Source organism: Battus philenor, unplaced genomic scaffold, assembly GCF_028537555.1.
Source record: "Battus philenor isolate CCGP_79_NKW_IND1 unplaced genomic scaffold, ilBatPhil1.0.hap1 SCAF_17, whole genome shotgun sequence".
NCBI classification, from domain to species: domain Eukaryota; kingdom Metazoa; phylum Arthropoda; class Insecta; order Lepidoptera; family Papilionidae; genus Battus; species Battus philenor.
The window spans coordinates 7,894,928-8,111,993 of NW_027181679.1; the positions used below are offsets into that span (position 1 = coordinate 7,894,928).

The 217,066-nt window shown below is 32.3% G+C and overlaps 19 protein-coding genes and 1 long non-coding RNA gene across 24 annotated transcripts; 11 read left to right on the plus strand and 9 right to left on the minus strand.

Annotated features, from left to right (window-relative positions):
- The first annotated feature begins 65,224 nt into the window (after positions 1-65,224).
- Positions 65,225-76,608, plus strand: LOC137920097 (N-acylneuraminate-9-phosphatase). Its single transcript, XM_068763340.1, has 5 exons — positions 65,225-65,423; positions 69,898-70,072; positions 73,819-73,903; positions 75,123-75,345; positions 75,437-76,608. The coding sequence occupies exons 1-5, from the start codon at positions 65,319-65,321 to the stop codon at positions 75,602-75,604; spliced, it is 756 nt and encodes a 251-aa protein (XP_068619441.1). The 5' UTR covers positions 65,225-65,318; the 3' UTR covers positions 75,605-76,608.
- On the plus strand, positions 65,487-68,169 carry Neurochondrin (neurochondrin). Its single transcript, XM_068763339.1, has one exon. It carries the CDS (start codon positions 65,780-65,782, stop codon positions 67,991-67,993), a length of 2,214 nt encoding a protein of 737 aa, XP_068619440.1. The 5' UTR covers positions 65,487-65,779; the 3' UTR covers positions 67,994-68,169.
- Positions 76,207-78,690, minus strand: mRpL11 (mitochondrial ribosomal protein L11). The gene is made up of 4 exons (XM_068763341.1): positions 78,479-78,690; positions 78,191-78,380; positions 77,619-77,785; positions 76,207-76,803 (listed from the first exon to the last, which is right to left on the minus strand). Exons 1-4 carry the CDS (start codon positions 78,611-78,613, stop codon positions 76,705-76,707), a joined length of 591 nt encoding a protein of 196 aa, XP_068619442.1. The 5' UTR covers positions 78,614-78,690; the 3' UTR covers positions 76,207-76,704.
- Positions 78,691-78,931: 241 nt separating this feature from the next.
- yata (N-terminal kinase-like protein yata) lies at positions 78,932-91,212 on the plus strand. Its single transcript, XM_068763333.1, has 13 exons — positions 78,932-79,502; positions 79,768-79,997; positions 80,758-80,934; positions 82,743-82,971; positions 83,329-83,472; positions 84,248-84,429; positions 85,369-85,597; positions 86,182-86,269; positions 86,519-86,680; positions 87,512-87,652; positions 88,741-88,865; positions 89,437-89,635; positions 90,861-91,212. Exons 1-13 carry the CDS (start codon positions 79,125-79,127, stop codon positions 91,010-91,012), a joined length of 2,436 nt encoding a protein of 811 aa, XP_068619434.1. The 5' UTR covers positions 78,932-79,124; the 3' UTR covers positions 91,013-91,212.
- A 2,180-nt stretch (positions 91,213-93,392) lies between these two features.
- Positions 93,393-102,535, minus strand: Gnpnat (glucosamine 6-phosphate N-acetyltransferase). Of its 2 annotated transcripts, XM_068763335.1 has the most exons (7): positions 102,233-102,535; positions 101,932-102,151; positions 97,496-97,623; positions 96,853-96,914; positions 96,633-96,773; positions 95,855-95,911; positions 93,393-93,587 (listed from the first exon to the last, which is right to left on the minus strand). In XM_068763335.1, exons 1-6 carry the CDS (start codon positions 102,257-102,259, stop codon positions 95,893-95,895), a joined length of 597 nt encoding a protein of 198 aa, XP_068619436.1. In that variant the 5' UTR covers positions 102,260-102,535; the 3' UTR covers positions 93,393-93,587; positions 95,855-95,892. The 2 variants fall into 2 exon arrangements, with proteins under 2 accessions (XP_068619436.1, XP_068619435.1); XM_068763334.1 differs by lacking the exon at positions 93,393-93,587 and having other exon boundaries at positions 95,099-95,911; positions 102,233-102,534.
- Positions 102,536-103,643: 1,108 nt separating this feature from the next.
- Positions 103,644-113,964, plus strand: CIA30 (complex I intermediate-associated protein 30). The gene is made up of 5 exons (XM_068763129.1): positions 103,644-104,050; positions 110,249-110,466; positions 112,625-112,810; positions 113,643-113,787; positions 113,857-113,964. Exons 1-5 carry the CDS (start codon positions 103,756-103,758, stop codon positions 113,934-113,936), a joined length of 924 nt encoding a protein of 307 aa, XP_068619230.1. The 5' UTR covers positions 103,644-103,755; the 3' UTR covers positions 113,937-113,964.
- On the plus strand, positions 107,611-109,718 carry LOC137919906 (transforming acidic coiled-coil-containing protein 3-like). The gene has a single exon (XM_068763126.1). It carries the CDS (start codon positions 107,714-107,716, stop codon positions 109,091-109,093), a length of 1,380 nt encoding a protein of 459 aa, XP_068619227.1. The 5' UTR covers positions 107,611-107,713; the 3' UTR covers positions 109,094-109,718.
- Positions 113,965-117,971: 4,007 nt separating the features above from the next.
- On the plus strand, positions 117,972-121,319 carry LOC137919739 (transforming acidic coiled-coil-containing protein 3-like). Its single transcript, XM_068762914.1, has 2 exons — positions 117,972-118,218; positions 118,346-121,319. Exon 2 carries the CDS (start codon positions 118,415-118,417, stop codon positions 119,384-119,386), a length of 972 nt encoding a protein of 323 aa, XP_068619015.1. The 5' UTR covers positions 117,972-118,218; positions 118,346-118,414; the 3' UTR covers positions 119,387-121,319.
- Positions 121,320-122,874: 1,555 nt separating this feature from the next.
- On the minus strand, positions 122,875-126,322 carry CLS (cardiolipin synthase). The gene is made up of 5 exons (XM_068763059.1): positions 125,723-126,322; positions 125,518-125,655; positions 124,407-124,622; positions 123,561-123,656; positions 122,875-123,050 (listed from the first exon to the last, which is right to left on the minus strand). The coding sequence occupies exons 1-5, from the start codon at positions 126,143-126,145 to the stop codon at positions 122,898-122,900; spliced, it is 1,026 nt and encodes a 341-aa protein (XP_068619160.1). The 5' UTR covers positions 126,146-126,322; the 3' UTR covers positions 122,875-122,897.
- A 908-nt stretch (positions 126,323-127,230) lies between these two features.
- On the plus strand, positions 127,231-148,872 carry Sptz (Spastizin). Its single transcript, XM_068763315.1, has 17 exons — positions 127,231-127,291; positions 127,670-127,755; positions 128,787-130,455; positions 130,546-130,664; positions 132,851-134,563; positions 134,642-134,740; positions 134,820-135,632; positions 136,161-136,435; positions 137,626-137,760; positions 138,959-139,086; positions 140,885-141,294; positions 142,064-142,534; positions 143,037-143,265; positions 143,836-144,130; positions 145,460-145,594; positions 146,101-146,227; positions 146,657-148,872. The coding sequence occupies exons 2-17, from the start codon at positions 127,690-127,692 to the stop codon at positions 146,825-146,827; spliced, it is 6,855 nt and encodes a 2,284-aa protein (XP_068619416.1). The 5' UTR covers positions 127,231-127,291; positions 127,670-127,689; the 3' UTR covers positions 146,828-148,872.
- A 177-nt stretch (positions 148,873-149,049) lies between these two features.
- On the minus strand, positions 149,050-150,228 carry Srp14 (signal recognition particle 14). The gene is made up of 3 exons (XM_068763127.1): positions 150,047-150,228; positions 149,899-149,971; positions 149,050-149,791 (listed from the first exon to the last, which is right to left on the minus strand). The coding sequence occupies exons 1-3, from the start codon at positions 150,068-150,070 to the stop codon at positions 149,565-149,567; spliced, it is 324 nt and encodes a 107-aa protein (XP_068619228.1). The 5' UTR covers positions 150,071-150,228; the 3' UTR covers positions 149,050-149,564.
- A 1,193-nt stretch (positions 150,229-151,421) lies between these two features.
- Marc (Mitochondrial amidoxime reducing component) lies at positions 151,422-159,611 on the plus strand. Its single transcript, XM_068762736.1, has 8 exons — positions 151,422-151,526; positions 152,780-153,005; positions 153,743-153,887; positions 155,154-155,248; positions 155,912-156,020; positions 157,615-157,820; positions 158,767-158,841; positions 159,420-159,611. Exons 1-8 carry the CDS (start codon positions 151,514-151,516, stop codon positions 159,550-159,552), a joined length of 1,002 nt encoding a protein of 333 aa, XP_068618837.1. The 5' UTR covers positions 151,422-151,513; the 3' UTR covers positions 159,553-159,611.
- A 9-nt stretch (positions 159,612-159,620) lies between these two features.
- Positions 159,621-169,938, minus strand: PolA2 (DNA polymerase alpha subunit B). Of its 4 annotated transcripts, XM_068762731.1 has the most exons (12): positions 169,800-169,937; positions 169,415-169,643; positions 169,170-169,215; positions 167,106-167,176; positions 165,445-165,615; positions 164,135-164,258; positions 163,055-163,179; positions 162,553-162,698; positions 162,002-162,236; positions 161,404-161,610; positions 160,094-160,277; positions 159,621-159,795 (listed from the first exon to the last, which is right to left on the minus strand). In XM_068762731.1, the coding sequence occupies exons 1-12, from the start codon at positions 169,873-169,875 to the stop codon at positions 159,661-159,663; spliced, it is 1,749 nt and encodes a 582-aa protein (XP_068618832.1). In that variant the 5' UTR covers positions 169,876-169,937; the 3' UTR covers positions 159,621-159,660. The 4 variants fall into 4 exon arrangements, with proteins under 4 accessions (XP_068618832.1, XP_068618835.1, XP_068618833.1 ...); XM_068762734.1 differs by lacking the exon at positions 169,415-169,643 and having other exon boundaries at positions 169,800-169,860; XM_068762732.1 differs by lacking the exon at positions 169,800-169,937 and having other exon boundaries at positions 169,170-169,210; positions 169,415-169,566.
- Positions 169,939-171,280: 1,342 nt separating this feature from the next.
- LOC137919904 (uncharacterized) lies at positions 171,281-173,087 on the plus strand. Its single transcript, XR_011106744.1, has 3 exons — positions 171,281-171,353; positions 171,800-171,892; positions 172,906-173,087. It is a non-coding gene; the product is annotated as an uncharacterized lncRNA (long non-coding RNA).
- Trs33 (trafficking protein particle complex subunit Trs33) lies at positions 173,029-174,902 on the minus strand. The gene is made up of 3 exons (XM_068763124.1): positions 174,605-174,902; positions 173,482-173,745; positions 173,029-173,313 (listed from the first exon to the last, which is right to left on the minus strand). The coding sequence occupies exons 1-3, from the start codon at positions 174,689-174,691 to the stop codon at positions 173,188-173,190; spliced, it is 477 nt and encodes a 158-aa protein (XP_068619225.1). The 5' UTR covers positions 174,692-174,902; the 3' UTR covers positions 173,029-173,187.
- Positions 174,903-176,806: 1,904 nt separating this feature from the next.
- Hexim (Hexamethylene bisacetamide inducible) lies at positions 176,807-179,080 on the plus strand. The gene has a single exon (XM_068762980.1). The coding sequence runs from the start codon at positions 176,974-176,976 to the stop codon at positions 177,985-177,987; it is 1,014 nt and encodes a 337-aa protein (XP_068619081.1). The 5' UTR covers positions 176,807-176,973; the 3' UTR covers positions 177,988-179,080.
- A 745-nt stretch (positions 179,081-179,825) lies between these two features.
- LOC137919935 (tRNA-specific adenosine deaminase 2) lies at positions 179,826-180,949 on the minus strand. Its single transcript, XM_068763158.1, has 2 exons — positions 180,655-180,949; positions 179,826-180,443 (listed from the first exon to the last, which is right to left on the minus strand). The coding sequence occupies exon 2, from the start codon at positions 180,396-180,398 to the stop codon at positions 179,904-179,906; it is 495 nt and encodes a 164-aa protein (XP_068619259.1). The 5' UTR covers positions 180,399-180,443; positions 180,655-180,949; the 3' UTR covers positions 179,826-179,903.
- Positions 180,950-181,167: 218 nt separating this feature from the next.
- HSPBAP1 (HSPB1 associated protein 1) lies at positions 181,168-186,305 on the plus strand. The gene is made up of 6 exons (XM_068763056.1): positions 181,168-181,783; positions 182,041-182,177; positions 182,266-182,390; positions 182,825-182,949; positions 183,516-183,626; positions 184,928-186,305. The coding sequence occupies exons 1-6, from the start codon at positions 181,457-181,459 to the stop codon at positions 185,339-185,341; spliced, it is 1,239 nt and encodes a 412-aa protein (XP_068619157.1). The 5' UTR covers positions 181,168-181,456; the 3' UTR covers positions 185,342-186,305.
- Positions 186,306-186,957: 652 nt separating this feature from the next.
- Positions 186,958-192,217, minus strand: LOC137920049 (very long chain fatty acid elongase 4-like). Its single transcript, XM_068763280.1, has 6 exons — positions 192,125-192,217; positions 191,562-191,752; positions 191,089-191,223; positions 188,809-188,914; positions 187,765-187,901; positions 186,958-187,137 (listed from the first exon to the last, which is right to left on the minus strand). The coding sequence occupies exons 1-6, from the start codon at positions 192,183-192,185 to the stop codon at positions 186,958-186,960; spliced, it is 810 nt and encodes a 269-aa protein (XP_068619381.1). The 5' UTR covers positions 192,186-192,217.
- A 960-nt stretch (positions 192,218-193,177) lies between these two features.
- Positions 193,178-203,182, minus strand: LOC137919801 (aldo-keto reductase family 1 member A1-like). The gene is made up of 6 exons (XM_068762997.1): positions 202,980-203,182; positions 201,646-201,826; positions 201,125-201,312; positions 195,024-195,262; positions 194,118-194,268; positions 193,178-193,453 (listed from the first exon to the last, which is right to left on the minus strand). Exons 1-6 carry the CDS (start codon positions 203,049-203,051, stop codon positions 193,301-193,303), a joined length of 984 nt encoding a protein of 327 aa, XP_068619098.1. The 5' UTR covers positions 203,052-203,182; the 3' UTR covers positions 193,178-193,300.
- Positions 203,183-217,066: the final 13,884 nt, after the last annotated feature.

Here is a 217,066-nt window from a genome sequence, read left to right on the forward strand (position 1 = left end):
TTTAGATTTTTTTTTCTTTGTCGTTATATATATACATGTACAAAATGTCTATTATAAATGGAAATGCCGACAGGGAAAAAAATCCTATAATATAAAAATCTTTTACTAACAAACATAACATTAATGATACATGAATTGCTAGGAAATTAATAAGTAAATTATAAAATTGTATGTATTTTAACGTGTATTTTACCGTACGTATTTTATAAATAAATCAAAATGGTATTCAGACAAACGCTATACTAAGTGGAATAACTTCAGAACTTTTACAAACAAACAAAGTCTCTAAATCATTGACTTGTTTCACATTTTCTTGTTTAAGAAAAAATATTTATCGTTTTCAAAAGAGATTTACTTATTACGTGAGTAAGCAGTTTACAAAATAAATAGCGTTAAGAATTTCAACCTTAATGCATAGACTTTACAATAAAGTTTAGCTTGCCTTCGTCACTCAGCGAAACTAACCTTTTTCTTTGAAATTGTAATAAAGGTTATGTGATATACGCATATGAAACTCAATTTCCTACACCTGTGTGACGGACGTATTTTATTGTCCAAGCGTTCGGACAAAGAATGTAATAAACCATAAGGTTTTTTTTTATTTTGTAACAACGTGTTGTTTTTTTTATTAATATTATAAAATCCTGATAAAACAAATAAGAAAAATAAGAAGAGAAGTGTTTAACACTCGTAATACAGTTGAAACAATTAGAGTTAAAGTAACAAAAGCATAGTATGTGTATGTATATTTTAGATATGTCATCATATGAGCAGACAGATGCCGCATAGGCCTCACCGAAAGTTAACATCATGGGCGTTCTTGCTGCTTGCATTCAGCGACTTCCCGCGACCTTGACTATGTCATTGGTACATGTAAATATATATATATATATATATATATATATATATATATGTGTGTATGTGTGCGTGTGCGTGTGTGTGTGTATGTGTGTGAAAGAATGAAGAATTTTACGAAAATTCCCACGTAAGAGAGAGATTAGGGGCGTTCTTAAAAAAAAAGTTTTTATATGTGTAAAACTTGAACAGAGTATTTTTGTAATGCTACAATATTACCTAAAAAAATTTCATGGAAAAACACCCTAATAAGGCAGTGAGGGCTATGGGAAGCAGGCACGGGACAGCTTGTTTGTAATAAATGATGGAATAGATCGTTACCTTGATGATTTTCCCAAAACTTAATTTAGTACAACCAAATAAAGATAATATTTATGGAAGAGCACAAATGACCTAACACGTAGTTGTCCATAGACCTTAAGAAAACAAAATATTTTTTTATAAAATCTAAGATGAATATGGCTTAAATTAGAAGAAGAACACGCGTACAAGTGGTAATCTTTAGACTTAAATATGACGTGAATATATTTTATAACTTTTTTCCACCAGGCTAAGTCTGTTTAAGAAAATAATGTTAAAAATAACTTGATCTCTAACAATAGGCAGTAACACGATTCTTTATTCATGCTCATAAAAATATTCTTAAAATTTCCATACAGAACGTACTAACGAGTCGACAAAGTTGTAAAGAATAAAGTTTGCTGAAAGAATGTGAAATAAAGTTTACTATGTGTTGTTCAAATAGTAGAATTCTATTCTTATTAAAACTTAAATTGTAGAGAGTTCAAAACATTCTCGTTCTGTTACATATTTTGTTAACAGTGTCTTAGTGCCAATTATAGCATAGCAATTTTGTTAATAAACTGATAGTTTTGTCTAGATGTTAAAAAATATATCTCAGCAAAACGTACAAAGCTTGTGACAAATTTCGCTTTATAGTTGTCCTAAGTTGGTACTTACATGGCGGATGTCATGTAGCAAACAATAATTAATTATTCCTAATTAAATAATTAAGAATTACAAAAGCTATCTCATGTTCCAGGCCGCAAATGTCATGTTATATTAAAATATTAATAAATAGATGCTAAACAAAGAACCATAATCTTTCATTTATTAATACTTAGAGCATAACATGTGACAATTTACACAGTATCTTTAATTTTATTAATACAATATTTGTTTAGTCCCCTAATTTCTTGATATAGAATACCGTGTTATAGAAATAAAAATCCTGTAAATAAGAATTAAACGTATAAATTTGATTTAAAAAAGACCACATTTAGACTTATAGGTATAAAGGAAAGATATATGATGAATGACAGTACGAAAAAAGTGAGGGATTTAATGTCTTATAATGGGAGTCGATCGATGACAACATATACAATAAGTAAACAAGTAATGTAAACGGTATAGGTCACTTCTGACAGACGAACCTTTTTGAAGTCGTAAAAATATGCTGGACGCAGACCGCTTTCCAACGGTTAATTGAAATTCTATGAAAGATACCTGTATCTAGCAGAAGGGGTTTAATGGCTGAAATCCCAACGATTATAAGTCAAATATAATACTGTACAATACTATTGAAGTTTGTATATCTATTAGTAATAGATGAGCTTTAAAGAAAACACTGGTCAACAAACAAATTAAATAAAACTAAAAATCAACGCTTAGACTCTTTCGAAAAAGGTTATTTACAAAAGAGCGAACAAATTTGTCCTTTGAAATCAAATTCAGTTGAATAAATAAACGTTTGCACCTTTTAGGCATAAACACGGATTACGAAATTGTTTGTATTCAAACCTTCAGCGTCAATACTGTCCCTTGTAATTATTTGTACGATTTATTTTGATTTCAAATTCAATTTGGACCACGGCAAATTACACGCGTATGTTTTTTATTAACTTTTGCTTTATAATTTTTTTACACATATTACCTACTCAATATATTTTACATTCCGTAATATAATAAATTTCTAATGCTTTTCCAATTTGGTAAATGTCAAAATTATTGTTAAATCACCAAAATATTAATTTCAAAAATGATGTCAGTCTTTGGCCCAAATTAAGGAATTTGTTTTATTTTATTAAGAGCGAAATAACTTTTCTGAAGGAAAATAATTTGTTTCCATTACGGCTTTTGACACATAAAATCATATCATAAACAAAAACACAGATATTGCGTGTGAGTATAAATGAAGGTATAAAAAGTATAAAAAGAAGAATAAAACCTGAGCCACGAGAGATATATACATAAATTAGGGGTAATATATAAATATTTCTTGTTACCTAACTTTATAGATAATACTTTATTGCGTTAATTAGCAACGCAAAAGTCAGTCAGGCCTTTTATAGTGAGTGAATCAATATTTAATTCCGATTGCGCTTTAATAAACTTATCATCTTTTGTGTTAATTCATGCGTTGTTTCAATACTGAAAAAGATTTTGTATTTGAAACTCTTGCTGAGTTCGCATTAAACGTACTTCACGTATTTTACCATCGAATATAAACCTTCTAAACTCATCAGTCTATTGTTGGGCAATAAAAAGACTTTCTAGTAACAATTTTCATTTAAGCAGTCTTAGTTTTGTTGACTAATAAATTTTTATACTTCTAACAAATATTTCTTTAAAGAATATATGCACATAAAATAATTTTAAATTAAAACCCTAAAGCAATTATGGTTTCATTATAAAAAAAGTTAATAAAGCCTTTGCAAATCACTTACCAGCTTACCAACTTGCCAGTTTCAACATTTTACTCAAAGGCATGTTGTGGTTGATTGTTATTTATGAATTCGTTTGAGAAATTTATTATACAATGTAAAAACCTAGTTGTAAATATGCGGCTTCTTTATCGCTTTTATTTTATAACGATAAAATTTTAGTGATATTTTTATTACGTACCATAAGACATCTTAAAGCGAAAAGTATTATTTTACAACAACAAACTGAACTCAAAACTTATAGCTAGGAAACTTCTTTATTAAAAATTGTCAATACATAACACGTGGCTTCATTTATAAATGATAATTCAACAAAAATATATATTTATAATAATCATTGATTTAATAATGTATTCGCCGTTGCTATTTACGGTCTCTTACCGCCTTCAGACCAATTTGTTCTAAAACCGTTTCTTTCTGCCAGTCTGTTATTGCAGATGGTGTTGAGTATCTGTAGTATTTCTAAGTTTCTTTTCATTGCGGAAAATATGATAATTTGGAAATGCAATGTCCTAAGTATATGCCGGATGTCAAAGGATCTCCGATTGCGGTTTTGTTGAGTTGTGGAACATATGGCCTAGTGGAAAAGGGTACAGTTTAGTATTTTTGATAAGATCACGTTTTGTTGTAAACTCACTAGTGACACCTTCTTCGTATACAAAAATATTTGTGGGTAAGGGGCGGCGAGTAGGACACATTACTGGTGCAACCGATGGCGTTTGGGACGGAAAGGTTCTCGAGTGGCAACCACGAGCCGACAGGAGCTGGGCGTGGGAAGTTCCCCCACTATGAGGATCAACGACACATGGTCGTGGGAAGCTGCTCGATATGGGCAGCCCAAGACCGACCATCGTGGTGATTTTTGGGTCACACCTATGCCTTGCAGTGGCCGTCTATCGTCCGACATGATGATGTTTCAATTTTTATGCCTCGAAATTAATTAAGAAATAAAATACTCAAAGATGCATTTAACACGTTTTTTTAAAGTTGATAGAGGTCCAGCAAATGTGTTCTACACATTTTAGCTATCAAAGTATCGTTAATAATATAAATAATAAAATAAGTTAAAAATATGTAATAGCTACGAACGTACTCCCCAAGCTATTAGTTTGGTGCCGATTGGTTTAGACTTATATTTCATTCCTTTGTGCATAAACGAATAGAGTATACATTCAATTCAAATTAATTTATCTCCCTTCAATTCCTACTTAAAATAAATAACAATATTTTTAGAATAATAGTATATTGTAAAAGTTTCAAGAATTTGTCATTATTTCCGACTTTGTAAATTATGTGTTTTACACAATCTATTCAAAGACGTAATCTCTCTCAGCTTTATTACAGTGTAAAAGTAAATATAGTGTGTGAGGGAGTCGTTTACCAGAAACGACATCGTTAGGCTCATTAACAGCTCGTTTTCATTCCACTCTCCTAGTCACACGGTTACGCGTTCACATTTTGTGCGATGCATCACAATGTTTACTTAAATTAAATTATCAAATTCTTTAATAACTTGTAAACTTTTCACATTCTTTAACGAGTATCTTATAAAACTGCCTATTATTCATAAGTTAACTTATGAAAAATAGACAGTTTTATAATACTGTAAACTTTCTTCTGAAGAAATTAAGAAAAATACACATTAATTAAAAATATAATTACGCAATTGAAAGTTCGTTCCTACAAATAAAAATTACACAATTCATAAGTAGATAGATAGTGCAAAGGATAGAGGGCGTAGGTGAACGTCCTCTGTCCTCACTGGGCTAACGTAGTTATAAAAACATACAACTCCACCATGCACATTCAAAAATTTCCAAAAAACAGAAACGCCTAAATAACAATAATAACAGCAAATGAAATGATTACATGAGCCACAGTCATGAGGAAACTACTAGAAAGTTTCTGAAATTTTTGACTTCACAAAAAAAATCATAGGATTTTGAAATAATAACTGGTTTAAAATAAAAGCTACATAAAAATCGAAGAATCTGCAAATTATTCAAAAAGGAATTTCAAAGTGAAAAACATCGTAATGCACATCTCTGCGTCTATGTTGGATCAAAACAAATGTAGAATGGCGATAACACATACAATGTTTACCAAGAAAAGTTCATCCAGTAGTTGCTTGCATTTTGCATACTGATACAGAGAAGTACAGTATTTGCCATGTATTTGGTTTATATAACTAGTTGAACTTCGTAACCATCAACACTATTCTACTCGGCAGTAACAAGTTAACCTATGCCTTTCCTAACCGGTGTAGACTGAAAGCGTTAAAAATTACCGACTACATTCTCTTTTTAACATATTTATATCGGTATATATTTATACCCCCGCATTCGGGGGACTCCGGCTCGACTTCGAGTGCCGGTCTGGCGTTAAAATCAGGGAGGAGTCAATAGCGTCCCTGATAAGCGAAAAAGAGACCGAAGACGACTTCCTCTCATACTGCAAAGAAATAATTATAAAAGTAATTAACAAAAATAAAAGTTAAAGAAAATTGATACAAATGTAAATAGAAAATAAGAAGTGTTAATGTGATATGTGATATTAATGTGAAGCGAAAAAACAATGTAAATAAACAGAAATAAAATTACAAAATGTTAATGTGTAACGAGAGAGGAATGAAAGGTCACAGAGCGAAAGAGAATGAAAGAAGAAATCTGGAAGAAAACCGAATGAAAGATCTTAAGATGAAGAGTAAGAAAATAAAAAAGATTGTGAAAAACTAAATAAATTAAAACAAAAAGTCTCTGTCCCACACCAGATAGGGGGTACGAGAGGCTCCCAATAGCAGGGGCCATAAAAAAAAAACATATTAATATCATAGTAAATTTTCCCCATCTGACCTCTATTTGGCAAAAGAAATCGTCTTCATCGTGATTCTTTCACCCCATACACAACATCTGCAAGGCATAGGCTTCCGCAAGATAATTACACAACTGTGGGACATGTCATAATTGCTACACTTGGCACGTGGGTTGGCAATCACAATGTCGTATCATGGTATGCAGAGGAAGCTACTACCTAGCCTCTAGAAATTTGTTTTTGAGCAGTGGGAATTCTATATTTAATGCACAGAACCCGCGATTGCAAATTTCAGTCCTCTACCGCTGGATATCTGTCAACTGCCCGGTTTAGATGAAAAAAATGTTCTTACCCGATTTTAAATCTCTAAGCGTAGAGTTTCTGTATATACCGTATTGAACACATTGATAGTCATTTCTTATATACATATATGTATTGTATGTATAGATTTAGAACTTTTGTGAAGAATACTGCAGTAATTTTATTACTGAGTTAATAAATTTAATCTACATCTAACAAACAGCAAATCTAGCAAAGCACAGACTAAATCACTGCCCATAGAAACGTGAAATTTCTCAAAAGGGCTCCTCATAAAATTGATATATGAGCTATTCATTACAGTTAAAATTAAAAGCCATTCATCGTTATATCGCTTATAAATTTTAAGTTTTGCAAAAGTTCATTATATTAAAAATTATTACATATCTTCCTTAACACAGGCTTTTCTACCCTGGCCTATGTCTGCCAACAGCAGATACAGCTCAATTTAGATCTTAAAAAAACAAATTTAATTGATCAATGAACAATGTTACGTACAGTATCATTATTTTAACCGTAGCACCATTGCACATAGACAATACATTTCTAATAAAACCGGTTGGAAGTGTACTGCTGCTTAAATTTTCCTTACAACAAATAAAATTATTTTATAAAAATAACAGCTTCAAAGTTCTCGCGGATCAACCCGAAGGCTTGTGAAAGAAATGGCGGGAGACTAAAAATAAGTCTTACAATGTCCCTAAAAAACCACGTCTCCCCTGCCATGTGTAACGACCAAAAGAAGTATTCTGATACTACACTTACACACTTTAAACATCAGTGTGCAAACACTGTTCTCCGTTTGGGAAAAAATCCTTTGTTAAGAAAAATTAGACTATTAGTCCGACTGGAACCTCGGTACCGCACTTAGATCCAGCTAACTTCCTAATATGCGTTACTACGTTTCCGGCCGGACTTAAAAAGAATTTCCCAACTTTAGATTTTTCTTTTTTGGTCGTTTTTCTTGATTGCCGGTGATCGCGCTCTTCCTGGAAAGCCTTGGTCAAGGATTCGACGAATTGCCCCCACAAGTTACTTTGACCTGCCTTTCTAAGCGGACATACCATTAACGCCAGTCGGGTTGGCGTATAGCTGGTTGGCGATCGCAATGTGGTATTATTATACAACGCTATACAATAGACGCTATATAATAGATACAGCTGCCCACATACAAGTTTCCAGAGAATGAGCTTCTCTAGAAACTTGTGTGTGTGCAGAGGCAGTCGTATAAAATTAATGCACAAAGCGAATGTGAATTATGTAAGATTGTATCGCAGGAATCGAACACGCGACCTACGATCGAATGTCTTAATCCTCTACCGCTGCGCTACCTCTGCTGTAACAGTATCTCCCATCTCTTGATTATCGAAGAAATTATATCAAGAAAAATAATTGTAATATGTTTTATTAAAAACAATATTATAATAACATCACGTTACGATCCTAACAAGACGGGCTTTCGCCGCTTACATGCGACCCAGACGCGATCGTATTGTATATGAAAGGAGAAAAGAAAATAATATCAATTGTGTATTTTATTCTTATAATACGTGTCGAAGATTTTTTTTTTGTAATATTACTGTATTTGTCGATGAACAAAATCATTTTCTCATCCCTTCTGACCCTTTCCTAAGTTGAAATGTAATATGCAGCGGTTGGTAATTCTTTGTATGAAACTTTTTAGCTGTATCCAAATTTTTTAATTTATGGTAACGTCCGCCGAAGTATCTGACACAAAGGAGACCGCCGGGAACAAAAGACTAATTTCACGAACGAGCCTGTCGAGGCTGTCGGCCATCCCAAAGGTGTGAGAGACTCGTCCTTCAGGTGGATTTATTATTTCTTTACCTCCCCTCCCCTACCACGGTTGAACCGTCTAGAAATCACTGCAAATTATATATGTTTAAGTATGTATGTTTAAGCACGTTTATTTACAAAAAGGTATTTTGTACACGTCAACTACCCATTATTATTACTTCTACCTTTTCCATACTATGGTTGTCTGTAACAGATTGCCTCGTGTGATAAGATCGCCATTTGTATTATTTTTTTTGTATATTATTGTGAATCTGTTTAAATGTGTTTTAACGTGTATAATAAAAATATTAAATTAAATTATAAAACAATTGCCTGTGGTACTAAAAAACGGATCTTGAGAAAGGCCGGGAGATATTGATGTGACATCTCGGGACAACGAAGCGATAGTCGGTACGCTACCAAACATTGTATTAGAGTTCGTGGCATTAATACTGAAGTGTTCTCAAAGTTCTACTGTAATGATCGCGTAGTTAAGAAATCAAGAGCGACTGATTAGTATATGATCGTAGTAGCTATTTGTTAACTCGGTGCCGTAAATAAACACATCCTGAGCCCTATCCTAACACGTAACATTATTCACTAATGTATCTAAAATAATTTTATGATATTCCCAAGATTTATTATTAGAAGATTAAATAAACTGTTCGTGTATTGCATTTATAAAAACGGTGATTTTATTTGTAACTTTGGTTATAAATTCATATCTAGGTTTATACCTAAATAATAAACTAATATAATTCAATTATCATATTAGCAAGCAGCTTGTGATGGGCTAGCCGCGTTATTAACGAAAGAATTGGTAGATGCTGACTGGCACAAACTAGATCTAGAGGAATACGTGACTCGTGAAGGATCCACGATAACTTAAAACAAATAATTTCTAATACTAACCTCAAAGTTTTTTTAACTAACATTACAAACATCCAATAAAATGTCAAATATCACGTGGAATTTAAAATGCTATTTGTTTTTACTTTTCAGCTGATAGACGCCCACTGTAAGGAGTGAGCTTCCCCCAAAGATCGCCTATGATGACTGGTCTTGAGCTGCATGTGGCCAGCGACTTTTCGCGACATTGTATCATCGATATTATTTATTTATATACTCGTACATAAAGAATCGACATCATAGATTAACATCAAAAATAAACAAACAAGTACGAATAAAAAAGAGGTGCAATTATACATAATTTACACATAATGTTTTGCAAAATAAATAAATAAGAAACAAACATAAAAGTTCAGTATATGTCACGTTACATAATTTTGATATGAAGCAGGACGCCATGATATATTCCTTTATTAGCGACTTCAGCGAATGAGGGGTAAAAACGAAACCATAATAACATATAATGCTTTTATGTATATAAAAGCGTTATATTATGGTTCGTGTAATTCTTTTGCTATAAACCAGAACTGTAAGGTTGTATTATGTTCATGTGGTATATAAGATCAATATGCTTGAAATGGTATATTAAAGCTTATAACATTGATTATTATAGATATTTTCTAGCAGCGAAAAGTAAGAATCTTCAACCTAACCTAATAACGCAAGAATGTTCTTTCCGCACATCACCATAATCATAATTTCATCCGTATAATGTCCACTGCTGGGCATAAGCTTCCTCAATAGACTGCCAGCGATCCCAAGGTCGTCTATTCACCTTGTAGATGGATGTTGTACACTGCATTTTATGATCGATTAGTGGTGTCCACTCCAAAAGATTAGTCCGTGCCGACTTTCTGCATACTTCGTCCTAAACAAAAGATCATTACAAAAACGTCGTCGTCTTCGCTATTTCAGCCCATAGACGCCCACTGCAACTTAGACCCCAAAGAAATATTTGGGGGGATATACTATAATCGCCATGTTTAGCATACTGTGATCGCGAACCTTAAACGAGTGGCGATCACAGTATGGTATTATAGTACCGCTGCCCATCCGCTGGAAACATATTTGAAAGCAGTGATAATCCTATATAACTAAAGTACATTGTGAATTATATACGATTGTATCCCGGAATCGAACCCGCGGCCTACGGTCGCAATTCTCAGTCTACTACGGCTATGCTACTACTACTCCACTAATTATAATTTATTCCAAAAATTTTATAAATAATGATTCTTGGCATTATGTTAATTTAAACTAGAAAATTGTTTTCGTTAAACATGTTCTTATGAAATTCTTCTTCATCAGAAGCAGAAAGCAATTATACACAAAAATGCTAACAAAAATTTAAAACTTTAAAAAATAATTATCTACACTATCTATAGTTTATACCACTTCATAATGAATATAACCCGAACTTTACTTGTTCAATAACAAATTACTTCTTTTTAAAAAGATAGAAAAAGTAACGAGGTATTAGCTCTCTAGCTGTTAAACAGTGGTATAAAGTAGGTTTTAACAATTATATTTGTGTTTTGTACACTATGTAACATAAACTATATATAGTTTTATTCTGTATAATTGCACGGGGGAAAACCTTTAAATTAGCTAATGTACATAATAATTATTTGCTTTCAATTTATGTATTATATGCCACAAACAAAAATTAATGATTTCAGAAATAATATGCAGAAAAAGCGTTACTAAGTTCGGTTTACTATACATTAAAATTAACGTTTAATATTTGTTTCTACAGATTTTTTACTGCCAGGTGTTATAGACCTGTCTTATTCCAATAGAAAAGGTAATAAATTTCATTCATTGATTATTCAATGTCATATGAAATAGGTGGAAAAGCTTTAAAGCTTTTCGTTGTCAAATGAACTATACATTCACCCCTTAAAGCCATTTATACCCTCTACCAACTACGCTGTATATAATAGTTAACATAAAGTACTAGTCGTATTTCAATATTACCTCTAGTATTATTTAAACAAACGTTAAAATGGTTTAATAATGGATCCAAGAGGGTCTTATATAAAAAAAAATGCGGAGAAGAACTAGCTGCGCATAAAATATCTGAATTTTTTCTGACCAGGCGATTTCCGCGCGATTAAACGCACAGAAAAAGATTTATTACTATGGAGAACCGGATCTGGTATAGGTGTTTGATTAAGAACAGTCGAGCGTTAATAATAGATAAGAGGTCAGCATAACTTTGATCAGTGAATATCATATAAACTAGTTTTGGCCTATTTTAAGACGTTTCGATTGTTATATTATGTATAAATGCTTTGATGTACAAAATAAAATTTACATAAGATTTTCAGTAAGATTTCATACGAATGTCGTGTTAACATTGATTCTTATTAGTTAATTAATTCCAAGACAACCGATAAGGGCACCCCTTATACGCGACGTCAAACGATGGCGCGAGGTAGTCAACTAGTGGCGCCATTTACCGGCATCGTCCGAAGTAACAATGTTCCAAGATATAGTTTTATTAAGCTGACGTCATCAAGCTGTTATCGTTCTCTTTATGTTTTATTCTAGTTTACTAGAATTACTATATTGTAGTAACAATCAATAAAAACAAAAACCGGTTAAACTATTTTATTAATTCAATACATAGCCTGTTGTAACTTTACAACACAAGAAGAGAACTAGGTCACAAGAAAAGGCATAATTAAAATGAAACAGGCTAATTAAGACAGGCAAAGCAGACGGAAATGCAATGTCGTTCATAGAACGTGCTGACCTCTTTTGGTACACAGTGACCCGTTACGCTATTACTGAATAGCTGCTGGCGTAACGAGGGGGTGTACTTACTTTATTTGTCATATTCTTCGTAATAATATAACAAATAACAATACAGCCATATTTTTTTCATTTATATAACGTTAACGAACGACTTCATGTATAAACTAGGCTATTACCATCTGCTGCAAGCGGATTCTGGACCACTTCGGACACATAGCTCGAAGACAACCTGAGAATCTCGATAAGCAGGCCATCGTAGAAAAAATAGAAGAAAAGCGACGTACAGGGCGATCACCAGCCCAATAGCTTGACTCTATGCGGATAGTGACGGGCCTACCAATAATGCAAGCACTCAGAATAGCCGGTCGTGTAAAGTGATGTAGAGGCAACACATCGAACTTTCGGCCAAGACTTTCCAGAACTGAAGACATTACCAAGAAAAAGATTTAACATTATAGGAAAGAGAAGTTTGCAACTGTTTTTATATTTGTGCTATCAGAATTAAAACGGAAAATAAATTTAAAAAACTGTACGAAACATTGTAAAAAGCAGTTACACAATGTAAGTGAATTAAAATGTCAAACCTCTGTATGTAGTGGTGCTAAGATTAGTGAGTACATGTATTCAAGTTTATCATTACATAAATAATTTAGGAAGTACGGCCTAAATTTGCACAAATATATAATGTTCGAGCTGTGGTAGGGGTGGCAGAGAACTGCGACTACCGATCGTAAATCATGGGTTCGATTCGAGGGATATGATTTTATATAATTCACACTTTGTGCATTCATTTGATTGCATCCTCTGCAGATATCTCAGGAGGAGGAAGCCTACGACTTTCATGTAGTACGTTGGTCTATAGGCAGAAACGATGTAATATTTATTTCTTTTATAATAAACACTTGTTTAAATACAAACAGACGTATAGATCTTATACTTATACTATGTAGGAATATTTTTTTTTTATTTATTTATCTATTAATTATAAAATTAATTGCCAGTATTCATTTAAAAATTTGAGAAAACAAAGTTGACAAAACAGAAACAATTTGCCTTTTACAGTTGTGCATATTATAATCGTTTGGTCTCTTGCAACCATATGTTTACAAAATTTCTGATGCTTTTCATTTTGGCGACCACCTAGTAACAATTACAAGTTACTAAAATATAATCAATTAGCTTTTAAGGTGTTTGTTTACATTTTAGTACCTAAACAATAAGACTTCCTAAATTCCTTCCTGCTTAAATAAATGAACGAAGAAAACTTCGCCACCCTACCGCAAATTTTTAAAAAATATACAGGTGCTATGGTAACAACTGTGAAAGTATGGTCAATAGTATATAGCCGTTATTAAAACACGTGAAATATTTCACAATTTTATTCGCTTTATATAAATGGACACCAGATGTACCCAGATGCGAGAAGTCAACGAGGCGCTTAATTATATGCCGTGATCTATAGGAGGACAAATATATTTTGCTACAAACCCGGTAAAGAAACAGATGACAATACGTCATGTCCTTAAAATATGGTCCTATGAAACTAAAATTAGACTTTCTAATATATTATTGTTACTAGAATAGGTATCAATATCACATTATTTTAAGGCAAAATTTATACATTATAAGCACATTTGTACCCTATTAGCAATTTTGACACGTTTAATTATAGTCTGTGCGGCAGCATATTCATGACTATTTCATTCACACGATCTTCTTCTTTCTTCGATTACTATGAGGTCTATCACAAACTTTAGTCTTCAAAAGCTGTCATACTTTTCAAACCAAAGGGATAAGGAGGTCTGAACTGGAGGAGCCAATCTTCAAGTGAAGTCAATATTTTTAGGTAGTATTTACCTTCTCCGGATAATCGGAACGGAGTTCTTCTTCCGGATGATGTATCTGTTGTTAGCCGTGCAAGGCTGTTACAACTCCGTCGAAAACAGTGCTCGCGGGTCGAATACCCGCGAGCTATGTAGTATTAGCCTTATTTATCGACGCAGAGTTTTATTATAAAACACAGGACGCAGTGGTTTCGCCGTTTCAGCCCATAGACACCCACTACAAAGCAACGATCTTCCCCAGAGATATCTATGAGAGGAAATACAACGAGAAGAGGTGGCGATCGCAATGTGATGTAATGGTACGCAGAAGACGCTGTTGCCCATCCTCTGGAAGCTTGATTATGAGCAGTGGCAATCTTTTAACATTAGTGCACGTTTGTATCCCAGGAATCGAACCGAAGACCTACGATCGCAAGTTTCAATTCTCTACCGCTGGGCTACCACAGCTAAACTAGTAGTTTATTGAGTTATAATTATATTTTTCTCGTTAATCAAATAAAACCATGGAGGTGAGCGAAGAGCCGTGCCTTTATTGGAAAGCTATAATAACAAACATAGAGATATTTTTTCATTACTACCCGTTTCACAAAAATTATAAATACAAAATGAAAAAAAACGAAATTTTTAATGTTCTCTTGTGGCGACGTCAAATAAATTGTTCAAATAATAATTACGACGGACAGTGTTGACAATAGAGATTGAAATACAAATATTAAAACAGCATTCCGCGCTTACATCCATAATGAAAACATTGATTTAAATCATTTCATCTTACTGCAAACAACCTATTTTTGTTAGCTTTTATATGACCACTTAATTAAAAACACAATACGTTATTTAAAACGGTAAAATATAAACAATGAATGTATTTGTACTTATTACAAGATTTTTATAGGTCAGCTCTTATATCTAATGCTAAAATAACTTTTTGAATTATTATTTGTATATTCAAGAGATTTCCACCTACGTACTTACACAAATAAAATGAAATAAAAACACTTATCTCTTTATATTTACTCAATTTTACCACGCAAAGCGGGAGACATAATTTATAACTTAGACATTACAGCTTACATTAAAATACCTATTGTTCACATGAGTTCCTTTTTGGAAGTGCACCCAGAAATATGATATTATCATAGCAAAACTTACTGTAGCAGTGTATCGGTAGATCTTGGCAGCAGCCGGATGATCTTAACGCGAGTAAATATTCCATACGCTATCGTCGCTTACACCTGCCCCGCCCAGGGTACCGCACAATAGAAGCCACGTTCCGCATAAGCCTCTCAACATGTCACGTAAGCTATGACTCGCGGATTCGCTTTTATTAAATAGATCATCTATGCATGTATATATTTATAATGTAATAGGTTTGTGCACCGTGATAGTACAAAGCATACTACACCCTATATAATAACCATGGTTTTCGAAATAATAAATAACATAATAAAAAGAACAATTTGCATGCGCGTCATTTACAGACTCCAGGTTTTTCAGGACTGGTTCTTACGGAGCTAAGCGAAATCAAGGAATGCCATTTGGCAGCAGTGACAGCCCGTTTTAAAAATAGAATCTCAATGTATGGTATGTGCATGTTCCTAAGTCAGTATTATTTATGCACGGTTTTGGTTATAGATGTAAAAGCTTGAAAGGGGTAAATGTATAGATCTTTTGCTGTCAAGTAATATATAGTATAGTATACATCCGATACAAAAAAAGAGTTTTTTTTTAATTCATTATCGTCATCATTTTAGCCGAAGGAAGTCCACAGCTAGACCCCAAGACCCCAGGAATACCAAAAATTAAATATTGTCTGTGATTATAAAACATTTTCAACAAACAATTTCTCGTAGATTAACTGTTGAAAATAACATATAATATTAACTTATAAAATTTCAATAAAAAAACGTAATGATTCAATGTGTAGCATTTAAATTCCTAATACATAGTTTGGGCCTAAATAAAACATTTCCCAGAAGATGTGTTTTTGTGAAAACTTATTCTTCAGTAACAAGTAATGCCGATTTTATTTTCAGTATTGCTCATTTCGACATACGAAATATATTACGTGAGTATTTTATTAATTCGATTACATTCTTACTCTGGGATAAATTTTTTTTTCTGTTCATTAAAATAGCTAACAATGTATGCCTATTTGTCTGCCTGGCGTTTGTGTTGAGGATACTGTATAAGGTATGTATGTATTTATTGTATGTATTTAAAAAAAAAATGAACTGAATTTTACCGGTTCTTAGATGTACGGATGGTGTGCCTGATGTGAACGGAGCAATTGTAGATAGCTACTAAAGACCGCGTAGAAAAGTACTTCAGATAAAGCCCAATAGTAATCTTTTAAAAGTATTTCTTTATTGTTCATAGGAAAGGAATAGTTTATTATACAAAATAAAATATATATAATCTGTTGCAGTTATGAAATTATGTATTTTGTTAAAAATACCTAAAAAAATCCAATATGTAAAAAATGACGTGATGGCGTAAACTCGCCATTTCTGGCTCATTTCACAACAAAGTTTAAAATTTCGGTTACCTGTACAGAATCATTAGTTACAGGTGTAAAAACTTTGAGTGAATATTTAGCTAATTTGCTGTCAATTAATGGTACACACTGTCTAAAAATCAATGGTATTAAAACATTTAAATAACGTAATAATAATATAATAAGAGAAAACGTTTACAAAATTATATTACTACATATTAAAATAATTATTGCTTACTGTCTGTCCCTGCACATTTCTAATTATCGGAAGCTAATGGACTCTCGCATTGCAAAAGAATAAAATAAACAATGTAACATTTTTCAGACTGATCACTTTATACAGGCTGATTAAAATTAGGAGTTAATGCTTTTCATATATAAACAATCGCCTTGTATATAGAAGTAACATTATATTAGATAGGAATGTAAAATATGGAACAGCACCATAAGTCCCATTTAGTTTATAAGTAATATAATTAATCCGCAAATGGGACGATCTTTTCACTTCGTTGAACGCCTTTTGTAGAAAGCTTGATGTTGGGTGAAATGAATAATGGCTTTGGAGTCATTGCAGACAAAGCAAAGGAACAGCCCCATTGTCATGGAAAGCGAGCTGCGAGATATTTTTGCTAGTGGTTTTATTTTTGCAACGTTTTTCAAGATTAGATAATAAGAATTTCAACTACGGCCACATGTGAAAATTCTCGAATTACAATTTGATTTTAAAGTTCATTTTTTAATGAAATATATCAGTTAAGCGTATGTACTAGTGATTGTATAACACTATTTTACAATTTTTAAAATTTTCAAGTATTATTATCTAACATTTTTCTTTGTACGTGTGGAATTTAAACCAAAGTATTTATTAATTCTTTGTGATTTTAAATGAATTTATTAGTGTTCAAAATGAAATTATTTTTTGTTTCTAAACAACTTTTCTTATTAATGATTCAATAACGATAATTCTATTACGTATATTATTACATATATGTGATTGGTTATAGGTATACACGCTTTAAAGGAGTAAACAAATTGCTTATTTACTCTATTCTTGTATGGTAAACCATATACAAATGACAATGGTTTTAGAAATATTAAATAAAGTAACGAAAACATAGTAAGAATAATCGTTTTGTTTTTCAGATTTAAATTCAGATTACAAGGTATTAATATTAATTATTGTTTACTATCTGCCTCTGTCGACTTTTTACATGCAAAAAGTTGAAATATATACAATAGAACATTAGTTCTTTAAGAGTTAAAAAATGTCGACATTTAGAAAAACACATTTCTAAACAATTCTTATACTAAAGATTCGATGAAAGTAATTCTGTTACGTATATTGTTTTTTTTATTTTTATTAAAAGCATTGCCTTTGTCTAAATATTCATTGTGCAATAATTGACACGTAATCAACTCATTTTCCTTGTATCCATACTGAAAGCACCGAACCGGGACGAGTAAATATGTATTATTCAAAGCTAAAAGTGGTTGCGAATAACAAAGCACATTGGACGCCCAAATATTGTCAGGGGAACAATCATTTTCGTGTTAATAATGCAGTGCGTTACAGAGCTTACACAAACGTTTCACCATGTGTTCAATCAAATTTAGGAACTTGAAACTTAGATTTTTAAATTTTCTCTAATAATTAATTGTCTTATAATATATACAATATTACTTTAATATGTAATTTCACTTTAATAAATTATTTATTTAATTTATTAACACGTAACATAAATGTTTAAATCTTCGTATACATTTCTTCATTACTAAGTGTCGTTTTCAATATTGTCAGTATCCGCTACTATTTTTCTCCAGGCTGTTCTATTTCGTAAAGTTTTAAGGAGCCGAGTACAGTAGTTTTGGACGGTTTTGTCACTGCGTCTGTCTAGCTACGTTCTATATTGCCTACTATTATAGATTTCTGTAGATTTTCCGAGCTCCTCCTCCAAACAATATGGCCGAAGTAATTAAGGATTCTACTATCAGAAAAAATCAAATCACAGTAAATACTTTTAATCCACTTTTAATACTCTTATAAGCCAACTAGCATAGTTTCCACTAGACAACTTATCACTTCGATGGTTATCGAACGAGTGACCGAGCTCCCGACTCAATAATCAAAACACTGTATCAACTCCACCACTCTCAATCCTTTTACTGGAAGTTATCACAAAAGAGTAACGGGGTCGAGTAGTGTTGCCATTTAAAAAAAACTACCTTTTATAAAATTATTGCACTACTGAATAAAATACTGAAGTAGAATCATCTTATGAAAATAAAAAATACCCATGCAGTATTGACATTGCAGAGTACAGGTCACATTCTGCAGAGTACAGTACAGACTATAGTAAAGTACGGAGGGGTTATAATATTTATTATGAATATTATAATTACAAAAATATAATTTCAGTTAAATAAACTTTCAATCTATATCTTAGATTACGTTTTTCTGAAATTTTTAAATATAATAGTGAATGTGTATGTTTTTAAGTTTCAAGTTTTTTCTTTCATCATTTTCATGATTGTTGAAAAAAGATGAAAGGAAAAGAACATCTACCTGACAGTAAATAACACGAGCCGGTAAACAAGGCGTGTGTGCGCTTCCTATTAGGATCGACGACATAGGGAATCCGCTGGATATGGTTAGCAAATCACCAGTCCTTATGCGATCTTTGGGAGAGGTGTAATAACTTTGCAGTGAGCGATGACGTAATATAGTAGGCGTTTATTACCTATCAAGTTGTTGATGATGTTGATGAAGTCTTTCACTTCTTTTCTGTAAGGATTAGTATTCGTTGTAACGCTACAAATATAAAGAGTAATATGAAAAAACATTCACATTCGTTTAGATACAATTACCTCCCTGATAAAGCCAACATGTGTACGCTTAATTGAACTTTAAACATAAATTGTCATTACTATTAACGCTTTTTTATTCAATCATCAAGTTGTAGTAAATTTAATATAACACGGTTTTATGAATGATGTTATGAGAATTTTTCGCCTAGAGTCGAGTAAATTCTCTTCAAAATAATGAGATATAAATAATAAACACCTTCTTAACTTTCGAATAGACATATAAAATACGATTTATAAATTTTATTTCATTTAATTATAGGATCATTTCACGGGTCATGTACGTCAGGAGAAGAATGCTAAAAGAACCCAATTTGATATAACATGGAAACAAATTTAACTCTCTTATAATGGAGTCCTTTAACTCAAAACTAAGTGTGTTTCAAAGACACCCTCATACGAGAAGAGCATACAATAAATTCATATGTTTTTTAGTGATTACTTTCATAATATCCTTAATATAGTGGTGGCGGTAAAGCAATTGTTATCTAAGACATAATATATATAATTACTTCACACTGCAATGGTAGTTTTTAAAAATTATTGTCTAATAAACTCCGTAAATTTTCAACGTCATAATTCAGATTTTACAGAATAGTATACTAATACTATATAAAATTGTCAACAAGAGTTAAAAAATTTTATAAATTTATTTGCTGATCTTAAACTATCAACGAGTAACAAACATCAATACTGCTAATGGTACACTGTCCACTTAACAGCATACATCTAAGATATTTGCATAGTAAATTAGTGTCGTGTAACAAGAACAGCGTATGATCATTAAGTGTATGAGTTACGATTATGGTCTATACACTAAGTAAATACCCTAATTAATAAGCACGCATCTCCACTGGAAACCTACCAATGAAATCGTTAATATAGTTTATTGCCATAATTATTTAATAACTGTTTTAAATATATACATTAATACTGATTATTTTTGTATGATCTTAAAATTTTTAATAACTAATATTATACCGATTTGTATATTGGCTATTTTTAATGTTATAAGTAAATGTTATTATGTGTTTTAATTCAATATTATAGAGTGCGAAAACGAATGTTTTCCCCCATCGTCATCTTCGTCTCAGCTCATAGACACCCACAACAAGACATCGACCTTCCCTAAAGATATCTACATATACCATAATCAACACATTTAGTAGGCGAGTTGTCGTTGCACTGTGGTATCATGGTACGCAGATAACGCTGCTGCCCACCCTCTGGAAAATTATTTCTGAGCATTGGCAATCCAATATATTTAATGCACAGTGTTAATTATAAAATACAGTGTCCCAGAAATCAGAACCGCGTCCCAATATCGCAAGTCTCTGTCTACCGGTGGGCGGTATTTCTCAAGGGTCACATAGCGCACCTTTGTTTTCTCTACCGTAACAGCCGTAACAGTCGATATTTCTGTGGGCAAAAAGCATTATTTAACCTCAAAAGCACGAAGAAAAACTAGAGATAAATCTAATAGAATGTGACCTTATCGAGTTATAAATAGACGAATTAAACTTTCTGTGTTTCTTTTTGTATAATAATTTGTGTGCCTGTTGTTTCTTATCGTAGTGATTTTTTTTATTATAAAACAAATACAGTTTATAATAGAATAACAAAGCGCACTTTGTCTAGGCTATCCTATTACATGCTCTGCTTTATAAATTATACTGTTTTATTCAATATATTAACTTATACTAATACTACACTAATAATACTAACAATCATATTTATTATATTTGCACAGTTTAAGTAGGTAACTTAAATTACATATTAATGTTTCATTGTGTTATGTCCCGGTTAAATATAACATACCGATAACAAGTATCGACACTGTCACATTCTTGTTACCTCTTTTTAAATTAACACATATTTAAGTTATTTTGTCTGCGCCGGCGCAGTGGTCAATTCAATTCATCTTATACCCGTCGCGCAATGCGTGTCCATAGCGTAATTAAACCTCGCTTACTACCCTGGTTTCTTATTTTTAAATAACATATCCTATCTGGTTAGAGCGTATTTCACTGTGTCTATGCTTGCTACTTTATTATCTTTGCCTTCTGTTTTACTTATAGTATAATAATTAGTTATATGCAAATATTGTGGACCTGAATTATATACACAACTTATGTACCTATTGAATAGACATTTTTCTTGTGCGTATCCAACTTACGCTTATTAATAAACACGTTTAACGCTAAATCTGTTAACACAATTTCTGCACATCGGTTTTGTAACAAACAGTTTGTAATTTCACGTATATACTAATCAAAGCTTAACATTAAAAACTTATGCACTACATACATAAATACTTTGACGACACTTCGTGTTCGCACAAAAAATTACTAAACCATAAGGTTCACCACGATCCTAGTTAATTTCGTCGGAAGACCCTGGAGCAGGCCACTTCCAACCGGAAATGTATGGTACAGGGTAAGTCCTGCAGTAGACGTCACACGGTTAAAATGTTGATGATCAGAATAAAGCGCATACTTTCAATTCCGTATTATTAATATTGCTAAAGGTAATGGTAATTAAAATACGGAGCTTATAAAATTTGTATTTATCAGTAGCTCTATTTTTGATTTTCGGAACTTTGACTATTGACACGATTCATAAATTTCTCGAGAAGGTAAGCCGGCGTAGCATTAAGGGTGAACATCAATCAATCAACAATCAATGCTTTTAGCTAAATTAAGTTTGAGAAACTATAGCAGTCCGGACCTTAAGAGAAATGTCGGGACAACATATTTTTGCTGCAATAATATTAATAAAGCCTGTAAATCTAAGAACTGATCCACAGAAAGGTGGCTGGCTTGTCCGTGTACACATCATGACATTTAAAGGCAGAATAAGATAAAGACTACAAAACGCTGCAAAGATTTATCTAATAGTAAACTAAATAAATGAGATGAGAACCGAAGCATATGTTAATACAGAAAAATATGTACCACCACGTACGTATTTGTTAGTGTACATTTTTATAAATTTATAATACAATTACTTATTTTTTACTTTAAAAACAAAAAAGTTCCGCTAACGCGTAAAAAGCAGCATCTGATAAAAAAAATGTTGCCCGTTCCCTCCGCCCACACAAAACCTTGTGAAATAATAATAAGTCTACGACTCGATGTACATTAAATTCGCCGCCCCCGGCACATTCGCCTAATTTTATAGAATCTTCATTTAAATAAATGCAATAGAAGTGGTTTATCTTAAATCTCTAATGATTATTTACATAAAAGACGTATCCTCGTTGAAGGGCAATAATCTTAAGTTGGTTACGAACGCTTTTGATTCGATCTTGATGAATTTGCTTATAATTTGCTTAAATAAAGCATAAAAAGAAAAAGAATAGGCTACATTTTATAGACTCGAAAGGTTCTGAAAATGGTTGAACATCTTTGATGCATGATCTGGGTGTAGGCCATTAAAAAGACGTGAGAGGCGAGAGGATTTTTGGCTTCAAGAGTAATTTAAAAATTCGTCGTCCTTTCCGTTCATAGACATTCACTGCATAAGGGAGACCTATGAGAGGCCCAAGATGATAAAATATAAGGGGATATACCATAATCGCCATGCTTTGCAGGCGGGTTAGCGAGCGCAGTGTGGTATTAAGGTACGCAGCAGGCGCTGATGCCCGTTCTCTGGAAACTACTTTCAATACACGACAACACAACAAAACTGTTCATTGACTTTATTAGTACCGCTGGGCTATTAAATCTTGAATATGTTAAATATGTTTTTATACCTATTTACATATTCTCTGAATGAACCGCACCAATAAATTAATAATACAAGACACGTCTCCAAAACATTCAATTTATTATCAATCTAAGTTTCTTTAAGGTTACTCTAGTTAAGCTATTTAATAATATTATATATAAGTATACTTAATATTATTTAATATTTCTGAAAGGAGCCCAGTGCGTTTTAGGAAAAAACGATGTCAACATGATGATTGCATTTGTCTATTACATTACGCGGCGCATATCTTTAACTTATTGACTCGTAGATTATTAATTTTACAATAACCCAGTTCAACGAGATTTTTCTTATTTTTAACTAACAGCTTAACGTCTTGAGTGACCTGAATGATCGGGCGGTCTAATAATACAAATTCAAAAAACAAAAATTCTTTTTTCGACACACAATCGATGTCATGTATACATGAAATGCTTAAGACTTGAGAAAAACAGGCAAAAGAAACTCAGCGAGAAGTGATATTTTTAATAACATGTAATTACATATTTAATATTTAATAAGATTGTCTGAAGGCAAACACATAATTCCCATGGTGTACTCTCCTTTATTAAGTCTCTCATTATTTACAGTGTAATAACCCTTAGCACCTAAATGATTTATGACATTTTCTTTAAATTTAGCATTGAAAGTTTCTTGATTATTATTTGTAATTCTATTGTAAAGACGTTTACATTGCCTATATAAAGATTTGTCGAGACTCAAATATTTTTATGCCAAGACGTGCAGAAACATGTGTTTTCCGACATCTATTAATGTAGTAAAAATAAAATAATTTTACAACGCGATCTAGCCGATATATCAAATTGATATTACACAAGCGAGACTACTGAAGCTCACTTATTAATTAGCCACGTTCGGCGTAAGCACACAAACATTAATTCAACGCGTAGATATCGGACAGCTGCACTACGCTTTATATGTTGGTGGTTAGTACAACTACACGCCTAACTAATTGAATACACGCTACGTGTAATACATATCAAGAAGTGCACTCATGTCTACTATTAATAACCGAGCATAGAATATATGTTAACATAATCTGTGCTCATTGGTCTAGTCGTAAAAATTATCTATTTGTTTACGAACCTATTAATTAAAGCTATTTTACTTCTTTTTCTTCTTTCTTAAGATCACCATGACAACCGGTCTTGCGCTTTCTGCAACCAGTGACTTCCCGCGACGTTAACTATATCGTCGGTCCATCTAATTAGGATCCTACCAACGCCGCTTCTATCGACTCATGACTTTTTTTGAGATACGTCCGTGATTTGATCTCGCAGTAAAACTCTGAAACTAATTCCGGGTCTAGTTAATAATTGACTAATTTTATTCACTGGTGATTACATTGTCGACTCTTCGTTATTGAACATAAAAAATACTACACCACAAGATAGACCTATGACCTTGTTAAAGTCGGTACAAAACGCTCGATGCAGGCTACTTTAGGGAAATGCCTTGAAAGAGAAGGTGTAGGATGTCTACGGCTGTATAATAATGATGTTGAATCTGCATCACGACAGCGATCTCAAATGACAAGTTTATGTGTGATGTGATATACATTTTTTTCTAAATCTAATTAGCCTAAAAAATATGTACAAGTGTCGAATCGTGTAATTATTTGATATATATTTTTTTCATAAATACGATCAACTCTTCGCAGGACGCATCTAGAATATAGAATTTGGGTTATTTTTAACCCTTAATTAGGCGCATTAAGAAAATCACTCAATTAGGCGCATGGGGTCTTAAATGACCCCAAAAAAACATTGGGAAAGGAGTATCAAAAAGGAATAAAATTTAATGGATTTCTATAGTAATTAATAAAGTTCTTTAATATACTTAACTTTAAGAAACAAATACTTACTATGACATTAAAAATATTTAAAAAAACACAAAAACAGTAAACCTCTCTTTAAACTAATTTTTTTGGCATAGCCGAGATCAACTTAAGAAATAAAGTTTATTCAGCCTCATCAGCGGAATCTTCTGTTCTGCATCTGACGCAGTAAATCCTTGAGTGTTGCTGACAAATAAATTTACGACACTTGAAACATTTTGTTGGCACTTTTTTGTCGTCCTTTCTAGGACATGATGAACAGCGCCCGCGCTTAGCTGTCGATTGATAAACCGCCTTGTTCACATTATAAACTTCATGGAGCTGTTTTTTTGTTGTCGCTGGTACAGCACGTAGTTATATGCGACGTTTGTGGTGATCTTCCACAAGTGCCGCAGCTATTTTCTTCAAGAAAATCCGTCTTGAATATGTCAAAGTCTTCTCAATATTCGCTTTGTGTATGACAAATGCCAGATATGTTTATACTCCAGGTAAATGTAAAATAATATTTTGTGCTTACTGCGGGTCCTTACTGCGTTCGATGGTGGTACTTTATACCATTTCACTTTCGGGCCATTTCTCTGAGTATGTCGAGATAAAAAATAATTATCTTCCGTCTTCCGATGTCTTGGATATGTTCAGACTCCTCAATTTCGCTTTCTGAATTATAAGCACTATCAATGACAGCATCGTTTTAAGTTTCGTCTTGCGAATCCGAAGCAGCAACATCTTGCTCTTCATCAAGCACTTCATCCAGCCATTGCAATACTTGTTTGTCGTTAGGCATTTCAATTAAAAAAAAAAAGAAAAAGCATAGAAAAAAACTCAAAAATACATAAAGAAATCATACCGTATCAAAATACACACATACAAAGATAAATAGTAAACAATATACTAATATAAACACAAAAAAAATCACAAAAGTAAAAACTTAACTTCGCCAAAAAATGGAACGTAACTGGACGCATGGGGTCAGCTCTCTAAAGGACAGCGATGCATGCATATGCGTTAATGTTCTGGATATGACTAATTCGCGTACCCCGGGGGGAGTGAGGAAGCTAGAAAGAGCGTTAGCACGCTCTGAAGACTGTAAGCCATAATTTTTTGAATTTCAAGTGGCCCTGACCCCATGCGCCTAATTAAGGGTTAAACAGTGATATAGATCTTTGCTCAATATACATGTATTTGTTATTTCACATTATTGAAACAGCAACTGAGATAGCAAGCGTAATTGAGATAAATATGAAAATAACTTTTTATTCTTGATTGTATAGATATCTGATGAATGTGAGAACCACCTCAATTTTGTAAACTGTATAGAAGCTGATGTTTTAAATTAAAACATGGAGGGTTTTTAATTTACATCCATAATTGTAAAGCGTGCAAAAACGAGCCTTAAAAATTGGACGCTAGTGTTTTTAATATTTTAAGAAAATCTGTATTATTTATATAGACTATTTAATTGGTAATCAAAGGTTATTTTTAGGGATAAATAAAATTAAATCGCGTTTAAAACAAAATATGTATAACGTATTTGATGTTTTATTCGTATGATGTGCAAACTGCCTCTTTCAATAAACAACGCAATCGTTAAAACCGATGTGTTCATTTGAAATGAAGGTTCAGGACGTTAAAATAATATTTGTGCTCCAAACATTGATGTCAACTGCGACCCCCATAATAATATGTTCGATTTATAATAAAAACTTCAAAATAATACAATTGTAGTATATCTTTTCTTTAATTTTAAGCGTAATACGTAGTAAGTGTTACATCATACTTATAACATTAAATACAATTGCAACCTATACAAGTAGACAAACTTGAGACTGTTTACGTTAGACTTTATCCAAATAACTACGGTTTAAAAATAATTACATTGACCAAATAATTTACTTTAACAGAAAATATGTATTTTCCAACTATTTTAACCTATACGAGCTGACGAAAAGAGCTTTCCACAAAATGTCTTATTAACCCTTTCAGGACCATAAGGTTACGGTACCTTATTTAATCAATTTAGCTAGATGTAATAAATGAATAGGCATCCTAAAAACATAATTTATACAAAAAATTCAAAAAAGTTTTACATTTTTTTTGGAAATTTATGGGACAAATATGTCCCAATGGTCGCTAAGGGTTACTTTCTACTTAAACATCTAAATTTTGGTTTTCTTATTGGTAAGTTTGTTTTGTTGTAAATAATGTACATTTGTTACGTAGTGTACTTTTTTTACTTGTTTATGAATAATATAAATATAATAGGGCAAGTTATTTGTGGTACTCGGCGAAACAATTCCTGTTGTTAGATGATTGGTTACTGATTAGATGGATTGTTTTTTTTGAGATGTTGAAGGTTCAGGTGATTCTTGCCGTTGAAGAGTCGTCGTTTCTTCCACCTCGACATCAAATACCCCTTGGTCATCATCCTGTACTAGAAGTCTTTGGTCTTTGTCATCAAGCACTAACTCATCTTCCTCATCGCTATTGTCACCCACAAAAATTTGAAGAATTTTATTTTTTCGAAGTTCAAAAACTTCACGTCCCTAACGAAATATATTTTGCGAAAAATATCAATAAGAAAATGATAGCATTTTGGTATATCACCAAGCCAAAAGTTAAGAAATTCCGTATAAAAAGTATCCCTTTACGCCGACAGGGACATCCGTGTCCCATAATCTTTATAACGATTTATCACAGAATACAACATAAACACATTACTACTGAATATTTAGAATAACAATTTATTTACCAGGTAATGATAATTTGACACTGTAAAAATTTGAAAAGCACTTTTACAATATCAATTATTTATTCCAAACAGCAGATCATTCGCGCCAAAAGAACTCTAACGTTCCGGTGACGATAGACAATAAACGGTGTTAGTTATCATGTATTTCCAGTAAAAAATAATAAAAAGGTACTTTCCGAAATGTTAAAACAAAAAAATAATTTACAATGGTTACGTAAATATTTAATTAATCCATGATTTTTGCTTGGGACACCGGCGTCCCCGTGGTCGTGAAAGGGTTAATAAATACATGTTCATATTAATTTATCATAAATATCTGCATTTTACCGCATTTTGGCTTTACTTGTTTATTTTATTTGTTACAATTTTATAAGTAATCATTTCAAGTTGCCTTATTAAAATGTTATAAATATTTAAGTGAAAATCAATATCGAAAACTTGAACACAGCTCGATCGATTTGATATTTTTTTCATTTGCATGTAAGTCACGATGTAGTATCGTATGAAAAGAATAGTTACAAAAATTGTTAGCAAAAAAAAATTGAAACATTTATTATACATTACGTATATATTATATGTTTCTCTTTATATTATGTGACGTTCAATATGAAGTTGAAGATTTGTAGTTTTATAAAAGAAGTGTACGTGGACTATAAACAAAGAGAGCTACAGTTCTACCCTATCGGGGAACTCCAAAATCGGATATTAAATGCATTTTAAGCGACAACTCCTACCGAGGTGTGCTCATAAGTTTCCTCGCGCCCAATCTGTCGAGTTTATCCAGGAATCACATGAGCTTAGTTAATGGAAAGAAATGTAGGATAAACGCTTTTAGTCTTCTGCCACTTCTAATCTAGAAGTTATAAAGGCCAGAGCAAAGAACAACTATAAATATAAAGAGATATTAAAATTAATCATTCAAAGTCTTCATTGAAATAAGGTCGAATAAGGAAGGAGGTCTATAGTCCAACGAAAATACTCAACATAGCCCAACGGACTTGTGGGCAGGCCACATAACGCGAATAATAGATGGTCGCCGGGACTTTAATCTGCAGACAATACGATGTCTATTCACATTATGGACAGACGACTTTGTTAGGGCCATCGGAAAATGCTAGATATAGACTATTTCATCTGGCCTTATTGGAAATCTATAGAGAAATCATTAGTCTAGGCATAGACATAAGTCCAGCAGTAGATGATGATGATGATGAAGTATACTTGGATACGACCGTGGAATTCGTGAATTCTTTACAAGAGTTCTAGTAAAGTTTTTATTACTAAAAACTAGTTAAGTATTACTTAGTTTTTATTTAACTTCTAGTAAAGTTTTTAACGATGTTTTATACTACCATATTATACTGAATATTAAAAATTATTAACCAAAAATTATGTGAATAGATATTATCCTCTAATAATAAGTTATAATTAGATGACTGTATAAACTAATAATCATATGAATCGATCAGATTACAACTTTAGCTCCCACAAATAAATTAATGAAGTGTTATCATTATCAATTAAAATTTATCCGCTAAACATTTGGCTAAATATTATAAACCAACATCGTATTATTCCATTTCATTGCTCTCCATGAAATGTAAAAGGTTCGAAAGCCGACGAAACATAAACGATTTATTTTTTTATTGATATCGACGAAAATTTGAAATAAAAATCATTGTTACAGTCTTTACATAAAATAAAATTTCATTTTTGGGATTCTATATCCATTTCAATTACCAAATATTGGATATTTAAACAAAAATATTTTAAGAGATTATTTTATTTATTAATGTCTGCAAAACTATACGTATTATATAGAATTAATTTATAAATAAAATTAATTTCTGTTAATTCTATTAAATCATTAAACACAAGCTCCAACGAGTACCATAACTTTGTTAATGTATGTATGAATTTATAACAGTTTTTAAAAAGATTTTCGGCAACTGATTACTATTTTTATAACTGATTTTTTGCGATACGAATAATCAATGACATAAGATAATATATTTAACGTCTAGAACTTTAAATTGATTTAAAAACGATAACTGTCCTATATAGACTTATTCATGTCTCAGTTTACTCAGGCATCTAAAAAGTATCGTTATAATCTATTGACTATGCGAAGTGATTTATTTTAGATATAAAACCATAAAGCCCTATTTATAATCATCCTGTATATAGTGATGACTGTGAAAAATAAATATTATTTATTGGAATATGGCAGGCTAGTAACTGCAGTACAAAGTCAGCAGGAATAGTAAATAATAATTAATTTTAATACGTAAAAATTCGACTTTTGGAAGTGCGTTTTCTTACTCTTTTATTATTACGTTATTTAATAATACTGAAACCAATAATTCATAGCTAACACACATACATTTTACGCTTCTATATCTAAAACCAATCACTATTAATTTCATTATTTATAAATGCAACGTATGTAATAAAACAAATATTACATTTTTTTCTTACATTCTTCAATAAAAATAGGATCTACGACAAGCATACACAAAGCCAAATTGAATTTTCTCCGCCATGTTCATCCCTTAGTTCATAACAAAACAATTGTGTTGAAATTGACGTTCCCCTTAATGTTCTCTTTATTCCTTATTATAACGTTTTCACTTTGTATTCAGAGGCAACAGATGTTTTCATCAATCTAGAAAAATTATCTTCATAAAAGCGAGCTATGATATTAATTTAATATCATATCGGTACTGCCAGAGAGACCAACAGCTTTTTGCAATAAATTAAATCATCAAACAAAGTGATATATATGTATGAATGCTACAATTATTTTCATTCAGAAAAATTAGATAATTTCTTTCTCTTCTATTCTTACACTGTTTTGTTTATTTATTAAAATACTGTTTGATTAAAAAAAAACTGAGGCCCATTGGCTCACATTCCCTCAAAGAGTCATAGATAGAGTTATGTTCGGGATTTCTCGGAAATATATAAATCGTCAGGCATGCGGATTAGAATGTTGAACTGTTAGTGGGAAGGCCATATGGTGCACAGAACAGATGGATGAAGAAGCCTTAAAGTTCTGGAGTCTAGACCACGGAATGTCAAGAACCAAATGGTCAGAAACGCCATAAACGGAAATCTATAGGGAAAGCATAAATCAAACAGTAGAGGTAATAGCAATATTACATATTTTTATTTAATATATAATTGTAAGTAAGCTTAGAGAAGCAGGTATATCTTCTCCGAGTAATGATACACCGAATTTTACCATACGTTGCAGCTAATTCATCGTTTTCGCTCATAGACGCCCATTTCGAGATATAGTCGTCACTGTACTATAATCGGCAGGCGAGTTAACGATCGCAGTGTGATTCTATGGGACGCAGATCAGGCTGCTGTCCATCGTCTGGATACTTGTTTATGAACAGTGACGATCCTACATAATTAATGCACAAAGTGTGAATTATATAAGATTGTATCACGGGAATCAAACCCGCGACCTACGATCGCAAGTCTCGGTCCTCTACCGCTGGGTTGCCACTACTTCTGTATATTATTATTTTACCTAGAGTATTCCCATCAAACGCAGTACCACGTTTTAACATCAGATAAAGTTGTAACGATAAACATTTTTTTTGAAACGCCATCATTTGATCAAACTCTTCTAGTCACTTAATATTATACCATAAATAAAAAATTTTGTTAATTTTTTTACAAAAAGCACATCAACAACATTTACGAAAAACCTTAAAGCACCTTAGTTATAATCTAGTCAGCGTTAATATTCGTTTTTAATTCTATCTGGCGCCCTGTCAATGTCAGACCACTTTCTTCTTCAACTAAACGGCGTTAAAATGAATGTCATGATAGTTACTTTAAAATTATATAAACATTTATATCCTTTTACTATAATGTATTTTTTTCCGACATGAGTAAACCCCCCACTAGTTGGAGGGACGATAATAGTAGTTCGCAGGAAGTCCTAAGCCTTGTGGGCGTTTATCGACAGACCTGATGGTAATATCAATGATTCTTTTTCGAAAAAAATTACTTTGTAATGCATTAAATACTATAAACATTGCTAAAGAATTGAATATTTTATCTAAGATCTATAATTAAGAGAGCCAAAAATAAGACTGAAACGAAGAATGATTATATTCGCCTAATTTCGCAAATCTTGTCATCTAATAAATTAGGTACCGTTCATAGTGAAGCACTTATTACGTATCATCGTTAATAAAAACAAATGAATATGTACAAAGAACAAATAAGTGTCATCCCCTGAATAAAATGTACCGAAGGATGAAAGTCACGAGCCTTTATATCATTTCTTACACACAACGAACAAAATGAAAAATATTAACAAAGGTTTTTCTTTTGAAGAGTCTTGTATATTACTTCACAAAACGGCAGCGGACAGGTAATTGCAAATATTCAGATAGATCTTAAACAATGATACATTCAAAAAATGAGGACAATGTTGTATCAGACACGATAACCAAAAAATAGTTAAGCAATAAGTGTTAAGAAAAATTGTAAATAAAAATTAACCTAAAAAAATTATATGAAAACTAAAGCATATTATATATGTAAAATAACACTAGTGTACTGATTCTGGTAACAAAATAAATAATGTTGCAATTAGTCCTAAGAAAAATCATAAATAAAAAGATTATCTGAAAATTTACTAAACCCGCTAGTTTAAAAAATTTAAAATAAAATAAGCCTTTGTTGCTGTTTATAATTTACACATATTAAATAATTTACAGTTGTTTTATCGTCCTGATACTAAGTTTTTCTCATTTACTAGTTGTTTATACACATATTTACGTATATGTTTTACAGACAATCGGTTTTTCAATCAACAACTTAAGCTACGATAAAGGCCTCTTCCAAACTTTTCCATATTCCTTTTTCCCTGGCTGTTCTCGTCCATTCTGAACCAACCTCTTCTTTGAGGTCATCTTTCTATCGTTTCAATTATCTCCCTTTCTCTCTTTTTCCATTTCTGGGATACCACACTGTTATCAATTTAGTCTGCTTCTCTTCTCAAATGTCCTATCCATTTCTAATTTAAGTATCTCATGTCTTTTTGGCACCAATAAATTTAGTTTTGTTTTTAATTTCTTTCAGTCTAATTATTTTATTTCTTATCTTTCTTTTTCACACTTCTCTCTATCCCATTCTGACAAATACTTTCTTAATTAGCCTCTCCTTTAATGTCTATAATTGACAGCCATACATAAATTACGTTAGGATGCTTGTGCTATATAATTTTCTTTCCTCTTTGATTGGCATGTCTTTATTTATTATGTACTTCGCTAAAAGATCATTATTTTTCCATGTATTAACTGTTAACCCTTTTTAATTTATTTGTAGATATTACCTTTAAGGGTATTTTAATTGTCTTTGATTTACGTACTCTGTTACCTTTTTATTTCTTCGGAGTCAGTCGTGAAAATAAATAACTGTGGGGAGTGCATCATAATGTTTAAATATGTTGTATTCAATATGAGCCCTGCTTTTGCACTTTTGTCAAGGAAATTAGAACAAACGTTTCAGCAACCAGATAGTGTAAGGTCTCTAAAAGAGGATTTCAGGCACAATAATAAACAAAAAAATGACGAGTGTAAAAAATTAATAATATAAGGTTTAAATTAAAAATAACTGAATACTAATATAGGTAAAAACAGTATGAAATTTAATATTGAATATATTATTATAATGCTTTACGTCAATATCAGCAAGAGAATAAAATAAATTGTAAAAATACATCTCACTAATTTCCCGGGGGAATTACTTATATTTTTCTGACTCTCCCTACAACATGCGGTTTGAAAGAGGTAAAGTAAAATATCTACATTACTATTATTAATCATGTAGTACGTAATATTTTCATTATGATTTTATTTTTTTAGCTTCTATCACGGATGTAGTACCAATTGTATTGGCAGGGCGTAGAACTGATGATCGTTGAAACCTTCTAGTTCTAAAATGGAGACCTTGTTAAAGTCGTTGTAAGGCACTCAATGTAGGCTACTTATAACTGATCCTATTGAAAATATATGAAGCAGGTCTAGGTACAACTTTGCGACGTTTCGCTGCTAAAATGTTAGTGATGATAAATAAAAATTCCTTTATGGCAATATAAAGGTCAACAGGCAACATTTTTGTAAATATCTACATTTTTATGTTGAAAATGTTAATATATTTGTAAGGTGCTGCTCAAAATTAAAATTGGAATAGATTTTAATACACTATAATAAATACTATTAATAAAACTTTTATCTAGTTGCTCTTCTGCTTCTTCTCTTGTGCCGATAGATGCCCACTACCAGGTGTAAGCCTCTCCCAAAGATCATGATGGTGTTCGATCTTCTGCTGCCTGTATCCAGCAACTTCCAGCGACCTTAACTATGTTGTCAGTCCATCTAGTGGGCGGCCTAGCCTTGTCCCATCGTTGCCACTCGATAACTTTTTAACCCCTTTGGCTTACCAACTGCCACTTGATACGGATAATTCTTCGGGCTGCATCGGTAAGTAGTCTTATTAAGAATGTTGTTAAGGTACTATTTAAAAACTATCTGACTTTCTTATGAGCTCATCTCAGATAAAGACGTGTTTGAAACCTTCGTGATTTTGAATTGAAGGATGTCGTTATAGGCGAGTTCCATCTGAATCTAGTTTCTGTCATATAGCGGTCTACTAGCATTCTTCTTATGACGGACACACATGGTCACATTAAATTTATAATATAAATGCGTTACATTGAGTATAAAAATTTAAGCATAATATGCATTTTTAACATTATATATCTTAAAAATAACACAGTATAACAATTCAGAATAGCATTAAAAATCGCGTCCTTTGTGATGTGCGCAATCTTTCTCTTTAATTAAGCCAGTTATTGTTATAATGAGTTCTATATCAAAGGTTTATTAAGAGTCTTTACGTTAATTATTATCTTTGTTATTTTTCACAAATGGTATGTTTAATATGTATAACAATAACTTTTTTTAATTAATAGAGGTTTTTCAAACTCTATTAATAAAAAAAAATAATTATACTCATTACTTTGTTAATGCACACTCCTTCATGTCAAAAACAAAGCAATAACGTTTTTTATTTACGTCAGATAGCAATATTTCAGCATTAGGTTGTTCACTGCTGGAGATAGGCCTCGTGGCAGCCGTGTTACTGTGCGCCATCTAGCGAAGTTGCTGTGAAACGAGGTCGGGTGTAGATCGCAGAGCCGTGTGCGCAGTCAAGGAGCAGTTCCAGTGGTAACATGGCGTCATCGATGTCGATCGATGCTCGCATGGATCACCCTAGTAACAACTCGATTACGGAGGCGAACGTATATATTTTTCTTTGTTAATTTCTTTACCGCGCGATCTATTATAATTGTCCGGCATACCTTCAATAAAGCGATATTTACACAAGTGTCGTTTACAGCTTATATCCTACAGTTATTCTACAGGCCTTTCCTAATTATTTTCAATGAGAGCGGTTGGAAGCGACGAGTATCCAATGTCTTTAGACGACTTTAAGTACTTACATAAAAATAAAACTTTTGATTGCGTACGGTATATCGTGAACTAGGTTTGTAGGGTACGTTACTATTTTACGATTATTAGGGACACAAACCTCTTCTTAGAAACTGCTCTGATTGACAGCAGATTAGTGGAACATCTCCACTGGCTTTTTTTGGTTTCCTCGGCACAATGTTTCTTTATCTTTCGCTATATATGGAGATAAATAACCTGCACTGACTAAAAATCGACAGAGAAATAAATAATGCACTTTATCCATGTCGCTGCAGATAACTTGGTCAAACTAAATAAATACGTAAGTAAACTCAGTTCAAGTCGAAGATTAGCTTTCTGAAATACCCTTGAGTCGAAATATGCGATTTAAAAATAGAAGCGTCTGTAAAATCGCTCTACAAACCATGGAGAGGGCTTTACCTAGAATTTTTCCACGAGATTGAATCAGGAGTGAGGAGATCCGTAGACGATTTAAAGTAGCCAATAAAGCCCAGCAAATTGCCAAGTTAAAGTAGTAAGCAGGTATCATCGCCGCATCGCGCTTACCGAATACTACTGCTGAGCCTTATAATTTTGAATTGGAAACGGGCAAACAGCGTGGGATATCCACCCCTACCAAATGAACAGAAGATTTTATTAAGGTTGTCGAAAGAGTGCTCGCAGACTACGTCCGGCCCATTCTATTTCAAATCTATGGTGGAGGCTTATATCCAGAAGTAGATGTCTTACAACTGAAATAAAGAATGATGATGAAACTTGAATTGAGTAAAAGATCAAGCAAGAGCTCGGCGGTATCCTCAATCCGGTAACAAAAGTGTATAACAGAACTACCCAGACTGCCGAAGTAGCCAACAAGCTAAGCTACGAAAAACATAGCTTGAGTAGACCTCCAGCGCTCTGCTCCCTCAAATACAGAAGCTGTAAATATCAATAAGGCAAATTATGATCTCCCTCCAAAAAAAAGAAAATTAAATTGTACAAAAACAAAGCTGTGCACGCAATCTTCTCCTTCGAGAACACATTGTTTATTGTACATCGCAGTAGTTTGAAGCGATTGTGTTTACAATAGCGCGCGGTTAACCTTAAGGAAATTTCATTAGCGGCGTTCATTAACGACTCGTTTCTATTCAGTGCCCGCTGCCCAGTCGAATAAATGTAATTTCCTCTGGACTTCGGTATATTGTATCACGTACTCATTTGCAATTCGGTCAGTACATTGCGCAAGCGTATTTGTTATATGAATTTTAGCGGTAATAAAAATGTTTACGCTGCTAAACAAAATTAAAAGACATTGATATGATTCATAATTACTTAATAAAAATGACTTGTAAATTACAAAATCACTCACTATCACACAAGCCGCCTGCAAGACTTTTCTTTACTAACCAAATCTATGCTAGCATTAGACGACCTAAGACTTAAACGATAATAACGATGACATACACTACAATCAATTTAGAAATTATTTAAAAGTTACAATGAAGTCAGTGTCCTTTACTCTTGTTGAAATATAAAATTACACAGAGCACAAAGTTTTAATGAGAGAAAAGTTTTTACCATCCACTTGCAATTTTAATCATCATAAAAAATTTAACTTTTCTACAATCGCATCTACATAAACGCAATCTAATTTGAATGTTTATTGCTTTATCGTTATAGAGCCAAAAAGAAAAAAAGCGCCATCTATTATTTTCAAGCTAAAAAAAATCATTCTTCTTACCATCGAGATATTTCATAAAGAGCCAATTTTGTTATTTACTACTTGTTTTCTCAATATAAGACAAAAATTGTGCCGTGACATAAATAATTTATATGAGAAAAATATTCCGATCTAGTGAATATATTTTATGATTTATTTATTAAACCTTTTTTGTATACAGGCTGATTGATTATAGGTGTAAAAGCTTTAAAGATGCAAATTCACACCCCATTTGTCGGCCGAAAGCTTTAACACATATTTTCAATCACCCTATATAAAGTTAGCACTCTGAAATATGTTACATTGATTTTTTTTTCTATTGGAAAGCGATAGGTCAACCTAGTACAATAACTTCTGGCATTACAAAAATAAATTTAACATGTAGTGACGATTTTTTTTTTGTTTTATTATCATTACGTTATTTAGTATTTCTGGAACCACTGATAATACGATAGGGTGTACCATACACCAGCGAATGAGCTATACATTATCCACTTTGAAGGTTTAACACCTACAACCAATTAACTCTATCAAAAAATTAGCAATATTGTCACTTGCCGCGACTTATATCGGTCAATCTTTTTATTGAATAGGATACCAGAGTTTGGTTTGAAATCTCACAGACTTATCTAACTTGTCGACTAGCGCAAAAATAATATTACGTTATATATTAAAGATATACATATTTTTAAATGTATAGTATAATTATTTCATATATATTATATTACAATTATTACATGTTTATTATAATATATTTATTCAAAATATTTAAAATTACAGAGGGGTAAAAAGGAAAATACAATTCTACGACAATAACAAATAATGTAGCTTCTAATCGACACAGGTAACCTAATCCACATCTATCACACTTACATAGTAATAGTGTAAATGATGATTTTTTAACATCTATTCTGGAAGGTAATCGCTGGCGCTCCTAAAAGAAGAAAAATGGAGAACTCTAATAGGACAGGTTATAAGAGATAAGGTAAAAAATAGCATTCTCTATGGCTGAAATGGAGATGCAGCCGTAGGACGAACATAGCTGAACATGGACCGCCTCCATATATTTTCTATAAAACCGGTTGGCATCTAGTGTTTTTCGACGAGCTTGTAAAGGTTGTAGGTTGAAGTTAGTCGCTGTGCTCGCCGATCCTCTGTGTCCACTCCAGGAGCTTAAGGATCCAGCGGTCGTCACATATGCGCGCTATACCTACCCACTGTCACTTATACATGCTGTCCCCTAGGCTTTGTCCGTTAATTTCGTTTGTCGACGAATCTCCTCATTCTTAAAACCCAAGCGCAGTCTCTTCCATGTCTTGACTTATTATTGAGCTTCCAAGTGAGGCTCATAGTAAGAGACCACGTTTCGATGCCGTAAGTAAGGGATATCAGATGAGTAGATACTACTACGTTTTCATTTTACAAATTTATTGCTTAGTAAAAAAAATAAAGTTAAGAGTAATTGTCATTATATTAGTGCTTAAATTTTTTTATTGAAAAAGTGTTACGTCTTATAAGTGTAATAATTTCAATGTTCACGACTTACTTTATGTCGGAACTCAGTACAATTAAACACCCGCAACAGTAATACACTATTGATCATTATATATTTCTAATAAATTTGCTTCCTTCTGAGTATTTGCCATATACCTGAATCGGCAAATAATGGTCGTTGATCATGAAAAATTGTAGACCAATCCTAAATAAACCAATTGAAAGAGTAACAGATTATACAGAAACTCTGAAAGTTTCAAACTCACATAATCATCGATCATTATTTTTCCTCAAAAATGTTTTCATTCACATTCCCATGAGAGGAATATCTCTGAAATAAACAATATTTATTCACACGAATGAAACTTGCAAAATAGCTTACATAACATCGCAGTGCACAAGACAGCTTAAGCGGACAAGTTAGATGTGAGACGACGATAACACATGCAATGTTTGCTAGAGAAAGCTTTATCCAGTGGCCGGCTGTATATTGGCTTTGGAATATCCTGCATTAGTCGTGGTAAAATGTTTTACTTATTCCTTATAGATAAACACGACGGTGCACATATCGGATTTTTTGCTTTTTTTTAAATGGGGAAGGAATTTCGTATTTTATTTGATTTCCCGTTCCTCAAATAATTAACCTTTATCATCATTATCATGTTAACCGCGATGACCGGTCCTATGCTGCCCATATCGAGTGACTTCAAATCATAAATAATATCTTTCAGTAATAAATAATTTGCGCACACCTATTGCAAGCACTGCCCTGCATGGGACCTTTCTCTTTTTTCCTTGTTTCTTCACGTTATAAGTTTTTGTGGTTTTGGACTCTTCTACAATGCCATGTCTTAGTAAAATGAATGTTAAAAAATCAAATATCATACCAGACGCCTACTTGTAAAATAAGAAAAGATAACTTTTTTCTAAAGCTTTACCGAAAACCCTGTACCGCGCCATATAAAACTGTAGCAAAGTAAGAGTCGAGGAAACAAGAGCATGAGCAGATGCGAGCTTTGACCACAGACTGACGGAACATAACGGCCACGCATATACCTAAGGCGCGACACAGGTTACGGTACACTATAATAACATTTATTTAACAGATTGCTTGACAAAATCTAAGACACGTCAGTTAACATATATCTAAAACGATTACATATATAATTCAATTAAATAACGCAATATGGATGATGGTTGCTCACATCTTATGTGCTATACACGTATTTTATGCAATGACTAGCCTAGAGTGAGGTAATATCACGGCGTTATTTCTGCTGCCAAGTAGAAGAATGTAAATATTACTTTGTTCCGATTATAAGAAAGCAAGTTTTGGTGAATTTACAGAACTGGCGAAATATTTCGCTTTACGTCTCTCTAAAGACTATATTACAAACTTTTAATCATCTGGTGTTAACTGCAAAAAATAAAATTTAAAACTATGTACTTTTATAATTCAAATCGAACGTAGTTTTATAGTTGAAAACAATTTCCTCCGTTCAGTAACTAAACACTGTTTTAACTTACTTGTTTATAATTAGTGTAATGCACGTTTGTTTAATACTCTTTTTAAGACCAAAATGTTAATATTCTTTATTATTCGAATAAGCTTTTAACAACAAGCCCACAAGCAATTTCGAATCGTTAATCAACATAAAATATCGGTATTGACAGCCCTAAGGGAAGCTACCAGGGACTCGAAGGACAGTTCTGTAGAAAAGAGCAGGGGAGAAACTCAACAGTTACTGTATACAACTATAATTTTGCGACGAGTCCATAACAATAATAAGCTTCCTGAATGACAACGTTTAATTTTACACATTAACATCAGTATTGTTTTCTTGAAGAGAATAATGTGCTTTTTTCAATAACATTTTTTTTAATATTCGCTTTAAACTTCTTCAGCAGTAGATTTGAAATTGTTTGTGGAATTTTAATATACATATATATACTTTGTGCCATATATGATTTACTTAATTTTTGTAGACGAATACTTGAAGCAATCATCTTAAGTTTATTATTTGTATTAATACAGTGCCTTTCACAGTCTTTAAAATAATTTTGGATGTTTTTTTAAACTTACAAAAAATTTTTACTGTGTCGCAACTGTAAAAAATACTCAAAGGTTTTTCCACTCCGACTTCATGCAATGGAATTACCGCAGCGCGTATTTCCCTTGCTAAAAGAATTAACATTATTCTACTCTAGTTCAAGAGATCAGTAGCTCGTATAATAAAATTTACGACACATTTAAAGAATATACAAATACGTGCTTTAAATTTTGAAATACAATTACTTAAAAGCGCCAAGTATATTTTCAGCATCTCTAAAGTCGCAGTTCGCAACTTCGCGAACAATTTACAATATTTTTCTTGGAAAGACGTAACTTTTCAGTATTCCTTGGATTTATCGTACAAATGCCGTGTCCATCGCGTTGTAGGTAGAAGGGCTAGGTACGGTGTTCAGAACTAACCCGCGTAGCACGTTAAGGAAAGCCTATTGGTTTTATTAGTTACAATTTATGTTTTAAGTTTTTATCGTCTTTAATAACATCGACATTTGACCCTATCTAAGGAGAGACAGCAGGAGGGATGCAAAGGTCTTTGCAATGCATTGGTTTTCATCTTCACCGACCAGATTACTCTGCCTACCTAGGAAGATTCTGCCAATACGGGCTTACGAAAGCACGAAGCCCGATACGATAAAGAAACTGATATTTACTCTTTTTCATTTTCAGCTGATAGTCCATACAGCAAGACATAGGCTTCCTTCAAAGGTCGCTACGATGACCGGTCTTGCACTGCCCGTATTGAGCGACTTCCCGGTAGTTTAACTATGTCGGTAGTGAGGGGCCCTCCCAGGCCACGACTATCGGCTCGTGGTAGCCACTCGAGAATTATTCGTTTCGAACGACCATCGGTTGCACGAGTGATGTGCCACGTCCACTGCTAGTTCAGACGAGCAATTCTTGAAGCTACACGTTTGACCAGTATAAATCCTTAAGTAAGTTATAGACAGATTTCGTTGTTACACCTCTCGCTTCCACCTCCACCGCATCCAAGCTCAATAGAAATTAACTTCTAGTTATTTTATTGACTAGGTCGTAATACTTGTTTGATTGTTGTGTGATCTTTACGTTTACATTTTTTCTAGGGAACAGTAAGTTCTATTAGCACTAAACGTTTCAATGTTTTAGAAAACTTTGTAATTGCGGTCTCGAAGACGTCATCACCATATTCACGTTAACGAGTAAACTACATGTCGTAAGATTTATTTACTTATTTTACATACTTACATCCGTTTGTCATGAGAAAAATGGAAGTAAAGCCTAATTTAATAGAAACTAGAATCAAATTGAAGGAGCTCAATAGTATAACGGTACCCTCAACTAATATCTGGCTACGAGGATTCCTAATGCGCTTTTAATCTTTCCATTACTTTACTTAGGAAATATTGTTTTGCATTCTATGGGTTAATACACATAAAGCTTCCTTCCAACAAATCAATAGCAAACACTAGTAAATTTCTCTCTACTATAATAAAATATTTCTTTATAACTATGTCACACATTGGCTGTAGACCAGGATAAACTATTATTAGGAGATCGACGCGGTTATAATTAATCTGTATTTTATTGGTTAATTGTTTTATATAAATGTTTACATTACAGCGCGTACGACCATCAAATACATTGGATTTATGAACTTAATCCCCATAAGATTCGTAATACGCACAAATCCGAAACCAATGTACATTAAATAAACTAAGTAAACTCCTTTCTTAAAAGTTTTTTTTTTAGTTGTGATATTAAAAGGTAATAAAAAAACACTAATAAACTTATATATAAAAACTTATATATAAATTATATATAATATACAGAAACTTTATCGAGACTTATGTATAGTAATGAACATTTCTATTTAATTTTCATATCAAATTTAATTGAAAATGAAAATGTGATGATCATTTATGTCATATAAATGCATAAGGCTTTATGTAGATGAAATAGACCAGCTATAATCGCTACACTGATGAGATATTAAGTAAATAAAAAGTGTTTTATCTTCTTAAAGAAAATGTCATATTTCTCACAAAAATCATAGTATACGTTAAGTGATTCAAGATTATAGAATTCAATTTACTTTTCCTTTGTGAGGCAAGATTTCCATCCTTCCTGTTTTTCCGCTTTTACTTGATTTACTTTTATTCTTTCTGTATCATACTTTGAGATATATAACATAAGTAATTTCAAAAGTTTAAGAGGTATTTATTAAGTTTATACATGAATGACATAGATCTAACAAGTAAAACTTATTATTCCTTATGTTGAGATTAATTTGTTTAGTTGAAATATCGTCGTTTCAGTCCGTCCAGTCAAGCCTCCTCCTCTCTACCCTTGAAATCTATGTAAATATGTATTTATACTAAAATACTGACTGGTAACTTTAGAGATATTACATCATCGTTTCAGTCACTGCAAGACATAGGCCTCCTCCAAAGATATCTATGGGGGGAAATACCATTATCGCCACGCTTGGCAGGCTGGTTGGCGATTTCAGTGTGGTATTATGATACGCAGTTAACACTACTGGCCGTCTACTTAAAACTTATTTATAAACAATAACAGTCTTATATAATTAATACACAAAGTGTAAAATAAGTAAGATTGTATCCCGGAAATCGAACCCGCCACCTACGATCGCAAGTCTCAATACTCTCTACCACTGGGCTACCACTGCTCAAAGTGACATATAGCAATAATTTTCATATCCAAAAATCAGTAATTTCATATATATTACATAACGTAATAATAATATAGTATTAAGAGCGTTTTCAAAATTTGAATTGTTACATTAAAATAAATTATTGTTTACTGTCTGTCCCTGCAAATTTCGTATTGCCTGAAGTAAATCGCCTATCACATTTAAATAGAAAAAATAAATTAATGTAACATATATCAGAGTAATCACCTTAACAGGATGATTTGAAATGTATAAAAAAACTTTAAAGCCTTTTGATGGCAAGTGAGCTCAATCACACCTTTAAAGCTTTTACACCTATAATTAATCGACCTGTATCAATGGACAAAAATAATAACACCTGTGTGTGTGAGATAAATTCATTTAATGCGAGGTCACATATTATGAAACTAAAAAAAAACTGAAGATTTACTAAAAATAAATGTAATTATAAATAAAAAAATAAATGAAAATCCGAAGTGTGGTCTATAAATAATTTGTAATTTTCTTGTTCCTTCTCAGTCGTGGAATTTCGTCGAAGTGGTGGTGGTCATGGCCTGGTCGGTTCTGGAGCTCCCGTTGCTCGTGCTATGCGTCGCCATGTAGCACGGCGTTTGACGGCCTGAGAGCATATATTTCTTGAGTTTTTAGTGGCAGTTTTAATCACATCTATCCATCTCACTTGAAAGCTTCCACGAGATAGCTCCTCTTCCACTTGGCCTTGCACCACCATACGTTCCAAGGAGTCCTTATTACGGATGACATGTCCAAAGAACTCGGGGATACGTATTTGCACAGTCAACAATAACTTCTCTGTTTAACTCTCTTTCTTATCATTTTAACATACATGAAAAGTAAAGAAATGTAAATTTAAGTGTAAATACTATTAATATTAATAAACAGAAAAACGTGTTCACATTCAATTTATGAAATAACATAATAACTATCTGAAGTATTTCTTTAATTATTCTGTAAAATAATGCATCAAAAATAGTCCATAAATAATGCTTACCTACTTGACAACACACAAAGCTTTGTATCATTGGACCTAGTATTGATACCGATCATCATTTCAAGCTCAGAACGTCCACTGTTGGGCATTGGGCTCCCCCTTGGGTGGACGTTCTACACTGTGCTTGCAGGTTCGTGGACGCCATTTCAAACCATAAGTTCCGTACCGCCACCTGTTCTGCGTACTATGTGGCCTGGCCCACTGCCACTTAAACCCGGCAATCCACACATCGACATGTATTTTCCTGTAATCGGTAGCAATAATCAATTACTTTATCTTCGTCTTAATGACTAATAAGGCATGATTCGCTTATTTTCAAATACACTTTTTCACTCTATATAAATCGGAGAGATTTTTTTAAATTTCAATATAAATTTTTAACCTTAATTTGAATAATCTGGATATAGTATAAAAATATTACATTTGATACAAAATAAAAATATGTGAACGTTTCTTTTTTTGACATAGTATATTTATGATATCATCAAAAACAAAATTTTGACATGTCGACATACAAAAGAAGGTAAATTACACGAAAGCCGGAATACAAAGACGGATAGGAGGAAAGAAGGAAATTGAATTCCATAAGAGCAAATCTACTTCGCGTTAACATTGTGCATTATATACAATTATTAAAGTTTTTTTATGAACTTATCCTTGCCATGGTAAGTTTGTCCAAAAATAAGTCATCATCATCACCGCATCAGCCAATGACGCCCAGTGCAAGGCTTAGGCCTCTACCAAATATCATGGCGATGTTCCGCTGCTCGCATCCAGCAATTTCCCAACATCTTAACTATGTCGTCAATCCACCTAATAGGGAACCTTCTCCCGTCTATATTTGATTTTTTTTATTGGCTTTAAAATCTACACACAGCGCCAAAGGAACACACTTCAAATAAGAGTTAAAACGAATACTAAGTTGACATCGTTAAAATATAATAATGACAAATATCGAACATTTGAATCTTAAATATATATTTATGCGTTTAAAGGAAAAAAAATGTAGTACTTGTTTTCGCGTACAATGATTACAAAAGTAAATTGTATAGTAAAATGTTAAAATATCTCGAGACGGGCCATAAAAAGATAAAAGGTAAATCACGCGAAAGTCCGAACAAAGAGATTTTGAAATACGTTCGTCACGCAGGTGTAGGAAATTGAATTTCATAAGCGCAAATCACACAACCTCTATTACCATATACGAGAAAAATGTGATATTTCTCGAGTTGAGTACGAAATAAATGTCACCAATACTTTCTTATTTTAACGCGTAAATTGTGGTGTATACTGTGCCTTTCATATTATTCACTGTGAATTATTATAATAATTAAACGGGATAGGTGGACTATCGATCTTGTCAGCCACTTCCAACCTGTCTCCTGAGAAATCCATGGGGACTATGTATATGTTCTACAATTGAAATGAAGGTGGTCAATTTATAAATGAATAACATAGAATCTCCATTTTATTAACTGATTGTAATAAGCTTTGCTGCTTTATTGTTGGAAGGTTACACTACCGCGTTGCTAGACTTCTGACAAATAGTGAGTAAAATTTTTTATGATTTTATAGAACTATTACTTATGATTACGGTAATAAGACATCTTATTTCATGATAGTGATCACAGGATATTGTATAATAATACAAAATCTTGTTATATACTGTAATCGGCTGTACACTATTGATAGAAAAAGTCATAGCAATTAATGTACATGTTTTAGTTAAAAAGCTTTTCCTCAATGTAATAATAAATTCAAATTATTTGAGGGTGGCATTTTGTATAAGTCGATCGTAAGACACAGCTACTATTCTTTTTTATGATACCACAGATTATTCACAAACGGCAAAGCCTATAAATTCATCTTTAATCACATAATAGTTATGAAAACCGATTAGGGCTATCTTGTTTCGATTTGAAAAACACAAGCATGATGCTGCGTTGAGTTTTAAATATTTAAGTTTTTCGCAACATTCCAAGGGATAAAGTGTTGGTTAGGTTATTTTTACAGAAGAAAACTAACCACTATAACATAACATATACGCCAAATAATCTTACGATATTATTGAAGTGTTTTTATTGATCAAAATGTATGGATCTTGGTTTGACACATTTTAGGGTTTGATACTATAATAATGTAACTTTAATTAGAGCAACTGTTAAATTTCTGGTCGGCTTTTTAGTGCTCTTTGCCAGTGGTAGCTTACTACTATATTACTTATACTTACTAATATATGTTAAAGTAATTGACAATACAGTTCGTGTAAATGTCTACTTGAATAAAAATATTTTGAAATTGAATAATCTTAATCCTACAAGCGTAAACTGTAAAACTACATATCATAATGATAAGTACATATAACCTCTAGAATCGTAATTGATTTAATCTTTGTTATCTGTTGAATTCGATCCATTATATTATAAAGCTCAATAGATAAGACACCGAACATGTCTATGCTTAGTCTGTCTAGACTTGAGCTGATTACATGATTACAGTACAATACAGTTCCATACTAAATTATCTAACGTATAGTTAAATAACTAAAAATGGCTGTTGGTAGGATATTTATTGAATAAAAATATTATGTATTTTTAACTCTTTACTGTTCATCAAAGGATATAAAGAGAAATCATATAAAATTGGCATAATATGAAGCATAAAGGGCGGATTCTGCAAAACATCGATTTCTTCAAGACAACCGTTGGCTAGACATAGTTAATAACTTAAAATAGAGCGGGCGATCGTTACGTCTTAGAAAATAAAAATACGTATAGATATGTCATAAAATAACTACATACTATTATCATACACTACATTATATAAGCTACAAAGTAAAATACAATATACACCTACATCCAGTTATAAGCTGAAGTATAGTATCCTCTTGAACTTGCCAAAACGGCAACTTTTGTTCATTTATGGATTTCGGCATTTCTGTTTCTATCTCGTAGAAAAACATGAAGCACTTTCCATAGCCCTGTGAGCATCTGTAAGCTAGCCAATGAGGCTCAGGATGAGAAACCTTTTTATGGTGTGTGGTAAGATTTATTTTTGAACAATACAATTAAAGTGGTATTGTCCAAAAATTGTAACAATAATTGTATCATTTGGTACGCATTGTAGCAGCTATTTGCCAACGTAAATACTATGCATAATTATCGTGTCATCAATTTTGAACAAGAATTTTATTTTCGTGCTTTTATCTCCATTCCGATGTTTTTGTCCCCATCGTACAACTAACTTACTCAAACAAGTTTGCAAGACAATGTAGTCTGAGTAACTCAATGTAAAGTTTGAGAGCTCTTTACGAAAAACAAATGTTTTGTATTCTGTTCCAATGAGGTTTATAGTAAAACCCTTGTGTAATAGATTATTGTTAGCTTTGACTGGAAATATCTTTTTAATGCCTTTTCGGGTGACATAGATTCTACAGTTTAACAGGTTACTCAACTACTTAACTTGTACCGTTCTTATTTCTTTTAATAATAAAGAAAATTGAGCAGTGATAACTCAGTGGCATAGGACTGAGACTTGCAATCGTAAGTCGCAGATTCAATTCCCGGGAACAATTCACGCTTTGTGCAGTAATTATATGGGATCGCTCACAATCAACTTACCAGATAGACAGCAGTGTCCTCTGCGTACAATAATCCACACTGCGATTGCCGACCCGCCATTTTATCCCCCCATAGATATCTTTGGGGGTGGCCTATTCCTTACAGTTGATTTCTATGAGCTGAAACAACAACAAAACAGTAGAAAAATATTCTACTATTTTGTTTTCTTATGAAACACCTGATGTAACAGTTTATAAATTTCACGGATTTTGGTCATAGGAAGGTAACAGGCAGATCAGTACTGATTTTAATCAAACGTTAGATTAGATATTTTATATTGACTTGAGCGAACTAAAACATTATGTAATATTCCTAGGTAATCTATATATTATAACGACAATTCTGAAAATAAAGTAGAAGTAACATAAATTCAATTACTTCTTTTTATTCGTCATTGTAATTGCAAGCAAAGCTGAATCCATTCTTTTTTTTACTATTTTTTCGAGATTATTTTGAGTAATTACTGCAACTTTTACAATCCTTATTTAATTACAGTGTTTTTTAATGTCTAAAGAGAATTCAAAATTGAAATAGCCAGTATTGAGAAACAGTAATTGCAAGACATTTCATGATTAAAAAAGAGAAATTTATACCATTTCTCAAACTATTCCTTGTGACAATTTTCTTAATAATTGCTACCTTAAATTTCGTTTTATTATATAATTTTATCATAATGTTACAAATATATAGTCCCGCTAATAATTAAAGCGTTTTGGGATGGAAAAATAATTTTTATTTGCTCCTTGTGTCAAATACGTTAAACATTTTAAAAGCAACATTATGCAATTACTTTACAGCGTAGCTGAATATGTTTGCATGAGAGAATTGAAGTAGTTGAATAATTTCACCAATAAGCATTAGTTTTGAGACTAAAATTTCATTTCAAATTTGAAGAAGTGTATTATTAAAATAATAGGATTACGAGATTGTATGAGTACTCTTAACATAAAACATGTTAAAACGAATTTTCTATAAATTCCCGAGTGCCGGATTGTTATAAACGGGAGATATAATTAAAGCAGGCAATCCGTGTGTATAGTTGCATTTTTATAGGTTTAGAGGTTTTCAAGAACCCAATAATGACCGCTGCAATCATTTACTCGGTTAGTAGGAGATGTAGACTAATCACCGTCATTATCATTTCAGCCACATAGCTTGGCATGGGCTTCCTTAATATTTCAACAAGACTGGTTCGAAGTGCCCAGCATCCATCGTTTTTCGATGATCTAGCCAAAGTCGTTTGTCCATTTTGTAGGTCCTGCACTGCCCTTACCAGTTCATGACCTCCGCTTTAGTAATTAAGGTCCTAGCGACCACATATTCTATTTATTTATTCATTCACACTAAGTCTCCTGCCCACTGTTACTTCAACTTGCCAATTCGCTGGGCTATGTCGATTAGCTTCTTTCATCTACGGATCTCCTAATTCCTAATTCGATCTCGTAGAGAAATCCCAAACATAACCCTCTCCATGACTTGTTGAGATTTTGTGAGCTTGTCACTGTAGCCCGTAGTGGATTAATAGGTGAACGATATCGGTTTGGCGGAGTTTGGTCAACTTATTACTAACAGGTTATTTGGGGTATTGCTACTGATATTGAATTTAGTGCTACTTATAGAGCTGCCTGGAGTCAACAATGCTTATAGAAGTAAAAACATTCAAAGGTGAATATATTTTTCATTGTCAGCGAAAAACTTTAAAGCTTTCATTCCTATTTCCAATTGAGCTGTGTAAAATATTATGTAAATGAGGTAAATTCTCCTCGTATCGAAGCTTTTACACCTTTAACCAATCAGCCTGTACAATGTGAGAGCCATAGACTCTCTTAGAGAAAATTTTCTTGAATATCATAATGTTACATAGTGGATATATTTATAAATAGTAATCGAATTTATGTACATAAAATTATTAAAAAATATAAGTAAAATACCGGCAAAAAATAATGGTAAACTAAGATAGAGACTGGTAAAAGAAACACCTTTCCCCAGGCTACATAAAATTAGTAATTCTTGTGGGCAACTGTACACAGTACTGTACATAGTAGTGGATTGTTATACCATTCAGACACTTTACACAGGACTACAGTACACTCCTATGTAATGTGTATGAATTTTCATGTAAATAGTTTAAGAAGTTTATCAAACAAAAACTTGTGAAACTTCTATTACAGATGGAAGTAATTTTAAAATGATAATGACACTTGGAAAATAATTGCTCTACTGATGTATTAAGGGTATTGTAAAAATGACCACAACAAAACATGTCTAAGTTTTTTGTGGGCTTGTGTCAGATTATGGTGCGTTTCGAACCCTCATAGCGTTAAGTTGAAGAATGCCACCTGATTCTAACTTAATCTAATTCTTCTTCTCCTTTTTCTTTTCAGCCGTTAGACGCCTCCCCAAAGATCGTCAGGATAACCGATCTTGTGCTGCCCGCATCGGGCGACTACCCGTGACCACAACTATGTTGTAAGTCCACAGAGGGGGAACTCACGCCGCCTCTATCGGCTTTTTTAAATTTATTTGCTCGCTAGCTCGCTAGAAGCTGTAAAAGCCAGAACGGCTAACAGCGTCCACTACTAATCGATATTCGATTCGCTAGTCTATTCGGCCTTCTTTGAGCTACGTCCTTGACTTTGGTTCTTTTGCGGATCTCCTCATTTTTGATTCGATCTGTGATAGAAACTCCGAAACTCAAAGCAATCTAATTCTAAATTTTTATTTAAATTAGGCTCTTATGACATTAACTTATGACGTAAACATGTAGTCACAGTAAATGATCCTATTTTGATAAAAGAAACTTCTAGACTATCCAAAGCAAGTTAACAGTTTTATACTCTAATTAACTTGATAAGAGTCTAAAATTTATCTTATCTCATTTCGGATTTATCACAAATTTAACGAATACTTGCACTTTTAAATAAAGTAATGACTTGAAATAGATATATTGTTTCTTTCGTTTTCTTTTAGTTTAACTTTGATAATGGAAAACTTACACTTTGACCTTTTTTATGATTAGGGTAACGATTTCCTCTTTACTTTTTCTCGTCACTTACCTTCCATTTTGTTTTGCCGCTTTATAGATATTGCTTCCCTTAAGTGTATTCAGTGGTTCAAAGCGAGTCTTAAATCCAATTCACGTAAGAATGTTCCGCATGCTATCATTACAACTATTCTTTTAAAATACCTAAAGTTATTTTTTTTTCATTAACTATAACAATTGATTAAATTAGGTGTTATTGCAGTAGATTTTGTGAATTTTTCGGCAAAAGGGATTTCATCTTAAAATTAAAAAAAAAAATTAATTGCTGCATGCTAAACGATAACTAGAGAGAAGGTTATCTTTAACTACTATATTTTGTATCGTTTATTTATAAGGTTAATAATATATTGAAGAAGTATTTGTGTTTTAAGCAAAAGCTTACAATAAAATCTCTTTCGTTGGAATTTACCATAAATAATTTTTAACCCATTTAAATAGTATTATTATACTCAAACGATTGATATAGTGTACCACTCACACGAGCTGGACTGGTTAGCGATTCCTTATGGAAACGTAATATATCAAAATTATTTTTGTAAGCACTTAATTAATCACTGAACATGAAAAATGGATTATCTGTTACAAAAATGTGCGAAAAAATCATGGTCAACAGGGTAGTCTGGTCATGTTTCATAACTGTAGCGAATTCTGCCTTATACTGAAACATACTGTGTCTACAATTGGATTAAAACATCGATTAATGTATTAGAAGTAGGCTGTGTAAAGGCAGACAGAAAGACCACAAACTCGAAAAAATTTCGAGAAATCCGCATCGTGTATATATGTCCTGGCTTCGCGGTGACACTCCAACAGAATTAGCTCGAACTCTAATATTGCACCCCCCCATTTCTGCCTGTTTCGGTCTCTACAGAATTATTTATGAAATATTAGGTAAACACGAATACGCGATATTCAAAACTAATTCTCAACATTTTTATCATCATTTATTACTACAAACTTCAAAAATGGAAACGAATTATAATTAATATTAAAATAAATTTTCTCTGTATGTATAAATTTGTACACGCTTTTTTACATAATACCAAATTTTGCAATACTATTTAATGGATAATGGTACTGGTTGTTCAATTGTTAAATTATACTATTGTTAACAGCTTAATTCATAGAGAGAGACACAAAGTCATCTGTTGACACAAAATAAAATTAACCTACAAATGAATATGTGTATAGTACATATCTAATTCATTTATTCCGGGCGTTTCACAGCTGACGGATTTGTAAATAACAAAATATAATATTAATAGATAAACTACGCTAATTACGGAGTACAAAATTATTAAGGTGGACTTGAAAGAAGAAAAACTAAATAGAGGATAATGTATTGTATTGGCAGTGGTACAGTTTATACGTTGAATGCGTGTGAAGTATGGTATGTGTGTTTGATTCTCTTCTTTTCCCATTTTTCAGTCGATAGACGCCAGAAAGGCATAGGCTTCCAGAAAGATATAATGGGTTTTATCACAATCGCCAAGATTGGCAGGCGGGCGATCGATGTGTGTTATTATTGTACCCAAATAACGCTGCTGCCCTTACGTCCCGGGAATCGAACTCGCGACTATCGCAAATCTCGATCCTCTACCACAGAGATACTAATGTTCGTGTTTGATTAATGAAATGATTTTTGGCCTAAAATCATTTCCACCAAACGTTAAATTATACTATGGTAATTATTTTGTATTGTATGCATATCTCAATTGATATAACGTACAAAAAAATTAAAAATTGACAAAGATTCAGTAAGTCTTTTACCAGAACATTTCTCGCGGATGGTGTGAAGTACGATTTGCTCCCTTTGTTCACTAGACATATTTATTAGAACGGGACTTGAAAGCGTGTGAAATGATGTGGAGTTAATGTTAGTCACAAGACCTTTTTGGGTTTATTGACTTTTATGTCTTGCTTTGTACTTTTGTACAAATTTAACAATTCGTATTTTAGTAAGAAACATTACATTTTGGTATATTATTATAAATTATTGTATGGCGGGTGGAAGCAAGGGTGTAGTTATAGGTTTAATATATCCTAATATATAATAAAACCTAACCCAAACTAATCTTACCAATACTAAATTTGCTGGTCATAGGCCTCCCTCGTGAACTTACAATAGAATCGGTTAGAAACAGCCTGTGTATCATCATCAACAGCATCATCCGACGAGCTTACAATACGTTAGACAGATTCATCAAAAAACTTTTCCAAAATGTGTGGAATGAAAGAAAACACAGGAATGAATCGATCAAAATCATCATCACCTTTCCAGCCTTAGAACGTCCACTTCGCCACATATTTCCAATAAGACCGGTTAGAAACGACCTTCATTCAGCGTCTTCTGATGCTCTCAACATGGTCATCAGTCAACCTAAAAGATGGATGTCCTACATAAAGCTTGCCAGTCCATGATCTTCATTCTAAATTCATAAAGCCTCAACAGCCACCTGTTCTGCGCGCTATATAGCCTGCCTATTGCCACTTCAACTTTTCCTCTGGGATATGTCGATTACTTTAATTCGACTACTGATCTCACAACTGCTGTTTCGACCTAGTAAAGAAATTCAAACCTATTCATGACTCATTGAGTGACTGTAAGCTTGCCAAAGAGGCCTGGTGTCATGTCTTCATTAATTGGTTTTGGGTCTCTTTTGCTAAAACCAAACCATTCGCTATGTCTGTTCTATTGCAGCTTGTATTCCTTACGGTAAAGTCATGCGCAACGTGATTTCGATTTAAAATTAGACTTTCAAAATAAATTTAATGTAATAATGACGTACATTTAAAATACTGAGCCTTTTTTCAAACTTCACTTAAACAATTAACATTATAATAATAATTTAAATCATTAACGTCAATTGGATAAATCAAATTAATAATAATGGGAGATCACTTATTCGATTAAAAATTAATAAATACGTGTATCAATTAAATATGAGTATTCCGGTTATAAAGATTAAGTAACTGATACATCATCATCACCTTCTTTATCATTTCAGCCGAATGATGTCCATTGCTAAATCCTCTCTTAAAGTTTTCCAACAGATTGAATAAAATACTGTGCTACATAAATAGAATCAAACTCTTATTTACTCTGTATTTGCAATATGGTATAACGCTTTACTTCATTTATTCTATTGTAAAAATTTTTCCGTAAAATTATAGCTATCCAAAAACTATTTATTAATTTCAATTAATACAATTAGCAAGTAATTTCTAGCAGTAATATAGATTGCCTAATTATGTGAATAACGACATATTAATATATCAAAACTTACAGTTTATTATTGAAAGGTGTATTTAGAAAAATAATACTTTTACAATGCAACTGTTTTGATTTTCTATTTATAAAATAATCCCAATACATTGTTTAAAAAGTTTAACATACGTTTTAATCTCGACTAGCAGAACACCTAACAGCAACCTGGGGAGTATTAATTTCGCTTTAACAACGGTGATCCGCACGGCTCAGAAGTTTATAATGAGGTCCCCAACCGAGCTCACGTTACCCTACTTGTCCTTTACCCACACTCGAGACAAATTTACTACACAGCAAACGGGCATTTTCCGCTGGGTTAATATGTTTTTAACTAGGAGAATTATCGATGGAATTATTTTATTCATTCAACTAAAGGAACACCGAGTTGAAACCTTATTCTAAGTTGAAAAAATCTAAAAAAATGTGGTCTCCGCCAATGTTTACGTTTATATACCTTCCAGGCTACATAAAAGTTAATACAAAACAACGTCCTGTGAACCACTAAGCCATCTAGAATTCCAAAGAATTTATTATACGAGGGTCAAACTGAAAGTTCTTAGAAAATCAAAAACTAAGCATTCTAGCAAGTTATTAGTTTTATTATAACTTTTCAAAATAACGTCCATTTACATCAATACATCACTGCATTCGATGGAACCATTGAGAAAAGCACCTTGCCCACTCGGCCTTAGGGGTCTCTTCGACGGCGTTTTGAAACGCAGCCACTGCTTCTTCGGCATCCATAAAATGTTTTCCTCGAAGTTTTTCTTTTATTTTCGGGAATAAATAAAAATCGCAGGGTGCGAGGTCGGGGCTATACGGCGGGTGACCCAGTAATTCCACGTCTGAGGTCGCCAAATAGTCGATCGTTTGCCTGGCGGTGTGCGACGAGGCATTGTCGTGATGAAGGAGGATCCTGCTGCGAGGTCGTTTCTTTCGAACTTTTTCCAAGACAAGTGGCAAACAGTTGTTAGTGTACCACTCTGCATTAACCGTTTTCTGATCCTCTAAGACAACTGTCGCGTAATGACCTGTCTTTCCGAAGAACGAGGCCACCATCTTTTTTCCAACACTTCGACCTCTCTTCACTTTAGTTGGCAACTCTTCGGAAGGAAACACCCACTGAGCAGACTGTCTTTTGGTTTCCGGATCATAACAGTAAATCCAGCTTTCGTCACCCGTTAGTATGTCGAACACAGCATTTGAGTCACCTCCGTTAAATTTTTGGATCATTTCTCGGCACCAATCAACACGGCGGAGTTTTTGAGCCTCTGTCAAATTATGCGGTATCCAGCGGGCACAAAGCTTCCTGACCGCTAAATGTTCATGGAGGATTTTGTGCACTTGACTCATACCTATGCCTAGACTTGTCCGAATCTGCTGATAGGTCACTCTTTTGTCAGTCTCTATCATACGCCGCACAACACTGATATTGTCTTCAGTCGTCGCTGTAGAAGGCCGTCCCTCACGCAAATCATCGGTGAGATTAGTTCGACCACGTTTGAATTCATTAAACCAGTTGTAAACTGTGGCACGAGATGGGGCTTCATCGTGAAAAGCCAATCGAAGTCTATCATAACTTTCTTGTTGACTTATATGACATCGAAAGTCATAAAAAATCATTGCACGAAAATTTTCTCGGCTTAAATTCATTCTGACGTGCACAGACAATTTGCCGCCAAATCGTAAAACAAATGACAAATGAATGAAATGTATACTCAATATTATTGGTAAAGAGTTCTATTTTCAAAATTTAAACTTTAATTTTTTAATATAATGCTTTTAAGTTGCCAGTTCTAAAAACTTTCAGTTTGGCCCTCGTATGGCGTTGAAATTATGTTACAATAAGTATTTTTGTCAATTTTGCTTTAACTGAATTTTACAGAAATCGCTGAATGCCAGCAGCGCAAGACCGGTCATCGCAGCAATTTTTGGAGGAAGCCCTATTCTTTTAATTGAACGTTTATCACCTGATATTTTGATGATGATGATTTTGCTTCTTAGAGACAAAAACTATCAATAACTGTTGATGAATAAAATTCAATGTTTTATTTTTTTATTTTTTTAAAGTATGAATTAAAGTCCAAACATTGTTCTTTTTGTTTGTACATGGCTCGCTTAACTTATTTTAAATTCACATGAAAATTATAAATGACACAATTTTATTTGTATTACAAATGTGAAATTCAAAAGGTTGTTTAAATTCAAACCTTCATAGTCAATAATGTCCCTCGTAATTAGTATTTGTACAACTTATTTGCATTCCAACAACGTCTGGCGAAACCACAGGGCTTTCAACTTTAATTTTTAATTTGTCATATTGTGTATAAAATATGACGAAGTCACGTTTAATCTTCTAAAAGATTGAAAAATGATAATATACCTGCTGTAGCAAAAATACGTCTGTGAAGTTTCTAATTGATTTACTTTTTTTGCTACATTTTATCGCAACAAAAACTCCAGCCGACGCAGAAATTTTGCTGATCATTTGTCGTTCTCACTACATCAATATATACTCGTCTTTATGTAGAACAAATGAATAAACTGATGGTTTATTATAACCACTTTCTACGCCAATAATTACAGGTATCACATTCGTCATCATCATCATATTTTCAGCCATAGGACGTCCGCTGAACATCGGATTCCGCTATAGATTTTTAGAATAGGAACCAGCTTGCATACAAAATTTTCCTATGATTTTAACAAGGTTTACGGTCCACCTAAATGAACATCCGACGATTTGTTTGCCGGCCCGTGGTCTCATTTCCATTCCATTCCAGAACTTTGAGACCCCAAGGGTCATCTATTTTACGTGCTATATGGTCTGCTCACTGCCAATTCTTCGTCGCCAAGTAGGCCCCGCACGAGAGAGACAAATAACCCACTTTTCTAGCATCGCCTATATCTATATTTATAGAGTACTTACGAAGTTCTGGTTGTAGTAAAAATATTTCATTATATAACGTTATTACTCTAACAATATTTAAATAAAATTATATTTACTTTGATATTATTATTTTTATGGTTAAATTCGCGCCTTTTATTTTGTTATAATTTATATTTGATTACGGCATATTCGCAACATCCGCTAATGGATGTAAATGAACAAATGAAGCAATGACAGATTTACAAGCGATGAAAGCAGTTGTTTCCGTGGACTCGAAAACAGCTTCGTGATAAAAGAACAGCTTTCACATCGCAGTTCCCCTAACGCACTTGTAGTTAATAACGCCACTTACTCTTTGCTGCGAGTCAGCAGATGTTGTCATAACGAGACATCAAGTGAGCAATATACTTTCTCCGCAGAGCATTAATATTTCAGCCATGTTAATATGATTTTTACTACTGCTCATAATACGAAGTGTATTTTTTGCAAAGGTTTTGAAAAACAAAAAATCAATCGAATAAAGGTAGGAATCTATTATAAATAAATTATTAACCTGAAAAAATAATAGAATAATGACTTTACCTTTTAATAACGACTTTACCTTTATTGCTTTACCTTTTACTTAACATAAACAGTATATTTGTAAATAGATATAAAAGCTTTACAGGGTGAAAGCATAGCTATATTGCTGTCAATAAATATATAGCACACCTTATCCAAAAAATCAAAATTTCGAAGACTATAAATAATGTAATCTTAATATAGTAAAGAAAGCGTTTCAAAATTCGCATGATTACATTAAAATTAATTATTATTTACTCTCTGTCTCTGTAGACTTAGTATAGTTAAAAGTTTTAAGCAGTACAAAGTAAATTTATATATTTCGAAGTGATCACTTTATACAGACTGATTGGAAATAAGTGTAAAAGATTTTTGCTGATATGAAGTATACATTCACTCCTTTAAAGTTTTTACACCTATAACCAATGACCCTGTGTTAACTTATCTCTAGGTGGTAAGATGTAATGTTTTTACTAAATTCTTAATAGTACTGTAATGTTATGAGCGTGTGTTTCACTGCTAATGCCATGCTCCTATAAAATGTAATTAAATGTATCAAGTTCGAAGATTCTTCGACTGAAAAGACAATCTTTGTGCTATGCATGCGATTTGCTCGTTACCCGCAGCTGGGTTAAACTTTAAGTAAATACTGTTCGCAGTTCGTTACTTGCAAATTGGATATAACAAGCGACTTCAATGCTCTATCCTCTAAACTTCAGAATAAAAAGCTTATATAATTGCACAAAATAAAGCTTGTTATACCTATATTAAGGATTGACAATATTGGTAACTATTTTATGGGTGAACGTGTACGGTGTTATAATAGACTGCCATGTTATTGTTTGTCACGTCGTTGTTTTAGCCTATAGATGAGCACTGCATGGCATAAGCCCTCAAAGATATCTATTAAAAATTTAAAATATTCATTAAATCTTTTTTCAACTAGTCACTCACATATGTTTTAAAATCGTAGGTAATTTTAACACTATCAGTAGTAAGTTTCCACCGGCTCACCTGAACTGTTCAGAAGAGCCGGCCAGAAACTTGACAGTCTTTTAAACGAAATTTAACAATTTTTCATGTCTATATTATAAAATCAATCATGTGAATGATTCAACAAACTAAGTTCGACATATTTCTGTCAACTAAAGACTCTTGAATGCTATAATAAGGTTTATTTAATAATAACGAGTCTTCTAAGATAGCTTATGGTCCTTTATTGTATAAGCGTATTTATTATTACATTTAAGTATGCAGTATGAATTATACCTATGAAGGATTTTAAACTTTTTAGCGACGAAATTTAGGTGTTCCGTGTTTATTTTTATTTCTTGTTTATACCGTGTATCTGTTACTATTTTTATATAAGATTTTAAGTTATGATGCATAAATAATATATTATTAAAAAAGTATTGCGTAGCAACCGTTAGAATACCAATTTCTTTAAGAACATCTCTCAGGAAATCTCTAGCTTTTAAGCTGTAAATAGCCCGTACAGCTCTTTACGGAAAAATAAATATAGAATTAATATCAGCGGCATTGCCCTATAATTTAAAAAAAAACCTTTAAACAGAACGCTATAAAAATATCTAAAATATACGAGACGAACCGTATTACCTTTAGTTCGTATTAACTTTTTTAATTGCAAAGACGACCGGCCTAGTTTACCTGGGAGTGTATGTTTGTGTGTCTAGCAGTATATGTCTAATGTCTCTGAATTATCATGTTATAAATTTAAGTAGTTTAATAAACTTATTTTTAATTTATTACATTAATAATCAGTATAGTCAATACAATACGCACGACTGACAAAACGTCACACAGGTAGTGTGGGACAGAGATAATGCTCTACGAATCCGAAATTAGCCGATTGTCTCTTTTCAAAGGTCGATGTGCAATATTTATATATATTTGTGATTTATCGAACTAGCTCTGTTCCAGAATATACTATGCAATAAAAAATTCGTTCCATTGACAGACGCTAGCACAGTTCGATTATTCTATTTTAGTTATTTCACACTGAATCATATCCTATGGGCTATTTCTCTGAGGTAATGCAGCTGACAAATGAAATAATTTAAAAGCTGCAAAACGAAGCTATTCGTGCTATCTAAATTAAAGCTAGAGATTCGCATAGAAAAAAGTTAGTGAGGACATCATTATGACGGTACATAGTCGATATATGTTATAATCTGGTCTCCGTGCATAAGACACCTATTGCTAGGCATTGGCTTCCCCCAAAAACATCTATGGGGATATAACATAATCGAAGCGCGTTCTTCCAGTTCTTATCAAATTATTCTTTTTCTGGCATTTTTCTATTAACTTATACAAGTGGTCTCTGTAAATGATCCTATGTAAATAATAAGAATTTCGAAAGAACGGACTATTAACAAAGCTTGCGTAGTATATGACTTTTTATATGACCAATAATGGCATTATGAAAACATTCCTTCGGGACATCAACAAAGCTCAAGTCTGTATTACAAGGAATAAATTTGTGTAGTGCTGGTTATGACTACAAAGATATAGTTGATTCCAACATGCAACCTCATCATCCCCGATTAGGAAAATTGTTCGATTGTTGATTTAAAAAAAAAAACAATTCAATATGTTCTTATCGTATCCCAAAAATTATACTGGGTTTATTTCTCATTTATCCAAAAACTTTTTAATCAACCTGTTTTTTTTCGTGTTATTAAATGACACGCTGAATGGGACATTTATTAAAAAAAATATTATAGAAATATAAGGAAGCCAGCAGAACACTCCATACTCAGGCTGAGCGGATCAGAGTAAGTCGAAACGGTTGATACGTGTCGAAATATGCGCTCTACCCTCCATAATATGATTACCGTTCTTACTAAGAGCAATGCCATAACTGTTTAAATTCAAAATCTTGTTACGAACAAGTTTTGAAGATTACGGTTTCAACGCGAACTCAATTTATACGTAACACGATTAACACAAAACACGGTCACTCGATCAGGACAAAGTTACTAATGTTGTCGGACTGTCGCCTCCTGTTCACCTAGCTTTCTACGAACTCTTGTTATATTATTATTGAAAGCATTATACAAGCAATTTATACCAAGACTAATTAATAAATTATTATTTTAAAACATTATTAAACATTACACAGCCTAACTTAAAGATATAATCATAATTTCAAGCTTAGAACATCCACTGTTAGACATTTTTCTCTCCTATAGATTAGGAACAGAAGGATGTAGACTGCATCCAGCGTCTGCCGACGTGCTCAATGATATCGTACGTCCACTTTATAGATGGACGTCCTAAACTGCGTTTGCTGGACCGTGGTCTCCACTCCACAGAATCTTGGAGTTTATACGACCACCTTTACTATGCAATATGGTGGTTTTGCTGCCTTATACCACTTCGACTTATATTATCAATCTGTACTTATGAGACTGTGGGATTGTTCCTACGGTCGGTATGTCCAAAATGTAATAACAACAGAAAGTCCGAAGAAGTGTGTATATACATTCGAGATTCGTCCTTATATATAACGACGTAAATGAACAATTTTATTTCAATGGAATTCCCCTTTTCGATGCGCCGCTGACGATGGCGTATTTTTGCCCCTACAAGACTCAAAATATCAGTCCCTTACCGACTTTGGGTGTCGCAGTAATTTCTTGTGTTATTGATTTAGAACTTGATATTTTGTAATAGCTATCTGTTCATATATTCTAATTTGTCTTAAGCATTTAGCTTAAATTGTTGTTTCATTTAAATATTGCATATCAAATAAAATGGTTTAGTAACCGAAAACGATGCGATTGCTGTTCCTGATCTGCACTCCAAAATCCTAACGGCACAGCGAATTTTGGCGACATACTCGGTCACTAAAATCACTTCATATTTTTATTTGTTTTTTTTTATACTTAATAAATTGACATTTTATATTGAGTTTGTGTCGCGATGCATTTTTGCTTGTTCGTTTGTTCTGTCTGTCTATTGTTAAGTATTATTTTACTGTTACCTAGTTTTGTAAAATTATAATTAAATTACCACCACCATTTTCATTTATTTGAGCCGTTTATACAGTCCACACGCCCGCCAACATTTTTGATTCTTATAATATGTGAATCGTGGAAATTAGATTGTTGATAAATTAGAGTATAAATAAGGTTACTGTACATTATTATTTTTATTCTTTTAAAACCATTTATATACAAGTATCGCATTCACCTGCTATTGTTGAAGTAATAATTTAGTATTATTCAAAGACACACGTCGTGTTCTCATCGTAGGATGCCTGAAAAAATATTAAAAATACTATTATGATAACAAATAAATACACATTTAGTGAGATTAAAACGAACACCATAAACGTTATTTTTATTTAAAATCTACGTACATTACACATATTTCCTACCAAAAAAATATAGGTACCAAAATGTCAAAGAATAAATTTTAATAGTTTATATGCCAGAATAACATGTAACTCTAAAATTAAAGTTCATACATACGATGATACTGATTTCTGGTCTAATATGGTGTAAACGAATTGGGCAACTTTTCCTCATGAAATTCAAATGTGAACACCTACGTACATACTGAACGCGCTTCGCCTTTTCGTTTAAATTTCCGAGTGATATATTATCCCGTTTTATACACTGATACAAAATTAACGTTTTTATTTATTACCAAATATACAGAAAATGATAGATATTATAGACCATACAAGCATATATAATAATCGCGACTAAAGATAGCCTGATCGACTGGTCTTAGGCTGCTCGCATTCAGGGACTTAACGACCTTAACTATTTCATTGGTACACTATTGGGAGGCCTACCCACTTCGCATCTATCGGCTCGTAGTCTTTCCTTTGGGCCCCAACGGCCGTCAACCGACAATGTGCCACTCCTACTCCTACTTCAGACAAGCAATTCTCTCAGCTACCCTTGGTTCTTCAACAGATCTCCTCATTTCTATTCAATCCCGTAGCCAAGCTTCGAGCATAGTCCACTCACCCAGAAAGCAATGGTAAAAGCTATGCTCGCTGAGCCTTCTAATAACGTCCAACGTAAACGACCATGTCTCAGATCCGCATGTCATCACCAGCACACTATTCAATGACCTTCGTCTTCAGACATTGCGGTAAAGATATATAAAGTAAAAAATAAAGATGGTAAAGGAACATAGGTAATAAAAAATTGTCCAGAGTAACATTTCTTTATAAGAAATAAAAAAAAACACTAGAAAAGTGTAAAATGTTTTCACAAAATAGTTCGCGCATATATTTCTAAGTTTCGACAAACGGGTGCAGATACATTATATTCATCGCTGCAGATCACAGAGGGCGATGGTTTTCAATTGCAAGAAGATCAGTGCCACTTTAGACCAAAAATCCGAAGAATATGTGACTTGTGACGAAACTGGTCTCTTCCGTCATACAATACTTATGTCCTAGCAGAAAAGGTGTTTGAATTATCGATTTAAATTACTCCGTTGTTTTCTATAATCTTTTACTACTAGGTCGTTCCTAAAATCAAATTGAACATCTACTGATTCTTCATCGAACCAACTTACCTTAGTTAAATTTGTTACAAATATCATACGATGACCACTGACTTGTGTAAATTTTTAATTTTTATTTTTTCTAAATAAACAAAGACAATATAAAAATTAACTCAACTTTTATATTCCGATAATTGCTCATAGAAAATTGAAATATATTTGTAAATAAATAAATTTGACATACATCACATGCCAAAAATATAATATAAATACGAGGTATTTTGTGTTACTGAACGCGGTGTAATAACTCTGTACGAAAAGGAGCAATCGGTAAGTTAATGAAAATGCCACAAGCACTCGCGTACTACCCTATCGTCTATTCATTGATTGTGCTTCTATTCGAGGAAACAATGGATGTATTTATTAATTCACATACTCGTAGGTTTGGAAAAGCAATATGTATCGTATTCATAGCACGGTTATAAAAGACGGTCATACATTTAATTTTAAAAACAATTCTATAAATTCAAACAAATGTTATAAAAAAGTAACTATATGTTATATGCATACAGCATTTAAGTTTGCCATAAATATTGTTACAAACAAAAGCAATTTTTTTTATGTACGTAACATTTATTACTATTGCAGTGTTAGTTTAATACAATAATAAAAAACCATTAAAAACATATAAACCTTATCCGAAAGGGTTTCCATTGGCTGCAATACAGTCCTTTAAAGTTTGAGGCCAGTTATCAATAGCAGCATGCACTCTATCTATGGGAAAATTCATAGCGTTTACAGCAAACCTTATTCTCTAAAACTGACCACAAATCATAATCCAGAGGATTAAGACCAGGACTAGATGACGGCTAGTCTTCAGCTCTGGTGAAGTCTGGAACGTTCATTTCTGACGACGATTATGTGGACCAAGGTTTATGACCCGACGCCGAGTCTTATTGAAAGGACCATTCTTGGTTATTGATTGACATGATGTTGTTAAGGGACTTAACTATCATCTTAAGAATGGTATCTCGATACATTTGTGCCAATGTTTTGATACCTCTTTTACAAAAATATAGCACAGTCACTCCAAACCATCACTGAAGTTGAATAATGCCCACGTACTCAGCCTACTATTTGGGAAGCTTTTTTAAAAGCTTTAAAGATAAATACGTTCATTTTGTTAAAATATTGCACAATTGTAAACATTTTCCCATCCGTAAAAAAAATTTCTGTGACCTCCTTATGCGTACCGATTAAGTAGTTATTTTGAGTTTACCACACAATTCATTTTTAAATTATCAGTTCGGAAATGCGCATTGCGCACGCATAAAGGCTGCACGTCCAAATGATGTTTTTTAAAATGCGACATGGTTCTAGGTGCTATCTTTATCTCCCGAGATAATTTTTTTGCTTTCGGACAGGATTTCTACGAATTCCTTCCCTTCCTGGTTTGATTACTTTTTTCTTGAGAACACTACGTGTACGGTGAGATCTTTTTCTGTCATAAACAGAGGTTTTATTGTGCAAATCAATAGCCCCATACACAAACATATGACTAATTAATTATTCGATTCTTTTTATGGCTCTACTCCATTTTAACATCACAAAATATTTTACAATATATTAGCAGGAAAATAAGAAAAAACAATGAGCAGTCATTTACAAATGACAAATTCCAAATTCAAAAGTAATATTTTGTTTATTTTAAATTATAACAGTATTTATGGCCAAACTAAGTAATTTATTAAATACACATTACTAGTCAACCGACAGGTAATTAACGCTATTGTATTAAATATATGAAACATTGTTAAAAAGAAAATTTGACATGTACACTTTACATTTATAAATATACTGCGACGTATGTTATTAAATGGAATAGCATTTTATTCATCGAACAACAAAATAACATAAAACAAGTTCACGCTAAATTACTTTAACATTTCCTATACGCAATATATAATAACTCGTATTTATTTTGCTTTACTTTTATTACGTCGCCATCTAGTAAATGCTACAGTTACTACATTTTTACATCAAGGACGGATAGGACATGTTTTTTATTTCAATTACAAGATGGCGTTAAATTTAGTTTATTAGGTGTACTTCATGGAAAATTTTAACTACATTTATTACTGGGAGAGGGAGTAAACGAGTGTTATTCGAGGACAAGAAACAAGTGAGTGATTGACGCAACCAATTCGTAAGGTTACTAGTAACTTCATTTAATCAATATATTTCTAAAAATGAATTCTGTTTACCAAGAAAATTGTGATGTTTCTGCAATATTTTTTGATTTAGACAATACATTGATACAAACAAGGAAAGGAGATAGCCGAACATGTAATAAGGTTTGTATTTATCTTTAAGAAAAATTAATAGTGACATTGCCACGGTCATGGAAGTTAAAACCGAATCAACGCTGCGCGCGCTGTCATCGCGAGTTTCTACGTCGTTGATATCCTCTATACATTACTTCGCCTGCTTGTAATCCGCGTGTTAAATGTTCGCGCTCCAGTGTGTTATAAATAGTATTTTCGTAGTTGGAGAACGTGCGCTAGACGGTCAGATTTAGATATTTTGGAAGAGAACTCGCGCTAATTATAAACGTGATGTAGACGGTGTTCGGTCGATTCAACTGCTCCTTGCTGGTCTCAGTAAAGCGCGATCTGTTGCGTTCCGTGACCGTTTCCTGCAATTTGTGACAATGGGTGACATATCGGAGCCAATCAAAAAATGCATTCTCATACTAAAGTCAGCGAAAAGTGATACTGAAAAATTCGCAGCACTTTTCATGGTAACGAAATTGGTGAAAGGAAAGGACTGTAATTCTCAAGCGAAAAAAGCCTTGTTCGAAGCCATTGGATTCAAATTCTTGAAGAAATTGTTAACTAGTAACAACGTTGAAGATGATTGCCCGCCTTCCGTGTATAAATCAGTTGCACTTTCAATTCTTACCACCTTCTGCAATGAACCAGAGCTTGCAACTCATCCAGAAATGCTTGCAAATGTACCAGTGTTCTTAGAAATTGTGCAAACATCAGACAATGAAGATTATGATGATAACCTCATTATTATTAGTGAAGCATACACTTGTCTGCAGTGTATTGCAGAGCAGGAGGCGGGTCAAAAAGCACTAATAGAAGTAGGTGCAATCACAAAAATGTCAGAAATTTATTCCCATCAGAGTTTTCAAACTGATGAAGCACTCAATATTCTTGTGAAACTTGTTAGTCGGTATGGCCCTTCTGCATGGGGCACTGACCCTAAACCTTTTCATGCACTTGTTAATAAGATTGCTTTAGATTTTGCCACTGATCAGTCTGAAAGGAAATTTGAATTAGCTACTATACTCAGTGCTCTTCTATACAGTTGTAACAAATTTACAGTATTGCCAGGTGCAGCAGATGAAACTTGGCCACAGAGTATTTACAAGGCACTACATGATATACTCACCAGTAAAATTGGAAAGAATCAGAGAGATCCAGCACTCAAACTAGCTGCTAATATAATTGAATTACTTGGAGTTGAGTGGACTTTTAATGATGAAGAAAATCCAAAGAAATTCTTCCTATTGCTTTTACAGTTGTGTGCTATTGAAGTTAGAATGCAACTTGAAGATAGAAGTTTTAAACAAGCATATGCCAATGCAGAATTAGTGACAGCTTGCTTTATAGTACTAGAGATATCAATCAATTATATGGCCACCGATCAGTTAGATTTGGAACAAAGGGAGAAGCAGTCTGTATACACTAGTCTCAAGGGTGCATTTAATGCTGTTGTTTCAATTTTGACTAAAGTTTCTAATGACAAAAACAGAGATAAACTTTCTGACTCTGAGAAAGTTTTTGTATGTGCTATGGTTAGGGTTTTAGTTGCATGGATTGCTCAAGAAACCACTGCAATGAGAGAACAAATCTACACCCTAATGCCATTTATGTTCTCACTTGCTAATGATTCTTTCCATGCATATAGAGCACGAAAACTAGCAGAAAAGACCAAGTCTGAAGGAGAACCAATGGACACTGACATAAGTCTTATGGGGCAAATAGATCTGTTACGTTTAATGCTTCCTGCTTTGTGTCACCTGGTTGTAGAGGACAAAGCAAGAGACATAGTACTTAACTTAAAGCAGGAAGACATTCTCTATGAAGCCATGAACTTTCACTGGTCCATTGTTCATTACAAGAAACCACCTATTCCAAAATCGGAAAGGGGAAAAGTTAGGACACAACCAGAGCCAGAATTGGATCCCAGAGTTTTAGATGACATGAAAGACTCAAGAGCTGCTATGGTTAGCCTCTGCAATATATTCATGAACCTTACAGTTTTAGCCCCTAAAGTTGTTGAAAACAGTATGTTGTTCAATACACTTTTAAAGTTCATCTTTAACAATTTACCTGAACTGAAGAACATACCTGAAAACCTAGTTTTACACGGGCACTTGGCAGTATTAGGATTGTTGTTATTAAAACAACTAAGCAGCAAAGTCAAGAAAAATGACTTCTCAATTTGTAGATACATTCAATCCACTATCAGATTTTTGTGGGATGCATACAATGTTGATGAATCAAATGACCCCAATGCACTAGTCGTATCAATGGCCTACAAAGAAAATTGGAATGAAATTGCTGATTTGTGGTTTTTGGGTATGCAAACAATGAGTGGAGTTCTCACTATAATACCTTGGATTTCCGAATTTGCAATTGAAAGTGGTTGGGCTGAAGGCATTACTGAAATGCTTACGAAGGTCAAAGTTGGTACTTTGCCACCTAATGTCAAATCTGCATTTGAAGATTTTCTCTGCAGATTGGTTGATTCTAATGAAAGTGTTATACCTGTGCTCAAGAAAGGTGGAGCCCTTAAAATGTGCAGAAATCATCGATTAATGGATTTGGGAAAAAAACTGTTTGGAGATTAAATATAAAAAAAAAAGGAAAATTTCAAGTGTTAGATCATTTTAAATTTCATTATTTTTGAGGCATATTGTACTTGTTGTTCTTATTTAATGGTTTATCAAAAAGTTTTTTAATCATTATTGTAAATAATGTAAGTATGAACTGTTAATTCACTGTGTTACATGTAAATTGTTAACATCTACTTAATAAATGATTTGAGAAATATGTGAAATATATTTTTTAACTTTTGAATCCCTCAAATGCACCACATAAATTTTTTTGTGTAAGGGAACATTGTTTCTTTTTATTATTGTTATATAATTTTTATCAAAGTCATTTTACTAAAACACAAAAGTCGACAAATCATCATCATTATAATTTAAGTGCTCTGCTACCGATGTCCCGTAGGTCGGATACCAAAGTGCGGCAGTAAAAATGAAAATGAATAAATTGAAATTTTACAAATTTTCATTATACATACTTTGTATTTGAGACAATGGCACGTCGCGTTCACTCGTCTCTCGAATTTAGCATTCGTCGTGCCGCGAAATACTCGGAAAGATTTTAGTGTGACGTATATGAGAAAAGGTTGCGGGGAGCACTGGTATAAATGGTGACTTATAATGATAACAATATCATTAAATGTCATCATTTATACAATAAGATTTTTATTATTTACTCAAAAACTAATTCATATGTATGCACTGCTGTCAATATCCGATTTCATTTGAAAAACTGCCAAATAATAACAGGTGAGTGAACGAGGACGGCGTGCATTCAGTTCATTAACCCTATGCTATTCCTGACTGTAACAGACACTTCCTTACACATTCTCAGTAAGACATTTAATTGGCCACATTGAGTTTTTCCGGCACTCAAACTTGACTACGACTTTTCTGGAACATTTAGATTTTAGTTATTCAGAAACTATTTATTACTATATTATAACTATTTATATTATGGGGTGGAAATTTATTAGCAAAATAACTTTTGATATACTTATAACGGCAAAATTGTCTTATAAAAGATAGGGGGAAATTCTTCGCAAATAGTATATCATCATAATATCTCTTTGACTGCACTATTTGTATCTGGCTGTTTTTGATGTCAATAAAAAATGCAATTGGAAAAAGTTAGTAAAAGGAGCTCTTTTTTAAATTGTTTTCTTTAAGTCTAATGCATGTATTTATATTTCAAAATAATGATCACAAATTATTTCAAAAAAGAAAAGGTGCGACATAAGACGAAATATAATTTGAGACGTCTATAGACTTCTGCAGCATCAGTGCTACTCGCATAAAGTTGATTTAAACATTTTGAATTCGGGAATTTTAATGTCAGACACCTCGCTCTTGTCGCGCCCAAATAAAATAAATGATGACGCGCCAGATAAAATGGTCGCCATTTTTGAAAAAGATACTTATCGCCATATATCGCCAATTTTGATATAAAATCAAGTTTTTCCCCATATAATATTATAAACTCAATTGTGAATCAATCCTGAAAACTGAATTGATGGTGGCTTCTTCAAATTTATTTATATATTCAATGTTGGTTCTAGGAAACATGCCAAAGTTTGCAGGAGGACGTGTGTTTCTAATATTAATAGGAATATATACAAATTGTAAAATTTTAATGATTCATAAAAATAATCTTGTATAGCGAGTAAATCATAGTTTCATTACTAATTGCTATTTCTGGTTATGTTATAAGACTTACTAATTATTTCTCGAAATATATCACTTAATTATACTAATGGAATAGAGCACCACATTATTGTATCATTAACAATAGATTAAGATGACCGGATTTGTTTACCGTCCCGCGTAAAATCACGAATTATTTGTTTGGCCGAAGTTAACTTTTGACTTTGAGATCCTTGTTCTACTGTATTCATAGGTTTTCAATAGTAACTAATTATTTATAGTTGGTGGAGATATTACATCAGCAATACGGACTGCCCCACGAGGTAGCAGCGGAAAGCGCAAATGCCTTCCTGCGGAGTTTCCGAGCACAACCAGACGATGAGTCTTACGCACTCGATGAATGGCCTGCTCATTTATGGCGTAATTCCCTGCCTAAGAACTATAGGCATATCGCTAGTAAGTATTTTTTAAGAAGAAAATTCATAATTAAAATATATAACGACCAACAAATCATATGTTGATTGGTTATAAATATAAAAGCTTCAAAAAGGTGAATGTATAGTTATAGTTCACGGAACTCTCCGTTCCGTGAACTCGTTTCCGAAAGCCCTAAAAGCCGCCAGGCTAACAGCAAAAACCTCACATGAGACAATAGAATGTATAGTTCGTCAATGAAAAGCTTTAAAGCTTTTATACATATTTTCAATCGCCTATATAAAATGAAATATTATAAATTCTATTGGAATACGACAGGCAAATAGCTTCCGGTAGTACAAGTCTGCAAGGACCGATAGTAATAATTTTAATATGTAGTAATCCGAACTTTAAAAACCTTTATTCCATTATTCTTGAAACCATTTGTTTTTGGATACCATACATTAATTTGCAGTAAATTACTTGTACTTTCATCCCTTTAAAATGTTTACACCTGTTATTAATCAACCTGTTTAATATAATAATGTTTAAAATAATTAATCAACATTACTTCTGTAATATACATATAGCTATTGTATACTACGACTTAAATGATGACGTATAAAACATAATTTTATCTGTAGATTTTTATTGTTGGATATGGGACTCTACAGATTTCCTATAAGATCGGTGGGAAACGGTAATTAAACAGATTTTTAAAATTTTTGTCTAGGGCATTTTCAAATATTGCATCGTCTGCGGAGCTTCATAGTGTTTAAATTATGGTATTTTTTATTTCGTTAAAATCTATAAAAATATCATTTTATTTGTTTTACGTGTGTGAAAGTGCCTTTGCATACTTATCAGTTGGCAGTAATGAGCATAAATAGTAATGCAACGTAATGTTAAGAGTATTACAAGGATCTTATCACAAGGACCTATACCTAGACCTCTCAGTGAGGGTCTCCTACAAATAGAGAATTCGCACTGTTTAAATCCGCGGGGACCCGGTCTTTCGGTGTCTAAGGCATAGGCCATAATCGCCTAGCTTGGCAGGCAAGGGTAATTGTTACACAGAGTGTGAATTATATAAGATTGTATCCCAGGAATCGAACCCGCGGCCTATGATCGCAAGTCTCTGTCCTCTTCCGTTAGGCAACCACTGCTTAGATAAATATTGTCTAGGAATAATACTATTATTACTATACGACATCAATTATTAGTACGTAAACTCCGTGACTATTTGAATAAAAATAATTTATGGGTAAATAAATTTTAATCTAAACCATTAATGTTGATTGTGTCGAGTTCCGACTGCGAGGCAGAGCTATGCTATCGATATACCATAATCGCCACACTAGGCAGACAGGTTGGCGGTCGAAGTGCGGTATTATAGTTGCAGGCGACGCTGGCTCATCCTCTGGAACGTGATTGTTTGTGTGTAGTAGCGATCCTATATAAGTAATGCACATGCACAAGTGTTAACTGTGTGATTGTATCCCAGGATTCTAAATCGCAACCTACGATCACAAAAATACACGAGCTAACTAAATTATGCCACTTTCTTAAAACTCGACAGTATCCTATTAATAGAGGGTGGTTGACGGCTGTAGTTTTACATTTACAGTTACTGCGAGGGAATAGTCTAATATAGATTAGAATAGTCGCAGATTTATCAAAGGGCCCTCGTTTTTTATTGGGGATTCCGAAACTACTTAAACCCAATGTGACTTTCTCTTCCAACAGTAAAATGACTCGCAACTATTAGACCACTTAAATCGCGTATATTTTGTTTTTAGACTTGGCATGTTGCCGAACGCGGAATCATGTGGTGCATTTTAATGACTTTTCTGATTTTACACACAGTACGAACGGCAGCTGCAATCATTTGCTACCATTTCAGTAACATTAATCTATTTATTTATTTACCCTCTATTGTACATCAACAGGACACGTAAACAAATCAGATAAAACCTAAATATGACATTTCTATTTGTGCACTAACAGAACACGAAATCTTTTGAATCACTTGACTTGGAGATTTAGGAATATTCGTTTCACAGAGTATAAGTCAGCTAAGAACGGATAATAAAGGTTTTTTACAATTCCATTTGTCAGAGAATCGCGTGAGCGTTGATTACGTTCGCGAAGCGGACGGATACCCCCGTATCTAGTAACCAATAAATGATGTACAAAAGCCGGTCTTATCGCAAACCTCGATTTCTCTTTCCATGCATCTATTACTAATTTCCTATTATATACTCTGTTCCAAATGAAGCTTGTTGATCTCCGTTGATGAAGACACCTAATTAGGAATTTTTGTACATCAATTTTTGCTGTGAGTCACTACTGCGCAAACAACTATTTCGTAGAGTGTGGGTGGTTGTTCGCTATAGTTTGTTCGTGTTAAAAATGAATTGTGTCTTCATTGTCTGGCCTAGCCATGTCACGTAACCAATCAAATCGTTGGCGATTTGTCATTTTGACCAAATTGATTTTTGATCCCGTCACCTTGCGAATTACCGCAATTGGAACTTTGCGCATTACGCAAACGAATTAGATGCAAATAACTGAACTATATAGCAATGTGTATAGATGTTCCTCCCCTTCTTACGTCTTTTCCTTAATGCTGAGGATCGTGACTTCAATTATGCAATGATTATATCTCTTACTATGTTCCTCCATCTGCACAACTAGTGGTGATTTGGTCAGCAGAGAGGTATACACCCCTTGGTCTCTTGCGGCCGACTTTTCGCCAGGTTTTCGGGCGATGTATCCGAAGAACGCTGTAGACCCTCCCTTGACCCTCAAATGATTGAGAGCCTCTATTTCTTATCAATCTTCAATTCTTCGAGTATGGATATGTTACTTCAGTACGCTGTCTGTGGGATGCGTAGTTATTTTCGCCAGCATACTTCAAATACGTCAATGCATTCGCTTAATATATACGATTAATAAAAAGACACTAACATGAGTAATGGCTTATGTGTCATCGCTGTTTTGCTACAAAAATAATTCAAAAGTGTTATAGGATTTACTTAATGTATTAGGAACTGAATGAACTAAAAAGAAAAAGCTTTGGTAAATGTTTCGCTGTTGCAATAAAACTGTACTTACGCAAATAACATCCAGTTTACCAACGGCTCATAAATAATTAACGGTTTTTCATCCGGAATAAGTTTCACGAAATTATAATTTAAAGCTTAATATTTAAGGTCCATATTGCATTAAGCCGGCCACGTTGTATACAGTTCCTGGTCAGAAATAACTTGTAATGTAATAAGTTTTGAAATTAGTAAATGTCTTGAGTAATATTACTAGAGAATATCACTTGACCATTCGAACGAAGTCGAATTTATTATGTAAAATGTTGAGCAGTGATAGCCCAGAGGTAAAGAGGACTGAGACTTGAAATCGTAAGTCGCGGGCTACATTTCCGGAATACAATCTTATGTAATTCACACTTCGTGCATTAATTATATAGGATTGTATTGTCACTTATGATTGATGCTTAAAAGCAAGTTTCCGAAGGAATACCTCGCTGCGACTGCCAGCCACCTGACAAGCTTGACAATTATGTATATCAAATATTTGGAGGCCTACTATGCCTTGCAGTGGGCGTCTATAAGCTAAAACGACACTAAAATATCTCTATAATTCTCTGTGTCAGTATTTTGGTATACATACATAGATTTCAAGGGTATATATATATAAATATACATACCCTTGAATATGTTTACAGACCTATGACCCTGATACTAATATCATTATATTTGTTTTTGTTTTAGAAAACATTTCAGACGAATGGTTAAAATTGAGATTTCAATATTTAGCTCTGACCCCGGAAGTTATACATCTATTAGAAACATTACGGTATGTTGATCCAACGTCATACTTCATTCTCTATTAAATACATTAATGTTATGCAGAAATATTTAATGACACTTTTAAAACATTAATACTTGTATTTTCTTCATCAAAATATTTCTTCATACTCTTTCATTACTTGGCAATTTCTTTGTGAAAAAGAATTTTTAAACTTACTGTTCATTTTTACAAATGACATTGCCTTCTCATCACATTCATTCTAAGATTATAAATTACTCTTAAATGCAATTTTCATTTGAATGCATTCAGAATTTATCATCTAAGAAATTAAGTTTATCAAAAATATTGCATGGTGTTATGTGGTATTACTTTTCTAAAAATCAATAATACAAGGATTTACATATTTAAATAATCATTAATTCGTTGAATCTCATCATCCATTTGAATCTGCATGCCACATAATACTGTGTTTTCGGTGCGTTAGGCGCTCATTTTGATGTATCATGAAAAAGTCAACACCAATATGTTGTGAAAGCATTATTTTTTTTCTCTTAAATATTCTGAAAGTCAAATAACTTATTTGTATATAATTAGAAATGCATATACAACTCTTTTGGTTTGACTTTAATCGCATGTTGCTAATAAATGACTTGTTTTTCAACAGTTCTGTTGTTGCTCAAGGAGTGACTAAACTTGGAGCGCTGCGTGCGCAACACTTAGGTATTGAATTGTATTTGTAATATATGTGAGGAAGTACATCAAGAAGAAGGTAATGATTGCCTCAAAAATTTCACCATAACTATGGAGATATTTTCTACCCCTCACTTTATATGTCTTATATTTCAATGATGTTAATGGATTGATTCCATTTTATATCTAAAAGATTGTTTAGATGTACAATAAATTGTATTATTATATTGATAAGCATACTAATTGGAAAAGACAAAAATTAAATTTATTACAAAACATCTCCATAGATATGAAATGTTTTAAAGTAAGACTGTGTAATGTTGATGCTCTTTGAATTACAAAGTTATTTTAGTAATTGGATACAATCAACATTTCACCATTAATTTAAGGTTTCCGCATGTAATTTATAGTTATGTTAAATAATATCCCTAACCAATTATAATGAAAATGTTCTTGCACTGTTTAATTGTATGTAGTGCAAGGTCATTTGTGTCTTGTTATAATATCATGTGCTGAGTTTCAGCATGGTATTCACCATGGAATAACAATAGGCTGGTCGATAAATGTGGCACAGGGAGGATTATCTACTCGGTCTGATCACGAACGGGCCGTCACGAGCCCAGTGGCAGAAGATCGAACGTCTAGATCTGCGCAACTACTTCGACTGCGTCCTGGTCTCTGGAGACCTGCCATGGGAGAAGCCTGACCAGAACATCTTTCTCGAAGCTTGCAAGTTGCTGAATGTTGAGGCCCGGACCTGTATCATGGTTGGTGATAAACTGGAAACAGATATTAAGGTGATTACTCAACTAATTTTCAAATAATCTTCATATTGTTGAATGCTGCTCATGTAAGAAAGTAATGTGAAAATAATTGATTTTCCATTAGGGTGGTAAAGAAGCAGAACTAGGAGGGACAGTATGGATTCCACTGCAGAAGGGCGAAATGGAATCAGATCTACCCGACTTCACCATCAATAAGGTCACAGAACTACCGGAAGTTTTACCAGCTTCACCTAGACTTAAGCGTTCAGCTCACATGACCAATGTTTGTTGACACCATCAGAGTCTGGTTAATAGCTCATTGTATAGTTTTTATAATGAATTTTTCCTATTATTTCTAAAAAAAAGAAGTTTTTGTATTTTGATTTTTTGCATATAAACGTAAAAAAAATATTTGATGGTGTTTTGTTTATTTTTAAATATTTTGCATTAGATATATATACTACCATTGGTTTAATAAATAACTTTATTACAATGTTTGAAAAGTTACATACTTGATACAAGTAACTTTAAACCAAAACTATGTATGCCATACATTCCAAAATCTTTGGAACATCAGAAATACACTATATTCAAAGTACAAAAATTAATTTATAGTACAAACAATTTTTTTTAGTTAATGTACATGTTCTACGCCATTTACAGTAATTCCAAGCAACAAAATAGAGATAAATATTCAATTTTTTATAAATTATGTATATAGTAGTTTCAATAATCTCACAATGTAATCTTGCCTTTTTGTTACCAGTAGGTATAAGAATTTAAAACTTTATTTTACTATGCTTTGTTAATCATATTCAGAATAATATTAGCGTTAAATTAGCGATAAAAAACATCCATTGTAGAAGATACAATAAGGGTATTACATTTTCTTGAAAAAAGGCAAGAATAAAAATATTTTTTTAATACTATGCATATTTTTATTTGGGTTGTAATCTTGTCTATAGACTGTAATTTGTGATAACTAATGACTTAGAAGGAAAAAATAAGTAATTAATGAGGGTAAATATTAGTTATTTAGGTTATAAATAAATCATACTTGTAAATACTGTTCTATAATCAAAGATTTTTATCACATGTTGTGATTAGTGTTGTTGAATCTTAATTTTACTTTAGCTTATTAGTTAAATTGTAAATTAAACTTGTTAGTCTCACCCTCGTCCTTTTGAAATGTTTTTGTTACAATGTTAGAAATTATAACATCCAATTGCTTAGATAACAATGACATAATAAACTATGAACCTCAGAAAATTTAAAACTGTTTGTGTCAGCTTTAATAAAAACATATATTTACTATGAATGTTTTTTATTACTGAAGTTTAATTTTGTTAATAACACCTACATTTAACTATTTACAATTACGCTAAACACTATCTATGCTGTTCTTAACATTTTTGCTTCTCGTTTCTCTTGCAATATTTTCTTTTGATCTGCAATAACTTGTTTTCTTTCTTCAAGAAATTCTCCGTACTCCTTAAATAAAAATGTATTACTTATAGTATATTACAAATACACATTAAATTTTAAATTTAACTCAGACAAAATTAATTAAAGTCAAGAGATTGACATGAGATTTTAAAACGATTATTGTAGAATTTTATCTGGCGTCAACCCTCTAAAGCCCTGTACTGCAGACAATATTAATTATAGTCTTATGGCAAGTAAGTGTTTTACAACTATACATATTAAGTTTTTAGCAAAAAAGTGTAATCACAATTAATAATGTTTAAAAATTTGCATATAACTTATGAACAATTGTATGTTTCTGTTACCAACTACATAAAGCCCTGTGTTTTATTCACTTCAACATCAATTTCAGTAGAAAGGCTTCTACTGCTGGAAATAGACCTCTAAAGGAGGTTTCCAATAGGATTGTGGCTTGCATTTGCTTTTTTTTGTTGATCTTTCCAAGGTTTTCTATCATATTGTAGATGGATATTGTAAACTGCCCTTGATTGTTTAGTCTTCACTTCAAAATCTTATGGCCTCAGCAGCTATCTGTTTAATGATGCCCGGCTACTGCCAGTTCTACTTACCAATTTGCTGCACAGTTAGTTATTTGTTTCTTTTAAGTCCTGTATGTTGGATTACATGATCACATGTACATAAGCAGTGGTAGCCTAGTTACTAAAGGGCACAGGTAGTGAGTTAGATTTCTGTTATAACATTATCTTTTGCATACAAAATGCCCCAAAAAAGGGACATGGGTTAAAACGCTGTCAACACACCCTTATAAAAATGTATCAATTTATTGTTATTATTGTTTAAATCTATCTACTTTAACAAACCTTTGCATCCAAGTCCTTTACAACTTCAACACCACATGTTCTTGCAGTTGCTATAAGCATTGTGCAAATTTCCTTCAGTGATCTCCATTCAAGAGGTGGGTCCTGTGATTTGATCTTTGCAATTTCATAAATATGTTTTAAGGTAATTTTTCCACAAGTCTCTTTTACTAGAAACATACAAATAATTATGGCACTTTGAATAAAAAATGTGTTGCAAACAATACCAATCAAGATACATCAACAGATAAAGACTAATAAATTTGAAATTTTCATAAAAAATCAAATATTCCTGCAGAATTTCCATCCAAACATTGTAAAACTAGTGACATTACTATTATTTTCACTCTAAGTGACCATTCTTGGTCACAGCTTTCACTACAATTGCCAACAAAGGTCTGAAAGTAACACTTTTAAGGTCTAGACAGTATTTTTAGTCTTGCTAAATATCCTGTCAAAGAAGTGTTGGAACAGTTGCCGAATTTGGTAATTATGTGTCTTGTTATATTTTGTGAAAAAAAAAGCCTAAATTCATTATCGAGAAAGCTATTTGCTTACGCTCGTTTTACACTTACCTGGTAGCATAGCACCGCGACTCACACCAGCCGCCTGTTTTATGAAAAACGATGATGGAGGTTGATGAATAATTAGCTGGTAGGACCGATCAGGATTTACTTTTACTCTAGTAGGCAAAGGTATGCCTGGCTTTATATTAGCAGTACGTTCATTAAAATCTTTACAAAAAGCTGCAATGTTTATGTTCCGCTGAAAAATTGAAGTATTAAATTAAATGAAAATTAATTAACGTAAAGTACGAAAATTTTGTAATAATAATTTTTAATACTATTAAACAAAGTGTTTACCTGTCCAAGCATAGGGCCCAAAGGTGGACCAGCAGCAGCCATTCCTGCTGGAATATTCGTTCGTAATTTAGATGAGTGGTCCACTTTATCAGCCACTTTTTTCATAGATTTTAATCTGGCGACAGATTTAGACATGATTTTAATGCAGTAAGTTTCTGTTATTCTAATTCGGATTTTATTGTTTCATAACCTTTAAAGTAAACGTCAAAATGTTATCATTTTATCGCAGTTTATTAAAAAAAAAACATCTGTAAGCCTATACATTTTGACATTCTGTTTATTTTAAAAATATAAATTACATTCTTCTCTTTAATTCATAAATTTGAGGCTTTTCGCTAAAATTGGCTTTCTTAAAATAATATTGCCGAAAAAATAATTATAATTATCTAGGATTGACAACTATCTTGTGCAAACATCTGTGCCAACTTGTCATCTTGTCTCTTTTGTAGTATACTTACCGATTATAATTTTATTAAATTATGATAAATTGTCGCATTTTAAATACAGTTTTATCGTAGTCTTATTAAAGTAATACATATCTTCTCAACCATGAATATATTTGCATTTTTATACGTGAAATGTTGTTTAAAATGTGTATGAAATGTTTCACAACTTGTAAATGATTATTTATTGACATCGTTACAATATGTGGTCGTTTTTCTCACGGGACCCCACGAAGGATTTCCCCTATGAAGTGGGAGATCCTGTTCAAGGTTTGGAAGATAGATCTGTATGGTCTTTACACAAAGGAAAAAAGAGAGGAACACAAGATGAGGTGTCCATTTTCTTGTTTGATGTCCAGAAAAATTCAGAGACTCTTTTCGATATAGCAAAAGCTTCGCTCAAAAAGCTTAAAACTATGAGACACCCTAGCTTATTACATTATTTAGATAGTTGTGAAACAGAAAAATTTTTATATGTAGCTACAGAATATGTTGAACCATTAGTCACACATTTGGAAGATATGAAACTTGAGGGCCAACAAAAAGAATTGTTTCTTGCTTGGGGTATTTTTCAAATAACTGTATGTATATTTTCAAAAATTTAATTTAATTTTTTTAATCTGAAAGTCCCATTTATTATGTAAACAAATATTGTTTCTGTAATAGTTACATGTTCTTTTTCAAGGAGAAATTATGTTAATTCCCTTGTTTCTTGTAAAATTATTAACCTTTAACTATAATATAAACAATATACCTTGCACCTGTTTGATTATCTTGAGGCACTTCTTATATTATTTGAAACTGCTCTAAAAAACTGTTTACTGAACTACTGTGGCTTATTTTCAGAGAGCCTTATCATTTTTTAACAATGATGGCAATACAAGACACAACAATGTTTGTCTTTACTCAGTGTTTGTCACTTCTGCTGGAGAATGGAAACTTGGCGGGTTTGAATTCCTCACGGCACAAGGCCAGGATACTTCTAGTCCAATACCTATTAAAATTTTACCTGCTCTTGAAATTTATGACCCACCTGAGAAAAATGATGCTGCTAAATTGAAAGCTGTCACCAAATGGTAAATATATTATTCAGTCCACTTAATTTTTTTGTACACTACTTTTTTCTTTACTTTAAATATAGTCAATAGAGAGCTGCAAAATTAGTTAGCAAATATGTATGCAATAGGTCTTACAGTGAATGCTAATTTTCCAAGATTTTAAAACATTTAAAAGTAAAGAATCTGAAGCAATTAGATTGAACCTTTAAATTTATTTGGGGCTATTATATTTTACCAGGTTTTTAGGATATTCTTAAAAGAATTGTGAATACCTATTTGCAACTACTCTACCTAAAACTGTCCGGAGAGTCTTGTAAAGGAACAATGGTGTTTTTATCAATTGGAACAAATTTCTTCAATCTATAGTACATAAATTTAATGCTTTCAAAAATTGAATAGATAATTTTTTGAATCAATATGGTGCACATATGTTATGTAACAACCAAATACTAACTATTAAATAAAATAAAAATATTTACAATCAGTTATTAAGAACAAATCATACAAAGCCATGCACTTATAGATATACAATAATAGGATCTAGAGATTACAATATTTTTTAATCACTGATCCATATTGAGTTTATATTTTGAATTAGACCCATTACCACATTTCTATGAAGAGACTTTATCCTGATAGTGGGAAAAGTTCAAAACAAACTAAAATTTGTTTTTACCCATCTTCCGGTTCACTAAGTAGTATTATAAATAACAAACAAGTATATATTTCATTGTTTTTTTTTTAAATAATACTATAACATTTTTATTGCTATTTCCAGTTCATCAGATATGTGGGGACTGGGGTGCCTTATATGGGAGGCATTCAATGGACCATTAAAAAATCAGCCCTCTCTTAAAACTGTTGATCACATACCAAAACAGCTGTGCACCTTGTACTGTGAATTGGTCAGTGCAAACCCTGCATCCAGACCAAATCCTGCTGATATCATAACAAGGTACATTATATTGATATGATTTTATTACTCTTAAATGAATTTACTGGTCAAATATATAATGTAGAAATTAAATTAATTGTGTGTAAAAGAAGCCTAGTAGTTATGGACTGTTTTGCAATTATAGGTAATAGGTTCATTTGACAGTGTACAATTTGTGTAAGTGATATAAAACTAATAATGGAAACTTTATGAAAAAACTTGCAATACCAATGGCCAAAAATCTATCATTTGGATTGTGACATATTGACCTTAATTTCTTTCTATGGAAAATTCTTCATATTTATGGGACAGGGCATTACAACCTTATTTGTAATATGTAATATTCTTAATTAATATATTTACTTAATTTTATCACAATTAAGCAATTTTCGCTTATTTACATACCTTTCCATTTTATTTATTTTATCAATATTTATTTCACATAGTGTTTTACTTTTCCCCCTACTCCTTTAATTTCTTACCCAACCTGTTCTATTTTCACATTTATTCCTATTTATTTTGTCCTCAATTATCATTCTTCAACTTTTGAGGAACATTAAACTATTTGTCCACTTGTGGTAGATTGGAGCTGATATTCTCTCTCGAAAAGTAAGCTTTTCTACCAGTAGTGGAACCGCTTGGTTGCAGAAATCAAACCACAAAGACTAGAAAAGACCAGCACTGGGAATATTGCAAGGCCACAAAAACGAATAAATATACCCAGAATGAAATAAAAGTAAAATTTATGGAGCTTGCTATTTTAGTTATTTAGTAATCTTATCTAAACATAAGCTTCCAAAGTATGTATATATATTCTATAGCCCTTTACATGCATTGGTACGTTACCTACTGGAACAGCATAATTTAGGCAAACTACTATTTACAAGCAGAATCTCTATCCATATGTCTTTCAATAAGGGATATTATATCTATTGATGGTAATGCTATTATCTCTGTTACCGTTTCACACAGTCATATTGACCTATGGCATATCTTGCATCCTGTGCATAGAGATAATTAGCATTCTCTTCCTCATTGCCACAGTTGTTCTTGTTGTTCTCACAAATTTATTATTTTTATACCTATGCTGTTTTTCCAATTTAAAAGCAATGATATTTTAATGTGTTATTTATTGACAGTTATTTTAAGTCAACATTGACTGTAGGCAAATATGACCTCACGTCGTAAGTAAAAAGTTCTTTTAGGATCTATATGACCTAACAATGCAGTAGCTGAAACTCACGAGTAAACAGTACCATAGTTACCATGTTAACTGATGGTAGCAAGCTATCATTGAGGAAGATTGTCTCCAATACCAATATATTAACCAAACACATTTATAGTAACCAAACAAAATGCATTAACAAATTTAAATGTGATAATTATTCTCTTCACAGTAATAGTTATTTCAATCCAATGTATCATTGCAGTAGTAGATTATGCAGTATTAATATTAATATTATGTAATTTTACTACATAGGATAAATAATGTATTATATTAATCACTTAGGTATATACATAACAATGTTCTGGTTTCTGCAACTAAGCATCATTGCCTTCATTTTGCCACAGATTAGCTTTCATCTAGTCAATCCAACCCTTTGGGGAATCCCAACAGACTTAATGTCGCCTATGATCTCGGCTAGGCACCCTGACAAAGTTTATGGTGGCCCGCCCTGTAGAATGGTACACTTGTGCAAATGTGTAGTACATTTGCACAAGTGTACCATTACACTGCAGCAGGTTCTTTGTCTTTCTAGCACATCCTGCACTGGCCATGACTGCTACAATTAAGAATTATTATAATATTATTATATAAACATTTTCAGATGCCGAAAACTTGGTGGATACTTTAAAAACGACTTAATAGACACAATGCTGTTCCTAGAAGAAATTCAAATAAAAGATAAAGTGGAGAAAGGAAAGTTTTTTTTAACTCTCAGTTCGTATCTGGACAACTTTCCTGAAGCTGTGTGCATCCATAAGATTCTACCACAATTGCTGACTGCTTTCCATTATGGTGATGCAGGCTCTGCTGTTTTGGCACCAATGTTCAAGGTTTTTATTTTAATTCTAACTCAGTTGTAGGGGCTTCCATTTGGATCTTAGCAGCCTTATAATACATTTCAGAAAGCAATAATTACTAATTATCATTAGTATTGCCTGGGAATAAACTGACTGACTCAAATTGCAATGGGCAAGCCATGGTATGCAGAATAGATGCTGCCACTTGGGCCTTAAGATATCTATTGTTACCGCTTGCAAATGTTTAGGTATTATGGTATAAAGTCGCTTGTACCTAAGTTGTGTAAAAAAATATAAAAAAGGGTTTAGAAATAAAAAAAAATTAAATTCATTTTTCTAATTACATTCAGATTTTGTTAATTTTTATAAGCATGTTAATAAAATTTTCAGCTAGGAAAACTATTAGACGAAGCAGATTATCAAAAGCAAATTGTGCCGTGTGTCGTCAAATTATTTGCCTCGAACGACCGTACGACGCGGTCACGTTTGCTGCAGCAATTGGACCAATTCATAATGCATCTTCAGAATACTACTGTGAGTAGGGTTGAAGATAATAATATTTCGTAACTTATTTTGAATAGCTAAATAATATAATTCTCAGAGCACTTGGAGAATGGTAATACTTGAAAGGCTACCATCACATTAACAATTAAACTTTTGTTGAAAAGTCCAAAATAAATTATTATATATATTAATAAATCATTTATATATTAATTTATTTCTCTAATTATTTTATTCTATTAACTATATTATTCGTTTAGTATTGGTTTTTAAGTATTACTATAATGTACAGGATGATTGGTTATAAGTATGAAAGTTTGAATAGGGGAATGTGTAACTGGTTTCTATTAAACATATTTCCAATCACCACTATAAGACATTATTTTATTTCCCTTGGAATGCTACAGACCTATTGGTCTTGTCCTTGAATTCTGGTAGTACAGTCTGCTGGAACAGATAGTTAACAACAATTAATTACAATATGTAGTAATCTGAATTTTGAAAACACTTGTTTTACTTGATTTTCATGATAATTTTTATTATTTCTGAAACTATTGATTTTTGGATAGTGTATACCATATATTAATCGTACACATTCACTACTCTAAAGCTTTTACACCAATCACCCTGTATAATTGAAGTCAAATGACGTGTAGCATTTCTGACGAGAACATTAATATGCGCCATTTTAAAACTGTGCCCCTCTTAATATTTTTAAATATTACTATTTCTTAAAGCCCGCTTTAAGATAGTTTGTCTGCAAAGTTTTTATTAAGTCATAGCTCTTAACTTACGTTTCGACATCCAGGTTAATGATCAAATATTTCCTCAAGTGGTGCACGGCTTTTTGGACACAAATGCCATCATAAGGGAGCAGACTGTAAAATCTATTGTCCATCTAGCATCAAAGCTTAACTACAACAATCTAAATGTAGAAGTACTGAAGCATTTTGCTAGATTACAATCGAAAGATGATCAAGGAGGAATAAGGTAATATCTTTTAATTGTATATAATATTTGTGTATCTATACTTAGCATCGTTCATTTATCAAATTTTTAAAAATGTTAGAAAAGCCTAAGATTCACAATGCATCCTGAAATAAAACTAGTATGATGTGCCAAATATTTAATTATATAACATATTTTATATTAGGATAAGGCATGTAATATCTTTGTATACGTTTTTAAACGTTTACATAAATAACCTTAATTAAAAAAAGAACAATTCATCACATACTGATTGGCAGTAAATAATGAAAAAATATAATATTGTAATAGTTAAGAGTGGACCTGATTTAAGAAAAATAACAAAAAAGCTTACTTAGTGATCGCGCATATAAGCCACTGTACTAAAGATTATTATTATGGTAATATTTTGATTATTAATTTCATATAAAAAACAGTTACATTTTTTTGAATATCGCAGCTTCTTCTGCATACCATGATATCATATTGCGAATGCCATCCCACCTACCAAGTCGTGCGATTACGGTATATACCCCCTATAGGTATCTTTGGGGTTGGCTCGTACCTTACGAGCATCAATGGGGTAAAACAATGACCGTGATGTGATATTCACATAATTTTTTGTGTCATGAAAAAAAAGATTGTTTTATATACAATAGATTACCTGCTATGTACTTAAACATAACGATATCTCTTAAACCATTAGGCCCAGAGAGTTGAAAATTAATGAGAATGTTCCATCATCAGTTTAAAACGCATTTTATGAAATTTTGCCCACAAGGGGATTGTGGAGTTGTTTATTAATTATAGCTCTTAAAGGAATAAATCTTGGCCAATGTATGTTTTTTGTATTAATAGATTTTATGAAATTACATCTACAAAAAGCAATAGGTAGCAGTTAGAGGACAGCTTTTAGACTTAAACTTATGAATTTAGAATAAATAGAAAATATAAAACTTTCAGGACGAATACAACAGTGTGTCTGGGCAAGATAGCGGCACACTTACATCCCCAGATCCGTCAGAAGGTATTGGTGTCTGCCTTTGTGCGTGCTACTCGCGACGCGTTCCCACCAGCGAGGCAGGCCGGAGTACTGGCTCTGGCTGCAACACAACAGTACTTCCTCTTGGCAGAAGTCGCCAACAGAGTCTTACCGGCTCTTTGTCCACTTACCAACGACCCTGAAAAACAGGTATTTAACTTACAATACATGTACAGAAAGATAGAGAATATTATCGTCATCATCATCGTTTTTTCAGACGTAAGACGTTTACTGCTGGATATTGGCCTTCTTCATAAATTTTTAGCAGAACCTGTATGATGCAACCTGCATCCTGCGTTTTAGGACGACCTTAACAAGGTCGTCTGTCAACCTTCTGCCTGGATGTCTTACACTGGGCCTCCCCACTTATTTATTTAATTCCACCATAAATAATCCATTGATTCGAAAATGCATCTATTTTTATCTGACATTTCTCAAACCTCAAGCATGTCATTTTTAAATAATTAAAAAATAACATTAACGAAGGTAAATAAAGCGTTTTAGTTTATTCAAAATTTAAACGAAACGCTAAAAAAAAATTCTATTACTATGGAAAACACTGTACTGCCCCTTTGGAGCGCGCGGGGAGGTGGGGGCTGTGGAAAAATAATTAACAGCTGACTGACAGAACTGATAGACGATAATACTCCAGTCTCGCCGCGCACATATCTCAGGCAAGGTACTGTGGTTTAGATAGAATTATACTAATGCTATGTTTTATATGTATATTTCAGGTCCGCGATGCAGCCTTCAGAACAATAAAAGGTTTTCTTGGTAAATTAGAGAAAGTGTCAGACGATCCAAGCTTGAAGGAAGGAATGGGTAATTCTATTTTTATTTATAATCTATAATATATATAAGAATTTTCTTTCTTTGTACTAACTCATCATGATATTTCTGCAACTAGAAGGCTTAAAGAATTAAAATTTAGTAGAAATACTGCTTTCGCAAGGCAAAAAAATCAGGAAACTGATCAAGCCTTCATCAAATTTTTGAAAAAATATTACGATTGTTTCTTCCTCAGTATTTGAAATTACAACGTGGATTACAATATTATTACATTACATATAGAAGCAGATGTGCATACTGCGACACCGTCACTGAGCAACGCGGCGGCCACGTGGGCAGGCTGGGCGGTGACCGCAGTCACGGCCAAGTTCTACCGATCTCACTCCGACACCGCGCGAGTACAGCATTCAGTCAAGTCTGCTCTCTCCAAGCCCGGCTCACTAGGTACATCCAACTTTTATCTATTTATTTAATAGAAAACACCAAATTAACGCTTTGCATTTCTCAATACAACAATACATTTTTAGTTTTTTAGTCTGTGTCAAAATAACCTTGTCAAGAAACTCGATAGTTACACTTTAAACAAAAGTGACGTAAAAAAGTGAACTATCACTTTTATAATTTTTTTTTCATGTTAAAGTCTTATATTTATCATATGAAAAATATATAGGTTTAATTGTAATAATTTAATACATAAAAAGAAAAAACAAAATCTTCAAAGGTCCCTAATATTAAAAACGCGAACGCAAGTGTGAGTGATTTCATCGTAATTTGAAATTTACTATACAACTATTAGCTGACCAAATATATAAAAAAGGTGAATCAGAACTAACAAACGATTTTTAGAACATTTTTTAAAGTCTCACCAATACTTTAATATTGCTACTGTCGAACTGACCTTTGTATACTTTTCGAGATATACTTTTTACGATGATACCATATGTTTAGAAACAAAATCATAACGAAAATATATAATATAAACATATAAGGCTGCCAGCAGCTACGTATCACACGGTGGATTGTAATCGCTTGAAACCCTGACAGACCCAGCTAGACCTTCCCCATACATTCCAAATAGGAGTGGATAGAAGGGACTGCATTCAGTATTTTCTGATGACATTGACAAGGTTGCTTATCCACCTTATGGGTGCACATCCTAAGGTACGCTTGCTCATTCGTGGTCTCACTCCAAAGCCTCAAAGCAAACTCTGGTGCGTTTATTAGTTATAAGCTACAAAAACTAGCATCTGTTCAATAATTTTAATATTCTTTCAGAGCAACCATCATCTAGCAGTATGTCGACGACCACATCGTCAGTGACTTCTATGACTTCATTAGAGCATAGCGAGTCGGCATCAGATTATGATCCTGAGCACTGGGACATGACGGCGTGGGGCGAGATCGATTCAAGCGCAGGTGCGTGTCTGTTTATCATTATTCTAATTATTTTTATTGACAGTGGATCATAAGCCTGGAATAATATTATAATAAAAAATTCTGACAGTAGAAAACTAACTAGTTATTCTTTTAAGTGTGTGTCTTGAAAAATGCACAACATTCATGTTACAATTAAACTTTTAATCTTGATTTATTTTGACGACAGATATAAGTTTTATTATATCTATTAGCCTTCATAAAATAAAACTAACAATAACATAGGGTGTCATTAGCAGGCTCGCCATTACACAAGGGGCTATGACTATGCTCGGAATGGAATATTTAGTAATAGTATTTAGTCGAATCAGACATAAGAGGATACATGGATGAAAGAAAGTATCGAAATAGCCCACAGGCTAAGTAGAATAAATAGCCGCTAGAGACTTAAGGCTCTGGAGTGGCCTCTGACCACAATTCAGCAAGCAAAACATAGGACCCACAAGGTTATGCGAAGTCCATCATCTGTTAACAAGATTATTATTTTTGTTTCTTTTTATTGTGATTATTTTTTACTTGTATTGTGACATCGGTCAGCAATCGCGGGTAAATACAAAAAAAAAGGATTGGATGATAAAATACGAAGTTTTGAGTGTGAGGCAGTTACAATAGTACACACTTCATCTAACTTTTTAAGTAAAAGTACAGTCTCTTAATATTAGTGCATTAAATTCTTAAAGTGACACTAAACATAGTTTCATTATTTTTTGCATACTGAAATTGACATTTTTATTTTTAGAGAAAACATGAAAATCATAATTTATAAAAACTAACAGAATTAGATAGTTTTGCTTTTATTTATATACTAATCATCTGTGATATGGAAGAAATTAAATCTAGTAAGTTAACATAAACCTATCCGAGTATAAGATTGATATCTTATCGTGCTACAGTGTTCATTTGTGGTATATATTTAGTAGCACCAATCAGCATGGCCGGAATAGAGTTACCCTGAGGCATTAGGACCCTTGGTGAAGTTGTTCTTGAGTTTTGCGCATTGCATTATGAGGCGATTAATTTTTATTTAAGAATATTGATATATGTAACAATATAAGTAATGGTGTGTACAGGTACGGGAACAGGTGCTAGTGTGAAGTCGCCGCCGAGCAGCGGCAGTGCGCAGGCCACGCCTGCCCTAGCCGCTCTCTGCGAAGACGACTGGGACGGAGAGTGGGGCACGCTGCAGGAACAACCGGTAACGCCATTAGACGTCTTATTTTGTGCTATCAGACGATGTTAAGTTTCATTTGCAAAATCCTATCTAGCAAACCATTCATAAAATACCTAACCTAAAATTTTAGTTTTTTTTAACCCGCTTATTTTTTAAAATTTTTGATTTATTAATAACAATGAAATTTAAGTTAATTAATAAAGAGTGGAAATTAGAACCAAATTAATATTTTCTTTGTCTTCCAAGGGTTTCTTAAATATTACAGATTTTAATAATCACCATTGAGGTATCTATAGTCCTGATCGTTACATTTACTTAGACCTTGATTCTTCAATTTTATCTCTTGTCATATTAAGTGATTTCAACTGTATTTTATGAACGACCACTAATGCTCTAGTAAGTATTATCATATTTTACAGTCCAATCTCAAATTATGTCTTTTACACTTTCAAACACGACGGTAAATAAGAATCAATTTAATTGGTTACTTATTTCTTAGACCCCCATTTCCCTCCATCACCTCTAGTCACATTGATTCCACTATTCAGAATGTATTTCATGAACAGCCCTTTAATTATTTATTCATAATATTCAGAGTGCAGAAGCAGAGCTAGCAAGCCCTTCAGAGACGTGGAACAACGCCACCTGGTCGGAGGCGGTGATGATGGCGGCAAACAATGCAAACGCGACGTACGTGCGTGGAGCCGCTCGGGCCACGGCGCACCAGAATAGTAACGACTCCCTCGGCGGATGGGAAGACAGCGAGTTCGAACCTATCGAGGAGAATGCCGACGGTAATGTCTCTTTATTATTTGAGAAACTCTAAACACAAATAATTTGTACGTAACGCGTTATTATAGGAGCGCGTTATGCAAGAACACTGGAACGACGGGTTTTCATACAACGCGGAATTAATGCACAGTGTTATATGGAAGATTACTGTATCCATTTATCATTTATACATACAGTGTTATTTTAACATATATTAATGAAATATTACCTAACTATACCATTTCGTTTAAAAGAAAACAACAACATTGAAAGTGTTTAGAAAGATATGATTTAAAAATTAAGACTACAGAACATTTGTCCACATTTAAGTCAAATTATTATACACGTGGAATCAATTAACAATCAATTAAGTAGGACATCCACTCACAACGTGGACAAACGACCTTGTTAAAGTCGTCGGAAGGAGCTGGGTAGACATCTCTTATCGGTCTTATTGGAAATCTAATGCGGAGGCCTATATTGATCGTGGACTTTCTGCGGCTAAAATGTTGATTATGAAATCATTGACAATGAGACGACAAGTGAGAGACTACTTTTCTACGCCATAACTCATCACTGGTAACACACATTGGTTGATCTTTTTCTATACACTGAGGGTTAGTTTATGAAATAATGAATAGTATAGATATGAGTAAATACAAGGTCACGATCTTTAATGTAAATAAGAAACAATAAAAGAAATATTTATACTTATAAATAGACTGCCAAACTCCTATGAACAGTCAATACAAAAAGGAAAACTGATGGAATGTAATACACATTATATGAAATAAGTATTTTATGTGTAGTGTTCTGGTTACAAATTGGAAGAAAGCATGCTTGGTTTCTCAAAATTATATTAGAAAAGACCACAGAACTTTAGAAAAGTCACAAGATTTAAGAATGATCATAGCATTAAGATTTAAAACCTAAAATGGGTACCAACCGGTCATGTATTGAGATATTTAAATGATAATTCGACACTGTCCATGACTGTATGTACACCTAATGCCAACATTATATGGATAAGAAGCAGACCATTCAGACGCAAAGAAGAGATGCAGATTCGGGTCGGGACAGCAGCAGATGGAAGCAATTGGGAAGTAAAAAAACAAAATCAACATAACACTCTCCACAAATGAAAAAATAGTATATAGCAATGTAGGCCAAATAAATAAATAATACCTTGTCGTAAGTCTATGAATTAAATTTATGTAAGCAAAGACTGAGATAAATATTTTCCCGCAGAAAACAACGCGTCGAAGATGGACGAGATGAGAAGAAAACGCGAAGAAAGAAAACTTCAAAGACAAAGAGAAATGGAAGCTCGACGCAGCGCGCGCGGTCAGGGCCCGATGAAGCTTGGCACTAAAATCACTTCCCCTCCGCCTTTCCAGTGACCAACTAGTGAAGATCGCTTTGAATAATTGACTGCAGTCTTATTTTTTTTTTACAATAAATTAGTTATAATTTAATGTAATCATCGACGTAACGAAGCGTACGGGAGCGGCTTTACGATAATATAAATAATATATTACAATTATGAACGTGATGTTTGAGAGCTAAGAATTCCATTAAAATAATTTATCTATACAATAAATTTCCTTTTTCATCTTTATATATAAAACTACTCGAGACCTGCCCTTTAAGTAATAAATCTCAGTCCAACATTTAAAAAAACTACGGATAGTCATTTTTTTGAAATAATATCGACTTATTAAATAAATGTACATAACTTCCTTTTTTACGAATAAATTTTGCTTGTCTGACTTTGAACATTAAACGTTAATTTTGTCTGCTCCCGATTTCATCTTTGCCTATCGGTCAAAGGTGAGGTGGCCTTATATTTAAAGCATGAGAAGTTTACCGACGGTTACCACAGTTTAAATCAAAGGTTCCCAAAGTGGTCCAGGTGGACCCCCCTAGGGTTCACGAGAGTACTTATTGGTACTAACTTAACATAGACCATGTTAACGTGACAAAAAGTGAGGATTTAAAAAGGAGATATAGATAAATTTCCTTTATTAAATATTGAAACTTAACAGAACTCTTATGGAACGTGAACTTTTTGTAAAAAAAAATATTTTTGACTATACTCTGCTTCAACGTGTTATAGTTGTAGAGAAACAGGAAGTTCCACAAAATCTCGTCTTTTAAAGAAGTTTTACAATGCCGATTTAATTTTTTTTTCCGCCTGATATAGCTTAAACGAAAATAAAATAATCAAACGACATCATTACCAAGAATTCTTATCATATATTCGTTAATTGAATAATTTGCCTTTTTAAATATACAATATTTAGCGGAATTTAACTAGACTCTGATTACGTTTATTAGGAATGATATTTACAATATATGAGGTTCAATGAAAGTTTTCTGGTTTTCTGTAGTGAATAACTAAAATATGAGCTTTATTTGTCAATGTTGACATAATATATGAAGATTAGCGATTGCTAACTCTAAAAACTTGCATGTCAACACAATATATAACATGTCAAGACTTGCAAAGCACCATACTTATATATAATAGAAGAGTTAATTCATGGTTGGACCCAGTCGCAAGGAATTTCCACAGATAGATTTAATCTTCATATTTTTATCGAGTTTTGGTAGAAATGCAGGGGGTCCACTGGAATTAGCTTAATTTTGAAAGTGGTCTACGAGAAGAAAAATCTGGGAGCCTCTGGTTTAGATAATAAATATTCGAGAATAAAAAAAATTAATAATAAATATACCAATGAATCCCAACATTTATGTGATTGTATATAACAATCACATGGTTAGAATATTTTAACGTAAAAGGCTCATTGTGCTTATGATCAAGTAATTTAATATTTTAGTAAAAATTAGACAAGCTATACAGGACAGGCGGTTGGGTATTTCCACCTTTGTCGAATTATTATAAATAAATAAAAATTGCATTTTACAATTCAATTTACATTTATTCTCATAACAATAATTGTTCATATAAAGTGACTGGAACCTGGGCAAGGTAGTTATAAAATATGTTCTTTACATAAATTTTTTCTTCAGCCTCATGCGTGCTACATTTCTACCATTATTTTATAAAATTGAGAATTTATATATTGAATTATAACATTTAAAGTATTAATTTTATTTCAAGTGATTTAATTAATTTTGTACATGAAACACTGTGATTTACATATATAAAAATATGTAAAAGTTTTTCGTAAACGCTTAGAAAAAGCCTGAAAAAAGATAACATGTCCCTACCATACCCTAATGACAATGCCAGTCTATCAGCAAGTGATGATGTTTTTTACCCTTTTGAATTAAGATATGTTAGTTTCTTATAAAAACTAAGAGGCTTTTTTAAACTTGATTTTAAACAGGTATTACACTTGTGTACAATGTAAAAGTATATTTATATGTTGCTTGCAACCTGTAAATGAACTTCTACATTTTGATAAAGCTTGTACAATGCATTTCTCTATTACGCAGAACTAATCAACCGTGTAGGATATTTATGTATACAACATACAAACTAATTTTTTTTTCACCATAAAATTTGATATTACTATGTATTAACCAACATTATCATTTTGTTTATAATACAATGTCAAATAGGACATACTTGACAAAATATAATGATGTTTATTTAAAAAAAAACGAAGAATGTGTCGATTTTTAAGTAAATAGGATTTTAATTGCATATTTTCCTGTGCCTCTGGGTGATGACATGACTTTCACATTTTATCATCACTAATAATTATTTCAAATATTTTGACAGAAATAAAAATGTCTCGTTTTAATAATAACGTTTATTCATCACACATAAAATTAAGGAACATATCAAAAACGATCGCGGATTTCGTTGTTCAATATATATATAGTACGTTTCATTTATCATGTCGGCGACATAAAAATTGATAAAAACTTAATTATAGATTACACCAATTTAGTTACACGGTTTTTTAATTTTCTTTTACATCCTTATCACGTACCGTGGCGTACCTGAAAAATAATACCTGTATCTGAGGAATTTAAAGAAGTATTACTTTTTATTTACTTAATATACAAACTGCACATACACACGCTCCCTTCAAATATCTTCACAAACAATAAAAATATGTAATTTAATTTTGGTTGCCTTTCTTCTGTATTACGCGGAAGTTGATTTTGTAAGAAAATAAGTGTGATGTTCTTGAAAATGATGGGACTGAAAAATATGAGTTACATATAGAATTAAATCGGATTTTGTCATTCCAAAAAACATAATATGAAACTCAGATTTTTTAGAAAAATTGCATGAATATGATGTTGTATTGAATGTGTTGTAAGCGAAATTCTTATTCTACGCGATGTCTGCGAATATTTACACTTCTGTAAATAAAAGGGAAGAAAAACAATTGTTTTATTTCACCAAAACAAAAGTTGTAGTTTTTAAGTATCAAATTCCAAGGGATGGAAAAAAGATATGTAAAAATCGGAAAAAAGGTTTGTAGATTGTTAAGAATTATTACTAAATTTTTAACAAGAGCTATTTTTGGTTACCATTATCATTTATCAACAGCAACAACATTGAATGATTTAGTTAATTTTACTGCATTTGCTGTTGTTATTTTGAAATTATGAAATCTACATCTATTGGCAATATTGGCGCTGGAGGCTTAAGGTTTCGAAGTGACCACGAACCAGCAAGAACGTAATATGAAGCTTGTTAAGGTAGTCGGATTACTTTGGGTGCAGGCAGCTTTTAATTGAAATATATGTCTAGCAATAAGCACTCTGTCTCAAATGATGATTGCCTACACGATTATTTCATCATAAATGTGATATTTAAAGATATTATGCATTCTACTTCAGTTACTTAAAAATATAACTAAATGTCATTTTATTTCATAATTTTGAAATGGCAATGAACAATCTGCTTCTATCTAAATATATTAAGCCTAACATACTGCCAGCTTCTCACGGCACGTCGGAAACTTTAATGTTTACAAATCATTTTTTATTACAATTATAAATAGGACCCAAATTGTCTTTGTAAAAATATATAATATATTTTTATGTATTTTTTACTATACTATAATATATATACTATACGTAGTGAAGGTTTTACTGCCGGGTACTATACACAATGTATTACTAGTATAATTAACTTTACTAAGCAATAATATCACTTCTATAATCTTGTTGTATAAATGCTATCAGAACAGTTGTTCTGTACGCCAGAAAACCGCCGAGAAATGGTGGCGAAGGTCACGAGCGCCGCTGCCGCGTGCGTTGATGGAACGCTGCGGTCGATACTGCCCCCCGGCCTACCGTCTCGTTGCGCCCATACTAATGGCGTGGTACAGTGGTTTCGGTAGCACTACAGTGCAGATGCGCAAAATTTTTTAATATTATAGACTCGTGTTATGATATCAGATCCTCTCTCGTCCCATAAAGAACCTAAATGCTTCTTGACCATATAGGTCACCACGTTACAAAAGGACTACAATACCAATGAAATAAAACAAACATTTAAAGCAAGAACATTTAATAGCGTAATACTAATGGGGTTAGTAACAATTAAAAACAATTGGATACTAAATACAAAGCAAAACATAAATGTTAAAGCTAGAAAAAAAGAACTAAAATCATGTATCTATAATTGGCAATGATAACGCTACTTGTAGTATATGTTTAAAACTTACATGTTTAAATATGGAACATTTCTAATATTTTTATTTGATAACATGAAACGACTAAAGCAAAACGAAGCAAGCGCAATATCTATGTGCTAAGACATCCAAAATCAATTCAATACCTCATCAATAGCAGTTTTCACAAGTAACAACATTTATAATAAATCATAAATTATTTGTTATTATTTTGTGAACTCTAACCTATTGATGAATAAAAGAATTGACCCTGCGACTGTTATTACGAGACAACCAAGCAGAGCTCACGATGTTAAAATAATGAAGTACACCGTTATATTTTAAACTGCATAGATCATATCTTTTAAAATTTCGTTTATCTTGTGAATATTATACGTCGTCTTTTACAGTTCGAGCGAAAATGTCCTCCCGGGTGCCTAAGCTTTGCTCGATTACCTGATTTGTTGTAATAAATGTAACGGCCCAAAAATCGAGCTTTATTAATAATGGTTTAGGTTACATACAATCCGTAGAAAGTATTAATTGCAATGAGGCAAACGGTTAATGTTTTGGTCTTAGTAATGAAAAGGCGTGCTGCAAGTCGTGAGCCCTGCTGAGGTGCCGGTTGTAACTTACAGTTTAGATCGCAGGTCGGACGTCCCAGCGGCTAATTGTCAGGATGGATCTTCAAACCTGGAACAAAAGTGTCATTAGTCATAATTGACAAAAATATTTAATTTGGTATTGCTATATATCAAACTTTGTAAGTTCAACTTGAAAAAAGAGGTCACCCGTCAAATCCAACTCGATTGGGCAGTATTCGCGAAACTACAAAAGAAATTCTGGTCCAATATCCCTCAATCTATGACCGTTGTGTTTTACTATTGATGACTTAGCACTGAAACGTGGTCTTCCACTCTTGGTTTCAAAGGCAAGCTTACCGTCACCGTGGAGAGGACGATGTTCGGCATTTCTCTATGAGATCGAATCATGTATGAGGTGATAGCAAGGGGAATAAGGAGGTGAACGTAATTGAAATAGCCACGCAGATTAGCAAGTTGAACTGGCATTGAATAGGTCACATAGTGCGAGGATCGCTAGCGCCTTAAGGCTCTGGAGAAGAGACCACAAATCAGGAAGAACAGAGTTATTTCGTTTAAATAAGATTATAGCACAACACCTCCAATCGGTTGTATTAGAAATCTATCGGACGTATCTCTAACAGTGGACGTGTTACGGCAGAAATAACGTGTTTACTGCGCTTATAGTGTAAAAAAATATATTTAAAAAATGATATCACAATCACCGGGTACTGTATTTATTCACTGCGCAATAAAACTAAAAATTGTCATTGACAATTTTTTGGAAAAATGTTAAAGTATTTGCACTTCAATAAATAATTAGATATACTAACCTCATGTTCATAGCATTGGAGTTACCAGGCTCGAGTTTGTACCCGAGCGATTCATAGAATTTAATCAACTTATCTTTACAGTCCAAAGACATTTTGTAACAGCCTAACTCTTGAGCCAGCAAGGACACTGTTACAACTATTCTGTAATTAAGAAATCATTTTAAGTTTAACTTTTAACAATCTTGATATATAGCATTGTTACGTAATATGTGACACGTACAACTTTCCTAATTGTTTCCCGCGGTAAGTATCATTAACTACGACATCTTCCAAGCGGCCACGCTGAAAAAAATTAAATTCTTTTAAGGAATAAAGCCAAACATTACATGTACAAGATGATTGATTAAAGGTGTAAAAACTTGAAAGGTAAATGTATACCTCATTTCTCATCGAAAAACTTAACTTTTTCACCTATTGCAAAATAACCGTGTGAAATATGTGACATTATTATATATTACTTTTTTCCTTTGTAATGCTACAGGCAGTACAGCCTTCTGGCAGTACAAAGTCAGTAGGTAATATACTATTACCAATTTTAACACGTATTAATAAAGATTTTGAAAGCACTTTTTATATTCATTACGTTATTTTTTAACTCTGAAAACATTGATTTTTGTATAGGGTGTACCATACATTAAATGAATGAAAATCAGCTGTCCATTCACCCCTTTCTGATATAAAAATATCTATAACCAATCACCTTGTAGACGTAACATATTTTTGATTTGTTCTTATTGCGTAAGAACATGAAATGCGACTGCAACTTTGTCCATGATGTGAAAGTTTTCACAAATTGTCGCCCAATACAGTATTTTTACTGTGTCAAATACCCCACCATTAAGAAAACTGTTGACAAAACTTACCAAAGAACAGTTATGAATAAACTTCTGTTCCACAGTCAGAGTTGCAGCCCCAATGATCTCCGACGAACGTTTATCCTCGATCACCGTTACATAGTAACCACCGGACATTTTCATCTGCGTGAACCGTTCTGCAAATAAACAAACGTTTCATCATCACTGCAGCCGCGGGATTTCCTCCACTGCAAGCTAATAACACCGATTTCTTTATGGCCCCTGTAATTGGGGACCTCTCGTACTTCCTACCTTGTTGAAGGTCAAGGTTTGATATGCTTTAATGATTTTTTTCACTTTCCTTTTATTTCTTTACTCTTCTATCATTCTTCGTATGATCTGTCTTTCCTCTTCTCACATTCCACAATTTACTATCGTTCTTTTTCATACTTATTTCCTTTCATTTATCGCCTCGTTAGTCAAATATCACAATTCCGGGTTATATCACATTCTTTACCTTAGTTTACATATTATTTTTGTGCTATTTTACATTCGTATTTAATATACTAACTTATTAAGAATTATCACAATTTATCATAGTTTCCAGTTTTTAATAACACCGGATTGGAAGACGCCTGCGACCAGGGTCTTCCGCCAACCTTCAAGATCGTCTGTCCACCTTGTGGGTGAATGTCTGAGCACGCTACGCTTACTGGTCCTTTGCAACCTTAGGGCCCTCAGCCATCTATTATGCGCGCCATGTTGCCTGATCTCTACCTACTACTGGATTATATCTGCAACTATAGTTCGTCTATGTATTTCTTTAGTACTGATTTTATCTCGTAGAATGATCCCAACTCTCTATGACTCGTTGAGGGAGTGTGAGGTTGTCGATGAGGCTCAGAGTAAGAGACACTTTTTCTTAAGACATAAGGGAGATATTAGACGAAAAGTTGTTGGGTTGTCTGCCACTTTAACTTGTCAAAAACAGAGCGGCTGATTCTCCCACCGATCTCATTGCGCGCCTACCTAACTGTACAGCGGTCTCGGTAACACTATATTACTCAAACCATAATAAGCATTTGTTTCGTGTGCTATAAATAAAGTACTGAATCTAAGCTAGATCAATTTTAATTATGTCACAAAAACACACACCGCAACGTACTCTTAAAGTCGACGTCTTCCGAAACAAATCTAACACCGATTAAATAGTGAAGGAAACGACTCTCATTGATCTTCCTTGTAAGCAAATACTGTTACTAAATCATCTTCTATTTGTAAATATAACTGCTATTATTATTTCTGCCGATGTTAATATCGTTAGCTTAGGCTTTTAAAGATTCGTCGGAACAGAGCTTGGGGTACCAAGGTCCTTAAGTTATAATAAAATAAATATCACCAGATTGCACTTGACTGATGACTGAAAAGAGATTACTTTGACTAACTTCGCTAAGAGCAGGTGGAGTAGGCGGTCACGACCACCCCTGGAGGCGAAAAACAGTGTAAGTCATCTCACCGTACTCGCGATAGACTCCGCTGCGATATAGTTGGGAGTGGTTGAAGTGATTTGAGCATATAATGTTACGAGTACCTATGGCGTAAATGATGCAGAATTGTGGTGGTTTCTAGGACCACGCCTCTTGGTTCCAAGACATCCAAAGGTTAATGGCGAAATTCGTTCGCTATAAGAGGATTTGAATGCAACATGACTTTCTCGAAATAAGTTTGTGTAACACCGAAAGAAGCACAACGTGTAATAAACAAATACGGCAAAGCAGTTGGCCAATGGACAAACAGCCTTTACCAATGTCGAAAAAAAAACCGTCTAATTAACTTGTACATAGAAGCAGGTAGTGCAACATTGACCTCGATTCACTATGCGACTTTGATATAGTACTTTCACATTAGACTTGTGAAACATGACAATATTGCCATGGTATACATTACTATATTACATTACTGCCTGATCAGTGGACATTTCTATATAACAATCGCTTATTTTTTAATAATTATGTACGACAATAATTACACCACTAAAGTTTTCCATAGCGGTAGCGCTACGCAAATGATGTTCCCGGAAAACGAAAGACGATATTCTTAGATTGTGTGCGACGACCTTTATAAAGTTGTTACCGGAACAATATTTCTTTTTCTCTTGAATACTTCGTAAAAAAATGTAGGTGCCACACTGAAAGCTACACACCTATCGCGATGCTATTAACCCGCGGGCCGGCGACACACTTCGAGCGAAGTCGATAAACTTTGAACAACCGTCTTTTTTGACAAGTGACTCGTCTTGTAGAACGTAACTGCAAGGGACAAGTTTCGAGGAAAGCTTTAAATTCTTGCTTTAAATTTTTTCCGCGGTTGAATAGATAGACAAGTATTTTAGTTAATTAATGCTCTTCCTCCCCCCCCCCCCCCCCCCGATCACCATAATTGATGTCCTCAATTGACAGTAACATCATTAACTTCAACCAAAAACATATACAATACAAGCATTTCGTAAGGAACAGCCTAGCGAATTACTTAATCACACAATAGTGTTTCAATTCAGATTGTAAACATAACGTACTTCTACAATAAATACATCTTTGAAAGACTCATGAAGTAACAATCCTAAACTATGTTTGGTCACCAAATCCTCCACTTTTAATTATCGTAAGCACATAAAAAAGCTTTTAGCGTCGTGTATTAATCGCGTCAAACCGATAATCTGATAAAAACAACTGAGACAACTCTCCGTTCAGAATACTGTATACGGTTTCCCGGATCTCGCACTCTAAGGTATATCAACCTAATCGACTCATTAAAATACTGTATATTAGACGACACAGGGAACAAATGTTCGAATAACGTACGGCGCCTTCGTTATGTATATTATAAACAAATGTATTACAATTTACACCCAATTTACATCTCGTCGCACTTTGGATAGCACTGATGTGCAGGTTGTGCGCCTTTAGTGCTCAACCACTTCCCGGGTGATGTTTTAAATGTCAATACACAAACCGGTAGGACCGACGACATAGTCAAAGTTGCCAGGAAGTCGCTGGATGCGAAGTTCGTGACCAGTCCTAGTGGCGATCTATGTAAGATTTCCAATGGCTGTGTATCAGCTGACAAGTTCATGATCTGATACCAAAAATAAATCAACGTAATAAAACTTTTTATCAAAATTCATATGCCGATGCATAGATATAACATAAAACATCCATGTCCGTACAATTTAAATACTAATTAGCATTTTAATCTCTGTGTGACCATGAAATATAAATTTTGTAAACGTTTAGTTATATGATTATGTTAGCAGAATTAAACATGTGTGGTTCTATGCTCTATGAATTTATAGACAATCTGACAAGGAAGAACAAACTCAATCACTTTAATGTTCATACTTGTGTAAGGTCACATATCTTTGCTGTAAAGGCCAACATTCCATTACAGAAACTGGTTTTGTGATCAAATAAAAGGTTTTGTACAGTGTGTGAATTGTATGAAGTTTTATTTGATTGAGCAGAAGGAAAGAATACCCATAAAGAATGTATAATATGTGTATGTTTACAGGTTTTTTGGAAGATTAAAAAATTAATATAAATAACTGCAAAAATATTAAACAAAACTAAATTCTAATATCCAAGCAAAAAAATCAATAATGCAGATGGAAAATAGCTTGTTTATTTAGATATTTAAACATGAAATAAATAAATGTAAATAGATTTTTTTTCTCAAATAAAGTAATATATTGAGTATAGTTTCTAATTATCTAAATAATCTATTAGATTTGGGGATCAGTCTTGTTGTTTGTTATAGCTATTATATTTTAAAAATCTTCTGTGATATGAAATTAAATCTGGTACTCTAATATTAACTTATTCTAAGATAAGTCTTATGATGCTTGAATATTAATTTGGAGTATATTATAGGATGTTTATAATCTAATTTATAAAGCTTATAAATAAACCAGGCTTATAGGATGTGCCATCTCAAAATTGAAGTTGTTTTATACAAATGTAATGTTTCACAGAATAAAATTAAATATTTTAACTGATAAAATTAAAAAAAAATAAACTGTTTTACATTGTGCTATTGAAAATATATATTTAAGAAATTATATGAATAAACTAAAAATATTTTTATTAGATTGTGACTTTAACATACTTAAAAAAATAAAAAGAAAAAATGAAACAAAAATTAATTCTTTTTTCTTCCTAACTCATATTTCTCCAAGGATTCTTGTTACAGAATTAACATATCAAAGGCACTTATGAGAAATGAATATGCATACTTAAGATATAACAGATAAAACATTACTTGTAGAAAGTCCTTAACAACCATTACATTTGTGTCATTTTTAATATGTATGGGTACTACCCACCCAGCCACTTCTGATTTGTATTCAACAGAATACTATTTTACTTATTTAAATGTTGCAATTTATCAAGAAATGCATAAAATTAATTTGTGCATAATACTTAAATAAAAAGTTAAAATATGAGACATACCATCAAACTGTTTTCTTGTAATGTTTCCTGTACTTGTGAGCTGACTGAGTAATTGCAAAAAACCTTTATCATAATCTGCTCTTTGCAATGGTCTGACTACCATCCAATCAGCACCGGGATTCGATGCGCTAATTTTTGGATTAAACGTAGCCGGGCTTTTGCTGAAGTCTAATTTGCGAAGTATGTCTGGGTGATAGAGATATTCAGACAGGTTTCGGTCCTGAAATAAACCATGACTTACATTTTTGTACATCGATAGTTAAACATAAAATATTTAAAATATTGGAATAAATAAAAATACCTCAAATACATGCGTCTCCATACCCATTATGATAAATTTAATTTATAATATATTAAATGAATTATTAACAATTTTTTAATAAAACCATAGTTTAAAAATGAAAGTACTGAATTGAAATAAAAATAGACTTAATGCGCGCACTATTCAGATCGAATCCTGTAACTTTTTAAATATACGTGGCAAACATAAAATTTGTCTTTATACTGTTTCCATTGATTGGTCGCACAAAGTCAAAATAATAATTCCATATCGTGTATTGGTCAACAAAGTCGATTAGTGAAAGTAATAGTAAACTGACGAACACTGTTGTGGTATGCAGCATTGAAACTTACTTGTCAGATAAATGTCACCTTAACTTAAAATTTAAATATACATAATACTTTCATACATCTCTACCTAGAACAATTGGATATTTAATAATTTTATGGTACATATGCATGTTAAAATATTTAAAGTTATTGGATAATTCTCAACTTTTCAGGACTCGTGTTAATAATGTAATAATAAAAGACAAAACTTTTATTATTAATTCCCAACTCTTAAGTTAAACTTTTTCTCAATTAATCAAATATCTTTGTATTTTTGTTAGTAACTTCGTTTTGCTTGCTATTTAATATTTATTTCCTTGAATCGCTAAAATGAAGAAATGCTTATGAAAATTGTTTTTTTTTTTCAGTGAGTATATTTAATTTAAACGTATTCCAAGTATTTTTAAAGTAATGGCTTAACGTAAGTAGTGGTGGCACGCATGTTTACCACACCAGATGGGTATTTTTATAGGTCCAAAAATTACACAATTAATGGTAAAAATGTACTTTATAAGCCTGTACAATAATTTTTAATTTAACATTTTTTTGGCGTTGATCTGGATTTTTAAAATAAAGTTTTTAATTCGGTAAGTATCAATTTTGTACTGAGATTAAGAAATTCTTTATTGTTAACCTATTCGAGTCAATTTTTAAAATAAAAACTGATAGGTATTCCGCGCAGGTCCAAAATTTAAGAAATAACATCTAGATAATTTTAAAATTATGTTGCTATTATTTCTAATGAAACAATACTGACTGTGAAAGATGTTTTGAAAATTTTAGTTGATTAAAAATATTTATAATTAACAATGAGTAATTTAGTAATAAATAATCTATTTTGTGTAAAAAAATTCTAACAAGCCTTGTGTTATTATGTTTTTGTTAATATTTTTTAAAAATTCATTTAATCTTCTTTCTTAAGTAACCCTTGAATGAACCAGATTTGGTGAATAAAAATAAATATTAAATTGTATGTAACAAGGAAGTTGACATTTATAATGATGTTTTAACAATTGTTTAACGCTGGAACTTTATCTCTGACAACCGCCTAGATGAATGTTTATTTCAGCTTTTAGGTTATGTTTTGATTTAGCATATTTCTCTGTATTGGAAAATATTCAAATAGAATTTATGAAATATTTTACAAACCAAATAAAAATATTTCTCTTTAGATCTTCATAGGAAACAATGAATTAATTAATAATAATTACAAAAATGTATACGTTATGTAACAAATTATTAAAAAACTACATTCCTTTTCGTAATTATTCTGTCCTTTGTAAGAAGTTGGACAATAAAGTTATACTGAATTATAGACCTACACTTCCGCAAATAAACCGAACTTTATTTTGGGAAAAAGATAGAAAAGGCGGCTACCAAACAGAAACTAAAGTATCGTATATTGAACACATAAAAAATGGTTTTAAAGAACTCAAAATTGAACTTAAACTGTTCGCTCAAGAAATGAAAGAATTTATAGAAGCAGATCCAGTGTTAATAGCGAGGCCGGGTATGTACTACATTAAATTGGAGTATTTTTTAGGGAACAAATTTCAAAATCTGCATTGTAATTTATTTGGTGGACTGAACTAATTTTTCATACACAGAAGCCGTGTTTTCTATACAATTTTTCTTTAAATTAATTCTTCCCCTTTTTGAGGAATATATTTTAAAAATGAATTATGGCAGTAGTAGATCTACTAATCTACATGGATAGAGTAATGTTATATATTGTCAAGAAAAGAGTTATGTATTTTATTATATTAGTATGTGTTATGTAGACTAACTCATTATGACATCTTTAGAATCAATATCATCATCATCATTCCAGTCATAGGTTGTTCACTTTGCTGCTAGACATAGGCCTTCCGTAGATTTCAAATCAGACCAGTTGGAAGCAGCCTGCATCTTGCATCTTTTTTAGAACCATAAGCATCTTCTCTAGAAATTGGAAATTATAGATAGAAATATTACTTTCACTAAGTAGAGGTCAGCTAAGAATAGATTTTATACTGAGGGAGCATCTACATCCATAAAATAATATTAATACATATTAGATGTTTGATCTTTTTTTAATTAATATATAATTTTGGTAATAATATATGATACTGGATAATTGTTTCTATTGTTTATTTGCCAAATTCGGAAAGTAGCTCAAGATCTTCTTGGGTAGCCTAAACCAGAAAATGTCATTGAATATCCTCATAAAATTGAAGTTTAATATTATTGCTGCTGTTCTTCCCATTGGGCCATCAGACTCAAAAAAGGTACCAGATCTAGACTTTTTCATTACCAAGAACATTGCATCCAGTCAAATAGACATAGAAGAATGTACTGACCTGTCATCAAACCATACACCAGTCATTATTAACCATCACTGAAAGGCAATCAAGGAATCTACAAAAAGAGTGTACAACCAAAAAAGAACTGCAATTATTACAAAATCAAAATAACCAAATTGATAAAACTTGATCTTCTACTCAGTACCCCGGAAAGCATTGAAGCAGCTGTTGAATTTCTTAGCAAAGATATCCACCTGTCAGTAGAAGAATCTACTCCCTTACTAAGTCCCAAAACACATAAATTTCAATGTTCTAAGTTAATACAAGACAAAGTAAATGAAAGAAGATGACTGTGAAAGAAATGTCATTCTACAAAATACCCCTGTGTCAAAAACGTCTTTAACAAGGCCTTAACTTAAATGCCTGATCTGCCAAGCTGATAGTGATCGCCTTTAAAAACAACTAACAAATCTCATTCCATACAAAAATAGTAACTACTTCCACTAGAAGACAACAAAGAGAATGAAAAGACTGAAATTACATATATGTCCCATAAAACAGCAGATAATAAATGGGCAAGAACTAAAAGTGAAAAGGCTGAAGCATACTCAATGCATCCTGAACATGACAAAGAAATATGTATTCCTTGACGTGTCTTTGCAGATGTGCTAACCATTGAAAAATGCTAATCCCAAGAAAGTAAGGGAAGAAATTGTTGAACTATCAGAAGGTAAAATACCAGGCTACTATGTAATAGACGCAAAGCTACACAAGCAGCTACCAAAAAAGGTGTGGTAGATGGTAGATGATCACTGCAATCTTTAATGCATGTCTGAGGCTAGCACACTGACCCACTCAGTGGAAAATAGTATAGATTATAATGATACCCGGCAAACTTCTGCATGAAGCAAGTTCCTACCGACCAATAAATATGCTCCCCAAAACCATTGCAGACATTCCTTCTAGAAGTTATTCTTAGGCATCAATTTGGACTTGGAGAATAACATGGAACTATGGAACAGATACATCATATTGCAGGCACCATATGTTGTATACTGTGTCAGTGTAACAGTTATTGATTTGCTATATTCCTGGATTCAATAGAGGGTGGCATGAAGCGCTCTTATTCGAGTTTAAACTGCTTCCATACTCTTTCTTTCCAATCATAGAGTCTAGACAAGAGGTACTGCCACAGGGCAGTCAATATATTGGGTCCCATACTGTACCTGATCTTCACTGCAGACCTGTCAACACATGCTGACACATTGATGGCCACATATGCAGATGACACCACCTTTCTGTCAACACATAATAATATAGATATTGTATCTGCAAAACTACAAGACCATGTATATGAAGTGGAAAAAAGGCTTCATCAATGGCTAATCTAAGACAATCAAATCACAGTAAATCGATTAATTTTACTTACATGCTTAGTGGGCAGACATATCCCCTCACAAAATAGCAAAGTGTGGAAATATCCCAAACTGCAGATGCGAATGCAAAAGTACTTGGATAGAAGAACAAAAAACTCAAATCTATGTACTGGTTAGTGGGATGCAAGTCAAAACCATCACCTGAAAGTTAGTTATCTATTTACAAAACCATCCTAACACCAATCTGGACTTACGGTATCCAGCTTTGGGGTACAGCTTACAACAACTATATTGAAATACTGCAGAGATTTCAGTCAAAACATTGAGTGCCATGCTGAATATCCCCAGCTATATGAACAACATTTTTATACACAAGGCCATAAAGATTCATACTGTGAAACAGGAGATCACTGGGACATTATCACACGAGAATACTAACTCATCAACAAACTAGCATCAAAGCTTAAGGGCGAAAGAAGTGTCACAAATTACCATCTGAAATGGCATAGTGTGCCTACCCTGGCCTTGCGATTTGACTGTAAATAACAGGAACACAAGTAGTTTCCTTCTGATATCTCAAATCCAAAATTGACTCTATCCCAGCAGAATGGCTTATTATGTATCACAGATCACCATGTTGCAGAAACAAGGAAAAAAATATTGGTGTTAAGTGAAGAAGACTAAAGAATGTCTATAATTATATAAACAAATTTCTTGTCAGTAGCTTTCTTATGACTAAGGACCATGGCCAAACAATTCTGAGGGCTTTGAGGATTGATGAATTAGTGCAGCGCACTGTCCGTGTGATCTTAACTTATAATAACATTAAATAACCTATACCAAAGCATTTAAAAAATTTTGCTTATTAGAAACGAGAAATTTGTAATATTTTCATACAGTATTTTCCATAAAAACCTTGGAATGTCATATATTTTGAACGACTTTAAAACCGAATGTCATAACCTGAATACAACCAATGCAATGAAATGGTCCTCTGGATTATTTTTTAGATAAAATTGTACAAAAATTAAAAAATAGATTGAAAATTAAAATAAACGTTGAAAGAATTTAAGGCTTATTGGTGCGGTACAATCTGGTGAAAACCTTCAATTTATATAAGCTATGCAATAACAATTATAAAAAACTTAATAAAATAAAGTGAAATTACGTACTTAACGTAATTTTACTTTATTTTAATAAGTTTCCTATGTCACATGCTTATTAAATATTATATGTAAAGTTATTATAAGATCGTTTGGTATAAATCTAATTACCAATATTAATTAAAAATAATTCGTTTTTAAAAACTAAGTTTTCTGTGCAATCTCGATTTTTTATATAAACTGGTAACCCTTTGTAGTCCTTCCTATTCATATGTCAAATTTAAAAATATAGTATCCGTTAGATGTTGGAATCGTTTCTGTGAAGGTATTTTGTGTTTTATTTTTTACGTCAGGAGTACAAAAATAGACAATAACGTTAAGTTCTACTTTCACGTTGTGCGAACAAAACGCGATGTTAAATCCGAATTACAGTGAAAACATGGCTCCAAAAAAACCAGAGGAACATATAGAAAAACTGTCTGATGTAACTGTTGACCTAATGACTGGTGTGGAATTTGATGGTATTTGCGATGTAACTATGCAAGAGATCCCGACATCCGATGATGTTTTCTTAGATTCGTCTAGCTTGGATTATCTTGTAAAATGTAGTGAATCGAATCGAAATCAAGCAATTAACGACAGAGCAAAAGAAAGTTTATTTGTAAAATTCGATCCACTTTATGCTCAACAAAAACTTATTCAATTTGGGTCTAGTTGTACAGACTCAGCGGAGAACTCGGAGTGTGACGTTGGGTATGAAACGGGTAGCACTACATCTACGGACAATTACGTCGCTACCCCAAAGCATTCATTATCTATGGGGGCATTATTAATTAAAGAGAAACCAATGCAAGCAGTTCCTCCGGTAATAAAACCAGATGTATCCAAATTAGATTCTCCGAGATCAGTTCCGGCATTAATTCGCAGTGTGTCCGCTATTTTACCACCAACTCGAGTAGCAACGGAAAGACTAATAAGCATCGCTGGGAGTACGCCTCCAACAGCTGCTCCCAGAAGCCCACATTTCACAAATTATCACAACCACAACCAGGACATTGATCGCCTCCAATCACTTAGAGTTATTCTACAAAAACAAGACCAGGAAGTGTTACAGTTGAGACAAGAATGTAGAGAATTAAAATCTGCTCTACAAGACATGCAACATAAAAATTCTAAAGAAATTGAAGAGTTACAGGCACAAATTCAAAAGTTAAAAAGTGAAAATAGTAACTTAAAAGACAAGGAAATTCAATTATTGCACCAAGTAACTGAAAAAGATCTTGAAAACAAACAAAAGTGTATTGTACTTGAGGAATATGAAAAAACAATCTCATTTATGATTGGAGATCATCAAAGCGAAAATGTTCAAAGTCAGGAAACAATAAAGAAACTTACATTGGAGCGAGATGAAGCGTTGCAGCATCTTTTGAACATTGAGGGTTCTTTTAATGACCTTTTAGCAAAGTATGAAAAATCTAAGAGTGCAATTATACAGATGAAAGAGAGGGAGAAAATATTTGAAGACCATATTCAGGAATCTCAAGAAGCTTTAAAAAAATATGGAGAGCAATATAAAAGTTTAAAATTAATAACAACAAATAAATTGAACGAAGCAAATGAAACATTGGAGGAAATTCAAAAAAATCATAATATGGAGATAACAAAGTTGAATGCATCATTAAAGAAAAATGAGGTTACCATATTATCACTTCAAGAGTCTTTAACACAGAAAACAAGGGAGAATGAAAAACTTTTTAAGATTTGTGATGAACTGATTAATGGTGTGAACTAAATAATTAATTTTGACAAGTTTTACTTGCAGCTAAGTAGTATGTATTACTACCAGATCACCTTAAACCTATTCTATCAGCTCCCACCGTCCATTGACTATTTAATAATGTGCCTTAAATCAAAGAAAGTTAGCCTTACATTTAACATATAAATTAAAATAGTGTTACTTTTATTTGACCATTTTCATAATAAAAGAATGACTGTTTTACAGAAAAAAAGCCTACTTTCACAACCACTTGGACTACCTCTGTCTAATATTATTTCTCATATACAGGAGACATTAAATTTTACTAAACAGTATTTGACAAATTGGTATTATAAAGTTAGTACATGCTATTTTTAAAGTGTCTTTTGTATTGACTGTTACAACAATATAAATATAAGTTATGAGACATGGAATCTATGTGATATTGTTATTATTTTAAAAGTAACTCTGTAATTATTATAATCTCTGTCTAAAATTTTCTGTTTGTAATTTCAAGGTAAATATTGTGACATACCTAAATTTTTTTAAACAATAGTGGTCACAGTATGGCTAGAGAATTTAAAAAAAATTATTGGTGCTTTATTATTTTGTGGCTGGTACTTAAAAAAAAATACCATGAATCTCATTACTATTGATAAAATATTATTTTAATTTGTTAGTATTATTGCATATTTATTAATATTTGAAATTACTTGATATCTATAATCCTATATATAAATTTGTGATATGTATTAATAAAAGTTTAAAAATAATGTGGTTGTAACTTCTTTGTAATCTTTAAGGTTGAAACGAGTTATGTTTCATTTTTAGTTTCAAGTTAAATTATTAAATAAATTTTTCAGAAAAATGCCATAAATGTTTCAATTGTAAAAGATCTTTTAATTTCCATTTAAACTATAAACATTTTTTTTGTTATTTATGATGTTACTACTACTAGTTATAAATTAATGATGTAAATGCCCTGTATTTAATATTATGGATTAAAAAAACTCCCATGTGTCTCTAAGGGTTTTTAGTCTAAAACCTTTTTCAAAGCAGTAAAACCTGAGGGAGTACTCCTTAGGGAGTATTAGCTTGGGCCAACAAATGGAGAAAACAAACTTAAAGAACATATTTTTCATGGACAACTGCTTTTAAGTGTGGCGGGATATATATTTTAAATTGTTTCAGGTGAAACTGATCTTCTTTGGTGTTTCAATGAACCGACTGTACTTGACAAGTTTGTCACAACGAGTGACAGTGATCATAATGAGGGTTATAGCAAGTGCAGCTTCAAAATGAGTTCAGCAGGGCGAGCAAATTTCTATGGACATTTGGATGTTCGGGTTCCTAAAGATGGACGTATAAAGAAAGCTGGGTATTGTGCCATCAGGTCTAAGAGAATTAGGGTAAGATTATAACATACTTATTAGTGTAAAAATAATTCAGGTAAACCGTAAGAAAAATTTTTGCAGTTTTTCCACAAAATATTTATAGCGGGCTTAAAAATAAATAAAGAGACTAATAAATTTTTGTATACTTAAAGTGAAGTGTAAAAAGCTTAAAAACTACTCTTACAATTTAAGTAAATGTAAAGATATTATTCTCATTAAATCATAGTTTTAATTATCTCTTCAAATTGGTTTTACTGCATATGTATAGTTATCTTACAGCTGAAATGATGATGATGTAACAGTTCATCACCCTTTGGATATATTCAAATAAATATTTTTTTATATCTATTTGGTATAATTTTATAAGATTTGGAAATATCAAACATTCAGCAAAGTAGTAGGACAACATACAAACAATTATTTTCTTTAAAAAATATATTACATAAGCAAGATCCGTTTTAAAAAATACATAATCAATTCAATTTTGTATCGAATATATATCGCGGTTTCGAAAAATATTTTGAAGAGATCTAGTGCTATGGTTATGTTTATCAAATGTTTAAATAATTATTAAAAGACAACGATTGATATAACCAAAATGTGTACTGTCGTTTATTTTTGAAAGTAAAGTATCAAGACTGTTAAAGCGTTTATTTGGTAGGAAGTGGTAGGTATTATGTCTAACCCGGGGTTTTCAGAACATCGTTATAAATATGTAAAGCAAACAGACAATCATCATATACCACAAGTTTTTGTTCGGTGGAACCCAAATTTAATAATCTTACACTAACAAAAGTATATTTAGTATCGCCTCTTCTTCCGTCGTCGCGTGAAGCCACGTATGTTAGTTTTGGAAGCTAAAAATATAAACATGGCCGACCCACAAACAGGATGGACGCGTCCAGTGAAATAAGGAAGTTTAATTTATTTTAAGATGCGTTTTGCAATACAGCTTAAAGGAATACACACAAACATTTTTGTTTTCAACATCCGAAAGTAGAACAGATTATTCTAGCGGGACATAAATGTTTAAAGCTTCCGGAATGTAATAAAACATGAAGCACTGGACAAATTTATAATTTTATTCTACTTTAATTCTTATATTAATTTCAAGTTTTTTTATTACTGTAGTGATATATAAATAGTCTATGAAAATAGTTAAAAGCCATAATAACATTTTGATAAAGTATTAAGATATTCCATTTTATTTTATCTGGTTAAAGACGAGCGTAGCTCAGAACTAAGGATGTCGACTCATCAGTTGGACGGAACATCTACTAGTTATAATCGCCAGTAGATGTTCCGTCATAAAGCCTACCCATAGATCGTCCGTTGTCCAATAATATCATTAGACATAAGTCCAGCAGTGGACGGTCCTACCGCTGAATGCTTAATGATTAATTTATATTTATTTAATGACATATATAATATGTCTCTCAAAAGTTCATAATGAGAGAATAAATAGTTCTAGTCACCCTCTCGGACGTCCTTGAGTATGAATACTAAACAGATGTTGATGATGTCTCCTCGAAAGGGGTCCTTGAGTTTTGTCATTCTAGGGAGCGCCCCCTAAGCGACCTGAGAGCTTTGCACCCTCCCAAACTGTATGAGTGTCATAATGGAGTCTCTTTATAGACGTTAAGCTTAATTCAATTAAAGTGTGATTTACTCAACCATTTACTGTTTCTGATAAACTTATTATACCTCTGTCTGTTTCTACTGCGAAACATTTAGTGTTTACACTTATTTCGATATATGGACATCCACATTTAACACAAAAAGACTATTATATATACTTATTTATTCGCTCTTCTTACACATTGTGTATTGGCGAACTTAATGTCGTATAGGACCGTGGAATGCTATGAGTACTAACAGATCTATTCTTGATCAACTCCGTATAAAGACCAGGCTCTCCACCATCTGCTACAAGCGTAGTTGTACGAGCCAAGGCTTCAAAAGCTTAATGGATAAGACTAAGCGCCCTTTGCGCTCTGTCCCCTCGAAGTTGTGGATACTATAAATGCCTCTTGAGCCGAGTGTAAACCAGGTTAAAAAAAATTCTAGCTTACTCCAAGAATCACTTTTATGGAATCTAGTGGATGGAACACCTGATCTGTATTTATTTTTCTTATCAAAATTTTGTAACGAATTACATGTTTCTACATTATAGAAATCATTTAAACGTGAAACGACTTATGATTGGAGTCTGTACAATACACTTGTTTTAAAAGTTAGAGGCGACGGCAGATCGTATTTACTAAATATATCCTGCGAGGGTTACTATGATATAACCTGGAATGATATTTATCATTATGTACTGTACACGAGAGGTGGACCTTACTGGCAGATTGCTAAGGTGAGTCTATCCAATTCCATCAGTATTACTATACTTTAATCCTGCAACTCCACACGAATTTATATCCCGGTAGGAGTCGAAATGAGGGCTTACAAAGTATGGGGTGTTTATCATATACGCTACGTACTACAGAAAATAAATGAAATGACGTCGTGCTGCCTGCTACTTTTCCTGTTTGCATTTTTCTTCGATATCGGTATTCGGCTAATTAGTAGACCTTCGTTACGGTTAATAAAAAACGAGAAAACAAGATGGCCTCCGAGATATTGGAGTTTGAAGGAGGTGTCTTTGCGGGCTTGCATCGCGGAGGTTGTTGAACAGATTTTTGAATAATGCTTCTCCGTTTTAAAGATTCTTTAACTTTTATATTTATAGATCGATTTAACGCGCCATACAAAATTGCGTAATTAAACAAATTAATGTTATTGTATACATCAAAATATAAATATAGATCTATGTACTTTAAAAATAATTTAGTTATATTATTGACGTCTTTCTTGAGACATATAATTTTGATTGTTAAAACGTATGATTGCTGTCTGGGCCCTGGTCTATATCATCGCAGATATAAGACCACTTAATCAAAAATTTTAATGAACCCGCAAAAAAATTGGGTTTTAATAATTAACAAGAACAAGGTATAAATAGCTATGTATAACGTAGAAAATACTTAAAAAATTATGATCAACATCTAACGACGTCTGTTTCATGCACACAAGTCCAATGCTCGCGCGAGAGATGGCTAAAATAAATCATCGGCTATAGAAACTTATTTTTATAATGCATGAGGATGAGTTCATCCAACATTTACTAATGCAAAGGTTTTTTTTAGATACCTTTTTCAAAATTTGTGTTGGGGTCGAAAGGAAGACTACAAGATAAACAAAACCGTATGAGGTTTGACAAGATAACCCACTTTGGAATTTCTTGCGGTGATAAAATAAATGGTCCATTTAATCTTGAAATTGAATATATAGGTAAGAGGTTAAGACATAAATAAATACACCGCATATTTTTTCCATTTATTAATTGTCTTATCATTTTAGGTTTGGAATTTGACCCGACGCACGATGAAGAATTTGCCTACGAAATGTATAAAACCGAAAAATATATAGTAGGCGTATAATTATATTAAATCTAGTTAAATATAAAGAATAAATGTAAGAAGTATTGTGTGCGTATTTTTTATAACCTCATAATACAAAAAATTTCTATTTCAATTATACAAAAATTTAATTATCGTCTCGTGAAAAACTATTTTTTATTTCTGCCAAATTGCAGTATTACTTTATATTTTTTTTCCATTTTTAATTATTATTCTTTAAGCATTAAATCACTACACTTACATACACTAAAAAAAAAATTATTTATTTATATTTGCAACGTAACAAAAACGTGCATGATTATATCGATAAATAAAAGATTGGTAGTTTATGTAGCGGTAGTATAAAAGGACTTATCGCTCGAGGCGAACATTATCTGACAACCTTTGGATGGAGATAATGGTAATTACGGAAAGGGCAGCTTAGTGCGTACATAATAGTGAATAAGATATTAACAGTATTTCTATACTGTTACGGGGTGACCAAGCTCTTTGATACTGTGAGTCATTTTTCGAAATTTGAACGCATTTAAAACATGCAAAAAAATGTTTTTAAAAATATAAACATTGAAATTATTTAAACAAAAGCACAAAATATGTGCATTGAAGTTACATATAATCGCGTATATATGACAGCACTCAATACTTGAGGTGCCGGTTAATTAATAATGTTCACACCAGTAACACGTTTCGTTTTACCAGGAGCTAACATAGGTAATATAAATTCAAATATTGATATAATGTGACAATCGGAGCCAAAAATAATCGTTCAATGATCCGTTTGTGGCTCGCGAACCGCAGTTTGGCCACCCCTGGTATAAAATATAATACAGACTAGACACAAATAATTTTCCCAAAAGTCAACATGTTTATATGTACGTACTACACAAAATCGTACATCTCTAGATATAAAATATATAGTCATATTAATTACACCATTTATAACTCAACGGGTTGACGTACTTTTAAGATTTTTGTATGTATTCATTTGAAATAATATAATAAGTAAAAAATATGATATTCGTCAACTTAAATAGCATCAGCCAGCCGTGTCCAAAATTTTACTAAATAATTATAAGTAAAGTTGGGAATCCGATATCTATTCATTCATTTACTTATTATTATACTTATATTTATTTACTACATATACTTACACATTTAGTTGAAACGAAGTTCGCAAAGTAAAATATTAAAAAATATAATACTCTAATAAAAATGACTAAGTACCTAATATCTCCCATGAGGAAGTTAGCTTAGCCATTTTTAAATATCTAGTAGGGATTTTGGACGACTAATTACTACTGGCAATGCATTTCGCAACTTAAGGGATCACAGTTTACTGTGGATTTTTGCATAAATACAATAGACTTATGCACTCCTGGCTTTGCGGCATCTTCAATTTCATGATCTATGATCTGTGCGATTTTTGAGTCGTGTAGAAAAAGGAATCCAGATTTAAGGTAAGAAAAGGATTAATAATACAAATATATAGAGAATGGAAATGTGGATATGCCAGCGAAGTACGATAATTGGCTAGTGTATAAACTAAATTAGAGGATTGCACTAGTAAAATCTTGGGATCAAGAAATATTTATAAGTAAAATGAGGAAATCTTAAATAAATTTACTAATTGTATGTGCTTCCACTCACAAAGCTACCACACTCAAACGCAGTCCTAAGACCGAAACACGCTCGGATGACCTAACGATGAGACGCCAATAAGAAGCCATTTACGATGGACAATTTCATCGTCCACATTCAACAATCGTAAATCAAGCGACGCTAACCCCGGATCATACTAGATAAAAGCGATACTGGAATTTCTTTCGACACTTCTTCACCCAGTGCTTTCGCTTTCCAAAGCGAATAGTTGTGTTATTAGCCAGGCAGCCTAGGTTCGGCTTTACTGGGCGCTCTTGTGACAAACTGTTACGGGGGTATTATCAAAAAGGGACAACTCATGCCGAGGTTCCCTCGTGGGGCCTTCATAGAGCATTCCAATCCCGTAGATAGTAGTATGTAGTGGCCTGAACCGTGGCTCACCCCAGGAGACCTCGAGCTTCACTACCTTATAAGAGGTCTTAGGTTCTGTGCTCTGCCGCCTCAAACCCGCAGAATCTTGAAATTTGTGAACTTAACCGCATTTACTATTTCGAAATGCTTGTATGTGTGAAATTACATGCACCTGCGGAAATAATTTCGTAAAGGTTTCTCTCGTTCGCTCGGCTTATGACTGTATCTCGAAGTACGTCTTCTCTTAACAAAACGTTTATTCTTGTGTCATCCGGGTTAGCAATTAGTCGATAATACATGTAGGTACGGCAACTAATGGTAAGAAGTTGTATAATTTTCTCAAGCTCCACTCAAATGTAAAGATCTTACGACTAAAATATGCAAGATGAGATCCTTCGTTGATTAATTTGTGCAAAGATAACCTAACAATTTTTTTTTTACACTATCACTATGTACGATAATAGTATTGTCACAAATCATATAAGGAATTTTCGACCATTCTACACATCGAGGGGTGGGGGGGGGCTGTCGATGAAAATTACACGTTGGTATTTTACATGAGATTAATTAAGGATCTTGAGCTACTCTCCATTCACAAATATAGTTACATTAGAACTTATATTCGTAAAAGAACGGGTCAGTATATCCAGCAGTGCTAAAGTATCAGATCTGCAGGTGATCGGCATACAAGTGGGAGATAATTCGTCAAATGTAAATAGAAATTCTGTGAACTTTTGACCTAGGTTTTAAAATTTCTAAATTCAGCGTTCATTTTGACAATATATTTAAGTACAGTATCATTCACTACGACGTTTTAATGGGATACATAATAATTGCATATTAACGTTAGGTAGCAGTATCAAACGTACAAATACTCAGACTCAGAGATACACAACGCTTGGCCTGTTAAACCTGCTTATGCGGCCAGCCAATATTTCTAAATTTGCATTTATACTATCCATTATCTCTTAACAATAACTTTTTATAAAATTAGTTATAAAAAAATGATAGTACATACTAAACCGAAACAATTAATCAAAAATGATCATCGATTAAGACTGAGTGATGCGCGACTAGAAATCTGTATACGTGTAGCTACCCCGTCAATTTCAACTTATATTAATCAGCTTGTTTCGAAAAAAGAGAGCCGAACTTCCTATGACAAATTTCAAGTTATTTCATTATTCTGTTCTGTTCTTGTTTATTTTAACAATTCGCATTAAAATTTGTAGGTGAAATATCTACTTCTTTTAACTTTTTTTGCTATAAGGTTCATAATTAATAAAGTTTTTAAAATTAATAATGTTACTTTACATTTTGCTTGCTAAAAAATTAAATTTTAAATAGCCCGTTTATTAGAAAGTTTGCTCACCCCTGATCTAGACGATATTTTGCAAAATATATACATACAATATAATAATCATTATGCGAAAGATAAATCTGTGATAATAGTTTTACTAATCAATAAAATTAATATGTAATTATTATTTTGATAAAATAACAACGTGAGAAAAATTGGAATTTCTCGATTTAAGGATTTCAATTTCATATTGAATTTTTAATTCTTATAATAATAATAATATTGTTTCCTTAGATGAAGCAGAAATTAAATATGAAATGAAAGGAACTTTCTATTTAAACTATTTTAACGTGATTTTTAAAATGATAATATTAACTTTGTAAAAATCAAATTAATTGGTCACTTTATATGAATAATTAATTTAAGAGTAAAAAATTATTACAAAGGAGCGCTTTCTTTTCCATTAATGTAAAATAAATATAAATCATAACATTTGATGACAAACTTTAAAACTCGAGCATTGTTATGAAAGCTAAACTTTTTTCTGTTCCATTAAATTACATTCATGAATTGAAATTTGATTTTTGAGTTATTGACATGTTACTTAGAACTTTGAAATATATTTAAGTTAAGCTTTTAGAAATCACATAAATAATTATTAGTTATCTGTAGTTTTATCTCAAGTCATTATTATAGTAGCAATCTGTACTATGAAAATAAACTTCCATCTGTGGTAAAGACTGATGTCATCCATCAGACGAACAATCAATTAAAATTAAAATATTTTTGACGAATAGTGCATTAAGGTTTAAAACTAAAATCAATGTTCTGTTTTAAGTTTAAATAATACTTTCAATTTATTAATGATTATTTTTTTTCTCTACGTATAAATAATCTTTGTGTATGCATTTAATGCAATATACGTATATTCAGTTCATTGCTTAATGCGTGGGATGTTTACAATTTCATAATTTATTTCCATATCTCTCAACAGTAAGTAGATTTGATTTTATCGAATCATGCTATACACAAAACCGATATGACTATTACGTTATTTATTATTGAATGACTAAGCTGAATAGTCCTTGGTAGTCGTTAATTTTATTTTTTTTTATTACAGGAGACCATGTCTCCTCAGATATTCCAAAAGCTGTAGATTTTGGAAATAGTTTATACGGTACATAGTACAATGTCAAGTGCAGAGGAAAATATATTGAACTCAATGCAACAATTGTCTGTGCAACCAAGTAATAGTGGTCCTCCTGAAAAACCTACACAAGTCGTTACTCCGGCTATAAACAGAAGCCAACCTTCTGCTTCAAAACTTACACCAGCCAAATCAAGCACTATTTCTCCTGCTATAGCTACTATTGATCGCCTCTTAACTTTGGGTACAAGTGTACCACCACCTCCTCCTCCAGTTATAACTAGACCTGCAGACATGGATCCACATGTTATGGAACAGCTTCGTGCTGTTAAAGAAATGTTAACAGCTCAAGAAGAAGAAGCACAAAGCTTGCGAGATATGAACAGAGAATTACGAGATAGATTGGATGAATGTGAATCTAAAATAAAAAAATTGTCTGAACAAAATGAGGAGTACTCTGAAAAGGAAAAGGTTCTCTCACAGCGTGTTGCAGAAAAAGTACGGAATAATAAACAAATGAGTGTAGTTATGGAGGAATATGAACGTACAATATCATCCCTTATAGGTGAAAGAGAAGCTGAAACCAAAAGATGGACAGATGAAAGATCTACATTGTTACGAGAGCGTGACGAAGCTGCTGCTCACTTGGCTTCAATGGAACATGCTTTTAATGATGTTCACACTAAATATGAAAGATGTAAAGTTATAATTCAAGGTTACAAAGGTAATGAAGAAACATTGAAGAAAACAGTTGAAGACAATAATGATGCAATACAAAAATTGGAAGCTAGATATGAGACGCTCAGACAGCATGCAATGCAGCAACTGAATAAGGCCAATGCTGAACTTGATTCAGTGAAGAAGGCACATCAAGCAGAGATTCTTAAACTTAATGCCATGCTCAAAAAGAGTGAGGTACATGCTTCATCATTACAAGAATCTTTAGCACAGAAAATCAAAGATAATGAAGAGCTCACAGCCATTTGTGATGAGTTAATTAATAAGGTTGGTTAACTAATCCCCAGCTTTGACTATTTTATTTATATTACCACTACATATTCATTTACCTTCCATGCATTTGTATTTGCATGCTACATGTTAGACTAACAATTAATATATGTAACAAACATTACAATACTAATGCCTTTTTACTTATATAGAAAATAATCTCTATAATATTTTTTGGTAATTGTCATTTATTTACTTTAGTGCAATCAATCCATAATGTTGTACAATTGTATAATTTTTAGTATTTTTAGGTTTTTATACTCTATGACATTTCATTGTTAACTTCTTATGTTATTGATATCTGTTGGATGAATGTTGGTGCTTATAACTTAAAGTTAATGTATCCAAAATAAGTATTATATTTCATTGGTGGACACACAGATAAAAGTTTCGAAGTATTCATTTGCTGGTGAATGTTTATTTAGAATTTTATTATAGTTATAACATAAAAAAAAGTTTTGAAATGTGTTAATGGCATTGAAACTCAACTTCTTCCAAAACTCTGCAGTTCGCAGCATGCTAACCATGTCACTGTATAATATCAATTTAGTTTTGCTTTATAACTTGACATAGGCAATATTATTATTGAGCGACCCGAGTGCCCTGCTGGTTTCCAGAGAAAAACTCAAAAATATCCTAAAAACTATCTCCCATAACATTAGTAAACAATTGTTACATTGATTTTATCTTTATTATATTTAAGAATAGTGATTTTTTTGTGTAAGATTGACTGCACCCTAACCTAGTTATTTAATATTATTTATATAATAAAGAATCTTATAAGAGCTCCTAGAACACTAGCTGCCATAATAATTACAATTGGAATTTTTTTGTGTAAAGATTTTAGGCTAGTATATATTTGTTCATTTTATGTAATGTGAATATTTGATGATCAGATTTATTGTAGTTTAGTTGAAAGTAAGGCATTAATATATATTGTAGAATTGTAATAATGCAGGCACTAAATTTTTTTTGTGGTTTTGTTCTTCTAGTCCTCAACTTAACTAAGCCATTTTGTGATGCCTTGGTTAAGTGCTTTTTAGCAAACGACAATGGTTTCTTAGATCCTTAGATGAGATCATATTTGACTGCTTGATTTTATCTCTTTATTTACAGCAGTACTTTCAATTAAATATTGAAGTTGTTGTTTTATTTTGGAATAAACAATGTGGCTTATGTAATTCTGATGTAACAATTATACCAAAAATGTATGTGCATAGGTAACATCTATGATTATTATTTTATAAAACTGTTAGTTTTAAACATAAAAAATGTGCAACTAGTATGTGTGCCTTTACAGAGATTAACCTTCACCATCCATTTAGTCCATTATGTGATGATGAAACTTATAACAAACTTTCACATTTATAATTGTAATGTTTACTAGTTATAAATGTAGATGTAACATTTAGTGTCCAGTGTGTGATTAAATCCATTACCAGTTATATAAAGACCCTGAACAAAAGTCAATGAGTAATTAATATTTGGTTAAGCAAGAATTCACTTCAAGTTGATAAAATGTTACAAAACAGATTGTTTTGCTGACAGCATATAATTATACTATTTTTGTATTCATAAAATTATCTTTCCATTTAATTTACATAATGTGTAATATTACCTTTTTAGTTAATCATCAAATTGTTGAAGTTATTCTACTAATCATACTAAATATTTGTGAAGATTTTCAACATTCCACATATTTTTATTTTTATAGATTTTTGATGTGAAATTTTCATCATAAATTTCTGATTAAATAATAGAAAAGGGCATCAATAGTTCAACACTTTACTTTCTTCATTATCCTTTGAAATTGGCGAATTCAGTAGAGAGCTCAGAATATAAGTATAATTTTATATTTTAGTCCATATTTTTTATAATTTCAATGTTTGTAAATTGTTCATTCATGTGAATAGAATGAAAAAATAAATTGATCAATATTTTGTACCATATTTATTTCGTACATATTTATTTCTTCCCCTTTAATTTGCATGATATTTTATGTTTTACAATAAAAATAAGGAAGTCCTATTACTATAAGTAAATTTATATACATCAAATTTATTTCTCTATGTACCAACTTGTGTCAAACAAATGTATCTGAAAGTTACATTTTTTTTTATTAGTAATACAAATATATTTGTTTTCTAAAACATTATTATTTCTATTAGTAATGGCTTTGAAATTATAGTAAGTAACTGAGAGAAGACTTAACTACTTCATTATCCTCATTCCAGTAAAATAGTAACATGTAGTGGTTGGAGCCGAGAGTCCCCCGGGAGCCCTCAAGCTTACCTACTTTAAAAGTGGTCTTAGGCTAGACGCACTCTGCGGCTTGCCACCTCATACCCGCGGGATCTCCAAATGCCATTTGGGCACCAGTAGTGTCCAATATAATAAAACTTTATTATGTTTAAGTTTGTAATTAATTTTGTTTTATTAACTTCTGCATCCTTTATTAAAATTTACACATTTTTATTACGATTAAAAGATAAAATCAAAGAAGTTTGAAAAAAAAATAAAATTTAAATTTGTAGGAAGTGGTGAAAATGTAACAACTTTAATTAATATTTTACTTTTGTAGTAAGGATGATGTAAAACGAGGTTCCAGTTTACCTCCTATTAGATGGGCCGCAGAAACGTGATACATCAACAAAATATTAAGAAGATATGGTTGCAGCTTTTGAGGATCAGAATAAAATGTTTTATTTTTTAACATTTTAATATCCTGCTGGTATTATTAAATAATAAAAGTGTATTTTAGGTTTTTACATATTTACTTAAATTTGTGGCAGTTTCATTTTTTTTTCGCATTCATGAATTAGGAATCAATATCTCAATGTGATAAACTAAATATACCCATTATTTTTTATAATCACATTTAAATAATTTTTATGAATAGTCTATATACTTAGAAGCTGACGAAATTTTATCCTTTCTAATCCACAAACAAAAATGATAGTTCATGGTTTCATATGTAGGATAACATATGCTATTACATTTATATTACTATAATATATTACAACGTTATGTACAATTTGGTTATGTTTATGTTTTGCAAGAAATAAGGGCAATGTGGAGTTATATTATTATTATTAATTTTAGTCTGTTTAAATAAATATGAATAAGCAATTTAAAGAAATTTTATTATATTTTTTGTTTTACATAAAAATACATTTTATTGAATTTAGAACTAAAACAGTTCATGCTACATTTAAACGTCGAAGGTATGAGATAGGTCTTAAATTTTTTTTAATTAAAGTTGAAATACGTCGATCTAAAGGCAGCCCCGTTTTAAATTAAATTCATTTCTAGGCCAAGAAGTAAATTCTCTTCATGAAGTAATATTAATGACTCATTCGGTGCGAGACATGTCTATATATAGAAAGCAATGAAACATTATGAGACAACCTTGTAATCACGTTTTAATAAAAAAAAAGACTTTTTTTCAATTGAACTTTATTTACATATTTATGCATTTACAGAATGGTAAATGAAAGAAAAGGTAAAAAAATGTTTATCATAATTTTTTCTTTAAAATTTTGTACGTGTCTTTTCTGACTAGATAACTTATAGCAGATACGACAGTTGATGCTGCTGTTACTCCACAAAGAACTTGCAAAGCAGGGTGATGGATGTAATCAAAAACAGGAGATGCGAGGGTGGTACCCACCTGTGAAAAATTTACTTCAATTTAAGTCCGTTTTTGTTGCTAGAGGACCAAATGCCAGGTCCATGGAGCGTCCGCCCAAATGAACTCACGAGTTCCGCGGCCTCCCAATACAGTATTGAAAATAATATGTAGTTAGCCGAGGCTCTCGAGGGAGCCTTCAAACCTTACTATCTAAAATGAGTTCTAGGCAATATATGTAAATGTTCGCAAGGCAAGTGACCTTACGTCAATAAAAAAATCACCTGTACAAGCTTACCTCTGTTTGTCTCGTTCACCTATTTAAAGTCTGAGATTTTTCGATACAAAAGTGCTTTCCATATTAGTCCAACACTTTACGTATATTAAATTAAATCTGGTTAAATAAAATTATGCAATAAACCTCTTACTCCAATCTTTTAATAAAGATCAATCTTAATTATTAACTTTTTTGTGTGTGATCTCCAAGATCCAGAAAACTTTCGTCTTCATTAATTTTTTAACATGTGAATTAATTACTGATTAATATATTACCAATAAAAGCTGGATTGCAGTGTTGACTTTACTAATGAAGGTGGGAGCAAGTTGTGCCGTTGCATGCGTCACGTCGAAATATCTGCTTAAGGTCCTCTGAAATTATTACAAATAACATTAACATTATAATAAACAAAACAAAATTAATAAAACCGTATTACTAATGTTATATTTACGTATTTATTATGTCATTTGTTTATTGATTGGCTATGAATTACATTGCGGGTCCAATGAAGTGTATGTCATGTGTGACTGAAATATTTTATTCATCTAGCTGTGCCACACCGGCTTCACAAATCTATTAAAACCCCTCTCTATCCACCCTACATTTACTATTGTTAATTAAATAATTAGGTATACATTTGCCGTTTGTGTGACTAATTGAGACATTAGTTTGTAAAGTTTGTTACTTTGTTTTTTCCTACATAAACTAGGAAAAATTTAGGGTTATTTTCTGTGCCAAAATGGTCAGTTTCATTTGTTATTTTTTTTCTATAATAACATGTGATTTATATTTTTTTAAAGCAGATTAAAAAGCTAAAACATTAATGGATAAATAGTCATTGAACAGAATTTTAAAACTGGATATTGTTAGGGCATTGTGATAAACAAATACAACACCAATAATTAAAAAAAAAAACTAATAATAACAATTAGTTTACTTCAATTTAGTTTATAATAGTTCATGAGACAGAGTAACTTAGTAAACACTGTGACAAGCAGACATGAACCAAAAAAATTTAAAATATTAATTTTAATTGAAAGAACAAAGGTACAGAGGATAATGTCTGTAGAATATAGATTCAGTTAATAAAAACAATAGATGAATGGTTCTCACAAACTTACGGGAGGAGGCAAACTTTTATATCTGATGACAAAACCTGCTACAACTAAAGCAGCATCTCGTGCCACTATGAGTAAAGTCAGGGAAAGTGGTATAAGATCCTGCCATGTAAGGCATATGAATAATGTTGCAATAAGCACTTTGTCAGCCATAGGATCCAAAAATGAGCCCATCTTTGTTGATTGGCTTTTCCATGTTCTTGCAATCCATCCATCAAGCTGTCAATAATTGAAATGTAAATATTAAAACAATATTAGTAATACATTATTCTATTACTTATATTATAGATTACTTAAATAATTTTAAAAACTCAACATCTTAAGTTGAAATTATGGTATAACAGACTTTCATAAAATATGTATGCTCAATATCCATCAAAGTGGTCACCACCTCAAGTTGCCCATTATTATGTCTTAAAATAACCCGAAAATAAAAATTATGTTTTCTCAGTAATAGTGGTCATATTAAACAACAAGTTACCCAAATTATTTTCAACAGATTCCATGTACACCTTACTAAATGGAAAGGAAGTAAATTAAATAATACATATTTCCATGATGCAGCCCATCAGTTTCTTCGAGGAACTGTTTGTCTGATAATAAATAACTAAATAAGATAAAAATATTATATTGTAACTTTATATTTTCATAGAGGTGTGCTGGAATGGGTAGAGTGTTTAAAGTTTGAGGTACTCTCTGGAGCCTTGGCTCTAGCTGCTACATAGTATTATATTGGATTAGGAAGGCTGCCAAGTTCTTTGTACAATTCAGCAGACATTTTAAAGAGTCACCTGATGCAATGGCTTTGCAGAGGGTGCCAAGGATTCCATCTCAATTGTTTCTGGTGAAAAAGTTTGTATTGATAGGTGAGGCGCTCTGCTAGTACTAGACTTAATAAGTAGCATTTTGAAGTTTATTTCATGATCCCTTAGCCCAAAAAATCTCTAATATCTGTTGTCCAAATACAAATATGTTATTGACATTAGAATAGCTAATAGGACATTCCAAGGAATAAATGGTTATATTATAAATTTCAAAGAAAACAAGCGTATGTTTGTATAAGTAAAAAAAAATTAGATAGTTTAAAGCAGATAATAATAATTAATAAACTTACCAAATCGGAAACTCCTGCAAACACCAGCAAACCTAGAGCCAAGTTATAATTGTCTTGGAGAATAACATACCCTAGGTAGGGAGACATAGTTATTCGTGCAACACATAATATGTTTGGAATAGTGAGCACTTTTTCTTTCTAAAAACAAAGAATTTAATTGAAATATATTTTAACTAAAAAATAATAGACTTTTGTGTAAAAATACCTCTACAACTTCTTCAATTTTCTCTTTAACTTTTGCTTTGGTTTCTTTCAAATCTTTTAACATATGTTCCCTTTTTACTCTTATTTTCTGTCCAGTTATTTCTTTTTGCTGTTTTATTTCTTTAACTAACTGTACACCTCTCTGCCGAATTCTCAATTCAGTTTCCTTTATTTGTTCTTTTTTATGTTCGAAAACATCTTTTAACTCCTCAGCTTTCTTTTCTAAATTTAAGAGATGTTTTTTACTATCCGATGAATAAAAATATAATATGGATGAATGTTTTACATTATCTATAACAGAATTATTTTTAATTTTATCCAAATGTGTGTGTACTTTTAAACAACTGTATGTTTTTATAGAACTGTAATGGTTAAGGCATAACGTTTGAATCTGTTTCACTAAGCTGACCGGCCTAAACCTCATATTTTATAGGTTTTGTACTTAATTTTAATACAAATAAATTAAATATGCTACAACTTTCTTAAAATCTATGAATTTTCATTTAAGAAGGAAGTCTATGTACAAAATAAACATAATATTGCTACAATTATGATAGTATAATAACAATATTTTTTTATAAATAAACGTTTTGGTTAACTGTCAAACTAATTTTCATTGACGGCAAAAATAGTATTAGGCAATATACTACAATCGTCTACTTCTATTATCGATAATACAGTAAGGACAGATGTACGTATTATCGATAAGATTTTATATTATTGTATAAATTATTTTTTAACTTAATTTTCCAAAAATTTAAAACTGCCTACTAAATCACTTTTTTGATATATTTCGTAACTCACTAAGAGAGCTTAGCACAGCTATGTTATTATAGAATAAGTAAAATAACATAGCACTCAAAACAAAATTAAACTGTTGGTTTGAATGATTGAATTGTATATTTCAAGAATGCTTCATTTTCTTTAAAAAAATGGAAAAAAACCCAAGCAAAAAAATGTAGTTATCGAATAAATGGGTGAGTAAATACTTATTAAAACTTTGTGATGTAATGTTTTATTCCGTGAGTATTAATTTATAATGCATTACTTATTTATGTTAATTTCAAAAGCTAGACGTAAATATTGTAGTCGTATTTAATTTTAAAAAAATGGTTCTTTTATTCTACCTCCTAAGTATCAGTACATCATTAACACGTAAAATATAAATTATATTATAGCAATTATAATATTAACATTGTACCTATTAACATTCGAACGTATTACAACATAAATCCCAAACAAATATATAATTTGGCTCGGGCAGATGAACACCATGTTTAGTTAATTTAATTGACTTCCCATGATTCCCGGCTTTCTTTAGTTTAGGAATTTCTGAAACTTAATTTTCGTGCCATACTTTTAAAATAATACTTTTTTATGAAATGAGCGAAGGGTCTGTAGCCGACGTTCAAACTAATAAAAAAATAATCAAATATTTTTAGTCACTGTCAAATGTCAAACAGATTTGTTTGTTTTGTAATATTTTGCTATTTGATAACTTTATAACACATTAATGTTTCAATTTTAATACAAAACTGTTGTACAAATTGACCATTGTTTGTTCCAAATGGTGAGGTGTTAAAAGTAACTTTAATAAACAATACTTTAACAATGTTAAACAATATTATATCATCTTATACCAATATAATATTTATCATAGATGATTGATGATTTGTTACTTATTTGACTATTGCAATGGGTAGATAACTTGTGTTCTAAATTGTAATTTAGGTAATGTTCAATTTTTAAGTTATAAATTTTCAATCGCTTAAAAATGTACAAATCATTGATATTTATTGTGTTTATAATAAATATCAATGATTTACATTTTATTCAGACGTTAATTATTTGTCTTGTATTGACATAATTAATTATCTGTTTACAGTATATTAAGGAATATTCCGTAATTATTATTTTGTTTACAACAAAGTCATTTTGTAAATTTCAGATATCTTGGCACATATCATAATGAGGGAAGAAGAGTTGAAATATCTTCTCTATCTCCTTGATGATTTAAATGAGGCAGTATTTGAAGTGAGTATTACTAATAAAATTATTTACTAACAATTACTCAAATAATTGACTGCACTGTATGTGGTTAGTGTGGCTGCTTAACATTTTGTTAGAATATAATGTTATTTATTGATATAACAGTAATGGTAGGTCAACTGCTTATAAATAAAGATTAATATTCCATATGTATATACCATGTCTGAAAATTGTAACATTAATATCACCTACCAAAACTGACTTAGACAAAGATTAACAACATTTATTATGATTACCCAGTCCCAAAAAGAAATAATATTATTGGATGACTCTAATGAAAATTTTACTGTAAAGGACATCCAATCAAAAGTGGACATGTCTTGTTAAAGTCTTCAGAAGACTGGTTGCAGGCCATTTCCAACAGGTTCTATTGGGAATCAGAGGCTTATGTCTACAAATGGATATTCAGCGGTTAAAATGATAATTGATACATCATCAAATAAGATGTTATTATAACTCATTGTAGCAAGCATAAATGCAGTGTTGTCATATTATGATTCGTAGCCCTCAGACAGTACTGCGTTTTTGTGGTTTCTTTTTGTTTTACATTTGGGATATACCATCACATATTGGTAGAAAGCAATGATCAGTTACATTCAACTTGATCCAACTAAAACCACTATAAAAGAATATCTAAAGAAATACCTAAAGCTTAGAAAATATTTTTTATGAATATTTGAGCTATTAAGGTACATTTTTCAATTTTATTAATTGCATATTATTACCATTATCTTTTTTCTTCACGGTAACTAACCATCATATATGTTACAACTTCAAATTATTGTTCATACAATAGTTGTTTGGCTTTGAACATCTTGAGCGATAAGGTTGCCCAATTTATAATTAAAACAAATACTTTAATTAAATCATATGTTGACCTTGGTTCCCTGTTTAATTTATCACACATCTGTTAATGATTGGATAATGTATCTTTACATCAAACAAGAAATAAAAGCAGTAGAAAGTTGATTTATAAATTTTTATTTAAATATGTGCCTTTGATTTCCACATTACAGGAGATTCTACAAATCTACTACCATAATGAAGAATCGAAACCTTCCAAAGAATTGTCTTACCAGGCTACAGAATTTTTCAAAAGGAATCTCAGAAGCAATCCCGTAACTACTTCGGAAATACTAAGATACATACAAAAACAAAAATGTGAAAACAAATTAAATGAAGACAAAATTCAAACTTTGTATTTGGATGTATTAAAACATGAATTGACAATTCATAATAATATTGATAGATTAGTCGCCTTACTGTCGTTAGTGAGATGGGATGAAAATTTTTTGCCACAATTCACAGATGAAGTACTTAAACCTTTATCAGAGGAGCCTTTGAGACAATACAGAAAGCAAATTTTGCTTAGTCTTATACCTCAAAAAAGACCAGAAATTTTGAACATTATTTCAAATTTAATTAACAAAAATGAGCCACAAAAAGAATTTAAACTAACTCCGGAATATATGCTTGAACTGTGTTATCAAAACAAAACACACTGGTTATTAAAAGCTGCAGAGATATATAAACAGCAATTACATGATATCAAAAATGTAACATTCAAAATAAATAACTTCACTAAACAAATTATCATCATGGTGCTAATTGATCTCACTAATTGCACAGAAACATATGACTTACCATCTCTAGTTCACCAGTTAACTAATATATTTTCCATTCTTGAAGCATACACAACAACCGACCATCAGTTACAATTCTACATTACTGAAATTAAAAGAGAGTTGACAGTGATAAAATTTTGTCTTGAGAATAATTGCAAAATCATGACAACTTCTATATTTAATCAAGTACTAACACAGAGCGCTTTGACTGTGATATCACAAGTGTGCAGACTTTCCAAGATAGACAGGTATAAGGTCTCAAGGTTGTTGAATACAAATAATGATTTCATAGCAGAGCTGCTGATGTTGAGTGATAAGACTATATGCAAAAGCCAAAAACAACTAAGTGCGAACTGGGATACATACACATATAATAGCTATTGTGCTGTAACTAAAGTAATAGACACTATACTTAATTCTTCAGAAGGAATAGAGAATACTCAAGATATAAACACATCTTTAGAAGACATCAAACGGTTAATCTTAACCATACAACCTCTGCATTATTGCATAGAAGTCATAGAAACTATCTATGCCTGTTTGTTTTTGAGATTTGAATATTTCTCTTGCTATGAACATACTCAAGATCTCCCTTGCGGTACTCATTCAGAATGCTCTTATTTTTACTCCAAAAAGCAAAGTAAACAAACAAAACCATTCAACAGCTCTAGTATGGGATTCATGTGTAATTCATTTACAACACAAGTAATACTGAACACTCTAAAAATTTGCTTGGAAACATTGGCTGATAGAAATGAAAACAGAAATGAAAACATTGATCCAAACATATCAGTGAGATTTAAAAAAATGATTCAAGTAGTGAATCATTCAATTTGGAAGTTACAATTGGTGTCTACCCTTTCGCCTGCCACAAGTCCCTTGCAGTTTAAACTTTGTTTAGATTATGTAGAAGTTGATCAAAGCAGCGATGAAGAAGTTCAGGAAATTGAACTAAAAGCAATAAGAAAGAAACCAAAAGTGAGAAGGAGACACACCAATCCTAGGCCAGATGCAGATGTTCATGTGATGTTAGCATCAACTGTTTCAGCTACAGAGGATGGTATGTATTAATATAAATTTTGTATATTGTTGACACGGAACAACAATATTTGTTCTTTTTTAACACAGTTCTTAATATTATCCTTTACAGCATATGTTACAAAGGAAAACAGCATAGACTTTATCTCTATAATGCTGGCTAAGCCAAACTGTCTAGTAGCTTTAGCCCTTTATCACAATGATTTTCCAAAAGCAAATCAAATATTAGAGGTAAGTGTGCTAGAATCACGTTAAGTAACCTTTTTCTGCATTATTATTGTTTTAACATTCATTGAGTTAATAGAACATTAAAAATAATATTTTTATTAAAATATTTTCTAAATAGTTCTTATCATGTGTCCAAATTTTTCATAGCTCTCCATTTCGCTTTTAGTTGCTTCGTAATATATAGGACCGAAATTGGGCACTGTTAAAAGTCCCGGCGGATTCGCGTCGAAATATCTTTTTGCGTCTTCTATAGTACGTTGCGGCTTAAAGAAGTTGCAAAATAAACAGCAACAACACCAACCTATTAAAGTATAATCAATTAAAATTTTATTTATGTTATATTTTCAATTTGAAATCACAGACTATATTACCTTTGGTACACCACAAAGGTACTGCTATTACAATGTAGACAAGGAACCATATCTTAAAATGGTTCCAGAATTGAGCCAGTACCACTTTCGGTGGTTGTTTTAATGTGTCATTGATTATACATATTATATCTTGTAATCCAATTGTATTCATTTCTTCTGTGTACAAAGATAATGTACATAAATAAGCTTTTATATTTACAATTAAAGATATAGACTGATACAATAAACAATTTTTGTGACCCAACAATAACCTGTATAAATGTAACATTAATAACTAAAACAAATCTCATTTTAATTGAAAGAAAATTTAATTTGTCCAAGAAATGACTCTCAAAATGATTTTTTTTAAAAAAGTGTTGATAAAGTGCTTACCAGTTTCTACAAGTTTATTACCGTTATCAAATTCAATGTAGTCTTTTAATAATCCATCATAATAATAATCAGAGTCTTTTTCTAGAGTCACTGCAATTCTTTTATGAATATTATGTTTAGTTTTCTAAAATAAACAATATAACATTTGATTTATAATAAAATTAAAATATTATAATTGTAGGTTATAATATTTAGCTATAAATATTTAAAATGCATCCGTGAAATCCACCATGCTGTTTCATATATATTGATTAATCAACAATAAATTTCAAAATTAGTTTACCAAAACCGCTGTACCTCGCCTGACGAAAGCGCGGCGAGGTGGGGGAGGGGGCAGTGGAAAAAAATGAGCGCCGACAATCTGTCATTCCGCAGTCAATTCGCGAGCGCAAGTGATATACATGCCCTCCGTATGACCCCACGCGTTCCTGAGGCGCAATGCCGAGATGTCGGTAGTTATAAAGGATAAAAAATCTCGGTTCTGCTTAACGTCAGCGCTCTGCCACTTAAAAAGTGGTAAAGCTACAAATGCTACAACTGGCGAAATTTGGACATAGCAGCTTTTCACTATATATTGATAAGTTTTTAATCAGAGCGAGTAATGAAAAAAGTTACAAATTACGTTTTGTAAAATTGAAGCGGCTCCTTTTTCATGTTTTTTAATTTTCCCTTCATCACTTAATACCTCTGTGTAGTAAGTGCTTACAACCATTTTGTATTCTTCCTCAGCAAGTCTACAATGATTAATTTTAGATCCTTTATCATTAATATTGTGTACTTACTTTTTGGTAATTCATACGCATTCTTTAAAAAACATTAAAAGTATTTTGAATGCATTATGCCCTGTGTATTTTAATATAAAAATCTCCACTAAAATTGAACTAAATAAACTTTGTGCTCAAGTCTATTTTAGGGCATTGATTGCGTTAAACGTAAATCGACTAAAATATCTATTTATATGTAAAAAAATAACATTACTTGTTTAATTCTTTTAACTTTTGATTGATGGTAATTTCGTTTAACATGTTACATATAACCATCTCATAATCGTCAGAACTTAAAAAATTTTCTATAGAATAAACAGCACTATCCTTCATTAAAATATTATATGAGTCTTTTATATTTATGCCATAAATTTGCAACATTTGGGTTATAACGATAATAATAGACTTAATAATTATCATTTTCTTAAATCTGAAGTCTATCAATAACGGTTTTGTAATATACGACATAGACGAAAATTTCACGTCAACTGTCAGTTTTAATTCTTATGGTTAAAAACAAAATATATGTCGAGAATCTCGGTTGATTTCATGTTTTGTATAAATAAAATAATAATAATAAGCAATGTATAAAGCTTTTTTATTTTTAGAATTGTACGTAATATTTTTCAATTGTTTATTTCATGATTCATGTGAGATTAATAAAGTCATCATTATTTTCTAGATGTTTGATCTGGCAGATTCAGAAATAGCAACTGAAGTACAATTTACTGAACAGCTTCGACATCTCGTGGCAAAAATCAAAAATATTATTTGCTACCGAGATAATTTACGCTATCCGTCCAAAGAGTTATCCGCCCTTTCTGTAGTTTCAACAGAAGTCATGGGTCTCGTTGAGGGCTTTCTTGCATCTAACCGTGCTCCGAATTCTTTTGACATTATTGAACTGGCTTCTCGTCACCCACATCTTCAATTATACAACCATCAAAACGCGCCTTTTATTAACGCTGTCGACATTTTGTTAAGTAGTGGCCTTAACAGAGAAATTACTTATGGTTTGATCAACGTTGTAGAACGAAAACTGGCAGAAGTGCGTTGTAGCACTGATGTGTCCGCCGTGAAAAAAACGAACTACATACGCTTTGTTGAAGATGTCGCTAGTGTCACATTTGAAATATTCGGCAACACTGAAAAATCATTCGATTTTGTCGACAACGTATGCGAACTTATAACTGATTGTCGAATACCTATTAAACATAAAGAATTTTGTAAATTGAATCAGCTCTCAAAAGAATTGAGACAATCGTGTCACGATCTTGAAGATATTGTTAATCCGAATCGAGCTTCAGGCTACGATGAAAATTTATTACAGAAATATCATCAAATATATATGAATGTTGTTGCAGCATCTGATAAAGACATTTGCAACATTGCCGAAGTATCGCACAGTAGTAATAAGAAAACTAGGGTGCATTATCTTAGGATGTGTTACATGTATGCAAAATCTGTATCACAATTAGAACAAGAAGACAATCGTTCCACAGACTCCAGTACAGATGCGCCATATTTCTTTATTTTAGAAAGGCAACTCCATGATATATTTGGAAATATGATAAATAATAAAGATATACCCGTTACCCACTTAGAGCCTATATGTAAAAAGCTGAATGTAAACCTTATACCAAAGCTCATATTAAATTTTTGTCCATCAATTACATTAGTTGGACCCCACAAAGAGGCTAATGAAGAGAATTTTAATAATTTAGTACAAGTAGTCTACGACTTTAAAAATTCAGAAGAGAATCTGTTTATTGATCCTGTAGCTAACTTTGCCTCGCTGCCAAGGTCACCTGATCCACAATGTCTTACTTATATAGTTTTACATAATTGGGTCCTAGCTCATATAATAAAGAAAATTCATACTTCACTTAATGATAACGTCATGCAACAAAGCATGGACGCTCGTACCAAATGTTTAAATAAATATATGGATCTCGATAGGTTTGAATGTACCAAAGTATTGTTTGACGGTAACAAATATTTAGCGTCCCTTCATACTACTATTGATTTAGATAAACTATTTTTATATATGCCGAAATTGTTGGAAGCCGGTAAGATATATCAATGTTTAAAGATATTAGATGCGCTATCAGAGAGACAATTGATGTGTAGTCCAAATTTGCTCAACCTGAGGGATTTAATTCTCTTTAAACTTGCAACTAACCCGAAGATCAGTACGAACTGGAAGCATTGTCAGCATGTCAAGTGTCCTGAACTGAAGTTGGATCTCATTATAAACAATTTAAGTTGTTGGCCTGCGGAAGGTACTATAGAATTATTGGACTATCTGAGATTCATTTTGGACCCTGTTGATTTGGAAGAAAGTTTATATGAAAAATGCACTGACTGGATGGTAAAGATCCCTTTATATGAACAGGTAACGGACAACTCTATTTTCTGTTTTTTATCAGTAACAAACTTTTGAGATGTTTTAATATGTATTTATTCTTTTTAGATAGCGTCTATCATGGGTATCGGACATTGGTACAATGTTTACGAGAAATCCATAGAGACTCCAGAAAATATTATTGACGTGCTAATGGACAGCCAACAGGTATTGAAGAAAACCGTAAAGTAATTTAAACGTAAGTAATTATTGTGATGTATACTTTTAAAGAACATTATTATTTTAGTTTAAGCTGTGTCTGGAATGGGCAGATGCCCACGACGTGTCGGAACACATGAAGAATCTTATCGTCATTAACCTTCTGCGGCAGCTCTTCGAATATACGAATCAAGCCACCCCTGACATCATCAGGAAACTCCTCACCAGACTCACTCCCACGCAGGCAATGGATCTCATCCAAGAAGAAATGTCTAAAGTTCGAAACGTTGAGATACTTCAAGTATGCGTCGACTTTATCACTGAACATTCGTTCGACTGGAAATCTTTCGAGAACATCAAAGTCGGACTACAAATTATGCTCGAGATTAACGTGAATTTGAGAAATATTTTCTGGGAGTTAATAGAACATCCATTAATAATGATCGAACAGTTTCTTATGAACGGTAAACTAGAAATTCTTACGGAAATCATTAATAAAATAGGACCAAATCTCAAAAAAGATCCTGCAGGCGATAACCTGTATTACAACATAAAGTCAATTGAAACTTTGGTAATTTCTCGTAACGCCGTCGACGCTCTTTTAAGATATTACGCTGAGAAAGCACTAGACATGAGGAATCCAAGGAATATCTCTCCTATCCCACCTAAGCCATGGGACGATTCTCTATTACAGTCAATTGATTCTATAAACTTAGAAGCGGCGTCGAAGCCTTTCATGATGCCCGAACAAGTGCCAACTAAAGAGCAATGGGTGGAGGACTGCACGACGGACAGGTGCATGTTATGCAAAATATCGATATTCTCCATGATCATTCGTCGCCACCACTGCCGGCGATGTGGCCGACTCGTTTGTCACGCTTGTTCCCGACATCGAATGTATGTAAGTAATTAATTGAAACGGAATTTCAGTACTTAAAATAATTTCGCCTGGAAATCATAAATTCGAACACAGACATTATTATTCTGTTTTTTTGTACATGGCTCCCGTTATTGTAGACCTCTCGTTCACCACATCGTTTTTGCGAATAGGACTTTTACGTGTTTACAAATTTTGACAGCCATAAGGTGATCCCGGAGATTGCTAGCAGTACAGTAAAAACATACTTTTGGCCGTCAAAAATTAGGTTTATGTACCAGCCTTGTGTATGTGTATATTTTGAAAGCTCTTCCTACTTTTTACTGAATTTAGATCTTAATAATGAATATAATAAACTAAACCAAGACACAGGATGTCCACTGCTGGACATGGCATCACCTGGAGATTTCCAATAAACCTAGCTGGAAACGACTCGTGTCTTATCTTAACGATGTCGTCTGTCTATGTAGGCTAGAAAATTATTAATGTGTCCTAATTAAACAACTAATATTTTTAATTCTATGGCCCTATTAACAGTTTGTTATATAACAGGTGCCAACATATCCCAGCGGAGTGAAGTTTCGTGTCTGTGACGATTGTTACGTCCAAACGATAAACAGGCGGTCGAACTCGGAGCAAGAGAACTTGATAATGAGCAGCAACTCCGACTCAGCGGGTAGCGGGGTCACGTGTATGGACTGGTGCCTATCCACCAACCCGAACAAGAATGAAGCGGTGCGGACAGAATTTAGCTATGAATTCACGCCAAACGTAACGCTCTGTCTTACGATTATGAAGATGCACTCGATTAACTTAGACTACCCAAGGTATGTTTACAATAATAATAATAATGATTTTAATTCACAGGTAAGGCACTTTGTGCATAACGTCTAACTAACGTCCTTATTAATTACGATTTTATATATCGAGCAGTGGTTGCCCAAGAGTAAAGGACTGAGACTTGCGATTGTAGATCGCAGGTTCGAGTTCCGGGAATACAATCTTACGTAATTCACACTGTGCATTAATTATATAGGATTACCAGTGCTCACTAACAAGTTTTCAGATGACGGGCAGCAGCGTTCCGAATATTATAATATTACCACCTTGCTGTCGTCAACTCGCCTCCCAAGCGCGCCGATCATGGTATATTTCTCCATAAATATCTTTGGGAGCGGCTACGACTAGCAGTGGGCGTCTATGGGCTGAAACGACCTATTATAATTGTTGTGCTTTAATTTAATATCAAATCAGTTCAATTATAATACTTGGTACTTATTTCAAATATTAGCTTTACAACGTTGTACGAATCAGAAAACAATCTATTATTAGTCCTCCGGATTGCCTTAAATTCCTTTTGTATTCCATCGTCGCCATTTTGATAATTGTTATTTTTTTAATCATGTATTTTCCCGTTGTACCTACACACAATAATCAAAATTAGGATTAAAATAATTAAAACATTGAACTAAAGTACAAGTACTAATAATTAAATAGCTAAACGTGACTGAACATGTTATAACAAGAAAACAGGGAAGCCGAAGTTAACGTTTTTAGGTATCTTAAACGGAATAGTGTATATGTGTTTTGTGTGCAAGCGGACCTACTCTGCATATGAAAATTCATAATAAAATAAGTAATCGCCTCTAGGTCTTAACGTATAGGATGTCTATCGAATTCTTATGGATTCTTACCAACGCATACTCTCATAATAATATTATAGTGCTATCGGAACCGTTGCACCGCACCATAGGACACCGAGAGCAGTATCGACTGTTTCATCAGTTAACTATGTTTCGGCGAGGTGCAGACTGAGGACAGTCTGCACCTCGCCGCGTTTTCTTAAGACGAAAAAGTTTTAGCTTAAGTTTTGGCTATAATACTGTATTCACATCGATTTACGATGCGCTGCTTAATAGATTTATTAACGATTTTTAATTAATAATTATGTAAAAGAACTTTTTTTATTTTAATTCCTTAAAAATATTGAGAATTCATAAATAAAAAAATCGCATAGGTTTCTACTGGATCGTAGCGACGAAGTTGCACGGGAACTGACGAAGGGTGGAGCTGCGCGCCTGTTGGTGCGAGCGCGACGCTCTCTACTCCTTGCTGCTGCCGAGTTGTACTCGCGGACCCCGCAAGAGAAGTCGTAAGTTGATTTAAAAATTGTTTAAAGCTAAACTATGCAACTTTTGTCTTATAAAAGAGAGCTGTTTGTGCAACCTTTACTGGACCTAGGGACTCTTAGGGAATATATGATAATCTGATCTATGTGCATAAAAGATAAGGTAAATAGCGATGTACATAATGTTCATATTAGAAATAAAGACGAGCTAATAACAAGCTTCATAAAATTACTAAGTCTTTTATGGGCGATTTTGAAAGATATTTTAATTCACTCTCAAGTAATGTTTCTGAATTATCATGTTACATCTTACTAATTTTCAATTTTGGTACGGTTTGGTAAGTACATTAAAGAAAAACTTGTGTAAAGATCCTGTAGTAGTGTGAAATAAGTAAGAAGTAAGGATATTGCTAACGTTACCACAAAAATACCGTCTGACTTTGTTATGGGCTGTGCGCAGATCAGATACCTATGTCTAAATTGTGAGTATTTTAATATCAAATAAGAATTTTTCTATTGGATCATCATTATGGTTCCAGCCGTAGGAGTTTCTCTATAGGATATAGGCTTCTGATTTCCAATAAAACCGGTTGGGAAAGTCCACCTTAACAAGATTGCTTGTTTACCTTTTGATACAAAATTATTTTTTATAAGATCGTATTATAAAAAAAAGGATGGCAAAAAGCTATCTGTAAATTCGATACGGCAAAATGTGTACATTAATTGCTGTTACGGTCAGTAAAATTGGTCGGAGAATATTGTCATTTCCGTTTATTTATCAATCATTTAAAATTACACGTTTATTTATATTCGTGTTATTGAAAGTGAACACTTATGAAAGAAAAAAACGTCTTTAAAAAAAATGCCAGAAGAGCCCATTTTAATAGAAACTAAAATCAGGTTTAACTACCCTATACGGCACCCTTCAACGTCAAGTTACTAGCGTTCCAAACACGTCCTGATGAAGAGCTCGCAACAATATCAGACAGAGGGTTTTATTTTGTGATCACTTTTACAATATTTTTAATACAATAGTCGTATTAAAGCAATTCATTGCCAAGCTCTAATATCACTTAAAAATCATTCACACTAATAGGCCTTTTTTAAATTTTATGAACTTCTTAAATCTGTTACAATATATTTTTTTCCTAATTTAGTCGAAATTGATACGAGTTTCGTTTCGAGAGCAAACTTATATTAACATAAGTTTTATGGGTTGTAGCGGAGGGGTGCGGGTGTCAGAGGCGGGTTCAGCACATGTGGCACGGTGCTTGGCGCATGCGGATGCCATCGCCACCCTCGTGAAGCATCAAGCTCACCACCTCATGCCTCACCATCACGCTCACCCCAGTAAGTATACAAACCCTATACACCTTGTCGCCTAAGACTACCTTAAAATTCGAAATTCCGTACTAATCCCTTAGACCGGAGGTGACCAACCTGCGGTAGTCGGTCCAATTTTATTTTGATTGGGACACATACCATCAAACATATTTTCGTATTTAATGAAATAATCGGATTCACCTAACTCCTTATTGATGGAATGTGCCAAGAATCGATGTAAGATAATTTTACTACCGAGGCAATTAAAATTTGATCTGTACGATGTTGGCATCGCGCAATCTATTTCATCGGAACCAAAATCAGAAGCAGTTAGTATTTTTTTAGATTAGTATCTTGCCTCTACAATGATTGTTGAATGGTGAACGTTTATGATGGTTACAATGGGGTTGACATATCCTAACAAGGATCAAATTCCAAATCTTAATTAAACGATTTAAAAAATAAGCAGTCCGCTTAAGTTTTTTTTTAATTTTACTTATATTCTTTTGCTAAAGTAATTATTATCATAACTTTTGTAATCTAATTGCAAATCGTAAGAAGTACGATTTTACCGGCCGAAAATTTTTAAATTTAGATTGACCCGTTAATATAAAATTTTGCTCACCCGTCTTAAACCATTCTTCCTGTCTAATTTACACTGATAAAACTATAAATACAAGTTTGATTAATTCATATTTAAAGATTCTTAAGCACGACTAGATATAATTGCAATAAATATGTATTTGCTTTATTAATTGCAGAGTCTAGTTGTAAGATAAAATTAAGGATTATTTAAAATGACTGGCATTAGAACTTCTCCTTCTTGGATTCTTAAAAACACATTTATGATATTAAACCCATACATTGAGATTTTCACCTGTTCCCGCATATATTCATTACGATACACAGTTAACATTGGGCTTTGTAGCTACGTCAAGCCTAACGACTAAGAGCGCTTTTATAGACACATCGAATGCATTCCACCTGTGTAATGATTTATCGCGATATCTCTAGAATCATAAGGCTTAGAGAGACTTGCAATCTGGTAGTAAGGTACCTTTCGCTGAGTTTCCTTTTCTCATCTTTTTTCATAAAATTCCACTCGCAAGGAAGGTTGGGGAGGCGTTCATTAACGAAGAAAGCAGCTGACTTGTATATAATATAATCAGTTTCGTATTTTGTATAGTATTATTTTTTTTTTTTTATCTAGTACCCCTATCTAGTTGTGGGACAGGGACTTTATCTTTAATTTATTTTTTCACATTATTTTTTATTTCCATTATCTTCTTTCATTCTTCTTATTATCTTTTATTCTTTTCTGTCTTTCATGTTATAATTCTTTTCTTTTATGCCCTTTTATTCTACTCCTCTTTCTTTCATCCTCTTATTTTGTTTTATAAATCTTATTTACTAGGTATATCACATTTATTTGCTTATATTTATTATTTATTTTGCTTTAGTCTTTTGTTTTCTTATACCTAGGTTTGGTTTTTTTGTATTGCTTTTTTTACTATTATTTTGCAATACTCTATGAAATCTTTCCTAATTGTATTATCGCCTATCAGGGAGGCTATTGTCTCCTCCCTGATTTTTGTATAGTATTGTACCCAACTCCTTTTTGGAAAAATGTATTCGAATAATAAATTTAGTCAAACTAACTTTATTATGTTTTTGCTTCTTGGAGGAGAATCAGGTATGAATCCAATAGTTTCTAAGTCTTTTTTACAATTATATAAAATAGGATTACATACTTTATAATTTTTGAACATACTGCAACAACATATTTGATTTTTGAGAGTTTCTGTAATATCGATTTCAATTTTAGGTCAAATAGTAAGATCGTTATTAGAAGCCGAAAAATGGGAATTAGCTTTGGAAATAGCGACAAAGTCTGGTTTGCCTAGAAATAGCGTATTGGCGGCCTGGGGTAAGGCATGCCTCAAGGCTGGATGTTTTAAAGAGGCGCGAAAGAAATTCGCGCATTGCTTTAAGAATACTCTAAATATTTCCATCGATGAAGACTTCGAGTATGGAAAAGAGGCATCTGAGACACAGATTGTGAACAAACGTGTGCATAGCATGAGGCTTTCCGAGAGATCAGCTTCGATGTCCAGCATGCAGTCTGACGGCCGGAGTCGCGTGAATCCGCCGTTGTTGAACGAAATAATCAGCATGCTTGAGGACATGAACTATCCTGTTAATCAACAATTGCTTAATAAGGCTGAAACAATTAAGGTAAACGTTTTAATTTAATTTGATGTCACTTCTGTACTTTTGGTACTTGCCGCCAACTTTGAATCGCTGCAAACCTTTGGTTTCACACACACAGTGGTTAGTGGTTAGTGACACTGTGTGCACACCACGTGCTTGCAAGAGAGTAAGTTTATTGTTTGTTTTATATGTGTGTTAAGGTTTATTTTTATTATAAATACAGAAAAACAAATGAAAACAAAAAGTAGGTAGAGTTGAAGTTTAAAATAAATATTAGACGTTCTAGGTTACTATGAAATTATTTACTTAATTAGCATAAGGTATTCAACACCAGCGGACAAACGAAACTCATCATCATGTCAGCCTATAAACGCTCACTGAAAGGCTTAGGCGTCTCCCAAAGATGGCAACAATTACCGTTCTTGCGCTGCCCGCATCTAGCGACTTCCCGCGATCTTGACTATGCGCCATATGACTACTACTATGCTATGTGACATACTGCCAATGGCCTAAAACGAAACTGAATGCCCACAAATGCGTCGACGCGTCGTAAGCGCTTGCGGCAAAATACCTTTGATTTGTAACCAAAAACCTACACTTGTCGAATCTATAAACGCTGGCAAACCAAGTCAAACACTCTATGCTTACTTTTGACAGCTTGTGAAGTTTTGCCAAGCAACGATGACGTGACTTCAAACTTTATTAATAAAAAAATATGTCTAATTAGAATCAGTTTTATTTACATACAGATTAAAAATGTTCAATTTCTGCACTGAATTTAATTTTTTCCCAGAACACAAACGAAAAATTAGCGATAATGAATACTACCAAAAAGAAAATACCTTTTACGGAACCCGCACTGAATATAATGCACACACTTGCGAGCGTCAAGAAGATAAAGCAAGGTGACTACAGCGATTTTCAAACTGCGACCGTCCAACCAAAGAAAACACTCGCACAAGGTCTCCTTCGAAGGAATAATAACCACAACGAAACCAAAGTCGACCATCAACATAAGAGACTCGATCCATTTTTTTACAAAGAATGCGTGTATTATCTTAGTAATTACGGATCACATGTGGCCAATATACTGTTTTATATGAAACACAGCAACATGGCGGAGGTAATGAGCTATTGCTACGATAATTTGGTCGACAAAGAAACGTTCACAGAGACAGTTTACATGGAGTGCCTTAAAAATGATAAGGTCAATGAATTATTAAAAGCTATGAGCGACATGGATAGCAGTTTAGAAATGTGGGCGGTAAGTTATTTTATGCAAAAAAATACAATTTTAAAACTTGTTTTTACTTTAGAATAAAATATAAATGTCACGAATCATCTAGTCAAAAATATAGGTTTATTACAAAAAGATTGTTCCAGACAATGGTCGATCTGGCATTTAAACACATTATAAAAACAAAATAAAAATATGATTTAATCATTACAATGGTAACATTGAAGGCGACACGCAAACGATATATGAGAATTAAAATTCTGATAGATATACAACATTCACCAATACACACTGCCCCAATACTGGATAACACAACATGTAGAATGCGGCATTTGATTTGGCACATCGGGCAGAACGGTATTGCAGAGCGTTGTCTTTATCGGACAGTCTTCAGAGAGATTAGATTACCATAGAAAAATATACATCTTAGTCCGAATTCCTGCGTGCCAAATCAAATGCTGAGTGTTATATAATTTGTCCAAGCTATATGAATGTTCCAGTAATGTACATGACTAATAAAATAATACAGGAGTATATAATGCACATATGCCGCACATTGGAGATGAGTAAGCGGTTGGAGGCGCTGTACGCGCTGCAGTGCGGCACGTCGCAGAACGCTCGCGCTGCGGCCACGTGTGCGCTGCTGTACGCGCGTCACACTGCACCTCGGCCGGCACCCTTCGCAGCGCTGCAGGCACGCCAGCACCATCTAGCGGCCGCCTTACACCATCTCGGACAGTGCGTCCCTGTCGCTACAAGTAAGTTCATACCACACACTAGCTCTCTCTACAGGCCTCATTCGCAACATCAAAAACTTTTTAAAGTTTGAATTCAGTAAAGTGTTTGGTTACAGATGTAAAAGCTTTAATGGTGTTAAGGTATAGTTCTATTGTCAGCAAAAAGTTTTAAAGCTATCACTCTGAAATGTGTTACATTGATTTATTATTATTTTACTATTTCTGAAATCATTGATTGTTTGGTTAGGGTGTATATATATCATACATCAATTGATAGTACCTGAGCTATACATTATTTACCTCTTAAAATCTTTTACATCTATAACTTTTATGCTAGTGGGGACCGGAAAGTAATATCGTTTTCTTAAGTTAAATTCACACGAATTCATTTTCAACAAGTGTTTATTCCTAATCAACAATATATTTACCTTCGTTATCAACAACGTCTTGCCATCTAATATACAAATTTTCAATGCAGGAGCGGCAACAAATCAATCGGTTTTTTTAATATGTCGGCAGAAATGACATTACTTGCGGGTAATATATTTATTCCTAAATATATTTTTAATGAAATAAATTATTTGATTTCAGAAATAAATGATCCAAAATCACTTCAGTTCCACCTCGATAAAGCGACGATAGACAACTTAATGACCACGATAACTAGACAAATCGAACTGGCCAAGTACTTGGCGGCGTGCGAGGCGTGCAATAAGTTGAATGAGAAAGCCCTCGCCGAGGTCATTCCGATACAAAGCACAAGCGGCAGCGGCAGTGACTTTAGACCCTTGACATTGTTTGGTTCCAACACTGACAAGATAAGACTAGTGGCTATAGTTCTAGCAACAGGACCAACTGTCGAAGGAGGATTCGATTTGGCATTCAAGTACATATTTGATTTTAACTTTATGTATCCAAAAGCGGAACTGGTACTCGCGGCGATTTTTGGTGGAGGTTATGCCTTGACGTAGGCGACTATCGTCTGATATGCTGATGATGATGATCGAAAAGTGACAATTAAACATTTATTAAATTGTAAATTCTACTATTTACAATAATCACTGCAGGACATAGGGCACCTCCATGGATTTTTAATACGACTGATTGAGACTATACAGCGTCTCCTGACGACCTTAACAACGTTCTATATCCTCCACCTTGTCGGTCAACGTCTCTAGCTGCGATTGCCTATCCGTAGTTACGGGTCCAGAACCTTAAGGCCTCGGCGGCTATTTGTTCTGCAATTACAATAGCAGGTGCTTACACTATTTAAATCACCATGAGATTTCCACTTATGTACTTACTCAGCACGATTTATCCAGAACCGCTTAGAGACCTGAAATATTTCATTCGCGGATTAGACGTCAGCTAAGAAAGCATTTTAGGAAATTCCTTTCGCAAGGAAATTGACGAGATGTTCACATAAATAATCCGAAATTTCTAACAATTACTCTTATATTTTACGCTACTCGAAGCGAACAGAAGACAGTTTGTAATACACTAATTGCATGATTATTAAGCAGTGGAAGTCCAGTCTTTAAGGGCTACGTATTACTCAGATAGCGGGCTTTCGGACCCAATTTTTGTTTTTGAACACTGCTCTAAAACGGTGATAAAAACATTGTCATAAAAAATGCATGTGCAAAAATCAAAATTCAAACCACCATCACAAGAGACCAGGTTTGTGATTAAGACACTTACTAGCCCGTCTAATAATTAATTATTTAATAATTACTTGACTTGTTAGATTTACTCTAATATTTCCAATAAAATGAACTTTATTTATAACGCGGTACATTTTTATTTTGACGTTCTCGGCGATTTTAATGTTTTGGAACAACCATGGAAAAGGTGTCAAAATTTGTGGGTAACTACATTATTGCTAAGAATAATTTCATTACCAACCGGCCTATGAAGAAAGTCTTTGTCCAGCAGTTGACGTCTTACGGTTGAATGATGAAGAATGTTTTCAAAAAATCATATCGAATGTGTTATCATTCGTCTGCATGTGATTATTACAGCTGCTACCAATGAAATTATTGCAAAGAAAAGGTTTTTAAAGCAACATTATCACAGAAATTTAAAACAGAGTTGTTATTCTTAGACAACTTTATTTCAAAGGAAGAATTTATATTAAACTAATCAAAGGAGTCTTCAGATTATATTTTTACACAATTAATACATAAGTACATGTTTAATTATTTTATATTTCTAGAATAATAACTGAGCATAAACTGGACTCTATGAACATATACATTCACGTTGCCAAATATTTAGTCAACACTGACCGATTCATGGAAGTGAAGACTTTAGCCAAATGCATAAGAACTTCTAAAGAAACTGCAGCCAAGTAAGTATGGTCTGTTTGTATAGAATTAAAATATTAATTTTAGTATCCATACAATTACGAAATATTTCAATACCAAATATAACACAAAATACGCTTAAGTCTTGCTTCTTAAATAATCTAATAATGAACTTGACTGCATATACTTATGACTCCTAGTGCAACTCCAAACCGAGACTTTTCCTTTTCACTCAATCTCATTTTCTGAAGTAAGTGGGCGGGACAAATTTCTTGTGCAACTGACGGCGGTTGGGGTCAGAAGGTAGAGAAGCGACCATGAGTCTACTGCAAACTCGTCGTGGATAGCGCCCCAGTGGGGCTGATGATGTAGTAAAGGTCACAATCTATCGGCTGATATGATAGTTTTTGGTGATAGTTTTTTTTTTTTATTTAACGCCAACTCTGGTAGCACAAATATAGACGCAAGTGGTTTCTTTTCCCATCATCAAAAAATTATAATTCTTTATAATGTTAAAAGTATTATAATTAGATTAAATTCTGTCCTTTAGCCTTATGAGTGACCAAGTATTGGAGGCCGGTGTTAGTGCGATAGTGGCCCGCTGTGAATCCCGAGGGCAACTTCACGATGAACAGGCAGAAATAATCATTGCGGATATACACAGCGTCCCTATCAAGGTATTTGTTATTTTATCATTTCTATTCACTCTTTCATTAATATATACATTTCAATTAGTCTCTAGTCTTTATTTTAAAAATATTACAACTTTTTCCACCATTCTAGGTTGTTACTATTTTATATAAAATGTACAGGTTGTCCCAGAAATCAACACCAAGACAACATTTTGATAGGTGATAGGGCAATTAGTGGCTAAATAAGTATAATGTATATTCTATCTATTAGAAACTAGAAAATTATTATTTATTTAATAGCTTTATTTGCCTTTATTGACAAGTTAAGCCATCATTTTATTTCATCAGTATCTTAAGCTAATAAATTTTAATTCTTTCACCCTAACGTAGACCTCCGTCGAGTCGAGGACTACTAGGGGTCCACCTGGAACTCTAAGGGAACTTTTGATATAAATATTACTTATTTACCAACAGATATCCTGTTATTTAGTGTGTCGCAATGTAAGCAGTGCGTATATATTGGCGGCACGACACGAACGCACCAACGACTTGCGACGCGTCCTGCAAGAAGCCGAAAGGATTGGCAACGATCAAGTTAGAAATGCTTGCCTGAAACGACTGACATCGAAGAATATTCTCTTATAATTATATGTCCCAATATAACAACAGTTATCATCTCGTAAAGACTTATATAGAGTTTGTATATAATAATATAATTGTTCATAAGTTACGAAAAAGTTTTAATTTTCTGTATAAATATATATGACATATACATGTTAATCTTTTTTGAGAAGTTCCATGTGTTACCGTTACATATAAATATTATCACCATCATCATTTAAGCCGTAGGTTGATCACTGCTAGACATGAGCATCCTCCATAGATTTCCAATAGGACCAGTTGACGCAAAGTCGTCTATCCACCATGTGTGTGAACTTCCTAAGTGCTTGCGATAAATACTGCATTATTTATTCATTAAAATAATGTATCAGCATTGACAGTATTGAGCTTTGTTTAATTAGAGTTTTTTCTTTAAAATTATAATGGCTTTAAATATAATTAGAGACATTTTTATAAATATCTTGTTTTTCTCTTTCATTTTTGTATGTTCTCTGTATATTATGTAATATAAGATACATTTATATTTTCACAGAAATAACATCATAAATCGATATGAAAATAATTGTTATAATGCCAGAGAGCATACATTATATGAATTGTTGTACTAAAATTTAATAATATAATTGCTCAAATAACATATACTAAATTATAAATATAAGTGAAATTTGTGACACTAAATGAGATATCTATGTAAGTTTGTTTCCAAAGTATTTTATTTAAATTTCTTAATCAATATGCATATTAGTGGCACTTCAATTAAATGGAAATAATATGTAAGTGTAGTTACCCATACGACATATTTCTTTATTTTTCTTATTCTTAATTTGAATTTTAAAAAACTGATTGTTTTATTTATTAATTATGGTTTACAATGACAATATTAAGGAATTTGGCCCTAATTTATGTACCCTTTCATTTATAATTGCTTTTTAATATTGTGATCTGAAGGAACACTCATTTATGATCCATATTTTTAATTTGGCATTACAGACACGGGATTTCTTAAATTCAAGAAAGTTGTAAAAGTTGTTAGGATTAGCAGCATCAAACTTAAATATTCAACAATGCTATGTTATGTTTTTAAACAAAGTTTACCTCCTAATTTTATTGTGGCTGTAGATAGGTATGGCAGTAATGCATGTAGCTGTTTATTAGCCTAATATATTAACTGTTGCAATACTACAGCATAGTAGCCAAAATACTTTTTAACGGCCTTATAATCAGCAAAGCAAACCCATTTAATTTTTATTGTTTATTTTTTTACTGCCAGTAATTACAAAGTAAATTTTAATATTGTGTTAATTGAACCTGTGGCTGTAAATATTGTAAAAAAAATATTTATACCAATTCTTTATAATGGTAAAAAAATCTCATTATGCTTATATTAAAAAATAGATAAGTCTGCAATTTTCCTTACAATGTAACACTAAAACTTTGTAGTAAATAGGCAACAGCAGTTTAGAGAGCCACTTTAATGTTTAAAAGCATATAAAGCATAACCTAGATTTATTGCTTTGTAAGCAAACAAGTTTCTTTTATGTCTTAAAAATTTACGAATTTTCGAGATACAAGATATTTTGCGGACTGTGAGTGGCACTTTTTTAAAAATGAGTATATCTTCTCATATTGTTAAAACTCAATTTAATTATATTTAGAGTGGTAAAAATATAATTCATAAATTTTGCTAACACAAAATTGATTACCTATTAATAACTGTATTCTTTAATTTCCTGCAAACATTGAAAATTAAGTTTTTGTCTTTTTTATATTAATTATCCTTTTGTTAAGGAATTATAATTGTGTGCAAGAATAAGTCAAGTATTATCCAAAGTAAGAATATTGAGAATTATTGAAAAATATTAAATTATTTCAAACTGCTCACAATTTTTAATAGATAAGGTAACTTTTGATATTAATAAGCCTATCCTGGCAAATTATTTTAAATTTAAATAATTATAACTTTTATAAAATTTTTACCTATTACTGTGCATGTTGGTCTCATATATTGTGATAATTATGAATTTATAGAAATGTCATTATAAAATGTATATAATAGCTATTTGTAACCAATGCTGTTTAATTTTGTCATTACATATATTGTTTATTTCATTCAAATATAATTTCATTTATAATATAAAGATATTAAAGTTTGCCTGTTACCAAAATTGTTTTTGAATTCTTATGCCTTAATACCAAAACGAAATGAAGTTTTTTTTGGTTAGATATATTTAATGAAAAAAATAAAAACCATCTGATTGTTTTTCTCTTAATTTTAATTCATGGGTGGACCCTGCCAATTTTTATTTTATACATAAAATGGCCTTAATCTTTTGAGTGTATAGGGATCAAATTTAAATGTGACATCAATACACCAATGTACATACCAAATAAAACAAAAAAATGCTGTTAAACTGTGTAAACAATAACCTATTCCTTGTCATTTACTAAATTTAATTTAAAACCATAATGTAAAAGTTATTAAAAATATTGCATTAACTGTTCATGAAATGCTTTTATTGGAAAAATTATAAATTATTCTAATGTTTTATTAGATAAATAGCATTGGACAGACAATGTTGGATAAACTGTGCCACTGGTGTTAGCTATCTTTGATAAGATCCAACTCTTCATATTTCATTATTAAGAGCTGAGTTTAATAGATACTCTTATCAGTTAGCATATCACAGAGGCACACCTCACTAATTCACAATTTCCTCATTATTGTGCCACAAAAACATCAGTCTGTTGTCACATGGCCATATTACTGAGCAGCAATAGCTTTCTTCTTAGGTTTCTTTAACCTTTTGAGCCCATTTACACTTGTTTTCAAAAGATTTGAGTAAGCAGTGCTAAATTTCTCTACATCTTGCTGATCTACAACAGTAGATATTTTTTTGCTGCTTCTTTGTGCCCTTATTAAACATTTATATTGAGGATTTGGCACTGCTGGTGTACCATCTCTTGGATGTGGCTTCGTGCGACCATCATCTAAAATAAACAATAAAAGTACATGAAAAACCTCACCTATCAATATACTAAAGATACTTTTACTTTAATTAGTATAACTTTAATTAGTATAGTAAATAAAAACTCACATCTCTTCATAGTCATCGTTACTGATCCTGTTGCACGCGCTTTCTGGAATAACTTTGTGAGTTCTAGGAGAAACTGAAATTTATACAATTTTCATTGATAAAATTATAACCATAATATTAATTGCGAGAAAGAATATCAAAGATATACCTCATCGTTTGTTAATAAAACCATGATTTTGTATGTGTGATAAATATAAGCATAGATTTTAAACTTTCAGCGTAATCTAAAATAGATATTCTATTCGCACATTTTCATAAATTAATTTAATCTGGAAATTCTTGCATAGACAGCTTTTATACACGTTGACTTCATTAAGTATCAACGTCATGACGTCAGGTTGTCAACTTGACATTGGAGATTAGATTCACGAGTACAGATTTAGTTATTTAAAGTATAATGTTATAAAATATTATTAAACATAACTGTTACAATGATTATAATAATTATTAACTTTTTACAGTATTAAAAATTTTAATGAACTAATCGGACAAAAATTAGTATACTACTGCTTTAATATTTTTTAAATTAAATATTAGGTATTATCACCATTACCTTTTAAAATTGTTTCTTTCCTAACGTTATATATTTATCCAATTTCTATTGTAATCATATTAATAAAGTAAACAGTTATTTTGTAAATCTAAACTGATGTTTTTTTATTATTATTGTATTTATATGTATGATATTTTTTATTTCTGTATTTCAATAAAACTTACTGCTATAAATACACAACTTACTGCTATAAAACAATTTATGTTAAGAAACTAAAAGCTAGACTTTTGAATATCATACAGAGATATAGGTTAATAATGTATTTTCTTTATTCTTGCAAAATACCGTGGGCTAGTTACAATATCACATAAAGATTAATATTTTCTGCAACTTACTTCATTCGATCATTTTCATAGATATCTTTAATCTACAAAATGTTCGTCACAATATTTTCAATTAATTGCATAGTAGGAGGATAAATACTAGTATTTTTTCTATAGTATTCTGATTAAATCTCCATCAGACGAGACGTAAATGTTAATAGAACACGAGATAATCCTGTATAGTTTTCTAAAAATAACAGCCCTCTTTCGTTAATTTGCTCGCATTTTATGAAGAAAAATTAACGAAAACGGACTTCTTAATTATAAATATCACGATAAAAAGGTCTTAGTCATGTTCCAATAACAAAAAGATACTTATTTAGAGGAAGTCATTTTTCAAAATAACAACAATGAATATAAAGAAGTTTCATCGATCATAGTTAACTAATTTACGCTATATTAATATCAACTTTTTAATTAAGAGTTGAAAATAATCTGCAAGATTATGGACTAAATAACTTTTACTAATTCTTGAAATTTATTTATATATAAAATAAGTACGCGTAAACCACAATTTAAAGATGTATTTTGTATTGTTATACAATATGCATTTAAAAGTTATATTAAACCGACGTTGTCCGATTTACCTCAGTTTTATGTTTTTATTAATGCTTAATGTTGAAATAGCTGTCGTAAACAGAAACATCAACTAGTCTACAGTGCTATAATGTAATAAGTCTATAGTAAGGTTAGTTGCTAATTTACGCTCTGCCCGTACTCGTCTTATCAACTTCGTAACATGTCCGAGAAAGGTATAAATTTAAGATTTTTTTTAATTACTTTCAAGATTTAATAAGCAAATTAATTTTATGTATTGTATTCTTGTCTTAAATTATTGATGTCTAACAGTAATCTTCAAGATATGTTTTATCTAATCAGATTTTATTAGTATATTTGACCTTGACGGTAGATTTTCAAATAAAGAAATTATAATTACTAACATTTATCCAAATATCGGTTATATTATTAAATGAAAAGTTAATTTAAAATTTTCATATACGGTTATAAAATAATTTATTATTATGTATGTTTGTCATGTTTTTTTACTGAATAACATGTTTCAGATTGTTTTATCGAATAACACATTTTAGAATTTTATAAATAATGTGATTCTAAGTATTATACAATATAAGATCTCTGTGATCTTTGGGTCTTTATTTTTTGTTCGATAAGTAGTGGAATCGCGAAAATATTTTCTTTAAAAATGATATCATAATTGCATATGTTTTTGGAAGAAGATCAATACTTATCTAAAGCTAGATAACTTAACGATGCTTTTGCTTATCAAAATGACACTTATTTGCCGAGACGTAAATTTTTATAATTTTATTATGTGGATCATTAAATAAATGTTACAAACAAACCAGTAACGAAACTATCAATATCTCACAAGCATAAACATTCAACAAATGGAGATAAGATGTTATTTCTGAATACAAACTACTACTACGTAAGCGTTCTACTTTCTGTAATAAAAGAAAAATGTATTAAATTTAAAAAAAATGTTTATGGTTTAAAAAATTACATATATATTAATCTGGTATTTATATTTCTTATCAAATATAATAAAAAACGTGCACGTGCGAAAGGTGACTTTAATTATGTGGTGGCCCCTGGATAGGTAAGGAGCGCCTAAAACGGAAAAACCACAAATCTAAAGAGACATTTCTCGAGAGACACGCAAATATAAAACTTGTGATTATAAACAAAAACAATTTTGTAGATATAAAGTTGCTCTTCTTTGTTACGATGCATCCTTAAATCTATTAAATGAAGATGGAAATCTACGAATTACATATTATTAAAACTTGTTAATATGCTACTACTACTAATTTTATAATACTTGATGAGCCGTGTTCGTGTTTTGAATAAAAAAATTATAATTAATATTTGAAATAATTTTTCTTAAAGTTAAATATTGTTATAATTATATCATAATTAAAATAACTGGCAGGTTAAATGATTTTATAACGTATATATCTATTTAATAATTCCTAACTTTCAGCTCCGTACGTTAGTGCGACAGTTGCTGCAATCGGTGCTCTAGGGGCCGCATATTATGCATACAATGTCTACCAAGAATCAAAAAAACCTAAATTGCCTGAGCAGTGGAAACAAATTGGTACCCTCAAGGACATTTATGTTTACCCGATCAAGTCTTGTGGCCCCGTACTCTTAAATAAAGCTGAATGTTCAATATTGGGTTTAAAAGATGGTTGGCTCAGGGACAGGTAAAAAAAAAACAATTTAAAATTCTATTAACAAATTCATTTGATTATTAAATATATAAGTAGCTGCCCCCTGCCCCCTTTGACTAACTCGTACTGTTTTGGAGTAATTTCATAAAATCCATTCTTGGTTATCTTCATTTGTTAAATAATTATGTCTGGCAAATATGCATTCTTAATGACCGCTCCTTTAAGTCTTGCGGATAAAGTTTGTAAAATCCGTTCTTAGCTGACCTTTACTCGACGTAAGGCAAATTCCCACTAAATTTCAATTTTATTTCGTTCTATGGCTCCAGAGATTATGAGTCAGTACAAACGTGAAAATTGCTAACATATACGTGTATAAAGGGTTAATTGGTTAACGTGTTAAAGCTTCAAAGGCATAAATGCTCATTTATCAGCTAAAAGCTTTAAAGTTTTTACACTAATTTCAGATCACCTAACCTATAACAGAATTGGACACACCAATAACTTCTGTCAGTACAAAGTCTGCAGGGCAGTCTGCATAGTAAACAATAATTGTTTTAACTTTTATTTTATGTTTTTGAAACAATTGATTTCTGGATGAAGTGCACTACACATTAATTGTCAGTAAATAAGCTGTTCACCTTTTTAAAACTTTTACATAAATAGATCACTGAAAGTTCAAAAAATATAACAGTTACGCTTTCGAAAATTGGCATGTGCGTATGTGTTATAATATATATGTTTATGTTGTTAACAATAAAATATATTTACAGAGTGCTAATGGTTGTTAATGATAAGTATAACTTCGTAACGGCGAGAGGCTACCCTGAGCTTCTATTGGTGCAACCGACTTTGAAAAATTCAATTCTTGCATTGAAACATAGTGACATGGAGCAACTAAATATAAATTTGGCAGAGGTAAACAGACGATATTTTTATAGCACTTAGCGGCGAATAATTGATTCCGAATGAGAATAAGTCGCCAAATCAACGGCTAGTTTTGTACATTCATGATTTACCATTATGTACTACTCTAATAAATAAATAAATAGATGGTAGTAGCCGCGGCGTGGGTAGCGCCCGAAGTAGCTGGACCGACGAAAAAAAAGGTCGCGGGAAGTCACAGGACGCGGGCAGCAGTGCACGCATCGTGGCAATCTTTGGAGAAGGGCTATACTTTGCAGTCAGATTATATCGGCTGACATGAAGTCGATGATAATAAATATTTTAGGACAAGTATTTAATTCAAACTAAAATGAAACACTGTTGTGCGAAGTAAACCGCTAAATGCTTGTATTACAAAAATTACATTGTATATTTACACCCGCAGGAATAATGTCAAAGAGGGTACCTACGATCGCGTGGTGCAATCATTGTTCTATACACTCTCACGCGTATAGTTAGCTTTCGAGCGAAAGTCTTCATTCAACTGGCGAAATCGTACTAGTTTCTAAAAAAAAAAGTAACTGCTAAAGCATCCAAGCTAGCAGCATTAAAATCAACAGATAAATACACTCGCGCGGCATATTAAATGACACGCGATTAGTCAACGCGGTTTCACAAGTTGACTCCCTTTGAACAAACAGAGTTGTTCAAAGGGAGTCAACTTCGTTTAAAGTTATTTAGTCGTGGCCTAACAGTTGTGCGATAAGTTTATAGCTTCTAGTGTGACCGCAACGAAATTAGTGATAAAATTGTGTTAAGGGAATGATTCAGAACGCTATATTTTAAGGGATTTTGCTAAAAAAAACTACGTAATTCTTACTATAATCACATTATTTTATTACACTGATCTGGGCTGGTAAGTAAATAAGGTAAAAATAAGTTTAAATTGCTGGACATATGCCTCCCGTATAGTTTTCCAACAAGACTAATAGGAAGCTTGTGAGGAGATGTCTTGCGTTTCGCTTGCAGTCCGCGGTCTCCACTTTGGATACCTTCAGGCCCCTGTAGCTATCTGCCTCTTTAACTTGGTAATCCACCGAACTAGGTCACTTTTGTTCCAAGTATTGCCCTTTTCATGACTCGATGAGCGACTTTGAGCTTACAATGGTAAATGAACACAATATGCTTGTCCCTTGCCCTAACTTCCTTAAACACTAAGTTATTATTTTTAATCTATCTACAAATAAACTTTAGCGTCTGATTGTTATAATTTATGTAAAGGTAGTTGTTCATTTTTAGGTGCTCGAAGTTCAGAAACCAAAATCTGCTAAAGTTTGGGGTGTGACAGTGCCTGTGTATGATTGCGGCGGTGAGGCCGCAGAATGGTTTTCTAGGTACGTACAACTTTACAAATTATTTTTTTTCTATTATATTTATTCTTATGATTTTTTGTTATTGCTTTAAAATTTATGAATCATATTGCGGTTATGAAATAGGTAGGCTCTGTCGAATTCTGTTCTTTGCTTTATCCGTTTCTATTCGCATATAGAATGCGTGGGTTACTGGATGAGGAACAATTGTGCACGACCGTTAATTCAACGTATTATAATTTTAAGCGTATACGTTAAATCGTAATTAATATGAATAATATTTGCGGTAGTGCACATATATTGGGCGGACCGGAAAGAAATGTCGCTTTCTTATGTTAAATTCACACGACTACATGATTAACAAGTTCTTATTTCTAATCATCAATATATTCACCTTCGTTATCAACAACCTTTTGCCATCAGCCAAATTTTCAATGCCGGAGCAATAAAAATCAATCGGTTTTTCTGTAAAGTATGTCAACAGAAACGACATTACTTTCCGATCTCTCTAATATTATATTATAAATTGTTTTTATTTGCTTTTTTTAAATATTAGCTTTTCCGAAGTACGTTCATAAAGCAATCTAATATTACACCTCCTGATTGCCTTAAATAACGTTTATCATTAACATTAATCTTGATAAATTTTAAAAGTATGGTAATGTTTTTTATAACAAACGTTTTCAGATTGTTAAACCGCTCCAGTGACAACTTCAGATTGGTATATTATGCGTCCCAAAAGAGTCGTGAATTGAGAAGCTCTTCGAAATATTATAAGTTCACCAAAAATGACACAGTATGTACCAAGTATCGTGATTAATTTGAATTTAGAGTACTTTTTGGTAGTCAAGTAATGATGTATTCATGGATATATTTAACACTTTGAATGTTTATCGTAAAAATATCTTCATACTCTCATATCAACAACGTCCGTTTACCTAACGACGAATATATTCTCCACCCTTACCTTCTCTGGTTAAAATAAGAGCCAGATAATAATATTCAAGGAAAATGGACAATTGCATCTTTCGAATAGATCCTGAGTTCTTAACGTCCAGTTTATAGGTCCGTATAGAAAGATTCGAAATACCAGGCTTTTCACGAGTAGAACCTTGTTGTTTCTGGTTATTTTGCGGTCTTTTCAAATCTTTGAGATTATTGCAACTGATGGTCATGGTTAACGTCTTTAAATCGCATCCTAGCAGCCTTTGGCGTTGGTGATAGTGAAGCCTAGATATATAAAACTTTTTACTATTTCTCATCCTATTAAAGTTTGAACGTTGTTGGCGCGATCTAAAATAATGATTTTGGTCTTATCGTGATTGATTCCAAATCCGAACTACAACGCTGAGGTCTTCAGTCGCCGAAGGAGTTTCAATATGGTCTTAGTTTGACGCTTGGAGGGTAGTCTTAAAATAATATACGAGGTATGATCGAAAATTACAGCTCCTAATTTTATTATGAACAAAGTACTTACAAATACTTTCCTTGGCTAGCGATGCACTCATCCCAACGTTTATTCCTCTATTGGAAACACTTCTGAAAAGTTTCTTTCGGAAGGCTCTTCAGCACCTCCATTGTAGCCAGCTCTTTCAATTTCGGGAATTGCGTCAAAACGGTTCTCTTTCAGCAGTTTTTATTTTTGGGAAAAGCTTTAAATCGCAAGCTGGTAAACCCGGATAGTAAGGCGGGTGTGGATAGACAGTCATATCTTTTTGCCAAAAACTCGCAAATCGGTGGCGATGCCTGGAAACAAATTTCGTACTGACTAGTCTCACTTGCAAATCATCAAGTAAAATACTTTGCATGGACTCATACGCGATGTTTAGTTTCGTGGCAAGTTCTCGAATTGTCAACCGTCTCTTGGATCGAATCATTTTTGCTACTCCTGGTAGGTTTTCGTCGGTTTTTGAGATCAAAAGACGCCAGACACCGTTTATACCTTTTGTAAACTGCCTTTAAAGTTACAACATTATCATCATACACAAACTTTAACATTTCATGAGCTTCTTTAGCAATTTATTTGCAACTTTAAACAACATTTTATGTGTACAGCGAATATAACCTTACTCTTCAAGCTGTGAAAGCGGACTGAAAGATAAGTCGCAACTTGTTCAGTAAATAGAAAGACTATTGAAGTATTAATTCAAAGACACGGTGAATACCTTCCTGGTATAAAAATGCATTCACTGTAGTTTTTGCTTACACCTCGTAAAATGACATGTTTTTTGTAAAAAAATGGATATAGCCTGAAGGCGAATACTCCATTGCCTACGGGAGACATCTTCTGTGAACTAATTTATAATTTACCCTTATTATGAATTTGTAAATACAGTAAAACCGCATTTGTAACACTAACCAATGTAAATAGTGTAATGTTTTCAATTCAGGGTGCGCTGCCAGATGAAGTGCCTTTTAACTTAATCAACGAAGCCTCGGTGAATGAACTGAACAGCCGTTTAAAGGACTGTCAAGTCACTCCTCGTAATTTTAGGCCGAACTTTGTTCTCGCCGGCGCCAATCCCTACGAAGAGGACTCTTGGAAATACATTAAAATTGGAGAAAACATTTTCGAAATTATAAAGCCATGCGGCAGGTGAGTACATGTATATATATATTATATCCTCCTATTTAAGTGTATATTTATAAGTAATTACATATTATGTATATTATTTACCATGTATTTGTAGCTTATGTTCATATAACTAATTAACTTTTGTTCATTTATACACCAGCCTACTAATTATATGTTCACCGTCTTTGGTTGGCTGGTATATTATGGCAGGTGACAACATGGTGCACAGATAGATTCACAACATACGTACGAGCTGTCAAGGACAACCTACCGGCTTCATTGTTTCCAGCAAAAAATAACTGAATCTTCAAGATATGGGTGAATAGGTTTCTTCCAGGCAAGCACGTACTATCGTAGACCTCATCTCTTAATATCATTCGAGACAAAGGTCGAATGTTAAACTCTAATAAACAATAAAAAATTATTGCTTAAAGGCATAATGTCCGCTATTACACCGATTACTAATAGTAAATCAATAAACTGAGGATGTCTACATTAAGTAGCAATGAGTCAACCCAATTGATTTCATTTATTTATATTATCAACATAGGACAATGTAATGACCACTTGTGACTGCCAGAGGAGCCCATTTATTAGAATATAGAATTAGACTGACCACCCTTATACTGGCATTCTTTAACTCAAAGCTACGAGAGTTCCAAATGCCTCCAGATTATAGATTGTCTGGAGTCCAGATAGAGCTTACAACTCAGAGTTTTTTTTTGTTGTTACCTTGCCATATCCTTAATATAGCAAGAGAGCAATTCGTCTCTAAACTTTATTATTAAAAAAACATTTACCTTATTTCATAGTTTTAAGTTTATTACTTGATAAATAAATTATTAATAAATAAAATTTATATATATATAAAATATATAATAAAAGTTATATATGTAAAATATATAATAAAAGTTTTGAATTTTATGAAGCCTAGAGAAAGATATAAAAAAAGCTTGTTTATTTTCAGATGTATATTGACCACCATCGATCCAGAGACCGGCGTCCGTAATTCCAGAACCGAGCCGTTGGAAACTTTAAGGACGTAAGATTTTTTGTAACTTAATAACATTTACAACAATTATCACAGACTGTCTTCCTTTTTATAATTTTTTTAATATTAAGTCGATAAATGTGTCTGATCACGAATAATGGCAGAAATATTGATGACTAACTTTTATCCACTACCTGCAAAAAAAAATTACCACGTCCACTAAATATGCACGGCATATCAACAATAATTTTAGTCTAGATATTTTTGTACATCAAAAACGGAGATAATTCATAATGATTTCATTTGAAGCAATCTGTCCGAGTTAGTTTCCCACCTGTGTAATGTAATTTTTTGAACTAAAATATATTATAATACAAAATAAAAATACATTTTAAATTCAATGAAAAATAAAATATTTATTGTACTCATAGGGGTTTGGATTCCTTTTGGAAAAATGTAACCTAATGCTACTGACACTGCTTTACCGCGCCTTACGTATACCCGCGGCGCACATGTTGTTTTCTTGGCCCGCTGTCCTAAGGCACAGTAGCACTATAGGGTCGAATCAACTTTCTTAAACTGTACCGTATTTTAATACAGGTGGAATAATTACGAATAATTATTTTCAGATACCGGCAAATCGCAGATCCTGAGGAGCGCAAGTCGGCCGGCAGCGCTCCTCGTATGGGTATACAAATGGCACTTCGCTCTGAACCCGGCGGCGTAGTTTCTTTGAACGACCCCATTTATATTCCGCAGTGAAAATAATTAAAATATTAGTTTTGCAACATATCATTTAATTATACCAAATGATTGCAGGTTAGATTTAAATAAAATATTTTTTCATTCTGTAACTTGTTTATTTACATCTTAGATGCGAATAATTTGCGCAGCTATGTTTTTTGGTGAAGCTGTGTCGTTGCTAACGACGGCTTTAGCAAATGTGCCCCCGCCTTGTCCTTTCGACAGACGTTCGGGATTCACGACTACGCAGCCATTTATTTCCTACAACAGAAACAAATTAAGAATTACACAAAATACTCTAAATTTAACAATGTTAAGCAATAATAAAGAAAATCATCAAAAATACATCATTTTTAAAATTGCTGAACATCAACAATCTCATAGCCAACATAATCTACTCAATGTAGAGACCAATAAAATGGGAGACCATCTTTCAGTCACCACTTGTCTGTAACAGCTTGACATCTCAAGGAACGGAGGGATGTTGGACGAGAAAACCTTTTGTTTTTATGAATAATGTATCTATTATATAAATATCATTACAATTTGTAAAGATCACCTTAATGAAGTATCTAAAGTTTGAGGGTAATACTAATATATGCGGCGTGCAAGGCATCTGTGCATGAGCGGACCAGAGCGCTGCGTCGAGACACAAGCCGGGCGGCGGCGGCCACAGCGGGTAGTAAGTCTGCTGCATCAGAAGGTGATTCGCTAAACGCGCCAACTTGTCACCGCCTACGCCTCTATACAAAAAAAAGAATTGTATTTAAATATTGGTACATATAATTTGCAATACAGTGACTTATGTTACAACTTTATTTTAAAGTAATAACAAAGTTCACCGAAATTGGACTGAGTATACCAGGTTGTTCGGAAATAATAAATATAATAAAAACTTTAAAAGAGGTTAATGTTGCATGAGCTATAACATTCTCCTTTTAAAGCTTTTACGCCTACTTCCAATCGTCTTAAATAAAGAAATCTTTGAAATATGACATAGACAATAAGTTCTGGCAGTACAAACTCTGCAGGGACAGATAGAAAAAAAATAATTAATCTTAATATGTAGTGTTAATTTCAAGGTTCTTTAATTTATTTTCTATCATTCTGTATATATTGCCTAGAAAACTTTCACTTGTGACGTATTTGCACATCTTCGGATATGTTATTATCATTATACTTTATTACATATGTATAAAATGTGTCAATTTTAATTTAACCAATTGACATCCTTTCATTAAGACATCATTTACGTTTCTGTTTAAATTAGTAGACATGAAGATAGATACATGACATTCATTTTGAAAAACTAACATGTCTTTAAAGACAAACTATATGAGCTGTAACAATATTATAAACCAAATAAATATTGGAGCGAAGTTTAATTGAGGTCAGTGCATAGTCCATAGCTACCAAATACAACAAAAACTGTTGATAAAAATCTTTTATAATATAAAATCTACAATTGACTAAAAGAAGTCAGTGCCATAAAACAGGTTAATCCTGGCAGCAAAGATATTGAGAAAAATTTAACCAGTAAATAATACCCCATATTTGAAAACTATTTCAGACTGTCGGAAAAATATTATGTTATATATACGGTATTGTTTCATTCATGGGTAATTTGATACATACAAAACATTTAGATCGGTTTCTTATGTGCCAAATATTATATTTGTTTTAATGGCTTGTAATTGAACTTCACAAAGATCAATTTTGACGAAATTTCATGGAAATTCCTATTTCATAAACCTTTGGAAGGAAAGAAAAACATTTTCTATATAAAAGATATTACCTAGAGAAAAAAACCTATGTTTTTTTTAACGAAAATATGTAAAATAATTTTTATGGAATAAAAACCGAACTTACTGCGATATTTCTTCTTGACTTATATGCATTAAAACATCTATGCCAGTAATTCCCACAACAACGCCACTTAAATTGAGTGTGCATGGATCTGGTAAAAAATGTATATTGGGATGTTTCCGTTTGCTGCTAGGGTAGGGAGGCGTGGGGTAAATATTGAGGTGGAATACGTCCTTACAGTTTGATACAATGTATATCTTTGTGAATGGGCTGAAACATGTCATATAAAACACAGTTTGTTCAAAAAAATAAAAAAAATTATTGCATGGTTTGATTAATTATTTTGGAACCAAGAAAATTACGTTTTTGCAATGGTTTTTACTAGATTTTTTAATTGTGCCATTATGCACATTCATCCTGTGTGAATGCCTGTTTGAAAATAAAATAAAAAATAAAAATAATTTACAATGTATTAACCATACCATAATTCTTAAACTGTGCTTAAACATGTACCACAACCAATAATAATTTATAAAAAAAGAGAATATTAATATTCTGATGTAAACAAAAAGTGCTTCTTAAATAATGATAGGCAGCCTGAGCTCTTCAACTATCCAATTTATTTATTCTCTAGCATTTACTATATTATACATATTCTTACCTTGTTGTATATAATTCCCCTAAAGTATCAATTAATTTATCAAATAAACTTTTAAATGTTTCAGTCATTACATTATCTTTTACATTTGTGTGGTCACAGTCTATGAACGGCCCAGTCAAGATAACCACATGGGGTTTCTGTGTGCTTATATATGTAATTAGATCCTTTAAGGGTTCGTAAGCTAAATTCTCTGACGTTGTATAGGGTCCAGCGGCCATAACTATCGATAAGTTTCCTAAAATTTGTTAAACAAATTTATAAAAGTTTAAGTTATATTTTTGACATCTAGTTTACTAGAACTAGAATAATCATTTTTTACAAAAAAAAAAATCATGACTCAAATTTCCAAAATTTTACATACAAAATTATTGTTTATTATTTCATAATTAATGAGCAATAATTATGTAATATTAAACTATATTTTTGCATACCATAATATTTTTTAACTTAAAAGAGTGTCACTTTTAAGTGTCTTTAAAAGATGAAGTTTATGACTAAGATGTACTTTAACATTTTAGTGCTCATGTTGTAATTACATGTATGTTAGTTACCTTTCAAAGTATTCATCATATCACGTTTTTGGTCTGGTATAGCTTGGGAGGCGTCACAGTAAACTTCTTGTGCCACAAACTTGTCGCCTCGAGGGTTCAGACCCCGCATGACTACTACTTGGCCGGGAAACAGCGAGTATTTTAAACTGGCCAAATACAATTATGTTATGCTTAATAGTTTTTCGTAAATTAAAACATAAAGGCTGAAAATAATATAGGCTGTTTCTACAGCTTAAGTTAGAGCTATATAGCTCAACAGACTATATTTATTGTTGTGAGCATAATATTTATATTATTATTTAAAACAATGGTTAAAGTTCCACACTGGGTCAAAATGTGCAATTATAAATATTAAAGTAAACTCTAAACATATGGTGTATGTATAATATAAAAATGTGGTGTTATGCCATCAACCAAAAGAAGTGTGATCATAGTTCTTCATTAAGTGTAGGAAGCCTTTTCAAATAATTGTGAAAGGTGAAAATGACAAAAAAAAACTTACTTGTCTATGTCAACCGCTACTGCTTGACTAAGTGACTCTTCCCATGTGCCTTGGAGGACAACACTTTTTGAGTTTAATCTTGCATCCGCATCACATTCTATTCGGCCCGCGACTATGACTTCTGTCTAAAATAAATTATTTTATTGCATCTTACTGTATAATTAAATTTTAAAATTAGTGCACATCAATAATTAATACATATTAAGTTTATGGAATCTGAAGTCAACCATAACTGTTTACAACAGGGTGAAACAGCCCCTCAGCAACACTGAAGCTTTTCAGACGAGCGACGGTGGGTACCATTATTATGGTACCCACCGTCATTTATGGTTATAAAATACCTATATTCTTACAGAAAAAAAATATGTACTATATGTACATATTTTTTTGTAAATGGTTAAATTAACAATTATATAGTGCATGTAGACTTTTTTATCTTGCAAAATAAATGTCAGTCCATAAAAGGTTTAATAGAAAAAGAACTTTAAATTACGATGTTTAGTTACATGATGTATGGTATATACTAAAATATTATTTATAGTTTCAGGTAAAGCATTTTCAAGTTATGACTTCACAATTCAGGTACCAATGGTTTCGCCTATTCCTATCTTTGATCGTAACCTGAGATAGGATATATATTTATCGTTATTTGTCTAGGAAATAATGTAGTCGGCTTACAATGATTAGTCACTGCCTGTAGCAGATATCTTTATATAGAGTTCCATTAGCAATCATGCCGGTATTTTTTCGTTACCAGCACTTACTACAGTTATGACTTTAGATGACATCCGAACACTCGATCTCAGGTTCTAATAGAGTTAGATGACATGTCACATGTATACTATTAATGTTTCATATAACATAGGTTTTAGTGCTACTAAAACTGCTCTCTAGGCATTTAGGTAAGGTAGGCGCTTAGAAAAAAAATAGCGCAAGTGCCGCTGCCACTGACGACGGACTGACGGAACAGACAGGCAGATATTCCCTCCATTTCGTCGCGCATAAACCTCAGACGCGGCACAGCGGTATCACGTGAACTATACTACAGTGTGTTCTAAAGTTATCAGTAATAAAACTTGCCTGAGATTTTTGTCTTACAGATGTACATTCCGAAAGAGAGGCTTTTTTTAATATACATCGCGACACGTAATGTATGTGGTTATCAAAAGTACTCGCTTTTTCGTGAAGCAGTTCAAAACCAAACCTAAAAGAAATTATATAATTAAAAATTTTAATAGACAGTTACATAAATTGTATTTTTAAGAATTACATCATTAAATTTAGTAAGTATTTAAACTATCTCACATGTCTGCTTATCGTTATACGTGTCCACTGTTAGCAAGTACAAAGGCACTTTGTGGGGCCTGGAATGTATAAGGCTAGTACCTTGTCTTCATTTTTAAAAACGCACAGAATATATATATATATATATATATATATATATATATATATAGATAGAGAGACTTGAACTTACGGTTATATTATTAATAGTTCTGTGACTGCTTTAACTATTTGTACTGTGAGCACTTCTTTTTCTTTTAATAGGCGTTTAACATCTGATGGATGGTATGTATTTTTTTATCTTTACTCATTTTGGGAGACATTTCGCACATTCGCACGCATTAGGCACTCATGAGTTACTGCTACCCGTCGTCCGTGAATATACTTCCCTTAGCCGGCTTCTGCGACCACCACGGGACGTAAACTGACTGTCCATGTTTGTACAATCTTAGAGGACACGAGGTGATTTTTAGAGAAACAGCTGACCAAGTACAATTAGCCCGAATTGTTTAAGTCAGAAGCAAAACATTGCTGTGGATATCTATCACTTATTGGAACAGCGCATTGCCATTTCAAAGTGAATTTTATAATGTTAGATTTCAATGATAATCATATTTATTTCTACCGCTCTCCTCTCCTGTACACGACAATGTACGATGCAAATACTTTTATACCTTTTATAACAATTAATATAAAATTATCCTTTATAGATTGCCTCTTGGGGACCAGGCCTCATACGGACAAATTTCACTTTGCCCTTTCACAAGTGCTAATTTTGAAGGTAGCGTCTTAATCCCAGGGTAGAAAAAAATCGAAAATTTTACTACTTATCGGATAAGACATAAAAACAGTATCAGTACAATTTATTTTTAAAATACCTGCAAGATTTCTGAAACCCCAATTTTTTTTACTTCTTTACTTGAAGTGAATTTCAAAATCAAAATCAGAAAAAGTGTATTCTGTGATAAGCAAACACTAACTAAACAAATATGTATCCGAACATTCGATCTTTGTTAACACAGAGGGAACATTACGTTGCGATTCGACGTCGATAACAAGTGCCGAGTCACAATTAGTTCATTGGTTGCGCAATTGTGTCGCATACTTACATTGCTTTTGTGTAAATCTCTCTGTCGTCGTTTGGTACTTGTGTAATACACAGCTCTAATATATCGTTGGGACCGTTTGCTTTCGCTAATACTTGTAACAGCTCTTCGCTTCCATAAGAATTAACAACTGCCCCAGGGTTTGTTCGAGCGGCATATTTTGCAGATTTACCACTAAAATAATAAAACAAAAAGTTTGTATTAATGTAAAAACGACATACCGTAGTTAATATGCTATAGACATATTCCACATGAGCCTAGTGCATAGATCAACATTAATTATACTCTCTAACAATCTAAATTACTTCTAAAAAGACTTACAAGTCGGTAATTATTACAATGTACATAGAATTAAAGATATTTTGATGTTTATAATAATACTAACACATTCCATGTCATGTGGGCCGTATATGAAGCCCGCTGCACTTTACAATTCAGGCCATTTACAGTTATTGAAAGAAAGTATTCTTAAAAAATGGATTGTAGGGTCGAATATAGATAACTTCACATAACGTATGCGCCGCTTACGTAATGCATATTAAAATTTGTAACTTATCCTCGCTAATTATACCTGTAGTATTGAAAAAGTTTCATCTTAAACGACTTTCTTTGAATTTTTATAGTGTGGGTCGTATACGCCCCCACGCGGCCTGAATGGGAAATCTTCAAAAATTATCGTGGCACGGAACGTGTTAGATAAATAAAATTACGCTCAATAAAGCTGCAACTCTGCATAACATTTAAGCAGCAGTTATAACTTTTATAACATTGTTAGTACAAATCAATAGCTTTTTTCATAATTTTTTCAAAAACAACTTACGCAATTACTACGAACAAACTACACCCGGCTGTTATTTTTGAAAATAAACAATACCAAACATTCGCCAATACTCAAAGCATTTATGAAGCTGTATAAGCTTGTTCATATGCTGATAACGTATTTCCTAATTACAACATTATTATTGACTAGTGGAGAAAAAAACTGGTTAACTTACGAATTTTGTAAAAGTTTACAAGTAAGATTTGTCTGTAAACCATTAAAATCATTTTGAACTATTTATTACAACTGTAGTATTAAATATATTTCGACGTTTCCGCCCATAGATGCTCACTGCAAAACAGAACTCCCCAAAGATATCTATGAGGGTATCTCCCATAATACCACTCTTGGTGGATAGGTGATGGCAATGTGTTATATTACGTAGAGGACGCTAATGCCCATTCCCTGGAAACTTGTTTGTGAGCAATGGCAATCAGCGAGCAATATAATTAATACAAAATGTGAATTATAAGACTGTATGCTGAAAATCGAAACTGCGATTTGAGAACGCAAGTCACAGTCCTTCCTTTACCGTTGGGATACCACTGTTCAATAATCAACGAAATATTGCATATAACTAATACACCATACGAAATTAAAATCAATGTTTTATCATAGAAAATATTGACTTAAAATATATTAAAAAATGTAACTTGCGCCCTGTTTTTATTGCACCAACAATAAACTACATAAATTAATTACCAATTAATAAATAACATGATTGCAAATATAATTAATATATAAATATGGCTTGTTACATTATTATAATATAAATATAATTTCATTATTTAATGACATTCGACAGTTGTAGGTACATAATGAAAAATATGAATTATAAACTTACATTGTGTCAGAGATTGTTGCCGCGTTTATTTCACTAAATCCACTCACTGGTACATTTTCTACTTTAAATTGCTGGAAATAGCAATGTTGTACAATAATTTACGTTGTATATCTTATACATTACACTAATTAAATACGAAGACTCATTGCAAATACTTAAAAAATGAAGGTAATCAGATAAAACAGAACCAATTAAAAATATATCAACTCTGTAATCTATCATCACCATAATTAAATACTATATTTTATGTATGCAATTATAGCTGCAGATAATGAATATGGCAAGTGTTTATAAATTATAAAAATACAGATGCAAAAGTTGTAAAGATAAACAAAATGATTACAATTAGTAATAATTTAACAGTAACATTAAATCTGTAATATAATTATTGTTTTATTGAATAATCTCAGATCACAGTAACAATGCAAACTAAATTACAAGAATCAATCAAAGAACACACATAGCAATTGGTTTCAAGCTACCTCATTTCCAGTCAAATAATTTATACTTCACCCTACCCAAAAAATAATTTAGAAACAATAAATAGCAATGGTAATCTATAGTATTAAAGTTTAAATCAATTATAGTTAGTAGTTTAAAGTATTTAACTTTAATAGTAAAGGTGAAACATTTTCAAAATTCCAATAACTACATATTAAAATTAATAATTTTTTAACTATCTATTCCTGCAGACTTTTTGCTGACAGAAGTTATTAGCAATCCAACAAAACAAATATAAGATGTTTCAGAGTGATATCTTCAGACATATATACAAAAACCCTTTATTAGTAATAAGTGTAAAAGCTTTATAACTTTTTACTAACAAACAAGCTATAGATTTACATCTGTGAAGCTTTAACAACCAGAACCAAAAGTATATTAATAAAATATAATAAAAATACCAAGTTGTGACTATAAATGTAAAATTTTGTTACTTAGTAGTAGCTTATAAGAAAATAAGTTCCTAGGTTACCATTTTGTTACAAAAATTCTGAATAATTCATAATATATTTAATTAGGAAGAATGAGTTGATGGCTGCAGACGAGTATGGATCTAGTCATGATTTAAATAAGAGACATGAACCAGAAACAAACTCGCCCACAAATATCATCAAGTCAAGATTGACATTGTTAAATAATATCGTAAATTTCAAAAACATCATGGTAGATAAATATGATGCACTTGATTAAAATATATTTATAGTTATAAGAACTTATATAACATTTAAATCATAGCAAACTTAGAAGCATATAACAAAGGCACATGCAATTTAAGACAAATTTTTTTGTTTTTTGACATTAAACTAATTGCACCATTGGCTCTCATTCAAGTAAACATTATGTTACTTATTGCTACAAATTCATTAATTATATAACAGAAAAATAAGGCAAACATTATGAGCATAGATAATGATTAAAAGATAAACAAAAATAGTAAAAACATTAAGTTACAAACCTATTTCAGTTGTTGTATGAAATGTCAAACTAAATTTAGTAACAAAAATACTTATAAAACTGTTTCTAATTATACAGTATATATGAATTATACAGTAATAATTATTAAAAAAAAATAATGCTTTGGGTAGTTTGGCAAAAAATCTAATATTACATAATTTTATTTCACAAAAGTAAATGAAAAATTAAAATTAATGTTTCTAACATATAACAGTAAAACTTCTAAAAAATCTTCTTTTGTTTCAAATCATCTTCTCATTATATCATCAAATCTGATAGTACTCAATGAGTGTAGATCTAGTCACAGGATAGAAATACTGTGCTACTAGACTTATACTCATGAAGCACAGTCAGATTGCAATCTTGTATTCTTCTTATTTCCTTGTGCACTGCAAAACTAATATAACAAACCTTATCCTAATTTCTTGAATTGTTGTGATATAATTTAATTTATCTAATTTGTGAAATTTTTTTTCCATAAATTTGTAACAATCCGATAATATGCAACTATTTTATTAAATTATATTTCCGAAAAATTAAACACAAAAGGAGTCCTACGAAAAATACAAGCAATAGTAGTAAACGCAGGTAGCACAAAAAAAATATTACCTTTGGTGACGTAGTCATATAATCCGACAGGAGTTGATTGTCTGGCCTAATAATTAAGGAAATGTTTATTTAAAATGTATTAATGAATTAAACTAAAAACATCAGATAAAGCAAAATCACAACATAACCTAGAGATAGTGTTTTGGATGTTTTTTTTTGTTTTACGATGCTTTTGTAAATTAAAACGCGCCTAAACTAAATAAAAACTTATTAAAACACGTGGAGGATTAATATAAAAAGGATACTGAGCCGAAACTTGCATTCCATAAACTGACAAACTTGTGCCGGTACTTGTAGCATCATTAGCGAAAGCGTTAGGCCTACTTGCCGTCGCTTTGGAAAATTCCCTTTTCTCAAGTAATTCCAAGTTCTCTAAAGTAGGCGGAGAACCGTTCAAGTGTGTCAAACTGAACGCCATCCATTGTTCGATAAATGTTTCTGCGTCTACGTTATATTCTTCACATAAACTTACACCTTGTAAGACATGAATAAAAAAACAACCTTGAACACTAATTTTCTTAGCGTTGAAGTTTTACAAACAACAAGTAATATTATTTGAAGTTGAAGAAAGTACTACTAAATACATGCTATAATATATATATACATGTAGTTGATTATTTAACTACTCACATTTTGTTAAAACTTCTTCTTGAACATCTATACCCAAAAATTGAAATTGCTCAGTCACCAGCTCTTCGGTAGCCATTTTCTGTAAAATTGAAAGAGCAGAGTGAATGACGGAAAGGAAGCGCGACGGAAGTAAGCAATACCGCCAATCAAGTATACGCGAACAGTTTGTTCATAGACAATTTTACAACTTTAACCGTCATGCTAAGAATCTACGGATCATACTAACGAATATCTGAATATCATAAATTGACTATTTTTTCATTTAATCTATTGTTATTGAATTTAAAAATTTGCTTACTTATTTTATGCCAGAAGTAACTAAAACAAACACAATACGCAACGATTAAAACATTAGTCTAATGAGGATTTCACTTTTCTCTTTAAAATTTTTGACAATCATGCAATACAGAGTAAAAAGTTGTGAAGTTATAAAATAAAAGCCTTATTTACGACATAGAAGTTTGTTTTCAATTCCAAGTAGTTTAAGCTTCAAGTTAAAATTTTTATTAATTAGATTTTTAACTCGAATAAAAGATTATTAATAAAATTAAACTTGAACATGCGTTCTCAATTTATAATGAACTATCCCGTTTAAAAGAAAGAAAATTGCAACCATCGCTTACATAAAATAGTTTTGTACCTCTCTTATTTTTTATTAATCACAAAATAAAAATTAATACTTTCTCTGTTCGCGCTTGTACTAATTATTGAATAATTAAAAATATTAAAATCTAAATTAATACATTTATTCAAACATAGGGAAAATGAAGTATAAATTGTAAACAAAGAGCAAGATAAAAACTTTATCAACAAATCCGGATTGAAAATAGTGGAGTTTCATAAGGACGGATTCGTCCATAGAAAGTTCACGCCGCCGCCGCCGTTCTATACACGTTCGGGAATCATATCATGGAAAGTGTCCACCGCTGGCGGCGCATAATTTATATTTCTTTTGCACTTCAGCAGTTGCTTGTCTGTCAACAACGACATTTATTTCGATATCGGTTTGCACTCGGAGGTTAGCAAGGGACCGTTAAAACATAATGATTCAAGTGGCAGTTACAGTGCTTTCGCTCCATGTACGTCAGCACCTATATGTGACCGGTCGCTTCATACAAAAACCTAAAAGCTATAGAATAAGTTAACCCAGAGGAGCTGCTGTGCATATTTGCTTAAAGTATCAAAGTCATAGATATACATTAACTTGTAAAAAAAGTTTTGGTTTTGTTTTCTTAAATTACCACTAGGTTTTTGTTGGTGATAATAATTATTTCTTTGTTAACAAAAGAAGATATTCGTTAATATATTTTAATGAAAAATTACTAACTTTTTTGTATGTAATATTGAAAGATATTAAATACTAAAAAGTTTGAATTCTGAATACAAATGAGGAAGAAAAAAATATTTATTATTGGCGAGTAATAGTTATTGACTTTTAAGCTATCAAGTAGGAATAGTGCTACTTGAATTCTTTGTGAAAAGGCGTAGTAAATTTGTCATAAAATCGAAGTTTTGCATGTAAATGAGTTTAGTAAAATGATAGCTTTCACTAAGGTAATTTCTTAGTTCCACAAATATCGTAGATTTAATCATTTGAATGTAGGATAATTCATGTTTATTGAGCCTGAATTATTGTGGATAAATATATTATTAGATTAAGTTTTCAGAAACTAAACGACCGTTAGATGTAAATGTTAAATATAAAGACAGGTTTTTTTGAATTAAAAGTTGGAATTATATATCGACTTATTATGTTGAATTGTTGTTGTTGTTGAGTTGTTTAAGTCTAAATGTTAGGATTCCAGCATTTATTTTGTAGTTGGATGTTTCAACACATAAGCAATAATCAATAATCGGAATAAGCAATAATCGGAATTTAAGTGATTTACATGTGATAATTATAAAATATATTTGTTGGGAATATATTTTGTACGTTAGACCGACAAAATTTCTGAAAGTAATTGATCAGATTACGTATGCGTGAATTTGAATCTTTACAGAATTTGATTTGCGCTACCAGGCAAATATCGACGACTAGAGGTAATCAATGTACAAGTTTAGTTAAAAAGAAAACTTTACAAGCTAAATTTCAGGTATGTATTGAAAGTTATGAGTTGAACGAATTTCCTGTAGATGGAAAAGTTTATTTGCAATTGCAGTTTTCTGTTGAATATAAGAGTAATGTTTTAACACGTTGAACGCAAGACTAAAAACCATGTTTAGTTCAGTGGGCCGCGACGGACACCATGTGACTGCCATCATGTTGGGTCCAAGAGGCCGCGTCGGATACCATGTGTCCGCATGCCCTCGATCACTTCAGAAGCCTCTAGGGAGCCAACGGACAGTGTTTCGACTGTTTTTACCAAGGCATGTGACCCACGCGGCCCCGCAGAAAAATAATGGGTAAATCGCTGTTTCCGTAAGTCGCCCATTATTTTTAAGGGTTTTACTGACAATATTTGCAAAAAACACCTTGGCGATTTTTTAACGATTTTCGATTTAATGGTGTGGCCCCAGGGGACAGTATGCTGTCGGACACATGGTGTCCGCCATGGCGTTCAACGTGTTAAAATGGGGAAAAAAAATTGGGAAAATATTTGAAACAGATCAAGTCACTGTAAACCTTCACCAGTATGCATATCACAACTGTATCACTGTTTCGTAAACATCGAAACTTAAAATAATGCTTGCGCCGTCCATCCGGTTATATGTCTAGCCACTGAAAGACATTGGGTCTTTTTTCTTTGTTTTTGTCAGAGTGAATATTCAAATGCATATTAATGAAATTATAGAAGATTATTGAGTTATACAAGTATGTATATTGACAAATTTTGCATTCCTGGGTACAAGCATTTATGAGTTAGAATTTTTTTATATTACATGCCCATTTACATCCAGAGATCTTTGCAATAAAAGTCTTTTCCATAGTAAACCTATAGCTATTAGGAAAATATTGAACACTGTTATAATTGGTGTGTTATATGTAGTATAAGAATATACCAATTTTTTATTTTTGTATGTTGAAGTATATAATATATAGGTAATAAAATATGTATAAAGTCATAAATCTTGTTAATTTCTATATATTTTTTTTTTCTTTATGCAGTGTGATGATGGGAAACCTGTATGGCTTAAAGGGGGTCTATATGACAGGGTTCTATACAGCACTACTATATTTTTATGTTGTGTTGGAATTATCATGGATTTGGCCCTCATTTTTGATCAAGCAAAGCCACATTCCTGGAAAAATCCCGTATGCTAGAAGTATTTATGTTACACTTACTTAAATTGTCCAGTTTATTTAATCCTTAATAAATTATGCATAGAACTATTTTTTAAAAGAGACAAAACAGGAATAAATAAATTTATTTGTAATTCAGCAAATAATTTAAGATCTCTGTACATGAATGTGAAATTTGCAAGATGGCATAGACTGCACTTCTGCTGTGACCACACTGTTTATGCATAAGTTTGCCAGACCTCCCCTTATCAATCCACATGTGTAGGCAACATACTGAAACAAAATGTTGATTACACCTCATTTGACATTAATAAATGTTCATGTACAAATAAAGACAGTTATAACAACAAACCTATCATTTTTATTTATGATGAGTAACCTACATTTTAAAACCTTCACAATATTTTAAAAGATATAAGACAACTTAGTTATTAAACTTACCCTAGGTGCAAATTCCAAATACTGATGACTGTTAGAAAAGTTTGTGAGAAAACGAAATGCATTGTCTTGCAGAACATAAACTCCTTGATGATTTGTACGCAAATTGTCAATTTGCTTTTTATAAATACAAGTCCAGAAATCGGTGCATATAAACTTCATTGTGTCTAGTTCATCTTTGAATCTAGGCCATTCTCTTGTAAGTCTCTCCATAATTTTGTAACCAGCAGCAAAGCCTATGTATTCAACAAGGGACAAATCTACCTCCTGTCAACAAATATAATGTTTCTATTTCTTTTTGCTGAAAAACTTACCATAATTTAACATAATTTATACATTATAACAAGTTAAAAGACAATATATGGATATGTAAGCTTATTTACTCTACTCTTATTCTATGTTATAATTCCTACTTTGTCCTTTATAAGGTTGGAGCTGATAAAGACCATGTATATTTACTACTTGAACAGTTTAATGAATGAAGGTCCTCTATAATTAAAAGAAAAATTTTTTCAGATAATTGTTACATTTTCTTTTTATAATTTCACCTGATTTTAAAATTTGTATTGATATTAGGGAAAAGTAGACATATCAGATTTGCACATATACAAATGTTGGGTTTGAAAACTGTTGACTCAATCGAGATTGTTCCTATAAGCTAAATCCTATAATCTCATAAGCAAAATTATAAGATATGTGTGCAACATAAATTTTGTGTAAAATATGCATTTATTCTTTTTGGAGAAGCATGTTTTTTTATAACCCTGCACAAGACCATGTAAAAAAAAGAGTTAGTTGTATTTATGAGTTGGTAAGTGGATATCTTTTTTAATACAAAATCATGTCTTGATAATAATAATACCAGGAATAATCAGCAGAATCTTGGTATCTCCTTAATTTCCTTTATTACTACAATCTTCAAATAGTACTATAATTTTTGCAGAAAATTTGACAGTAGAATTGAGGATTGCAGTAATTCTAAGTTTTTCTGTTGTAAAAGAAATCTACAAATACAATAGTTTCCGCATCACTAATACGTCAGAGAAAGTAAAAAAGAGTAATCAGAAAGTATTTAAAATTTAAAAAAAATTCTTGACATTTTTAAAGTGTACATTTGGTTACTGACTTTATTTCCATTGGTAGTTTTCGAATTTTCCAGTGCGTAGTTAATTATTTCTGAATGTAACAATTCAAATACTATATCATCAGCCATTATTCGTATTTAAAATTTAAAGACCCTGAATTTCATTCACTTTTTCGACCTGGAGATTCTTATAAAACGTTTCCTTAGTAAAAACTCTTTAAAATAATAGTTAAATAATAATTTAAAAACTAAAATCAGTTCAAACAACTCTGAACGTTTTGCTGTTTTAAAATTGTGAGAATATTAAATTTGAATGATAAATGTTATGCCAAATGTAACACATGACATATTTACTTCAAAATATGTCTACCCATAGACTATGCAGATTTTTTTCATCGTAACGGAAGGTTACTGCTTGCTTTATTGATATTTATTTACAGTGTCGTGGAATGGAGATGGCATATTGAGACCACTCACTATAAACCTAAAAGTATGTAACTCGAGGCTTTCCGTGCAGTTTCAGCTTGTGCCGTTACCTTACATATTCTTATTGATTGTCTTATTGTGTCAAATTCTCAGGTCGCTGAAAGAGGCAGTCTATGGCAGTATGTCCCAACGCAGGGCCCACGCTACACAGGGGGCTATTTTATTATTAAGGGGGCCATTCCAAAATGGACTCTACACGAGTACAACCCTTAGGCTCCACGGTTTAACCTTTTCGAAAAAGCAAATATTTAAATAATTATGATAAATAATTACATTAAATATTAAATTAATATAAAAATCTTAAATAAAGTTATTCGGAATTTAAATCTCAAATTTTCATAACGTTCTGTAAATTTACTTTCTTTCTAAAACCTATTATTTAAGTTTCTTAAGTGAACAATTCAAATGTTTAATAATTATAAATGAAACAGGGGGGGGGGGGGGTATAAGAATTTTAGAAAGACTAAGGTGGGGCATAAAACCATAAAGGTTGGAAAACACTGTTCTATAGTGTGCTAAAAATGGAAAAGCGAGATGGGACCTGAGCCTGGACTGTCGTAAATTACAAGTATAGCATTCCAATTCGGGTGTGCCATAAAAAGCCAAAGTTTGGCTCAATTGATTGTTGATTTAAGCAGATGATTCATCAATTATTACAATTTATTTTTCAACAACTCGATTTTTTGTGTTTGTCATGAAATTCCGATTTAACATTTACTATATTTTTGTAAATACGACTTATGATCTTCTTCACTTAGTCTTGGATTTTTGAATTTACTCTTAATACACTTGTTCATGCTATACTTACCCTTTGCATAAAGTTCACGACGCTTTCCTATATATCACTAGATTCGGTTATTAAAAGCTCCTATTTTATCTTATACAATACCCATAAAATATTATTTCTAGAAAACAATTTAAATTCATAGGGAGCTTTTCGAAAGTTAGTTCATAACAAAATGATAAAAAATATCGGCACCTCTCAGTTTATTCATTATCAATAGAGGTAAATCATATATAAAATTTTCTGCTGATGATGTTCTTCTTGTTACACTCCAAGTTAACATAAAGTTTTGTAAACTTTATTTTCAGGTTTTTCAAAAGCTTTTTGTTAGTAGTTATCGTACAATGAAAAACTATTCTATTTCATTCAATTTTAAATATATTTGGATCTTTAATAGTTTCATCGAGTTGCCTGTGCTACAATAATTAACATTCATTTAAAATTTAGTTTGACATCCATCAACCTGCAATAAGTTCGTAGAGTAGTAAAGGTTCGACATAATTTCAATGAAAATGGTATTTAGTAGTATGATTAGAAGGCAGAAGAAAAGAATGTACTGACAGTTTTAATGGCCACTTAACTTTTGTAGTTTATTACAAATTCTTAATGTTTGTTATTAGCTTTTCAAGTTCTTTCCTGTTGTATTTGTATCAAACTCTCAAATACAATACAATCTCTTTATAACTTTAAATTCTAGATTGTCTTTTTAGGCCTGGATGCCATGAATTTTCCCAAGAATTGTAATTTACTACGTTCATATTTTTTCATTGATGAACATTACTAAAACGAATTAATCATATTTAATCCATCCAAAGAATGTGAGATAAAATTACAGAAAATGCTAAAGACATTTTTGCTTACAAACAATACTAAAGAATAGAATTAAATTAACTTAATCGTAAGTAATGTGGTAATTTTATTTTTTTAGTGGCAGCACTACAAGTACTTCGTCAACTTGTTTCATGTAAAAGGAAGATGGCGAAATGGCTATCACGCTTGCGGTGTCTCTTTGTTACCTTGCTCTGGCAAATGTCGATTTCAACTAGTGTGTAGCTGTAGCTCTCAGTTGCTGTATTAGTGAAATTTCCGGATTTATTAGAAATATTGATTCTTAAATCATACCATATTGACCTTCATTAAAATGGATGTAAATAACATCGCCGAAATAAAAGATGGCGAGCCTGTACGACCCTATTTGGTTGTGGAAGCGCCACCTATAGTAGAAGTGACGAAACAAAAGTTTGAAACTAACTTTAAAAAGAAGAGGAGGCGCGGGAAAACTAAACGAAAGATTATGAAACCGTTTGCAAAAATTCCCTGGCAAGAACGAAGAAAAAATGATCAAACGAAAAGAATTAACAGATTTCGTAAAATTGTCTTAGCTAAAACTCAAGCACCATTTAATAACAATCAGTTTCTAATGGAAATTCATAAACCCGAACCGGAAAACGATTTCCATAATTTAAAAATGCCATCCGCTCGCACTCGAGATTCCAGTTTCAGTGTTGATTCCGAAGATAATTATTTCTTTTCACTGCCTGAGGATGAGGAAGAATATTTAACTAAAGAATTTTCAAGTGTTTATGAAGACGCACAAAGTGAACGTTTGTCTAACATGTCTAAGAATGAGCTTATTGAAGAATACCTTCTACTAGAAGCCAAATACGACAATGTTATTAAACGAACTGAACGTTCTAGGATGAGAGATACTGAATCTGAAAACGCAACACTAACTGATAAAGATACTTCTGTCACCGACAAAGATAGCATGGTTACAGATCGGGATACTTCTGAAACTTCCGCTTCGGGTTCTATGGACGATTCTACCATAACGGATTTGATGCAGCGACTTAAAGACCAAGAGGAACAGATTCGCGAACTTCAGGTCGCTAATGATCAGCTAAGGTTGGAAAATGAACACTTGCGCCATCGGACACATAGCTCCAGTGAAGATTCGGAGAGTGATAGTTCCTCTAGTTCCGACAGTGCTAGCAGCTCCAGCCGTTGCGCCACTCCCGATAATCAGATACCGACAAATGACAGTGAAGTTGTTACAAATGGGAATGAAGTTCAAACCAATGGTGAACATGATGACATAGACTGCGCACAACAAAGTTCTCCAGTTATTAATGGTTTTCACAGTCCAAGTGACTGACATGAGCAAGGGTTTGAATAAATAATTTTGAATACTAAAAACAATTAACCACTGTGTCAGTGAATGCTAAAACAGTGTTTGGAGTATAATGTATAGAATGATTTGCTTGCCTGAAATATTTAGTGACTTGTTATATGTACAAATTTTGGACAGTTTTATTACTGTAATAATGTAATTGTGAGATCTCATATATTAGGTTTAGTGGATTTTCTGTGATGTCCCTGTGGATATTTTGTCAGTAGTAGTATTAAATTATACTAAAAAGTGTATATATTCCAAGCACAGATCTCACTATTATATTTATACAGCGCATGAAATTAATCTTAAGTTATTGTTTATTTAGTATGTTTTAAGTCATTAAATGATATTCCATGGTTATTGTTTGTTGTTGAAATGTTTAATTATAATTGTGAAACCAAATTGATGTGACAATGTTGTAGATAGTTTTTAATATATAAGATTAGAATAAGAAATGTCTCCACAACACCATGTATTTGATTTATTGTAACTGCAACATTTCTTTAGAATTTAAGAGATAAACAGATATTTTCTTAATAAATGTAAACCTATAAAAGTGAATAATGACTTATGATATAAAATAACTGGACAGTAAGTATTATTTAATACTTTATTTGTGTATTTACATACATTCCATAGCTAGAGAACAAATACTTATTTTGTTGTGAAACCTGCATCTTTATTCACTTGTTCTTGTTATTTCATCTAAAAATACAGTAAAGGCAAAGGCTTGTCTATGGAAAGTAATAAATGTAGTCTTAAAGTGCAGTCGAGGTATTTAAATATATCTTGGACTTGTGTAAATCACTTCTGCTCTATGCCATCAAATAACATATATGCAATTTTTAATTTAAAGACATAAATATGATTTTTATATTTTTACCATGTTATGACATCTTTATAAACTTTAGTGAACTGGCAGATTAGAAAAAAAGTAAACAAAGTACTGTTTCATTTATTTAAACTAAAGCTAAATATTTCCAATGTGTATTGTTTTGTAGTGCATGTTTTATTTTTAGTTATGTTTGTCTCTCTGTAAGGTTTAAGGAATGAAAATATCTATAACATATTGTAACATTGCAGTTTTATTATACATAAATTAATTTTAATTCTTCTATTTCTTTTTTGGTTTACTCTGTGTCAAGGATATTTTACCCTTATAATTCACTTCAAATGATAACAGGTCTTTGCACCCAGTCACTATGGATTATTAGTCTAAGCCACAAAAGATCTTGCAGGTTTTCCAATCCAGAAAAATATTCTAAAATAATCTTGCTTCTACTATAATATCCCTGCCTTTCAAGGATCCGCTAGTGAAAAGCATAATATATATTAAATAGGTATTTTATAGGTAAGTCAGTCTTAATGTCCTCTTTTTAATCCAATAGTTTTGAACTGTTTTGGCACTCAGAAATCTAGTATGATTATTTAATACTTGTAACTTATTAAGTTTTCTTAATCTTTACTGCGGGTGTTCTGGGTATCTTATCTAGGAGTTATCTGAATTGGTATACAAGGGGCAAAAATTATTGTACTAATTTAGTTATGTCCCAGTTTAAACAAATAACAGAACTAGTTAAATTACTGAGCAAATAGAACTTACAATATAGCATTATTAAGTTGACCAGTTCAAACAGTACCTAAGAACTTGGTGTTTCGGAGGCATGAGTGAAATTATTTGTAGAAGGGCAAATATGAAGAGTATATATGTCAATACCCTACTTGTATTGATTATGGTAAAAATACTTGTCAGGTGAAAAACAAATTTATCAACAAAAAATTCTACCTTGAGTATTGCAAGATAAAAAATAATAACTAAATTTAATAACAAGATTTTAATTAAAATATATTGAGTATGTAATCAAATGACATAAGTATTTAATAGACTTGGATGCAAATTATGGATAATCTTTTTTCTTTTTAACTTTTGATTCCGGTGCATTTGGATTTGTGCCTTTGTAGAATTGTTTTAAAAGAGTCATAGCTTCATCTGCTAACACATTTCCTGTAACTTCATAACTTTGTAGATAAAAACTGCTTACATCCAGCACAGTTTTTCCACCAAATCTATCATTAGCACAGCCATAGATCACATTTTTTACTCTTAAATTTTGTAAAGCAGCTGCACACATTATACATGGTTCTACAGTTACATATACACATATTCTCTGAAAATAGTCTTTGTAATCAATTCCATTGTCTTTACAAAATTGTAGAACAAAATCTATACAGTTAATTTCAGCATGTCTGGTAGGATTCCGAGTCACATTAACACAGTTTCTGGATTCAGCAACAATATTATTATCAATGGTAAAAATACAACCAACAGGAACTTCTTGAGCAATTAGTGCTTCTGAAGCTAATTCAAGGGCTCTTTTCATGAATTCTACCATATTTTTTAATGTTTGGATTTATCACATAAGAAGTGTAATAGCCAGCTGAAAAAATAAACTATATATACACCATAATATTCAAAAAAGTTATTTGCTGTCTTTTATACTATAAAAGAAACATAAATTGCCTGGAAAAATTTATTAATTTAGAAAGGAATAGACTTGTAGTTTTACAAAAACTAAAAGTCTATTCAAGATGCTTTTAAATTATATTGTCAACTGTATTAGGGAATAAATATTAAACAATATTTCTTACTGCTTAATTAGTTTTTGCAACAAAAGCTGTAGTTGGGAAAATGCGGTTATCTTGACTAGAGTATTTAATGTAAATATAAGCTTGCAAAAATTTTTCGTTCGTGACCAAAACCGAATTATGATCGTACATAGATTTCGTCAGGTCTTGTAGTTTTAGCCATAGTCTTTGGAATTGCTTAAATGAAAAATAATGTATAATAGAATAATTATTACACCCATAAAAGTAACTTCAAATGAAAATTCACAATTTTTATGTTATGGTTCACATGTTTATTATTAAGCAGTACAAATAAAGATTTAGCGCTGAACGTCCGATAAGGTAAATTTGAGTGACCACAGATACGGTTGAATGACAATTTCGACGCTATGACAGTTATTATTAAGAAAAAACTTATAATAAATTTTTAATGTTTAAATTTTCTACTATTCGTTATTTATTTAAAATTCAACTAATTCTACTGTTATAGTAGGCAACTCTTTGATTGCTTTTATGTTGTATGTACATCATATATTTCATTGCCTTGACCCGGCTTGAAACAATGTCTAGGGGGAGAGGAACGGAGAATATTTTACTCTAAGCTTTTTTACCTAATGATGCAGGTAAAATTGAATCTTCTTTTTAAACCAATAAGTTATTTTATATTGCCAACCACTTTAGACAGTACATACGTCATTTTGATGTTAATTGACAATATTTTGGTATGAATGATCTCACAGTGACTAAATCTAATATAATATATATTCGTAACAAAAAGTTGTAACGTTAATAAGTGCGATAATACTCCATTGCATTAGACGACGCTATGTGCTCCATTCATAATGAAGATTTAATTAGAAATATAACGAAAAAGACAACAGTGCCAATAATCTTTCGAGGATTCGTTAAGGACTGGTCATTATGCCAATGGACTTTAGAAAAGTGGTCTTCAGCTTTCGGAGAAAATGTGATACCTTTTCGATGCATGAAAAAGAATTTCGTATCTGCGGGACCTTGCTGGGAAAGAATGTGTAATAAAAAATCTATGAAATTCAAAGAATTCTTAGAAAGTGCGGAATCTAGTGAAGAATGGATGTATTTTGATTATAAATATTTACAACAATGGTTTAATGCGGATCATGATTTAACTAAGGTAAATATTTAGTAATTATTTATTTATTTTTGAGACGTCTACAAATTGCGGAGTGCAAAAAAGAATTGATTAATTATGTATATGACAGTAAATTTTTTATTATTTTATTACGAATTACTTTAAACTAACAATATCATTATAATGCAATAAATTATTAAGGAATGTGAACATTTTTGTGCATGTTTGTTTCGTAAAATGATAAAAAAGAATTAAGTGCCAACTACACATATTTTTTTAAATTGATATGTTATCTATAGGAAGTTTCTTGGGAGAAATTTGGATACCCCAATAAAGATGCTTCTCATAGCACATTATGGATTGGGACTAAAGGAGCTCATACTCCTGCACATCAAGATACATATGGGTACAACATTATTGCACAATTATATGGAAGGTTAGCAATTTTTCAAAATAATTTTCTATAATTTGTTCTAAAGCAACATCTATACTAATGATTATATGTCTAAATTCCCAATTTGCAGGAAGCGTTGGATATTATTTCCTCCTGAAACTGGTAATTTATTGCCTACAAGAGTGCCTTATGAAGAATCAAGTGTCTATAGTAAATTGAACTTTTACTGCCCTGCCAATTTTGATGCTTTCAATGGTAATTTTGATTTAATATTTTAAATGTCCACCACATTCTTTTATTGCTATGTCATCTATAAGAGTTGCAATGGTCAACTCTTTATCATTGTTCCGTCACAAGAGCTCTAATTAAGGAATATTCTTTTAATCGCCAAAATCACTTAATAAATATTATTAACAATAAAGTTCCTACAGTTAAAAAGGAAAATAGAATGCTGTTCTTAGATAATTGTTTAAAAAAAAATTGTTTTGTTAAAATGAAAATAATTATAATTTTTTTTATTCCTATTATCAAGAGATATCCAATCATTATCTCCAAAGTTTTAAAACCAGACCAGCTACATAATTGTTTAAATTTTGCTGTAATATATACTATAGTTGTAAAATAATCTAAATAGGTATTATATAATAAGTGTTTTTAAAATTAATAGATTAAACATTTACTTTTTTCAGCTTTGACAGGTGCCAGATTGGTGGAACTTAATGCAGGAGATGCCTTAGTTGTCCCAAGGGGTTGGTGGCATTATGTACAGAATCTTGATAATATAAATATTGCCATCAATGTATGGTTACCACATGTGAGTAATATAATATTTCATTTATTAAACCTCAATATTTTTTTATAATAATTTTTGGATGGGGCTATCACTGCTGCCCTATGGCCTTTTCAGATTCTGTGGGTTTGAGGTGGCTGGGTGCAGAGGGCGCCGAGCCCAACACCTCTTTTAAAGTGTGGTGTGAAGCTTGTGGCTCCCGAGGGAGCCTCAGCTTGGGCTACTATATACTACTTTTTTACCAGATAGCGAGACTACCAAGCTCTTAGATGGTTTTTGTGCTTGGAGTGAGTAGGCTCAAGGGCTCCAACGAAGGGACCTTGGCTTTGGCGGTCCTTCATATGTAATACCCACTTAGCATTCCAATATAAACGTGCCCGAGAGGTCCAAATCGCGCTGGGTTTGGCCGGTTGCTATTGCCTAGCTAATATGTGCCATGAAAAGGCAAATGCAGTGTAGAACATCCACTCATAAGGTGTAAATGCGATCTAGTTAATTACTGGTCATATTGGAAATCAACAGGGAAGGTCTATGTCCAAAATAATTATATCAAATTAGTAAACAAATTGTTAATGTCCTTTCTTTTTCAGGATAAAGACACTTCAACCCAAGTATCTGAAGCATTGATTAAAATTTTAGTGGCACAAGTGTGCAAAGATTTGCCTGAAAAGACTGCAAAACTTCTGGTCAATCCTAATGAGGTATATCAACTTATTTTTAATGGTATTAATGCTTATGAAATCATAAATGACAACAAACAAACAATTATAACACCTGTGTGTTTTTTTTGGCACAGCTATATTTGAGCCAAGACATAACATATCACTCAGGGGCATATTCATGTTACTTTTTTTAGAATCTGTTGTACTATTCATATGCCAAATTTAATTAAGTCATTAGCAGAGAATGCTGTACTAAATTAAGACTCAATTTCAATACCAATGTTAAAAATTTATTTTCTTACCAGAATTAAGTAAATATGAAATGTAAATAATTTGTTGTTAAACTAATTGTACGCCAACCTTTCTTAACTGTCCTCTATCAATTGAATGAATATTTCCACCAAATTCAAAATATTTCATGGTGGAATTAGACAATGTGATGAGTCAGTTTTATATGTTGAAATTTCTAAAGCAGTAACTCTAAAATATGTTACATTAATGATTTTTTTCTATTGGAATGTAACTGACTAATAACTTCCGACAGAAAAAGTGTACAGGGACAGATAGTAAACAATTATCAGTTTTAATATGTAGTAATTCGAATTTTCAAAATGTGTTTTCTTACTAGACAATCATTGTTATTTATGATTTCTGAAGTCATTGATTTTCGGATATGGCGTACCATATATTATTAGAAGGTAAATGAGTTATACATTCATGTTTTTAAAGCTTTTACATAGATCAGGAGTGAACATCCTTCATAATCAACAGGTCAATGAAAATTTTAAAGTTTTTGGCGGGCCGCACACAATGTAACACTTATTAATATTAGGAAAATAAAATGTTCAAATTGTAATGAAAAATCAAAATAAACAACTTGAAAATATTAATGGGAAATTTTGCAACGTTTTTTCGATACAATCGTATATATAATACGTACGTAGCTTTCTAATCGTACATCAATCAGTTTTGATTGGTGGTTATTATTAATTAATTATATTAACATGGTAAATTAATAACTATTATTATAAATATCACTTTATTGTAAAAATAACAAAATATTGATAAGAGAAAGTCGATAAAATAAATTTAATCTTAGAAATGTTTGATGGGCCGTAAATGGCCTGCGGGGTGTGTGTTGTTCATCCCTGATATTATTAACAACAAAATATACTTACACCACTTTAACGCTTTTTACTTATAATCTGTCAAGCTATCAATTACACATAGATATTATATTCAAAATAGAGACAACATAGAGTTCTTTAATATTTATAGTTTTTTCCATATTTTAGCGACATGTAGAATAGATTTGACAAAATGAAATTTCTCTTTCTTAGGATGATATATCCGATACGCCGTTAGCAGTTCTGTTTCTGCAGCTCGACACTGTTGCTAAGAGCTATCTAAACAATAAGCGAAAAGTGCGACGATACAAACGACAGAGAACTTGTGAAGTAGATTCCGACACTCCCGCTGTTGACGACCCTCCGGACGACGATTTTGATCTGAAGTCACTGATAGAAAATAAAGAAAATAATTTAGAATTACCGGCCAATATAACAACCCACGATCTAATTAATTTGTTGAAAGAAAATTTAAACTCCTTTGCGAATGCTAACAAACAATTGGAGGAAGACGAAGTAGAGGGAGCTACTGATAAACTGTGTTTGACAAAAGCTGTGATTGATGCTTTTTGCCAAAGCAATGTTATTGATTTAGTAAAACAAAATTTATTTGAACGTCTTAACTAAATTGAGATTGAAAGTGAAATAAACATTGCAAGGAACACGGAGCACGTGAACTTTTGTGAAAATTATTTATAATACTTTATATTAAATAAGTTTTATTTTACTAGCGCATAACGTATGTTCAGTTTTACATATTTTATGTTGTAGATTATTTAGCGTAAAATAAGTGGAAACTGTGATTTCTTTAATATGTATTTAAGCGACATATTTTCTTAAAGTAAAAGAGAAATATGAAGGGAGCAAATATATAGATAAATTATAAGGCTTTTTTTTACGGACTCCAGAAATTAGAAAGATGTGTAAGATGCTCTACATTTAGACACACCTTTTCTTTTTAAGAGATGTGCAGATTTTTCTTTTCTTAGAAAAAACAATTGTACATGTGGGTTGTAGATCCGTGCTCAAGATTTGCCATAGGTCAGTTTTATAGCAACGAACGACAGACATTGCTTTGTTCTTACGAAGGTATGGTTTGTATTTTTCTTTAAATTTTAGACTTTCACCGGTAATAACCATAGTGCTACCGAAACCGCTATACCGCGCTGAAGGTGGGCACGGTGAGACGGGTAGATTTATTCACACGGAGCTATTCATATTTTTGCCTGTGAGTGTCCATGATAATGGCTGTTGAGATGCCCCGCGCGCAACCAAACAGTTGAAAACAAATTTACAACTATAGCAAAACATTTGACAATAGGCATAACAGGTGAGCAGAATTATGAGATTCACCAGCTCTAGACAGCTAAATATATTCGTGGAGATTGTGGAGTGCTCCAATTAATAATAATAATATTCGCAGAACGCAATCAATTCGACGGATGCTTATTATGTCATTGTCGCACTGACGTTCTTATGTCATTCTTATTACTTTTAAATTTAAATGACATTTGTGGGGCTGCTCACATATTCTATGGTGTATGAGTTACTTGCAAACACGCATAAATGTTTCAGAATTTCTTGATAAAATTGTATGAGAAGAGTCCCTGTACCTGTTGGGTGGTTTAGCTTAGAACAATGATAAAATTTGTATCTTTTTGTGTAAAATGTCTAGAAAACTTATTAAAATAACAATATTATTATTTTCAAACATTAATGAGATACTTGGACATTTCTTTAGTAGGGTTTGTACATCACACGTTGCAAGCTAGGACATCCACTCACGTCTTTTTGATTTCGTCTGATTTATCTATATTATTATTACTGAGTGAGAATATATTTAATACAAAATTTGCAAAAAGACATAACATAGTTCTTCGGATTTGCAAGTTGACAGGTGGAACTGGTGCTAGGGTCTTTTAAGTTCAGGAGTGGAGACCACGGACTGGCGAGCGCAGCGAAGGATGTCCACCCATAAGGTGTACAAGCGACCTTGTTAATATCGTCGGAAGACCTGGACCTGAAATCTGTGGGGAAGGCTTATGTCCAGTAGTGGACGTCTTACGGCTGATTTTATGTCAGTGATGTGTGAAAATAAATTATACTCATATAATAAATAAGACAATTGTTTATTAAAATTATTAATTGATACTATAAATAAGGCGATGTGAAATGAAACTCAATCAATAGACGTAAGCAAAACTTTATTAGTCAAATAAATAAAATAGAGAAATACAATGTCTTTAATTAGTTTTAGATGCAATTTTCTTATTTTTAATATATGTTTTGTAATAAAAATCTCCGAATAAAATGACTAAGAAAACGTTTTGTGGAATAAGTATGTATGCAGGCTGCTTAGGGACTGGACAGTCTTGAGCGACGGCGAGAGCCACGTAATGAAATAGAATTATCGTGAATTGCACCTGAAAAATAAACATTGATTTAAAATGGTGAGAAACGCACAAGACGTTTTAATTCTGTAAAATAATTCAATGAAGATTTGAAATAAATAAATGTTTTTAAAATAATAAAGATAAGTAATTGAACATAAACTTTAATTATAATCGTAATTTTGCACGAGGATTGTCAATTCTCAAATAATTGTTTTACTAAGAATTCAGTGTCTTACTGTCCTCTGATCTTGTTTTTAATTTTGTCTACAAGCAACGTAAGGTATTCGTTTAAATTTTTTTAGTATTTAAATTTCAAAACCCATGTGAATATTTTTTAAAACAGGAAATAATCGTTATATATGTTAATTAATTACCTATAACGTAAAAAAGTAAATATAAAGTAACTTTAAATTAATTTGGGGTCTCACTATTTTATAAAAAACTATCAAACAAAAATCAAGGAATTTTTTAGGCACAGACTGGTGAAAGGCATATTACTACATTTCAGAGTATGTTCACGATAAAGATGTTTGAACATTCATTTTTATAATTTAAAAAAATATAAAAGGATGCTGTACGACATGACTTAACTGTAACTGACATTTTTAAATGTAATTATCTCATATACTAAAGCTATTTTGACTTTGAATGACTTACGATTTGTATCTGCGTAACATGTTTTTTCCACCAAATTGACTTTTTATATGATTCGTCTAAAACGGTCAGCAAGTAATACGCGTACATAATAACGTGAACTAACGAATTAATACATATTACTAACGTTAAGTGTCCACCTGCAAAGAAATATTACTTTGAATGTATTTTTTTTATATTAATTGTATCAAACCTAGAAGTCTCCTTAACACTACTATGCCTGTTCAGGTACTTAACCGTCAAAGTTTTAAAGTATTGTAAATATTAAAAGAAAATTTTAATTAAATGTTTAATTTTAAACTAAGGTTATATGTAAGTATATGCATTAATTAAACAGATGTTTCAATTGCGACTAAAACGCGTCAGGAAAAACTATTAACTATTAACTTTGCCGTCGTGGGAAGAAAGTTTTTTCATATTCCAACAAGCTATTTTTATAAGTAGGTATAGCTTACAGTATAGTATTAGTTACGGCCTTACTTCTTATGATAGCAGAATAACACTCATATTTTTATGCCTGTAGCACATCTCTGTTGCGAAACTATGCGGGGAACCGCGATAGTTTATGTTTCGTCTTGTGCTTTAACTTTTATGGACAGCGAAATAGAAGTGAAATGTATCGAAGTTCTGTTTCGCTGCCGTGTAATAAGGTTAATTCGAGTTGAAACAAAATGTATGAAAAACAAGCCGCCCGTAGGGCGCTCGTGTTCGATAACTGCCGCCACCGCGTTGGCTGGCCGCTTCTATCATATTTTGCCTGGAGGAGCGCCGCGGCGCCCCCTGAGACAGCGGCGCTCGTGTGCATTGCATACTCTGCACTATAGGTTAAGCCGCACCTGCTGCTTCGCAATTAGTAAACGCAGCATCGCTACAATAAATCGCCTTGGGCGACGGTCTTGGCCGTTTCACTGGACTAATCTCGAAAATGTTTGAATAATTTTTGATTTGTTTTCCCGGATAGAGACTATTAAAGGATATAGTTGAAGCCTCGCAACAATTGTTTTTCTGTGTATTTTACCTTTTGAAGGTCTTACCATTTTTTCTTACCTGGAACCCATTTAACCATTCCCCAAGAAACAGCGACCATTCCGCAATGGTGGTATACGTGCAAAAATGTAACCTGATTTTGTTTCTTCCTTAATACAAAAAATATCTGTAAATAAAAAAAATATCAATGTACAGGAACACTTGAACAAATGTGTATTGCTTTTTTTAAAATACAAGGAAAGTACGCCTGATGATAAGTATTTTTAATTGCTTGTTATCTACAATTAAGTAAGCGAAATATAGGTACATAATATAACCCGTAACTTTTTTACAGGAAGGAAAAGCTTTAGGAACAAGGGAGTCATGTCGGATTTGCACCGAATAAAACACGCGTGATGGTTCTCCATCGTCCCTATCTGGTAGGGCCACGGGAACAACAGGTACTTTTTCACATATCTGCAGCACTGCTAATGATAGTTACTCAAAATATTTCGTTCCGTTGAGATAAATCTCTCTTTACTCCTCCTCCTACTCCGTTTTCTTCAATCAACGTGAACTACGGACTCCACCTCATAAAGGTGAATGGGACGAACAGAGCGAGTACGCGAGCGTAGCGAAGAATAGGGTATAGTCCCAACCTTATGCGGCGATTCGGATCCTTGGTTTCATCACCGACAGTAATTCGCCACTACGGCCGCTGCATCTGTGGTGCGACAGAACGGCGCTTCTCTTTATCGGCACTACTCTCCACTCGTGACTCCGAAACATTTTCGAAAGTGGACGCAGATGCTTTCACTTTCGTTTCACTTGCCTCCGAAGACGCTTCAAGAGTAATTAAGAGTGCCAGCCGCTGGTTAACCTTACACTTTGAGCTAGCCACATAAGTTTCTTTTATCTTCATCATGGATGACCAGGTCTTGTCTACTATTTATTTTTGCCGCCATAAAACCGCTTCAGATCAAACTTACAGAACAAACTTTACAAAACAGACCTGCCAGCAGTAAATGATGTTTATGTACGTTTCACGAAGTGAAATTTGCTAAATCGTTTGGACCCTAACTACCTTGGTTTATTACATTTACGTCTATAACAATTACACTCGCACAACTTTATGGCAGAAGCCATCGAACAGTTTAAGAATAGTCTTAGGTGTAAAAAATTGTCTATTAATGATATGCACATACAGGGTGTCCGGTGGCAGAACTGATTTCAAATTAGACGTGATATCGCCTTCGACGGAAGAGCAATGCGCGTTCGCAATCGAAGCGTATTTAAAGGTCAATGATTTGTGTGCAATTGAACGTCGACAGTAATGTTCTCGGTACAATATTCGAAGGCTACGTAATGTTCCAAGTGATACGTTCGGGGGTGCGGAGGTTTCGAGCGATAGGTTCAACAATAAACAACCTGCGGCCGGGCCATAGCCGAACATCAAGAAGTTATGAAAACATAGAACTCGTGGCAAACAGCTTGAACAATAATCCGCCCCAGTCAGTGCGCAAAAGAGCGGCTGTTCTATGGCTCCCCAAGGCCATTATGTACGAAATAATGAAGAATATTAAATTTTAGCCCTTTAAAATTCAGATCGTGCAAGAACTTATACCCAATGATTATGAATTGGGTAAAAATTTCTATGAGACGATGTTGCAGCGATTTTGTACAGTAAACACTATTTTTGGAATGACGAAGCCCATTTTCTTTTAAACGGATGGATCAATAAAAACATTGCCTTTATTGGTCGTTCTAAGGATATAACCCACGATTGAAGCATCGGCAGCCACTACACAGTCCCAAAGCGACGGTCTGATGCTCTTTATCCAGATAAAGACCGTCATTCCATTGCTGGCAATGAAATCATCACATTTTTTTGAAAATCTTCGAGGGCTTTCAATAACTGTGACCGGTGTTTTTTAATGGCAAATGTTAAATAAATAATTACTTCATGCCATTATTAATAAAACATCTTGCCTTAACTTTGCATATGTGGTTTCAATGAGATGGTGCACACCCTACTTGGTTAGTGAAACTATGGCGTCTCTTGATTTCTTCCCTGAAATATTGCTAAGTCGTTTTGGTGAATGGTTGGTTTTGCAGTGGACGGTATGAAATACCGAGGTCAGATTCCAAGTGTGCCCGACGTAATAGCTATAATTTCGATGTCATTATTTTCTACAAAGCATCCACACAATTCTTCTCAAAAACTTTTATTGAAATAAATGATTAATTGTGGTACTTTTCTTTAATTTGAATTGAAAAACCGGATTCTGTCATTGAACATCCTATTTAAAGTACTAACTTTCCATCATCCGTTTCGGCTAAATAACTGAATAAACAACTCACCGTATCCAATAGATCCGTTAATTTTATAATAAAGTATGTGTAACAAACTTTCCATGCGTACTCAATGCTATCTGGTCCGTCACCGATCGGTTGACAAACTATTTTATAGTGTTTTAACCACCCCAATTTTAAGCTCTGGAATTTGAAAAAAAATGTACTTCGAACAATAATAATTATTTAAATGGTTCCTCAAGGTTTTTGATAAATAAAAACAACTTTAAGTCACGGACAAGATGTCGAATTATATGAACCTATACATATGTGTGCATTAGTTAAATGATAAAAATGATAGCATATAAGACCTTCTTGACTGAACTCTTTAATCGTTTTAAAAAAAAAATCATTACTCCTTCGTTAAATTCTATCAGTCGTAATAATTATTTCAATGTTCCGAAAATAGGCTGGATACCAAAAATATTTAGACTTAAAGATAAAACAATCAAAGGCTTATGAAAATAAGTTTTGTAACTCACATTATAAACAACGTACAAACAGTAAAAGATCTGAATGAAGTTGTAAAATACTATTATTCTACGTAGATCGTAGGCTGGTCGATGTCTCATATATTCAGGCAACCAGCGTAGTACTGTTAGTAAATAAATCGTGAGGATCATCAGTCCGGGCCATGGTGTTCTCATTAGAGGCCAATGTTGTGTGGTCGGATCTGAAATTTTTAATTTTGCCTTCCGTTAAAATGTCATGAAAATTAAAAAGAAGGGCTTATTTATCGGAGAATTAAGTCCGAAACGTAATCTTTGAAATTAAATATGTATTTTGAGAACCATTTCAAGACGCATAAGTCATATATAATTGAACAACTTTTAAAAATTATTATAAAAATTAATGGGTTTATCTTTTGGAAATTTTGATATAGATCACTAGTGTTAACAAAGATGGCGTTAAGACTTTAAAAATGGAAGCGGTCAGTATATGTGGACGCAATAACTGACTTAAACATAATAAACAATACTTAACACTAACAAAAAATCAAACCAAGAAAAAAAGTTCTACGTAAAATTATGTATTAAATCGTTACCAGCAATGTCATCGTTTAGATAGTAATATAACTTCCCTGTTTCCTTCAAAATGAATGCCATAATTTTGTACACCAAATAAACACTGTCCTTCACTGTGGATCAAACTAAACTGAAATGCTAGTCATTCCCGGCTGCGATCAAGGGTAAACGCTTTGGCAAAGGGATCAAAGTGTTCACACTCTTAAAGGTGAAGTTTATTCATTAGCAAGTCAAATTTAAGAATGAGAAAAAAACTCTGTAATGCACCAAAAGGTTAATAGGTTAATTACTTAAAAAAATAATTGGGTCATTAAATTGTTATATGGATAAATTAAAAAAAAAGTTTACATTCGTTGTATTTTTTATCTACGATATACTAAGTAGTAACTAGTGTGTGTGTGCAAGAGCTAGATTGCAAGCGGGACAGAAACTCTAACTTTTTCCTAATGTTTGAACGACCGTAGATTAATATATCGTAAGTGGTATACAGGGTGATTGGTCATAGGTTTAAAAGGAGTGAATTTATAACTTATTTGCTATCAATTAACGTATGGTACACCTTATTCAAAAACTAATGGTTTCGGTAATATCTAACCTTATGATAATATAGTAAAAAGGCGTTTTCAAAATTCAGATTACATATTGAAAATTAATTATTGTTTACAATCTGTCCCTGTAGATTTTTTACTTTCAGAAGTTATTGGCCAGTCGCATTCCAGTAAAATATAAATTTATGTTACATACTTCAAAGTGATTATTTCATACTGGACGATTGTTAAATAGGTGAAGAAACTATTAAGCTTTTTAGTTACTAATGAGCTATACATTCACCCGTTTTTAACTTTTAAACTTGTAATCAATCACCCGGTGTATAAGATCGTTTATTATTAATGTAAAGCACTGTACAATATATAGTGTATTTATTTACTTTTCCGCGTTCTGGGTAAACGACACCTACACTTGTAAAGGTTAACGACTCCATTGTTGGAACTGCCCTAATGCCGAAAGGATCTTTTTATCAGGGTATTTTAAATAAATTTCAGTAACAGTTTTTAATTTTTATTACATATTCGTACAATTGTTATTGTATAAGGATAAAGAAATATAAACAATATTTATGTAAATAAAATGTATATCAATGAGATAAAACATGATAAAATTTAAAACACTTTAGGTCTTTCATTTGTTTTCTTCATTCAAGAATGCTTATTTTTGAAAGGAAATTCTGGATGTTTTTCAATACCTACAAAGAAAGAAAAATCACAGATTCGTCCATTCTCCCCGCGATCAAGTGCGTTTAACTCGTTCATTTCACCGTCTGACAATACAAAATCCCACACTGAAATATTCTGAAAATGAAATTGTTTAGTTGTACAACTTGTGGAACTTACAATTCAAATTCGTAATTTAAGCAACAAATGTCTTAATTTTTACATGGTAGACAACACAAGAAAACTAAGTTTATATTTACGCTGTCAGTGTTTTTATTAAAACATATTACTATAATTAAAAATGCAGTTAAACAGTAGGTAGTAAAGACGACCAGAAATAATAAAGGAAATTAGTGAGGATAGTATATAAAAGAGGATATACTTCTGTTTGGAACAGCACTAGGAGTCAAGACTATATGCATTTAACGTCATCATTACTCTATCGGTCTTATTGAAAATTTATGTATGACCTATGTCCAGAAGTGGACTTCCAATGGCTGAAATAATGATGATGATGATGCAGGCTAACGCTTGAGTTTAAGGTTGTTAAATCTATGGTCAGTAGTATGTGACACTAAATTGTTTTGTGCATTGGCTTGTAAGGGTTGTTTGATTTCTTAAGTACTTTATTTTAGAAATGTTTCACCATTAAACTATATTTACGTTAAAGTGAACAGGTAACATTCAAATAACTAAACAGTCCTTCAAGGTCCTTTTTAAATTGGTTGTACTTATCTAGGCAGCACAATCCATGATAAACCTAGCCTGTTACTAAGTCAGGTGCATATACTATACTTTATACCTCTTTGATCCTAGTAGGATTCGTACTTTTCGGTATAGCTGCTACCCCGCTCTGCAGGAGATGTCTGAGCAGTACTTGTGCTGGCGTTCGCTTGTGCGTTTGTGCTATTTTAATCACAGCTGGCAACTGCAGCAGGTCAGGATACTCGCGTCTGTGGACAAGTTTCACGTTTTAGTAAAATAACAAATTTGAAATTTTGTTTCGAGTAATGATTTACACATCCGGAAACTATCCAAAGATCGTCGAAGAATTGTACCAAGCAGTTCTCTATTAAAAATAAACAAGAGTAAAATACGGAATGTAGTACATATAAACACTTGTTTTGATTAATATATTGAAGTTTTCATCATTATCATTTCAACTGTGCGACGTCCACAGCTGGACATATTAGCAAAAGGCCGATTAGAAGCGGCTTGCATCTAGCGTTTTTCAACGACCTTAACAAAGTCATCTGTCCTTGGTACGTCCACACACGTACCAAGTTGCGGTTGTGGATACGTGGTCTCCACTCCCGAACCTTGAGGCCTCATCGGTCATCTGTTCTGCGCGCTATATGGCCTATCCATTACAACTTTAATTTCCCAATCTGGTATAATCCAGCAGATTGGCTAGTTAAAGAGTATACTCTTGTTCATTTTTAGATCTACTTATTCCTGATTTGATAGCACAAAGAAATCCCGAGCCGTCATACCTCGGTGAGCGACTGTCAGCTGGACAATAAGGCTTGAAGTGAGAGACCACATTTCTGGGATGTAGGGCATTACATTCATAAACTATTAAAAAAATATTAATGGAAACTGTAGGTCTATGTCCAGCATTGAGCTTCCTACACTTGATATAATGACAATAATGATAATGGAATTTATTAAATGGTTTTGTATCGATGCTATTAATTAATTTTCAGACCCAGTTTTGGCGGCCAAAGCATCAGCTAGGGCTTTCGAGCCAAGAGGTGAGTACGCGACCACAGGCACGTCGAGGTCGTTAGCTGTCGCGATTAGCGAGCGCTGTTGGCACAGTAAATGCACCTCAACTTGCAGACAGGCCGGCTTGGCCACAGCACATAGACGTCTTAGTTGTTCTTCATTCACGTTCGAGACACCCAAGTGGCGAACACGCCCTGATTCTTTAAGCTTTTGCAGAGTCTGAAACATAAAGCATATTTTTTTATATCAGTATAAGAATTACACAGAGGCCTTAAAGATCGAGAGTGGAGACCACGGACTGGTAAGCGTAATGTAAGATGCTCACCCGTATGGTGGACAGACAACATTATAAAAATCGTCCAAAGACGTTACGGATTATAGAAATCCATAGAGAGGTCCATCATATCCAGCTGTGGAAGTTCTACGGCTGAAATAATGAAGATGCGAAGAATTACTAAAGTGGTGAACGTGTTATGTAAATGTTCTTGACGAGTCTAAAATTATCTCCTCAATTTTTAGAGTCATTACAAAGTCTTATAAATTGTCTGTGATAAATCAGCTAACTGCAAATTTAGATCTTAGTAATACATAATACAAAAATATTTATTTCGCGCTCTATAATATGTTTCTAAAGCTAGATCTCTTAATATCAATTCAATTGACTTCGGCTGTCAATACAGCTTGAAATCTAACTATAGTATGGAGATCATTTCGCATATGTTAACCAAGTCCGTTTCACAACTGTCTTCGTTGGACAGTATGTTCAACGTTAAATGGCAGAGACCTTATCAGGCAAAACAACCGAACGTTATCCATTTGTTCGTGTATAATTTAATCCGGAGGTTCAAACATCCAAACTCGAAAATGTCGCACAGAGGCCTTAAAGATCGAGAGTGGAGACCACGGACTGGTAAGCGTAATGTAAGATGCTCACCCGTATGGTGGACAGACAACATTATAAAAATCGTCCAAAGACGTTACGGATTATAGAAATCCATAGAGAGGTCCATCATATCCAGCTGTGGAAGTTCTACGGCTGAAATAATGAAGATGCGAAGAATTACTAAAGTGGTGAACGTGTTATGTAAATGTTCTTGACGAGTCTAAAATTATCTCCTCAATTTTTAGAGTCATTACAAAGTCTTATAAATTGTCTGTGATAAATCAGCTAACTGCAAATTTAGATCTTAGTAATACATAATACAAAAATATTTATTTCGCGCTCTATAATATGTGTATATATTATTTAAAAATGTGTAGCCTGTTATGCGGACATTTACTGTAAATTCTTTTACATGAGTTAAGTGAAATTCCTTGAATGAAATGAATTAGTAATTTAAAGATAAATTGTGGCAACACGTATTATTTCACTTAATTACGTTAGTTGGAAAAAACCAAGTAGATTTTTAACATGAAATTTTAAATTTGAAGTATATGCCAATAATAAACTGAAAAATAATCGAATACCTATTGTGTCGTCTATTTCGGTTCTTCTTTTTTTACATAAATTTCACCCGGCCCGCAAATTTTCTTTACTGCCGGAATATTGGGAGAAATATTCCTTGAGTGGTGAGGTGTCTCATCAATACGTAATTGTTTTTCATGTATTTTCAAATTGATAATACTGCGAGTACTCGACAACGTTTCTGTAGAGGTGTGGTTAAATCGTTCGGGGACATGAAGCACCAATACGTTATCATTTTTTGTTCTGTGCGACATTTTCGAGTTTGGATGTTTGAACCTCCGGATTAAATTATACACGAACAAGTGGATAACGTTCGGTTGTTTTGCCTGATAACGTCTCTGCCATTTAACGTTGAACATACTGTCCAACGAAGACAGTTGTGAAACGGACTTAGTTAACATATGCGAAATGATCTCCATACTATAGTTAGATTTCAAGCTGTATTGACAGCCGAAGTCAATTGAATTGATATTAAGAGATCTAGCCTTAGAAACATCAGTTTGAAATGTTTGCAACTTTGATCTATTATTATTATCTAACAAAGATACTGCTTTCGGTGTGTTTTCCACGCCACCGACATTTTTCTGCTTAAACAGTGGGTTTGAAAGTATTTTCTTTTTGGCCTTTTTTATTATTTTGCGTAAAGAATATTTGAGTGAAAATTCAGAAGGTCCTAAGTAACCGGCATGGGATGAGGGTAATGAGTTTTGTTCGTTAGTAATTTGACTAAAGTCAATAGAACTTTTGCAGCATTGCGCTTTCTCTAATTCTTCGGTCTTCATAAAATTTCTTGAATGCATTATTTTCTGCTCACGTTTTGATTTTATTAAAATTGCATAGATTTTATGGTACAATAGACGCTGTTATGGTCATATTAACTTTCAGTACCGAGATCAACATTCATTCAAAGATATACATTTTCGCGCAAATAGCTAGTAGCTTGTGGTGGTCCTATTAAACTATCTATTACAACATCCCCGGCGTCTTCGAATCCAATCACATGTGAGGAAGTATTTTAAATTATCTATAACTTTTTCACAGAGGTAATTTGCCATTGCTTTCTTAATAATTGCGTAACTTGGTTTTTTCTTAATTCGTGATGCTTAAGCATCTTTGTGTATAATTCCGATCATGCACTCTAATGATGGGGAAGTGATGTCATATATTAAATGTGAAAATCCATATCCATTTTTCCTGTTATTTTATTTGACTAAAATTAACGTTTACATTTTTAGTATGACATGAAAATCTGTCATTATGAAGTCGTGTCGTGTGCTGTATTATCGAAAGAGTAAACAAAATGTTATAGAGTCATTAAAGATTTATAAAATATATGCAACGATATTATACGTTCATAGTAAAATGTGAAAGTATTTTTTATTGTTCTCTGCAATTTAACGAAATTGAAATCGATGACATTTTAAAATTATTTAGCATATTTACAATATACATATGAATATTCCCTGAACAAATTTTAATAATATTAATATAAAAATTTGTCCTAGGAAATATATTTATATTAAATTTTGTTGTTTCAAATGTTTAATATAATTTTAACAAGTTTGAATGCATGATGCGTTGAGAGTGAAAAATTAACGACAATTCGTTATATTTGTTTCTCATTGGGGATGCGAATATTTTTAATTTTTTAAAGCTAAAACCAAGATATACCTGTACCTTGTCATAGCTCGTGTTATCGGATTGTACCTATTTGTGTAAATTTTACTGTCACATGCTTAAGTTATAAATTGTTTAACTTCAAGAGATTTTAATATAATTTATTTTTAATAATATCATACCTCAAAGGAAGGAGTCAAGTTAGACGCTTAACGAAACGCAGTTTACATAAAGAATGTGGGTTATTGATTACTTTTTAGTATATAAGTATTGAAAAAGTAATAATCTTAAGAAAAGTTGTAACATCTGCAGGGTAGATCCGTTCTGTGTGATCAATTAATATAGTTCGTGAAAAACTTACAAACGTTGACATAAAATTTTTTATCATTAAAATGTAGAAAATTAAAAAGTGTTGTAATGCCTATCAAATTTCTTCAGTAATATATAAACTAGGAATTTAATACACATAACAATTAATGATTGATTTTTGTACGTGCATATTTAATTGCTATTTTAATACGAAATTTCATTTATAACGCTTATTCATTCTTTTATATTAAAGTCTACGGGTAAAAACCTGGATGTGCAGCATAAGACAAAGCACTAAGGCGATTTATCGAAGAGGCATACGCTTTGTAGGGAGCGTTCATCGGCTAATAAGAAAAAATGAATAAAAAAAAGTATAAAATTAAAAACAATGTTTTTATTTCCTTCTATTTTTTCATAAATTTTTCGATGAACTGTTTCTTGAATGTTTGTTATGGTTTAATTAAAAACAATTTGCATCTGATTCCCTGTAAGGCCATTGCCTTCAGAGAAAAAACCAAATGATGATTTCTATTCCAATCTAAAAATTTTGTCATTTTGAAGTGAAAAAGGATGTTATATTTTTATAAGTGTTAGTAACGATAGCTTTAAATACTTTGCCATAAGTATTAAAAATTTTCTTCTCATTTAAGGTTCTGTTATGATTTTCGATGCTCATTTGTGACGTCTCTAATTTAATCGAAGCCTCTTCGTTATAACTACTTGGCTTAGTTAAATCGATGGTTTCGTAAGAACTGTTGGGATTATTGCAATTGTAAAATGAATCACAATTTCTGGTCAGGTTTTTCTTTTCAGTACAACATGCGCAAAATATTTTTGGTAAGATTCGATAAAATGATTTTTTTTTACTTGTGATCGATGGGCTCCTTGTTGTATTAACGTTTTGAATCGTTTCGATTGAGGCCTGAGTACTTATCTCTGGTTGTTTTTGAACAGAGGTTATATTGTTTAATTCATTTGAAAAAATATCTGCACATATGGAACCGAATTCATTTTCTAACATATTTTCGTTTTGTTTAATATGTCTTCGGAGAATTGGTGTCCTGTATACTTTAGTCCAAGAGAAATGATTATTACATTTAGTATTTTTTTTGTTATTCACGTTATTCGAAATCTTTGAACGGTATTTTTTTCTTATATTACGTATTTGCAAATTTACCGAATAACTGCATTCTTTATAAATCGCATCATTTTTAAATTTATGCAGATCGCAACATCTTGTCATTTCTCCATCGCCGTAATGAGGGAATGAAACACCCATCATTCAAACGAATAGGTAATATTTTGGAAACAGAAAAAATTTAGTCAACATTTTAGAATCTAATAACATTGTTTACACTTTTTGTTCAATTTGTTAATGTGTATTGTGTCAAATGGACGTTAATTTAGAGATGATGCTATTGGTTCGTTTTGAAAAGGGTTGCACTCTTTCAAGGCACATTTTTCTTTTTCTATTTATTTGTATTCACAAAAATTATAAATACAAATATTTGCGTAATTATCTGTGTAAATTAAACGGTAACAATTAAAGTTTACGGTCTTAAAACGGGGGACAATGTATTTTTATTATTGTAATTTTATTTCAATCTTCCTTACACAATTACAACAGAAACAAAAATTGTACAGGAAAAATTTATGTAAAGTAGTTTTTGAAGTAAAGATTTTTCAATATTTCAAAACCTATTTTACTTTGTAACAATCTTTTTATTTTTATAATTTTGTTATTTCCTTGTCTTTACGATTATGCCGATAATTTGTGAAAATTGTATTATTTGATCGGTTATGTATCATAGATATTAAAAATATATAATATCATATATATAATTAAAATCAGAACGAGAAAATAAGAATCTTGGTAGCAATATCAAAATATCATATTTTGTTCAGTAATTCTATAGGCCCTTGGTTTATGTTAACGTGATTCGTGTTAAATTTAGCTAATATTTCGGGATTATTTATATACATAATATAGCTACGATGTCTTATAAATGATTGAATTGGCATAAATATGTTAGATTTAAGAAGTGACCATAAATTTAAACTTTTAAACGCGGTTTTTTATCCATGTTGTTACCGTCCAGTAAATGAAGTTCAATATAACTTTTGACTTTATTTCATCATCATCATCATTACTACAGTCGTATGACCTCCACTGTTGGACATAGGCCTCCCCTGTATTATGTATGTATGTATGTATGTAATTCGCCAGCATCTTCCGACGTCCTTAAAATATCGCCTGTTTACCTCTACCAATGGACTCTACTCCAGAATCTCAAGTCTATCGTAAGCAGATATCTATTCTGTGCGCTATGTGGCCTGCCCGTTGTCACTTCAACTTGCCAATACACGTGACTGAATTAATATTGTAAAAAAGATCTTTGCTCACATAAGGTAGCTCCAAAAACGGGGCTATAAAAAATATATAATGATTGTCGATTACTTTCATTTGTCTACGCATCACCTCATTTTTGATTCGATCTCGTAGAGAAATCTTGAGCATAGCCCACCCCATGAGTCATTGATTGACTGTGTTCCTTGCCATTGAAGCCGGAAATGAGAGACAACGTTTCAGTGCCGTAAGTCATTACTTCGTTAACATACAAGAAAATTATCACTAAACGCAAGCACAAACATAATTATTAATTATATCTACTGTATTTTAATTTTGTTACCTTCCAAACACCTATTAAATCAGTAGTTAAATCAACTTTCATGCTGCCATCGGGATTTTTGGGATGTAAGTCGCCAGGTACATCTTCGAAAGCGAAGGGAGTATGCATTAGATAAAGATCCAGGTAATCTAAGCCAAGATCTTGAAGTGAAGCATTAAAATATTTCTCTACCGACTCCGGCCTGTTTCCTGGAGACAAAAAGACAGTGTTATTTTTAGACCAATCTGTCTCCCAATATTTTAAATTTGATTATTTCTTAAATGGCAATGTTCCTTTTAATCTTTAGATACTAATCTTTCAAATTTTTAAACATTATTTTAATATTTGAAGCTGATGTTTATTATTATCATCATCGGGTCAGCCGCACGGGCTTCCCCCAACGATCGCTGCGGTGATCGGATTTGCGCTGCCCATAACCAGAGATTTCTCGCGACCTTGATTATGTCGTCGGTCGACCTAGAGGGACCAACCACTGCCGCGTCTACCGGCTCGTGTGGATAAATAATATTAAATATATGTACCTCCTGGTGGTAGCTTAGTCACGATGAACAATTGTTTTCTTTTCGTTGGTTCATCACCTATCCAGCGTTGCAGCGCCCGTCCCAAAGCAGCCTCGTTTTCATAAGCGCGAGCAGAATCGAAGTGACGATAACCAGCTTCCAAAGCTGACTCCACCGCTTTCTCCAATACCTCATCCGACGCCTTAAAGTAGTCAATACAATATTATAGTACGCAATATCTTTATAAATTGTTATTTCGGTTCTTTGTATTGACTTTCGGGCAATCTTAGAACTGAAATAATATTTGTGTTAATATATTAAAACCTATTGTTAGCTATGAGTACTTATAAATTAGTTCTCTACAGGAACGTTACATTAACATTTACTTATATTTCCAATTAACGAAGTTATAAATACAATGTTTTTGAGCAATGCCTTATCAGTAGTTGAGTTAATAATACGAGTATATTTAGTTATCATCTCACGGTAATGTTAATTAGAAACATAAATTAAATATGTTTAAAGAAGTAATTACAATTGTCTATCGAAAATTTTCAAAATTCTCTATGATAGCGCTCTCAAATAGTTATTGGTGAAGAAAATTTATGACGGCTTTATGTCAATCTAACGAAATAAATCTTGTTTACTTTTGTACACAATGTAGGTAAAATTTACGCAGTTATTCTACGTTAACTGTCAAAAGTTGATTTACAGATTTGTAATGATTTCTGATGTCTTCGCCTGGAATGTATTGTAATGACAATATTGTTAAAGAAAATAGTTCAAATGAGAGCAACTGTTGCCACGCTACCACTTCGAGAGGTTTGTCGCCGTCGAATGACGAGCGCGAAAATTCATATTCCTATTGCAGCGACGGATGGTCACACCATTGTTCCGAACATATCTATCACGCCGAGACTTGTAGTCGACCAATCTTCATTGCTGATTCCTCCACTAGACTCCACAAATCAAAATGGGACGTGATAAAGAACTGCTTAAAACGTTACATTAAATTGAAAAGAAACGAATGTGCTAAGATAAATTCTAAAGAATGCGACAGAGTGGATTATAGACAAGATAAAGATAGTAACGTTTGCATTCAGTTACAGCTGGAATCCAAGCCTTCTTCGGCTCTTGTGTCCGTTAAGAAATAAAATAATCATAATCATCTATGTATAAAAGGTTCAATATCAAAGTTCATTAAATAGTATACCGAGAGATTAATAAATTCAGTTCTCACGAGTTCATTGGCATCATTTTTAGTTCTGCATCTAAACTTTTATGTGTAAATTGTCAATGATTTGTGTTTTTCACGTCGTATTACTTTAAATACATACGTAATATTTATAACTCACCTGCCAAGTTCCAAAACCAATTCGAGGCATCCGATCTCCTCCGGGCAGTACGAAGTATTCCGGAATAGGCATAATGGAACCAACACAAACAGGATAGATTAAAAAGGCACAAATGTAATTTATTGTTATTATTATCAACGTATATTTATTCTTGTTTAATGAACTGAGACAGCATACAATGGAGGCGTCGCTACCTTTCAAACGCTACGGCACAACAGCCTTGATGCAAGAGTGATCTGACGCTAGAGACACCAATGTTTAGGTGGGATAGTGCTGGATTAATTTAACGAGCTACATTTAACTATTCATACTTCGTACTAAAATTGTTTTTATGAAATGAAATGCTAGGTGATAAATTACAAACACAGTAATTCTTTAGGACAGACCTATTTAATAAATCTTGATATATTACAGAAAGTGAATGTGTCTTACAGTATTACATCATCTATTTCATCTTGTGTAATGCTAAAAGAAATATATTTTTAATACATTGTAACTATGTTTTGTACTCGGTTAGTCTCAAGTTTTTAAAAATCACGGACACTGTATTCAAAACTTGTTGGATACCGTTGTTCATTAAATTCTTTCCGTTAACTGATTGCCTTTACCACGCAAACTAAACTACAGCATATTAGGTATAAATACACTTATAATTTAAATATTTATATTTTATTTTTTGTTATTAACAAAATTGTACGCGTCATATAAACATTGGAAGTTAAAATTTAAATTATTTAAAGTAAAAAAAATAAATACAAAACCCGAGTGTTAACCACGGAATAACTAGATCTAATACGACAAATTGTTAATACTAAATATATTCAATTGTTTTGAAACTTGCTTTCTTGACTGAAGCTTAATAAAAGTTTTTTTTTTTTTAATTTTATACCGAGATCAGATTACATTATTATATAATTTGAATAATATATAATTTGTTTTCTAAGATTTCAATGGGCTTATCATACACATAAATTACAGTTTAAAGATATTTATGAAAGATAAGACAAGATATAAGGCATCTATAATATGTATTTGAGAAATAAATTGGAATATCAATTGTTTATATTAATTGTGTAACCAATTTAAAATTTTTATTTACTACTTTAAAATTAATAAGTTTTATTAATGATACTCAAACTCATTACTATAAAAAATATTTACGTTTTAAAATACATTAAAGCAACTGCTAGTATTAAATTTTACTGTTGAAGTTGTAATACACTAAGGGATGAAAAATACAAGGCCAGTTGCAAGGTCTTTTTTGGGTTGCTTCTATTGTGGTCAGACGTTGTACAATAAAATAATGTGGCACTTGAAAATTGTTTATAATGTGAGTGCATTTATCAGTCGGTGACATCTATGTTGAACGATAAGTGGTTAACTTACATCGCAGTATTGTCATACATTGCGGCATTTTACAACGACCACGTCGAAGTGCTTTGGAGCGTAGTTTTGTCCGACCCATTACAAATGGCCGGTATAATGAAGCAATGGTCTTTTTACAACTGGCTGCATTGAGAGCAATTAATGATTCGGCCTCGGTTATTACGTTAGCGTAAGAGACGATATTTTATATTGAGTTTTTTCAGACGGTTAAAAAAATATCATCAATGACACTATTGGCTACACAATCAAATAACAAAAACTTAACTTCTATTACTTTTTACGTTTAATAAAGGTTTTAGTTAGTAAAAAAAGCATCAAAGGAAAGAAAATCTAGGCCACAAGAATTAAAACTTTAGGAATAACAAATCAGAAAACAGAAACCTTCAATAATTTTAATATCAATCTACATGTAAGAGATTTGCAATTACGAATGTACTCATTAAATAATCTCTGGAACCATATGACTTATAGACTTGAAATTTAGTAGGAATATTAATTTTTCCAAGTTGATGTCAGCTAAGAAAGGATTTTATGAAATTCTGTCCATAAGAGGGCTTTTCTAAAAATGCATATATTTTACCTATAGATTACTGATTGGTGTAATATTTGCCGTATTGTTGCTTTAAATTGTAATTTATAAAGATTTTGGCTGACTATCCGCTTCAGGTAGCCGTTTTATATCTCTATGAAACTCGGCCAGAATATATTTTGGCTTGTTAAAAATGACCAAATTTGCAATGCTGCAAATTTGAAGCTGGTAGACAGTTAATGTTTTTATAAATTACAATTCGAAACAACAATACGGCAAATATTAAACCAATCAAATATCAATTTGTTTTGTAACTACGCTTATCGCTTTACATTAACAACAATGGTAATATAATACATGTAACAAATTAATTTTCCCACATGCCCTTAAGCTAATAACATCCTATTGTTAACAGTATCCATTACTTTTTGCAGTGGTTCAAGCTGAACTACGTATGAATGATCCTGCGTCACAACATTTAAAAGCTCATTGGTGCGTGCCCTCCATTGATTGCGTATATGATAACATTTGATGTAAGGGTCTCACTCCCTTGCTCACCCCTGGGAATTACCGAGGCGGTCCCCTGCCAGACTCCACCTTCTTTTGTCATACACAACCTTTAAATGTATCGAAAATAAAATCGTGTTACAATACAAATCTCGGTTTGCTGTCGTACAAGTCATGGAGTCTTCGGTACATTCAGACTCTAAGTGCAACTCTGATTTTAGTATCAAAAGGATTTTGGGCGAAGAAGACGATACTGTTCGCAGGGAAGTACCGAGCTGGTTGTGTTGTACACGGTATCAACCACCGCGACTGCCAAGTAAGAATTTAATTTAAATTATTTAAGACTTAAAAATAAGTATACCTTAGACTTGGACCTGAATTAAATAAAAAATAGTTTCTCATAAATCTGAACTTGGTAAGGTCGTCGGAAATCGCTGGATGCAAGCATCTTTGAACTGATCCTATTGGTAATCTATAAGACCTGTGTCTGCTGAACACAGTTCTTCATTATAAATTGATATCCTACCGCTGAAATGATGATAATGATAAGCAAAACTACGAGAAATACATTATTTTGTTAATTTTTTAAAATTTGTTAACACAGCAATTTGCTTGCAAAATGTTAGTAACATTTTTTAAGCAAATTTATTTGATTGTCATTATTAATAAGTTTTCTCGAGTGCCAAATTAATAAAAGGGCAAAGCACCCCTTTTATTTCAGGAGGTTAGCATATGAGGTCGTATTAACCCTTTTTCATTTACAATACAAAAAAAGATCTGGGAGAAACTTTGGTTTACAGGAACATATATAAAATATTGTAAATTTAAGAGATTTTATTTAACAGTTACTTTTATACGAGTTCTACGAGACTTCACCAGAAAATAGACTATTAATAAATGCATGTCAGTGCTGATTGAACAATGTAAGATCAATTTTCTATAAAAATATAATTTATACATTGTCGCAACGTATTAATAATATTTAAGAAGCTTAGCGTAGTATGGTAAAACGGTATACTTAGTTTAACCATAGATACAATAATAATAATATATAACATTATTTTAGGTTTAAATTTGGAATTTATTAACTTTCTCAATCGGTGTTCATTATTGAAATAATTTTAGAATGAAGTGGGGCGACAAAGATACAAATAATAATATTACACAAAGTAGGTGTCGTATTAGGTGGCTACCTTGTATTAGACGAATGTTTGCGTACCGGGCTATTTTTTTTGAGGATTTTTTTATCTTTTTTTGGCTTCCGGGCTTTAGGGCCCTTCGTTCCACCGCCCTATTTTGTTCTGAACATGGTTTTGTTGTGGCAATAATTTTTCCAGTTCTCTTTTTATTTTCCAGTTTCTTTTCTCATCTTTCGCTCTTTAATATTTGCTCTATTACATTTTTCATTTACCTTTATTCTTTTTATTTGTCAACCGGGCTATTTAAAGGCTATTTTAATCAATCCTCTTCTGGTTTGTAAGTATTTGTGTGAGAAAGGCGATCGATACAGTGTTGAAAAAAAATTTCGAACATTTCCTATTTCAACAGCAATATTTTTTATCTGAGGAAAACGTTGCAAACGTAGACTTAGACCGGCAGTCTATAAGAGACGTACTAGTCATTGTTTATCTGATAATTTAAAAATAGAGGGATTAAAAATAAAAACCACTTCTTAATGGGCTTAATGGGGTGCAAATTTTATTTACCGACGAAATTTTTAATACTGAGCCATTTTTAAGAAGAAAAATGACCCAAATTATGCTCAGAGCTCTATAGAAGCTTCTCAATTATTACAACACAGACATGTCCAACTTTAGTAATAGTTTTGTGCGGAGCTATCAAGGAGGGAGTTTTATAGTTAGCTATCAAAGAGTGACTAAGCCGTGTTTTTGTGAAAAACATGTCAAGACATCGACACAAGGGTATCAAGATACGATTATTGTGAAGATGATTAAGCTTCTTAACAATACCATATTTTGTAACCAAGAATAGGTATTTCAGTAAGGCTTAGCACGGAGTCATAAAACTAGATACACCTATCCTTGTTTTACGATTTATGGTAAATAACATAGCATGCTCTAAACGCCATTTTATTTTAAAACAATCAATAACATTGGCTGTTGGAAAATTTCACATGAAAAGAATGCGTGACTCTAAGAGGCTTAAAAATTGTATTAAACCCAATGCAGTTATTTATGAAAGTGTTTTAAATATTTTAAATATTATTATGTTAATGTACACATTAACAAACATTTTACAGGGTGATTAGTTATTAGCGTAAAAGCCTTAATAGATTTAGAGACTTGAAATTTGGTAAGAATATTCCTTTCGGCGAGCAGAGGTCAGCCAAGAATTTACGGATTCTATGAGATTCAACCCGCAAATGGTATGTATTGAGAGGCATTCATAAACAAAAAAATAATTTATCAAAATTTAGTTTATAATGAATTATTATCGTTATTTTTATATACATTAACAACAAAAATCTTTTACGCTTGTAACCAATCACTTATATCTTCGAAAAAAAAATTTTTTTTTCTTCTGTATTGTATTACGGGGAACCGGAAAGTAAAGTCGTTTCTGTCGACATATTTTACAGAAAAACTGATTAGGTTTTACCGCTTCGGCATTATTTTTTTTATACTAGATGATAAAAGGTTATTGATAACCAAGGTAAATATATTGTTGATTAGAAATAAAAACTTGTTTAAAAATGCAATCATGTGAATTTAACTTAAGAAAGCGACATTACTTTCCGATTCCGCTAATATGTATAGATTTTGGTAATTCACATTTATATCGATTGCGTTAGGGGCTGCGGGTGGTGCAAGTTGTAGAGTGCGGCGCTCTGGAAGGCACGCTCGAGTTCCGTTTACGGCGGCCCAGGCGGCGGCACTGGAGGCCGCTTACTCACGCGCGCCTTATCTCGCGCCGCCTGCTCTGCGTGCACTTGCCGCTGCGCTTCAACTTCGTGATGACAGAGTAAATAAATATATTCTAATCATAATTTCAGCCATAGTACCTTCACTGCTGAATATAGACCTCCTCCATAAATTTCCAATAGGAACGATTGGAAGCGGCTTGCATCTAATGCGTTCCGACGATTTTAACAGAAAATCTGTCCGTCTTGCACTGGAACGACATAATAATTCCTGGCATGGATACGTCAAATTATTTTTTTTAGTAATCAATTTTGTATACGTTTTCTGGCCTGTCCTGCACTTCTTCAATTCTACTTTTACATATTAGATTTAGTACTGTTTTGTAATATTTCTTATGTATTAGTTATTTTGTTTATTTTTATTTATAGTTGTACTAGTAATCTTATTGTATGTACTATATATTACCATAATTTACCTTTAAATTGTCGGTAACTTTTTCATATACGTCTCTTCTCATAACAACAAATATATATTTACACTTCAATATTTTCGAAGGAGATGCTTTACTCATCGTTTAATAATCTTGAGATTTGTTACAATTATTGGTTTTGTACAATTATTTGCCTACAGTTTATTTTCGGATGCCCGCTTCATCGTTATATTAAAGGAAAACAATGGGAGCAGGTTAGTGACCGTGCGCTTGGTTTATGGTAAAACCGTACGTGAGAAAATTTATTATGAAACAATGTGTTGTACCAAAAAAACAAAATTGAGAATGATGAAGTCTTATTATAAATAGTATATTATATATTACATTATCTTGTTTATACCGTATATTATTTTAATTTAAAATTATTTTCTAAAAACGTACTTTAAAAGTCGTTTGTTTTATATTATTTAGGTGTGAACTTTCTGTGACCTTCATTTTTTTTAATTAATTTTTTAAACATAATAACTTGATAATAAAGTGGTTCTTTTTATCGAATCGTAATTACTTTGTTATCAAATTAATGTTAATATCAATTAAACTTAGTATTGTTTAAAAACTATTGTTTACATTAATTATCTGATTATTTGGTTTCAGTTATAAGTCATGAAATTCACTGTATATCTGATTAAGCTATACTTTTTTCTAAAGTTAATTTTGTAACAAAAAAGGCTTCTCGAGAAACTCCCGGTCTCTTTCACAGTCACATTGCACTGTTGCACCGTCTCGTTTGTAATAAATTCTCGCGTCTATCTATGTACGAGTATATATGTTATGTAGACTGTAATTCTTTATTTAGCTTTTGTTTATAGACTTATGGGATACTGTCTGCGGCTTTGATGTAAAGAAACCAGAATACTTGATGTTGATTTATATTATGTTATACGTACCGAAAAATAGATCGACTTGAAAATCGAACAGATCGAATTTCTAGGACGCAAAAGCGACTATAGGAACGCATGATAATGTTGAACGAACTCTAAAACTCCGTTTTAGAGTTCGTTCAACATTAAGTGGGCGAGAAAGTGGCCACAGATTATTTAAATATATAATCATTTATTCTGATATCTAGAAGTTAGTTTAAAATGTTGTAATTGATGTACTAATCAAAGGTTAATAATTAAATAAATTTATTTATTTAATTGTCACCCTGGATGAAAACAAAATCTTTTCAGAGCCAGTGTAATTAGTTTTTTATATAATTACGTTTAAAATTCACGTAAGATAACGATAAAAAGAAATAGCAAGGTGAATAATTGATCACTATAAAAAGTTTTAACATTGAGTTTAGTTGCACAGCTTGTTCGTTGTTGCAAAAAATCTAGTCACGACCGTGGCTTTGACCTTGATCTTTGATTTGTTCTTTGAATATCTTTACTCATTGATTGAGTACTACATAAACAACCAAAGAATAATGCTTTGTATATATTTAAAGTTAAGAAAATGTTTTGTACCTTTAATTTTTATCAATGATTAATTATCAGATGCAAAATAACCTTTCCTGCTGCATTAAAAACATATTCATCTGTAGTGTTTTATACAATCTTTTTTTAAATGAGTATGGCGTCTACTGCTGAATATAGACTTCCCTCATAAATTTCCAAAACGATGGGTTAGAAGCAGTCTGCATCAAGCGTCCTACGACGAACTTAACAGGCTTGTCTGTCCGTTAGTTACATGAACACAGATTTTGATATTACTTTTAAAACTTTTTAATAGTTACAGATCAGCGCTCATGATGTATACGTGATTACCAAGTAGAGGTGAATTATCCTAGCATGTATCTGTACCTTCTTAGTGTACTCTGTACCCATGCATGAACTTGTTTCTCAAAATAAACCCAGACGCAATGGCATCACTGACGGGCTCCTAATTCAAATCGGTGTTCGAATTTGAATTCGAACGCGCAAGAATTTAACATTAAAAAATATTGTTGTGGTATTGGGTGCTAGCAATACGAAGCGTTCTTACGGGCACGATACATATGTATCTTCGATGACCAGTTGCATAAAATTATAAATAAATAAAATATATCCTATTTATCTAGATTATCATAAAACTGGTGTGTCAATACCAGTGATTTTAATTATATGATTGTACCACTATGGGTGCTTGGTAATATGTGTAAAAGCTTTGAAGGAGTGAATGCTCGTTTACTATCAATTAATGTGTGATACAGTTTCAAAAATAATAAATAAAATAAAGTAAGAAAAAGCGTTATTAAAATTCAGATTACTAAATATTACAATTAATTATTGTTTACTATCTGTCCCTGCAGTCTTTATAATGCTGGGAGTTATTGGCCTGTCGCATTGCAGTAAAAAAATTTAATGTTGCATACTATATAACATTTTTCAGAGTGATCACTTTATACAGGATGATTGGAAATAGGTGTAAAATTTTGATTACTTTTTGCTGAAAATTGAGCCAAACTTTCACCGCTTTGAAGCACACCTGTAACTTATAAAACATAGTATTTTGGGTCAATTTTGAACGGCAAAATATTATAAAACGAAATGTATATTTATTGTAGCGTAAATGTAAATGTATATGTATTCATTGCTATGATCTGATTTAAATAGATACTCCGCTTGTAAAATATTAACGCACTGGTATTAATGCTTTGTGATGACATATAATGGAGCGAAAGCCGCCATGAGCTCTGTTCCTTCGCTCTTAATTTTTTTTAAATCGTCATCATATTAGCCGATAGACGGCCACTGTAAGGCATAGGCTTTCCCCGAATATCACCACCACAATATCTTGTTTTGCACTGCCCGCATTTGGTGACTTCTCGCGACTACGACTGTGTCGTCGGTCCATCTACTGGTCGCTTGAGAACCTTTCGGTCTCAATAAATATTAAGAATAATCACAAATAGTCACAAATAATTCACTTACAATGTTTAGTGTTTCAGTGAATAACTGTCACTATTGGTATTTACGAAACTTATTCTTGTCCATGGAAATCAATGTGCTAAAAAAGTGCATGGAAATAAATAGCTAATATTATCGACAACATATAGATTAATTATTAGCTGTCACCCACCCACATTGGCTTTTTTGGTGTAATTTAATATAGTCTATTATTCTTTTTCATAGTTCTCTCTTACGGTATTCTATTAAATTGCAGTGGTAGATTGCTAGTGCCAGATTCCTTGTATGTTTTTAAAGAAATTGTATTTTAACATTACATTTTTAATGACGTATTATTTTTGCACTAAAATTGAAAATCTTATGTGAACAATAGTGACAGAGGAATGATAAATACAAGAAATAAAAATAAACACGTAACGCCTAAATTTCGTCTTCGAAAAGTTAACAAATTCTTCATAGGTCTGATGTATGCATATTACAAATTTCCGAAGATATGTTAGACCTTCTTTTTCTTAGTTTCAAATCAAAATTTAAAAATATTTTATTAATTAAATCTTATTATAGATCTCAAGAGTTTTTATTTGATTAAAATGTATGAAGCTTGGTTTGTTGAATCATTTAACATGATTTATAATGTAATGTACGTTTGAAAAATTGTTAAACTTCATTTAAAATAGCCAGTCTTTAGTTCTTGGCCGGCTCTTTTTAACAGGTCAGCGCTCTGAGCCAATAGTAGGTAACTACTTATAATGTTAAAATAATCGACGGTTCCAAAGCGCATGTGAATGTCTAATTGAATAAAGATTACTTTGAACCTCGTAATGAACGCCCTCTTAACCCCCTTGCGGATATCAGGTCTGATGATGAACACGTATGTGAAACAATATAAAAAGATATGGCATTGACGTCTTCTAGAAATTCTCTAGATCTAAATCTCTTCTAGTCCAAATTTATTCCCATTTTCAAGAAATGAAACACGTAACACTAAATGAACTTTAATGTTTACCAAGACCAAGTTCACATAACTAGGAATAAATTAATAGTGAACTTGTACACAATGGTCGCCCTTTCGAGCTGTATATAAGTGAAATGTGTGTAACACGCTGATAAATTTTACGATGTCAACAGCCAACAATCGTCGAGATTTTAAAGTAGATTGGCAGGATCATTTAAAATTTGGTAGGGAGACAGGGCTTATTCCGGGAAGAGCAGGGCCGGTCATTGGCTGTATATTAGCTGACATATGAATGTTTAAAAATATATAATTTATAATACATAATGTTTAAAAAATATGTAATTTTAAAATGACGGTTTGTAAAATCAGACTTCCATAACCTCGACTTAATAACTACTACAATTATCTTGTTGTTTGAATAATAAAATCAGTTGTACTTTGAGTAATGCCGACGGATAAATGTCAATAAATTACATCAACTATCACATCAATGTGTACATTTGTGATATGTCGTTTAATGATTACATCATATTGAAGGAACTATAAAATTTATAAAATTTTGCTTCCAATGGTAATTTAAATTGATTTAACTAAGTTAATTTAGATTTTTTTAAATAATTGGTTAACCCATTTAGTACCTCTTTTTTGGTTTCGGTTTAGAGAGGGGGGGGGGGGGTGAATCTTTTGGGTAGATTAGGCACTCTGACCTCCGGAGGAAGGACAAGGTTATGTGGTAGCCATAAATACAAAAAAAGTCGCTAAAGAGTTCAATACCCATTCCGTACATATACGCATTTGGGACTAACTACATTTCAAAGTTAACGAACCGTTCATGCACTTACATTGTTATATCAAATATTACGACTAAATTGTGTAGACTTTTACGTTGTGAATCCTAATGTACTCATTTGAAAACAAATATATAGCGATATTTTTCCAATTTCTTTTGGATAAACATGTTAAAATTATAATCTATGTTTTTCTGATTGCATATATTCTGTAAAAGTACATTTAACAATGCAAAAAGTGGGTAACTAATGGGTCAATACGCTACACAATTCACAACGAAAGGTTATTTAAATCAGTTCTAAACATTTGATTGTTTGCCTGTATTAAAAAAAAAAAAACAACGCACTAAACATGTGTTTTAATTAGTTTTCTTTGTTTTAGATTAAAATTTGGTTTCAAAATCGTCGCGCGAGGGAAAGGAGGGAAAAGTGTAACACGATAGCACCACCACAAGCTGTGACATTAGCACCAACCTCTCAGCAAGTGATACCGAAAAGATCATGGATCCCTAACGATCATATAAACACAATTGAAGGTAAATTAGAAAATCCGGTTACGGAAAATCAACATCACAGATCTGTAGAAATATGTTTAGTTCGTCCGTGTCTTACAGAGGTGGTAAGAAGTAATGACGACTGCGAACGTGATCGATGTGATAGTCCTTTAGACGTAGAAACCTAACTAGGATTTTAGGTAATATAACTATACAGGGTGTTATGTAGAAGAGCGTAGATATTTTGCAGGTGGATAGAGTTAGTCTATACAAATATTTTTAGTATGGGCAGCATGGTCTGATATGTTTAAGTTTTTTTATTAAAGTGAAAAAAACGGTTTCCTGTAATTTTTTACGTCAACTGAGAGAGAAGACAAATACTTTTCTAAATAATTTGAATCGTTTTTAATAGCACGTTTATTATGAAGACGCACTGTAGTTTATAAAACCTAATAAAAAGCCTTTTTTATTGTTTCTTTTGGTTCGAAAACGATTGTTTTGATATAAGGTAAGTTTAATCACTTTGATTATGTTGTAGGTTATGTGCTTATTTTAAAAATGATCAAAAAAACCATATTGTAATCTTATATCATGTTTTTCATTAAACAAATTACTCAAAAAAGAGCAAATTTACTGGAAACCGGTATGTAACCTGTATAATAGACATTAAATTATAAATATCTATATATTTATTATCAAAATGTGGTGAAATAACGAAGATAATTATATAATCGAAAAGCTCCTATTATGTAATATTTTATTGATGATATTAAAATTTATTTGATTGTTTTTTTTTATTAGAAAACCTTACAAGCGACAAATGATTTATGTGATTAGTTGTGTGTTCGTTGATGTTCCGAGACCCGTTATTGAATACTGAAATTGTTCGCATCTGCATGTTACGGTCTGATAGTTTTTAACGTTTTTCTCAAGCACAATTTTGACTTATAAAAATTACTTGGTTAACTACCTCAACCTTTCTCTTTTATTATTTTTTCTGAGATATATTTACTACTTAACTACAGTAAATAGTAATTTACATTAATTATGTCTGAAATTTGAGTGTTTCTATTGTTAGACTATGAACTGTGGGAACTTTTTAATAAGAAGTGATTTAAGTTGTCGGAAGACATTAGAATGGAGTCGCTGCCTACCGGTCTTATTGGAAATTTATGGGAAAGGCCGATGTTCAACAGTGGACGTCTTACAAATGAAATAATTAGTATATGTTTAAGCAGTAAGCTAAATGAACTTTCTTGTGACGGATCTTAGCACATGTCCGTATGTATGATAAAATTATTAGGGGGACCGGAACGTAATGTCGTTTCTGTCCACATATTTTACAAAAATCCGATTGATTTTTACCGCTAAAGATGAATAAATTGTTGGTTATAAAGAAAAAATTGTTAAACATGAAGTCGTGTGAATTTAACTTAAGAAAGCGACATTACTTTTCGGTCCTGGTAATATAACAATAATCTTTATCAGGTATAAAAACATTCGTAAAAATAAATACGATAGATTACACCAACAGCTAACAACACTCACCTTTGGATAGGAACATATTTGTAAATGTTTAAGAATAAAAGTTTAATAATTATTGAAAACACAGTTTTATTTCATTTATTAAGAATTACCTAAAATATTTGAATATTACATACAAATATAAATCAATTAAAATATAGGACTTTTTGAAATTTAAAAATGAAAATAAATATGCTTTGCCCCTGCTTTTAAGGATTCAGTGTCTCACTCGTTCGCATGTCAATATATATATACTCGTATATATAAAGATATATGTATACAAAATTTGTATATATTAATAAAAAAAAAAACCGCCAAACGTAAATTTATCTCTTTGTAAATTAATGAAATTTATTAAACTTTGGCTCTGCCAAAACTCTGTTTTGCAGTATTTTTGGAAATGAATTATTCTAATTTCAAAGAAAAAAAAATTATTAAAACAATCATCAAAAAATAATTAGTTAGTTCTCATGAGGCGGCACGTTACTTTTAAGCTTACTATTAGTATCAGTAGTTTGTAATGATCTCATATGATAAAGCTATTTTGACTTTGAACCTCAAATATACAGACCTTGTCTAGTCGTTTCCTACATCTCGCCAAAGTAACTGAAATAAAACACTGTTGGGTGAAGTTAACTTCGTGGCTGTTTGTTATGTAGTGCTTCTATTGATAAATATACATGATTATTTTTACGCCTGATGGAAAAATATCATAAATGCTTCCGACAGCCGCGCAAGGCATCGAATGGGACGTTGGTCATCTTGTCCTTTAGCAGCGAGATTTCTGGAATCGCGTTATTGGTTGCAGATACGTTTTTAAGGCGAGTCGCTTATCAATAAGGTGGTTGTTCTCTTCTCTCAAAGCGTGCCTTCGATCTTGAATGCTGGGGTAAAGTTGTGCAGCTTATGCGGTTGCGGCTACAAGAGCAAAAAATCTGTATATGTAGAAAGCCATATAAGAAGCGTAAAAGACGGTGTGGAAATTTAAAAATGGGGCACGTCCTAGATGAAGTATACAAGTTTTCGGGTAATTACCCTAAACAATAATGCAGTGAGAGAGAGAGAGAGAGAGAGAGAGAGAGAGAGAGAGAGAGAGAGAGAGAGAGAGAGAGAGAGTATGAGAGAGAGATTGGGCTTAAAACCTTAAAATGACCTAAAAGTAAAAATATCAACAATATCCCGTGAGTTTGTAAGCTGCAATTCATTCGTCAATCAACTTGAACTGTTTATTTCAAGAAATGTAACCATCTCCAACACTAAGATATTTTATACAAATTGTATATTGATTATATTTTTAGATACTTGATATATGATATTATATTTTTTGTTCCAGCTGTATGTATACACTTATAAAAAAATTAAAATTAGAATCAAAATTATAAATGTAAACCAAGTCATAATACTAAAGATTACTACTAAAATTATCATTGAGATTAAATTATTAATTACAATTTTTTTTCTTCATTACCAATGAATTTTACTATTGTGAAATGTGTATCTGATTGTTTCTTTTGCAGCTGATATCTCATAGCTTTTGGCAAATACAACTGTGTATACTTGATGGACGTCGTATATTGCAAATTACTGGTCAAGACTAATTCGGTAAAATAATAATTTTTTTTGAGCTTCGCTTCCTTAAAACAGGTCTCGGGCTAGGCG

Bases quoted from the DNA above. Each gene is read 5' to 3' on its own strand.
- LOC137919935 (XM_068763158.1), bottom strand. From the start codon at position 180,398: ATGGTAGAATTCATGAAAAGAGCCCTTGAATTAGCTTCAGAAGCACTA.
- LOC137919739 (XM_068762914.1), top strand. From the start codon at position 118,415: ATGTCAAGTGCAGAGGAAAATATATTGAACTCAATGCAACAATTGTCT.
- CLS (XM_068763059.1), bottom strand. From the start codon at position 126,145: ATGAGGTTTAGGCCGGTCAGCTTAGTGAAACAGATTCAAACGTTATGC. The intron at 125,656-125,722 runs GTATTTTTACAC...CTTTGTTTTTAG, and splicing joins AAATTGAAGAAGTTGTAGAG to AAAGAAAAAGTGCTCACTAT. The intron at 124,623-125,517 runs GTAAGTTTATTA...AATTATTGACAG, and splicing joins TTGCAGGAGTTTCCGATTTG to CTTGATGGATGGATTGCAAG.
- Marc (XM_068762736.1), top strand. The intron at 153,006-153,742 runs GTAAAAAAAAAA...ATATATTTACAG, and splicing joins GATGGTTGGCTCAGGGACAG to AGTGCTAATGGTTGTTAATG. The intron at 158,842-159,419 runs GTAAGATTTTTT...AATTATTTTCAG, and splicing joins CCGTTGGAAACTTTAAGGAC to ATACCGGCAAATCGCAGATC.
- HSPBAP1 (XM_068763056.1), top strand. From the start codon at position 181,457: ATGTGCTCCATTCATAATGAAGATTTAATTAGAAATATAACGAAAAAG. The intron at 182,178-182,265 runs GTTAGCAATTTT...CCCAATTTGCAG, and splicing joins ATTGCACAATTATATGGAAG to GAAGCGTTGGATATTATTTC. The intron at 182,950-183,515 runs GTGAGTAATATA...TTTCTTTTTCAG, and splicing joins TCAATGTATGGTTACCACAT to GATAAAGACACTTCAACCCA.
- LOC137919906 (XM_068763126.1), top strand. From the start codon at position 107,714: ATGTTAAATCCGAATTACAGTGAAAACATGGCTCCAAAAAAACCAGAG.
- mRpL11 (XM_068763341.1), bottom strand. From the start codon at position 78,613: ATGTCTAAATCTGTCGCCAGATTAAAATCTATGAAAAAAGTGGCTGAT. The intron at 77,786-78,190 runs GTAAGTGTAAAA...GTATGTTTCTAG, and splicing joins TCGCGGTGCTATGCTACCAG to TAAAAGAGACTTGTGGAAAA. The intron at 76,804-77,618 runs GTTTGTTAAAGT...TTTTTATTTAAG, and splicing joins TAAAGGACTTGGATGCAAAG to GAGTACGGAGAATTTCTTGA.
- Sptz (XM_068763315.1), top strand. From the start codon at position 127,690: ATGAGGGAAGAAGAGTTGAAATATCTTCTCTATCTCCTTGATGATTTA. The intron at 134,741-134,819 runs GTATTGAAGAAA...TTATTATTTTAG, and splicing joins TGCTAATGGACAGCCAACAG to TTTAAGCTGTGTCTGGAATG. The intron at 141,295-142,063 runs GTAAACGTTTTA...ATTTTTTCCCAG, and splicing joins ATAAGGCTGAAACAATTAAG to AACACAAACGAAAAATTAGC.
- CIA30 (XM_068763129.1), top strand. From the start codon at position 103,756: ATGTATACGTTATGTAACAAATTATTAAAAAACTACATTCCTTTTCGT. The intron at 104,051-110,248 runs GTATGTACTACA...AAATTGTTTCAG, and splicing joins AGTGTTAATAGCGAGGCCGG to GTGAAACTGATCTTCTTTGG. The intron at 110,467-112,624 runs GTAAGATTATAA...TCTACATTATAG, and splicing joins TCAGGTCTAAGAGAATTAGG to AAATCATTTAAACGTGAAAC.
- Trs33 (XM_068763124.1), bottom strand. From the start codon at position 174,691: ATGGCTGATGATATAGTATTTGAATTGTTACATTCAGAAATAATTAAC. The intron at 173,746-174,604 runs GTCAGTAACCAA...ATTTGTTGACAG, and splicing joins AAACTACCAATGGAAATAAA to GAGGTAGATTTGTCCCTTGT. The intron at 173,314-173,481 runs GTAAGTTTAATA...ATTTTGTTTCAG, and splicing joins ATTTGGAATTTGCACCTAGG to TATGTTGCCTACACATGTGG.
- Srp14 (XM_068763127.1), bottom strand. From the start codon at position 150,070: ATGGTTTTATTAACAAACGATGAG. The intron at 149,972-150,046 runs GTATATCTTTGA...TATAAATTTCAG, and splicing joins TTTTATTAACAAACGATGAG to TTTCTCCTAGAACTCACAAA. The intron at 149,792-149,898 runs GTGAGTTTTTAT...TGTTTATTTTAG, and splicing joins AACGATGACTATGAAGAGAT to ATGATGGTCGCACGAAGCCA.
- PolA2 (XM_068762731.1), bottom strand. From the start codon at position 169,875: ATGGCTACCGAAGAGCTGGTGACTGAGCAATTTCAATTTTTGGGTATA. The intron at 162,237-162,552 runs GTAACTAACATA...AACAAATTTTAG, and splicing joins TATGATGAATACTTTGAAAG to GAAACTTATCGATAGTTATG. The intron at 160,278-161,403 runs GTAAGTTCGGTT...TTTTTTGTATAG, and splicing joins AGTCAAGAAGAAATATCGCA to AGGCGTAGGCGGTGACAAGT.
- Gnpnat (XM_068763335.1), bottom strand. From the start codon at position 102,259: ATGGGTATGGAGACGCATGTATTTGAG. The intron at 97,624-101,931 runs GTATGTCTCATA...GTTTATTTGCAG, and splicing joins TACAAGAAAACAGTTTGATG to AACGGTTCACGCAGATGAAA. The intron at 96,774-96,852 runs GTACGTGTCACA...TCTTAATTACAG, and splicing joins GGGAAACAATTAGGAAAGTT to AATAGTTGTAACAGTGTCCT.
- yata (XM_068763333.1), top strand. From the start codon at position 79,125: ATGTGGTCGTTTTTCTCACGGGACCCCACGAAGGATTTCCCCTATGAA. The intron at 79,998-80,757 runs GTAAATATATTA...TGCTATTTCCAG, and splicing joins TTGAAAGCTGTCACCAAATG to TTCATCAGATATGTGGGGAC. The intron at 82,972-83,328 runs GTTTTTATTTTA...TAAAATTTTCAG, and splicing joins TTTTGGCACCAATGTTCAAG to CTAGGAAAACTATTAGACGA.
- LOC137920049 (XM_068763280.1), bottom strand. From the start codon at position 192,185: ATGGCATTCATTTTGAAGGAAACAGGGAAGTTATATTACTATCTAAAC. The intron at 191,224-191,561 runs GTGAGTTACAAA...TTCAAATTCCAG, and splicing joins GTTTGTACGTTGTTTATAAT to AGCTTAAAATTGGGGTGGTT. The intron at 188,915-191,088 runs GTGAGTTGTTTA...TTTTATTTACAG, and splicing joins TAACGGATCTATTGGATACG to ATATTTTTTGTATTAAGGAA.
- LOC137919801 (XM_068762997.1), bottom strand. From the start codon at position 203,051: ATGCCTATTCCGGAATACTTCGTACTGCCCGGAGGAGATCGGATGCCT. The intron at 194,269-195,023 runs GTCTGAAAATTA...ACTTGTCCACAG, and splicing joins GCTTTGGCCGCCAAAACTGG to ACGCGAGTATCCTGACCTGC. The intron at 193,454-194,117 runs GTATAAAGTATA...TTTCATTTTCAG, and splicing joins ATCCTACTAGGATCAAAGAG to AATATTTCAGTGTGGGATTT.
- LOC137920097 (XM_068763340.1), top strand. From the start codon at position 65,319: ATGAATTCTGTTTACCAAGAAAATTGTGATGTTTCTGCAATATTTTTT. The intron at 65,424-69,897 runs GTTTGTATTTAT...AATTATTTATAG, and splicing joins ATAGCCGAACATGTAATAAG to TTGGTGGAGATATTACATCA. The intron at 75,346-75,436 runs GTGATTACTCAA...ATTTTCCATTAG, and splicing joins AACTGGAAACAGATATTAAG to GGTGGTAAAGAAGCAGAACT.
- Hexim (XM_068762980.1), top strand. From the start codon at position 176,974: ATGGATGTAAATAACATCGCCGAAATAAAAGATGGCGAGCCTGTACGA.
- Neurochondrin (XM_068763339.1), top strand. From the start codon at position 65,780: ATGGGTGACATATCGGAGCCAATCAAAAAATGCATTCTCATACTAAAG.